We start from the raw sequence: 288358 nt of genomic DNA on the forward strand, positions 1-288358 counted from the left end.
AGGGGGGAAGAGAGAGAGAGATGGAGGGGGGAAGAGAGAGAGAGATGGAGGGGGAAGAGAGAGAGAGATGGAGGGGGAAGAGAGAGAGAGATGGAGGGGGAAGAGAGAGAGATGGAGGGGGAAGAGAGAGAGATGGAGGGGGAAGAGAGAGAGAGAGAGATGGAGGGGGAAGAGAGAGAGAGCGAGAGAGAGATGGAGTGGGAAGAGAGAGAGAGCGAGAGAGAGATGGAGGGGGAAGAGAGAGAGAGATGGAGGGGGGGAAAGAGAGAGAGAGAGATGGAGGGGGCGAAGAGAGAGAGAGATGGGGGGGAGAGAGAGAGAGAGATGGGGGGTTGGAGAGAGAGAGATGGGGGGGGTTGGAGAGAGAGAGAGAGACGGGGGGATTGGAGAGAGAGAGAGACGGGGGGGTTGGAGAGAGAGAGAGAGAGCGGGGGGGTTGGAGAGAGAGAGAGAGAGACGGGGGGTTGGAGAGAGAGAGAGAGACGGGGGGTTGGAGAGAGAGAGAGAGAGAAGGGGGGTTGGAGAGAGAGAGAGAAGGGGGGGTTGGAGAGAGAGAGAGAGAGAGACGGGAGGGTTGGAGAGAGAGAGAGAGACGGGGTTGGAGAGAGAGAGAGACGGGGTTGGAGAGAGAGAGAGAGAGAGACGGGGGGGGGTGTTGGAGAGAGAGAGAGAGACGGGGGGGTGTTGGAGAGAGAGAGAGAGAGATGGGGGGTTAGAGAGCGAGAGAGAGAGACGGGAGGGTTGGAGAGAGAGAGAGAGAGACGGGGTTGGAGAGAGAGAGAGAGACGGGGTTGAAGAGAGAGAGAGAGAGAGACGGGGGGGGTTGGAGAGAGAGAGAGAGACGGGGGGGGGGTTGGAGAGAGAGAGAGAGATGGGGGGTTAGAGACCGAGAGAGAGAGACGGGAGGGTTGGAGAGAGAGAGAGAGAGACGGGGTTGGAGAGAGAGAGAGAGAGAGACGGGGGGGGTTGGAGAGAGAGAGAGAGACGGGGGGTTGGAGAGAGAGAGAGAGACGGGGGGTTAGAGAGCGAGAGAGAGAGAGAGACGGGGGGGTTGGAGAGAGAGAGAGAGAGAGAGAGACGGGGGGGGTTGGAGAGAGAGAGAGAGAGAGAGAGACGGGGGGGGTTGGAGAGAGAGAGAGAGCGAGAGAGATGGGGGGGTTGGAGAGAGAGAGAGAGAGACGGGGGGGTTGGAGAGAGAGAGAGACGGGGGGGTTGGAGAGAGAGAGAGAGACGGGGGGTTGGGGAGAGAGAGAGAGAGAGAGACGGGGGGGTTGGAGAGAGAGAGAGAGACGGGGGGGTTGGAGAGAGAGAGAGAGAGAGACGGGGGGGTTGGAGAGAGAGAGAGAGCGAGAGAGATGGGGGGGTTGGAGAGAGAGAGAGATGGGGGGGTTGGAGAGAGAGAGAGAGAGACGGGGGGGTTGGAGAGAGAGAGAGAGAGAGATGGGGGGTTAGAGAGAGAGAGAGAGACGGGGGGGGTTGGAGAGAGAGAGAGAGAGAGATGGGGGGGTTGGCGAGAGAGAGAGAGAGAGAGACGGGGGGGTTGGAGAGAGAGAGATAGACGGGGGGGTTGGAGAGAGAGAGAGAGAGAGAGAGAGATGGGGGGGGTGGTTGGAGAGAGAGGGAGAGAGAGAGACGGGGGGGTTGGAGAGAGAGAGAGAGACGGGGGGTTGGAGAGAGAGATGGGGGGGTTGGAGAGAGAGAGAGAGACGGTGGGGGGTTGGAGAGAGAGAGAGAGAGAGATGGGGGGGTTGGAGAGAGAGAAGAGACGGGGGGGTTGGAGAGAGAGAGAGAGAGAGATGGGGGGTTGGAGAGAGAGAGAGAGAGAGAGAGAGACGGGGGGGTTGGAGAGAGAGAGAGACGGGGGTTGGAGAGAGAGAGAGACGGGGGGGTGGAGAGAGAGAGACGAGGGGGGGTGGAGAAAGACGAGGGGGGGGTGGAGAGAGAGACGAGGGGGGGTTGGAGAGAGAGAGAGACGGGGGGTTGGAGAGAGAGAGAGAGAGACGGGGGGGGGGTGGAGAGAGAGAGAGAGAGAGAGAGAGACGGGGTGGTTGGAGAGAGAGAGAGAGACGGGGGGGTGGGAGAGAGAGAGAGACGGGGGGGTTGGAGAGAGAGATGGGGGGGTTGGAGAGAGAGAGAGAGACGGTGGGGGTTGGAGAGAGAGAGAGAGAGATGGGGGGTTGGCGAGAGAGAGAGAGACGGGGGGGTTGGAGAGAGAGAGAGAGACGGGGGGGTTGGAGAGAGAGAGAGAGAGAGATGGGGGGTAGAGAGAGAGAGAGAGAGAGAGAGACGGGGGGGTTGGAGAGAGAGAGAGACGGGGGGTTGGAGAGAGAGAGAGACGGGGGCGTTGGAGAGAGAGAGACGAGGGGGGGTTGGAGAGAGAGAGAGAGAGAGACGGGGGGGTTGGAGAGAGAGAGAGAGAGAGAGACGGGGTGGTTGGAGAGAGAGAGAGAGACGGGGGGGTTGGAGAGAGAGAGAGACGGGGGGGTTGGAGAGAGAGACGGGGGGTTGGAGAGAGAGATGGTGGGGTTGGAGAGAGAGAGAGAGAGAGAGACGGGGGGGTTGGAGAGAGAGAGAGAGAGAGACGGGGGGGTTTGGAGAGAGAGAGAGACGGGGGGGTTTGGAGAGAGAGAGAGAGAGAGACGGGGGGGTTGGGGAGAGAGAGAGAGACGGGGGGGTTGGAGAGAGAGAGCGAGAGAGACGGGGGGAGGGGGTTGGAGAGAGAGAGAGAGAGACACGGGGGGGTTGGAGAGAGAGAGAGACGGGGGGGTTGAAGAGAGAGAGACGGGGGGATTGGAGAGAGAGAGAGAGAGACACGGGGGGGGTTGGAGAGAGAGAGAGAGAGAGAGACGGGGGGGATTGGAGAGAGAGAGAGAGAGAGAGACGGGGGGGATTGGAAAGAGAGAGAGAGAGAGACGGGGGGGTTGGGGAGAGAGAGAGAGAGACAGGGGGGGTTGGAGAGAGAGAGAGAGATGGGGGGGTTGGAGAGAGAGAGAGACGGGGGGGTTGGAGAGAGAGAGAGAGACGGGGGGGTTGGAGAGAGAGAGAGATGGGGGGGTTGGAGAGAGAGAGAGACGGGGATTGGAGAGAGAGAGAGAGAGACGGGGGGGGGGTGGAGAGAGAGAGAGAGAGAGCGAGAGAGACGGGGGGGATTGGAGAGAGAGCGAGAGAGACAGGGGGGATTGGAAAGAGAGAGAGAGAGAGACGGGGGTGTTGGAGAGAGAGAGTGAGAGAGACAGGGGGGTTGGAGAGAGAGAGAGACGGGGCGTTGGAGAGAGAGAGAGAGCGAGACGGGGGGTTGGAGAGAGAGAGCGAGACGGGGGGGTTGGAGAGAGAGAGACGGGGGGGGGGGTTGGAGAGAGAGAGAGAGAGAGCCGGGGGGTTGGAGAGAGAGAGAGAGAGAGACGGGGGGGTTGGAGAGAGAGAGAGAGAGCCGGGGGGGGTTGGAGAGAGAGAGAGAGTCGGGGGGATTGGAGAGAGAGAGAGAGACGGGGGGGTTGGAGAGAGAGAGAGAGACGGGGGAGTTGGAGAGAGAGAGAGACGGGGGGGGGGTTGGAGAGGGAGAGAGACGGGGGGTTGGAGAGAGAGAGAGAGAGACAGGGTGGGTTGGAGAGAGAGAGAGAGACAGGGGGGGGTTGGAGAGAGAGAGAGAGAGACGGGGGGTTGGAGAGAGAGAGAGAGACGGGGGAGGGGGGTTGGAGAGGGAGAGAGACGGGGGGGTTGGAGAGAGAGAGAAATCCGGAAGTCACGACACACTCATTATTCACTTCATATCCAATAAACCTATTAACAATCTGTGACCCACACACAATGCACCATCTATGGCGGGGCCACGGGGGTAAGGTCAGGAACTTGGGCTGGGTTCGGGTTAGGAACTTGGGCAGGGGAGGCCATGAACTTTGGCTGAGGGGGGTGTGTAAGGTCAGGAACTTGGGCTGAGGGTTTCAGGAACTTGTGCTGGGATGGGGTAGCTCTATCCTGTCTGGGATCTGAAGTTAGAATGGCTCGAATTACACTTTGCAAAGTCACTCAGAATTTGGGCTGGGCGTTTCCAATTACACATTCCAGCAAAACTTCTGGGTGTGGCTTATCCTCTAAGGGGACCAATCAGCAATCAGATCATGTGATAATGGAGAGCCAATCGGAGCATTTTTCTAGTGCAAATAGCTCTCTCCTTTTTTAAAAGCCGGGAAGGGAGATGGGTTGTTAAGGAAGCCGAGTAAATTTTAAAAAGCTGTTAAGGGAGCTTCCGGTTCGTTGGCAGGAGTCACTCTATTTTTGAAGTCCTGGTTTTTGTTAACACTTTAAGTGGCCACAGGCCACGCCTCTGAGGCCTGACGCAGTCAAAACATTGGCCGAGGTTGGGCCACACCTTGTGTCATAAATTGTGCCTGTGTAACATTTGAGCAAAAGATCCAGGCCATTGTCTTAGAATTTCTTATTTTAAATAGAATTTTATAAGTACATACACAGAGCCAGCAACACAGAAATATCTTAAATCATATGAGGATGTAACAACAGAAAAATTGGTATGGGATTGAAAGGATGAGAATGAGCACAGAAAATAATTTTTGCTTTGTATTCAATTTCATTTGCGTTATATTTTTAATTCTTTCCAAGTTCTCATTTTTAGATTAGAGATCTGACTAGATGCCACAGCAAACTTTTCACCTGTCACAGTGAAGGTCAACAAATAAGCTTTGGTAAGAATGAGATTGTGTCATGCTTCCTAAAATGGAAGCAAAGTGTTAGAATTTTTCATAAGATTCTAAAATGAGCCATGTTATGATCACAGGTTAGTTAACTCGTAGGAATCGCCTTGTACTACAGCAGTGGGTGCCACTCATTAACCATTTTGCCATTCTTTGCTTTGTAACTCGGCTGCTCACTCACAGAAAATAAATATAATTTGATTAGATTATTTAAAGAGTTCTGTCGACAAGGTTGCAAAATACTTTGGGCACGTAGTGTTTAATCTGTTCTAGCTGTAGCTTTTGTGGAGATGGACAGTCGTAAGCCTGTGAAAATTGCTTAGGCTGTGGTGTGGCCGTAGCAGGTGAGTTTATGTACCTTTCTACCTGAAGATTTTTGTAACACTGCCACAATATTAAAGGTACACTGGAGAGATGTAAAAGTTTATGTAAGCGAGCTTAGTTCCAAACATGTTTCAGAGAAAGGCAAACAAGTCGACTCCAGTACTAGATTACTACAACACCGAATTAGTCCACACTGTTATCTACCTGCTCTGAGATAACAGGTAAGGTGCCAACTTTCATTCTTTCTAATAAACAGAATACAATTTGCAGTTGGAGTAAGAGAAGCTGATTTTTCTCTTCTCTTAATTTAGTCATCTGAATTAACTTACTCTGTAGCATATTCACTTCACATTCAATTATAGCCAAATTTAGGTCCTCACGCTTCCTAAAATGGAAGCAAAGTGTTAGAATTTTTCATAAGATTCTCAAAATGTCTCACCATGTTTTACTGGATAACTTGATACAACAGTGTGATTAGCTACCATAGCACTTTAAAACCTGGTGTATTAACACAGTTTGCTCATTTAGAACCATTATAGTTCCTTTGTGCACCTTTTGGTCCTGGCACTGCTGTGACTGTCATTACTGGTTAGAGGTAGCGGTTGGATGATGCCAAGCTTGGGTCATAAAAGACTCAAGATTGTAGAAGGGTGGGAGATGGAACTGGGTGAGAGTGAGTCAGAGGAGGAGATTGTGTGATGAGTCATGATTGCACCACAGAGAGGATGAAGGACGGATTAAGAGCATGTACACAGGGTTCGGAGTTTAGGATCGAAATGTTTGAAAAGAAACGGCCACGCATTATTTGTAACCACAGCAGTAATTGGTTGTTAGCAATTGCCATCACCTTGGGCCTGATTTTAACCCAGAGCAAGTGAGCACTAAATCTCCCTGATTTCAGCAGAGTGAGACCGGGCAATTTAACTCCAGGGCCTCAGCAGGCCCTCAGTCAGTTGCTGGCTGGCAGCAGCAGCTGGTCGGCAGGTGAGAGTGGAATGTCTGATGCCAGGAGGCTGCCAGCCGGAACTGAACATCTATTTGGGGAAAAATAGGAAATTAGCAATGCCCATGCCACGTTACAAAAATTAACTTTCGATTGGTTCACCATGAAGTATCTCTGACATCGCTATGTAGAAATGTGCAATTTAACTAAAGCTAAGGACGAAAGTGTAATGACAAGCAAACAGTTGAGAACAAAATTGCAAGCATGTCAACAGTTACAATAAAAGTCAACAATATTTTCAGGGATAATTTAAAATTTCATGAATCAGTGGATTACCAAAATAATTCCCCATGAAGTCGTTATATCCATGTACACTATGCAGAGTTTCCAGTATCACCTGTGCTGACTCAATGTTGCAACCAAACCTGCCAACTGTGCTGTTCCAGATGGGGAAAGGCATCTGAAGTAACAAAGCTTGTCTGGGACCTGGCACAGGTGATCCAGAAACCTCCTGGATTTATCGAGGATCCAGAAATCTCCTGGATTTATCGAGGATCCAGAAACCACCTGGATTTATCAAGGATCCAGAAACCTCCTGGATTTATCGGGAGACTTACAAGGTGAACATGCATTATTAGAAAGGCAGCACGTACATCAAACTCTGTTCACTGAACAGTAACTGATGGATCTCAGTGATATGTATCTCAGAACATAAGACCATACAAAATAGGAGCAGGAGTAGGCCATTTGGCCCCTCAAGCCTGCTCCACCATTCAATAAGATCATTGCTGATCTTCTACCTCAACTCCACTATCCTGCACTGTCCCCATATCCCTTGATTCCCTTAATATCCAAAAATCTATCGATCTCTGACTTGAATATACTCAAAGTCTGAGCCTCCACTGCCCTCTGGGGTATAGAATTCCAAAGATTCACCACCCTCTAAGTGAAGTCATTTCTCCTCATCTCAGTCCTAAATGACCGATCCTTTATTCTAAGACTGTGACCTCTGGTTCGAGACTCCCCAGCCAGAGGAAACATCCTCCCTGTATCTACCCTGTCAAGCCCTATAAGACTTTTGTATGTTTCAATGAGATCATCTCTCATCTCCTAAACTCTAGAGAATATAGACCTAGACTACTCAGTCTCTCCTCATAGGACAATCCCCCATCCCAGGAATCAGTCTGGTGAACCTTCGTTGCACTCCCTCAATGACAAGTATATCCTTCCTTAGGTAAGGAGACCAAAACTGTACACAATACTCCAGTTACAACCTCAAAAAGCTCTTCACAGATATGTCAAACATGATTTCCCTTTCATAAATCCGTGTTGACTCTGCCCAATCCTATTATTATTTTCTAAGTGCCCTGCTACCACATCCTTAATAATAGATTACTACTGATGTCAGGCTAACTGGTCTGTAGTTCCCTGTTTTCTCTCTCCCTCCTTTCTTAAATAGTGGGGTTACATTTGCTACTTTCCAATCCACAGGAACCATTCTAGAATCTATGGAATTTTGGAAAATGGTAGCCACTACCTCAATAGCCACCTCTTTCAAAACCCTCGGACATAGGCCATCAGATCCTGGGGATTTATCGGCTTTCAGTCCCATTAATTTCACTAGTACTATTTTTTTACTAATAATTTCTTTCAGTTCGTCATTCTTGCTAGACCCATGGTACGGCAGTATTTCTGGGAGATTTTTTGTGGCTTCTTCCGTGAAGACAGACACAAAGTATTTGTTTTTTAATTTCATTGCTATTTCCTTATTCCCCATTATAATTTCACCTGTCTCAGCCTGTAAGGATCCACAATTACTTTCACTAATCTTTTCCTTTTTACATACCTATAGAAGCTTTTACAGACTGTTTTTATCTCTCTCGCTAGTTTACTCTCATATTCTATTTCCCTTTCTTTATCAATTTGTTGGTCCTCCTATGCTGAATTCTAAAATCCTTCCAATCCTCAGGCTACTGTTTTTTCTGACATTATAAGCCTCTTCCTGTGATCCAATACTATCTTTAACTTCTCTTGTTAGCCACAGTTGGACCACTTTTCCTGTGGGGTTATTTTGTTTTAAAGAAATGTATGTTTGTTGTAAATTATGTATTAATTCTTTAAATGCTAGGCATTGCCTGTCTTCCGTCATACCTTTTAAAGTCGTTTCCCGATCTACCTTAGCCAACTAGTTTGCCCCTCATACCTACATAGTTTGCTTTGTTTAAATTTAAGACTCTAGTTTTGGATTTAACTAAATCACTTTAAATTTAATATAAAATTCTATCACATTATGGTCACTTTTCCCTAACAACGTTTACTGCAAGGTTATTAATTAACCCTTTCTCATTGCACAATACTAGATCTAAAATAGCCTGTTCCCTAGTTGGTTCCTTAACGTACTGATCTAGAAAACCATCTTGTATACATTCCATGAATTCTTCCTCTACACTATTACTGCAAATTAAGTTTGCCCAATCTCTATGCAGATTAAAGTCCCCAATGATTACCGTATTACTTTTGTTACATGCACCTCTAATTTCCTGATTTATACTCTGCCCTACATTACAACTACTGTTTGGGGGCCTATAAACCATTCCCACCAATGTTTTCTGCCCCTTGCTGTTTCTTAGCTCCACCCAAACTGATTCTACTTCTTGATTTTTGGAGCTAAGATCCTTTCTCTCTACTGTCTTTATCCCATCCTTTATTATCTGGGCTCCCCTTTTCCTTTTTCATTTTGCCTAACTCTTAGGTAACTAAGTTAAGTATCCTGGAATATTTAGTTCCCAACCTTGGTCACTTTGCAACCACGTCTGCAAAATAGCTATTCGATCAAACCTATTCATTTCTATCTGCGTTTTTAATTCATTTATTTTGTTGCAAATGCTTTGTGCATTCAGATATAGTTCCTTTAGCTTTGACCTTATTCTATTTTTTCTCTGATGTCACCTTAGTCAATGATGCCCTATTACTGTTGTCTCACTGTTCCTTCCTGACACATTCTGCTTATTTTTACCCAAAACTCTGCTCTGCTCTAGAGAACTGACATATATCTTGCTGCTTTTAAATTTACTCTTCCCTGAATCCTCCCACCTCCCCCCACTGCACCCTCCCCCCTCATTAGTTTAAAGCCCCGTCTACTGCCCTAGTTATTCGATTCGCCAGGACACTGGTTCCAGCCCAGTTTAAATGGAGCCCATCCCTAGTTGGTTCCTCAACATACTAATCTGGAAAACTATCCCTCTTTCCCCAGTACTGGTGCCTCGAAGCAAAACTACTGCTCCCACGCCATTGTTTGAACCACGCATTGAACCTTCTAATCAGGTTATTCCTACGCCAATTGGCACATGGCTCAGGTAACAATCTAGAGATTATTACCTTTGGGATTCTGCTTTTTAATTTGTACTCCAACTCCTCAAACTCTCTCAGCAGAATGTAATTTCTATTTCTACCTATGTCGATGGTCCACGACAACTGGGTCCTCCCCTTCCCACTCCAAGTTCTTCTCCAGCCATGAGGAGGTCTTTAATCCTGGCACTGGACAGGCCACACAACCTTCGGAACTCCCAGTCGCGGCTACAGAGAACAGTATTTATCCCTCTGACTCTACTGTATCCTACCACAACTACATACTCTTTCACTCACTTGAATGGTCTGCTTGCTCATCCATCTTGCAGATTTTGCCCTCATCCACACAGGCAGCAAGAACTTCATATCTGTTGGATAAGGACAAAAGCTGAGGCTCCTCCAGCACTGCACCTGGGGTCCCCTTATGTGCCTGAATTGCAGTCACACCCGTCTGTTGCTGACCACTAACCAGATCTGTACTATTATCTAACCTAAGGGGTGTGGCTGCCTCCTGGATCAAAGTGTCCAGGTAACTCTCCCCCTCTTTGATGCCCTGCAATGTTAACATCTCAGACTCCAGCTCAACAGTTCTGAACTGAAGTTCCTCAAGATGCAATGTGGTTGTCCGGGATCACAATGCTCTCCACAATCTCCCACATGCTGCAGTTTCAGCACACCACCTCCACTGCCACGATCTTGTTCTATTTAATTACATTTGTATTTAAGTAACGTAGTTTACATTTAGTTTCTTGACTACTTAATTGATCTAGATTAAGTTATGGGTTATTAAATTAAATACCTACCTGTAACACAAAGCACTACATGTAACGTAGGCAAAAAGCAGCAACTCCTTCCCCCTCTTCTTTGAATTGCCACTCTTTCTAAATTCCCAAATTAAACACTCTGTTTAAGTGCATTCCATTTAATCCCGTTCCGTGCGGCTCACACTAGCTTATAGGATACTATGGGCCCGAAATTGGTAGCCTTGCCGCCGACTGCTGCCAAGTTTTGCCTCCGGTTTCCTCTCTCTCCCGGTTTCTACTTGGGCTGGAGCGGGCGGGAGGGGAGTACCGCCGGGATCTGTCCGCTGACATCCTCTGGAGGCCAAGTAGCATAAGTGGCCTCCCGCCCACCGAGATGTCAGATTGGTGAGGGCAGGAGTCGGCACCAGCAGGGGGAAGGACCGCTGCATGGAGGCGGGTCTAACCCCGATGGTAGGTATGAAGAACATTAAAAAAAGGTTAGTGAACATATTTCAAATTTTATTTTCAGTGATTTACCTGGATGGGGTCTCCTGAAGGTGTTCCGTTGTTTTCTTTTGTAATGGCTTTTATTTTCATCTCTTCCACCCTCCCTGGTTCTGACTCCATCCTCGGCGGCAAGAGCCTTTGCCGCCAAGATTGAGAGCTCCCACCCACTGCCGCCTAGATTGACGGCGTAAGCATTATTTTGCCGCCGGTCAGTACTGTCGCCTCTTTTAGAGGAATCTTCTTGGCAAAGTATCGCCTGAACTCTCGGTGGCCATTGGCGGTACTTTGGGTGGCATTTGGGCGGGCCTTGACCTTCATCAATTTCGGGCCCTATATTTTTGAATATATAAATACAAATTGTATATAAATACAAATTGTATTTAATACCAAGTTAATTTTTAGGACATTTTGTAAGGGCTGTCTGTAATTGGACTCTTTGTTCCCTTTGAAATGAAAGACTGTTGAAAGAACAGTCTTGACCGTTTTTCCATGTCATACCATTATCAATACTACCATCAGATACTCAACACCTACGCATACTGGTGGAATTCTTTTGCAGTGGGTTAAACGGTAAGTAAGTCAGCAGTAAAAGAAGGTACTACAGTCCATTTACCTCACCTTTTTTGTATTCCACCAATCCCTTTAAAGTCTATCATTCTTGTCTTCAGAAATACTTCAATTTTATGGAGCTTCTTCTATTAAACATTAACATAAAAATATGAGAAAATCTTTAGAAATGGAAATGCAAAGCAGGTAAATTAAGATCATAATAGTTCTGACAAAGTGTCTCTACCCGAAAAGTTCTGACTATCGTATTTCCAGCATTTTCTGTGTTCATTTAAGTTTTTTCACATGTTGCAGCATATAAGTTCACAAACCAACTACCTAATAGTATCAGCAATCATTTAAAAGAAGATGATCCCATAATGACTAGGAAGCAAACCATCAACATCCTTTTATCCATAATCCCTTGAAGCCCTTACCGAACAAAAATCTACTCATAACAGTTGTTTAAAATGTGAATTGAGCCCCAGCATCACAACCTTTTAGGGGAAAGAGTTCCAGATTTCCACTATCACTTTGTGTGATAAAATATGCGTTCTGACATCACTGGCCTCACTGTAATTTTAAAATAATTAACTCTAATTTTGATGTTCTTTGAGGGATACTCAAAAGAATGAATGACCTTATCTTTGAGCTTTTCTTCTTGCTTGAAACCTTGCTCTTTGTATTTTTTCTCAAAATGACTCTTTGAGAAGGTTGCAAGTCATACAGTCAATGTCAGATGCCAAAAATAGAGCAGTTCTCTCCATACTGAGCACAATATTAGTGCTATGGCTCTCAATATTTAGGAAGAAAAGCTCGCGGATTAGCCACTAAATAGCCCAAACATCTTGCCAGAGGGAGATGTGCAGAAAGATGTAGATTAGAAGGCAGAAATTTCACAGGGGAGGGAATAACATGGATTGTCGCGGGGACCAGGAGTTTGGGGTGGTCCTGGATCTGCAGGTTTTCATCATGAGTACTACATCCCAAGTTCTGATTATGTAGAATGTACGGCACAGAAACAGGCCACTTGTCCGTGCAGGCTCCTCCCACCCCTCTTGATATAACCCTTCTATTCCTTTCTCCCTCATGTACTTAACTAGCTTCCCCTTGAATACATCTATGCTATTCGCCTCAACTACTCCTTGTGTTAGTGAGCTCCATATTCTCAACACTATGGGTGAAGAAGTTTCTCCTGAATTGCTTACTAGATTTATTAGTGACTATCTTATATTTTTGATCTAGTTAAAGTCTCCCCCACAAGTGGAAACATTTTCTCTCCGTCTACCCTTTGAAACCCTTTCATAATCTTAAAGACCTCTATCAGGTCATCTCTCTGCCTTCTCTTTCTAGAAAATGATGGGGTTAGGGAAGGAATCTTCAAAACGTTGTTGTAGTTGTTGTGCCCAAACACTTACTGTGATTATCGCGAATGCATTTTTAAAGAATGAAGCAGTATCATTGCTGTCATAGACCATCAGAGGCATGCACAGTCTACAGATATAATAATGTGATGCAAGCCGGTCAAAGTAGAAAAGCCAACTCTTATCCCTCTGCACCAGAATAGTCAATCGTTCCAAAACCAGATCGGTTGACAGCTCATCCTGGGCTCTGCAGAAAAATAAAAAATGCAAAAATTTCATGATCAATATCTTCAGAAGGAAAATGGCTGTGGAAGTAAAGTGATATTTTAGAATGTTAAATTGTCTCTTTAGTGTGGTGTTGCTCATTTTTTGAATTCAACCTCAAAAAAGGAACAGATGAGGCCAATAGCCCACAGGTGAAGGGCATTTGTAACCAGGTTCTCTATTGTGGCAGGCTCAGTAATCCAATGCCTAAAGCTCAGCTGGTCCTTGCTGACCTTCCTGGAAGAGACACTTGGGCAAATGATGAGTGCACCCTTGGTCCAAAAACAAGGCTGTTTCTTCGTCAGGTCCAATACTGAGCTTGTTGATGCTTTTTTTTGCACTTTTCAAAAATTGTTCCTGGGATGTGGGCTTCGCTGGCAAGGCCAGCATTTATTGCACATCCCTAATTGCCTTTGACAAGGTGGTGGTGAGCCACCTTCTTGAACTGCCGCAGTCCTTGTGCTGTAGGTACACCCACAGTTGCTGTTAGGGAGGAGTTCCAGGTTTCTGACCCAGCAACGATGAAGGAATGGCAATATATTTCCAAGTCAGATGGTGTGTAACTTGGATGGGAACTTGCAGGTGGTGGTGTTAACATGTGCCTGCTGCCCTTGTCCTTCTAGGTGATAGAGGTCGTGAGTTTGGGAGATGCTGCTGAAGAAGCATTGTTGAGTTGCTGCAGTGCATCTGCAGATAGTACACACTGCAGCCATGGTGTGCCGCTGATGCAGGGAATGAATGTTTAAGGTGGTGGAGGAGGTGCCAATCAAGTGGACTACATAAGAAATAGGAGCAGGAGTAGGCCACATGGCCCCTCGAGCCTGCTCCACCATTTAATATTATGGCTGAGCCGATCATGGACTCGGCTCCACTTCCTTACCCGTTCCCCATTACCCTTTACTCCCTTATCACTCAAAAATCTCTCTAGCTCCGCCTTAAATATATTCAATGACCCGCCTCCACACCTCTCCGGGGCAGAGAATGCCACAGATTTAGAACCCTCTGAGAAGAAATTCCTCCTCATCTCAGTTTTAAATGGGCGGCACCTTATTCTGAGACTTTGTCCCCTAGTTTTAATTTCCCCTATGAGTGGAAATATCCTCTCTGCAATCACCTTGTCGAACCCCCTTGTTATCTTATATGTTTCGATAAGATCACCTCTCATTCTTCTGAACTCCAATGAGTATAGGCCCAATCTACTCAACATATCCTCATAAATTAACGCCCTCATCTCCGGAATCACTCCTAATAAGCCTTCTCTGAACAGCTTCCAATGCAAGTACATCCTTCCTTAAATACAGAGACCAAAACTGTTCGCAGTACTCTAGGTGTGACCTCACCAATACCCTGTACAGTTGCAGCAGGACTTCTCTGCTTTTATACTCTATTCCCCTTGCAATAAAGGTCAATATTCCATTTACCTTCCTGATTATTTGCTGTACCTGCATACTAACTATTGGTGTTTCATGCACAAGGATCCCCAGGTCTCTCTGTACTGCAGTGTTGTAGGCATTAGGCACCTGCTGAATATATCAAAACCTAGGGCAGCGGCACCTGTAGCATAAGGTTAGAATTACACCTGTAGTATAAGGTTAGAACTAAATATGTAACTCTAATACCATAAAATGGCTACCGTGAAGCCTCAAGGGATTTCTGTTAGCTGAAATAGACCGCATTCCTGGAAACTGATAATTGTTGTTTCCCACACAGGACTAACAAGCAAACTCTGCAGATGTCTCTAATCAGCCAGGCCTCAGACAAAATGTTCTGGTGAATGTAAGGACAATACGACTCTGTAACAGGATTAAGATAAGGAGGCTACCCAAGGACAGTAAGATAAGGGGAGCCTGGACCAATGTTACAAGATACATGAGTCATTCCTAGCAACACACCCCTTAGCAACACATCTCTTAGCAACACACCCCTTAGCAACACATGAGCCACTTTATGTTTAGAAACTAACTCTATCTATTGGTCTAATTGAATTTATAATCTATATGATTGGATAGTATCCAGCCGAAATGGGCTGATGTAACTGTAGTAACCTGTTGTAAAACATATAAAGATCCATGAAACCCTTTGTTCGGTGGAGAGAAGTGCCTTGATCCAGTCCTGAGGCTTCCTCCCCGCTAGCGTAAATAAAGGCCGCATTGGCATTGGAACCGACTCTGAGTGTTGAGTGATTCTTCCAAGAAAACATTCACGCTAACAGTGGCGTCACGAACAGGATTTCGGGGTCGCTGACGCTCTTGGAGAAACCGGGTGAGTATATCTTAAACAAAATTAAATAAAGGGTGCGGAAGGTGGATGCTGGTTGATCGATACGAGGAGACGGTCCAATATCTCAAACACCTAGCCTGAGCCTGAATTAAGAGGACTTTAGTCCCATGTGACGGTCAGGAATTAAGTAGGTGCCGGGAACACACTTGGACTGTGGGATCGTGATACTGAAAGACATCTTCCGGACCCAGTAGTGTAATTTGAAATATACCCCGGGGTAGAACCAAGCGGTGTACAGCGGCTAACGGAATCCAAACCTGTGAACAGGGTCGGACCAACAGACAAAGCGGTGGTAGGTAGTTGTTAAGGATACGTAGAGCGCTGCAGGAATTGCTTAAACGCGTTTTAAGAATTGGATAAGTTTGTGTAACAGCAGACTTGTGACCTGACAGCAGCCCAGAGACGGTCTACTACAAGTTGTGCGAGGTAAAAGGCAAACCTCTGAGAGTAGATTCCTAACGGTTCTAGTCCTACCCAGGAATGGCCAATAAAACAGATAAACTCGAGTGGGGATCAGAAGGGTCCCTTACCCGCCATCTGGCGGAAAAGCAAAAGGAACTAATCGAGAAAATGATTAGAGCAGGGTGGGATCCTCAGGACCTGACAGCAGCCCAACGGGAATGGTGGGAGAAGGAACGGAAAGACAAAGAGAAAAAAAAGGCTGTGGTCTCGATACTGCGAGCCCATGTAAAATTAACATAGGAAGTTAATCAATAAGCTTTGTTGAATGAAGAGAGACTGTTCTAAATGTCTGGTCGTTGAGTGAGAGTCCCTGTGTGATTTTGTGACTGCGGAATGAATTTTTATGTTGTCATGTTTCTGAAAGCCTGGTTGGAAGAGGAATGCAAGTGTCTGTTTATTTTAGAAACAGAGTGAAAGTTTTTTTTAACCCTTTGCAGTGTTGTCCTGTATGTGGGAAGTTTTAAGACATTTTAAGTTAGAAACGCAGGTGTGGATTTATTCGGATGATAAGTTACGGAGCTAGGAAATGTACAAAGGATAGGTTTGTTGAGCAAAAAAAAAAATTATTAAATACATGGTCCCAGTGGTTAAAAAAAAAAGAATAAAGATTGAAATTACAAAGTTTGAATTGGGATTTTGAGATATTCAGAGAAGGCACAGCAAAATACTGAGGTGGATTCAAAAAAAAAAATTATTAAATTAAATCTGATCAGGTCAAACTCCTGGGCGAGTGGCGAGCTATCTGCGAAGGTGTAAAAGGAACTTTTGAAAAATGTTAAAAACAGCAAGCTTTAGCAGTTTAGAAGAGACATTTTAACGACTTTGAAACTGGAGCATTTTGAGATAACGAAAAGCAGCCCTCAAACCCTCAAAGCTGGACTCCATTCCAGTTATGGAGAAAAGAAAAAGATAAAGACGCCACTTTGAAAGTAAATAAATGATTTTAAATTAACAAATGTGTTTGTGATGGAAAAAGACATAACTTACTAAATACTAGTTGATGTTTGCTGTGAAAAAGATTTTAAATTATGAGAAAGTTTCAATGCAGTTTGAAAAGATTTCCAAAATGGACAGTGTTTGTCAAGAAAAGTCCCGAACAGTCTAAACAAGCAGGAGGGTTTTGAAGATAACGAGGAGAAAAGATCTAAGCTATGCGAACTCAGCACAGGAAAAAAAAACTGGGAATTAGAGAATCTTACTGAATTTTTAAATTCTTATAGAAAATGGAACTGACACAGAAGTTTAGATTTTGTGCTGAGAGAGAAATTTAAAAAAAAACAAAATTGATTTTCAGTAAACAAAATTGCTATTAAAAATGTGTGGTCTTGTTTTAAATCAATTTTTAAAAAAATTCTTTGGCAAGTACTTGAATTAGAAGTTAAGAAAACATTGGAGTTTACTCTAAAATGCCGTCTTCCCTGATGAGAAGATTTTTATTATGGTCACTTTACTAATGATTTATGCTGTTTAGCGGATTCCTAATTTCTAAGCAAGTTTTGAAGGCACAAAGACTTTAAAAAAAAAGAATTTTTCGGATGATTACGTGAAGTCACGTAATGACATCAGATTTTCTTACAAACCTGTAAAGGAGTTAACCCTTTCCATTGACAGCTGTTTTATACTGGACATTATTAATTTGGATTTCTTAATAAAATAAAGAAGACTCACCTGACAGACAGAGGAAATGGTGGGATATTCATAATAAAAATAAAACGGAACTAGCTGGTCAAGAGTTAAAAGCTAAGATAAACAGGCTGGAAGAGATGTTTTTAAAAAACGGGACTAGACGGATAGTGCAGTGCGCAGCCATAGCACCATCACCTATGGCAATAGAGCCAATGTACCCCACGGTGGGTAGGTGTAGTCCACAAACCCAACCTAACGGTAAAGCAGACAGCGATGTTTGGAGGAATAATGGTGGCATTGGTGTTGATTGGAGTTTAGATAATATTTAGATGGGTCATCGTGCAGGCTCGAGCACAGCAGGCTCAAACGCAAAACCGACAGCAGCCCAGAGAGGGACATGAAGTGATAGAGATGGTACGACTATAAAGAATATGGTTAACCTAATCCTTACCTTCGATTCCACAGAGTGACAGCGACACAAGTAGACCAGAACCTAACACCTGGTGACGACCAGGCTATCTGTTTAAAAGTTTTAGATAAAACACTCACCGAGATGGGACCGCAGTGGTGACTTCGACTCTGGGGACTCATGATACTGGGAACCTCAAGACCCACGCAAACACTGGATGATACCAACGGATTGCAGCGCACTCAGGAAATAAACAACTACATGAACTATGGAGTCTTGTTTAATTTAACGGATGGAATGTGCATCCCAGCAGCCAAGGACTGGAGCAAGGACAGGACTTATTTTAATGCATAGTTACAAGTAAATCCTAATAAGAACCGGGTATGTGTACAGTGCTCCACGGGTATAAGGAGCAGCTGCATTAAACGGAGGGATGTCAAAGGGCCCGATGAATGTACTTTCAGCATAATTTGCGCGCCACCGGGACAGTCCCAGCAATCAGTCATCCGCAAAAAGGGAGTGGGGCTGTATGGGTACTACGAGGAGGTGGGGGCGGCTGCAATATCATTGTATGTATGCTTCTCACCCCCTCCGACACCGCGCCCCATAAGAACCACTACATTGTCCGAGGAACTGCCTTGTCCCATAACTACAAAGGGACCAGAAAATGGGATTGTAATGTACAACGAAGGGGAATTATTGTATGATAATGTTAAACATGAAATTGTGCCTGTCCTGATCAATATTTCAGGCATCCAGATGCCGGAATACTGTACAGAACAGTCAAGGAAAATGTACAATGTATTAAGTAAAGTTGTAATGCAGCAGGCTGCCGATGCAATGGGTGCCAGTAGATTCCGAGGACAGGGGTCAGCCCCCAGGATAAAGAGGGGAATAGTTAATGATGTTGCTACCGGTTTCAATACAGGGACCTCCGTAGTAAACTCGATAGATATACAAGGGTCAAATGAGAGGGTGGAGCAAAACCAGAAAGACCAAGCCAACCTAGGAAAGGAGGGTGCTGAAATCCAGTTGGATGGCATCTCAGTTCTGGAAACTCACGCCAAAACCATCAATCACCTCATTAATAGAGAAAAAGAAGATACAGGAAAGCAAAGACAGGGGCAACTCTGTCACGCTTATGGTCTGTGGATGGTGGGACAGATCCGCCACAATCTCGACCAGATCCCACGCAGGGAAGTACCCGATTGGATAGACAGTTCACATTTGGCTCAGTTAGCTAACCAGAGGGGGACACTGGATAATTGTACTCTGAAGGGACTGACCCAAGTATACCCAGCAATTCCAGACTGCAGATGGGAAGGAATACTGGGATAGGGATAGTCCCGATGATCCCTATAGCCACGTCGGACTCAGGACCGTTCCCCCTATACCAACTAGAGAATATCGGAGTAATACGGGAAAATGTCTCCATACGTTACTATCTGACCACCACCTCCGCCGTTCGTCGAAACAACATACTTACCGGGATTTCCCTAACAGATTGCAAGCAAAGGGGGGAGATCACAGTATGCCCTCACCCGGTAGGCCGAGGTGAGCTAGACGAGTGCAGGTTTAACCGAACCGACGGGTGTGTACTAGAAATAGTGCCCGCACACAGGCACTTCGCGAGGGCAGGCTACGGAGGGAAGGGAAGATATTCCGTCTCTACCACAGAGCGTTCATACCAGTATAATGACCTGCAGTGCCCTATACCACAGCCAAACTTTTGCTTTACGCCACTACGACCTGTCACGATCGGGCAAGCGCATATCACCCAGGTTAGGCGCCGTAAGTCCGAAGTTATTGAGGTAACCGATCAGCTCCATGATCATTTGCAGGATTATGACGAGCCAGATCAGGTCCCTATCCCACATCTAACCGAAGTATTACGAGAGTTGAGGCTCAGGGTGGGTCAATCCGTAAAGCTCTACCACCAACTGCAAACTAAAATCAAAGTACTGGAAGAAAATATCGATATAGACTTACAAAGTCAGAGTTGGTGGAGAAAGTCTGGGACTGGGGAATAAATGTGAACATCCATCCTTGGATTCGAATAATTTCACACATACTGGTCGGGATACAATTGATCTTAGCAATAACATGGGGCATAATGGCCTGCCAGGGATGCAGGCACCATGCACAACGAAGAGGGACCCATGACCAGTCCCCAAATACTAAACAAGCCTATCTAATAAAGGGGAAGGAGGATTTGACCTTTGTCAATTTGATCTAAGCAACCGGGACTCCTGAAACCGCATGACTGGCCAGCATGTTGAGGCAGGGAGTACCGGGCCGTGCACAAAATCTAACAAAAGTAGGGCGGTCGGTTAAAGGGGGACTAGGACTAGTCCCTTTACCGAAAGGAGGGAATTGTTGTAGGCATTAGGCACCTGCTGAATATATCAAAACCTAGGGCAGCGGCACCTGTAGCATAAGGTTAGAACTACACTTGTAGTATAAGGTTAGAACTAAATATGTAACTCTAATACCATAAAATGGCTACCCGTGAAGCCTCAAGGGATTTCTGTTAGCTGAAATAGACCGCATTCCTGGAAACTGATAATTGTTGTTTCCCACACAGGACTAACAAGCAAACTCTGCAGATGTCTCTAATCAGCCAGGCCTCAGACAAAATGTTCTGGTGAATGTAAGGACAATACGACTCTGTAACAGGATTAAAATAAGGAGGCTACCCAACGACAGCACCCAAGGACAGTAAGATAAGGAGGTCCTGGACCATGTTACAAGATACATGAGTCATTCCTAGCAACACACCCCTTAGCAACACATCTCTTAGCAACACACCCCTTAGCAACACACCCCTTAGCAACACATCTCTTAGCAACACATGAGCCCTTTATGTTTAGAAACTAACTCTATCTATTGGTCTAATTGAATTTATAATCTATATGATTGGATAGTATCCAGCCGAAAAGGGCTGATATAACTGTAGTAAACTGTTGTAAAACATATAAAGATCCATGAAACCCTTTGTTCGGCGGAGAGAATTGCCTGGATCCAGTCCTGAGGCTTCCTCCCCGCTAGCGTAAATAAAGGCCGCATTGGCGTTGGAACTGACTGAGTGTTGAGTGATTCTTCCAAGAAAATATTCACGCTAACATGCAGCACTTTGCAATTTTGCTCCATTTAAATTATAATTTGCTTTTTTATTTTTTCTGGCAAAGTGGATAACCTCACATTTTCCCACGTTATACTCCATCTGTCAAATTTTTGCCCACTCACTTAGCCTGTCTATATCCCTTTGCAGATTTTTTGTGTCCTTCTCACAATTTGCTTTCCCACCCATTTTTGTATCATCAGCAAACTTGGCAACATTACACTTGGTCCCTTCATCTAAGTCATTAATATAAGATTATAAATAGGCTCCAGCACCGATACCTGCGGCACCCCACTAGTACTGTTTGCCAACCGGAAAATGACCCATTCATCCCAACTCTCTGTTTTCTGTTAGTTAGCCAATCTTTTATCTATGCTAATATACTATCCCCAACCCCGTGAACTTTTATCTTGTGCAATAACCTTTTATGTGGCACCTTATCAAATGCCTTCTGGAAATCCAAAGACACCACATCCACTGGTTCCCCCTTATCCACCCTGCTCATTACATCCTCAAAGAACTCTAGCAAATTTGTCAACCATGATTTCCCTTTCATAAAACCATACTGACTGCTTAATTAAATTATGCTTTTCCAAATATCCCGCTACTGCTCCTTAACAATGGACTCCAGCATTTTCCCAACAACAGATGTTAGGCTAACTGATTTATAGTTTACTGTTTTTTGTCTGCCTCCTTTTTTAAATAGGGGTGTTACATTTGCGGTTTTCCAATCCGCTGAGACCGCCCCAGAATCCAGGGAATTTGGTAGATCACAACCAATGCATCCACTATTTCTGCAGCCACTTCTTTTAAGACCCTCGGATGTAAGCCATCAGGTCCAGGGAATTTGTCCGCCTTTAGTCCCATTATTTTACTGCTTTGTCCTGGATGGTTTCAAGCTTCTTGAGTGTTGTTGGAGCTGCACTCATCCAGGCAAGTGGAGAGTATTCCATCACACTCCTGACTTGTGCCTTGTGGAAAGGCTTTGGAGAGTCGGGAGGTGAGACTCTCACCGCAGACTACTCGGCCTCTGACCTGCTCTTGTTGCCACAGTATTTATGTACCTGATCCAGTTAAGTTTCTGGTCAATGGTGACCATCAGGATATTGATGGTGGGGGATTTGGCAATAATAATGCTGTTGAATGTCAAGGGGAGGTGATTAGACTCTCGCTTGTGCAGATAGTCATTGCCTGCCACTTGTGTGGCACGAATGTTACTTGCCACCTATCAGCCCAGGCCAGGATGTCATCCAAGTCTTGATGCATGTGGGCACGGAGGGCTTCCTTATCTGAGGAGTTATAAATGGAACTGAACACTGTGCTATCATCAGCAAGCATCCCCACTTCTGACCTTATGATTAATAAAGCAGCTGAAGATAGTTGGGCCTAGGTCACTGCCCTGAGGAACTCCTGCAGTGATTTCCTCGGGCTGAGATGATTGACCTCCGGCAACCACAACCATCTTCCTTTGTGCTAGGTATGACTCCAGCCAGTGGAGAGTTTCTCCCCGCCCCCGTCCCCGCCCCCCCCCGATTCCCATTTACTTTAATTTTACTAGGGCTCCTTCACAGTGACAGAAAACAACACACACAGATTTCACAGGGATCCAGTGCACTCAATGCAAATTTTTTAAAACAAGGAGGTAACATCGCCAATGGTTGAGTTGGAGGTGATCGGAGTTGAACCAATCAGAATAGGTTTTAGCAGACCACATCTAAAGAAGGCATTGATTAAATAACAAATTGAGCATCAGCTCTACTCTATGATTAACTAGTCAGGCAGAAGTGTAAATTTGGGATGGGACCAGTTAAGTTGGGTTTCCACCTCTTTTCTTGTAGGTGTCCAAATTCTACCTGCAGTGGGATAGACACTTCAGCTCATTTTTCTGTCACCAGCTCAGAAGCCAGTTGTACTGCCTCAACTACCACAGTGGCTGAATTAGAAACTTAACACAGACTGAGAAATGAAACTGGGACCTTCAACTGGATAGCTCAGTTAACAACTGCATCCTCAGTTCAGCATTCTGGCTTTAGCTTTTATCATTATTGTATATCCCTCAATCACCTTCAAGTTCTCTACTTTTTGAAAATTCCATGTATTTGGTTAAAGAAAGATTATTCATAAAGTAATAGTTTTATAATCTACTGAGATAATACTGAATCATTCTTCATGTGAAAATGAACTACTGCATCTAAATTTCTATGATTTTTGAAACTCTTACCTAGTAAAGGCTTTAGTCAGCATAGCAATAAGTAAATTGTTACAGATAATACTTCCAAATATCAACAGGAAAACAAGGATATAGGTCATAATGGGATCAATGTCATGCAATTCTCGATATCCATATTGATGAACAATAGTAATTTGAAAAATGGTGAAGATTAATGAGTCAAAGGTCTTTGTATGTTGTGAATTTCCTGCAAAAGAAATACCAATATTTTAAATCCTTTCCTTAATAAAGTAAAATTACCATCCCTGAGGCCTCGATTAATTCACTTGGAATTTACAATCCCTATGCATTTTTCCCAGAATATTTTACTGCTAAATGTCTCCACTTGACTAACTGCTTTACTCTCTTCGACCCATAAACTTTCATTTTTGGAGCAAGACAGTTTACACTTCTTTCACTTCTCCCATTGTTTCTATCCTTTCCTTCCCTGTGGGTCACAAGCCAGCTTATGCAGCACACAATAAAATGTTTCCTCAAATTATTTCTGCTCCCTATTTATGCTTCACATGCCACAAAAAGCACGTTTCCCTTTGACATTTTCTGCCATTCTGGAATTTTGTCTGTTGCTGCCAGATTCAAATTGGATGCTGCAAAAACCTCAAACGAGTATTAAGTTTGGTACGAGGCCCTATTAAAACAGAAATTCTTGTAGATTTAGAAGTACTGAAAAATAGTGAGACCATGCACACCATTTTAATAAATCAGTTCAAATTCCTATACAGGTTGAACCTCCCTTATCCAGAACCCTGTTCCAAATGAGGGATATTTCCAGATAAGTGCTGGCAGCTCGGCGGACCTCGAGATGTCGGTGAGCCGACGGGCCCCGAGGTGTTAGTGAGCCGACGGGCGAGGTGTCGGCGAGCCGTCGTGCCCCGAGGTGTCGGTGGCCTGTCGAGCCCTGAGGTATTGGCAGCTCGTCAGGCCCCGAGGTGTCGGCGAGCCGTCGTGGCCCGTCGGTATCAGCGAGCCATCGGGCCCCGAGGTGTCGGCAGCCCGTTGAGCCCCGGGGTGTCGGCGGCCCGTTGAGCCCCGGGGTGTTGTGGAGCCGTCGGGCCCCGAGGTGTTGTAGAGCCGTCGGGCCCCGAGGTGTTGTGGAGCTGTCGGGCCCCGGGGTGTCGGCGAGCCGTCGGGCCCCGAGGTGTCGGCGAGCCGTCGGGCCCCGGGGTGTCGTGGAGCCGTCGGGCCCCAGGGTGTCGTGGAGCCGTCGGGCCCCGAGGTGTCGGCGAGCCGTCGGGCCCTGAGGTGTCGGCGAGCCGTCGGGCCCCGGGGTGTCGTGGAGCCGTCGGGCCCCGGGGTTTTGTGGAGCCGTCGGGCCCCAGGGTGTCGGCGAGCCGTCGGGCCCCGGGGTTTTGTGGAGCCGTCGGGTCCCGGGGTGTCGGTAAGCCGTCGGGCCCCGGGGTGTTGTGGAGCCGTCGGGCCCCGAGGTGTAGGCGAGCCATCGGGCCCAGGGGTGTCGGCGAGCCGTCGGGCCCCAGGGTGTCGGCGAGCCGTCGGGCCCGGAGGTATTGGCGGCCCATCGGGCCCCGAGGTGTAGGCGAGCCGTCGTGCCCTGAGGTATTGGCGGCTCCGAAGTTGGGTAAATTCGGTAAATTTGTTTTTCATTGATATGGAAATTTGTTTTCTATTGTTATTTTTCACCGGCCGCGTTGTGCGCATGTGCCACCCGGCGACTGGGAATGGTTCCGAAAGTGGGATGGTTCCAGATAAGGAAGTTACGGATAAGGAAGGTTCAACCTGTACTGTATTTGACTTTGATTTTCACCATACTGCATATTGTAGGACAAGGAACCAAGCTGACATAACAGATTCGGCATAATCATTGTGTTAATTAAAGCATTTAGCATATTGGACCCAAAATCCCAGGACCCATCTATCGCAGTATGGTGGAAGGGCTAGGACTTTGATAATCCAGGTCCTGACCTTCCCTGGCAGTTTCCTGGGCCCTTGTTTAATGATGGAGCCTTTTTGTATCCTCCCCTTCCCCTCCCCCCCCCCAACCATTGACACAGACGGGGTGGAGGGCCAGATCTGGGAGCAGCAACGCCCAAGCAGGGAGATCCCACATCCTTAGTCTGGGAAAGGTGATTGAGGAATTGTCAACCAGAAGGGAGAGATGTACTGGCCTCTGAAGTGGTGTGAGTGGGGCCCACATTGGGCATCCAGGCATAGGTCATGGCCTGGTGTTCTGAAGAGAAGGTCAGAGAATCATTTCTTAATCTTTAAAGCAGCCCTCTTGGGGGTTGGGGACGTTGACTCAGAGTCTTAGTGCCTCAATTTTCAACCTCCTGGGCAGGACAGGCAGATGCCCAAGTTGTATCCCTTGCGATGTGGTTGCCCACCAGTGATTTCCTAATGATCCCACACACTCTGGTAGGGCAGTGAGTGACCTGCAGCACGATCCCAGCGTAACTTCAAGGAATGTAACCTTCCCGCCACTGTGGAACTTTGTACAAATTATTTCTTAGCACATTTTTTTCATTCGGCAAGTTTCTTTGTGACAATTGTAAATTTTGTAGACCTGCTGTAATGCATTATTCTCATAGGAATTAAGCCTAATCTGTTGGGGAAAGACTACCACTGTGTAATGAAACTGTAAACCCATTTATTAAAAAAAGCTTAATGAGTTTCTTAAACATAAAATGCATAAAGCAATCTTTCCTCCAGGAGGTTGGATATGATTAATTCCCATCCAAACTTTTGCTTTTAAATTTATGAAACAAGAAGGTAAAAAGAGAAAACGCTAAACTACTAATGAACTATTATTAGCATATATATATTTACATGTATATGATAATGATCATTATCGACCTGAAATTATAACTATTTCTCTCCACAGATGCTGCCTGACCTGCTGAGTATTTCCAACATTTTCTGTTTTTATTTCAGATTTCTGTATCTGCAGTATTTTGCTTTTGTATTGATACTAATTGTATTGATGAAATACAACCTTGTTATGAGGAAGGCATAAGTTGCTAATGTAGACAACAAAGTTAATGCAAAGCAGTGACAAGGTCATCACAATCTGATTCTCTTGCTAACAGCCACATTATGACCGAGTCTTTAACTCAACCTGCACGCTCACCCCATTTCCTGCTTTTGAACAGGTTCATAATAAACTGACTAATCCTATTACTTTAACTACTTACCTATGAAAATAACCCAGAAGGCAAAGGTAAACCCGATAACCATTTCAATAAATATAAATATGTATTTCCACACAAGGATCATGATTTTGTGAAGCATGAAAATAAATGGTCCAATAAAACTGTAACAAGAAAAATAGATTTTATATCTGTAGATCTAAATTATCACCAAATCACATCATAGCAAGCAGAAACTTGTGATGTTTAGTTCATTTCTCTGTTCCCACTCTCTATTCAGCTATGTTCAGTAACTAACTCTATAGGAAATCTGTTCTGGTAGCTCCAGTTTAGAGCCAGGAACTGAATGCTGAAATGTGGCCTGGATTTCCCTCTAATTTAATTTTTCCTAACAAGTCTATTATGTGGGTCTTTATCAAACACCCTTGCTCATATGCCATCTCCAGTGAGGAAAGTTATGTGCTCTATGTTATTCGGGGATTGACAATATTTGGCCAGAGTGACTACCTGGAAAATGTGTGCTCCTTATATCATAACTTTGAGAAAAAAGGTTTCTTCTAATCTCAACACTTATTTGAGGCGTGTTAATTTTAAACCTGCATCCTCTAGTTATTTGATAACTCTAAGTTAATTTGCCTCTTTATATCCACATCACGCACGTCTCAGTATTTTAAAGACACGATGAAAAATTTAATATGAAATAGCAAATGCTGCCTCAAAATCCTGGAACTCCCTACTTAACAGCACTGTGGGAGTACCTTCACCACAAGGACTGCAGCGGTTCAAGAAGGTGGCTCACCTTCTCAAGGGCAATTAGGGATGAGCAATAAATGCTGGCCTTGCCAACGACAACCACATCCAATATTGCCTTTAAGCTGTGCATTGTGCAGCGCTCTGCAACTCCCATGCAGTCGGCTCACCGGCTTTTAAATGGGGAAAACCGTGCATGTACGTTATTTTGAATGTGCCATGCACCTAAAAAAATTAAAGGGAACACTGCCCCCCACATCCTGTGAATGACTTAAAAAAATCTATGCAAGGTTACAAATATGTTTTTGCTTTACAGGTAAATGGCCTGGTGGTGTATGACCCTGGCTCATAATAGCCACATAAACTGGAAACTTTCACTGAGTGATCAACACTCACAACACAAATCTATGGTCTTCTCCACCTTTGTCGAGGTATTTTTGAATGCAGTTTATGATAACCTACTATCATTAGCATATTTTGCATTATTTCTAGAGGGATTGAATTGAAAAGCAGAGAAGTTATGCTAAAATTGTATCGAACCTTGGTTAGACAACATTTGGGAGTACTGTGTACAATTCTGGTCGCCATATTATAAAAAGAATAGAGAGGCACTGGAGAGGGTGCAATAGGATATACCCATCAGGAAAGGATGAACAGGCTGGGTCTCTTTTCTCTTGAAAAGAAAGGCTGAGGGATGACCCAATAGAGGTCTTTAAAATTATGAAAGGTTTTGATAGAGTAGATACAGAGAAAGTGTTTCCACTTGTGAGGAAGAGCAAAAATAGAGGCCATCAGAGAGTGGTAAGAATGTGAAACTCGCTACCACAGGGAGTGGTTGAAGCGAATATGCATTTAAAGGGAGGCTAGACAAGCATATGAGGGAAAAGTGAATAGAGGGTTATGCTGATAGGGTTAGATAAGGAAAGTTGGGAGGCTCAAGTGGAGCATAAAGACCAGCATGTACTGGTTGAGCCAAATGGCCCGTTTCTGTGCTGCATATCCTATGTAATCCTATGTAATTATTCTCTTCCAAGTCTTTTATGAACAGTAGAACCAATAGAGAACCGAAAAGGCCACCTGCAGAACTTACTTTCATTTATCATCACCTTTTGCTTCTGATTGTCAAGGAGATTTCAATTCAGCTTGCTAATTAACCAATTAATTCTACACCCTTAACTTTCTTTAAAAATGCGACACGTGGAAATTTATGAAATGCCTTCTGAAAATCTAAGCAATTACAGCTACTGAATAGCCTTCATCCAGTTAGTTCCTCAAAGAATTTCAACTGATTACCTATTAGGATAAATTCACCGATCTCCTGTTCCTTGCTGTGAACAAATTGACTGCCGCGTTTCCACTATTACAATAGTGACTACCATTCAAATGTACTTCATTTACTGTAAAGCTGCTTTGGGAAGTACTGAGGTCGTGAATAGGCACTATATACATGCAAGTCCTTCTTTCCTTTCAGGAAGCCATGTTCAAAGACAGTTTGGGTTGGAGATGTGGCTAAAAAACTGCCAATTCTCCAATCCACACTCCCTTCCAGTGTGGCTCCACCACTGAAAGCCCAGGATCGGTGAATCTGCCTCACTGTTCCTAAATCCATAATGACTATTTCTGATGGCCTCCATTCTCTCATGCATTTTTACCACTTGGGATGCTAAACTAAATGTCCATTTGTGTATCATTCCTTTCTTGAATGGCAGGATAGTACTGTAGTTCGGCCCTCTGGCACATGTCTAATATTTATGGTGTTCCTAAAAATATTTATCAGAGTTTCTCCTTTTCTCTCCTTCGCCTTTTTGGAGTTTCTTGGTTGTGGGAATACCATTGATTTAAAGAAAAAAAGATAATGACCCTGAAGTGATCTTCCAATCGCCCACTGTAACTTTGGCAGGAACTCTTGGACAAATGACATGGTTGGCCATTTATTAACCGTTTCTCTGGGGGTTCCATCGATACCCAGAGAGCCCCCGCAGAAATTCCAGTTATATGTATAAACAAATACCTAAATGTTTGGAGATACTTCAAGTTACGTAGCCAGAGGGGAATTATGATTATCGCAGTAATTCTGTTGAGGTGATGTTTGAGTATCTTCTTTTTAAATATGACATTGATAGCTAGGATGCAGATAACAAACAGCAGGAGAAAATGCACTATCCCATTGTGTATTGTCCTGAAAAACACATGCAAGACATGAATGACAACATTTCATAGCAAGGCATTAATAAAACAAACTGCAATGTAAAACTGATCACTATTACTGTTGCCAATATTAGTGGTTGAACACTTAATATTTCTGTATGCCATGTTAATGCATTTGTTCAGCCATTTATTTTGTGGATAATGCCTCCCTAAAATATTAACAAAGGAATGTCATATTGTGTGTTCGTCCGCTAATATCGCCAGCAGTAATTTGTGGACAATAAGGGACAAGTTGTATAAACCAAAGCAGAGCCTCACTTGTGAGTGTGAATGGAGAACTGGGCCAGGAGGCTAGTGTGCCTGATTCACAGCGCTCCCCATTTTTCAATCACTAAAACATAACTGAAAAATCAGAAGGGTGCTAATAGTACAAAATTTTCCACACACAATTAACTAACCTGTATTTATCCCTGAGGTTCATTTTGGGAATCTAGCTTTGTAAATCCTTTCTTTTAAAAAGCATCAGAGCAGCAGTGTCACACTGATGCCATCTGATGCTTTGAAGCAGAACTACACCACCAGAAAACACAAACAAAAAGCATCTTTAACACAGAAAACTTCCCAAGGCTCTTCACAGAGGCATAATCCGACAAACATTGGCACCGAGCCAACGAAGAAGATATTAAGAGCTTGGTCAAAGAACTGGGTTTTAAGGAGGGTCTTAAAAAAGGAGCGGAGCTGGAGAGGTTTAGGGAGGAAATTTCGGAGTGTGGAGCCCAGGTAGCTGAAGGCACGGCCGCCAATGGTGGAGCAATAAAAGTGGTAGATGCACTCAGAGTTGGAGGAACCCAGAGCTCTCAGAGGGTTGTAGGGCTGAAGCACATAAGAACATAAGAAATAGGAGCAGGAGTAGGTCATACGGCCCCTCGAGCCTGCTCCACCATTTAATACGATTATGGCTGATGCGATCATAGACTCAGGTCCACTTCCCTGCCTGCTCTCCATAACCCCTTATTCCCTTATTGTTTAAGAAACTGTCTATTTCTGTCTTAAATTTATTCAATGTCTCAGCTTCCACAGCTCTCTGAGGCAATGAATTCCACAGATCCATAACCATCTGAGAGAAGAAATTTCTCCTCATCTCAGTTTTAATTGGGTGGCCCCTTATTCTAAGATAATGCCCTCTAGTTCTAGTCTCCCCTATCAATGGAAACATCCTCTCTGCATCCATCCTGTCAAGCCCCCTCAATCTTATTCATTTCGATAAGATCACCTCTTATTCTTATGAATTGCAATGAGTAGAGGCCCAACTTACTCAACCTTTCCTCATCAGTTAACCCCCTCATCTCTGGAATCAACCTTGTGAACCTTCTCTGAACTGCCTTCAAAGCAAGTATATCCTTTCGTAAATATGGAAACCAAAACTGCACGCAGTATTCCTGGTGTGGCCTCACCAATACCCTGTACAACTGTAGCAAGACTTCCCTGCCTTTATACTCCATCCCCTTTGCAATAAAGGCCAAGATTCCATTGGCCTTCCTGATCACTTGCTGTACCTGCATATTAACCTTTTGTGTTTTATGCATAAGTACCCCCAGGTCCCACTGTACTGCAGCACTTTGCAATTTTTCTCCATTTAAAAAATAGCTTGCTCTTTGATTTTTTTTTTGCCAACATTATACTCCATCTGCCAAATTTTTGTCCACTCACTCAGCCTATGTCCTTTGGCAGATTTTTTGTGTTCTCCTCACACATTGCTCTTCCTCCATCTTTATATCGTCAGCAAACTTGGCTACGTTACACTCGGTCCCTTCCTCCAAGTCGTTAATATAGATTGTAAATAGTTGAGATCCCAGCACTGATCCCTGCGGCGCCCCACTGGTTACTGATTGCCAACCCGTTACAAAGAACGTTACAGAGATATGGAGGGATGATGTGGGAGCCCATGGAGGAGGAATGGGAGCCCATGGCGGGGGAGGGGGTCTGATGGGGGAAGAGAGCCCATGGAGGGATTTGAACTTTGAGGATGAGAATTTTTCATTTGAGGTGTTACTGGGAGCCAATGTAGGTCAGCCAAACCAAGGGTGATGGGTGAACAGTTCTTGGTGTGGTATATGATACGGGCAGCAGAGTTTTGGATAAGCTCAAGTTTATGGAGAGTGGGGGAAGGAGAGCATTGGAATAGTCGAGACCAGAGGTATCAAAGGCATGGATGAGGCTTTCAGCAGCAAATGTGTTGAGGCAGGGTAGGAGAAGGGTGATGTTATGAGGATGGAAGTAGCCGGTCTTGGTGATTAAAAGGATATGGGGTCAGAAGTTGAACTTGGGGTCAAATTTATCACCGAGATTACGAAAAGTCTGATTGAGCTTGAGACAGTGACCAGGGAGTGGGGTGGAATTAGTGGTGAGGGAACGGAGTTTGTGGTGAGGACCGAAGACAATGGATTCTGTCCTTTTAATGTTTTTTGGAGGAAATTGTTGCTCATCCAGGTCTGGATATCAGACAAGCAGTCTGACAAAACAAGAGTGAAGGGGTTGATATAGGTGGTGGACAGGAGAGATGGGTGTTGTCAGTGTACGTGTGTATCTAACGCATGTCTTCGGATATGATGTCGCCAATGGGCAGCATGTAGATGAGGAACAGGAAGTTGTGAAAGACAGACCTTCGGGAGACTCTAAATTTAACGGTGCAGGGGGCAGAAAGAGAAGCCATTGTTGGAAATGCTCTGGCTACGATTTGATCTGCAAGAGTGGTACCAAGTTATGGAGTTCTCTCTAAGCTGGACAGTGGAGGAGAGGTATTGGAGGAGGATAGTTTGGTCGACCGTGCATATGCTGTAAAGAGGTCGAGATGGATTTGTTTTTTCTGACAATTAATTTTGACTCATTCAGTTCTTACTATCAGGCAGGATAGTTGGAGAGAGCGGCAACAATCCTGGGGTCAATGGAGATGGCAGAGAGGTACAGCTGCTTGTCGTTGGTTGACCCCATATTTATAGGAAAATCTTAAGGAAAATAGTGTGATAGGGAAATCGTGTTTGACAAATTTATTAGAGTTCTTTGAGGATATAACGAGAAGGGTGGATAAAACGGAACCAGTAGAATGTAGTGTATTTGGATTTCCAAAAGGCATTCGATAAGGTGCCACATAAAAGGTTACGGCACAAGATAAGAGCTCATGGTGTTGGGGGTAAAATATTAGCATGGATAGAGGATTGGCTAACTAACATAAAACAGAGTCTGGATAAATGGGTAATTTTCAGGTTGGCAAAATGAAACTAGTGGGGTGCCACAGGGATCAGTGATGGGGCTGCAACTATTTACAATCTGTATTAATGTCTTGGATGAAGGGACCAAGTGTATTGTAGCCAAATTTGATGACGATACAAACATAGGTGGAAAAGCAAGTTGTGAGGAGGACACAAAGAATCTGCAAAGGGATATAGATAAGTTAAGTAAGTGGGCAAAAATTTGGTGCATGGAGTATAATATGGGAAGATGTAAGGTTATCCACTTTGGTACGAAGAATAAAAAAGCAATATATTATTTAAATGGAGAGAGACTACAAAATGCTGCGGTACAGAGGTGTTCTCATATATGAAACACAAAAAGGTTAGCATGCAGGTACAGCAAGTAATTAGGAAGGCAAATGGAATGTTGGCTTTTATTGCAAGGGAATGAGTATAAAAGTAGGGAAGTCTTGCTACAACTATACAGGGCGTTGGTGAGACCACACCTAGAGTACTGCGTACAGTTTTGGTCTCCTTATTTAAGGAGGGATATACAGCTTAAACCCCTCCTATCTGGCACCCTCGGGACCTGGCCTGTGCCAGATAAGGGATTTTGCTGGACGAGAGGCGGTCACGTTAAATTGGATGCTACAGCTACTGAGCAAGGGGATATTGGGGCTGACTAGCTTGGGGCTGGGAGTGTGACAGAGAGATCGTTTGGGGGTGGGGCGGTGGATTGCAGGATCAGGCCGGCGATTGCGAGAGTCGGCAGCGAGGAACATCTTCAATTTGATCATGTCGGAGCGGCCGGAAATGGTGCCCGATAAGGGAGTCCCGGATAAGGGAGGTTCAACCTGTACTTGCATTGGTGGCAATTCAGAGAATTACCAGGCTGATTCCTGGAATGAAGGGGTTGTCTTATGAGGAAAGGTTGAGCAGGTTGGGCCTGTACTCATTGGAATTTAGAAGAATGAAAGGTGTTCTTATTGAAACATATAAGATTCTGAGGGGGCTTGACAGGGTAGATGCTGAGAGGATGGTTCCCCTCGTGGGGGAATCTCGAACTAGGGGCATAGTTTCAGAATAAGGGGGTGTCGCCCATTTAAGATGGAGATGAGGAGGAATTTCTTCTGAGGGTCGTGAATCTTTGGAATTCTCTACTCCAGAAGCTGAGTTATTGAATATATTCAAGGCTGAGATAGACGGATTCTTGAACTATGGGGGAGTCAAGGGCTATGGGGAACAGGCAGGAGAGTAAAGTTGAAGCCAAGATCACATCAGCCATGGGGCTAGACTTTCCACTTTTTTTACATCGATACCGCCCACTTAATGTCCATTTCAACGCTGAGATGAGCTATAATGCCCAGATATCGCCCATTTAGCAACAAAATGGAAACTAACGCCCATATTTCGCTCAATTATTGCCCAGCGTTACTTTCGGCATGTAGTTAACACCGAGAAATAATAATACCGCCCGCCCACTTTTTTATGCAGTAAAGATCAGCATGGGCAAAACTAACGCCCATAATATCATCCAGCGTTACTTTCGGCACCTCGCCCACATATCGCCGAAAATATCGCTCGCCGAAAAAACGCTGAGAAAAAGTTGCTCTCACCTGAACTAAACCCAGTGGTGTGGGCACCATTTTGTAAATCGGAGGTCGGTTCATATAAAAGGCTGCTTCAACTTCGGGGAATGTTGATGTAATCTGAAGGTCTTTTAAGGTGATTTAAACATCTGAACAAACATCTTATCATACTATGGACAATTTTAATTTATTTTAGGTGTTTTAGTAGGTACATTTATTGTTTGTGAACAATAGGTGTAATACTGTTTGTGATTGTAATGGGGCCTGTAATTTCTCAGCCTGTCTTGATGACTACGCACATGCTGCAGACTAGAGATGGCAGAAGGTATATTCAAGAGCATTATATGCCCAATCAAAGAGGTGGCAGACTGCTGAGGAGGATGAGAACTTACATCCCACGCACTTACAGGGAGAAGCGGTCTTACCTCAACTTGTTCGATAACACGTGCCTGAGGAGACTGCACTTCTGGAAAGAGGTTATCAGTGAGATATGCCAGCTCATCAGGGGAGATGTGCAGCCTGCCAGCACCATCAGAACCACACTGTCCGTTGTGGTCAAGGTCACTGCAGCACTTGCCTTCTACGCATCAGGTTCCTTTCAGGCCTCAGCTGGCGACATTTGCGCTATATCACAGCATGCCACACATTGCTGCATTCGACAGGTCATTCAAACCCTTTACGCATGCAGGATGGACTTTATCAGCTTCCCTATAACCAGGGAGGCATGGATTGAGAGGGCTCTAGGATTCTCCAGAATTACAAACATCCCCAAGGTGCAGGGAGCAATAGACTGTACGCACATCTGCATGCGGGCATCTTTTCAGGATGCCGAGGTTTTTCGGAACCGAAAGGGATTCCACTCCCTGAATGTGTAACTCGTTGTCGACCACCAGCAAATTATAATGGCAGTAAATGCAAAATTTCTGGGCAGCATCCATGATGCTCACATCCTGCGTGAGAGCGTTGTATCTGACATGTTTACCAGTCAGCCACAAGGTTAATGCTGGATGCTTGGTGACAAAGGATATGGCCTTGTCACCTGGCTGATGAGTCCGCTGTGTAACACCTAGGCAGAAGCCGAGAAGCGATATGAGAGCCACAGAGCCATACGCAATAGCGTCGAGAATACCATTGGAGTGCTTAAGCAGCGCTTTAGATGCCTGGACCACTTAGGAGGCGAGTTACAATACCACCTTGAGCAGGTAGCTCAATTCGTGGTGGTGTGCTGCATGCTGCACAACTTCGTTATCAGGAAGGGACAAGAATTGCCAGAAGGGACTGGTGGTCCAGATCAGGAGAGGAAGAGGAGGACGAGGAGGTGGACGCTGACCTCGGGCCAGACAATCAGTCTGATGATGAAACCATGCTCTTGCCCCCTTCTAGACCGCAAGAACGGGCCCGTGGTAGCTATATAGCTGCAAAACTCTTACGTCAGCAGCTCATAAATGAACGCTTTGCTTGAAATAACGTTGGTGGTATTTACAAAGCTGCAAGACTGCTATGTCTGCAGCTCATACATGAATGGTGTGCATTACCTTGGTGACAGTTAAAGTTTAAGTTGATTCAAGTGACGCTGAATTATCCCCTTTCATGTTAAGGAATCACCGGTGTGTAACAGTACAGGATCTGAGACAATGCGCAAAAAGGTTATGTGAAATAAAAGCATTTAATGAGAATATTTGTATAAAATCATAATTATAACTAAAAAACACCCCACCCCACCCCCACCCCAGAACAAATTTATAACATTTATATCATTCATTAAATGGTTAACAATTCCAACAACACTTCATAAACATAGAACACAAATGCAAAAATAAAGGTACCCCTCCCTCCTTCCCCTAAATCTCCCAACAAAATAGCAACAACATAAAAATACTGTGACCAAGACAACACCTGCGGCCATGCACCTCACCTTACTTTCCCCCAGCCCACCCGCCCCCCCCCCCCCCGCTTCTCCTCCCCACCTCAACCCCTTCCCCTCCTGACTCCAAGCCGCCTGGCCGAGGAGCTCCTCAGGTGCTGCTTCATTGGGGGGATGACGGCAGAACCGCTCGTTGGACGGAAATGGGAGAGGATGGTCCCGAGGTGGGAATGTGCTCCGAGCCAGAACAAGATATTCCTCCTGGCTCTCATGTGTCGTTGGCAATGGGAGTGCGGCACCTTGGGGTGCAGTTCTGCACTCCAGGAACAGTGCGTGCCCTCTGCCACCAGTGTTCCTGGCTATCACCTCCAGGGCTTCTGCCATCCGCAGCACGTACTCGCTCATGGTGGTGGACACGCTGTCGAGCTGGTGGGATATGTCCCCCATTGTCTGTAGGATCTACTGACCTATGTCAACACTCCTCCTGGACAAGTGTACCATGTCCCTGCTCAGATTTGTTGCTCGTGGAGCAGACTTGCTACATCGAACCAACCTCCGCGTGGTCGACGCCGTCCTGGAGACATCTCGGGTGCCCTGCGGCAAGGTACTTGGGCCCGGTCCCTCCTCGGTGGAAGAGGGAATGGCCACAGGAGCACTAGATGTCATGGGTGTTGATTGCATTATGGAGCTTGACGATGCAGGACTCCTCGAAGTCTGTGGAGAAGGCACTCTGCAGCTCCAAGGGCGAGAATCGAGGCTCCTCAGCACCAGATGCACAATAGTCCGGCGACTCCGGCCCCGGACCCCCAGCTTCTGGACTCGGTGGTGTTGCATGGGGCCGCGCTGCTGGCTGAGCTACAAAACATAAATTAGGTTATTAGAGGAGAAGGGGGTGCTCGGGTCACAAGGTGATTCCAACGCTATACACAGCATATGCATGACAAAAGTACCATCGCTATCAAAGTCATCACAGACATCACATTTCATGACCATCACCAAATTCTGCATTGCAATGATTCTCATCAGGCCATCATTATTTATATAACACTTTTATCAATCATCTATCATATATTATTGGTCGGATATGAGTGGGTGTGGCATCTATTGACTTTACATTAGGCAATGGTATATACTTTACTCACGAGGCATCACATCAGATTCTGCTGCTGCTTGCGCGGCCAATCGAGGGTGGCTCCCCACTAGTGCCAGCACTCGCTCCTCAATGTCAGTGAACTTGATGATGACTGATGGCCCGGCACCTGTTCACCTTTGCTCGGTCCTATTCTTCGAAAGCTTCTTCTGTAAAAGGTAACACCAGCACAACATGGCACTGCGTGAGATCATTGCTTGGTTCTGTCACAGAAACTGATACAACACATAACCGCCAGATGTAATCATGATTATTATGATAATTATCATTCTTTACCTAAAGACGTACACTGTATACGCATGCTTTGAGTAAAACATTCCTGGTATAAGCGCAAGACATCACATCTGATTCTAATCAAATCATTCCACTTACAATTCAAATTATATAAATATATAAGTACATGTAAATAAATGTAATACTTACTCTGGCGGATCCGACAAGGTCGTTGCAGCACTTGTGGCACTGGTTGCCCTCACGCACCTCGTTCATCGCCGACGAGACCATCTCGGCTATGTCGGCCCATATCTTCTGGTAGACCTTTGGGTTGCGCTTCCCACGCACACCCCGGGTCAATTGACCCCAGCATGACTCCAACTCCTGCAGGAGGGAGGCATTTGCCTCGGAGGAGAATCTCCGAGCTCGTTTGCGTCCTCCCAATTGTTCCTCTCCCACCTCACTGCTTTCACCAGCGTTCTCAAGTCTCCACAGTGTGCTGTGTCGCCTCCTCCATCCCTTCCATTTAACATTTTTTTTCCACCAAAAACTCCGTGGGAACAACGTTCTTTGTGCTCACAAGTCTTTTTGCTGCTGGTAAATCTCCCTCCTAGCTCCCAAATAAGCACACAAATACACCCACACACACTTTCCTCTCTGCTCCCCCCCCTCTCTCTCCTCTTCTGCGCATATATTGATGACCCCTGACCTCCTGAAATGTGGGAAACAGCCGTTGCCATGGCATTGCTATAGACGCCGACAGTTTACGGCAGAAAGTCAAAAATTTAATGTTACCGCGAGCGATCTGAAATGGGCGTTAACGTCCATTTTATAAAATGGAAAGTTAGGGTTTTGAAAATAGGTGATAATCTGGCGATCTCAAAACCCATATTTACCACCAATGCTGGAAATAACACCCATTTTTGGGCATTCTACACAAAAGTGGAATGTCTAGCCCATGATCTTATTGAATGGCGGCACAGGCTCAAAGGGCCATAAGGCCAACTCCTGCTCCTATTTCTTCTGTTCTTATGTAGTGTCACGGTAACATTCAGCAAACATACTACAAAACTGTTGAAAATTACATAAAATAGGTTTTAATATCCAAAGAGTAGCCAACTTTTAAAGAACACCAATCTCTATAGGAATTTTCAGCTATACAGCAAAATAACTACTAGAATTTTTATGACTATTCTTTTTGCCTCCCTTCCACCCCACTTAGCTATTCTGAAAACAAAATGACAGGCAAGCAACCATGCTTCTGGCATTCCCACTCTAAACAACTGAGCGGAGATGTGCAAGAGCTACATAAGTTGACATCCTGTTTGTGAAAAATGCCTCACATCTGCTATCTCCCTTTGACAATTCCATTGAGACAAATCTCATTGTGTTGAGGGTGCATTTGCAAAACATTCCCAAACACACCACACCACCAAATAGGGGGGAGTGTTTGCTAGTGCTGTTGGGGAGGGGTTAAACTAATATGGCAGGGGGATGGGAACCTACTCAGGGAGACAGAGGGCAGTAGAATGGGGGCAGAAGCAAAAGATAGAAGAAAAGTAAAAGTGGAGGGCAGAGAAACCCAAGGCAAAAATCACAAAGGGCCACAGTACAGCAAAATTCTAAAGGGACAAAGTGTGTTAAAAAGACAAGCCTGAAGGCTCTGTGCCTCAATGCGGGGAGTATTCGTAATAAGGTGGAAGAATTAACTGCACAAGCAGCAGTTAATGAATATGATATAATTGGCATCACGGAGACATGGCTCCAGGGTGACCAAGGCTGAGAACTCAACATCCAGGGGTATTCAACATTCAGGAAGGTTAAAGAGGAAATCAACACAATAGTAAGGAAGGACATTAGCTTGGATGATGTGGAATCTGTATGGGTGGAGCTGCGGAATACCAAAGGGCAGAAATCGCTAGTGAGAGTTGTGTACAGACCACCAAATAGTAGCAGTGAGGTTGGGGACAGAAATTAGGGATGCGTGCAATAAAGGTATAGTAGTTATCATGGGTGATTTTAATCTACATATTGATTGGGCTAACGAAACTGATAGCAATACGGTGGAGGAGGATTTCCTGGAGTGTATTAAGGATGGTTTTCTAGACCAATATGTCGAGGAACCAACTAGAGGGCTGGCCATCCTAAACTGGGTGATGTGTAATGAGAAAGGACTAATTCGCAATCTTGTTGTGTGAGGCCCCTTGGGAAGAGTGACCATAATATGGTAGAATTCTTTACTAAGATGGAGAATAGGGTCCTGAACTTAAGGAAAGGTAACTTCGATGGTATGAGACGTGAATTGGTTAGTAGAGACTGGCGAATGATACTAAAGGGTTGACGGCAGATAGGCAATGGCAAACATTTAAAGACCACATGGATGAACTTCAACAATTGTACATCCCTGTCTGGAGTAAAAATAAAACGGGGAAGGTGGCTCAACCGTGGCTTATAAGGGAAATTAAGGATAGTGTTAAATCCAAGGAAGAGGCATATAAATTGGCCAGAAAAAGCAGCAAACCTGAGGACTGGGAGAAATTTAGAATTCAGCAGAGGAGGACAAAGGGTTTAATTAGGAGGGGGAAAATAGAGTATGAGAGGAAGCTTGCTGGGAATATAAAAACTGACTGCAAAAGCTTCTATAGATAAGTGAAGAGAAAAAGATTAGTGAAGACAAATGTAGGTCCCTTGCAGTCAGATGCAGATGAGTTTATAATGGGGAACAAAGAAATGGCAGACCAGTTGAACAAGTACTTTGGTTCTGTCTTCACGAAGGAAGACACAAATAACCTTCCAGAAATACTAGGGGACCGAGGGTCTAATGAGGAGGAACTGAAGGAAATCCTTATTAGGCGGGAAGTTGTGTTAGAGAAATTGATGGGATTGAAGGCTGATAAATCCCCAGGGCCTGATAGTCTGCATCCCAGAGTACTTAAGAAAGTGGCCCTAGAAATAGTGGATGCATTGGTGATCATTTTCCAACAGTCTATCAACTTTGGATCAGTTCCTATGGACTGGAGGGTAGCTAATGTAACACCACTTTTTTAAAAAGGAGGGAGAGAGAAAACGGGTAATTATAGACCGGTTAGCCTGATATCAGTCTTGGGGAAAATGTTGGAATCAATTATTAAAGATGAAATGCCACATTTGGAAAGCAGTGTCAGGATTGGTCCAAGTCAGCATGGATTTATGAAAGGGAAATCATGCTTGACAAATCTTCTAGAATTTTTTGAGGATATAACTAGAAGACAAGGAAGAACCAGTGGATGTGGTGAATTTCAAAAGGCTTTTGACAAGGCCCCACACAAGAGATTGGTGTAGAACATTAAAGCACATGGTATTGGGGTAATGTACTGACGTGGATAGAGAACTGGTTGGCAGACACAGGAAGCAGAGAGTCGGGATAAACGGGTCCTTTTCAGAATGACAGGCAGTGACTAGTGGAGTGCCGCAGGGCTCAGTGCTGGGACCTCAGCTATTTTCAATATACATTAATGATTTAGATGAAGGAATTGAGTGTAATATCTCTAAGTTTGCATATGACACTAAGCTGGGTGGTGGTGTGAGCTGTGAGGAGGACGCTAAGAGGCTGCTGGGTGACTTGGACAGGTTAGGTGAGTGGGCAAATGCATGGCAGATGCAGTATAATGTGAATAAATGTGAGGTTATCCACTTTGGGGGCAAAAACACAAAGGCAGAATATTATCTGAATGATGGCAGATTAGGAAAAGGGGAGGTGCAACGAGACCTGGGTGTCATGGTACATCAGTCATTGAAAGTTGACATGCAGGTACAGCTGGCGGTGAAGAAGGCAAATGATACTTTGGCCTTCGTAGCTAGGGGATTTTGAGTATAAGAGCAGGGAGGTCTTACTACAGTTGTACAGGGCCATGGTGAGGCCTTACCTGGAATATTGTTTTGGTCCCCTAATCTGAGGAAGGACATTCTTGCTATTGAAGGAGTGCAGCGAAGGTTCACCAGACTGATTCTCGGGATGGCAGGACTGACATATGAGGAGAGACTGGATCGACTGGGCCTGTATTCACTGGAGTTTAGAAGGATGAGAGGGGATCTTATAGAAACATATAAAATTCTGACGTAACTGGACAGGTTAGATGCAGGAAGAATGTACCCGATGTTGGGGAAGTCCAGAACCAGAGGACAGAGTCTAAATATAAGGGGTAAGCCATTTAGGACTGAGATGAGCAGAAGCTTCTTCACTCAGAGTTGTTAACCTGTGGGATTCCCTACCGCAGAGAGTTGATGATGCCAGTTTGTTGGATATATTCAAGAGGGGGTTAGATATGGCCCTTACGGCTAAAGGGATCAAGGGGTATGGAGAGAAAGCAGGAAAGGGGTACTGAGGTGAATGATCAGCCATGATCTTATTGAATGGTGGTGCAGGCTCGAAGGGCCGAATGGCCTACTCCTGCACCTATTTTCTATGTTTCTACGTTTCTATCCCATCACCTTCCTAATGCAATCTGATTTACAGCATTCATAATAAATTAGCTATTAATTCCTACAACTGACCAGTAAGATAGATGGTAAAGGGGTATCTTTTTAGTCAGTCCTTTCAGCTTGTTCTTCAGAAAAGCTTCCTCCTAAGGGGAAACATGATATCTATAGATAAAGACTAACATCATGAAACCTTTTTAGAATTAGTTAACAAAATTCTTTGAACTCTGATAGGGCACAAACTTATGTTAAGTCTTCTGACAAGTCTTCTGATTTAGTCATTTAAAGCTAAGAAAATGACTGCAATTGGGTATGTGTAGGGAGGGATCCTCTCTATTGTTGGAGGTAATCAGTCCAAGATTTACTAGTTGCACACTTCTACCATGTTTTCTAGACAAGAAAGATTTGGATTTATATAGCGCCTTTCATGACCACCGGATGTCTCAAAGCACTTTACAGCCAATGAAATACTTTTGAAATGTAGTCACTGTTGTAATGTAGGAACAGGCAGCCAATTTGCGCACAGCATGCTCCCACAAACAACAATGTGATAATGACCAGATAATCTGTTTTTTTGTAATGTTGATTTAGGGATAAATAAGGCCAAGACATCGGGAATAATTCCCCTGCTCTTCTTCAAAATAGTGCCATGGGATCTTTTACGCCTATTTGAGAGCAGACGGGGTCTCGGTTTAACGTCTCATCCGAAAGACAGCACCTCTGACAGTGCAGTGCTCCCTCAGCACTGCACTGGAGTGTTAGCCTAGATTTTTTTATGCTCAAGTCCCTGGAGTGGGACTTGAACTTTCTGACTCAGAGGTGAGAGTTCTATCCACTGAGCCACAGCTAACACATGAACCAGGATAAAAGACATCTTCAAGATTTTATTAGTGGTCTTTAATGCATGTGAATACTTGAAGCATTCACAAGTGTTAAAATGATCTGGTAAAAAGATGTGACTGTCCATGAAGAGATGGAGTCACACCAATCCAATTCAAAACTCCTCAATCAACTATGTAGAGTCTGTTATGAATATATGTGACAGGTCTCTTAAATAAAATTAAGCATGCACATGCTAGGGCATTGCCGCAACTTTAAGTTATAGCCCCCAGAGCTTATTTTTTGGGGAGTCTCTCGACAACAACAACATACATTTATTTAGCACCTTGGACAGGTTAAGTGAGTGGGCAAATGCATGGCTGATGCAGTATAATGTAGATAAATGTGAGGTTATTTACTTTGGTGGCAAAAACAGGAAGGCAGAATATTATCTGAATGGTGACAGATTAGGAAAAGGGGAGGTGCAACGAGACCTTGGTGTCATGGTACATTGAAAGTGGGCATGCAGGTACAGCAGGCGGTGAAGAAGGCAAATGGCATGTTGGCCTTCATAGCGAGAGGATTTGAGTATAGGAGCAGGGAGGTCTTACTGCAGTTGTACAGGGCCTTGGTGAGGCCACACCTTGAATATTGTGTACAGTTTTGGTCTCCTAATCTGAGGAAGGACATTGAGGGGGTGCAGCGAAGATTCACCAGACTGATTCCCGGGATGGCAGGACTGACATATGAAGAAAGACTGGATCGACTAGGCTTATATTCACTGGAATTTAGAAGAATGGGAGGGGATCTCATAGAAACATATAAAATTCTGATGGGATTGGACAGATTAGATGCAGGAAGAATGTTCTCGATGTTGGGGAAGTCCAGAATCAGGGGTCACAGTCTAAGGATAAGGGGTAAGCCATTTAGGACCGAGATGAGGAGAAACTTCTTCACCCAGAGAGTGGTGAACCTGTGAAATTCTCTACCACAGAAAGTTGTTGAGGCCAGTTTGTTAGATATATTCAAAAGGGAGTTAGATGTGGCCCTAATGGCTAAAGGGATCAGCGGGTATGGAATGGGGTACTGAATTTGCATGATCAGCCATGATCATATTGAATGATGGTGAAGGCTTGAAGGGCTGAATGGCATCCTCCTGCATCTATTTTCTATGATTCTATGTTTAACGTAGTAAACATCCCAAGACGCTTCATAGGAGCATTATCAAACAAAGTCATACACAAATCATTCCTAGGTTCTTTGAGCTCGCCAGCCAGCAGTTCCCAAGGAATGTTTTCCTTGTCATTGCATAATTTTTTTGTGTCCCTGGTGAACTGCACTGGGGAGGGGCAAAACAGGGCACCAAGTGCTAGCAGCTGTGGAAGGAGCTCACAGATGCTCCCCGCCATTCCCCATTCCTTAACTACACAATGTTCTCCGAGCCCTTGATAAACACACTGTGACTGCCGCAGCAGCACTGCAAGCCTGTGCACTGACTCACTGGACCACACATAGGTGGATCTCAACCCAATTAACTGGGAAGTTGCAGAGTTGCAATTATTGGGATATATGCCAATCAGCCCCTCGAGCCTGTTTCACCATTCAGTTAGATCATAGCTGATTTGCAACTTAACTCCATTTACATAGATGACCTGGAAGAGGGGACAGAGTGTAGTGTAACAAAATTTGCAGATGACACAAAGATTAGTGGGAAAGCGGGTTGTGTAGAGGACACAGAGAGGCTGCAAAGAGATTTGGATAGGTTAAGCGAATGGGCTAAGGTTTGGCAGATGGAATACAATGTCGGAAAATGTGAGGTCATCCATCTTGGGAAAAAAAAACAGTGCAAGGGAATATTATTTGAATGGGGAGAAATTACAACATGCTGTGGTGCAGAGGGACCTGGGGGTCCTTGTGCATGAATCCCAAAAAGTTAAGTTTGCAGGTGCAGCAGGTAATCAGGAAGGCGAATGGAATGTTGGCCTTCATTGCGAGAGGGATGGAGTACAAAAGCAGGAAGGTCCTGCTGCAACTGTACAGGGTATTGGTGAGGCCGCACCTGGAGTACTGCGTGCAGTTTTGGTCACCTTACTTAAGGAAGGGTATACTAGCTTTGGAGGGGGTACAGAGACGATTCACTAGGTTGATTCCGGAGATGAGGGGGTTACCTTATGATGATAGATTGAGTAGACTGGGTCTTTACTAGTTGGAGTTCAGAAGGATAGGGGTGATCTTATAGAAACATTTAAAATAATGAAAGGGATAGACAAGATAGAGGCAGAGAGGTTGTTGCCACTGGTCGGGGAGACTAGAACTAGGGGGCACAGCCTCAAAATACGGGGGAGCCAATTTAAAACCAAGTTGAGAAGTAATTTCTTCTCCCAGAGGATTGTGAATCTGTGGAATTCTCTGCCCAAGGAAGCAGTTGAGGCTAGCTCATTGAATGTATTCAAATCACAGATAGATAGATTTTTAACCAATAAGGGAATTAAGGGTTATGGGGAGCGGGCAAGTAAGTGGAGCTGAGTCCACGGCCAGATCAGCCATGATCTTGTTGAATGGCGGAGCAGGCTCAAGGGGCTAGATGGCCTACTCCTGTTCCTAATTCTTATGTTCTTATGTTCTACCCGCCTTTGGTTCCGTAACCCTTAATACCCTTGCCTAACAAAAATCTATCAATCTCAGTTTTGAAATTTTCAACTGACCCTCAGCCTCAAAAGCTTTTTTTTGCGGGGCGGGCGGGGGAGGGCAACAGGTGGCAGAAGAGTTCTAGATTTCCACTACCCTTTGTCTGAAGAAGTGCTTCCTGACATCACCGCTGAACAGCCTGGCTCTAATTTTAAGGTTATGCCCCCTTATTTTGGACACCCCTGCCAGAGGAAATAGATTCTCTCTAACTATTTTGTTCCCAGTGTGAGGCCAGAAACAAGGATGAGAATTTTAAAATTGAGGCACTAGGGGCTCACGAACACAAGCAGGTCAACGAAGATAGTGTAATAAGTGAGCAGGACTTGGGTACAGGATAGGATATGGACAGCAGAGGTTTGGATGAGCTGAAGTTTATGGCGAGTGGAGGATAGCAGGCCAGTTAGGAAAGCAATGGAGTAATTGAATCTGGAAGTGACAAGCATGAGTGAGAGTTTCAATAACTGAGGTAAGGGTGAAGTCTTGCGATGTTACAGAAATGATACCAAATTGGGGGGGATAGTCAATACTAAGGAGGACTGCAACAAATTACAAGACGATATTAGGAAACCTGCAGAATGAGCATATAATTGGCAAATTAATTTCATTTTGGTAAGAAAAATAAGGAGTTGACATATTACTTGGAAAATAAGAATCTAAGTGGGGTAGAAGAGCAAAGGGATCTCGGAGTACATATACACAAATCACTAAAAGTAGCGTCTCAGGTTGATCATGTCATAAAATGGGCAAACCAAGCACTGGGGTTTATTTCTAGAGGGATAGAGTTGGGAAGTAGAGGTTATGCTAAACCTTAGCGTACTGTGTACAATTCTGGTCACCATATTATAAAAAGGATATCGAGATACTGGAGGGTGCAGAGAAGATTTACAAGGATGGGCAGAAATGTGAGGTTATACCTATCAGGAAAGGATGAACAGGCTAGGTCTCTTTTATCTTGAAAAGAGAAGGCTGAGGAGTGACCTAATAGAAGTCTTTAAAATTATGAAAGTTTTTGATAGAGTAGACACAGCGAGAGTGTTTCCACTTGTGGGGAAGAGAAAAACTGGAGGTCATCAATATAAGATAGTCACCAAGAAATCAAATAGGAATTCAGAAGAAACTTCTTTATCCAGAGAGTGGTGAAAATGTGGAACAGGAAGTGGTTGAAGCAAATGGTATAGATGTATTTAAGGGGAGGCTAGAGGGAGAAGGAAATAGAGGATTATGCTGATAGCGTTAGATGAGGAAAGATGGGAGGAGGCTCAAGTGGAGCATAAACGTCGACATGGACTGGTTGGGCCAAATGGCCTTTTTATCTGCTGTATATCCTATGTAATCCTATGTAAGTGGACGAAGGCAGTTTTTGTGATGGGCAGGATATGGGGTTGGAAGCTCAGGCCCAGGTTGAACAATCTGGTTGAACACGAAACAATGCCCAAGGAGAGGGTTGGAGTTGATGGTGAGGATACGTTTGTGGTAGGTGACACAGACAATGGCTTTCATTTTTCAAAAGTTTAGCTGGAGCTGGAGGAAGACGTCTGACAGCACAAATGCAGTGGAGGAGTCAAGAGAGGTGGTGGAGAGTTAGAGCTGGGGGTCAACCCTGTGGAAACTATCCCTCATGTCTGCCATGGATGTCGCTAAAGGGCAGCATGTACTTGAGGAAGCAGAAGGGGCCAAGAATTTATCCTATAGTGCAGGGAAGGAGGAGAAGCTAGAGATGCTCTGGCTGTGATTGGATGGGTAAGCGTGGAACCAATCGAGGGCTGTCCCATGAAGCTGGACAGTGGAGGAGAGACACTGGAGAAGAAGAGTGTGATCAATTGTGTTGAAGATTGTAGAGAGTTCAAGGAGGTTGAGGAAGGACAATGCACCATGGTGACTGTCACAGAAAATGTTGTTTGTGTCTTTGATCCTGTTGTTTTTAGTGAATGTCAGTAAACAGGAGGCAGATCTCAGTAGGGCATGTGGAGCAGCAGCTGAAAACTAAAAAATTAAGAGGAAATCTTATTCAAACTCGATAAAGTAATGAATTTCAAAAGACCTTACCAGTTCTAAAGCTTGGAGATTTAAACCATTTGGCCAAAACAGAATAGAGAGAGAGAAAAAGCAGGAATCAACTTGAGATTTAGGGGGTGAAATAGCCCCATTTTGAGAGGCCAGTTAGTGCCTCCGTGGAGCAAGACACTTTTCGTCCAGGCGGGGCACTACCGGCTTCCAGGAAATTGCATGGCATTTGCAGAGGCGCTGTCACGGCAGCGTTGCACCCCGGGCCACCGCGCATCTGGCAATGACGTCATCGGCATACGCGACAACCCCTCAGTGCCGCATAGCACTGCATAACTTGCCCGTTAGCGTCACTGGAGTCGCCCCTAAAGGAAGTGGAGCACACGAGATTGCGCTACACTTCCTTTGAGGGGCAGCAAGTCCAATACAGCGGCCAGGGCAGGACTTCTACTTTGGTAGGAAAAATAAAAACGCATATTATTATTTAAATGGAGAGAAATTACAACATGCTGCAGTACAGAGGGACCTGGGTGTCCTTGTGCATGAAACATAAAAAGTTAGTATGCAGGTACAGCAAGTAATCAGGAAGGCAAATGGAATGTTGGCCTTTATTGCAAGGGGGATGGAGTATAAAAGCAGAGAAGTCCTACTACAACTGTACAGGGTATTGGTGAGGCCACACTTAAGAGTACTGCGTACAGTTTTGGTCTCCTTATTTAAGGAGGGATATACTTGCATTGGAGGCTGTTCAGAGAAGGTTCACAAGGTTGATTCCTGACATGAGGGGGTTGACTTATGAAGAAAGGTTGAACAGGTTGGGCCTATACTCAGTGGAGTTTAGAAGAATGAGAGGTGATCTTATTGAAACATATAAGATACTGAGGGAGCTTAACAAGGTAGATGCAGAGAGGATGTTTCCACTCGTGAGGGAATCTAGATCTAGGGGGCATAGTTTAAGACTAAGTGATCGCCCATTTAGAACTGAGATGAGGAGGAATTTCTTCTCTGAGAGTTGTAAATCTATGGAATTCTCTGCCCTAGAGAGCTGTGGAGGCTGGGTTATTGAATATATTTACGGAGTGACTATTTGTCCTAACTCTCGCTTCTGCACATGCGTCTCCTGATGCATGCGCAGAAGCGAGAGTTAGGACAAATAGTCATCGACACCGCAGCCACCCCCCTCCTCCCTCGCCAGCGCAATTTACACTAACCCTTTTCTGCACATGCGTCCGCCTCTTCCCCCGCCCCTGCCCTGACGCCCAATCCAGAACCGGAACCGGAATTGGCCCCGAACACCATGTTGCAACCCCGAGAGAGAAGCGGGCCAGTGAGGACTGAGGGAAGTGGGGCGGCGGGGAGAGAGTGAAGCGGATCGGCGTGGAGAGAGAGAAGAGGGTCGGCGGGGAGAGAGAGAAGAGGGTCGGCGGGGAGAGAGAGAAGTAGGGCGGCGGGGAACGAGAGAAGTAGGGCGGCGGGGAGAGAGAGAACTCGGGCAGCGGGGACTGTGAGAAGTGGGGCGGCGGGGCGAGAGAGAAGTGGATCGGTGGGGAGAGAGAGAAATGGTGCGGCGGGGAACGAGAGAAGTGGGCGCCGGGGAGAGAGAGAAGCGGGGCGGCGGGGCGAGAGAGAAGCTGGCTGGCGGGGCGAGAGTGAAGTGGGCCGGCAGGGGGAGAGAGAAGCAGGTCGGCCAGGAGCAGTTCGTTTGAATGAAGAGTCAAGTGGCACCGTAAGAGAGTGAGCCTGGGGGGAGAGAGTGAGCCTGGGGGGGAGAGAGAGAGAGCCTGGGGGGGGGGGGGGGGGGGGCGGGGCGGGGGAGGAGAGAGAGTGAGCTTGGGGGGGAGAGAGCGCTTGGGGGCGGGTGGAGAGAGCTTTGAGCGCGAGAGAGAGAGAGAGCCTGGTGGCCAAGACAGAGAGCCTAGGGACGGGGGCAGGGTGGGGATTGGAGGGGAGAGAGAGAACTCAGGGAAGACGGATCACTTTCTTCCAACCCCCTGGTGTGTGCAAGCTCAGTGCGTGTGTTACAAGGGACATCGTTGGGGTGGATGAAATCCAGAAGTCACGACACTGTCACTATTCACTTTAAACCCAATAACCCTGTTAACAATCCACACACAATGCCTCCTCTATGGCAGGCGGGCGGAAGGTGCGGGAAGGCCATGCACATGCACTTGGGTAAGGGACTTCGGCTGGGGGGGAGGGAGAATGATGCACTTGCACTGGGGTAAGGGACTTCAGCTGGCGGAGGCAGCACATGGGCTGGGGTAAGGGTCTTCAGCTGGCGGAGGCAGCACTTGCGCTGGGGTAAGGGTCTTCAGCTGGCGGAGGCAGCACTTGCGCTGGGGTAAGGGACTTCAGCTGGCGGAGGCAGCACATGGGCTGGGGTAAGGGATTTCAGCTGGCGGAGGCAGCACATGGGCTGGGGTAAGGGACTTCAGCTGGCGGAGGCAGCACTTGCGCTGGGGTAAGGGTCTTCAGCTGGCGGAGGCAGCACTTGCACTGGGGTAAGGGCCTTCAGCTGGCGGAGGCAGCACTTGCGCTGGGGTAAGGGTCTTCAGCTGGCGGAGGCAGCACTTGCGCTGGGGTAAGGGTCTTCAGCTGGCGGAGGCAGCACTTGCGCTGGGGTAAGGGACTTCAGCTGGCGGAGGCAGCACATGGGCTGGGGTAAGGGACTTCAGCTGGCAGAGGCAGCACTTGCGCTGGGGTAAGGGACTTCAGCTGGCGGAGGCAGCACATGGGCTGGGGTAAGGGACTTCAGCTGGCAGAGGCAGCACATGGGCTGGGGTAAGGGACTTCAGCTGGCGGAGGCAGCACTTGCGCTGGGGTAAGGGACTTCAGCTGGCGGAGGCAGCACATGGGCTGGGGTAAGGGATTTCAGCTGGCGGAGGCAGCACATGGGCTGGGGTAAGGGACTTCAGCTGGCGGAGGCAGCACTTGCGCTGGGGTAAGGGACTTCAGCTGGCGGAGGCAGCACATGGGCTGGGGTAAGGGATTTCAGCTGGCGGAGGCAGCACATGGGCTGGGGTAAGGGTCTTCAGCTGGCGGAGGCAGCACTTGCGCTGGGGTAAGGGACTTCGGCTGTGTCATGTATCTCACACTACTGTACATAACTGTATCTTACCATACTATACATGACTGTAACTAGATATGACCTGTAACCACAAGTATACCTTACCACCAGGGGTGCACTTGCAGGAGACACTGCATATCTGTTCCACACAGGTATATAAAGGCAGGTCTCAGGCGCCATTCGAGAGCTGTGAAATAAAGGTGCAGGTCCTGAGTGACCTTGACTTCAGCATGTGCTTCGTGTAAGCCTGTACTGCAGGGTCAGGACTTTACAGTGGCGACGAGTTACGGGATCACAGAATCCACAAAATGGTGACCAACGGCTCAGATGAGAAATACAATGCTGGAGATAATTGGGAGGACTTTATAGAAAGGCTCCAGCAAAGCTTCGTAACCAAAGACTGGTTGGGTGACGATAAGGCAGACAAGAGAAGAGCCCATCTCTTGACCAGCTGTGGCTCGAAAACATAAGCCTCAATGAAGGACCTGCTGGCACCCGAGAAACCAGCAAGCAAGTCGTTTGAAGAGTTGAGCACAATGGTAAGAGACCACCTGAAGCCAGCAAGCAGCCTACACATGGCCAGACACAGGTTCTATAACTACAGACGCTGTGTGGGCGAGAGCATACCTGACGTTGTGACGGAACTTCGGAGGCTGGCTAGTTTATGAGTTCTCCGATGAACTAAGGACTTTTTTATTGAAGGAATAGACCACGCAGGCATATTCCGAAAGCTCATAGAGACCAAGAACTTGACCCTAGAGGCAGCAGCACTGGTCGCACAGACATTCTTGGCAGGAGGAGAAGAAACGAGGTTGATCTATACTGCGGGTACGACAACTACCGAAACATCGGAACAAGAGGTTCACAGCGTGAAACAAGCTGCTACCCCCACACACAGACAAAGGCAGGAGAGCAGGCCTTCAACAGCAGGCAGTGGCGCAGAAGCCATCAAGGGCCACATGAACGGCCATTCACACCTCATCAACCCACAATGCGAGCAATCAACTACAAACTGAAAGAAGCTCAAGAGAGATCAGCCAGTGGCAGCTCATTCTTCGGAAACAATGGAAGCGGTCTGTGCTGGAGATGTGGGGGAAGGCACTCATCAAGGGGATGTCGATTTCAGCATGTCATTTGCAGAAACTGCAACTATACAGGGCATCTGGCCCGCATGTGCAGAAAAACAGCAGCTCTGCTGATATACGAATCAGAAGGGTCGGAAAGCGGACCAGAAGACGGTGTGGACAGTGCCCGGGGCACAGAGGTACAGTGGGTCAACACGATCAATGGCCACTGTTCTTACAACAAGATGCCTCCAATAATGATGAGGGTCCTACTCAACGGGATACCAGTCAACATGGAACTGGATACGGGAGCGAGTCAATCTCTCATGAGCGTTCAACAATTTCAACAACTGTGGCCGCACAAAAGCAACAGACCAAAACTCACAAGGGTCGACACCAAACTGAGGAACTATACCAAAGAAATCGTCCCAGTCCTTGTCATGGATACGGGAGCGAGTCAATCTCTCATGAGCGTTCAACAATTTCAACAGCCGTGGCCGCACAAAAGCAACAGACCAAAACTCACAAGGGTCGACACCAAACTAAGGAACTATACCAAAGAAATCATCCCAGTCCTTGGCAGCGCCATGCTCTCAGTCACACACAAAGGGACAGTGAACCGACTTCTCCTGTGAACTGTCCCTGGAGATCTCCCAGCACTGTTGGGGAGAAGCTGGCTGGAAAAACTAAATTAGAAATGGGATGATGTTCATGCCATGTCATCAGAGGAACGGACCTCCTGCTCAACAGTTCTAAGTCAATTTAAACATCTCTTTCAGCCAGGTGTGGGCACCTTTTAAAGCTAAAGTTAAAATCTACATCACACAGGGTGCTAGACCGGTCCATCACAAGGCTAGAGCTGTGCCCTATGTGATGAGGGAAAAGATTGACCATGAACTGGACCGGCTTCTGCAGGAAGGCATTATCTCACCTGTGGAATTTAGCGACTGGGCAAGTCCCATCGTCTCCGTCATGAAGCCTGATGGATCCGTACGAATCTGTGGGGATTACAAATCTACCATAAACAGAGTCTCCCTATAGGACCAATACCCGCTGCCCAGAGCGGAGGACCTATTTGCCACATTGGCTGGAGGAAAACTTTTCTCGAAACTAGATCTCACATCTGCATATATGACACAAGAACTGACCGAAGAGTCTAAGCTACTCACCACCATCAACACACATCGAGGCCTTTTCATGTACAATCGATGCCCATTCGGCATCAGGTCGGCAGCTGCTATATTCCAGCGCAACATGGAGAGTCTGCTCAAGTCCATCCCGGGGACGGTTGTGTTTCAAGGCGACATAATCATCACGGGCAGGGACACCTACTCCCATCTCCGCAATTTGGAGGAAGTACTAAAGCTGTTGGATCGGGTAGGCCTCAGAGTTAAGAAATCCTAGTGTCTGTTTCTCGCGCCCGAGGTTGAATTTTTGGGCAGAAGGATTGCCGCTGATGGAATCCGCCCAATAGAATCCAAAACCGAAGTGATTCGCCTGGCACCCAGGCCCCGGAATGTCTTGGAACTGCGCGCCTTTCTTGGGACTACTAAATTACTTTGGGAACTTTATGCAGAACTTGAGCACGCTGCTGGAGCCTCTCCACGTGCTACTCAGAAAGGGATGCGATTAGTTTTGGGGGGACGCCCAAGAACGCACCTTCAATAAGGCACGCAACCTTCTATTTTCCAACAGTGTTTTGGCCTTTTTTGACCCAGGTAAAAAGCTAGTTCTTACATGTGATGCGTCAGCGTACAGGGTCAGGTGCGTTTTACAGCATGTCAATGGTGCGGGTAAATTACAACCTATTGCTTATGCCTCCAGGTCACTTTCGCGGGCGGAGCACGGGTACGGTATGGTGGAGAAGGAGGCGCTCGCGTGTCAAAAAGATGCACCAATACCTTTTTTTTGGCCAAGTTCGCGTTAGAAACCGACCACAAACCCCTCACGTCCCTGCTATCCGAGAGCAAGGCAATAAACGCCACGCCTCGGCGCGCATTCAACGGTTAGGGTTAGGACATGCTGGCGTCTTACGACTACACAATAAGGCACAGACCAGGCACAGACAACTGTGCTGACGCGCTTAGCAGGCTACCCCTGGCGACCATGGAAGGGTCCGACGAACAGGACTGTGAGATAATCATGGCAATCAATGCCTTTGAGTCCACAGGTTTGCCCATGACAGCTCGCCAAATCAGAGCCTGGATGACCAGCGACCCCATGTTATCCTTAGTCAAAAGATGTGTCTTAACTGGTGACTGGGCAGAGGCTCGAGATGCCTGCCCTGAGGAGATCAAACCTTTCCATAGGCGCATGCATGAACTATCACTACAGGCAGACTGCATGATGTGGGGCAGCCGAGTAGTTATGCCTCTGCGAGGCAGAGAGGCGTTTGTCCGGGAGCTCCACTGCGAGCACCTGGGGATCGTTCTCATGAAGGCCATAGCCAGATCCCATGTCTGGTGGCCTGGCATTGACGCGGACTTGGAGCTCTGCTTCCGACGGTGCACCATTTGTGCCCAGCTCAGTAATGCCCCTAGGGAGGCCCCCCTAAGCCCTGGCCCTGGCCCACCAAACCGTGGTCGCGGGTGCACGTAGACTACGCGGGCCCATTCATGGGCAAAATGTTCCTCGTAGTCGTTGATGCATTTTCAGAGTGGATCGAATGCACCATTTTAAACTCGAGCACCACCTCCACCACTGTGGAGAGCCTTAGAACCATGTTTGCAATGCACAGAATTCCTGGCATATTGGTCAGTGATAATGGTCCGTGCTTCACCAGCACAGAATTCTAAGATTTTATAGTCGACCACGGCATAAATCACGTTAAGACGGCACCGTTCAAGCCTGCCTCCAATGACCAGGCGGAGCGAGCAGTGCAAATCATTAAACAGGGCATGCTTAAAATCCAAGTTCCCACACTGCAGAGCCGCCTGTCGCGACTGCTGTTGGCATACAGATCTTGTCCGCATTCGTTGACTGGGGTTCCCCCGCGCAACTATTGATGAAACGGAACTTAAAGACAAGGCTCTCGTTAATCCTCCCAGATATGCATGAAATTGTTGAGGCAAAGCGCCGGAAGCTAACTGAGTACCATGACCGAAATTCGAGGGGGAGGTGGAATGAGATAGGGGACAAAGTGTTTGTGCTAAACTATGGCTGGGGTCCCAAATGGCTTGCAGGGACAGTAACAGGCAAGGAAGGAAACAGGCTACTGGTGGTACAAATGGACAATAGCCAAACCTGCCGGAGGCATGTAGACCAAGTATAAAGTAGATTCACCAACAACACTGCAGCACTAGAGGCAGACTACAATGTGGAACTCACACCACACAGAGGGAACAACCTGAGCAAAGGGCAACCTCAACAGACAGCCCAGGCGAGATACCAGCAACCACACCGCAAGAAAAACAGGCACCAAGGCAAACAACTGAACCACACTAAGACGCTCCACGTGAGAGCGTAGACCACCTGAGAGACTGAATCTATAAAGACAATGAGACCTTGGGGGAGGGTGATGTCATGTATCTTACACTACTGTACATAACTGTTTCTTACCATACTATACATGATTGTAACTTGATATGACCTGTAACCACAAGAATACCTTACCACCAGGGGTGCACTTACAGGAGACACTGCATACCTGTTCCACACAGGTATATAAAGGCAGGTCTCAGGCAAGTGCGCCATTCGAGAGCTGTGAAATAAAGGTGCAGGTCCTGAGTGACCTTGACTTCAGCATGTGCCTCGTGTAAGTCTGTACTGCAGGGTCAGGACTTTACAGGCTGGGGGAGGGATGCACTTGCACTGGGGTAAGGGACTTCGGCTGGAACTAAGTGGCGTTTGGGGAGATCTATTCTCTGTGGCCTCTGAAGTCAAATGGATTGAATTACAAATTGGAAAGTCAGTCAGAACTTGGGCTGTGCGGTTCCAGTTACACATTCCAGAGGAACTTCAGGGTGTGGCTTATCCTCCAAGGGGACCAATCAGCAATAGGTCATGTGATAATAGAAAGCCAATCAGAGAAACGGCTGTGCTTCAGATAGTACAAATAAATGCATCATATATTTAAAGTGGAGATAGACACATTTTTGAACGATAAGGGAGTGAAGGGTTGTGGGGAGCAGGCAGGGAAGTGGAGCTGAGCCCAAGATCAGATCAGCCATGATCTTATGGAATAGCAGAGCAGACTCGAGGGGTCAAATGGCCTACTCCTGCTCCTATTTCGTATGTTCTCATGAGTGGGTTGCCATCCCCAATCGGAGTGCAGGGCAATTTCTCCCCCTTAATCTTTTAAAATTCAATAAAATATAAGAAAATTAGTTTTAAACAGATGAATAACAACTAACAGTATCTAAAATATCTCTCTCTCTCTCGGGTGGGGATGGAAGTTTGAAAATGTGATTAGGCAGAGTCAACATTATTTTATGAAAGGGAAATCGTGTTTAACAAATTTATTAGTTTTTTGAGGACGTAACTAGCGGGATAGATAAAGGGGAACCAGTGGATGTAGCATATTTGGATTTCTAAAAGGCATTCATAAGGTGCCACAAAAAAAAAGATTGCTACGCAAGATAAAGGCTCATGGGGTTGGGATAATATGTTAGCATGAATAAAGGATTGGTTCATGGATAGAAAACAGAGAGTATGGATAAACGGGCCATTTTCCAGTTGGCAGGCTGTAACTCGTTGGGTACTGCATGGATCGGTGCTTGGGCCTCAGCTATTTACAATCTATATTAGTGACTTAGATGAAGGGACGAAGTGCAATGTATTCAAGTTTGCTGATGATACAAAGCTAGGTGGGAAAGTCAGCTGTGAGGAGGACACAATGAGCCTGCAAAGAAATATAGTCAGGTTCAGTGAGCGGGCAATAAGGTGGCAGATGAAGTATAATGTGGGGGAATGTGATTCACTTTGGTAGGAAGAATAGAAAAACAGATAAATGGTGAGAAATTATTAAATGTAGGTGTTGAGAGAGATTAAGATCTCCTTGTACAGGAAACAGAGTTAGCATGCAGGTACAGCAAGCAATTAGGAAGGAAAATGGCATGTTGGCCTTTATTACAAGGGGGTTGGAGTACAAGAGTAAGGAAGTCTTGCTACAATTGTAAAGGGCTTTGACACCTGGAGTATTGTGAACAGTTTTGGTCTCCATCTGAGGAAGGACTTGCCTTCGAGGCGGTGCAACGAAAGTTCACTAAATTAATCCCTGGGATGAGATGGTTGACCTATGAGGAGAGATTGTGTAGAATGGCTTATACTCTCTGGGGTTTAGAAGAATGAGAGGTGATCTCATTGAAATATATAAGATTCTGACAGGGTAGATGCTGAGAGGTTGTTTCCCCTGGCTGGAGAGCTTAGAGCTAGGGGGCATAGTCTTAGGATAAAGGGTAGGCCATTTAAGACTGAGGTAAGGAGGAATTTCTTCACTCAGAGGGTTGTGAATCTTTGGAATTCTCTACCCCAAAGGGCCGTGGAAGCTGAGTCGTTGAGTCTATTCAAGGCTGAGATATAGATTTTTAGACTATAGGGGATTGAGCAGGAAAGTTGAGTTGAGGTCGAAGCCATGATCTTATTGAATGGCAGAGCAGACTCGATGGGCCATGTGGCCTACTCTTAATCCTGCTCTTATTTATGTTCTTAAATGGCTGAAGAAGATCTGAAGGAGATGCTTAGAGAGAAGTTATATTTGCTCAGTGAAGAACGTCTAACCTCCGTTAGAAGAAATTTATTAAAGGAGCAGAAACCCAGACGATTTTGACCCATCAGATGTGGGCAATTTCCATTTGGAGGCTAAATGAATGGAAAACAATGGATACACTGCCACAAAGTGATGTAATAAGAAGGCTCTGTACCTGTGGCCAAACTGGACTGCAGTACAGTAAGTCATTGTTCAGAGATTCCTGTTGCTGCTTCAGCCACAACCGAAAAATGCGTCTATTCTCAATATATTCATAGAGCTCAAGACATATCGCGTATACTAGCTCAAGAATGCAGAATAAACCAAACAAAAAGAACCATATCTCCTGTATAAAGAAAAGAACATCTCATCAGGTTGCAAAATCTTCAAACGATATAAATGCTGCTATAAAAGGGTAATTTCTGTTCTTATCAGAATTCAACTTCAAATAATTGGTAAGTGTTTCGAAACATTAAATTTCATTCTCTTAATTTAAATTTAAAGTTGTGAGGAAGTATAGAGGGAATTTTTTTAATTCAAAGATCTCCCCTTTTAATATTAGGCTGAAAAGAATGATTTTTTTTAAAGCATCAGTTTTCTTCCCATGCTGCAAGGCCGCTCCAGTCACTTCACCAAGGACTGCAGATTTTCCAGCTGCTAGTATAGTTTTCAGTGGTTCAATGTGTCCCTCTTCCAGACAGCAGATGAACACTTCCCATTGGTGACAGCACAGGAGAGGCTTAGCAGGCAGGCAGACAAGGATCGCAACACGGGAAGGAAAATTAATCCAAAATGTTCATCAGAATTCTCCCGAGGTTGATATTTTCCTTTATAATATGGAGGAGTACTTTGAACAAAAATTGAAAATACACCACAGTAACTTTCAAAACAGAAACAAATTTGATTTGATATTTGATAGTTGCGTGACTTGCCAAAGTCATGCCCAGGATGTGTCCAAGGGAGTTGCTGCAGGATGCTCAGGGATATTCTCCATTGATGACCCTATCTATGTGAGAGCCCCTATGTCTGTTCAACATCATGGGGGCTTTGTCCCATGCCTGTGCACCCTGACCTCAGCTGATACCCCAGGCACATTTTAATATTTTCAAAGATCTTGCAGTGGGATTCATGCCTGCATCAGGGAGCTCACTTCAGGGGAAGAATGGATATTTCTGATGCATTTTCTGTTCCACATTTGAAAAAAAATGGGATAGTGTACAATTGATCACCTCACATTTATCTGTGATTACAATATGCCCACCCATATTTGGGTGAACATATTCAATGCCCAACACCACTGCCGGAATACAAAAAAGTAGACCCTGAATTTGCGGTCGGAGGCGTACCTTCAGAGTTCTCTCCAACCCGTAAAATATTTCCGAACTTATCTCTTGGCTCCACAGCTATGGAGAGTTCGCGTCTCAGGCCTCCAGACGTATGTATGCATAAAGACCCACGGTTCCCAGGGATACAGATTGTTTGGAAGCGTCCCTGGGATGACGTGGACCAGGTCCTCCAATGCCTGTTTTTAGCAGGTGTAAGAATTTTGTGAGCATTCACTGGGCAGTAGCCCAACTCTGCACCAGCGAAAATGAATTTCTAGTCGTTTCAAGGCGTACCTTGACAGTTCGCAAGTTCTGGGTTTTCGCGTATGCGCAGCCATGTGGAAACCCGGAACTTGCAAGGCCTTTCAAAAGGCTTACGCTCAGCGAACACCATCATCGGGTCCGCAAAGTTAGTATTCTGGAAATCCCTAAAATCCCACTGGGGTTAAAAATCACCGGCCAATCAAAACTTCTCCCAAGGCTGATAATTTCCTTCTATAAGAGTACTTTAAACAAAGTATACTCCATTCAAAATTTCTTTCCCATTTAATGAAAACACACCACAGTAACCTTTTAAAACAGAAGTGAACTTTATTTGACAGTTAATACATATTTCATTAGGAGAACAGAGATTCATATTAGTGAAATAAGATGAAATATCAACTTGTTATTATCACCCTTATCAAGTAAGCTATTAACAATTTTTTGAACTGCTTTCCCTTTTTATTGTTCATGGGTCATTTATTGCTGCTTAATGGTGCAGATTGGTGGACCAAGGGAGGCAACATCACTTGCAAGGAAAGTAACTTTCTCTTGGCAGCCATATTTTCCTGGATTTGTTACTTGATCAGTTGTGTGTAAACAATCATGCTATTAATCCAAGTTTGGGTTCAAGAAATAGAGCAAAAAGAGAGAGAAAACATGTTTTGCTTGTTAAGGCTTTGTATATGCAAATCATGTAACACTCAAAGAAATACAGGAGTCCACCTCAATTGCCGTCTTTCAAGACTTAAAAGTCCAAGTTTTTTGCACCTGTCTTCATAACTCACAATAGTGATCAGCCTGGTAGCCCTTCTCAGCACTGTTCCTTTATGTATTGGTGACCAGAACCGAACACAACATGCAACCTAACCAGACCACTATAAAGCTTTTCATACCAGCCTCATGGTTGTACTCAACTAATCTGACAATATAAATCAGTGTTCTATTATCTTCATTGACTGCTACTCCACAATGCACTGGCAGGTAACATTCCCAGGTCCTTTACAAGGGTGATCCGGGTGCTCGCCTGAATCAGGTAAAAGCCTTACTGAATTATGCAAATCAGAGACCTATGATGTACATAGGACCCCCGACTGCAATTTCAAAGTACAAACTGTGCACCGCACGGCTTCGCCCATTTGTACTGGCTGGTGAGCAGCCTCACAAGCAGTCCTTACAGGGACCACTTAAGGCTGTTCATGAAATGGCCAAGGAAATATCACATTTTTGGAGGGGACCAGGAGGAGCAGGAGTTTTCAAGCTCAGGTGTCAGCTGGCTTACCAGGGGACCAACCAATTATCTCCCATCCCAGAACCAGCGAGCTGCAGTGGGATGCCTATTTGGCATCCACAGTTCACTAACAGAATTGTAATGAGTCCCGGGCCTGTAAATGGTAAGCCCTATGACATGCTGTGTCTAGACTTTCAGAAGGCATCTGACCAAGTTTCACATGAAAGGCTATTAGTTAAGTTCAAAGTTGGAGAGATTTAGGGTAAATCTGGGGGTGTGGATAAGAAATTGCCAGAAGAGTTGAAAACAACTGGTACTACTTAGAGGAGTTACTCCTAGGTCTGGGGAAGTACTGATTAGGGTATGCCTGGGACCACTACTGTTTCTAATTTACATCAATGTCTTAGTCTCAGAAACGTAATGCAAAGTGGTTTAATTTGCAGATGATACCAAACTAGGAGGGGCAGTGGAATCAGAGGAGGAGGCTCAGAAATTACAGAATGAATTAGGCAGGACAATAGCCGATAAAATTGAATACTGACAAATGTAAAGTACTGTACATAACAACAAACTATGGGCATTCCATGCACAAGAACATAGAAATAGGAGCAGGAGTAGGTCATTTGGCACAATGATTCTGCTCTGCCATTCAATAAGATCACGAGTGATCTGATCTTGGCTTCAACTCCACTTCCCTGCCCGCTCCCCATAACCCTCGACTCCCTGAACATTCAGAAATCTGTCTATCTCCACCTTAAATGACCCAGCCTCCACAGCTCTCTGGGGTAGAGAATTCCAAAGGCTCACGACCCTCAGAGCAGAAATTCCTCCTCATCTCAGTTTCAAATGGGCGACCCCTTATTTTGAAACTATGCCCCCTAGTTCTGGATTCCCCACGAGGGGAAACATCTTCTCTGCATCTACCCTGTCAAGCCCCCTCAGAATCTTATATGTTTCAATAAGATCACCTCTCATTCTTCTAAACTCCAATGAGTATAGGCACAACCTGCTCAGCCTTTCTTCATAAGATAACCTCTTCATCTCAGGAATGAACCTTGTGAACCTTCTCTGAACTATCTCCAATGCAAGCATATCCCTCCTTAAATATGGAGACCAAAAGTGTTCGCAGTTTCTCCAATGCCCTGTACAGTTGTAGCAGGACTTCCCTACTTTCATACTCCACCCCCCTTGCAATAAAGGCCAACATTCCATTTGCCTACCTAATTACTCGCTGTAACCTGCATGCTAACTTTTTGTGTTCCATGTACAAGGACCCCAGATCCCTCTGTAATGCAGCATTTTGTATTCTCTCCCCATTTAAATAATAATTTGCTTTTTTATTTTTCCTACCAAAGTGGATAACGTCACATTTTCCCACATTATACTCCATCTGCCAAATTTTTGCCCACTCACTTAGCATATTTATAGCCCTTTGCAGATTATTATGTCCTCCTCACAACTTGGTCGCAGCGGAGCAGATCGGGAGCAGTGAGGCCCATAAAAAGGGCCCAGCAGGCGGGAGAAGCAGCGGAGGTCGCAACAGAGCAGGTCGGGAGCAGCGAGGCCCATAAAAGGGGCCCAGAAGGCGTGAGAAGCAGCAGAGGTCACAGCAGAGCAGGTCGGGAGCAGCGAGGCCCATAAAAGTGCGCAACCATCGGGGAACGGCCATAGGAGCAGCCAGTGGGAGGTCGAGGAGCTAGCTGATGCAGGGGCAGAGGCAGAAGGTAAACAAAGAAGCAAAAAGAAATCGAAGTGTGACGTCACAGCCAAGCGGGTAAGTGATTGGCTGGTGGAGCAGTGAGTATTTTATCTTTTTCTTTTTTTTTATCAGTAAGAAACCTTTGGCGTTGTTACCAATTAGGTTAATTTAAGGGTTAAGTCATGGCAGGAGAGCCCAGATCCGTGTCATGCTCCTCCTGTGTTATGTGGGAAGTCAGGGACACTTCCAGTGTCCCTAACAACTACATGTGCAGGAATTGTATCCAGCTGCAGCTCCTGACAGACCGCATTGCGGCACTGAAGCTGAGCATGGATTCACGGTGGAGCATCTGGCAATGCTGAGGATGTTGTGAATAGCATGTTTAGTGAGTTGGTCACACTGCAGGTAAAGGTTAAACAGCCAGATAGGGAATGGGTGACCATCAGGCAGAGCAGTGGAAGGAAGGTATTGCAGGGGACCCCTGCGGTCATCTCCCTCCAAAACAGATACACCACCTTGGCGGAGATGGCTCATCAGGGGAAGGCAGCAGCAGCCAAGTCTATGGCACCAGGGGTGGCTCTGCTGCACAGGAGGGCAGGAAAAAGAGTGGGAGAGCTATAGTGATAGGGGATTCTATTGTAAGGGGAAGAGATAGGCGTTTCTACGGCTGCAAACGAGACTCCAGGACGGTATGTTGCCTCCCTGGTACAAGGGTCAAGGATGCCTCAGAGCGGCTGCAACACATTCTGGAGGGGGAGGGTGAACAGCCAGCTGTCGTAATACATATAGATACCAATGATATAGGTAAAAAACGGGATGAGGTCCTTCAAGCTGAATTTAGGGAGCTAGGAATTAAATTAAAAAGTAGAACCTGAAAGGTAGTAATCTCAGGATTGCTACCAGTGCCACGTTCTAGTCAGAGTAAGAATTGCAGGATAGCTCAGATGAATATGTGGCTTGAGGAATGGTGCAAGGGGGAGGTGCAGCAGTTATAATGGGTGACTTTAATATGCACATAGATTGGGCGAGCCAAACTGGAAGCAATACGGTGGAGGAGGATTTCCTAGAGTGCATAAGGGATGGTTTTCTAGACCAATATGTCGAGGAACCAACTAGGGGGGAGGCCATCTTAGACTGGGTGTTGTGTAATGAGAGAGGATTAATTAGCAATCTCATTGTGCGAGGCCCCTTGGGGAAGAGTGACCATAATATGGTGGAACTCTGCATTAGGATGGAGAATGAAACAGTTAATTCAGAGACCATGGTCCAGAACTTAAAGAAGGGTAACTTTGAAGGTATGAGGCATGAATTGGCTAGGATAGATTGGCGAATGATACTTAAGGGGTTGACAGTGGATGGGCAATGGCAGACATTTAGAGACCGCATGGATGAACTACAACAATTGTACATTCCTGTCTGGCGTAAAAATAAAAAAGGGAAGGTGGCTCAACCGTGGCTATCAAGGGAAATCAGGGATAGTATTAAAGCCAAGGAAGTGGCATACAAATTGGCCAGAAATAGCAGCGAACCCGGGGACTGGGAGAAATTTAGAACTCAGCAGAGGAGGACAAAGGGTTTGATTAGGGCAGGGAAAATGGAGTACGAGAAGAAGCTTGCAGGGAACATTAAGGCGGATTGCAAAAGTTTCTATACGTATTTAAAGAGAAAAAGGTTAGTAAAGACAAATGTAGGTCCCCTGCAGTCAGAATCAGGGGAAGTCATAACAGGGAACAAAGAAATGGCAGACCAATTGAACAAGTATTTTGGTTCGGTATTCACTAAGGAGGACACCAACAACCTTCCGGATATAAAAGGGGTCAGAGGGTCTAGTAAGGAGGAGGAACTGAGGGAAATCTTTATTAGTCGGGAAATTGTGTTGGGGAAATTGATGGGATTGAAGGCCGATAAATCCCCAGGGCCTGATGGACTGCATCCCAGAGTACTTAAGGAGGTGGCCTTGGAAATAGCGGATGCATTGACAGTCATTTTCCAACATTCCATTGACTCTGGATCGGTTGCTATCGAGTGGAGGGTAGCCAATGTAACCCCACTTTTTAAAAAAGGAGGGAGAGAGAAAACAGGGAATTATAGACCGGTCAGCCTGACCTCAGTAGTGGGTAAAATGATGGAATCAATTATTAAGGATGTCATAGCAGTGCATTTGGAAAATGGTGACATGATAGGTCCAAGTCAGCATGGATTTGTGAAAGGGAAATCATGCTTGACAAACCTTCTGGAATTTTTTGAGGATGTTTCCAGTAGAGTGGACAAGGGAGAACCATTTGATGTGGTATATTTGGACTTTCAGAAGGCTTTCGACAAGGTCCCACACAAGAGATTAATGTGCAAAGTTAAAGCACATGGGATTGGGGGTAGTGTGCTGACGTGGATTGAGAACTGGTTGTCCGACAGGAAGCAAAGAGTAGGAGTAAATGGGTACTTTTCAGAATGGCAGGCAGTGACTAGTGGGGTACCGCAAGGTTCTGTGCTGGGGCCCCAGCTGTTTACATTGTACATTAATGATTTAGACGAAGGGATTAAATGTAGTATCTCCAAATTTGCGGATAACACTAAGTTGGGTGGCAGTGTGAGCTGCGAGGAGGATGCTATGAGGCTGCAGAGTGACTTGGATAGGTTAGGTGAGTGGGCAAATGCATGGCAGATGAAGTATAATGTGGATAAATGTGAGGTTATCCACTTTGTGGTAAAAACAGAGAGACAGACTATTATCTGAATGGTGACAGATTAGGAAAAGGGGAGGTGCAACGAGACCTGGGTGTCATGGTATATCAGTCATTGAAGGTTGGCATGCAGGTACAGCAGGCGGTTAAGAAAGCAAATGGCATGTTGGCCTTCATAGCGAGGGGATTTGAGTACAGGGGCAGGGAGGTGTTGCTACAGTTGTACAGGGCCTTGGTGAGGCCACACCTGGAGTATTGTGTACAGTTTTGGTCTCCTAACTTGAGGAAGGACATTCTTGCTATTGAGGGAGTGCAGCGAAGATTCACCAGACTGATTCCCGGGATGGTGGGACTGACCTATCAAGAAAGACTGGATCAACTGGGCTTGTATTCACTGGAGTTCAGAAGAATGATAGGGGACCTCATAGAAACGTTTAAAATTCTGACGGGTTTAGACAGGTTAGATGCAGGAAGAATGTTCCCAATGTTGGGGAAGTCCAGAACCAGGGGTCACAGTCTAAGGATAAGGGCTAAGCCATTTAGGACCGAGATGAGGAGAAACTTCTTCACCCAGAGAGTGGTGAACCTGTGGAATTCTCTACCACAGAAAGTAGTTGAGGCCAATTCACTAAATATGTTCAAAAGGGAGTTAGATGAAGTCCTTACTACTCGGGGGAATCAAGGGGTATGGCGAGAAAGCAGGAAGGGGGTACTGAAGTTGCATGTTCAGCCATGAACTCATTGAATGGCGGTGCAGGCTAGAAGGGCTGAATGGCCTGCTCCTGCACCTATTTTCTATGTTTCTATGTTTCAAATTCCTGGGACATTGGAACCGGTTCTGGGGGAGGTGGGACCAGTACAAACCGGACAGTCTGCACCTGGGCAGGACTGGAACCGATGTCCTAGGCGGAGTGTTTGCTAGTAGGGGAGGGTTTAAACTAAAATGGCAGGGGGATGGGAATCGATGCAGGGAGGCAGAGGGAAGTAAAAAGGGAGCAGAAGCAAAAGGTAGGAAGGAGAAAAGCAAGAGTGGAGGGCAGAGAAATGAAGGGCAAAAATCAAAAAGGGCCACATTACAACATAATTCTAAAAGGACAAAGAGTGTTAAAAAAACAAGCCTGAAGGCTCTGAGTCTCAATGCGAGGAGCATTCGTAATAAGGTGGATGAATTGACTGTGCAGATAGCTGTTAACGAATATGATGTAGTTGGGATTACGGAGACATGGTTCCAAGGTAACCAAGGCTTGGAACTCAACATCCAGGGGTTTTCAATAGTCAGGAAAGACAGACAGGAAGGAAAAGGAGTTGGGGTAGTGTTACTCGTTAAAGAGGAGATTAACGCAATAGTAAGGAAGGACATTAGCGTGGATGATGTGGAATCTATATGAGTAGAGCTGCGAAACACCAAAGGGCAGAAAACGTTAGTGGGAGTTGTGTTCAGACCACCAAACAGTAATAGGGAGGTTGGGGATGGCATCAAACAGGAAATTAGGGACGCATGCAATTAGGGTACAGCAGTTATCATGGGTGACTTTAATCTACATATTGATTGGGCTAACCAAACTGGTAGCAATACTGTGGAGAAGGATTTCCTGGCGTGTATAAGGGACGGTTTTCTAGACCAATATGTCGAGGAACCAACTAGAGAGCAGGATCTTGTGTAACGAGAGAGAATTAATTAGCAATCTTGTTGTGCGAGGCCCCCTGGGGAAGAGTGACCTTAATATGGTAGAATTCTTCATTAAGATGGAGAGTGGCATAGTTAATTCAGAGACTAGGGTCCTTAACTTAAAGAAAGGAAACTTCGACAGTATGAAACGTGAATTGGCTAGGATAGACTGGAGAATGATACTTAAAGGGTTGACGGTGGATAGGCAATGGCAGACATTTAAATATCACATGGATGAACTACAACGATTGTACATCCCTGTGTGGCATAAAAATAAAAAAGGGAAGGTGGCTCAACTGTGACTAACAAGGGAAATTAGGGAAAGTGTTAAATCCAAGAAAGAGGGATATAAATTAGTCAGAAAAAGCAGAAAACCTGAGGACTGGGAGAAATTTAGAATTCGGCAGAGGAGGACTAAAGGTTTAATTAGGAGCGGGAAAATAGAGTATGAGAGTAAGCTTGCAAGGAACATAAAAACTGACTGCAAAAGCTTCCATAGATATGTGAAGAGAAAAAGATTAGTGAAGACTAATGTAGGTCCCTTGCAGTCAGAATCAGGTGAATTCATAATGGGGAACAAGGAAATAGCAGACAAATTGAACAAATACTTTGGTTCGGTCTTCACGAAGGAAGACATGAATAACCTCCCGAAAATACTAGGGGACTGAGGGTCTAGCGAGAAGGGGGAACTGAGGGAGATCCTTATTAGTCAGGAAATGGTGTTAGGGAAATTGAAGGGACTGAAGGCCAATAAATCCCCAGGGCCCGATAGTCTGCATCCCAGAGTACTTAAAGAAGTGCTCCTAGAAATAGTAGATGCATTGGTGGTCATTTTCCAACATTCCATGGACTCTGGTTCAGTTCCTATGGATTGGAGGATAGCTAATGTAACACCACTTTTTAAAAAATGAGGGAGAGATAAAACAGGGAATTATAGCCCGGTTAGCCTGACATCGGTGGTGGGGAAAATGCTGGAATCAATTATTAAAGATGTAATAGCAGCACATTTGGAAAGCAGTGACAGGATCTGTCCAAGTCAGCATGGATTTATGAAAGGGAAATCATGCTTGACAAGAAATCTAGAATTTTTTGAGGATGTAACTAGTTGAGTGGATAAGGGAGAACCAGTGGATGTGGTGTATTTGGACTTTCAAAAGGCTTTTTACAAGGTCGCACACAAGAGATTAGTGTGCAAAATTAAGGCATTGGGGGTAATATATTGATGTGGATAGAGAACTGGTTGGCAGACAGGAAGCAAAGAGTGCGAATAAACGGGTCCTTTTCAGAATGGCAGGCAGTGACTAGCGGGGTGTTTTCAATATTCATTAATGATTTAGACAAAGGAATTGAATGTAATATCTCCAAGTTTGCAGATGACACCAAGCTGGGTGGCAGTGCAAGCTGTGAGGCGTATGCTAGGAGGCTGCAGGGGGACTTGGACATGTTAGTTGAATGGGCAAATGCATAGCAGATGCAGTAGAATGTGGATAAGTATGAGGTTATCCACTTTGGTGGCAAAAACAGGAAGGCAGATTATTATCTGAATGGCGACAGATTAGTAAAAGGGGAGGTGCAACGAGATCTGGGTATCATGGTACATCAGTCATTGAAGGTAGGCATGCAGGTATAGCAGGCAGTAAAGAAAGCAAATGGCATGCTGGCCTTCATAGCGAGAAGATTTGAATATAGGAGCAGGGAGGTATTACTGCAGTTGTGCAGGGCCTTGGTGAGACCATACCTTGAGTATTGTGTGCAGTTTTGGTCTCCTAATCTGAGGAAGGACATTCTTGCTATTGGGGGAGTGCAGCAAAGCTCCACCAGACTGATTCCCGGGATGGCAGGACTGACATATGAAGAATGACTGGATCGACGAGGCTTATATTCACCGGAATTTAGAAGGATGAGAGGGGATCTCATAGAAACATTTAAAATTCTGACGGGATTGGACAGGTTATATCAGGAAGAATGTTCCCGATGTTGGGGAAGTCCAGAACCAGGGGTCACAGTCTAAAGGTAAGGGGTAAGCCATTTAGGACCGAGATGAGGAGAAACTTCTTCACTCAGAGAATTGTAAACCTGTGGCATTCTCTACCACAGAAAGTTGTCGAGGCCAGTTCATTAGATATATTCAAAAGGGAGTTAGATGCGGCCCTTACAGCTAAAGGGATCAAGGGGTATGGAGAGAAAGCAGGAATGAGTTACTGAAGTTGCATGATCATGGTGGTGCAGGCTCGAAGGGCTGAATGGCCTACTCCTGCACCTATGTTCTATGCTTTCCCATCTATCTTTGCATGGCATTAAAATAGCTACAGATGAAGTTGAAAAACACCTAGGGGTCTTAGTAGACTTTGTAGTGTCCCTGCACCTTACTACAAACTCACACGAAGCAGAGATATATCAGACACGGTCACACTGTGACCTTCACCTTTATTGCCAGGACCAAGGAGTGCTGACCCTGGGTGGGACCTCCCCTTTTATACCTGGAAACCCAGATGAGGAGTGTCTCCCGCAAGTTCACCAACTGTGGTCAGGGTGTGCATTTCTAGGGTACAGGTACAGTGTACATGAGTTACAGTTACATGTCTGTGTCATTGCAAGATGACATCACCTCCCCGCTTAAGTCTTTTAGTCTCAGAGTTTAAGCCTATCGGGTGGTCGACGCTCTCTCTTAGAGCGCCGCAGTTGTGGCTCTGGTGGCTCAGCCTCGGCACGCGTCTCTGTCACTTGAGATGATTCCGGCCTGTCCGGGCTGGCTGCAGGGACTGTGCATGCTGAGGACTGTCTTTGTTGCTCGTCCGCTGGCAGTGGTGAGAGTTCTATCTCATCATGCTCTTCTTCCGGTTCCTCCGTGTCTATGCTGAACCTTGTCTTTACTTGGTCCAAGTGTTTGCGGCATATCTGCCCATTGTTTAGTCTGACCACCGTGACTCTATTTCCTTCTTTGCCAATTACGGTGCCCTCAAGCCACTTGGGTCCCAAAGCATGGTTAAGAACAAATACCGGGTCATCTATTTCTATACGCCTCCCCCTTGTGTTTCGATCATGGAGCTCGGTTTGGGACTGGCGCTTGCCCTCAACAATGTCTGCCAGGGCTGGGTGAATGAGGGACAGCCGCGTCTTGAGCATGCGTTTCATAAGGAGTTCCGCTGGCGGGATTCCCGTGAGCGACTGTGGGTCAGCAGGAGGCGCGATAGCTGGTACTGAAGGGAGGGTCCTTGGATGCGTAGCATGTCCTGTTTTATGACTTGGACCGCCCGTTCCGCCTGGCCATTGGAAGCCGGCTTGAACGGTACTGTCCGGACGTGCTTGATACCATTGCCCGACATAAACTCCTGGAATTCATGGCTGGTGAAACAGGGGCCATTATCGCTGACCAGGATGTCCGGCAAGCCGTGGGTCGCGAAAACCGTATGCAGACTCTCCACGGTGATGGATGTCGTGCACGAATTCAATATGATGCACTCAATCCACTTCGAGTATGCATCGACAACGATCAGGAACATTTTCCCCATGAATGGGCCCGCATAGTCTACGTGAATATGTGACTATGGTCTGGTGGGCCAGGGCCACGGGCTGAGTGGAGCCTCCCTGGGGGCATTGCCCAGCTGGGCACACGTCATGCATCTGTGAACCCAGTGTTCCAGGTCTGAGTCAATCCCCGGCCACCATACATGTGACCGGGCAATGGCCTTCATTAACACGATGCCAAGGTGTTCGCTGTGGAGTTCCCTGATGAACGCTTCCCTTCCTTTCTGGGGCATGACTACTCAGCTGCCCCATAGCAGGCAGTCGGCTTGGATGGAGAGCTCATTCATCCGTCTCTGAAACGGTCTGACTTCCTCATGGCACGCCCAGGTTGTGGAGGTGTTCTTCGGTATCTCGACCAGTTATGAGAATGTCGTCTTGGAATACGATCATTCCAGGAATGGATTTGAGCAAACTATCCATGTTTCTCTGAAAGATGGCTGCTGAACGAGTGCCAAATGGACAACTGTTGTAAACAAATAATCCCTTGTGTATCGTGATGGTGGTCAGAAGCTTGGATTCTTCAGCCAGTTCCTAAGTCATGCAGGCCGAAGTGAGGTCCAACTTCGTGAACAGCTTGCCACCTGCCAACGTGGCAAAAAGGTCCTCCGCTCTCGGAAGCGGGTATTGGTCTTCCAGCGATACTCGGTTGATGGTGGCTTTGTAGTCGCCACAAATCCTAACCGAGCCATCTGCTTTGAGGACGGGAATGATGGGACTTGCCCAGTCGCTGAATTCAACGGCCGAAATTATGCCTTCTCTGAGCAGCCTGTCCAGTTCACATTCAATTTTCTCACGCATCACCTACGGCACCGCTCTGGCTTTGTGGTGCACTGGTCTAGCGTCCAGAGTGATGCGTATCACTACTTCAGTGCCCTTGAACGTGCCGACATCAGGTTGAAACAGTGACCCGCATTTTTGCAGTACCTGTGAGCATGAACTTCGCTCCACGGATGAAATGCCGTGCACATTCCCCCATTTCCAATTCATCTCAGCTAGCCAACTCCTCCCCAAAAGCGCGGGGCCATTTCCCAGAACGATCCAGAGTGGCAGCCGGTTCTGTAATCCATTATGTGTTACCACCAAGTTTATACTGCCCAGCACTGGGATGATCTCTTTGGTGTACATCCGTAGCTGCGTCGCAATGTGTTCCAGTTTGGGCCTGCTAGCTCTGTGTGGCCATAGTCTCTCAAATTGTTGGGCGCTCATGAGTGACTGGCTAGCTCACATATCCAGCTCCATGTGCACCGGGATGCCATTCAGTAAGACTTTCATCATCATGGGTGGCGTTTTAGTATATGAGCTGTGGACATCAGCCATATGAACCCGCTGAACTTCAGCATCTATGGCTTTACTCCAGGTCTCATCCTGCATTGCAGACCCCTCGTCTGTTTCCTCTGTCTTGCAGATTAGCCTCGCTACTGCCTTTTTGCACATCCTGGCCAAGTGTTCACTGACATTACAAATCTTACAGGTATATTGCTGGAACCTGCAGCTTTTCGCAGTGTGTCTACCCCCGCACCTCCAGCATGAGCTGAGATTGAGATTGCTGTTAACAAAAGGACTATTACCAGGCATTCCTCTCTGATTGCCCATTTGGCTGTTTCTAAGCACTTTGACGGTGGGTGTTAATGGTCCCATCGCGGGACGCATTGTTCCTCGAGATGGCGTGAATTGCCGATCCCCTTTCCATTGTCCTTGTTGCCGGCCCACCCTAGTGCCTGTTGCTGCCTGGACGGTTTCAAAATGCCCTTGCCTGCCTGCGGGGTCCCAAGTCGCATTCACCATGTTAGCTCCCTGGTCCGTCGCCACGTTTGGACCAGGGCTGCGCGCGAACATTAGCTTGGTCTCCTCTTCCCCTGCCATAAAAGTCTGAGCTATCAATGCCGCCTCTTCTAAAGTCAAGTCCTTGGTCTTTATGAGCTTCCTGAAAATGCCGGCATGATTAATGCCCTCGATGAAAAAGTCCCATAACATCTCCCCCCTGCAGGCATCGGAGAACTTAGAGACTGGCCAAGCGCCGCAGTTCCACCACGAAGTCCGAGATGTTTTGTCCCTCCCGACACCATGGTGCCGGGCCATGTGTACGCTACTCGCCGGCTTGAGATGCTCACTGATCAGCTGGCTGAGCTCTTCAAAGGATTTGTCCGCCGGCTTTTGGGGTGCGAGCAGGTCTTTCATCAGCGCATATGTCTGTGGTCTGCAGCTGGTCAGTAGATGCACCCTCCGCTTGTCAGCCGCTGTCTCTTCCAGCCAGTCCTTTGTGACAAAACTCTGCTGAAGTCTTTCCACAAAGTCGTCCCAGTCCTCACTCACACAGTAACGTTCCTCTGTGCCACCAGTGGCATCCTCATGATTCGGTGATTTCCGTTTCTCGTCGCCAAATGTAGTGTCCCTGCACCTTACTACAAACACACACAAGGCATAGATATATCAGACACGGTCACTCTATGACCTTCACCTTTCTTGCCAGGCCCAAGGAGTGCTGACCCTGGGTGGGACCTCCCCTTTTATACCTGGAAACCCAGGTAAGGAGTGTCTCCCGCAAGTTCACCCCCTGTGGTCAGGGTATGCATTTCTAGGGTACAGGTACAGTGTACATGAGTTACAGTTACATGACTATGTCATTGCAAGATGGTTAAATATATGACAGACTTGATGTTAAAGATGTCCAACCAGTGCAGAGAAGCCAACAAAATAATGAACTATACAACTAAATCAGCAGAAGCCAAGTCAGGGGAAGTCATAATCAACTATTCAGCGCTCTAGTTAAACAAGACCTTGAGTATTATGTTCGACTTTGGTCATAGAAACACCCTAGCAGTATCAAGCTAAAAGAAAATGCATTCACAAATGCAAGACAAGTGGAAATCCAGTGAACTGGGAAGTCTATTACAGGAACAAAGAGATACAAAGAATGTAATAAAGTGCAAATCAGAAATATGTAAAAAACTGGCAAGGGATGTCAAAGCTATCAGCAAAAGTCTTTATAAATATAGATAGATGCAGGACAATAAGAAAATGGAAGGCTTGTTAAATGAATACTTTGTATCAACTTTAATTTGCAATTGTCACTATTATTTAAGAAGGTAGGGAGGGAGAAACCGGGGGGGCTAAATTGCCCTGCGTCCCGATTGGTAACCTGCTGGGGCCTGAGCTTCCTGCGCCTGGCACAGAAGTTCCGCCCCGCCGCTGAATTGGGCTTAACCTTCCCTCAAAGGAAGTGGAGCACAATCTCGCTCGCTCCACTTCATTTAGGGGCGGGTCCCGGGGCACTACTGGTACGCGTTGGTCAGCGCTACATGGATGCTCCACATAGCACTGACGTGCTTCAATGCCCCTTCCCTTCACTGAAAAGGGAGGACCGCTGCGCATTCTGCAAAGCCACTACTAAGCCACTAGGGCAGCGTGGGACCGGGCCAGCAGCCCGGCACCTAAAACAGAGTGCCGGGCTGCATGATGGTGGCCCGGACCATGCTAGGCAGCAATTAGTGCAGCTGACCCAAGAGTTGGTAAACCTGCAAAGATGGTGGTGTGAGCATCTGGGGACCTCATCTTTAAATTCCGGCATGCAAGCATATGTTGGCCAGCTTCGCAACCCACAACACTGGTGTTGACGTCCGCTTGTGCCAGCCTCGCGGCCGCGGGGCAATTTCTCCTGCATGGTGGAAAGGGGTCGGCATGCGGCGATAAGGGATGACATCATTGGCGGTTGTGCGGTGGCCCGGGGCGCTACGCGTGGGGCGCAGCACTGTCACGGCAGCGCCTCCACAAACTCCTGGGCAATTTCCTCGGAGCCGGTAGCGCTCCCGTCCCCCCCACCCCTCCCCTCCTGGGTGGAAAGTGTCTTCCACCCAGTTAGCGTCTCCTGGAGGCACTGATGGGCCTCTAAAAATGGGACAATTTCTCCCCCCAGCTAACTATCGATTCATCTGTTCGATATCAGTTGTAGGAAAGTTACTAAATCTATCAGAGATAGAGTGACTCGGCACCTGGACAAATATTAAGTGATCAAAGAGAATCAGCATGGATTTTGATGGGTAGATTATGTCTGACTAATCTACTTAAGCATTTTGAAGAGATCACCAGCATGGTGGATAGGTGAGTATCTATGGAGATTGTCTCTATGGACTTCATGGGGCATTTGAAAAATGTTATCAAGTAATTATTAGCAAAAATGTAAGTACATAGAGTTGGAGGTAACCTTGTGATATGGATTAGTAATTGATTGGAAGGTAGGATACAGAGAGTGACACGGTATGATAACAGGACCTGGGGGTACTTGTGCATGAAAAACAAAAAAATAGTATGCAGGTACAGCAAGTGATCAGGAAGGTCAATGGAATCTTAGCCTTTATTGCAAAGGGGATGGAGTATAAAAGCAGGGAAGTCTTGCTACAGCTATACAGGGTATTGGCAAGGCCACACCTGGAATACTGCGTGCAGTTTTGGTTTCCATATTTACGAAAGGATATACTTGCTTTGGAGGCAGTTCAGAGAAGGTTCACTAGGTTGATTCCGGAGATGAGGGGGTTGACTTATGAGGAAAGGTTGAGTAGGTTGGGTCTCTACTCATTGGAATTCAGAAGAATGAGAGGTGATCTTATCGAAACATATAAGATTATGAGGGGGCTTGACAGGTGGATGCAGATAGGATGTTTCCACTGATAGGGGAGACTAGAACTAGAGAGCATGATCTTAGAATAACGAGCCATCCATTTAAAACTGAGATGAGGAGAAATTTCTTCTCTCAGAGGGCTGTAAATCTGTGGAATTCGCTGCCTCAGAGAGCTGTGGAAGCTGGGACATTGAATAAATTGAAAATGAAATAGACAGTTTTTTAAACGATAAGGGGATAAGGGGTTATGGGGAGTGGCAGGAAGTGGAGCAGAGTCCATAATCAGATCGGCCATGATCTTATTGAATGGCGGAGCAGGCTCGAGGGGCCATATGGCCTACTCCTACTCCTATTATGTTCTTATAAGTGGTTAATAAAGGGAGACTAAGAGCTGTGGAGGAGTAAACAGATTTAGGTATCCATTTACATAAATCACTAAAAGCTAGTGCTCAGATACAAAACGTAATCAAAAAAGCGAATGGAATGTTGGGTCTTTATCTCAGGTTGGAATATAAAAGTGAGGAAGTTATATAGAGCCTTGGTTAGACCCTATTTGGATTATTGCCTTCAATTACAGACACCACAGTAAGGATATATTGGCTTTGGAGGGGGTGCATTGCAGATTCATCAGAATGATATTCAGGCTGAAAGGGTTAAATTATGAAGACAGGATGCATAAATTTGGTTTTTATTCCCTGGAATTCAGACGAGGTGTTTAAAATGATAAGTGGATTTGATACGATAGATAGAATGAAACTATTTCCTCTGGTGGGGGAATCCAGAATAAGAAGGCAGAATCTTATAATTTGAGCTGAGCCGTGATCTAATAGAATGGTGGAACAAGTTTGAGGGGCTGAATGGCGTACTCCTACTCTTACGTTCCTAGTTCCTTAGTTAGTTAGAGATGGTGATAGTGAATTGCACATGGGCCGTGGTAAAAAAATCAGGCTAACTGGCAATTTTCCATTTCCATGTTTTTTATACTCTTACGATTGAACTGTTGTAAGTATTACCAATAATCATATATATCCAATTTATTTTTGTGACTGACACATTTATGTGATCTATTTGTGTATGTACTAACCTGCATGCTAGGCTGTAAAGTGCACTGGTTAAAAAAATGTTTAATGTTAAAATGTAATCATACCAACAATTAGTGCTACTTACCAGTTTTAACTCGGTGATATGGCTTTCGTCCTTGGATAACAGGAACAAAAAAGAGGACCAGGATATAATGAATACACTATTTACCACAAGAAGAGTTAATGCTTCCAAACTGTAAAATATAAATGAACAACACTGTTAAGGTACAAAAACTGAGAATGCTGACAATAGCTGTACTTATACCCACATATCGATTGCCAGTTTGTTATGATGTGAAACCTTTCAGCACTGGAAAGTACTTGTTTCTTTATTTAAAAAAACAAGATTCATGAAGATATTTTCAATAAAACAGCCACAAGAACATTATTTTTATCATTCTACTGGCCCTGTTCAAAGAGTGTTTAAAAATCAAAAAAAGACAATTTTTTCAAAGTAAAAGTAGAACAGAAATTTACTCAACTAAACTATTGTGTCTGAGTTCCACACAAAACTTTGAGCAAAGCTGTCATTCTGTTCAGAATACAGTTATAAACAAAGTGCATACCATCTTGAGAATTTCACATTCAAAATATTGGTGCTTTGTGACGAACACTGTGTGGTATCAAATTCCCCTTCATCTATAATGACTTCCCACACAGGTCATTAATATGGAAGACAATTTGATTGTAGAAACACTCTCAGTTTTGCACATGGTACCATGAAAATGGTGACCTATCTCTGTAACCTTCATCGGCCCTACAACCCTCCGAGATCTCTCAGCTCCTCCAATTCTGGCCTCTTCTGCATTCCCGATTTTCATATGCCCACCGTTGGTGGTTGTGCCTTCAGCTGCCTAGACCCTAAGCTCTGGAATTCCCTCCCTAAAACTCTCCGCCCCTCTCTCTTTCCTTAAGTCACTCCTTAAAACCTACCTCTGACCAAACTGTCCTAATATATCTTGATGTGGCTTGGTGTCAAATTTTGTCTGATAACACTTCAGTGAGGCACCATGGGATGTTTTACTACTTTAAAGGCACTATATAAATGCAAGTTGTTGTTGTCACGCTAGCTCCCCGAATAGCTTTAGAGGAGGCGGGACAGGGAACGGGCGACCAATCTGCTTTCAGGAGGAGGGTCCCTCATTTAAATATATTAATGAGGCTGTATGGGATCAGAGGCGGGAGAGCGAGGCCGCGATCGGGGCTGTGGGAAGCTGAAAACTTCTTTGCGGAGCCCGGAGGAGGAAGAGTGCCCCAACCGAAGATTCCCCTCCACTATGGTTGACAGGGCCCTCGACCATGTCTGTCCCATTTCCCGTGCTTCTACTCTCACCCCCTCCTCTTCCTCCCAACAACACGATAGAGTTCCTCTTGTCCTCACCTTCCACCCCACCAGCCTCCACATTCAATGGATCACCCTCCGCCATTTCTGCCACTTCCAAACGCATCTTTCCCTCCTCTCCCTATTCAGCATTCCGAAGGGACCGTTCCCTGAATGACACACTGGTCCACTCTTCAATTACCCCAACACCCCCTCCCCTTTCCATAGCACCTTCCCAGGCAAACTCAGGATATGCAACATCTGCCCTTTTACCTCCTCCCTTCCCACCATCCAAGGCCTAAACAATCCTTCCAGGTGAAACAGCGATTTACTTGTACTACTTTCAATTTAGTATTTTCTGCTCACAATGCAGTCTCCTCTACATTGGGAGACCAAATGTTGAATGCTTTGCGGAACACCTCTGTTCAGTCCATAAGCGTGACCCCAAGCTCTCGGTCGCCTGTCAACCTAATTCTCCTCTCCACTCCCACTCTGACCTTTCTGTCTTCGGCCTCCTACATTGTTCCAATGAAGCTCAACATAAACTCGAGGAACATTACCTCATCTTTCGATTCGCCACTTTACAGCCTTCCGGACTCAACACTGACTTCAAGAATTTCACATCATAACCTCGGTCCCCATTTTTTCGGATGGCAGCTGTTGATGCTTCTATTTCCATTTACACCTCTTTTAGACCCATCTTTTAAATACCGTATATACTCGCGTATCCTACGATCTCATGTATCATGCGACCCCTAAATTTTCGTCCCCAAAACATGATTTTATCATATATCCTATGTATCATGCGAGTCACTTTTTTGAGATACCAGATGACACTAGGCTAGGCTTTCAAACAAGTTTAACAAGTACCCAACACGTAACAAGTACCCTAACACATAACAACGATCGAATACAGACCTTAACAACCGAATCATGAAACGACTCTTCCGCCGTAAACAACCGAATGAGAAACAGCTGTTTTGCTGTTTCTCATTACGATAATAAACAGTTACCGTATTTCGTTCCAAATCTCATCTAAGGTAGTAAACTATGACAAATATATTTTTACATTCTACCCTTAGCCACTATGGAGAAAAGATCTGCGAAGAAATATACTGCCAAATTTAAGCTGCAAGTTGTTGCCGAAGCGGAACAAAGCAACAACGTTAAAGCTGCAAAGCTGTTTGGTGTCGGAGAAAGCTGTGTCCGAAATTAAGAATCGTTTCTGTTTTCCTTTGGTAGTTAGCCTCTCAGCTGATTTGGAAAGCGTAAACATTACGTGTGTATCAGCAAGTAAAACAGCAGTTTCATCAAAATCATCTTTATTTGATATACATATGTACTATTTGACTTACCGTAAATGGATACGGTCTGCTTAACAGCCTAACAGTCTAATCTTGGCCAGCACTTCACACCCGCAAATTTTGTATCTCGCGTATCATGCTACCCCCCAAATTTAGGTTACAATTTAGGTCTTCAAAAGTCGCATGATACGCGAGTATATACGGTACATAAAAATTAGAAGCAGAAGTAGGCAAAATGGCCCCTCGAGCCTGCTCACCATTCAAGGAGATCATGATGATCTTCAACCTCAACTCCATATACCTTGATTCCCCTAGAGTCCAAAAATCATTATTTTCCATTCGTTCTGCCTCCAAATGGAAATTGCACACAACTGAAGGGGCAAAATCGTTCTGTACCTTTAAGGAATTTCTCTTTACAGAGATTAGACGTTCCTCACCATCTCCCACTGAGTAAATACAACCTCACTCTAAGCACCATCTTAAGTTCTAGGATCAGGAATAGGCCATACAGCTCCTCGAGCCTGCTTTACCATTCAATAAGATCATGGCTTCGACCTCAACTCCACTTTCTCGTCCGATCTATATACCACTTGATTCCCCAGAGTCCAAAAATCTATCTCAGCCTTGAATGTACTCAATGACTCAGCATCCATAGCCCTTTGCTACAGAGAATTCCAAAGATTCACAACCCTCTGAGTGAAGAAATGTCTCCTCATCTCAGTCTTAAATGGCCGACCACTTATCCTGAGACTATACCCCTAATTCTAGATGCGCCAGACAGGGGAAACAACCTCTCAACATCTACCCTGCCAATCCCCCTCACAATCTTATGGGAGTGAAATTCAGTAGCGCCCCATTTGGGGCATTAACTTATTGACATTTTACCGCCCGGCGAAATAGCTTGCAAACATAGAAAATAGGTGCAGGAGCAAGCCATTCGGCCCTTCGATCCAGAACCACCATTCAATATGATCAAGGCTGATCATTCACCTCAGTACCCCTTTCCTGCTTTCTCTCCATACCCCTTGATCCCTTTAGCCGTAAGGGTCATAACCAACTCCCTCTTGAATAGATCCAAAGAACTGGCATCAACAACTCTCTGCGGAAGGGAATTCCACAGGTTAACAATTCTCTGAGTGAAGAAGTTTCTCCTCATCTCAGTCCTAAATGGCTTACCCCTTATTCTTAGACTGTGTCCCCTGGTTCTGGACTTCTTCAACATCGGGAACATTCTTCCTGCATCTAACCTGTCCAGTCCCGTCAGAATTTTATATGTTTCTATGAGATCCCCTCTCATCCTTCTAAACTCCAGTGAATAAAGGCCCAGTCGATCCAGTCTCTCCTCATATGTCAGTCCAGCCATCCCGGGAATCAGTCTGGTGAACCTTCACTGCACTCCCTCAATAGCAAGAATGTCCTTCCTCAGGTTAGGAGACCAAAACTGAACACAATATTCCAGGAGAGGCCTCACCAAGGCCCTGTACAACTGCAGTAAGACCTCCCTACCCCTAGCTATGAAGGCCAACATACCATTTGCCGCCTTTACCGCCTGCTGGACCTGCATGCCAACTTTCAATGACTGATGTACCATGACACCCAGGTCTCGTTGCACCTCCCCTTTTCTTAATCTGCCGCCATTCAGATAATATTCTGCCTTCGTGTTTTTGCCACCAAAGTGGATAATCTCACATTTATCCACATTATACTGCATCTACCATGCATTTGCCCATTCACCTAACCTATCCAAGTCACCCTGCAGCCTCTGAGCATCATCCTCACAGCTCACACCGTCACACAGCTTAGTGTCATCTACAAACTTGGAGATATTACATTCAATTCCTTGATCTAAATCATTAATGTATATTGTAAATAGCTGGGGTCCGAGCACTGAACTCCGCTAGTCACTGCCTGCCATTCTGAAAAGGACCAGTTTATCCCGACTCTCTGCTTCCTGTTGGCCAACCAGTTCTCTATCCACTTCAGTACATTACCCCCAATGCCATGTGCTTTAATTTTGCACACCAATCTCTTGTGTGGAACCTTGTCAAAAGCCTTTTGAAAGTCCAAATACACCACATCCACTGGTTCTCCCTTGTCCACTTTACTAGTTATATCCTCAAAAAATTCGAGAAGATTTGTCAAGCATGATTTCCCTTTCATAAATCCATGTTGACTTGGACCGATCCTGTCATTGCTTTCCAAATGCGCGGTTATTTCATCTTTAATAACTGATTCCAACATTTTCCCCACAACTGATATCAGGCTAACCGATCTATAATTACCCGTTTTCTCGCTCCCTCCTTTTTAAAAAAGTAGTGTTACATTAGCCACACTCCAGTCCATAGGAACTGATCCAGTGTCGATAGACTGTTGGAAAATGATCACCAATTCATCCACTATTTCTAAGGCCACTTCCTTAAATACTCTGGGATGCAGACTATCAGGCCCTGGGGATTTATCGGCCTTCAATCCCACCAATTTCCCGAACACAATTTCCCGCCTAATAAGGATATCCTTCAGTTTCTCCTTCTCACTACACCCTCGGTCCCCTAATACTTCCGGAAGGTTATTTGTGTCTTCCTTCGTGAAGACAGAACCAAAGTATTTGTTCAACTGGTCTGCCATTTCTTTGGTTTCCCATTATAAATTCACCTGAATCTGATTGCGAGGGACCTACGTTTGTCTGCACTAATCTTTTTCTCTTCACATGTTTATAGAAGCTTTTGCAGTCAGTTTTTATGTTCCCGCAAGCTTCCTCTCATACTCTATTTCCCCACTCCTATTTAAACTTTTGTCCTCCTCTGCTGAATTCTAATTTTCTCCCAGTCCTCAGGTTTGCTGCTTTTTCTAGCCAATTTATAAGCCTCTTCCTTGGATTTAACACTATCCTTAATTTCCCTTATTAGCCATGGTTGAGCCACCTTCCCCATTTTATTTTTACTCCAGACAGGGATGTACAATTGTTGAAGTAAATCCATGTGATCTTTAAATGTTTGCCATTGCCTATCCACCGTCAACCCTTTAAGTATCATTTGCCAGTCTATCCTAGCCAATTCACGTCTCATACCATTGAAGTTACCAATGTCCTAGGGGGAGTGTTTGCTAGTGCTGTTGGGGAGGAGTTAAACTAATATGGCAGGGGGATGGGAACCAATGCAGGGAGACAGAGGGAAACAAAATGGAGACAGAAGCAAAAGACAGAAAGGAGATGAGTAAAAGTGGAGGGCAGAGAAACCCAAGGCAAAAAACAAAAAGGGCCACTGTACAGCAAAATTCTAAAGGGTCAAAGTGTAATAAAAAGGCAAGCCTGAAAGCTCGGTGCCTCAATGCGAGGAGTATTCGGAACCCAGGAGAGGACTCTGAGCTAGTTAGAGTGGGTGAGAGCTCAGATGAACAGGACCCCAAGAAAGAATGCAAAAGGCAGGAGGCAATAGAGCAGAGTAGCACTGGGGTAAGTGTAAACCACAAGGTGATAGGAAGGGACAAAATGTATGAATATAAAGGGGCTGTAGGAGGGGTGAAAACTAAAAATCATGGTTTAAAAACTAGTATTAAAACATTCTACCTAAATGCACGCAGCATTCGAAATAAAGTAAATGAGTTGACGGCACAAATCATTACAAATGGGTATGATTTGGTGGCCATTATAGAAACGTGGTTGCAGGGTGGCCAAGACTGGGAATTAAACATACAGGGGTATCTGACAATTCGGAAAGATAGACAAGAAGGGAAAGGAGGTGGGGTAGCTCTGTTAATAAAGGATGATATTAGGGCAGTTGTGAGAAACGATATTGGCTCTAATGAACAAAATGTTGAATCATTGTGGGTGGAGATTAGAGATAGTAAGGGGATAAAGTCACTGGTGGGCGTAGTTTATAGGCCCCCAAATAATAACTTCATGGTGGGGCGGACAATAATCAAGGGAATAATGGAGGCATGTGAAAAAGGAACGGCAGTAATCATGGGGGATTTTAACCTGCATATCGATTGGTTAAATCAAACCGCACGGGGTAGCCTTGAGGAGGAATTCATAGAATGCATGTGGGATTGTTTCTTAGAACAGTATGTTACAGAACCTACAAGGGAGCAAGCGATCTTAGATCTGGTCCTGTGTAATGAGACAGGAATAATAAACGATCTCCTCGTAAAAGATCCTCTCGGAATGAGTGATCACAGTATGGTTGAATTTGTAATACAGATTTAGGGTGAGGAAGTAGTGTCTCAAACGAGCGTACTATGCTTAAACAAAGGGGACTACAGTGGGATGAGGGCAGAGTTGGCTAAAGTAGACTGGGAACACAGACTAAACGGTGGCAAAATTGAGCAACAGTGAAGGACTTTTAAGGAGCTCTTTCATAGTGCTGAACAAAAATATATTCCAGTGAAAAAGAAGGGCGGTAAGAGAAGGGATAACCAGCTGTGGATAACCAAGGAAATAAAGGAGAGTATCAAATTAAAAACCAATGCGTATAAGGTGGCCAAGGGAAACTAGAAGATTGGGAAAATTTTAAACGACAGCAAAGAATGACTAAGAAAGCAATAAAGAAAGGAAAGATAGATTACGAAAGTAAACTTGCGCAAAACATAAAAACAGATAGTAAAAGCTTTTACCGATATAGAAAACGGAAAAGAGTGACTAAAGTAAATGTTGGTCCCTTAGAAGATGAGAAGGGGGATTTAATAATGGGAAATGTGGAAATGGCTGAGACCTTAAACAATTATTTTGCTTCGGTCTTCACAGTGGAAGACACAAAAACCATGCCAAAGATTGCTGGTCAAGGGAATGTGGGAAGGGAGGACCTTGAGATAATCACTATCACTAGGGGGGTAGTGCTGGACAGGCTAATGGGACTCAAGGTAGATAAATCCCCTGTCCTGATGAAATGCATCCCAGGGTATTAAAAGAGATGGCGGAAGTTATAGCAGATGCATTCGTTATAATCTACCAAAATTCTCTGGACTCTGGGGAGGTACCAGCGGATTGGAAAGCAGCTAATGTAACGCCTCTGTTTAAAAAAGATGGCAGACAAAAGGCAGGTAACTATAGGCCGTTAGTTTAACATCTGTAGTGGGGAAAATGCTTGAAGCTATCATTAAAGAAGAAATAACGGGACATCTAGATAGGAATAGTGCAATCAAGCAGACGCAACATGGATTCATGAAGGGGAAATCATGTTTAACTAATTTACTGGAATTCTTTGAGGATATAACGAGCATGGTGGATAGAGGTGTACCGATGGATGTGGTGTATTTAGATTTCCAAAAGGCATTCGATAAGGTGCCACACAAAAAGTTACTGCAGAAGATAAAGGTATGCGGAGTCAGAGGAAATGTATTAGCATGGATAGAGAATTGGCTGGCTAACAGAAAGCAGAGAATCGGGATAAATGGGTCCTTTTTGGGTTGGAAACCGGTGGTTAGTGGTGTGCCACAGGGATCGGTGCTGGGACCACAACTGTTTACAATATACATAGATGACCTGGAAGAGGGGACAGAGTGTAGTGTAACAAAATTTGCAGATAACACAAAGATTAGTGGGAAAGCAGGTTGTGTAGAGGACACAGAGAGGCTGCAAAGAGATTTAGATAGGTTAATCGAATGGGCTAAGGTTTGGCAGATGGAATACAATGTCGTAAAATGTGAGGTCATCCAGCTTGGAAAAAAAAACAGTGAAAGGGAATATTATTTGAATGGGGAGAAATTACAACATGGTGCGGTGCAGAGGGACCTGGGGGTCCTTGTGCATGAATCCCAAAATGTTAGTTTGCAGGTGCAGCAGGTAATCAGGAAGGCGAATGGAATGTTGGCCTTCATTGCGAGAGGGATGGAGTACAAAAGCAGGGAAGTCCTGCTGCAACTGTACAGGGTATTAGTGAGGCCGCACCTGGAGTACTGCGTGCAGTTTTGGTCACCTTACTTAAGGAAGGATATACTAGCTTTGGAGGGGGTACAGACACGATTCACTAGACTGATACCGGAGATGAGGGGGTTACCTTATGATGATAGATTGAGTAGACTGGGTCTTTACTCGTTGGAGTTCAGAAGAATGAGGGGTGATCTTATAGAAACATTTAAAATAATGAAAGGGATAGACAAGATAGAGGCAGAGAGGTTGTTGCCACTGGTCGGGGAGACAAGAACTAGGGGGCACAGCCTCAAAATACAGGGGAGCCAATTTAAAACCCGAGTTGAGAAGGAATTTCTTCTCCCAGAGGGTTGTGAATCTGTGGAATTCTCTGCCCAAGGAAGCAGTTGAGGCTAGCTCATTGAATGTATTCAAATCACAGATAGATAGATTTTTAACCAATAAGGGAATTAAGGGTTATGGGGAGTGGGCGGGTAAGTGGAGCTGAGTCCACGGCCAGATCAGCCATGATCTTGTTGAATGGCGGAGCAGGCTTGAGGGGCTAGATGGCCTACTTCTGTTCCTAATTCTTATGTTCTTATGTTCTTAAGTTCAGGACCCTCGTCTCTGAATTAACTGTGTCACTCTCCATCTTAATAAAGAATTTTGCCATATTATGGTCACTCTTCCCCAAGGGGCCTCGCACAACAAGATTGCTAATTAGTCCTTAATCATTACACATCACCCAGTCTAGGATGGCCAGCCCTCTAGTTGGTTCCTCGACATATTGGTCCAGAAGACCATCCCTAATACCTCCTGCTACCAGTTTGGTTAGCTCAATCTATATGTAGATTAAAGTCGCCCATGATAACTGCTGTACCTTTATTGCATGCTTCCCTAATTTCTTGTTTGATGCTGTCCCCAACCTCTCTACTGCTGTTTGGTGTTCTGTACACAACTCCCACTAGCGTGTCCTGCCCTTTGGTATTCCACAGCTCCACCCATATAGATTCCACATCATCCAAGCTAATATCCTTCCTTACTATTGCGTTAATTTCCTCTTTAACCAGCAACACTACCCCACCTCCTTTTCCTTTCTGTCTATTCTTCCTGAATGTTGAATACCCCTGGATGTTGAGTTCCCAGCCTTGGTCACCCTGGAGCCATGTCACCGTGGTGCCAATTGTATCATATTCATTAATTGCTGCCTGTGCAGTTAATCGTCCACCTTATTATGAATACTCCTCGCATTGAAGCACAGAGCCTTCAGGCTTGTCTTTTTAACACACTTTGCCCTTTTAGAATTTTGCTGCAATGTGGCCCTTTGTGATTTTTGCCTTGGGTTTCTCTGCCCTCCACTTTTACTTTTCTTCTTTCTATCTTTTGCTTCTGTCCCCATTCTACTTCCCTGTCTCCCTGATTAGGTTCCCATCCCCCTGCCATATTAGTTTAACCCCTTCCCAACAGCACTAGCAAACACTCCCCCCCTAGATCATTGGTTCCGGTCCTGCCCAGATGCAGACCGTCCGGTTTGTCCCACCTCCCCCAGAACCAGTTCCAATGTCCCAGGAATTTGAATCCCTCCCTTTTGCACCACTCCTCAAGCCACGTATTCATCTGAGCTATCCTGCGATTCCTACTCTGACTAGCACATGGGGTTGTGGGACATTGTGGGAAATTGGGCGCTTTCGCCCCAGGAGTGAAGGGAGACAATAAAAGGCGCTAATGACCTCAGTGGGACACGGCACTCGGCAGTGTTAAGGACCATTGAGAGCTCTGTGCACACCATGGAACCCATCATTGCCAGTCTGCAAATGATGGAGGACTCCCAAAGAGACCGTGCGGATCCAGATCTCATGATGTGTGTCATGGGTGATGTGGCAGCTTCCATTGCAGCACAGGCGGAAGCAATGTCTTGGTGCTGTAATGCAGACAATGGTTGGTGGCATTGAAGCTCAGACACTTTGGCAAATAAAAGTAGAACAGCAAATTTTAATTTAAATGGAGCAAAATTGCAAAGTGCTGCAGTACAGAGGGACCTGGGAGGTCCTTGTACATGAAATACAAAAGGTTAGCATGCAGGTACAGCAAGTAATCAGGAAGACAAATGGAATGGTGGCCTTTATTGCAAGGTGGATGGAATATAAAAGCAGAGAAGTCCTGTTACAACTGTACAGGGTATTGGTGAGGCCACACCTCAAGTGCTGCGTACAGTTTTCATCTCCGTATTTAAGGAAGGATATACTTGGTGGCTGTTCAGAGAAGGTTCACTAGGTTGATTCCTGATATGAGGGGTGTTGACTTTTGAAGATAGGTTGAGTAGGTTGGGCCTATACTCATTGGAGTTCAGAAGGATGAGAGGTGATCTTATTGAAACATATAAGATAATGAGGGGGCTTGACAAGGTGGATGCAGAGAGGATATTTCCACTCATAGGGGAAACTAAAACAAGGAGCAATAGTCTCAGAATAAGGGGCCGCCCATTTAAAACTGAGATGAGGAGGAATTTTTTCTCTGAGGGTTGTAAATCTGTGGAATTTTCTGCCCCAGAGAGCTGTGGAGGCTGGGTCACTGAATATATTTAAGGCGGAGATAGACAAATTTTTGAGCGATAAGGGAATAAAGGGTTTATGGGGAGCAGATAGGGAAGTGGAGCTGAGAGCATGATCAGATCAGTCATGATCTTATTAAATGATGGTGCAGGCTTGCCTACTGCTGCTCCTATTTCATATGTTCTTATTACATACTTGTAGAAGCTCATAATCTGTTTTTCTATTTCTTGCTAGTTTACTCTCATACTTTATCCTCCCTTTTTATCAATTTTTTGATCACCCTTTGCTGGTTTCTAAAGCTCTCCCAATCCTCAGGCTTACTACTATTCTTCGCAACATTATAAGCCTCTTCTTTTAATCTAATACTATCCTTAACTTCTATAGTTAGCCACGGATCGGACACTTTTCCCGAGAAATGTGTATTTGTTGAGAAATTTGGAATATTGCTTTAAATATTTTCCACTGCTGATCTACTGTCATACCTTTTAAACTAATTTCCCAATCTACTTTAGCCAAGTAGCCCCTCATACCTATGTAACTGGCTTTATTAAGCTTAAGATTCTAGTTTCAGACTTAAGGGGTAAAAATTCGGTTTCTACCGCCAGCTGATACCAACCTGAGTGAGGCAGCAACAGGGCGTGAACGGCTGGCCACCGGTGTTATGCGTGGGTGCCACCTGCGGGAAAATTTGGTTGTCGTTTTTCAAAGATTTGCCAGCCCCGCCAACTACCGCCATGGAAATCCTGACGTCAGTATGCTTGCAACGCCTCCTTGACGCCGTGTCGAAAAATTCATTTTTGCCGCCTCACTTACTGGCTGGCGGCAATGACGCCTGAAAAAGTTGTCATGCACAAGGTGGGGAAATTAATCCGGGGCATTATTATAAAGGGATTTCAGCTGGCCCACAGAGTTCACAGTCGGTGCTGCGTTAACTGCTCACACAGTTCGAAGGTGCTGGCACCCTGCAGCTACTGACTCCTAAGCTTCAGTACTAGCATCTCAGAGACATTGTTGCCTTCACCATCGGATACATTTAGAACTAGCATTTCACTTTTACCTCTGCAAAGTTATGAGGGCAGTGACCGGACACCACGTCATCCTGCGGAAGCGACGACTTCAAAGGCGCTGGCTGCAGAGACGGCTTAAGGCAACTGCGGATGCTCGCTAGAGGAGAGACCCCAGACAGAGGGGCAGAAGGCCGTAAAGTCACATCATTTACCGTGCGCTTTATTGTTACCTTAAGATGTCCGTGGACCAGTGCCTAAGGCTGAGGTTCCACAAAGAGGTGGTGGCGGAGCTCTGCCACCTCCTGCAGACATATCTGGCACCAGGACCTCGCTGTCCATGGCAGTGAAAGTAACAACAGCCCACAACTTCTATGCTACCGGCTCCTTCTAGTCTCCCGTAGGCAATATATGCAACATCGTGCAGTTTGCATACATTGCCAGGTTACCAACGCTCTCTACAGCAAACGAATGGACTACAAGGGATGTGTGCAATAAAGGTACAGCAGTAATCATGGGCGACTTTAATCTACACATTGATTGGGCTAACCAAACTGGTAGCAATGCGGTGGAGGAGGATTTCCTGGAGTGTATTAGGGATGGTTTTCTAGACCAATATGTCGAGGAACCAACCAGCGAGCTGGCCATCCTAGACTGGGTGATGTGTAATGAGAAGGGACTAATTAGCAATCTTGTTGTGCGAGGCCCCTTGGGGAAAAGTGACCATAATATGGTAGAATTCCTTATTAAGATGGAGAGTGACAAAGTTAATTCAGAAACTAGGGTCCTGAACTTAAGGAAAGGTAACTTCGACGGTATGAGGCGTGAATTGGCCAGAATAGACTGGCAAACGATACTAAAAGGGTTAACAGTGGATAAGCAATGGCAAACATTTAAAGATCACATAGATGAACTTCAGCAAATGTATATCCCTGTCTGGAGTAAAAATAAAACTGGGAAGGTGGCTCAACCATGGCTAACAAAGGAAATTAAGGATAGTGTTAAAGCCAAGGAAGAGGCATATAAATTGGCAAGAAAAAGCAACAAACCTGAGGACTGGGAGAAATTTAGAATTCAACAGAGGAGGACTAAGGGTTTAATTAAGAGGGAGAAAATAGAGTAGGAGAGGAAGCTTGCAGGGAACATAAAGACTGACTGCAAAAGCTTCTATAAATATGTGAAGAGAAAAAGATTAGTAAAGACAAACGTAGGTCCCTTGCAGTCAGATTCAGGTGAAATTATAATGGGGAACAAAGAAATGGCAGACCAATTGAACCAATGCTTCGGTTCTGTCTTCACGAAGGAAGATACAAATAACCTTCCGAAGGTACTAGGGGACAGTGGGTCTAGTGAGAAGGAGGAACTGAAGGATAGCCTTATTAAGCGGGCAAATTGTGTTAGGGAAATTGATGGGATTGAAGGCCGCTAAATCCCTGGGGCCGGATAGTCTGCATCCCAGAGTGCTCAAAGAAGTGGTCCTAGAAATAGTGGATGCATTGGTGATCATTTTCCAACAGTCTATCGACTCTGGATCAGTTCCCATGGACTGGAGGGTAGCTAATGTAACACCACTTTTTAAAAAAGGAGGGAGAGAGAAAACGGGTAATTAGAGACCGGTTAGCTTGACATCAGTAGTGGGGAAAATGTTGGAATCGATCACGAAGGACGAAATAGCAGCGCATTTGGAAAGCGGTGACAGGATCGGATCAAGTCAGCATGGATTTATGAAAGGGAAATCATGCTTGACGAATCTTCTGGAATTTTTGAGGATGTAACTAGCAGAGTGGACAAGGGAGAACCACTGGATGTGGTGTATTTGGCCTTTCAGAAGGCTTTTGACAAGGTCCCGCACAAGAAATTGTTGTGCAATATCAAAGCACATGGTATTGGGGGTAATATACTGACGTGGATAGGGAACTGATTGGCAGACAGGAAGCAGAGAGTCGGGATAAACAGGTCCTTTTCAGAATGGCAGGCAGTGACTAGTGGAGTGCCGCAGGGCTCAGTGCTGGGACCCCAGCTCTTTACAATATACATTTAAGATTTGGATGAAGGAATAGAGTGTAATATCTCCAAGTTTGCAGATGACACTAAACTGGGTGGCGGAGTGAGCTGTGAGGAGGACACTAAAAGGTTGCAGGGTGACTTGGACAGGTTAGGGGAGTGGGCAAATGCATGGCAGATGCAGTATAATGTGGATAAATGTGAGGTTATCCATTTTGGGGGCAAAAACAGGAAGGCAGAATATTATCTGAATGGCAGCAGACTAGGAAGGTGCAACGAGACCTGGGTGTCATGATTCACCATTAATCATTCACTGAAAGTGGGCATGCAGGTACAGCAGGTGGTAAAGAAGGCAAATGGTATGTTGGCCTTCATAGCTAGGGGATTTGAATATAGAAGCAGGGAGGTCTTACTGCAGTTGTACAGGGCCTTAGTGAGGCCTCACCTGGAATATTGTGTTCAGTTTTAGTCTCTTAGTCGGAGGAAGGACGTTCTTGCTATTGAAGGAGTGCAGCGAAGGTTCACCAGACTGATTCCAGGGATGGCTGGGCTGTCATATGAGGAGAGACTGGATCAACTGGGCCTTTATTCACTGGAGTTTAGAAGGATGAGAGGGGATCTCATAGAAACATATAAGATTCTGATGGGACTGGACAGGTTAGATGCGGGAAGTATGTTCCCGATGTTGGGGAAGTCCAGAACCAGGGGACATAGTCTTAGGATAAGGGGTAGGCCATTTAGGACTGAGATGAGGAGAAACTTCTTCACTCAGAGAGCTGTTAACCTGTGGAATTCCCTGTTGCAGAGAGTTGTTGATGCCAGTTCACTGGATATATTCAAGAGGGAGTTAGATATGGCTCTTACAGTTAAGGGGATCAAGGGGTATGGAGAGAAAGCAGGAAAGGGGTACTGAAGGAATGATCAGCCATGATCTTATTGAATGGAGGTGCAGGCTCGAAGGGCCGAATGGCCTACTCCCACACCTATTTTTCTATGTTTCTCTATCAAGTTCAGCATGTCCAGCGTAAGATTTGGATGAGCACTCCCGTGACTTCGCCAGGATAGCGGGCTTCCCCATGATTCAGGGGCCATTGATTGTACGCATCCAGCATTACGGGCCCCGCCTCACCTGGCCAGCCTATTCACCTGCTGAAGACATCGCGCCCCACCCTCCAAGCCTCCGTGCATACAAATGGCAACACAAGAGTGTGACAAATGAAACAAATTTTTCTTTCCAGAAAACACCATAGTGTGCTGTAAAGAAGCACTAAAGAACGCCATCATCTACAGCAAACAATAATTGAAACCAGTCCCCTTGAAACATTATCACCCACATCCACGCGCAACTATTCACTACTTCATCATGGAACAAGGACAGCATCTCTGGCCAACATCACACAATTCTTTATTGGCTCATCCAACTGCAAATATTTACAGTGGTTCACATTGGAGTAAGGTCACCATTTCTGGTCACTAGCAAACACATATTTACCGGCTCTTTCTCAGTCCTCTCCCACCCCTTCCCTTTTCCCCCCTCCCAGATCTACTGCTCCTCCTCAATGGGGTCTCAGTGCCTGCAGCAAGGTTGTAGAAGGTCGCTGTGTTGGCGCCGCTGCTACAACTGATGGCCTAGCAGGTCGTTCCACACCAGCTCGGGCCCTGGAAAGGGCTAGCTGCGGTCTGCATCACCTCAGCATGGGCGACAGCACTCTGTGGTGGATGGGTTACAGAGAGCGGCAGGGGCAAAGGCGGAATAATGTTTTCCTGAGAGAGGACATCACGTTCCAACAGGCCCGACACACTTTACTCCCCTGGGTCAGAGCCGCAGGATCTGGAGCTATCTGGCTGAACACAGATTGCTGCCGTGCTTCACCAACGTTAGTTCCCCGTTCAATTAATGGGGCCCCAGACACGATGGCAGCTATCAGTGCCTGTGTGGATTCAAGTTGGCTCTGCATAAGGGCAGACTGCAACTGCAGCACACTGCAGAGCTGATTGATGCCACCACGCACTGACGACACACAGTCTGCAGGCCTATCATAGCAGCGGCCTGGTGCTCAATGGCTACTGCCACATCAGCCATAGCACGTGCCACAATGTCTGGGACCCCATGGTCACTTGAAGCATCCAACATCCGTTGGTAGCTAGTAAGGATGGGCTCGATGGACTGCTGAGACACAAATGCAGTCGTTGAGGCGGCCTCCACCACACTCAAAGCAAGAGCATCGAAACTTTCGGGCACCCTTGACAAATCACCCAGCAGATGACTGTGCATCTGCAATGGCTGCCATGCAAGATCCTCTAAGTCGGCCTCATCATCAAAGTACTGCTGAGCATCACTCAGGCGTGCACTCAGCCTCCGGGGAGCTGGCCCCTTGATCTCCTCTCCCCGTGGCATTGCTACAGACCCCTGGGTCCAGGAGCATCACGCACCTCCATCTCCCCGATCACCACGCCTTCTGAAAAAAATCTGCTGGCCCCACTCTGTGAGGACACTGAATCCTCGGTCATGTTCAGAGAGGTGTTCTCCGCCTCCTCATCCTCTCCACCGTCACCCGCAATGTAAGGCTGACCTGCAGACCCCTGGCCGTCTGAGTCATCATCTGAAAGCACAAAGCCAGAGAAGAGTGGTTACCTGTAGGGGAAGGGGCCAGGAGCAGCAAACATATTTTAGAATGGCAGTCTCATGGAAAGAGCTGAACGATTGTGATGTCAGGTCTAAGTGGCCTGCCGGATGCTGCAAAGGAACTCAACATACTGTCACTGTCCACAAGGGGGTCAGCCTCACCATGGCACCAATTTGAAAGCCCATCAGGACTGAGATGCGATCCTCCAACGGAGTCAGGCCCTGCAGTTCAGAGTCCCCTCCTGCAGTCCGCATCTGCTCCCTGCGGTTGTGTGCGAGTTTGTCCTGAAAAATTAAAGAGAACGTCTGAGTTAGAGCCCTTCTATCAGTGTGTCCCAAGTGCCTTGCATAGTTTAGTGGATGTAACTGTATGAGAGTCTTCAAAGTTCGATATAACTTCCATTCACTGCGTGGACTTGCTGTGGCAATGCTTGAATTAGGGGGTCAGGACCTAACAGTAATGGGGAGGCTACCGTCTTCGAGACACATATGAAGACTGAGGAGTTAACATCGGGGGTGGATCTGCAGAACCAACTAGCAAGGTTAACAACGCATACAGGCTCTTGCAGTGGGTGAGACTTCAAATGGGAACCTTGCATCTGGCCTCACCCACATAGAGCATGGATGCCAAAATATTACATTGAGCAGAGAGTGCACATTGAACTCAGAGCTTAGCACGTTGATGGCTTAAATTTAAGATACTCATCCTCACCAGCCGCATCATCTTGTTCCACTTTTGTAGGCATTGAGTGGCTGTTCTGGCCACCGTGTCATTCGCAGAAACTTGTTCTGATATTTCCCTCCATAGGCCTCTGATGAGTTGGCCTCTCCAGGGCATCAAGGAGTGCATACACGACGGGGTCCGAGAACCGATGGGCAGGCTGATAAGCTGCTGCCAGGTCTGACATCCTTACTGAGTGAGTGCGTAGGAAGCGAATATATCCACGAGGCGTCGAGCCAGCCAATCAACACCTCAATGGAATCCAGGTGGCGCCACTATGTCTGTGGGACAGCTCCAAATGATGCCTAACACCGGATGTTGAGGCCCCGCTTAACGGCTCACTCAACGCCGCTTACCGCCTCCACTGCAATCCACTTTTCGGGAGGTAAAACTGAATTTCACATTTCGGGACCATGCCCAATGCCTGGTGGTAAAAAATCATCTCAGCTGGTGACACCGCCTCAAAATCGACGGTACCAAATTTCGACACCTAAGTATTTCACTCTGAAACCCTTGATGTCAAGGGCAGTCACTCTTACCTCGCTCTCACCTCACCTCTGGAATTCAGCTCTTTTGTTCATGTTTGAACCAAAGCTGTAATGAGGTCCTGGAGCCGAGTAATCCTGGCGGAACCCAAACTGAACATCAGTGCCGCTTGATATCACTGTCGACGATACCTTCCATCACTGTGCTGATGATCGGCAGTAGACTGATTTGGCGGTAATTGGCCGGATGGGATTTGTCCTGCTTTTAGTGGCCAGGACGTACCTGGGCAATTTTCCACATTGTCAGGTAGATGTCAGTGTTGTAGCTGCACTGGAACAGCTTGGCTAGAGGCGTGGCTAGTTCTGGAGCACAAGTCTTCAGCAGAACAGCTGGGATTTTGTTTGGGGCCCATAGCCTTTGCTATATCCAGTGCGCTCAACCATTTCTTGATATCATGTGGAATGAATCGATTTGGTTGAAGACTGGCTTCTGTGATGGCGGGGACCTCAGGATCATCCACTCGGCACTTCTGGCTGAAGATGGTTGTAAATGGTTTAGCCTTGTCTTTTGCACTCACGTGCTGAGGTCCGCCATCATTTGCTTAAAACCTGTTATATCTCTAACGTTTTCCAGTTCTAATGAAAGGTCAGCGACCTGAAACTTTAACTCTATTTCTCTTTCCACAGATGTTGCTGACCTGTTGAGTAGTTCCAGCGTTTTCAGTTTTTTGTTAATATTTTTATATTTTTGAACATAATTGTGTACTGCTGGAAGTAAATGTGAATGTTTCTATCTGTATGATGTAACAAAGGAACACAGAAGAATGTTATTAAAACAGAGGGGCAAAAATTGGATCAGTATAAGACAGCAACAAACTGCCAAAGCAATAACAAATACTTACTATCCATAAATATTCCACTTGATATCCACAAATTTCTGTATGACAGGATGCCTTACTAAGTTGAGCAATTTATAGAAAACCATGAACTGCATCTGGACAAACCAAAGAAATTTGCTTCAAAATTAGAAAAAACATTGAATATCAGAATTCACGATTACAAGCTTCCTTCCCTCTATAAATGTTTTCATTTGCTTATAACTTGACACCAGCTACTGTTGCAACACTGAATTCACCTTTACATATGGTAACTCCAGGTATGTATAGCCTAGAACTGGCAGTGCACACAGTTTATCTTCCATTAGTAACTTCAGAACCGCATACATGCTAGTCCTGTCTCACTCAGGACTTAATGGTACTTAATCTGAACTACACCCATACACCGTTACTGTATCTTTACCCAAGGAGAGTATACCTGTAAATACCTTTTCAATGTTCTGTGCGGACACACAGGTGGGAGTATAGTGTGTGGGGGCTGCCTTCAATTTATACAACATGGCTTGTTGCTAGAGTCCTGAGTATCCTCCAAGACCTAGATCTTCCTCACTACCTGTCTCCTTTCAATATATTATTTTTTTAAAGAATCATTCTTCTTTTTTAAAAAAAAAGCTCTTGGAGTAAATTTTTGTTCTGTCCACATTCATATTCACTTATGTGCATTTTGCAGCATAGCCACTGCAAAGCTGGGAATCTGGGTAAGTGCCATCTATGGTTTCCTTTTCATTTAAAGACAACATTTATCTCTTACAATAGTGACCAATGTTTCCCCAGAACCTATCAAGATAGGCCATACTTCCACAATGTGTAGAAGGTGCGGAATGAAGAAAAGCAGTAGTTTTGAAGCAGTCCATTCCACTTGTAAACACTCTCCCCAAGCATTGGATCTGGTAACCAGAAAATAAAGTAATTAACTGTCAACTTCAAATAAGTGCACATGTGCAGTTGCTGTTGTGGTCACTGTGGTGGAATTTACCCCACAATATAAATGGGTAGTTTCCACACCATTAGAAGCTTCAGCATATTAATTGAAGTCGTTCTTTAATAGAAGCATAACGCAGAACCTGATGCTTCTGACCAACGAGTTTTCATAATATATGCATCAAGGTTAAATACATCACTGTTTGGTTGATCAGTTAAATACCCTTATAAATGTAAATATATCAGTTAGTACTGGTGTAATATACAGCAAACTAATTATATCACAATAAGAATTCATAGTATTGATTGAATGTTACTTACAGGTCTCCTTGAGTATTGAGCTTTTAATGCTGTTTGAAATAGGGAGGAAAAACTGTTAATATTTCATTTTCAATTAATTTGATTTGAACAAAGTTAAGCTACTTTGGTGTTCACCCACTAGGTGTCCGCAGCTCACAGGCTCAATAATAATGAGGCCCAAGGCTAGCGCAAACAAATTTCTAGGCCAAGATGTCATGTGTGAGACTTGAATTAGGACCTGCCCCAGGGCACAACACAATGAACTAGGTTGGTGGATACAGGTAGCCCAATCGACATTGTGTACCTTGATTTCCAAAAAGGCTTCAACGATATGCCATGCAATAAGGTGCTTAATAGGGTTAAGCCCGTGGGATGAATGGACAGATTTTGAGTTGGATAAAGAATTGGCTGCATTCTTGTAGACAGAGGTTGTTATTAATGGTGGTGGTTATGCGTGGGGATTGGTTACTAATGGAGTCCCACAGAGTGTCAGGGTGTTCGGATCATTGGGCTAGAACCTCCATTTTTTAGCTTATCGCCCAAAAATGGGCGTTATTTCCAGCGTGAACATTAAAAAAGGGTTTTCAGATCGCCGGCTTCTCGCCTATTCTCAAACACCAAGTTTACATTTTTGAAAATGGGCATTACCGCGAGCGATATCAAATGGGCGGTAGCATTAAATTTTTCTGACCTTCTGCTGTAAAGTGTGGTGGTCCTTAGCAAAGGCATGGCAACGCTCGATTCCCGCGATTCAGGAAGTCAAGGGTCATCATGGCATGTGCAGAAGAGGAGAGAGAGAGAGAGCTCAGAGGCATTGAAAGCATGTGTGGCTGTGGTGTGTGCTTGTCTGGCTGTTATGGGAGAAACAACGGCGATTCACCAGCAGCAAAAAGCCCACTAACCACCAAGAACATAGTTGCCACCTAGTTTTTGTCCAACAAATAACATAAAATGGAAGGGATGGAGGAGGCCCTGGAGCTGGTAGCCAGGAACACTAGTGGCAGAGGGCTCCCAGTGGTCCTGGAGCGCCACACTGCACCCCAAGGTGACACACCCCCATTGCCAACCACACACGAGAGCCGCAACATCTTGCTTATGGCTCGGAGCACACTCCCACCTCGGAACCGTCCTCTCCCGTATCCTTCCAAGCAGCGCTTCAGCTGTCACAGTCCCCCCTCCCCCCAATGAAGGGCATCGCCTGAGGACCTCCTCGGCCAGGCAGTTTGGAGTCAGGAGGATAAGGAGAAGGGGTAAAGATGGGAAGGAGAAGCGGGGGGAGGGGGATTGGGGGGGAGGGTTGGTTTGTGCAGAAATACTGATGATATCAGACTAATGTTCAGTTTAAATGTTTTTTATTTAACAAAACCTTGCAGCACGTTGGCTCAGATAGCTGCACCATTTCACGCTGGTGATTCTTTAACATCAAAGGGTATAATCACACTTAACTTCAATCAACTTAAAATTTAACTGTCACCAAGGTGATACTCACCATTGATGTATGACCTGCACATCCAGTAGTGTGTCATCCTTGTAAATAACACCAACTTTCTTTCAGGCAAAGCGATCATCGATGAGCTCCTGACGTAAGGCTCTTGCAGCTATCATGCCACCATGGGCCCTTTCATGCAGTCTACAGAGGGGTGGGGGCATGGCTTCAGCGTCAGCCTGATTGTCTGGCTCGATGTCAGCGTCCACCTCCTCATCCTTCTCTTCCTCTGGTGAGGTGGACTATCAGACTTATCATGCAATTCTTGTCCCCTCCTGATAGGCAAATTGTGTAGCATGAAGCAGACCACCACGAATTGAGCTACCTGCTCAGGGTGGTATTGGAGTTCGCCTCCTGAGTGGTCCAGGCATCTGAAGCGCTGCTTCAGCACTCCAATGGTTTTCTCCACGATATTGCTCTGTGGCTCTCGTTGTATCACCTCTCGGCTTCAGTGTGGATGCCACGCAGGGGGGTCATCAGCCAGATGGCAAGGCCATATCCTTTGTCCCCAAGCATCCAACATTGATCTTGTGGCTCATTGTTAAACAAGTCAGATACAGTACTCTCACGCAGGATGTCCGCATCATGGATGCTGCCCGGAAATTGAGCATTCACTGCCAGTATAATTTGCTGGTGGTCGACAACCAGCTGGACATTCAGGGAGTGGAATCCCTTGCAGTTCCTGAAAATCTCAGCATCCTGAAAAGGTGCTCACATTGCGATGTGCGTACAGTCTATTGCTCCCTGCACCTTGGGGAAATTTGCAATTCTGGAGAATCCTAGAGCCCTCTCACTCTGTGCCTCCCTGGTGATATGGAAGCTGATCAAGTCCCTCCTGTGTGCATACAAGGCTCCAGTGACCTGTCTAATGCAGCGATGTGTGACATGCTGAGAAAGTCCACAAATGTCGCCAGCTGTGGCCTGAAAAGAACTCGAGGCATAGAACAACAATGGCGTGGTGACTTTGACCTCAACGGACAGTGCAGTTCTGATGATGCTGGCAGGCTGCGGATCTCCCCTTATCAGCTGACATGCCTCAGTGATAACCGAAGGCAGGTGGTGTCGGGCAAGTCGAAGTAAGAATGCTTCTCCTTGCACTTGCGGGGGGTGTAACGTCTGTCTGTCACTTCGTACATTGGCACATAATGCAGTTTGGCGATGTCGAGTCTGCTGCATGTATTTGGTCACCAAGAGAGGGTGAGAAAGGACAGGCCCCATTGCAGTAGCTCTCTGTTTTCCACCGATTGCACACAAACAAGGAATGTCCCAATCGGTCACAGTGTGGTCAAGATGTTTTTAGAGATGTTCACATCAACTCCAACGACCTGCAATGTACATCCGAACTCCGCCGAGGTTGAAGCACAGCAGCCTTTTAAAGGATGCGACATGTGATCTACAACAAGGCATCCATAATGCTGTGAAACGTTCCGGTTAGTTCCACTTTTTGTGGGTGTTAAGCACATGGAAGAAATAACGCTCGGCGATAAGTTTCTGAAAAATGCCTGCCAGTTTCCATTTTGTGCCAAAATGGGTGATATATGGGCATTAAATGTCATTTCAGTGGTAAAATGGGCGTTAAGCAGGCAAAAAAAGTGGAGGTTCTAGCCCATTGTCCTTCACCATCTTTATCAGTAATTGATAGGAATGACGGAAATTCAATGGGGGAAATTCAAACCTGCAAGTTCACAGATGATATAAAGATATCTGCAGGTGTTAAGATCTTGTATGAAATAGAAATTTAACAGATTAACCTGAAACTTGCAGCCTGTCCATATAAAGAACATGTCAAAAGTACAACCTAAGAAGCCTAGATACCCATGTTCCAAGAGTGAAATTAAGAAACAAAGGACTCCAGAAAATAATGGGGGGGGGGGGGAAATTGCAGTCGGAGGCTTCCTTTGGACGAACACATCCGACCTGAAAAAATGTTACAAAAATATATGGTGGTCCCGGAGGAACGTAGGATTCCGGTCGCAGGCCTCCATTCGCTGTGCAGCAAATGGGAAGATGACTTCCCCGTACGTACAGAAATGCTGGAGTCACATGGGCCTGAACCACCAATCACTCGGTAGTATTCTCATTGCTAAAAATGGGAACTCCGTTTTTTCGAGTTCCCTTTACTATCAATGAAAAAACCCTCCTAAAACAAGAAACACAGCATAATAAATAAAAAAAACACTTCACATATTTAAAATTTATTTAAATTAAATGTAATTAAATGTTTTAGAAAAAAAAAATTAGGTTTTTCTTTAAATGTGTTTTAATAGGGTTACCTTAATGGACAGGATTTTTACTATAAAAATAAATGATTACATTTAATTTTTACATGTTTTAAAAGTGTTACGCTGGTAAAAGTAGATTATACGCCTGCTTTTACCAGGTGTAAAAATTTGACGGACATTTGCTGGGCAAATAGCCCAATCTCTGCCGCGTGGATGTCCTTCTCCAAGTGATGCGTAAATTCTGTCAGAAGAAATCTTGACCGATGGGAAAAGCCGGTTCACAATGCATGCACATCGCACCCCAAGAACCGGCTTTTGCAAGGCATCGCCGGGTGCATGTGCACTTCATACGGACCCGGCGAGGCTGCAATTTTCCCCAATATGTAAATGACATTAGTTCCGCTGCCTTGCATGTTAATATTAAAATTAAGCTCCTGCCTGATTATTTTCACTGTTGGAAATTGGTCTCAGGTGCATTATGGGTAGACATCCAGCGTAACTGATCTCAACTGACATCTTTGCTTCATAATGTCCCAATTGCTCACATTTACAGACTAAAAGCAGGGGCAATGTGTCATGTAATTTCAGGAGTCAAATAATAGCTTTAGAGATTTTTCAAGAATACACTACCAACAGGGAGCCTCAACTGGCAGCTGTGCAAATCAAAACATTGTGTGCTGAATGTCCATGGATTAATAGATTGAAAATTTTCACCGTGATTTTCCAATAAGCGCAGCCAGCAGGTAAGGCACCCTGCCAGTGAGGTGATCTCAGAAAATTAGTTTCACAGTATAACTTGCTTCATCCTTTTTCAAATATTTTTTATTTTTCCCTGCTTCATAACTCCCACCCAAGATACATAGCTTTTCCTAGTCAAGAGAAACAGAACCACTTTCCATGAGTCCCGTGTCAATGCTGATCTAAATCAGTCCATTGGAGTTTTTCTAAAGCAGGCGGACTTGGCTCACCTAATTTTCCCCTCCTTCTTTGTGGTGAAGTATCCAGTTTCCAGATAACATGGCTAAAATCTGACTTTCATGTGAGCAACTGCTTCTGCAGTGGTTTATATGACCTGAACACAACTACATTCTTTATTTCCAAGTTTCAGATCCCTCTTTGCTGACAAGAATGTCAACCATACCAGTAACTTGTCAATCGTATGATATTTCATCTGTTATGTATTGATGTGTGTATCGTCCTGGTGCCTTAAATGTAATGTAAGCACAATGCTACACCACAGAGGGCGCTGTGGTGGGAAACCTGGAAGTGCCTGCAACAGGCACTATAAAAGGCTGACCACCACACCTGAGAGGCACTCTGGAGCTGTTCAATAAAGGACGAATCCAAAAGAGTTTCAATAAAGGACGAAGGTCACAGCAGTTAGATCAACACCAGACCGTGTGGAGTCAGTGATTTGTGTGCTACATACACCACATTGGCGACTGGGAAGCGGACGAACTCCACGCAACCATGGCTACTCTGGGCTCGCTAAAGGATTTTACCGTGGGCAATGATTGGGAGGCCTTTATGGAAAGGCTCGAGTACTACTTCACAGCAAACGACCTGACGGAGGACACGGATGCAATGAGAGATAAGCGTAAGGCGATATTGCTCTCCAGTTGTGGAGATGAGGTTTACTGTCTCGTCAGGGATTTGCTGGCACCCGGGAGCACCAGGGACAAGTCATACGAGGAGCTGACTGAACTCATTCGTGACCAGTTGAAACCGAAGGAGAACATCCTCATGGCCAGATACAAATTTTACCATCACTGCAGACCTGAGGGCCAGGATATCACCAAATATGCTGCGGACCTCAGGAGACTCGCGGCGCCGTGTGATTTTGGCGCACACCTTTACGAGGCGTTACAGGACGTTTTCGTTATGGGGATTGGCCACGAGGGCCTCCTTTACAAGCTGCTGGCCACGGAACCCACAGTCACTCTGACAAAAGCCATCGCCATCAGCCGAGCATATATGACCTCGACTTGCAGCACCAAGCAAATAATCCACACAGTCTCGAACCCGGCACGCACTGTCCACAGGATAGCGCCCACCATGGACAAAACTGCAGAACGTGGCTCTGCCCGGGGCAGAGAGCACGGACCTCGGGGTCCTGGAACTCGGAGTCCGCTAAGGGGGGTCAATCAAGCAGCACCATGCTGGCGTTGTGGAGGAAGCCATGGGGCTCACCGGTGCAGGTTTGCGGAGTACACGTGCAATACCTGCCACGTTAAAGGCCACCTTCAGCGTATGTGTAAAAGAAATCGGACTCATCATGTGGCTGAGGAGATGAGGGATGATCCACTGTTCAGCGAGGAGCAGGCAGAAGATGATGAGGTGTTGGGACTGTACACGTGTACTGACGATTCACCCCCAGTGATAAGGGAAGTAAAAATCAACGGAGTCCCTGTGAGTATGGAAGTGGACACGGGCTCGGGTCCGTCGTTGATGAGTCAGAGAACTTTTGATAAATTGTGGATTAACCCAGCTGCATGGCCCAAGCTGGTCCCGGTCACGGCGAAGCTGCGTACCTACACCAGGGAACTGATACCTGTTCTTGGCAGAGCGATGGTGCAGGTATCCCACGGGGACGAGACGCACGGTTTACCTTTGTGGGTGGTTGCAGGCGATGGGCCGACACTCCTCGGCCGGAGGTGGTTGGGGACGGTCCGTGGGAGCTGGGAAGACTTCATCACTCCACAGGCTGCTGCTCCCTGGGGTGCTGCCGTGCCCTGGGTCCCCAGAGAGCAGCGCCGACCGAGCTGGAGCTGCAGCCTCAATCTACCCACAGGTAAGTCCCAGCCCCGGACCTCACACAGAGACCCTGCAGCCTTAATCCCCACAGGCAAGTCCCAGGCCCGGACCTCACACAGAGACCCTGCAGCCTCAGCCCCCACAGGCAAGCCCCAGGCCCAGACCTCAAGCCACAGAGATCCTGCAGCCTCAGCCCCCACAGGCAAGCAGCCCTGCAGAGAGGGGCCTAGTGGGGGAGGGGTGAGCTGGAGGGGCGCTGCGGGCGGGGTGCGAGGGATCCAGGATGGCCGGCGGATCGGAAGAGCCCCGCCGAGGAAGTAGCCGTCGGGCGGTCCCCGCCGAGGAAGTTGCCGTCGGGCGGGCCCCGCAGAGGAAGGTGCCATTGGCCGGGCCCCGCCGAGGAACTGTTAGCATCAGGGGGCGGCAGCAGCTGGAGGTCGGCGGCCACAGCGGCCGCATGGGAGGCCGCTACGGAGGTCGAGGGGGAGGCGGCAAGTGCGGCTGCTGGAGAGGCCACGACGGCCGCAGGGGAGGCGGCTACGGTGGCCGCCGGAGAAGTGACAACGGCCGCAGGAGAGGCAGCAAGTCAGGTGGCAGCGGAGGGGAGCGGAGGCTGCGACGGCGGAGGGCATCCGGAGAGGCGGAGAGCAAGATGGTGGCGGCATCGTGTTCAGAGCAGCAGAGCATCAAAGATGGCGGCGCCCAAGGAGAAGCCTCGTGGAATCCTCCTGTATCAAAGATGGCGCCTTAAAAAGGAAATGCATCCGGGAGTCTTAAAAGGGCCTCACCGTGAGGTGGTCCCCACAAAGGATTTCTGTAAGGCAGAGTGAGTCTAAAATAAGCTATGTTAATGTGAGATGGCGAATTTATAACAAGAATTAATTTTTTTATGCGAATGGCCACTGTATTTGTGTAAAATAATGGATATGAAGTACAATTAATGATGAGGGCTAACAAGGAAATCAGGGATCCGTTACCAGTCAATGTACCAGTTAATGTACCAGATAACATGTACCATACTAACGCACTGTCTATGCCTACCTGCCTTCCGTTGGACAAGTGTGATGTTATGTATTGATGTGTGTATTGTCGTCCTGCATCCTGGTGGGGGGGGGAAGTGTGATGTTATGTATTGATGTGTGTATCGTCCTGGTACCTTAAATGTAATGTAAGCACAATGCTACACCACAGAGGGCGCTGTGGTGGGAAACCTGGAAGTGCCTGCAACAGGCGCTATAAAAGGCTGACCACCACACCTGAGAGGCACTCTGGAGCTGTTCAATAAAGGACGAAGGTCACAGCAGTTAGATCAACACCAGATCGTGTGGAGTCAGTGATATGTGTGCTACATACACCACATCATCCATCACACATTTTCATCGGTAATGTAATGCACACAGGTACCTTTCTCAAATTGCTACTTACTGTTGTTGTAAATTGGCTCCAAGGGTCTGAGATGAAAGTGTAATTTCTGGGTTTCAGGATGGTATACATAAAGCTTATTCAAGCCTTCCTCAGCCTGTGGAGAAAAGTACAAAATATAGTTGTGAACAGGACACAAAGAATCTGCAAAGAGATATAGCATCATCATTATCATAGACAGTCCCTCGGAATTGAGGAGGACTTGCTTCCACTCCCAAAGTGAGTTCTTTGCTGGCCGAACAGTCCGATACAAGAGCCACAGATGCCACAGACCCTGTTAGAGGTGGGACAGACATTCGTCGAGGGAAGGGGTCGGTAGGACTGGTTTGCCGCATGCTCCTTCCACTGCCTGCGCTTGGCCTCTTCATGCTTTTTACATTGAGACTCGAAGAGCTCAACGCCCTCCCGGATGGACTTTCCCCACCTCGGGCGGTCTGCGGCCAGGGTCTCCCAGGTGTCAGTGGTGATGTCGCACTTTGCCAGCGAGGCTTTGAGGGTGTCCTTATAACGTTTCCTCCTTTGGCTCGTTTACCATGAAGGAGCTCCGCATAAAGCATTTGCTTAGGGAGTCTCATATCTGGCATGCGTACTATGTGGCCTACCCAGCGAAGCTGATCGAGTGTGGTCAGTGCTTCAGTACTGGGGATGTTAGCCTGGTCGAGGACACTGATGTTGGTGCGCCTGTCCAGAGTCATCGTTGGTGATATATCTCCAGCGACTTGAGGTGCCTTCTATACATCGTCCATGCCTCAGACCCATACAGGTGGGCGGGTATTACTACAGCCCTGTAGACCATGAGTTTGGTGGTAGATTTGAGGGCCTGGTCTTCAAACACTCTTTTCCTCAGACGGCCAAAGGCTGCGCTGGCGCACTGGAGGCAATGCTGAATCTCCGCAAGGAAGATTGAGAAGAGGGTTGGAACGATAACGCAGCACTGTTTGACCCCAGTCTGGAAGTGGATTGGGTCTGTAATGGATCCGTTGGTAAGGATCACGGCCTGCATGTCATCATGAAGCAGGCGAAGGATGTTGACAAACTTTTGGGGGCATCCTAAACGGAGGAGGATGCTCCATAGATCCTTACGGTTGACAGTGTCAAAGGCCTGTCTAAGATCGAAAAAGGCCATGTATAAGGGCTGGCGCTGCTCCCTGCATTTTTCTGCAACTGTCGCACTGCAAAGATCATGTCTGTTGTGCCCCGTAGGGGATGAAATCCGCATTGTGATTCCGGGAGGAGCTCCTCGGCCACAGGGAGAAGACGACTGAGGAGAACTCGAGTGACAACTTTCCCAGTGGCTGATAGCAGGGAGATTCCCCTGTAGTTGCCGTAGTCGGACTTGTCCCTTTTTAAAAAATGGTCACAATCACTGCATCTCTCAGATTTCCCGGCATGCTCTCCTCCCTCCAGATGAGAGAGATGAGGTCATGTATCCGTGCCAACAGTGCCTCTCCGCCATATTTTAGCACCTCAGCAGGGATTCCATCCGCACCCGTAGCCTTGTTATTCTTAAGCTGTTTTATGGCTTTGCCTACCTCGTGCAACGTTGGAGTTTCACTGAGTTGGTGACGGGTCGCATGATGTGGGATGGAGTCGAGAACACTTGAGTCAAAGGCAAAGTCTTGACTGAGGAGATCTTCAAAGTGCTCCTTCCATCAGGCCCTGACAGCCTTGGTGTCCTTGATGAGTGCTTCCCCATTCTTGGCCAGGAGTGGGGTGGGGCCTTGGGAGTTTGGACCATAGGTGGCTATGACTGCAGCGAAGAATCCTCGCATATCGTGGCTGTCAGCCAGTTGTGTATCTCCTGTGCTTTCTTCATCCACCACCTATTCTTTAGGTCCTGGGTTTTTTGTTGGACCTGAGCCTTGAGCCGTCTGTAATGTTGTTTTGCAGCTCCAGAGTTGGGTTGTTGCTTGAGGTTCAGAAATGCTTTGCACTTGTGATCTATTAATTCTTCGATCTCCTGATCATTTTCATTAAACCAGTCCTGATGTTTCCGGTTGAGTGACCAAGTGTCTCTTCACAGGCACTGGATATAGAGGCCTGGAGGGCAGACCAAGCGCTGTGGGGATTCTGCATCTCAGGGTCATCAAGGCACGCCAAATTGTCTATGAGGCGCAGCTTGTATAGGGTTCTCTCAGCTGGGTCTCTAAGTGCCCTGGCATTAACTTTTTTGCAGAACTGCTTCTGCTGTCCCCTCTGCTTTGGGGCAATGTTGATGATGGATCATTAGGCGGTGGTCCGTCCAGCAGTCGTCAACTCCTATCATGGCGTGGATGATGCGCACATCCTTGCGATCCCTGGCTCGAACGATAGTCAAGCAGGTATCAGTGTTTGGAGCGAGGGTGTTGCCACGATGCCTTGTATTTGTCCCTCTGGCGGAACAGGGTGTTGGTGATGAGGAGTTCATGTTCTAGACATTTTGTCAGAAGGGTACCGCTGGAGTTGGCTTTCCCTACCCCCTCTCTGCCATTCATGCCTCCTCAGAGGGCTGTGCCTTTGCCGACCCTGCATTAAAATCACCCAGAAGGATCAATTTGTCGCCCTCAAGGATGTCTCGAGGTTGGAATAAAAATCCTCTTTAGCCTCATCCTTTGCATCAAATGTAGGGGCGTACGCACTGATGACTGTGGCGCATTGGTTCCGAGATAGGGTAATACGAAGAGTCATGAGGCGTTCGTTAACCCCACAGGGGGAGTCTTTGAGGCGGTCGACCAGCTCATTCTTGACGGCAAAGCCGACTCCATGAAGGCGGTGTTCTGCCTCTGGTTTCCCTTTCCAGAAGAAGGTGTACCCTCCACCATGTTCCTTCAACTGGTCTTCCCCTGTCCGCCGGGTCTCGCTTAGTGCGGCGATGTTAATGTCGAAACGTCTGAGTTCCCGGGCAACTATGGCGGTGCGGCGTTCCGGCCTGTTGCTGTTGGGATTGTCCATGAGGGTCCTGATGTTCCAGATCCCAAACTTCAACTGATGAAGTGAAAGATGCCTGTGCGTGAGTTCTTTTAACATGGGGTGGCCGCTGCACACCAGCAATCACATGGGCTTAGCTGAACAAGGTCTTGGTCCAGTGGCACAGGGATTCAAGACAACTGGAGACCAGCCACAGCTCTATAAGTCTCATTGCCTATGGCGAAGTGTTGGCCGCAAGCTTAATTAATGGTAGATGGCCCGATGGTACAATTGATGGTAGATGGTCCGAGGCTTGGCTGGGGGGCAGGCATTAGGAAGGTGACTTCCAAAGTTATTTTAAAAGTTAAAAGTTGATAAAAATTCCCAATTTATTTAAAAAGTTTCGAAGAGTTGTTAAAAAGTCTAAGATGTAAATCAATAATAGGTTATAAAAGTTTCCCCAGTTTAAAAATTTTCTAAACACGGGCTTAGCTGAACAAGGTAAACACACAGCGGGCCCTGAGCAGCCCCAGCGGGACAACAAATAAACCTTACCTTGCAGTTGCCGAAGGGACCCCGCGCCAGCTGCTTCTGTCCCGGGCCGAAGGAATCTCACGCCGGCCGAAAGGACACCACACCTACCCACTCCTATCCCTGTGGTCGCACACCAGGTGTTCATTGTGCTAACAGATTGGGGGAACGTGGAACCGGCCGAAGGGACTCCGGGAACGTGGAACCGGCCGAAGAGACTCCGAGGCCGGCGTTCAACTCGCCAAAGGGACTCTAGGCCGGCGCTGAAACGGCCAAAGGGACCGCGGCGGCAGTGTTCAACCCGTCTTAAACTCCTGACCAACTTCTAATTAATTTTTAAACTTTTAATCAAACTTTAAACTTTTTAAACAAGTTGGGATAACTTTTAAAACTTACATTTTAGACTTTTAATCGAAATACTTTTAAACATCTATTATTGATCTACATCCTTGACTTTTTAAAGTGATAAAGATAGGTTCAGTGAGTGGGCAAAAATTTGGCAGATGGAGTATAATGTGGGAAAATGTGAGGCTATCCACTTTGGTAGGAAGAATAACAAAGCAAATTATTATTTAAATGGAGAGAGACTACAAAATGCTGCGGTACAGAGGGATCTGGACGTCCTTTTACATGAAACACAAAAAGTTAGCATAGGTACAGCACGTAATTAGGAAGGCAAATGGAACGTTGGCTTTTATTGCAAGGGGGATGAAGTATAAAAGTAGGGACGTACTGCTGCAACTGTTGGTGAGACCACACCTGGTGTACTGTGTACAGTTTTGGTCTCCTTATTTAAGGAGGGATATACTTGCATTGGAGGCAGCTCAGAGAAGGTTCACTCGGTTGATTCCTGAGATGAAGGGTTTGCCTTATGAAGAAAGGTTGTGTCTATACTCATTAGAGTTTAGAAGAATGAGAGGTGATCTTATTGAAATGATTCTGAGGGGGCTTGACAGGGTAGATGCAGAGAAACTAAAACTAGGGGGCATAGTTTCAGAATAAGGGGTCGCACATTTAAAACTGAGATGAGGAGGAATTTCTTCTCTCACAGGGCCGCGAAACTTTGGAATTCTCTACCCCAGAGAGCTGTTGAGACTGGGTGATTGACTATATTTAAGATAGAGGTAGACAGATTTTTGAACAATAGGGGAATCAAGGGTTATAGGGAGCAAGCAGGAAAGTGGAGTTGAGGCCAAGAGCAGATCAACCATGATCTTATTGAATGCCGGAGCAGGCACGAGGTGCCAAACTGCCTACCCCTGCTCCTATTTCTTATGTTCTTATAAACATAAATTCAGGAAACTTGGTTGAAATATTTTGCAGAGGCAAATTTTATGTTCATCAGAATGAATTTTTTTTTTTACAGTTATGTAGCTAACTTTATCAAGCGGCTTCTTATTCCTTCCAAATCTGGTTGTGCATTCTAAAGCCTCACAACACTCTGTGCAAAAGTACCTTCTGATCTCTGTCCTAAATCTCTTACGTATAATCTTATACCTAGGTCGCCTTGTCTCCTTGTCAGTATCCAGCATCTATCCTTATAACCCTTAATCCTGCTCCTTGCAAGATGTAGCAGAAATAGTACATCATTGTCATGATATCATACTCATTAAATTTCCTACAATGCAATGTTTAGGAATGTATTTTTGCAGACACTTAACTATACACAACAAAACACAACTTTGCAGTTCCACAAAAACTCTGAATAAAGGTGTCAGTCTTAGCTCAGTGGGTAGCACTCTTGTCCCTCAGTTAGAAGGTTGGTTATAGGTTCAAACCCCACTCCAGAGACTCGAGCACATAATCTAGGCTGACACATCAGTGCTGTACTGTTGGAGGTGCTGTCTTTTGAATGAAATGTTAAGCCGAGGGTGTCTGCCATCTCAAGTACATGTAAAAAATCCGACACTATTTGAAGAAGAGCAGGAGAGATGGCAACAAGCATTAAAAAAAAAGATAATCTGGTCATTTATATCATTATTGTTTGCAGGACCTTGCTGTGGGCGAATTGGCTACAGGCAAATTGGCTACGTTTCCCTCCATTCCAACAAAGACTACACTTGAAACTTCATTGGCAGTGAAGCACTTTGGGATGTCTTAAGATTATAAAAGGTCCTATATAAATACAAGTTATTTCTTAAAGCCAATAGTTACATTGCATTCTTACCAGAATAGGCATGTTCACCATCATGAGAGAAAGAATGGATTGACCTGAATTGTCAAGTGATGTAATGTCAGCACCATAATTCAAAAGTAGTCTAGCTGACTTCTCGTAACCTGATAAAAATGGAATTATAGTCATAAAAGAATGAATACCATCTTAAAATTTTTGGTAAGCCAATTTGAATCAGCCCCAGAACAATTGTATTCCATTTCCCTCCATGCATATCAGTCCAGACTCTACATACAAAAGTAAGTACAAAGCCAACTTGTATCGTTATGCTATGTCAGGATTTCTTTCCCTGCAGGGACTGAACAATTAATGAGACCATTAAGTTAACTGCTATTAGAACTGCCATGGCATTGCTTACAGATAGTCTGGCACCTAAAAAAACTGGTACCATGGCAGCCTAAAAATGGCAGCAGCTTGTCCAACATTGTAATTTACTAAAGCAATAAATGACATGACTAACAGCAGACTAATATTAAATAATTAATTGATAATCAATGATACATACCTCACCGTATTGGTAGCAGTGACCACCACACAGTCCTTGTGGAGACAAAATCCTGTCTTCACACTGAGGACACTGTCATGTATTCAACCAGCATTGTAACCCATGTATAATCCAACCTAAGTTGTACACTGAGAACAATGACCACTTGATGGTGAACTTGTGGGAGACACTCCTAACCTAGACCTTCAGATATAAAAGGGGAAGCTCCACCCACTTCCTGCACTTGAGTGCGATGAAATAAAGGACAGGTCACAGACTGACCTTCTCTCAAGCATGGGCCTCGTGTGCATTTATACTGTATAGTAAGGACGTATTAATTGCGACAAGAAACTGGGATTTAAACCATGCGAGCATGGCCACTAGCAATAACAGGGGCAGTCAGGGACGATCGACTGGCAAGGGACCTTTTGTTTCAAACCGCAGCTCATGCTGGAGGCATGGAGGCACACACTCAGCCGGAGTTTGCAGAGGTGAGCAAAATACCTGCAGAAATTGCAGAAATGAACACTGGGGAAAATCGCTAGAAGCTGAAGTTCAGCGAGTTCATGTGGAGCACGTTTTCAGTTCATATACCAGGACGCCACCGATAATGATGAAAGTGCTCCTCAATGGCATCCTAGTATCAATGGAGCTAGACACGGGGGCCAGCCAGTCCCTGATGGCTATCAAACAGTTCGAAAAGTTGTGGGCGTCCAAGGCCAGGAGGCCAAAATTATCGGCGATTGACGCACAGCTACGGACTTACACAAAGCAGATCATTCCTGTGCTAGGCAGCGCCACGGTAGTCGTGACCCACAAAGATTCGGAGAACAGACTGCCACTCTGGATTGTCCCAGGGGACAGTCCCGCACTACTGGGGAGGAGTTGGCTTGCTGTCATGAACTGGAAATGGAGTGATGTCAATGGAATTTCCTCTGTGGAGCGAGTATCATGCTCACAGATCCTGGACAAATTTGACTCATTATTTCAACCCGGCATTGGCACTTTCATGGGGGCCAAGGTAGTGGTTCACATAAATCTGGACGCCAGGCCAGTACACCACAAGGCCAGAGCGGTGCCGTACGTGATGCGGGAAAAGATAGAAGGCGAATTGGACCGCCTGCTGAGGGAAGGCATCATCTCACCAGTCGAATTCAGTGACTGGGCGAGCCCGATTGTGCCGGTGCTCAAGGCGGATGGGTCGGTCAGGATATGTGGCGATTACAAGGCCACCATCAATCGGGTGTCACTCCAAGACCAGTACCCGCTACAGACAGCAGAGAACCTCTTAGCGACGCTATCCGGTGGCAAACTTTTTTCAAAATTGGACCTGACCTCAGCTTACATGACCCAGGAGCTGGTGAGTGAGTCGAAGAAGCTGACCACCATCACGGCACACAAGGGGTTGTTTGAGTACAACAGATGTCCGTTCGGGATTTGCTCGGCCGCCGCAATCTTCCAACGAAATATGGAAAGCCTCCTCAAGTCGATTCCAGGGACGGTGGTTTTTCAGGACGACATCCTCATTACGGGTTACGATACTGAAGAACACCTCCACAACCTGGAGGAGGTGCTACGCAGACCGGGTAGGGCTGCGACTGAAAAAGGCGAAGTGCGTCTAACTAGCTCCAGAGATAGAATTCCTGGGGATGAAGGTAGCAGCAGACGGGATCAGCCCTACTGCGTCCAAGACGGAAGCGATCCAGAGAGCACTCAGACCCCTTAAAACGACGGAGCTGCGTTCATTCCTGGGGCTTCTGAACTATTTTGGTAAATTTCTTCCCAAATTGAGCACGCTGCTAGAGCCGCTACACGTGCTCCTACGCAAAGGTCGCGAATGTGACTGGGGGGACAGCCAGGAAAGGGCTTTTAATAGAGCACGCAAATTGTTATGTTCCAACAATCTGTTAACGCTATATGACCCGTGTAAAAAACTTGTATTAATGTGCGATGCGTCATCCTATGGTTTCGGGTGTGTGTTGCAGCATGTCAATGCCAAGGGTCAGTTACAGCCGGTAGCTTATGCCTCCAGAAGTCTGTCCCAGGCAGAAAGGGGCTACGGGATGGTAGAAAAGGAGGCACTCGCATGTGTATATGCGGTAAAGAAAATGCACCAGTACCTGTTTGGCAGGAAATTTGAGCTGGAGACAGATCACAAACCCCTAACATCCCTTTTGGCCGACAACAAGGCCATAAATGCAAACGCATCGGCCCGCATACAGAGGTGGGCACTCACATTAGCCGCCTATGACTACACAATTCGGCACAGACCGGGCACCGAAAACTGCACCGATGCACTCAGCAGGCTGCCACTAGCCACCACTGAGGGGGCTACCGAGCATGCTGCTGAGATGTTCATGGCTGTTGAAGCTTTCAGAAGCGAAGGCTCACCCGTGACAGCCCGTCAGATTAAAGTCTGGACAAATAGAGACCCGCTATTGTCTCTAGTCAAGAAATGTGTCCTGAATGGAGACTGGGCAGCCACGTACAGGGCATGCCCTGAGAAATTTAAACCATTTCACAGGCGCAAGGATGAACTCTCGATTCAGGCCGATTGCCTACTGTGGGGAAACCGCATAGTCATGCTCCAGATAGGCAGAGAGGTGTTCATCAGAGAACTCCACAATGGGCACCCGGGCATTGTCACGATGAAGGCAATTGCCAGGTCACACGTTTGGTGGCCAGGGATAGACGCAGATCTGGAACTTTGTGTTCGCAGGTGCAACACGTGTGCCCAGCTGGGCAATGCGCCCAGGGAATCCCCCCTTAGCCCCTGGCCATGGCCCGCCAAGCCTTGGTCACGCATCCATGTGGACTACGCAGGTCCTTTCATGGGGAATATGTTTTTGGTTGTAGTAGACGCCTATTCCAAATGGATCGAGTGTGACATTTTAAATTCAAGCACATCCTCTGCCACGGTAGAAAGCCTACGGGTAATGTTCGCCGCCCACGGTCTACGGACATCTTGGTCAGCGACAATGGCCCGTGCTTCACAAGCACTGAATTCCAGGACTTCATGGCAGGCAATGGAATTAACCATGTTAGAACGGCACCGTTCAAGCCGGCCTCAAACGGCCAGGCAGAACGAGCAGTGCAGATAATCAAACAGGGGATGCTCAGAATCCAAGGGGGTTCCCTACAATGCCGCTTATCACGCCTCCTGTTGGCCTACAGATCCCGACCACACTCACTCACAGGGGTTTCACCCGCAGAGCTGCTAATGAAAAGGACACTCAAAACCCGGTTATCCCTTATACACCCCACCGTGAAAGAAATTGTCGAGGGCAGGCGCCAGTCACAATATGACTACCATGACAGGAATGCGAGGGCGCGATGTATTGATGTAAATGACCCTGTTTTTGTCCTCAACTACGCTGCAGGGCCCAAATGGCTCGCAGGCACTGTGGTTGCCAAAGAGGGAAATAGGATTCTGGTAGTTAAACTTACCAATGGACAAATCTGCCGCAAACAAGTGGATCAAACAAAAAGGAGGTTCAGCAACCCCATAGAAGAAGCAGAGGAAGAACACGATGTAGAATTCACTCCACCACAGGTGACCGAACACAGGAACCAAAGGGAGGAGAGCCCAGTCACTGTGTGCAGTCCGGACAGGCCTGAGGCACCGCAAACAGCAGACACTCAGGCCAGCGCCCAACAACCGGAGCCCCAACTCAGGCGCTCTACAAGGGAGCGTAAACCACCAGAGAGACTCAACCTGTTATCCCAATAAAACTTTGGGGGGGGAGGTGATGTCATGTATTAAACCAGCATTGTAACCCATGTATAATCCGACCTAAGTTGTACACTGAGAACAATGACCACTAGATGGTGAACTTGTGGGAGATACTCCTAATATAGACCTTCAGATATAAAAGGGGAAGCTCCACCCACTTCCTGCACTTGAGTGCTATGAAATAAAGGACAGGTCACAGACTGACCTTCTCGAGAGGCATCGGGAGGTGCGTGGAGAGACGTGAGTCCAGGGTCGACGAGTGGCCTACAAAAGGCCGCAAGTGGCGTCGGGAGGTGCGTGGAGAGACGTGAGTCCGGGGTCGGCGAGAGGCCTACAAAAGGACGCGAGAGGCGTCGGGAGGTGCGTGGAGAGACGTGAGTCCGGGGTCGGCGAGAGGCCTACAAAAGGCCGCGAGAGGCGTCGGGAGGTGCGTGGAGAGACGCGAGTCCGGGGTCGGCGAGAGGCCTACAAAAGGCCCAGCTGGTGCAGCTACAGGGAGAGGGCAAGAAAGAAGTAGAAAGAAACAGAAAGGTGACGTCACAGCCAAGGGGGTAAGTGATTGGCTGTTGATTGGTAAGTAGTTTTTCTTTTTTCTCTTCTATAACGGTGAGTAAACTTTAGCATTGTTGTTTCCAATTTAAGTTAATCTAAGGGTTAAGTCATGACAGGAGAGCTCGGTCACGTGATATGCTCCTCCTGTACCATGTGGGAACTCAGAGACACTTCCGGTGTCCCTGACGACTACGTGTGTGGGAAGTATCCGCCTCCAGCTCCTGACAGACCGCGTTGCGGAGTTGGAGCTGAGGGTGGATTTACACTGGAGCATCCACGATGCTGAGAATGATGTGAGTAGCACGTGTAGCGAGTTGGTCTTACCGCAGGTGAAGGGTCCACAGCCAGCTAGGGAATGGAAGACCAGCAGGAAGAGCAGTGCAAGGAAGGTAGTGCAGGGGTCCCCTGCAGTCATCCCCCTGCAAAACAGATACACCGCTTTGGGTACTGTTGGGGAGGATGACTCATCAGGGGAGGGCAGCAGCAGCCAAGTTCATGGCACCGTGGCTGGCTCTGCTGCACAGAAGGGTGGGAAAAAGAGTGGGAGAGCTATAGTGATAGGGGACTCTATTGTAAGGGGAATAGATAGGACTATCTGCGGCCGCAACCGAGACTCCAGGATAGTATGTTGCCTCCCTGGTGCAAGGGTCAAGGATGTCTCGGAGCGGCTGCAGAGCATCCTGGAGAGGGAGGGTGAACAGCCAGTTGTCGTGGTACATGTAGGTACCAACGATATAGGTAAGAAGTGGGAAGAGGTCCTACAAGCTGAATTTAGGGAGCTAGGAGTTAAATTAAAAAGTAGGACCTCAAAGGTAGTAATCTCTGGATTGCTACCAGTGCCACATGCTAATCAGAGTAGAGGGAGCAGGATAGTTAGAATAAATACGTGGCTTGAGCAGTGGTGCAAGAGGGAGGGATTCAAATTCCTGGGACATTGGAACCAGTTCTGGGGGAAGTGGGACCTGTACAAAAGGGACGGTCTGCACTTGGGCAGGACTGGAACTGATGTCCTAGGGGTAACATTTGCTAATGCAGTTCGGGAGTGTTTAAACTAATATGGCAGGGGGATGGGAACCTATGCAGCGAGATAGGGCGAAGTAATATGGAGTCAGAAACAGATGGTAGAAAGGTAAAAAGCAATAGTGGAAGGCCGAGTAAACAAAGGGAAGAAACAAAAAGGGCCACACTACATCATAATTCTAAAAGGACAAAGGGTGTTAAAAAAACAAGCCTGAAGGCTTGTGTCTTAATGCAAGGAGTATCCGTAATAAGGTGGATGAATTAACTGTGCAAATAGATATTAACGGATATGATATGATTAGGATTACGGAGACGTGGCTCCAGGATGATCAGGGCTGGGAACTCAACATCCATGTGTATTCAACATTCAGGAAGGATAGAATAAAAGGAAAAGGAGGTGGGGTAGCATTGCTGGTTAAAGAGGAGATTAATGCAGTAGTTAGGAAGGACATTAGCTTGGATGATGTGGACTCTCTATGGGTAGAGCTGCAGAACACCAAAGGGCAAAAAATATTAGTGGGAGTTGTGTACAGACCTCCAAACAGTAGTAGTGATGTTGGGGAGGGCACCAATCAGGAAATTAGGGGTGCATGCAATAAAGGTGCAGCAGTTATCATGGGTGACTTTAATATGCATATAGATTGGGCTAACCAAACTGGAAGCAATACGGTGGAGGAGAATTTCCTGGAGTGCTTAAGGGATGGTTTTCTAGACCAATATGTCGAGGAACCAACTAGGGGGGAGGCCACCTTAGACTGGGTGTTGTGTAATGAGGGAGGATTAATTAGCAATCTCGTTGTGCGAGGCCCTTGGGGAAGAGTGACCATAATATGGTGGAATTCTACATTAGGATGGAGAATGAAACAGTAAATTCAGAGACCATGGTCCAGAACTTAAAGAAGGGTAACTTTGAAGGTATGAGGCGTGAATTGGCTCGGATAGACTGGCGAAGGATACTTAAGGGGTTGACAGTGGATGGGCAATGGCAGACATTTAGAGACCGCATGGATGAACTACAACAATTGTACATCCCTGTCTGGCGTAAAAATAAAAAAGGGAAGGTGGCTCAACTGTGGCTATCAAGGGAAATCAGGGATAGTATTAAAGCCAAGGAAGTGGCATACAAATTGGCCAGAAATAGCAGTGAACCTGGGGACTGGGAGAAATTTAGAACTCAGTAGAGGAGGACAAAGGTTTGATTAGGGAAAATAGAGTACGAGAAGAAGCTTGCAGGGAACATTAAGACAGACTGCAAATGTTTCTATAGATATGTAAAGAGAAAAAGGTTAGTAAAGACAAATGTAGGTCCCCTGCAGTCATAATCAGGGGAAGTCATAATGGGGAACAAAGAAATGGCAGACCAATTGAACAAGTACTTTGGTTCGGTATTTACTAAGGAGGACACAAACAACCTTCCGGATATAAAAGGGGTCAGAGGGTCTAGTAAGAAGGAGGAACTGAGGGAAATCCTTATTAGTCGGGAAATTGCGTTGGGGAAATTGATGGTATTGAAGGCCGATAAATCCCCAGGGCCTGATGGACTGCATCCCAGAGTACTTAAGGAGGTGGCCTTGGAAATAGCGGATGCATTGACAGTCATTTTCCAACATTCCTTAGACTCTGGATCAGTTCCTATCGAGTGGAGGGTAGCCAATGTAACCCCACTTTTTAAAAAAGGAGGAGAGAAAACAGGGAATTATAGACCGGTCAGCCTGACATCAGTAGTGGGTAAAATGATGGAATCAATTATTAAGGATGTCATAGCAGCGCATTTGGAAAGAGGTGACATGATAGGTCCAAGTCAGCATGGATTTGTGAAAGGGAAATCATGCTTGACAAATCTTCTGGAATTTTTTGAGGATGTTTCCAGTAGAGTGGACAAGGGAGAACCAGTTGATGTGGTATATTTGGACTTTCAGAAGGCTTTCGATAAGGTCCCACACAAGAGATTAATGTACAAAGTTAAAGCACATGGGATTGGGGGTAGTGTGCTGACATGGATTGAGAACTGGTTGTCAGACAGGAAGCAAAGAGTAGGAATAAATGGGTACTTTTCAGAATGGCAGGCAGTGACTAGAGGGATACCGCAAGGTTCTGTGCTGGGGCCCCAGCTGTTTACATTATACATTAATGATTTCGACGAGGGGATTAAATGCAGTATCTCCAAATTTGTGGATGACACTAAGTTGGGTGGCAGTGTGAGCTGCGAGGAGGATGCTATGAGGCTGCAGAGTGACTTGGATAGGTTAGGTGAGTGGACAAATGCATGGCAGATGAAGTATAATGTGGATAAATGTGAGGTGGTAAAAATAGAGAAACAGACTATTATCTGAATGGTGACAGATTAGGAAAAGGGGAGGTGTAACGAGACCTGGGTGTCATGGTACATCAGTCATTGAAGGTTGGCATGCAGGTACAGCAGGCGGTTAAGAAAGCAAATGGCATGTTGGCCTTCATAGCAAGGGGATTTGAGTACAGGGGCAGGGAGGTGTTGCTGCAGTTGTACAGGGCCTTGGTGAGGCCACACCTGGAGTATTGTGTACAGTTTTGGTCTCCTAACTTGAGGAAGGACATTCTTGCTATTGAGGGAGTGCAGCGAAGGTTCACCAGACTGATTCCCGGGATGGCGGGACTGACATATCAAGAAAGACTGGATCAACTGGGCTTGTATTCACTGGAGTTCAGAAGAATGAGAGGGGATCTCATAGAAACGTTTAAAATTCTGACGGGTTTAGACAGGTTAGATGCAGGAAGAATGTTCCCAATGTTGGGGAAGTCCAGAACCAGGGGTCACAGTCTAAGGATAAGGGGTAAGCCATTTAGGACCGAGATGAGTTGAAACTTCTTCACCCAGAGAGTGGTGAACCTGTGGAATTCTCTACCACAGAAAGTTGTTGAGGCCAATTCACTGAATATATTCAAAAAGGAGTTAGATGTACTCCTTACTACTAGAGGGATCAAGGGGTATGGCGAGAAAGCAGGAATGGGGTACTGAGGTTGCATGTTCAGCCATGAACTCATTGAATGGTGGTGCAGGCTCGAAGGGCCGAATGGCCTATCCTGCACCTATTTTCTATGTTTCTATGTTTCTATGTTTCAAGCATGGGCCTCGTGTGCATTTATACTGTATAGTAAGGACGTATTAGACACACTCCATCGTGTTGTGTGACACTATCACCATGTTAAATGGGATAGATTCAGAAGACAAAAGCAATACTGCGGATGCTGGAAATCTGAAATAAAAACAGAAAATGCTGGAAATACTCAGCAGGTCAGGCACCATCATGCGGTAGTGGGGGGGGGGGGGGGGGGTAAAAACAGAGTTAACGTTTCGGGTCATCAATCTGAAACGTTAACTCTGTTTCTCTCTCCACAGATGCTGATTTACATGCTGAGTATTTCTAGATTCAGAAGAGATCTAGCAGCTCAAAACTGAGCGTCCATGAAGCACTATGGGCCATCAGCAGCAGCAGACTTGCATTCCACCACAATCTGTAATCTCATGGTCTGGCATATCCCTCACTCTACTATTAACATCAAACCAGCGGACCAACCCTGGTTCAATGAGGAGTGTAGAAGAGCATGCCAGGAGCAGCATCAGACGTACCTAAAAATGAGGTGCCAACCTGGGGAAGCACAGGACTACATGCATGCTAAACAACGGAAGTAGCATGCAAACATTTCAGCCTTATCGTTTGCATTTACATCCTGGGTTTCGCCATCATTGAAGATGGGAATGTTCATGGAGCTTCCTCCTCCCATTAGTTGTTTAATTGTCCACTACCACTCACGACTGGATGTGGCAGGACTGCAGAGCTTTTATCTGATCTATCGGTTAAGGAATCGCTTAGCACTGTCTGTAGTTTGTTGCTTAGCATGCATGCAGCTTCCCCAGGTTGACACCTCATTTTTAGATACGCCTGATGCTGCTCCTGACATGCTTTTCTATACTCCTCATTGAACCAGGGTTGGCCCCCTGGCTTGGTGGTAATGGTGAAGTCAGGGCTATGCCGGGCTATGGGGTTACAGATTGTGGTGGAGTACAATTCTGCTGCTGCTGATGGCTCACAGCACCTCATGAATGCCCAGTTTTGAGCTGTTAAATCTCTTCTGAATCTATCCTATTTAGATGGTGGATGTCCTCAGTGTGACGACGGGTCTTCATCTCCACAAGGACAATGCGGTGGTCACTGCTACCAAGGCCCAGTCTGGCAGTTATGTCCTTCAGGACTCGGCCAGCTCAGTCAGTAGTGGTTCTACTGAGCCACTCTTGGTGATGGACATTGAAGTCCCCCACCCAGTGTACATTTTGTGCCCTTGCTACCCTCAAGTGCTTCGTCCAAGTGTTGTTCAACATGGAGCAGTACTGATTCATCACCTGAGGAAGGGTGGTAGGTGGTAATTAGCAGGAGGTTCCCTTGCCATGTTTGACCTGAAGCCATGAGACTTAATGGGGTCCAGAGTCAATGTTGAAGACTTCCAGGGCCACTTCCTCCCAACTGTATACCACTGTACCACCACTTCTGGTGCGTCTATCTTGCCGGTGGGACAGGCCATACCCAGAAATGGTGTTGGAGGAGTCTGAGCCATTGACTGAAAGGTATGATTCTGTCAGGCTATTGCTTGACTAGTCTGTGTGACAGCTCCCAGATGTTAGCGAGGAGGACTTTGCAGGGTCGATTGGGCTGGGTGTGCTGTTGTCATGTCTGAAGCCAGTGTCAAGGTCGAGGCCGGGTGGTGCATCCGGGTTTATTCATTGGTTTTCATAGCAGTTTGTTACTACTGAGTGGCTTGCTCGGCCATTTCAGAGGGCATTTAAGAGTCAACCACATTGCTGTGGTTCTGAAGTTACATTTCGACCAGACCAGGTAAGGACGGCAGATTACCTTCCCAAAAGGATATTAGTGAACCAGATAGGTTTTTACCACAATCCGATAGTTTCAGGGTCACCATTGTTAATATTAGCTTTTTATTCCCGATTTATTTAATTAACCAAAATTAAATTCCCCAGCTAGCATCATGCTTTTTGAACTCGCATCTCTGGGTTATCCAGGCTTCTGGTTTACTAGTCCAATAACATAACCACCATGCTACCATTCCCATAGTGGGATTTTGTGCCTTCCTAATTGCTTGCTGTACCTGCATGCTAACTTTCTGTGTTTCTTGTATGAGGACACCAATGGGGCAAAAATTGTTCTCTGACCGAAAGGGAGCGCACTCACCGATCTTGAAGAATTTTCTCCGCCCCATAGAGCGAAATTCAGCCCTTCGAACATTTTTTTGTACCGGGAGGTGAAGTCGAGTTGCGGCAGGGCAGAAGTGTGTGGGGAGTGAGGCGGACAATGGTATGCGTCATCAGCGCTGCGTAGCAACGTCCCTCTGATCAGTTAAAGGGGAGAGCCGCTGCGAACTTTGCAGCCATGTTAGTGGCAACCACTGGGCCACCAGAGAGGGTTTTGGACAACCCAGTGGCCTGGTACCCAAGAGGGGGTGCCGGGCTGCCTGTTGGTGGCCCGGCCGAGCCCGTGGCAGCCGTTGTCGGGCCAACCTCGGAGTCGGTCAACAATTAAAATAAAATAGAGTGTGCCCTCCCCTTTAAAGACGACACGTCACCCAGTCACAGGCAGCTGCCCGCAGGGCAAAGCTATTGGGGGCACCGAGCAGCGGCTGATCCACTCCCCCGGGGCAATTTCCCACAGGGTACTTTACCGTACGGGGCAGAAAAGGGGTCACTGCTGGTCGGTAAGGAGTCGATGGGATGGAAACACCGGCGGGAAGGGAACGTATCACCACCCCAAAAAACAATGAGGGCATTGTCACGATTGTCGGCGACTCCATGTCAACCGAGCAGTGAGTGCTTTCCGCATCGTTAACACCTTTTTGAAGTGGTAACGGCTCCTTAAAAAGGGGGCAGATTCGGCCCCCGTATCTCTCTGAACGCCATTTAATAGTTTCTCACCATTAAAAAAAATTCAGTTTTTCTATTCTTCCTACCAAAGTGAATAACCTCACATTTGCCCACATTATACTCTATCTGCCATCTTATTGCCCACTCACTGAACCTGTCTACATCCCTTTGCAGGCTCGTGGCTTCCTCCCCATAGCTGATTTTCCCACCTAGCTTTGTATCATCAGCAAACTTGGATACATTACATTCGATCCCTTCATCTAAGGCAGTAATATAAATTGTAAATAGCTGAGGCTAAAGCACTGATCCTTGTGGCACCCCACTAGTTACAGCCTGCCAACCTGTAAATCACCCATGTATCCCTACTCTCTCTTTTCTATCAGTTAACCAACCCTCTATCCAAACTAATATATTAACCCCAATCCCGTGACCCCTTATCTTGAGTAACAACCTTTTATGTGGCACATCATCGAATGCCTTTTGGAAATCCATATATACTACATCCACTGGTTCCCCTTTATCTACCCTACTAGTAATATTCTCAAAAAACTCTATAACACAATTTCCCTTTCATAAAACCATGTTGACTCTTCTTAATCATATTATGATTCTCTATGTGCCCTGTTACCACTTAATATTCCTTAATAATGGATTCCAGCATTTTCATGATGACCAATGTCAGGCTAACTAGCCTGTAGTTCACTGTTTTCTATCTCCCTCCTTTCTTGAATAGCAGGGTTATATTTGCTACATTCCAATCCGCTGGGACCGTTCTAGAATCTACGGAATTTTGAACACAACAATCTCCGCAGCCACCTCTTTTAGAACCCTAGGATGTAGGCCATCAAGTCCAGGGGATTTGTCGGCTTTTCGTCCCATTAGTTTCTCAAGTACTTTCTCTTCTGATATTAATTACTTTCAGTTTCCCAATCTCATTAGCCCTTTAGTTACCCGCTATTTTTGATATGCTTTTTGTTTCTTCTACTGTGAAGACAGATACAAAATCGTTATTTGAAGTCTCTTCTATTTCCTTATTCCCCATTATAATTTCTCCTGTCTCAGCCTCTAAGGGACCAATGCTTACTTGTGTTACCCTCTTCCTTTTTACATACTTGTAGAAGTTTTTACAATCTGTTCTCTCCAGATAGGCCCCAAGGCTTGAAGACCAGTGCATAGTGAACTGCACCATAACCACTGTCATCTGTCTCAGGTCATGAGAGATGGTCCTTAGTGCCTCCATATGAGTATGATGCTGTTCCAATATTCTTTTTAGAGTAGCACCTCAGAGATCTGATTCCACAGACTCAGGCACCTGTGGCTGATTTCTGCAGTGCCTTCACTCTTCACTGTCAGGTCGCACTTTCATTTCTGCATTGTTGGGATAATGACTGAAGAAGTGCTCCACATATAAAGTGCCCACAAGGAATACTCAGGGGAGCAGGTAGCTTACATTGGTTGCTCTGGTGGGATCATTAAACTTGTTCCTGCAGTACAAAGGAATCCTGGGATTCAAGGAGATGACACTCACTGCCATAGCCACCTCCCTCTGCAAATTATGTACCACATTATTAGCAGGTCTCTGGCCCCTGACCGCAAATAGACTGTCCCTCCTGCTCCATATCTTCATTATAAGGACATGCAGGTCCAACTCTCTAAAGTTTGCCACTTCTTCCTTCAAGTTGGTTGCCATCCTTGTCCCACCAGTGTCTTGCTCGTGAAGCTGCATGGCACCTACCCGCTGACGCACAAAGACCAGAGCATACAAGCAGAGATACTCCTACCTGTCTTTGCCCAAGGAGCAGAAGCTGCCCCCTGAAGAGAATGTGGTTGCAAAATACATTCATGCCATATTCTCTTCACAGTCACATTTGGCCACTGGATTAAAACTCCTGTGAATACCTCTCCCATCACTAACACGCCATCAGGTACAGAACATGGAAATGGCCTCCCAGGGTGTGGCAAAGGCTACATATTGATTTTGCTGAGCTAGATGGACAACAATTGTTCATTGTGATTGATAGCCATTCGAAGTGGGTTGAGGTGTTTCCAATGTGGAAAATAACAACAAGTAAAACATTGGACATTTTGTGAAGTTTATTTTCTGCATTTGGTCTCCCAGAAGAAATTGTTTCGGCTAATGGACCACAATTTTGTTCAGAAGAATTTGCACAGTTCACGAGCAAAAATGGTGTGAAACATACCAAGGTTTCACCGTACCACCCTGCTTTGAATGGTGCAGCAGAAGGCACTGTACAAATTGTAAAACGTGCCCTCATAAAACAAATGTTAGATCCAAATCCAAAGAAATGACAGTTGTCATTGGATCACAGATTGGCTAATTTTCTAATTACATATTGTAATACTCCTCATACAACTACTGATAGAACACCAGCAGAGTTGTTTCTCAAACGACAGCCACGAAACAGATTCTCATTGTTAAAACCAAATTTGGCACAGTCCGTAGAAGAGAAACAATTAAGACAGAAAGAGAATCATGATAGAGGTAGAGTAAAAGAGAGAACCAGAAGGTGAGAGTGAAGAACTATCATCATAAATGGTTAAAGTGGTTACTAGGAAGAGTGGTGAAGATATGTGGTCCTTGCAGATATTTGGTCAAGATGTTTGATAATGAACAAGTTAGATTTGTTCATATTGATATTTTACCTACAGACATGGAAGGAGTTGAAGGTGGGAATGATTCAATTATTTCTGACTCATCAGATAGTTTTGATATACCAGTAGCATATCCTACATCCAATGTACTGGAAACAAATCCAAGAGAAAATCAGAATTTAAGTCTGAGTCCGAGTCAGGACAACAAACAGCCTGAAGTTAGAGTGAGTTCAAATGAAAATCAAGGAAATTCCTTGGAGGAAAACGTTCCTCAGGATGAGTCGCGAATGAGTTTAGATTCGACACCATGTTTGGAAAGTTCTGTTTGAGAGCGAAGGTATCCTCTTCGAAACAGAAAACAAGTGGTTAAGTTAAATTTGTAAATATGGAAAAAAATAAATCTATATACTGTGTTATGTATAAACATGCAAGTTATGTATGATATAATAACTTCTTCATTAAGGAGGGAGAAGTATAATGTCTGTAAGTTGTATGTTTGTAGCTCCACACTATGGATGTGGACGTATTGTGTACTGCAACTACAGAGTTAATAATTAAACGGAAGCAGAGGTTCCGGAGGCTTCTGAGAGTTGCCTGCCATGTTAGAAAGCTGTGTGTGCTTGTGCTCTGTGAATATATCACAATCCACATTGTGCTCTTTACCCCGCCCCCCCCCCTCGAGCTCCTGACCTCTTCTCCCTAAGTTTGCTCTCTCTCTCTGCCTCCTCCCAGTCTCTATCTCTGCCCCCTCTCTACCCCCCAGTCTCTCTCTCTCTCTGCCCCCCCAGTCTATCTCTGCCCCTCTCTCCCCAGTCTCTCTCTCTTTCACTGCCCCACTCTGTCTCTCACTCTCTTTCTGCCCCCTAGTTTCTCTCTCTTTGCCCTCCACTCTCTCTCTACCACACTCTCTGCTCCTGTCACTCTCTCTCACACTTTTTCTCTCTCCCCACTCTCTCTCTCTCTCCCCAAATCTCTCTCTCGCACATTCTCTCACTGCGCCCCCCCTCTCTGCCGCCCAGTCTCTCTCTGTGCACCCCAGTCTATCTCTGCCCCTCTCTCCCCCACTCTCACTTTCTCTCTCTCCCCACTCTCTCTCCTTCACTCTCCCTCTCTCCCCGAATCTCTCTCTCTTCCCCCATGTCTCTCTCTCCCTCTTCCCCACGCCCTCCACCCACTCTCTCTCTCTCTCTCTCTCTCTCTCCCACTTCCGATATCCTCTCTCTCTCAGAAGGCCATGAAAATGTTTATGTAGTTAATCACACCGATATTCTAGGCAAAAGTCCTGGAGGCTCCTTTAGTATAGTCCTTGATTTTCAAAAGATAACCTAAAAGCCCTAGTGGCAGGTTCAGGTTCGGCAACGTGGCCTCCTCATATACCGTACCGATTCAAGCATGCATGCACTAAAAGAGGCGGACTCTAGGGTATGCATGCGCAGAAGAACACAAAAATGTTCATGCATGTAATCACTCTGTTTAATTTAAGTTGCGGTGCCAATGATGTTATCAAGCCGTGTCTGGAATGTTAATTACGTCCCACCTGCCTTTTGCAGATCCTCGTCAATGGTCTGATTTCTGTATGTTAAAATTTAAAAGGACGGGAATGGTGTCGTGCTGCTCGATCACAATATTTTAACTCCCCGACCTTCTCCCACCCATGGAGAGGGTGGTTAAAATGAGGCCAAAGTGTGTGTTTGTATAAATTGCTTTTTAACCGCCGTGCTTATGCATCAGACATGCACCCTTAGCCCAAATCTAGTGTGCTTCTTAGATGGTAGCTGCATGGCAGAACATGCACGTTGACTGTGTGTCAATCAATATGAGCCACTTGGGGCTGAAACTGCCCTAGTCTCATAGAATTACATAGAACTTACAGGATAGAAACAGGCCACTCCAGTATTTCCTGTTTTTATTTCATATTTCCAGCATCCATAGTATTTTTGTTTTTGTTCTGGTTCTTCTCATGCTTCCTGCAGATGTAACAGATATATTCCTCCGCATAGCTTTCAGAGGTGTTGCAAATCCAGCTTTTTGATGCACTGCCATTTTAACTTGCTTTACATCTGTAAATCCTCAAGTAGAATATAAATTTGTGCATCCAAAATGGCAAGCTCTCAATGAGTGACATTCCTGACCTTGGGAATTGGTCACACTCTGCCATTTTTCTTCCCAGGTTTTCAAGGAAGAAAAGTTAAGTGACACTGAACAATAAGAAAAGTGCTGCATAATACTAAGGGAAGAAATCAGTTTCTATAGTATACAAGTTAGCATTTCTCATTCTCTGCCCAAACTAAAAAAGACTTGCACTTATATGGTACCTTATCCTATCTCTCAGAAACCCTTCAAATTCTTCACATACTATGAATTACATTGAAACTCTTGTTATATAAGCAAACACAGCATCCATTTTGCACACAAGAACCCACAAATAGCAATGAGGTGAATGATGAGTTAAATCTGTTTGGCTTTTGTTAGCTATTGATTTAAGAAAGATTATTGGCCTAAAGAACTTCCTCCACTTTTTTAAATAGTGTTCTGAAATTGTTAGTGTCCACCTGAATTTCTGGAACAGACAAATGGGACCTCAGTTTAACATTTCAGCTAAAGTGTTGAAATCAGATTAAATAACTGAACACATACATATCCTTCTGACTTTCATCAAAGAATCCACTACATAAATGACGCAGATTGATTTTGATTAACTGGTTATGTTAGTCAAATAAATAATCAAACCTTACCATATTCAACAGCTAGGAAAAGTGGTGTCCTCAATCTATGGTCTCTAAATTGAATATTAGCACCACAGTGGCACAGACATAGCAGGGATCTGGTTGCATTGTGCTTTGCAGCATGATGTGCTGGAGTCTGACAATCCCCGAAAGTCCTTGCATTGATGTAAGCTGCAATGTATCAAAAGCACAAATGAGAAACAGCTTTGCATATTGGTTCCAATATTTCCAGTATTGGAAGCACTGAAGCTAGGACCCCACACAGGTTAGGTTAGATCATCAAGGCTGGGTTACATACTGTCAGATATTAAATGGCTGCAATTTTCGCATCAGTTCATTCTGTGAAAAATAAAAGAGTACTACCTACTTCTGGTAATGTTTTCAATTGTGCAATTGTATTTTTTCCAGGTTCCTGGGTTGTCATTCTTATTTTCTCACCACACAGGCACATTTGCCATTTTTTCTTTTTCCCTTTTATGATGTGTGGGTATTCTAAATCAGGATGTTTCTTTTCCTGTTGCTTAATCCAAATTAGTTTGTTTTAATCTCTGAGGCCTGCTTCATATCCTGGCCACAGCATTTCTACTTCCCACCCAACTTGCTTCCATCATCTCCACTGATCTCTGACTTCTGCCTGGAGATTGGTACAAAGTCTATTTAAAAAAAAATCATATTAACTAACCTGTGGCATTGGTTGTGATCAATTGGAACACCTGCTGTTTTATAAGAAAAGGGCAACGATACCATTTAGTACGCAATGCATTATTCTGCTGCTAAAGGGACACTGTGTATAATCTAGCTGGTCTCTTTAAGGTTACATAGTCTAATTGCTGTAAATGGGCAAACCTTGAGGTGAATTGACGGGTGATTGTCCTTGAAACATGCTTAATTCGTTTTTTTTTCTACACTTCTCAATCAGGCAGATTAACATTTGACTGTATTTGAGTTTTAAACGGGATATCATAAAAGTATAGTAAGGTGTGAATCCCTCTTTATGAAAGCAGGGGGTTGGGAAAGTTGGATGATTAGTGTAGATAAAAGAAATATCAAATTAGTTGAATAAAGGGTGTTCTTCTGAATGTTGGGGCTAAGACAGACCTGCATCTGGCCCATTCAGTTCCTGGCCTGGACGCACCTAATGCCAACAATGGATACAAGAAAAGGAAACCCTAGCATTCATATCATCTGTTTTGAGCACAAAAACGTACCAAAAATTATAAATTTAAGAAGAAAAGCCTTCCTTTTGGAAACTGAATGAAAGCACCAAATAAGTTAACTTTATTTGGTTTACCTTTTTTCTTCACTAACAACTCAACATTCTTCCAATTATCCATAGCAGCTGCAATGTGGAGAGCAGTCCTTCCTTGATAGTCACCCTGGTTGACAGCAAATTTCTTTGTGGCCAGCAAAAATGACAACTCTCTTGTTCCCTCACAGGCAGCCTGAAATTAAAGTCTAATCAAAGAACTTTTAAAAACAATAACATCATAACAAGCTAAATTCTATTTTGCATTTAAAAAGCTCATCTTTTCTCATTCCTTCTAGATTGTTGTTGTGACACTAATTTCACTCTGCTTAATTGTCACATTATGGGCTAGAAATTCATTACACTACCGCCCAAAAATAGAAAATTGGTGAAAATCGTCATTTACCGCCCACATACCACCCACATACTGCCCAAATAACGCCTGCCGATAAATTCATCATTCATTTAGCACCGGCCTTATGAAATACCGCCCACCCATCTTTTTCAAGGTTATTTTCAGGTCATTAAGGCCCAAAAATAACGCCAGTGGTAAATTCATCAATAAGATCCATTTTACAGTCGGACTGAAATACCGCCCTGAAAACACACATCTTACCTGATCTTAAGCTGGCCTTATTGACGCCATTTTGATTAAAGGATGATTTGACAGAAGGCTGATTAGCATTAGTTATAGCTTTACAGTTATTATGGAGTGGGATTGTAAGGGTATTTAAAGGATTTTTAAGGGGTTTTAATGATATTTTGAATTATTTTAAGTACATGTGAAGCAATTTTACAAAATGGAATGGACATTTGTGTTTATTGAAGGGAATTTGAGGATATTTGAAAATATTTGTGAAGTTTTAAATAAATGGCGCCTGTAATATCCCAGCCTGTACTGCTGACTAATTATCCAATACAGAATAGAGGTAGAAGAAGGTTTATTGCAGAGCATTATGAGCGTAATCAAAGAGGTCGTAGACTTATGACCCCCAATGAATTTTCAGGGAGAAGCACTTATACCTGACTGATACAAGCGAGTTAGGAGGTTGCGGGACCACCTAAAGAGAGAATGGAGGAGGAAGAGGAGGAGGAGAATGTGGAGCCTGGCGATGAAACCACCGCGCCCTCCCTCACACCCATCTCACCTCGGCCCGCACCTCCCAACAGCAGAGGCTTCGTGGAGCTTTCGCCACTGCAAAATTGTTACGACAGCGGCTCATAAATTAAGGCTTTGCTTGAGAGTTGCGTTTAAACTTTGCGTGGCCACTGTATGGAACCGATGAGCACTGTTACCCCTCATTTTCTAAAAGTTAGACTCTGTACAACAATGGTTCAGTTGAATAAAAAGATTTATATAAAATTTGTAAACTTTCAATATTTTTAACAATTAATAATTAGTAATAAAATTTTTCAACAAAGAATCAATAACAATAAAAATAAATAACACTAGCAACAAGTAAATAACAAGAACAAGAGCAACAGCAACAAAACAGCCTACACCCCTCCCACCACCCTCCCTGCACCAACTTTACCTGCGGTCACCGCCACTGGTGTTTACACGTTTTTTTTACTCCCATTTCCCCTACTTCTATCCCTAACCTTGGAGGGACCACAGCGTTGTGTAGCAACGCCTCGGGAGCGCTGCTCTCATTGGGGGATAGGCAGCACAACCACCGGAGAAGCAGGGGGTGTTGAAGACCGCTTCTAAGTGGGGAGACTGTTGCAGCTCCCCACCCTCAGGTGCTGTCGGCCTGACTGCTATGGCAATTGGGGGTTCAGGGCATTGACGGTGTTCCGGTCCACCATCACAATCAGCCGCGACATGTCCTCCGACTGCCGGGTGGATCGTGCAGCGATATTCCCGGCAACCGCAACCATGACCTGGAGGAGTTCTCGACGCACGTCGACGCTCAACCTCGGCAGTCTCACCATATCCTGGTGTGCGCCTGCCTGAATCGGAACATTCCCGCTTTGCCACATCAAACTCTGGATTTGGCATCAGCGTTCGAACACTCGGGGTGTATTGCTGCACAGCGCTTGGTCCCGTAATTTCAGTGGCGGGGAACCCACGCAAAGTGGATCCCGAAGAGGAAGTGGTGACCACAGGTAAAGTGTCAAAGCCCTCCTCCTCCTCCTTCCCCTCTACTATCTCAACTGAACGAGTCATCAACACACGTGCAGCAGCTGCTTCAGGCGCCAGGGTTGGGCGCACCTCCACTTCCTCATCTTCATCCTCGTCTACCTCTTGTGAATCCTCAAATGCAACTAGAAAACAACATATGAATGGTTAGCAGCAGGGGAGGAGTCAGGGTGACATGAGTACGTTCACCAAGAGACAGTCATTTATTTACACTAACCCGAACGCACAGAAAATGCATAACATGACATTACATTACAGTACATTACATTACAGGACCCCAACATTACAGTACTTTATATTGTATTGACATTAAATGACATTAAACGACTGCAACACAGACTGGGGATTTTGACGGACTTACCCTCCCCTACCACTGGATCGGCATCACCTTGGGTGGCTATCCGGCTGTCCGTACCCACGATCCCTAGTACCCGCTCGTCGAGGTCTGTCAACTCGAATAATTTTGGTGATCCTCCGTCCGTGAGCCGACACTCGGCACGATTACTGGAATCCTCCTTCTGCAAAAATGAAAATAGCGTTGTTTAACCGACTTTACCATCTGTTAATAAAGTTTGACACTAAGTCAGCATGCCATGTGTCACATTTACATTTTAAATGATCATGTAATGCATAAATAAAAATATTACTTACTCTTGCTTTTGAAAGGAGGTCATTCCACCTCTTGCGGCATTGAGGACCCTTACAGGGGTTCTGGGCACAGTAGACACCGCCTCAGCGATCTCCCACAATATTCTCTGGTACACAGGGGGAGGGGGTTCCCCGACCACCCCTGGTCAGTTGCTGATATCTCCCTTCCACTTCGTTCACTAATTCCTCTTAGCCCTCGGCCTCAAATTTCCTAGCCCTCTTCCATCCTAGCTCTGGTACTTGAGACATTCGGATGAATTTAGTGGATTTATATCATTATTACTACATTTTTATTTATATTACTCTTTCTCTAATTTATATTGTTATGCTCATAATAAAGTAATACAACTGAGTACTGTAGACAATGAGTAAGTGTGACCTTAGCTCCTTTATTTAAACTCCAGAGTGCAGGTACAGCATGGGAAGCCTGCTTATATACAGTGCTCCCAAGGGATGCTGTGATCCCTTGGGACTCCAACAAGTACGCCCTCTGGTGGCGATATGATACAAGTTGCCTAGGGTTACATACATAACATCACTCCCTCCCAAAGTCAATAGTATACTTATTTACAAGGTGAGACGATCTGGGACTTTTCGCTCCCTTGCCGATCATCTCGGTATAAATGAAGGTGTGGGTGAGTTGGCTGAGCTGCTAGGTAGCTGGCCTTGCCGGGCTGCTGGGAATGGTGAGTTCAGCTTCTTGGTCAATTGTGATGTTGGTTGCCACTAGTGTGTGTATTGGAGGGTCGAAGTTGGTGGTGTCCTCTTCGGGTTACTCGTGGCTGTTTGTGAATCACAGTTTGGTTTGGTCCAAATGTTTTCTGCAAGTTAGTCCATTGGCAAGTTTGACCTGAAACACCCTACTCCCTTCTTTGGCTATGACAGTGCCAGAAAACCATTTGGGACCACATCCATAGTTGAGTACAAATACAGGGTCATTGACTTCAATATCGCGTGACAAGTTTGCGCGATCATGGTACATGTTTTGTTGATGCCGCCTTCCCTCGACGTGATAATGGAGATCAGGGTGGACAAGAGAGCCTTGTTTGAGCGCCCTTTTCATGAGCAGCTCGGCTGGGGGAACCCCGGTAGCGAGTGGGGTCTTGTGCGGTAGCTGAGCAGGACTCGGGACAGGCGGGACTGCAGGGAGCCTTCCGACACATGTTTCAAGCTTTGCTTGATGTTTTGGACTGTCCGTTCTGCCTGGCTGTTGGATGCGGGCTTGAACGGGGCAGATGTGACGTGCTTGATCCCATAGCGGGTCATGAGTTCCTTGAATTCATCATTGGTGAAGCACGGCCCATTGTCGCTGACAAGGACATTAGGCAGGCTGTGTGTGGCAAACATGGCTCAAAGTCTTTCGATGGTGGCAGTGGACGTGTTTACAGACGTTATTACACATTCAATCCATTTTGAATAAGCATCCACAACAACCAAAAACAGTTTGCCTAGAAATGGGCCCACAAAGTCAACGTGGATCCTAGACCACGGTTTGGAGGACCATGACCACAAACTTAGCAGTGCCTCTCTGGGTGCATTGCTCAGTTGAGAGCAAGTGTTGCATTGCCGCACGCATGACTCTAAGTCTGAGTCGATGCCAGGCCACCACACATGGGGTCTGGCTATAGCTTTCATCATTACTAAGCCTGGGTGGGTACTGTGTATGTCGCGTATGAACCTTGTTTTGATCGCCCTTTTCATGAGCAGCTCGGCTGGGGGAACTCCGGTGAGCGAGTGGGGTCTGTTGCGGTAGCTGAGCAGGACCCGGGACAGGCGGGTCTGCAGGGAGTCTTCCGACACACGTTTCAAGCTTTGCTAGGCAAAACCACGTGATTACCCCACAAAAGACAGTCCACCTGAATGGACATTTCATCTTTGCGCCGCTGGAACTGCTTGATCTCTTCATGCATCTCCGCTGGGACGCTGGACCGGCTCCCATGGAGGACACCATTTTTTACCTAGGACAGTAACGGATCCTGGCTGGTCTAGGTCCTGATCTGGCAGGCCGTAACGGGTGACTTTTCGTTTTCGAATGCATCCATCACCAAAAGCAAATCTGCAGGCTGTGCCATTTCCACCCCGGTGGTGGGCAATGGTAGCCGACTGAGGGCATCAGCGCAGTTCTCTGTGCCTGGTCAGTGGCGGATTACATAGTTGTATGTAGACAGCGTGAGCGCCCATCTTTGGATGTCGGCAGAGGCACCGGTGTTAATCCCTTTGCTCTCTGAGAATAGTGATATGAGCAGCTTATGGTCAGTTTCTAGCTCAAACTTGAGACCAAACAGATTCTAGTGCATTTTTTTCACTCCGTAAACACATGCCAGAGCTTCTTTTTCAGTCATGCTGTAAGCCCTTTCAGCCTTGGACAAACTCCTGGATGCATAGGCGACCGGTTGCAATGTTCCCGATTCATTAGCTTGTTGTAACACACACCCGACCCCGTATGACGACACGTTGCAAGCTAGCACTAATCGTTTACATGGGTTATACAGAACAAGCAGTTTGTTGGAACATAACAGATTTCTGGCTTTCTCAAAAGCAGCCTCTTGTGCTACTACGCAAGGTAGACGACTGCGTATGGGAGAAATCACATGTAAGGGTTCTAGCAAGGTGCTTAACCTGGATAGGAAATCACCGAAATAGTTGAGGAGTCCCAGGAGCAGCTCCGTCACGTTCTGATATCTCGGTGCATTCTTGATGGCCTCCATCTTGGCGTCGGTGGGTCTGATGCCGTCTGCCGTGATTCTTCTCCCTAAGAACTCGACCTCTGACGCCAGGAAAACACACTTCGAGCGTTTCAACCTGAGTCTCATGCGATCTAGCCGACTTAGAACCTCTTCCAGGTTCTGCAAGTGTTCGATGGTGTCCCAACCTGTGACCAGTATGTCGTCCTGGAAAACCACGGTGCATGGAACCGACTTTAGCAGGCTCTCCATGTACCTTTGGAAAATTGCCGCGATCGATCGAATCCCAAACGGGCATCTATTGTAGATGAACAGACCTTTGCGCTTGTTGATGCAGGTGAGGCCTTTCGAAGATTCCTCCAGCTCCTACGTCATGTAGGCCGAGGTCAGGTCCAACTTGGTGAATGTCTTTCCTCCAGCCAGGGTCGCACATAGGACGTCTGCCTTGGGTAGCGGGTACTGGTCCTGTAGCGAAAAACAGTTAATCGTTACTTAATAGTCCCCACAAATTCTGACCGTGCCATCGCCTTTGAGAACTGAAACAATCGGACTGGACCACTCTTTGAACTCCACCGGCGTGATGATGCCCTCTCATTGCAGCCTGTCTAGCTCAATTTCCACTTTCTCTCGCATCATATATGACACCGCCCGTGCCTTGTGGTGGATGGGTCGTGTACCGGGAACAAGTGGATCTGCACCTTCGCCCCCGAAAAACTTCCAATGCCTGATTCAAACAACAATGGGAACTTGCTCAGAACCTGGGCACATGAGGTGTCGTCGACGGACGAGAGCACTCGGATGTCGTCGCAGTTCCAGCGGATTTTTCCCAGCCAGCTTCTGTCGAACAGTGTGGGGCCATCTCCTGGTACAATCCATAGTGGTAGTTCGTGCACTGCTCCATCATAGGAGACTTTTACTTCTGCGCTGCCAATAACAGGGATCAGCTCTTTAGTGTAAGTTCTTAGCTTGGTATGAATGGGGCTAAGCTTGGGCCTGTGTGCCTTGTTGCACCACAACCTGTCGAAGGCCTTTTTGCTCATGATAGACTGACTCGCACCCGTGTCCAGTTCCATGGATACTGGAATTCCGTCCGGTTCAACTTTTAACATGATCGGTGGACATTTCATGGTGAAGGTGTGTACTCCGTACACTTCTGCCTCCTCGGTTCGAGTCTCTAGTCCAGCCTGATCCACCATAGATTGATCTTCCTCTGCAACATGGTGGTTTGCAGCATTTTCAGCTCGTCTGTCCATTCACTGGAGGTTCTACAGCATTTGCACGCATAGTGTTTGAAGCGGCATTGATGGGATCGATGATCACCTCCGCAGCGCCAACAAGGTGTTAACTGCCTCGCATTAACGATTGTTGGCGGACTCTGGGTCATCTGAGGTCGTGCAGCTGCCGGCTTGTACGTTCTGCCATATACATTCCTGCCTGAAAACGACGTTACTTTATGTACAGTACTATCCAAAACTTCTTTGTGCTGCGAAATTTGTTTGGTGTTATCGCTAGTGGACATAAATGTCTGGGCTATCGTTATGGCTTTGCTCAGATTGGGTGTTTCAACAATCAACAGTTTGCAAAGGATAACCTCATGGCCAATGCCAAGCACAAAAATGTCTCTTAGCATTTGCTCAAGGAATCCATTGAATTCGCAATGCCCTGCAAGGCGCCTCAGTTCAGTGACGTAGCTCGCCACTTCCTGGCCTTCAGACCACTGACACGTGTAGAATCGATACCTTGCCATCAAAACGCTTTCCTTTGGATTTAGGTGCTCCCGGACACAGTTCTTCATAGGATTTGGTTGTTGGTTTCACCGGAGCTAGAAGATTCTTCATGAGGTCATAGGTTGTTGCCCCACAGACAGTAAGGAGGATCGCCCTTCGTTTGGCAGCATTCTGGTGTGCAAAATCAAAACGCATGGTATTGGGGGTAATGTACTGATGTGGATACAGAACTAGTTGGCAGACAGGAAGCAGAGTCGGGATAAACGGGTCCTTTTCAGAATGGCAGGCAGTGACTAGTGGAGTGTCGCAGAGCTCAGTGCTGGGACCCCAGCTCTTTACAATATACATTAACGATTTGGATGAAGGAATTGAGTGTAATATCTCCAAGTTTGCAGATGACACTAAACTGGGTGGTGATGTGAGCTGTGAGGGGGACGCTAAGAGGCTGCAGGGTAACTTGGACAGGTTAGATGAGTGGGCAAATGCATGGCAGATGCAGTATAATGTGGATAAATGTGAGGTTATCCATTTTGGGGGCAAAAACACGAAGGCAGAATATTATCTGAATGGCGGCAGATTAGGAAAAGGAGAGGTGCAACGAGACCTGGGTGTCATGGTTCATCAGTCATTGAAGGTTGGCATGCAGGTACAGCAGGCGGTGAAGAAGGCAAATGGTATGTTGGCCTTCATAGCTCGGGGATTTGAGTATAGGAGCAGGGAGGTCTTACTGCAGTTGTACAGGGTCTTAGTGAGGCCTCACCTGGAATATTGTGTTCAGTTTTTGTCTCCTAATCTGAGGAATGACGTTCTGGCTATTGAGGGAGTGAAGCGAAGGTTCACCAGACTAATTCCAGGGATGGCTGAACTGTCATATGAGGAGAGACTGGATCAACTGGGCCTTTATTCACTGGAGTTTAGAAGGATGAGAGGGGATCTCATAGAAACGTATAAGATTTTGACGGGACTGGACAGGTTAGATGCGGGAAGAATGTTCCCGATGTTGGGGCAGTCCAGAACCAGGGTGATACGTCCTTACTACACAGTATAAATGCACACGAGGCCCATGCTTGAGAGAAGGTCAGTCTGTGACCTGTCCTTTATTCCTTAGCACTCAAGTGATGAAGGTGGGTGGAGCTTCCCCTTTTATACCTGAAGGTCCAGGTTAGGAGTGTCTCCCACCTAGTGGTCAGTGTTCTCACGGTGTACAACTTAGGTCAGTTTATACATGGGTTACAATGCTGGTTGAATACATGACATCACCTCCCCCCCCAAAGTCTTATTGGGATCACAGGTTGAGTCTCTCTGGTGGTTTACGCTCCCTTGTAGAGCGCCTGAGTTGGGGCTCCGGTTGTTGGGCGCTGGCCTGAGTGTCTGCTGTTTGCAGTGCCTCAGGCCTGTCCGGACTGCCCACAGTGACTGGGCTCTCCTCCCTTTGGTTCCGGTGTTCGGTCACCTGTGGTGGAGTGAACTCTATATCATGTTATTCCTCTGCTTCTTCTATGGGGTTGCTGAACCTCCTTTTTGTTTGATCCACATGTTTGCGGCAGATTTGTCCAATTGGTAAGTTTAACTACCAGAATCCTATTTCCCTCTTTGGCAACCACAGTGCCTGTGAGCCATTTGGGCCCTGCAGCGTAGTTGAGGACAAAAACAGGATCATTTACATCAATACATCGCGCCCTCGCATTCCTGTCATGGTAGTGATATTGTGACTGGCACCTGCTCTCAACAATTTCTTTCATGGTGGGGTGTATAAGGGATAATCGGGTTTTGAGCGTTCTTTTCATTAGTAGCTCTGCGGGTGGAACCCCTGTGAGCGAGTGTGGTCGGGATCTATAGGCCAACAGGAGGCGTGATAAGCGGGTTTGTAGGGAATCCCCTTGGAATCTGAGCATCCCCTGTTTGATTATCTGCACTGCTCGTTCTGCCTGGCCGTTTGAGGCCGGCTTGAACGGTGCCGTTCTAACATGGTTAATTTCATTGCCTGCCATGAAGTCCTGGATCAGTGCTTGTGAAGCACGGGCCATTGTCGCTGACCAAGATGTCCGGTAGACCGTGGGCGGCGAACATTGCCCGTAGACTTTCTATCGTGGCAGAGGATGTGCTTGAATTTAAAATGTCACACTCGATCCATTTGGAGTAGGCGTCTACTACAACCAAAAACATTTTCCCCATGAAAGGACCTGCGTAGTCCACATGGATGCGTGACCAAGGCTTGGCGGGCCATGGCCAGGAGCTAAGGGGGGCTTCCCTGGGCACATGGCCCAGCTGGGCACACGTGTTGCACCTGCGAACACAAAGTTCCAGATCTGCGTCTATCCCTGGCCACCAAACGTGTGACCTGGCAATTGCCTTCATCGTGACAATGCCCGGGTGCCCATTGTGGTGTTCTCTGATGAACACCTCCCTGCCCATCTGGGGCATGACTACGCGGTTTCCCCACAGTAGGCAATCGGCCTGAATCGAGAGTTCATCCTTGCGCCTGTGAAATAGTTTAAATTTCTCAGGGCATGCCCTGTATGTGGCTGCCCAGTCCCCATTCAGGACACATTTCTTGACTAGAGACAATAGCGGGTCTCTATTTGTCCAGACTTTAATCTGACGGGCTGTCACAGGTGAGCCTTCGCTTCCGAAAGCTTCAACAGCCATGACCATCTCAGCACCATGCTCGGTAGCCCCCTCAGTGGTGGCTAGTGGGAGCCTGCTGAGTGCATCGGTGCAGTTTTCGGTGCCCGGTCTGTGCCGAATAGTGTAGTCAGAGGCGGCTAACGTGAATGCCCACCTCTGTATGCGGGCCGATGCGTTTGCATTTATGGCCTTGTTGTCGGCCAAAAGGGACGTTAGGGGTTTGTGATCTGTCTCCAGCTCAAATTTCCTGCCAAACAGGTACTGGTGCATTTTCTTTACCGCATATACACATGCGAGTGCCTCCTTTTCTACCATCCCGTAGCCCCTTTCTGCCTGGGACAGACTCCTAGAGGCATAAGCTACCGGCTGTAACTGACCCTTGGCATTGACATGCTGCAACACACACCCGACACCATAGGACGATGCATCGTACGTTAACACAAGTTTCTTACATGGGTCATATAGCGTTAACAGATTGTTGGAACATAACAAATTGCGTGCTCTATTAAAAGCCCTTTCCTGGCTGTCCCCCCCAGACCCATTTGCGACCTTTGCGTAGGAGCACGTGTAGCGGCTCTAGCAGCGTGCTCAATTTGGGAAGAAAGTTACCAAATTGAGCACGCTGCTAGAGCCACTACACGTGCTCCTACGCAAAGATCGCAAATGGGTCTGGGGGGACAGCCAGGAAAGGGCTTTTAATAGAGCACGCAATTTGTTATGTTCCAACAATCTGTTAACGCTATATGACCAGTCTTAGGATAAGGGGTAGGCCATTTAGGACTGGAATGAGGAGAAACTTCTTCACTCAGAGAGTTGTTAACCTGTGGAATTCCCTTCTGCAGAGAGTTGTTGATGCCAGTTCTTTGGATCTATCCAAGAGGGAGTTAGATATGGCCCTTACGGTTAAGGGGATTAAGGGGTATGGAGAGAAAGCAGGAAAGGGGTACTGAGGGAATGATCAGCCATGATCTTATTGAATGGCGGTGCAGGCTCGAATGGCCTACTTCTGCATCTATTTTCTATGTTTCTATGTTTCTCCTCCGCTTCCAGCTCGTTGACCATGAAGTATTGGTCACTCCACGAAGGCCTCCCAATCGTCCTCTTCTGAGAATTTCTCCAGGATACCAACAGTTCTTTGCATTTTCACGTGGTTGTTCGTTATCTCATTGCCAATTGTTATGTTCATAATAAAATAATGCAACTGAGTATTGTAGACAATGAGTAAGTGTGACCTTAGCTCCTTTATTTAAACTCCAGAGTGCTGGTACAGCATGGGAGGCCTGCTTATATATAGTGCTCCCAGGGATGCTGGGATCCCTTGGGACTCCAACAGGTAGGGCCTCTGGTGGCAGTATGATACAGGTTGCCTAGGGTATATATAACATATATAACATTGGGTAATATAACATATATATTTATATATGCATTAATCTTTCTCTCTCCTCATATGTCCTCTCTGCTTCCACTGCACAGTCGCTCAACTCTGACTCTGACTATAACTGTAATTCAATGTGCATGCGCGACCCCGAAATGCGGAAAAAAACTGGAAAAAAATCTCCGAAGAAAAAAAAACACACATGCGCAGAAGACTGTGCTTTTCAAACTGAAAAATCAGTTCGATCTTGCATGACGACTCGATCGCCACTGCCCGCTGGACATCGCCAACGCCAAGGCCGGTTAAGTTTTCCCAAAACATTCGGAGTTGAGCGATGGCGATCTTTAGGCAGTAAAAAAAATCAGAAGGCCCAAATAGCGCCGATGGCGATCTTTATTGAATTTCTAGCCCTACATCAAGGTCCAAATTCTAAACCCTTATGCCTGCCACTTTTGTCTTGTATATCATACTTCACAATCATAGCAGTATTGATCAGTATCGAACAATGATGTATGCATACTGTATGTAAATTGACATTTCCTACATTACAACATTTTAAGATTACCTCATTGGCTGTAAAGTGCTTTGGGACGTCCTGAGGTTGTGAAAGGCGCTATATAAATGCAAGTCTGTCTTTCTTTTAACGACTCTGGTGCACTACAAATAAATGTTGTAATTCTATTAGGGAATTGTGTATTGTAAAGGGCTAATGCTCTCTGCCATTATTTATGCTGTTTTGAGTAATATTGAGAACTATCTATGCATAGTTGCCTTCCTCATTATGTTGTTTTGTATAAATTTATATACTCATATAACTAATTGGTGCTTAACTTAAATAAAATAATTTCTATGTATCCTCCAATATTCTCCTTCTGCGTCTGGCTAAAGTATAGACTCAGTCAGGGTAACTAGGGATGGACAATAAATGCCAACCTTACCAGTGATGCCCATTTCCCAAGAATGTCTTTTTTAAACCCTGCTTTAAAACACAATCCAGTTGTTGAACTTTTTTCCCCAATCCTCTCTGCAAAAAAAGTTCAAATAATTTTGAAAACTGATAGCTGTCAATGCTAATAAATTGCTGCACAACTTAGCATGTCATTTAGTTCTAAAATACAGAGGAATTTCTTCTTCAAAATGTAAAAAGTTATCTCCCACAATTCCACTGCATCTCAGAACATATTTCTTTTCTATATTTAATGGCATTACTTCAGTAACAAAAACAAATTCATCGTAACTTTGGCTCTGGAGGTTGATGTAATAAAGAGTTGAGAATTGATATTGGGGTACATATGAGTGATGGAAACAATTAATATGCAATCAATAAAGTCATAAGTGAATTTTAAGAGAATTATGACCCAACATTCTTCCCTGCTTCACCCAAATGCTGTAAGTGCACCATGCCCAAAATATACTATGCCAATCCAGACCTCAGAATGCCCCAATTTAGTGGGTTTCACCATTGCATGACCTGGTCAACCCCCAACGTAGGCCCACATCCTGACAGAGCTTTACATCTGGGAATAGGGGCAGAAACATGCACACGGCTACAGGCGGAGTGGGTGCTGGACTCCAGGCCGCTGGCTGTTGTATGAAAACAGCAGCCAAAAGGTCACTCGGCCTGAATATCATGGGCAGGTTGTTAAAAAAAGGTTTCACATACCTCCTCATGCCTGGCCCCTCAAATCTTGCAATCTGAGGAGCCTAGGCAGAAAGCCTGTGGTCAGTTTCTGCATCCCTAAAAATGTGCCCTTCCGTCATAGATGGAGGAAAGGGAGGTAGGATTCCAAAACAACCCCTTCCATGTAATTTCCACGGCTCCCCGTGTCCTACATCTTGTACACGCAGGCACAGGCCTGCCTCTTTGGCGAAGCCCCCAAAAATCCCAGGGAGACCTATATGTAAGACATCCTGCTGTGCGTTGTTCTTGTTCTAGGCTTGTTAAAGTGCTCAAAATTTGTAATTTAAACTCCATATGGGACCTTGATGGTGTGCAATATTGAACCACATTCCAACATTCAATGGTGCCATACAGTGGTATCCGAAATACAGGGCAAGTACTTCTACTGTTCGACATTCCTTAAAGGTAGGAACCATTTACTGATAAAATGTAGAAACTAGTCAGGTCAACAATTCAGTTTGACTACAATAAAATAAGGACGGGTATGTTAATGGAAAATCGTGTTTAACTAACTTGATTTGAGTTTTTTGATGAGGTAAGAGAGGTTTGATGAGGGCAATGTGGTTGATGTGGTGTACATGGACTTCCAAAAGGTGTTCGATAAAGTGCCACATAATAGGCTTGCCAGAATAATTAAAGCCCATGGAATAAAAGGAATAGTGGCAGCATGGATACAAAATTGGCAAAGTGACAGGAAACAGAGAGTAGTGGTGAATGGTTGTTTTTCGGACTGAAGGAAGGTATACCGTGATGTTCCCTAGGGGTTCGGTACACTGCTTTGCTTGATATATATTAATGACACAGACTTGGGCGTATAGGGCACAATTTCAAAATTTGCAGATGACATAAAACTTGGAAGTATAGTGAATAGTGAGGATGATAGTTATTGTGTTCCTAACACAGATGAGACTGCACACAGGGAGGTTAAAGTAACAGTGACCACAGTCTTTATTAAGACACTCCAGAGTGAGGAACAGGCCTTTGGGGCTGGCTTATATACAGTGCTCCCAAGGGATGCTGGGATCTCTTGGGACTTCAGGGGATGCACTCCCTGGTGGTGGAACATGGGAGTGCATGCTTTACAGATACACAACATCACTCCCTGCCAAAGTCAAAGTGAAAACTATTTACAAGGTGAGGCGGTCGGGAGCCTTTCTTCCCCTGGTGGACCGCCTCGGGACAAATGTTTGTTCTGGTGTGTTGGCTGTGCCCTCGCTGGGCTGGCATGTGTTGTTGGCCCTGCAGGCCTGCTGGGTGAGCCTGGCCTTGCTGGGCTGTTGGGTGTGATGGGTTCAATTTCCTGGTCCGGGGTGGTGACATTGATCCTTTGGGTGTGTGTTGTGGGCGAGAAAAAGGTGGTGTCTGCTGTTGTTCAGGGCACTCTGTGATCCGCAGCCTCGTTTGGTCCAGGTGCTTTCTGCAAATTTGTCCATTGTCTAGTTTGACGACAAACACCCTACTCCCTTCTTTAGCTATCACCGTGCCCGCGATCCACTTGGGACCATGTCCATAGTTTAGCACATACACAGGGTCATTCAGATCAATTTCCCGTGACACAGTGGCGTGACCATCGTTCACATTTTGTTGCTGCCGCCTGCTCTCTACCTGATCATGCAGGTTGGGGTGAAGCAGCGAGAGTCTGGTTTTAAGTGTCCTTTTCATGAGTAGCTCAGCCGGGGGCACCCCTGTGAGCGAGTGGGGTCTCGTGCAGTAGCTGAGCAGTACTCACGACAGGCGGGTTTGGAGTGAGCCTTCTGTGACTCGTTTGAGGCTCTGTTTGATTGTTTGTACTGCTCGCTCTGCCTGCCCATTGGAGGCTGGTTTAAACGGGGCCGAGGTGACATGTTTGATTCCATTGCGGATCATGAATTCTTTAAATTCGACACTGATGAAACATGGCCCGTTGTCAGTGACCAATATGTCAGGCAGGCCGTGGGTGGCAAATATGGCCCTCAGGCTTTCAATGGTGTTGGTGGCGGTGCTTCCCGACATTATTTCACATTCAATCCATTTTGAAAAAGCATCCACCACCACCAGGAACATTTTACCGAGAAACGGGCCCACATAGTCGACATGGATCCTCGACCATGGTCTTGAGAGCCAGGACGACAAGCTTAGTGATGCCTCTCTGGGCGCGTTGCTCAACTGAGCACACACGCTGCATTGCCGTACACAGGACTCTAAGTCAGAGTTGATACCGGGCCACCACATGTGGGATCTGGCTATCACTTTCATCATTACTATACCCGGGTGTGTGCTGTAGAGATCCGAGATGAACGTCTCCCTGCCCTTAAGTCACAGATATCTATGACTATTTTTTAACCAATAAGGGAATTAAGGGTGTAAGGGGGAGATGGGAAGGCTTCCTCTCCCACGAGCGGGCCCACTGATAAAGAGGGTCGACGCTCGCCCAGCCCACGTAGCAATTCTCAAAGTTAGCAGAAAGAGACGGATGGCAAAGTATAACGATCTTTATTACGAACGTCCGGGAACACCTCTTATCACAGTCGCCTGTGAGTGGAGATGCTCTCCGAACAGCACAATCATACAAATCTTACACATTTCAAAACCCCTCTGTTCCTGGACAAGACCTCCCTAGATTTCTAATTGAACTACCTTATCAGTGCTACTTCCCTAATTGGACTACCTTATTAGTGCTACTTTGGATTGACAGGCCAAGACCCTCGTGATCGCTTTAGGCCGTGACTAGAATGACTTCATTAGGTCAGAATTTGTTATACATTTCCTTGGTGCCTGTGAGTCGCCTCGAGCCTCTTCACAAGGTCTTATCAATGTCTGTTTAGGTTCTCACATCGTATCCTGTCGGAATATTATTGAATTGATAACTTCTGGAGCCTTGGTACAAGGCCGACGAGGGGCCTGTTACCTCCTTATGGGCCATTGCAGGAACCAGCACTTTAACCCTTGTCCCGCTGGTACCCCTAATGCCAAATTTCTCTTACAAGGGTTACGGGGAGAGGGCGAGTAAGTGGAGCTGAGTCCACGGCCAGATCAGCCATGATCTTATTGAATGGCGGAGCAGGCTCGAGGGGCAAGATGGCCTACTCCTGTTCCTAATTCTTATGTTCTTATGTTTTTGGGTAGCACTACGCGGTTACCCCACAACAGGCAGTCTGCATGAATGGACAGCTCGTCCTTTCGCCACTGGAACGGCTTGATCAGCTCTTGCATTTCAACAGGGATGCTGGCCCAGCTCCCATGCAGTACACAGTTTTTTTACTAGGGACAGCAGAGGATCTTGGCTGGTCCAAGTCCTAATCTGGCAGGCCGTGACAGGTGATTTATCATTTTCAAACGCTTCCATGACCATCAACAGTCTGCGGGCTGCGCCACCATCAACAAGTTTGCAGGCTGCGCCATTTCCATCCACGTGGTGGGCAATGGTAGCCAACTGAGAGCATCCACTCAGGTCTTGGTGCCTGGCCTGTGGCGGATGGTATAGTTATACGCTGATAGCACGAGTTCCCATCTTTGTATGCGGGCTGAGGCATTAGTATTTATCCCCTTGATTTCAGAGAACAGGGATATGAGGGGCTTGTGATCGGTTTCCAGCTCAAATTTGAGGCCAAACAGGTACTGATGCATTTTCTTTATCCCGAACACACACGCTAATGCCTCTTTCTCAATCATGCTGTAGGCCCTCTCGGCCTTAGACAAGCTCCTGGGGGCATAGGCGGCAGGTTGCAACTTCCCCGCAACATTAGCTTGTTGTAATACACACCCGACTCCGTACGATGACGCATCACATGCTAGCACAAGTCTTTTACACGGGTTATACAATACAAGCAGCTTGTTGGAGCATAAAATGTTTCTGGCTTTCTCAAAAGCAATTACTTGTTTTTTTCCCCATACCCAATTCTCACCTTTACGCAATAACACATGTAGGGGCTCTAAGAGGGTGCTTAACCCTGGTAGGAAGTTACCAAAATAGTTGAGGAGTCCCAGGAACGACCGCAGCTCCGTGACGTTCTGTGGCCTGGGCACGTTGCTGATAGCCTCTGCCTTGGCGTCTGTGGGCCGAATGCCGTCCACCGCGATCTTTCTTTCCAAAAACTCCACTTCTGTTGCCATGAAGACACATTTTGACCTCTTCAGCCGCAGCCCTACGCGATCCAGTCGCTGGAGGCACTCCTCCAGGTTTTGTAGATGCTCGACGGTGTCCCGACCCGTGACCAATATGTCATCCTGAAAAACCACCGTGCGTGGTATCGACTTGAGTAGGCTCTCCATGTTTCTCTGGAAGATCACTGCAGCTGACCAAATTCCAAACGGGCACCTGTTGTAGATGAACAGTCCCTTGTGCATGTTGATGCAGGTGTGGCCCTTCGACGACTCCTCCAGCTCCTGTGTCATGTAAGCCGAAGTCAGGTCGAGCTTGGTGAACGTCTTGCCTCCTGCCACCGTCGCAAATAGATCGTCTGCCGTAGGTAGCGGATATTGGTCCTGTAGCGATTAATAGTTACTTTATAATCGCCGCAAATCCTGACCGTACCATCACTTTTGAGTACTAGAATAATCGGGCTGGCGCACTCGCTGAATTCCACTGGGGAGATGATGCCCTCGCGTTGCAGTCTGTCCCGCTCGATTTCCACTCTCTCCCTCATCATGTGAGGTACCGCTCGCGCCTTGTGGTGAATGGGTCGTGCCTCTCGGACCAAGTGGATCCGTACCTTCACCCCGGTAAAGTTTCCAATGCCTGGCTCAAAAAGGGAAGGAAATTTGTTAAGAACCTGTGTGCATGAGGCCTCATCGACATATGATAGCGCTCGGATATCATCCCAGTTCCGGCGGATTTTGCCCAGCCAGCTCCTTCCAAGCAGTGTAGGACCTTCGCCCGGGACAATCCAGAGTGGCAGTTCGTGCACCGTGCCCTCGTAGGTGACCTTGACCATGGCGCTGCCAAGGACAACGATGAGCTCTTTGGTGAACGTTCTCAGTTTCGTGTGGATGGGGCTCAGGGCTGGTCTGAGTGCCTTGTTGCACCATAGTCTCTCAAACATCTTTTTACTCATGATGGATTGGCTAGCGCCAGTGTTCAGTTCCATGGCTACGGGTAAGCCATTCAATTTTACATTTAGCATTATAGGTGGACATTGCGTCAAAAATGTGTGCACCCTGTGTAGTTCAGCATCTGCCTCCTCTCTCTGAGGCTCGAAATTGCTTTGATCCACTATGGACCGATCTTCCTGCCACGTGGTGGTTAGTAGGTTTTGCAGAGCTTGCAGCTCGTCTGCAAGCTCGTTGGAGGTGCCCCATTTATCCACAGCTCTTGCAAACATATCCTTTGAAGCGGCATGAATGGGCTGAATGGAAGCCTCCACAACGCCAACAAGGTGTGAATTGCCTTGCATTCATCCTTTGTGGCGGACTCGGGTCACCTGAGGCCTGCTGGCAGTTGCAGACTCGTGGTTTCTGCCCTGTACATTTCTGCTCACAAACACAGTTCGAGTTAATTTATGAACATTGCTAGCACTTGTGTGCTGAGAGATTTGTTTGGCGTTATCACTGGTGGACATAAACGCCTGTGCTATCGCAATGGCCTGACTGAGGGTCGTTGTCTCTACAGTCAAAAGTTTTCGTAGGATGGTCTCGTGGCCAATGCCCAGGACAAAAAAGTCTCTGAGCATATGCTCCAGGTAGCCATCAAACTCACATTGTCCTGCAAGCCGCCTTAGCTCGGCGATGTAGCTCGCCATTTTCTGACCTTCAGATCGCTGGCACGTGTAGAACCAATACCTCACCATCAGCATGCTCTCCCTCGGGTTAAGATGCTCCCAAACCAGTGTACACAGCTCCTCATACGACTTATCCGTGGGTTAAACTGAAGCCAGAAGATTCTCCATGAGGCTGTAGATCGGTGTCCCGCAGACAGTGAGGAGGAACGCTCTCCTTCTTGCAGCGCTTCCTTCTCCGTCCAGCTCGTTGGCTACAAAGTGCTGGTCTAGCCGCTCGATATAGGCTTCCCAGTCCTCACCCTCCGAGAACTTCTCCAGGATGCCGACAGTTTGCTGCATCTTTGTGTTGGATTCGTATACTCGTCGCCAGTTATTGTGTTCCAAACACAGATGAGACTGCACACAGGAAGGTTAAAGTAACAGTGACCTCAGTCTTTATTAAGACACTCCAGATTGAGGAACAGGCCTTAGGGGCTGGCTTATATACAGTGCTCCCAAGGGATGCTGGGATCCCTTGGGACTTCAGGGGATGCGTTCCCTGGTGGTGGAACATGGGAGTGCATGCTTTACAGATACACAACAATAGTGATATACTTCAAGAAGACATAGACAGGCTGGTGGAATGGGTGGACATGTGCCAGTTGAAATTTAACGAGAAAAGTGTGGTGATACATTTTGGAAGGAAGAACGAGGAGAGAAAGCAAGGAAGTAATGATGGACCTTTATAAAACCCCGATTTGGCCTCAATTGGAGTATTGTGTCCAATTCTGGGCACCGCACTTTAGGAAGGAAGTGAAGGCCTTAGAGAGGGTACAGAAAAGATTTACAAGAATGGTTCCAGGGATGATAGACTTCAGTTACGTGGATGGACTGGAGAAGCTGAGGTTGTTCTCCTTAGAGCAGAGAAGGTTGAGAGGAGATTTGATAGAAGTGTTCAAAATCATGAGGGGTCTAGCCAGAGTAGATAGAAACTGTTCCCATTGGCGGAAGGGTCAAGAACCAGGGGTCACAAATTTAAGGTGATGGGCAAAAGAACCAATTGCGACATGAGAAAAAACATTTTTACACAGCGAGTGGTTAGGATCTGGAATGCACTGCCTGAAAGAGTGGTGGAGGTCAATTCAATTGTGGCTTTCAAAAAGGAATTGGATAAGTACCTGAATGAAAAGAATTTGCAGTACTATGGGGAAATGGAGAGGGAGTGGGACGAGCTGAAATGCTCTTGCAGAGAGCTGGCATGGGCTTGGCGGGCATGGCCTCCTTCTATGCTATAACCATTCTATGGCCCCAAGTTTCCACACGCGGCGAAAAAGGCGCACCTCAGAGCTGGGCGCCTGTTTTTCGCACCGAAAACGGCGCTGGAAAAAAAGTGCGGTATTCTCGAGCTCCTTGGTGCTCGATGTCTGCTTGGCATGGCGCACAGGGGGCGGAGCCTACCACTCGCGCCAATTTTGTAAGTAGGAGGGGGCGGGTACAATTGAAATGAGGCTTCTTGGTGCCGGCAACCCTGCGCGTGCGCGTTGGAGCGTTCGCGCACGCGCAGTCTGAAGTAAACATTGGCACTCGGCCATTTTTAAAAGTGCTGCAGAAAAAGTGAAGATTTGTTTCTTGGACCCCTGCAAAGGCTTGTATTTTAATTTTCTTGATATTTCTGTGTGTGAGGGAGTGCGCTGAATAAATCACCTGCTGAAATCAGCTTTTCACTGCTAAACTTGCAGAACCGGTGCCTGCAAATTAAGGACTGTGTGTTTGGAGAAATAAGAGTGCCAATTCAACTTTGCAATGGATCAACGTCCACCAAGAACAAAGAATTTCTTGCAGGAGGAAGCAAACCATTGCATAATATGTGGTGTTGACAATGCAGCACCCATTCTGCAAATTTAAATATAAAGATGTCGATGTGGCTGCCTCTCCCTGTCCAAATGGCCTCAGTCAGTCCCCCTCACAGCTCGAAGGTTGCTGCTGTTCTTTCTTTGGCTCCCGACCAGCCACTGACACCGCTGCAATCCCATGGCCGAATGGCCTCAGTCAGTCCCCCTCACAGCTCGAAGGCTGCTGCTGTTCTTTCTTCAGCTCCCGGCCAGCCACTGACGCCGCTGCAATTCCATGGCCGAATGGCCTCACGTCCGCTCCTGATTCTTCGGCTGCCTTCGAGCCACTGACGCCGCCCCATAAGCGTAGCCGAATGGCCTAAAGAATTTTAAATCTGCAGCTGCGTGTGTCCTGTGTTCATTCTTCGGCTCCCGGCCAGCCACTGACGCCGCTGCAATCCCATGGCCGAATGGCCTCAAGTCCATCCGGGTGCTGCATCTTCGCGGGGTATGAAGGCCTGCCTCAAGCACCGCAGCTCAGCTCGAAGGCTGCTTGCTGCCTGCTACTGCCGTTGAGACACTGACCCCACACCCCTGCCTCAAGCACTGCAGCTCAGCTCGAAGGCTGCTTGCTGCCGCTGCCGTCGAGACACTGACGCCACACCGCTGCCTGAAAGGCCTGCCTGAAGCACTTTCACACAGGTAGGAACATGGTTTATTTAATCTTTTCTTTGCTTATAAATTTTTATTCAGGTTGGATTTATTTGTATAATATTTGTATAAGTATAACTAAGGATTGATTGTAGAATTTAATGACTTCCCTTCCCCCCTCTCCCCCCCCCCCACCTCGTTCCCTACGCCTAATTTGTAACCTGCGCCTGATTTTTTAAAGTGTAGACAAGGTTTTTTCAAGCGTACAAAAATCTTCACTTACTCCATTCTAAGTTAGTTTGGAGTACGTTTTCACTGTGGAAACTTTGAAATCAGGCGTCAGTGGCCGGACACGCCCCCTTTTGAAAAAAAAATTCTGTTCCAAAGTGAAACTGTTCTTCCTGACTAGAACTTCAGAAAACTAAATGTGGAGAATTCCAATTTCTAAAATACTCCATTCTACACCAGTTGCTCCTAAAAATCAGGAGCAAATCATGTGGAAACTTGGGGCCATGATTCTAGGTAGTACAAATCTTACCTTATGAAGTTGATTTTGTCCATGCTGATCAATGACAACTGGGTCAGTGACATTCTCTGATATCTGTAGATTATGTATAGAAACAATGTCAAAATAATGCGATGCAGAAAATACAAAGGATTTTTTTTCTATAATAACGTGCATAATGTAATTAATATAATTTGTCTGTAATATCCATGATATGTTAAAAACCTAGAGTGGTGGTAACAATCCAACGGTATTACACTTGTAGGTGGCATTTTAAGCATAACATAAAGTTATTTAAAAAAAATGAAAATCTCCTTTCAAACCTTCTCTTACCCTTTTCACCATGTATCCCTCACCTCATCTCCCTACCTCCTCTTCCCATCCTCGTTCTTTCCCTCTCATTCTCCCCTTCCCCTTCCTATTCTTCTCCCTCCCCTCTCTTCCCTTTCCTTCATTCTCTCCCTTTCCCCATCCTCTCATCTTCTCTGACCCTTCTCATTTTCCCCTTTTCCCTATCCTCCTAATTCTCACCCTCTCCTTTCCTTCCCTCATTCTCCCCTTTCCCATTCCTCCCCATTCTCCCCTTTCTTCCTTTCCACCTCCATCCCTCCCCCATTTTCCACTCTCCTCCCTTATTCTCCTATCCCCTCTTCTCCTTCTTATTCCCCTCCCTCCTTCATTCTTCTCTTCTCCCTTTCCTCACACATTCTTCCCAATTCCCCTCTCCTTTCTTCCCCTTACTTATTCTACCCTTTCCTCTCTCCTCCCCTCCCATTCTCCACCTTTCCCATCTCCTCCTCTCCCTCATTATCTCTCCTTTCCCCTCCCCTCATTCTCCCCAACTCCCTCATTCTCCCCCTTTCTTAGTAGTTTTCAATGCATGTGCAAAGTTGGACATGTGACGGTTGCAGGGAGTAGGTAGTGGAGAGAGATGTGAAATTTATGGGGAGGAAAGAAAATGAAATAGCTGGGCTCTGGAGAGTGGAAAAAAGGTTGTGATGACAAGTAGGCATTAAAAACTGAGGGATGGGTAAGTGTTGAAAAAGCTTTCAGAAGGAAAGTTAGAGGGTTAGAGTGAATTTGGTGCTGGTGAAAAATTAGTTCAGAAATAGTTAACTGGATGAGGTCTGAGATGGAAAGAAGGGATTAGGGATATTATAAAGAGAGAAAGGTGAGGAAAACCAAAAATCACATATATTTGTAAGAATCTTGAGATGTTTTGAGATGTGTGAAGTTAAAAAAAGCCAAGAGTAGGATTAAAAGGACAGAATAGTAACAATTTTTAAAATGGAGCAACTATTGACACGCAGTTAGCCCTGCATCACACTTTTGACATTATGCGATTTAGGATTTAGATTTGGGGTTCAGAATTAAGGTTAGGACTAAGCGTTAAGGTTAGTGATTAGGGATAGATGTTAGGGTCAGTAATTAGGGTTTGGTCTAATGGTAAGGTTTAGGAATTTGGGGTTGGTTATCAGGGTTCGGGTGTTAGGCTTAGGGTAAGAATTAGGATGTTAGGGTTGTGGCAGGGTATTAGGGTTATTTATTTATTTTTATTTTTATCAGGCACAGGATGTGTGCGTTGCTGGCAAGGCCGGCATTTATTGCCCATCACTAGTTGCCCATGAATAGGTGGTGATGGGCCACCTTCTTGAACTGCTGCAGTCGGTGTGGTGAGGGGACTCCCATAGTGCTGTTGGGTAGGGAGTGCCAGGATTTTGATTCAGTGACGATGAAGGAACGGCAATATATTTCCAAGTTGGTATGCTTTGTGACTTGGGAGGAACTTGGAGATGATGGTGCTCCCATGCTCTTGCTCCCCTTTTCCTTCTAGGTGGTAGAGGTCGCAAGTTTGGGAGGTGCTGTCGAAGAAGCCTTGGCGAGTTGCTGCAGTGCATCTTGTAGCCACATTGCGTCGGTGTTGAAAGGAGTGAATGTTAAAGTTAGCAGGCTGTTTTGTCCTGGATGGTGTTGAGTTCTTGAGTGTTGTTGGATCTGCACTCATCCAGGCAAGTGCAGAGTATTCCATCACACTCCTGACTTGTGCCTTTTAGGTGGTGGAAAAGCTTTGGGGAGTCAGGAGCTGAGTCACTAGTCCAAGTATACCCAGCCTCTGATTGGCTATTGTTGCTATTTATGTGGCTGGTCCAGTTAAGTTTCTGGTCAATGGTGAATGCCCACGCACCCGCCCCCCCCCCCTCCCCCACCACCCACAGGATGTTGATGGTTAATGTCATTGAATGTCATGGGGAGGTGGTTAGATTCCCTCTTGTTGCAGATGGTCATTGCCTGGCACTTGTGTGGCGTGAACCTTACTTGCCACTTATCAGCCCATGTCATCCAGGTCTTGCTGCATGTGGGTATGGACTGCTTCATTATCTGAACACTGTGCAATCATCAGCAAACATCCCCACTTCTGACCTTATGATGGAGGGAAGGTCATTGATGAAGCAGCTAAAGATGGCTGGGCCTAGGATACTGCCCTGAGGAACTTCTGCAGTTATACCGTGGGTCTGAAATGATTGGATTCCAACATCTACAACCATCTTCCTTTGTGCTAGGTATGACTCTAGGTAGATGCCAGTGTTGTAGATGTACTGGAACTAGAGGCATGGCTAGTTCTGGTGCACAAGTCTTCAGCACTATAGATGGGATGTTGTTGGGGCTCATAGTCTTTGCTGTATCCAGTGTGTTCAGCCATTTCTTGATATCACTAGAATGAATTGAATTGGCTGAAGACTGGCTCTGTGATGATGGGAACCTCAAGAGAAGGCCGATACGGATCATCCACTCAGCACTTCTGGCTAAAGATGGTTGCAAATGCTTCAGCCTTGTCTTTCACACTCACTTGCTTGGCTCTACCATGATTGAGGATGGGAATGTTCATGGTGCCTTCCCCTCCCATTAGCAGTTTAATTGTTCACCACCATTCATGACTGGATGTGGCAGGACTACAGAGCTTTGATCTGATCCGTTGGTTGTGAGATCGCTTAACTCGGTCTATAGCATGCTGCTCCTGCTGGTTAGCATGCATGTAGTTTTGTGTTGTAGCTTCACCAGCTTGGCACCTCATTTTTAAGTATGCCTGGTCCTGCTCCTGGCATGCTCTTCTACACTCCTCATGAAACCAGGTTTAGTCCCTTGGCTTGAAGGTAATGGTAGAGTGAGGGATATACCGGGCCATGAGGTTCTAGATTATGATGGAATACAATTCTGCGGCTGCTGATGGCGCATAGTGACTCCTAGATGCCCAGTTTTGAGCTGCCAGATCTGTTCTTAATCTATCCCATTTAGCACGGTGGTAGTGCCACACAACACGATGGAGGGTGTCCTCATTGCAAAGATGGGACTTCGTCTCTGTCATGAATGTACATACTGTTTGTAGCCACTGGATGGTGTCACTGTTGGAGTCCACTGAGTAGCACGCATATGGTGCTGCTCTGGTATGAAAAGGTCAGCCACTTTGTGAGTCAGGCACTTTGGGCCTAAATAAAGCAGAACTAAGGTTGTACCTTGCTTAAACAGTACTCAGTTTGAACCTTTATTGCATACATAACATTTGGCGATGAGAATACAAGAACCTTTGTTTGCAAAATGAGCACGATTGGATTTTTAGAATGATTCATGGAGGGAGAAGATTGGGCAGACTTTGTGAGCCGTTTGAACCAGTACTTCGTGGTCAACAAAATGAAGAGGGTTGACGATGCAGATCAGCACCGGGCCATGTTCCACATTGTGTGCAGTTCAAAGATCTACGGTCTATGCCTAGTGATACAACAGAAAAAACGTACGAGGAGTTGTGTACATTGGTACGGGAGCACCTCAAGCCAGACGACGGCATCATCATCTCGAGATACAGGTTTTATACACATGTGCAATCGGAGGGCCACAGCGCGGCTGAATTCGTTGCCAACCTGAGACGTCTAGCGGGGCCGTGCAAGTTCGGGACGGTGTTGGCAGACATGCTGCAGGACTTTTTTGTTATCGGTATCAACCATGAGGTGATCCTGCGTAAATTACTGGCGGTGGAGGAGTTGGATTTAAGCATCCAGATCGCTCAATCATGCATGACGACGGACATTAGTTTAAAGCAAATATCGGTGAAGAACCGAACCTCGGCAAGTACTGTAAATGTGATTGATTCGGCGTTCAGCAGAGCGGCACATGGCAGGGCTTATCCGGCTGCGTTCGCGAATGATTCGGCGTTCGGCAGAGCGGCACAGGGCAGGGCCTATCCGGCTGCGTTCGCAAAACCTGTAGCTGCCCAAAGTCCGCCAGCGGGAATGTATCCGACTTCTCCGTGTTGGCATTGTGGGGGAAATCATCGGCAACAGCAGTGCCGATTTAAGCAATATAGTTACAAAGGCTGTCTGAGAGTGAGGCATCTCCAGCACAAGTGTCCGCAGATGAGCAAGCGAGCTGCGACACGCCATGTGAAGAATGAGTGTCAGACTAGCGTGGATCCGGATACGCAATCCAAGATGCCAGAGGAGGAAGTGCATGGACTGTACTCTTTCATAACCAAGAGGAAACTAATTTTGATTAATGTGAAGTTTAACAGGATACTGGTATCAATGGAACTGGACACAGGGGCGAGTCAATCGATCCTGAACGACAGGGCATTTAGTAAGCTGTGGGATACTATGTGAGGCCCAGGCTGAGCCCTGTAAACACCAAGCTGCGCATGTACACCAAAGAACTGATGAAGGTGATTGGCAGTGCACAAATTAATGTGTCATATAACGGTGCAGTTCACGAGTTACCGCTGTGGATTGTTCTAGGAAATGGCCCAATGCTGCTCGGCAGGAGCTGGTTGGGAGAAAATCAAATGCGACTGGAACGACATAAAGCCGTTGTCGCGGAGGAAGTTACATGTGCCCAAGTATTGAGCAAGTTCCCCTCGCTGTTCGAACCAGGTAGCGGCAACTTCACGGGAGCCAAGGTGCAGATCCACGTGGACTCAGATGCAAGACCCGTCTATCATAAAGCTCGGGCAGTGCCGTATATGAGGGAGCAGGTCGAATTTAAACTGGACAGACTCCAGCGTGAAGGGATCATATCACCGGTCGAATTTAATGAATGGGCCAGCCTCATTGTTCCTGTGCTGAAAAGTGATGGCACGGTCAGAATCTGTGGCGACTACAAGGCTACGATCAAGAGGGTTTCGAAACAAGATCAGTACCCATTACCGAAGGCTGAAGACTTGTTTGTGACGCTAGCCGGAGGGAAGTCGTTCACAAAACTGGACTTGATGTCAGCCTATTATGACGCAGGAGTTGGTTGAGACATCGAAGAGACTTACGTGCATTAACACGCACAAAGGAGCTGTTTATTTACCACAGGTGCCCATTTGGAATTCGCTCGGCTGCAGCAATATTCCAGAGGAATATGGAAAGTCTACTGAAGTCCGTTCCCAGAACCATCGTGTTCTAAGATGACATCCTGATCACCGGTTGTGACTCCAAGTAACATCTGAACAACCTGGAAGAGGTTCTATTGCGTTTGGACATATTGAGACTCAGACTTAAACGCTCGAAGTGCATCTTCATGGTACCGGAGGTCGAATTCCTCAGGAGGAAAATCGCCGCTGCTGGCATCAGACCTACTGACGTGAAAACCAAAGCCATCAAGAATGCACCCAAGCCGCAGAACGTGACGTTCCTGGGTCTAATCAACTACTTTGGTAACTTCCTACCTAGATTGAGCATCTTACTTGAACCACATGCTATTGAGAAAAGGCAACAACTGGGTGTGGGGCGCATTGCAAGACAGAGCTTTCGAGAAAGCCCCCAATCTGCTTTGCTTGAACAAGCTGCTGATACATTATGACCTATGTAAACATTTAGTTTTGGCCTGTGATGCATCGTCATATGAAATTGGTTGCTTGTTACAACAAGCCAATAAATCGGGGAAACTTCAACCTGTCGCGTATGCATCCAAATTTTTGTCTAAAGCAGAAAGAGCCTACAGTATGGTAGAAAAAGAAGCTTTAGCATGTGTGTACGGTGTTAAAAAGATGCATCAATATCTGTTCAGTCTGAGGTTTGAATTAGAGACTGATCACAAGCCGCTCATTTTGTTGTTTTGAGAGCAAAAGTATCAATACCAACGCTTCATCCTGCATACAAAGGTGGCCGCTGATATTATCTGCCTATGATTATGTCATTCGCCACAGACCTGGCACAGAGAGTTGTGCTGATGCTTTGAGCCGGTTGCCGTTGCCCACACCGGAGGTGGAAGCGCCTCAACCGGCAGATTTAATGTTAATCATGGATTTTTTTCAGAGTGAAGGTACCCCTGTCGCGGCTCAACAAGTTAAGACCTGGACCAGCCAGGACCCGTTATTATTGGTGGTAAAGGGTTGCATCCTCAAAGGGGATTGGTCTGCCATACCTAAGCAAATATGCGAGGAGGCCATTCGTCGCAAGGACGAACTGTCTATTCAAGCAGATTGCATATTGTGGGGCAATCGAGTTGTAATGCCTAAGAAAGGGAGAGAGAAGTTTGTGTGTGTTACACAGTATACATCCTGGTATAGTGATGATGAAGGCCATCGCCAGGTCCCACATATGGTGGCCAGGAATTGATTCTGAGCTGGAAGCATGTGTGCATCAGTGCAGCACCTGCATGCAGCTCAGCAAAGCACCAGCAGAATCGCCGCTGAGTCTGTGGTCATGGCCATCCAAACCTTGGTCCAGGATCCATGTAGATTTTGCAGGTCCCTTCCTCGGCAAGATGTTTTTAGTGGATGCTTATTCGAAGTGGATAGAATGCATAATCATGTCATCCAGTATGTCCACGGCAACCATAGAGAATCTCAATGTCATGTTCGTGACACATGGTCTGCCTGACATAGTGGTGAGCGACAATGCGTCGTGCTTCACCAGTCAGGAGTTTCAGGAGTTTGTAAACTTAACGGCATAAAACATGTAAGGTCAGAACCGTTCAAGCCTGCGTCCAACGGGCAAGCAGAACGTGCAGTACAAATTATCAAGTAAAGCATGAGGAGAGTAACCCAAGGGTCACTGCAGAACCGCATGTCTTGCATACTGCTGAGTTACAGGACAAGACCCCACACACTCACAGGGGTTTGCCTGCTGAACTCATGATGAAAAGAGGTCTTAAGACCAAGTTATCTCTTGTACACCCGGATCTAGGTAATCATATTCAATACAGAAGACAGAGTCAATAAGGGTACCACGGTCGCGCAACTGTGTCACGCGAGATTTCTGTTAATGATCCTGTATATGTGTTGAATTATGGTCAGGGTCCCAAATGGATCGCTGGTACAGTCATGGCCAAGGAGGGCAACACAGTATTTGTTATTAAGCTTAAGAATGGGCAAACTTGCAGGAAACAAATGGATCAAACAAAGCTGAGGCACATAGACAAGCCAGAGCAATCGGACGACCGTCGACAACCAACCAACCTATCAGCGGCCTTCAGTGGACTCAAGGGTCATCAGTGAACCCGGAATTTCCATCATGGACTTGTTCAATAAAAATGGACTTGCAATTCCTGACATGGCCACTACTACCCCCAACAAGTCAGTCATCCAGCCACCAGCCACAACAGACTCCGTACATTCACTCAAGGCCGGAATCGAACAGAGAAAGACTGTGAAAAGATCTCAGAGGAGAGTATTGTCATGTAGGTACATGCTGTTTGTAGCAAGCAGATGGTGTCATTGTTGGAGGCCACTGAACAGCATGCACATGGTGCTGCTCTGGTATAAAAGGCCAGCCATTTTGTGAGTCAGGCACTTTGGGCCTAAATAAAGCAGGAGCAAGTTTGTACCTTGCTTAGTTAAACAGTACTCAGTTTGAACCTTTATTGCATACATAACAGTCTCCACAAGAACTGTGCGGTGGTCACTCTTACAAATATTGTCATAAACAGATGATTCTGCGACAGGTAGATTAATGAGGACGAGGTCAAGTAGGTTTTTCCCTCGGGTTGATTCTCTCACAAGCCTAGTCTAGCAGCTATATCTTTCAGAGCTCGTCAGTAGCAGTGCTACTGAGCCACTCTCGGTAATGGACATTGAGTTCCCCCACCCAGAGTGCATTCTGTACCCTTGCTACCCTCAGTGCTTCTTCCAACACACAGGAGTATTGATTCATTAGCTGAAGGAGGTTAGTAGATGGTAATTAGCAGGAGGTTTCTTTGCCTATGTTTGAACTGATGCCATGAGACTTCATGGGGTCTGGAGTCATTGTTGAGGACTCCCAGGGCCACTCCCTCCCGACTGTGTACCATTGTGCAGCTAGCTCTGGTGGTTCTGTCCTGTGGCTGGTTAAGGTTATGATGTTAGGGTTGGGGTAAGGATTGGACTGTTGGGGTTAGAGTTAGAAACCTCTGTTGACAACATCACTAACACTTACTTTTACTTTCTTAAATAATTTCAATGCAATGGACTTCATCTTTCCAAATCTCTATCTAGCAATTTAAGCAGTGGAAGGTTTATCACACTGGCCAGATTCTTCTCCAAAACTCATATAGAAACCTGTAAAACTGTCAAAAACAAACATTTAAAGAGTTTAGCAGTGTTGGCATGTTTGTAAACAATGTTATATAATCTCTGTTCTCATTCTTTGCAGCACTCCGTTCTCTCAGATCTAATCCCAACATTGTCATTAAACCTGCTGACAAGGATGACGCTGTTGTTGTTTGACGAACCGACCTCTACCTTGAGCAGGCTAAATGCCAACTCTCCGACACCTTTTCCTACCTCCCCCTGGACCATGACCCCACTACCGAAAATCAAGCCATCATTTCCCAGACCTTCAGTGACCTCATCTCCTCTGGAGATCTGCCTTCCTTGGCCGCCAACCTCATAGTCCCCCAATCCGCATGGCCCCCACTTCTACTTCCTTCCCAAGATCCACAAACAGGACTGCCCTGGTAGACCTATTATTTCAGCCTCTTCTTGCCCCACGGAGCTGATTTCTTCCTATCTCAACTCTATTTTTCTCCCCTTGTCCAGTCTTTTCCCACCTATTTCTGCGACTTTTCCAATGCCCTCCCCCGCTTTAACAGTTTCCAGTTTCCTGGCCCCAACTGTCTTCTTTTCACTATGGACATCCAATCTACACTTCCATCCCCCACTAGGACGGCCTGACGGTGCTCCGCTTCTTCCTTGAACAGAGGCCCAACCAGTCCCCCAAATATCACGCTCCTTCTCCTGACTGACTTGTTCTCACATGGAACAACTTCTCCTTTGACTCTACTCACTTCCTCCAAATTAAAGGTGTTGCTATGGGAACCTGCACATGTCCAGGCTATGCCTGCCTTTTCGTGGGATATGTGCAACATTCTTTGTTCCAGTCCTACTCCGGTACCCTCGCTCACCTATTTTTCCGGTACATTGATGACTGTAACGGTGCCGATTCCTGCTCATTCACTTTTCTTTCAAATTCCACCCTTCCCTCATCTTCACATGGCCCATCTCTGACTCTTCCCTTCTCTTCCTCGACTTCTTGGTCTCCATTTCTGGGGATAGGCTATTGACAAACATCCACTATAAGCCCACCGACTCCCACAGCTACCTGGACTACACTTCCTCCCATCCGCTTCCTGTAAGGTTTCTATTCCATTCTCCTAGTTTCTCTGTCTCCATCGCATCTGGTCTGACGATGCCATCTTCCATACTATTGCTTTTGATATGTCTTCCTTTTTCCTCAACCGAGGATTCCCCTATACCGTGGTTGACACACCCTCGACTGTGTCTATTCCATTTCCCGCACTTCTACTCTCACCCCTGCCCCTCCCTCCCTCCCAGAAGCACAATAGGGTTCCCCATGTTCTCACCTTTCACCCCACCAGCCTCCGCGTTCAAAGGATCATCCTCCGCCACCTCCAGCGTGATCCCACCACCAAAAGCATCTTCCCCTCCCCTCCACTTTCTGCATTCCAAAGGGACCACTCCCTCCGCAACAGTCTGGTCCACTCCTCAATCACCCCAAACATCCCTCTCCTTACTATGGCAAGGGCAGCAGATGCAACACCTACCCTTTTATCTCCTCCCTTCCCACTGGCCAAGGCCACAAACAGTCCTTCCAGGTGAAACAGCAATTTACTTATACTTCTTGCAATTTAGTACACTGTATTCACTGCTCACGATGTGGTCTCCTCTACATTGGGAAGACCAAACGCAGATTGGGTGACCGCTTTGCGGAACACCTCCGTTCAGTCCGTAAGCGTGACCCCGAGCTTCCGGTCGCCTGTCACTTTAATTCTCCACTCCACTCCCACTCTGACCTCTCTGTCCTCGGCCTCTAACACTGTTCCACGAAGCTCAACGTAAGCTCAAGGAACAGCACCTCATCTTTCGATCAGGCACTTTACACCTTCTGGACTCAACAGCGAGTTCCAGAATTTCAGACCATAAACTGCCCGTTTTTTTAGATGGCACCTGTTGATGATTCTGCCATTCCCATGGACACCTCTTCTTTTGACAAGGTCCCACACAAGAGATTGGTATGCAAAATCAAAGCACATGGTATTGGGAGTAATGTACTGACGTGGATAGAGAACTGGTTGGCAGACAGGAAGCAGTGAGTCGGGATAAATGGGTCCTTTTCAGAATGGCAGGTAGAGACTAGTGGAGTAACGCAGGGCTCAGTGCTGGGACCCCCAACTCTTTACAATATACATTAATGATTTAGATGAAGGAATTGTATTGTGTTCCTAACACAGATGAGACTGCAGACAGGGAGGTTAAAGTAACAGTGATCTCAGTCTTTATGAAGACTCTCCAGAGTGAGGAACAGGCCCAGGCAGCCGGCTTAGATACAGTGCTCCTAAGGGATGCTGGGATCCCTTGGAACTTCACTCCCTGGTGGCGGAACATGGGAGTGCATGCTTTACAGATACACAACATCACTCCCCCCACAAAGTCAAAGTGAAAACTATTTACAAGGTGAGGCGGTCGGGAGCCTTTCTTTGCCTGGTGGACCGCCTAGGTACAAATGTCCGTTCTGGTGTGTTGACTGTGGCCTCGCTGGGCTGGCGTGTTGTTGGCCCTGCAGGGCTGCTGGGTGAGCCTGGCCTTGCTGGGCTGTTGGACTTGATGGGTTCAATTTCCTGGTCCGGGGTGGTGTGCTTGATCCTTTGGGTACATGTTGTGGGCTCGAGAAAGGTGGTGTCTGCTGTGGGTTGTTCAGGGCAGTCTGTGAACCGCAGCCTCGTTTGGTCCAAACGCTTTCTGCAAATTTGTCCATTGTCTAGTTTGACTACAAACACCCTACTCCCTTCTTTAGCTATCACCATGCCTGCGATCCACCATGTCCATAGTTTAGCACATACACAGGGTCATTCAGATCAATTTCCCGTGACACAGTGGTGCGACCATCGATAACATTTTGTTGCTGCCGCCTGCTCTCTACCTAATCATGCAGGTTGGGGTGAACCAGCGAGAGTCTGGTTTTAAGTGTCCTTTTCATGAGTAGCTCAGCCGGGGGCACCCCTGTGAGCAAGTGGGGTCTCGTGCGGTAGCTGAGCAGTACTCGGGACAGGCGGGTTTGGAGTGAGCCTTCTGTGACTCTTTTAAGGCTCTGTTTGATTCTATTGCCCGCTCTGCCTGCCCATTGGAGGCTGGTTTAAACGGGGCCGAGGTGACATGTTTGATCCCATTGCGGGTCATGAATTCTTTAAATTCGGCACTGATGAAACATGGCCCGTTGTCACTGACCAGTATGTCAGGCAGGCCGTGGGTGGCAAACATGGCCCTCAGGCTTTCCAAAGGTGGCGGTGGCGGTGCTTCCCGACATTATTTCACATTCAATCCATTTTGAAAAAGCATCCGCCACCACCAGGAACATTTTACCGAGAAACGGGCTCGCATAGCCGACATGGATCCTTGACCATGGTCTGGAGGGCCAGGACCACAAACTTAGTGGTGCCTCTCTGGGCGCGTTGCACACACGCTGCATTGCCGTACACAGGACTCTAAGTCAGAATCGATACCGGGCCACCACATGTGGGATCTGGCTATCGCTTTCATCATTACTATACCCGGGTGTGTGCTGTGGAGATCCAAGATGAACGTCTCCCTGCCCTTTTTGGGTAGCACTACGCAGTCATCCCACAACAGGCAGTCTGTCTGAATGGACAGCTCGTCCTTTCGCCGCTGGATCGGCTTGATTAGCTCTTGTATTTCAACGGGGATGCTGGCCCAGCTCACATGCAGTACAGTTTTTTTACTAGGGACAGCAGAGGATCTTGGCTAGTCCAAGTCCTAATCTGGCAGGCCGTGACAGGTGATTTATCATTTTCAAGCGCTTCCATGACCATCAACAAGTCTGCGGGCTGCGCCACCATCAACAAGTTTGCAGGCTGCGCCATTTCCACCCTTGTGGTGGGGAATGGTAGCCAACTGAGAGCATTCGCACAGTTCTCGGTGCCTGGCCTGTAGCGGATGGTATAGTTATATGCTGATAGCGCAAGCGCCCACCTTTGTATGCGGGCTGAGGCATTAGTATTTATCCCCTTGTTTTCAGTGAACAGGGATATGAGGGGCTTGTGATCGGTTTCCAGCTCAAATTTGAGGCCAAACAGGTACTGATGCATTTTCTTTGTCCCGAACACACACGCTAATGCCTCTTTCTCAATCATGCTGTCGGCCCTCTCGGCCTTAGACAAGCTCCTGGGGGCATAGGCAACAGGTTTCAACTTCCCCACAACGTAAGCTTGTTGTAATATACACCCGACTCCGTATGACGACGCATCACATGCTGGCACAAGTCTTTTACACGGGTTATACAATAAAAGCAGCTTGTTGGAGCATAAAATGTTTCTGCCCTTCTCAAAAGCAATGACTTGGTTTTTTCCCCATACCCAGTTCTCACCTTTACACAATAACACATGTAGGGGCTCTAAGGGGGTGCTTAACCCTGGTAGGAAGTTACCAAAATAGTTGAGCAGTCCCAGGAACAACCGCAGCTCCATGACGTTCCGTGGCCTGGGCGCATTCCTGATAGCCTGTCTTGGCATCTGTGGGCCGAATGCCGTCCGCCGCGATCTTTTACCCAAAAACTCCACTTCTGTTGCCATGAAGATGCATTTCGACCTCTTCAGCCGCAGCCCTACGCGATCCAGTCGCTAGAGGACCTCCTCCAGGTTTTGTAGGTGCTCGGCGGTGTCCCGACCCGTGACCAATATGTTGTCCTGAAAAACCACCGTGCATGGTACCGACTTGAGTAGGCTCCCCATGTTTCTCTGGAAGATCGTTGCAGCCGACCGAATTCCAAACGGGCATCTGTTATCGATGAACAGTCCCTTGTGCAGGTGAGGCCCTTCAAAGACTCCTCCAGTTCCTGCGTCATGTCGGCCGAAGTCAGGTCGAGCTTGGTGAACGGCTTGCCTTCTGCCAGCGTCGCAAATAAGTCATCTGCCTTAGGTAGCGGGTATTGGTCCTGTAGCGAGAAACGATTAATAGTTACTTTATAATCATTACAAATCCTGACCGTGCTATCACTTTTGAGTACTTGAACAATCGGGCTGGCCCACTCGCTGAATTCCACTGGGGAGATGATGCCCTCGTGTTGCAGCCTGTCCAGCTTGATTTCCACTCTCTCCCTCATCATGTGAGGTATCGTTCGTGCCTTGTGGTGAATGGGTTGTACCTCTGGGACCAAGTGGATCCGCAACTTCGCCCCAGAAAAGTTTCCAATGCCTGGCTCAAAAAGGGAAGGAAATTTGATAAGAACCTGGGTACATGAGGCCTCATCGACATGTGATAGCGCTCGGATGTCATTCCAGTTCCAGCGGATTTTGCCCAGCCAGCCCCTTCCAAGCAATGTGGGCCATCGCCCAGGACAATCCAGAGTGGCAGTTCGTGCACCATACCCTCGTAGGTGACCTTGACAGTGATAAGCTCTTTGGTGTACGTTCTCAGTTTCGTGTGGATGGGGCTCAGGGCTGGTCTGAGTGCCTTGTTGCACCACAGTCTCTCAAACATCTTTTTACTCATGATGGATTGGCTAGCGCCAGTGTCCAGTTCCATGGCTACGGGTAAGCCATTCAATTTTACATTTAGCATTATAGGTGGACATTTCGGCGAAAATGTGTGCACCCGTGTACTTCAGCATCTGTCTCCTCTCTCTGAGGCTCGAAATTGCTTTGATCCACCATGGACCGATCTTCCTCTGCATCTTGGTGGTTAGCAGGTGCTGCAAGCTCGTTGGAGATGCCCCATTGTTCCTCAGCTCTTGCAAACATACCCTTTGAAATAGCATGAATAGGCTGAATGGAAGCCTCCACAACGTCAACAAGGTGTGAATTGCCTTGCATTCATCCTTTGTTGCGGACTCTGAGTCATCTGGGTCACCTGAGGCCTGCTGGCAGTTGCAGACTCGTGGTTTCTGCCCTGTACATTTCTGCTTGCACAGTTCCAGTTGATTTATGAACATTGCTAGCACTTGTGTGCTGAGAGATTTGTTTGGTGTTATCACTGGTGGACATAAACGCCTGTGCTATCACAATGGACTTACTGAGGGTCGGTGTCTCTACAGTCAAAGGTTTTTGTAGGATGGTCTCATGGCCAATGCCCAGTACAAAAAAGTCTCTGAGCATTTGCTCCAGGTAGCTATCAAACTCACATTGTCCTGCAAGTCGCCTTAGCTCGGCGACGTAGTTTGCCACTTCCTGACCTTCAGATCACTGGCACGTGTAGAACCGATACCTCGCCATGAGCACGCTCTCCCTCGGGTTAAGATGCTCCCGAACCAGTGCACACAGCTCCTCATACGACTTATCTGTGGGTTTCACCGGAGCCAGAAAATTCTTCATGAGGCTGTATGTCGGTGCCCCGCAGACCATGAGGAGGACCGCTCTCCTTTTTGCAGCACCTTCTCCGTCCAGCTCGTTGGCTACAAAGTGCTGGTCTAGCCGTTCGACATAGGCTTCCCAGTCCTCACCCTCCGAGAACTTCTCCAGGATGCCCAGTTTGCTGCATCTTTGCGTTGGTTTCGTATACTCGTCGCCAGTTATTGTGTTCCTAACACAGGTGAGACTGCACACAGGGAGGTTAAAGTAACAGTGAACTCAGTCTTTATTAAGGCACTCCAGAGTGAGGAACAGACCTTAGTGGCCGGCTTATATACAGTGCTCCCAAGGGATGCTGGAATCCCTTGGGACTTCAGGGGATGCACTCCCTGGTGGCGGAACATGGGAGTGCATGCTTTACAGATACACAACAAATTGAGTGTAATATCTCCAAGTTTGCAGATGACACTCAACTGGGTGGCGGTGTGAGCTGTGAGGAAGATGCTAAAAGGCTGCAGGGTGACTTGAACAGGTTAGGTGTGTGGGCCAATGCATGGCAGATGCAGTATAATGTGGATAAATGTGAGGTTATCCACTTTGGGGGCAAAAACACGAGGGCAGAATATTATCTGAATGGCGGCAGATTAGGAAAGGGGGAGATGCAACGATACCTGGTTCATCAGTCATTGAAAGTTGGCATGCAGGTACAGCAGGCGGTGAAGAAGGCAAATGGTATGTTGGCCTTCATTGCTAGGGGATTTGAGTATCGGAGCAGGGAGGTCTTACTGCAGTTGTACAGGGCCTTGATGAGGCCTCACCTGGAATATTGTGTTCAGTTTTGGTCTGACAGGAGCTGATGACTGCTGGACGGATCACCACCTAATCCAATCCATCATCAACATTAACATTAGCCCAAAACAGCGGAAGCAGCTCCGCAAAAAAGTTAATGCCGGGGCACTTAGAGATCCAGCTAAGAGAGTCCTATACAGCCAGCACCTCACAGCCAATCTGGCGTGTCTTGATGACCCTGAGATGCTGAATACCCACAGCACTTGGTCTGCCCTCCAGGCCTCTATATCCAGTGCCTGTGAAGAGACACTTGATCACTCAACCAGAAAACATCAGGACCGGTTTGATGAAAATGATCAGGAGATCGAAGAACTAATAGATCGCAAGCGCAAAGCATATCTGAGCCTCAAGCAACAACCTAATTCGGGAGCTGCAAAACAACATTACAGACGGCTCAAGGCTCAGGTCCAACAAAAAACCCGGGACCTAAAGAACAGATGGTGGATGGAGAAAGCACAGAAGATACAACAACTGGCCGACAGCCACGATATGCGAGGATGCTTCACTGCAGTCAAGGCAACCTACAGTCCAAACTCCCAAAGCCCCACCTCACTCCTGGCCAAGAACGGGGAAATATTCATCAAGGATGCCGAGGCTGTCAGTGCCCGATGGAAGGAGCACTTTGAATATCTCCTCAATCGAGACGCTGCCTTTGACTCGAGTGTTCTCGACTCCATCCCGCAGCATGTGACCCGCCACCAACTCAGTGAAACTCCAACGTTGCACGAGGTAGGCAAAGCCATAAAGCAGCTTAAGAATAACAAGGCTACGGGTGCGGATGGAATCCCTGCTGAGTCGCTAAAGTATGGCGGAGAGGCGCTGTTGGCGCGGATACATGACCTCATCTCTCTCATCTGGAGGGAGGAGAGCATGCCGGGAGATCTCAAAGACGCAGTGATTGTGACCATTATTTAAAAAGGGGACAAGTCCGACTGCGGCAACTACAGGGGAATCTCCCTGCTATCTGCCACTGGGAAAGTTGTCGCTAGATTTCTCCTCAATCGACTTCTCCCTGTGGCCGAGGAGCTCCTCCCGGAATCACAATGCGGATTTTGTTCCCTACGGGGCACAATAGACATGATCTTTGCAGCGCGACAGCTGCAGGAAAAATGCAGGGAGCAGTGTCAGCCCTTATACATGGCCTTTTTCGATCTTAGAAAGGCCTTTGACACTGTCAATCGTGAGGATCTATGGAGCGTCCTCCTCCGTTTCGGATGCCCCCAAAGGTTTGTCAACATCTTTCGCCTGCTTCACGATGACATGCAGGCCGTGATCCTTCCCAACGGATCCATTACAGACCCAATTTACATCCGGACCGGGGTCAAACAGGGCTGCGTCATCGCTCCAACCCTCTTCTCAATCTTCCTCGCCGCCATGCTCCACCTCACAATCAACAAGCACCCCGCTGGAGTGGAACTAAATTACAGAACCAGTGGGAAGCTGTTTAACGCGGCCTCCAGGCCAGGTCCAAGATCATCCCTACCTCTGTTGTTGAGCTGCAGTATGCGGAGCAGTCTGCTCAGATAATGGAGCTGGGTGTCGTCAGTGTACTACTCAGATAATGAAGCAGTCCATGCCCGCATATAACAAGACCTGGACGACATTCAAGTTTGGGCTGATAAGTGGCAAGTAACATTCGCGACACAAGTGCCTAGCAGTGACTATCTCCAACAAGCGAGAGTCTAACCATCGCCCCTTGACATTCAAAAGGCATTACCATCACCGAATCCCCCACCATCAAAATCTTGGGGCTCACCATTGACGAGAAGCTTAACTGGACTAGCCATATAAACGCCATGGCAACAAGAGCAGGTCAGAAGCTGCTCGTCCTTACTTACAGAAGATGATCCTACTTTTTCAATATTACCTATCTAATCATAGCCAGAAAATCTCCTGCAATGGCTTCTCTTCCCACTCCCGCATCGTTACCTCTGGTGTCCCCCAAGGATCTGTCCTTGGCCCCCTCTTATTTCTCATCCATATGCTGCCCTTTCACGATATCATCTGAAAACACGGAGTCAGTTTCCACCTGTACACTGACGATACCCAGCTCTACTTCTCCACCACTTCTCTCGACCCCTGCTTGGTATCTAAATTGGCAGATTGCTTGTCCGACATCCAGTACTGGATGAGCAGAAATTTTCTCCAATTAAATATTGGGAAGACCGAAGCCATTATCTTTGGTCCCCGCCACAAAACCACTGACTCCATCCCTCTCCCTAGCATCAATCTGAAGGTGAACAAGACTGTTCACAACCTAGGTGTCATATTTGACCGTGAAATTAGTTTCCAGCCACATATCCACGGCATAACTAAAATCGCCTTTTTCCACCTCCGTAACATTGCCCGCCTCCGCCCCTGCCTCAGCTCTTCTGCTGCTGAAACCCTCTAGCCTTTGTTAGCTCTAGACTTGACCACACCAACTCACTCCTGACTGGCCTCCCACATTCTACACTACGTAAACTTGAGGTCATCCAAAACTCTGCAAACCGTGTCCTAACTCGCACCAAGTCATGATCACCCAACACCCCTGTGCTTTCTGACCTACATTGGCTCATAAGAACAGGAGCAGGAGTATGCCATTTTGCCCCTCAAACCTGCTCCGCCATTTATTAAGATCATGGCTGATCTGATCATGGACTCAGCTCCACTTCCCTGCCCATTCCCCATAACCCTTTATTCCCGTATCGCTCAAAAATCTGTCTATCTCCGCCTTAAATATATTCAATGACTCAGCCTCCACAGCTCTCTAGGGCAGAGAATTCCACAGATTTACAACCCTCAGAGAAGAAATTCCTCCTCATCTCAGTTTTAAATGGGCGGCCCCTTATTCTGAGACTATGCCCCCTAGTTTTAGTTTCCCATTAGGAGTGGAAATATCCTCTCTGCATGCATCTTGTCGAGCCCCCTCATTATCTTATATGTTTTGATAAGATTACCTCACATTCTTCTGAACTCCAATGAGTATAGGCCCAACCTACCGTCATGTCAACCCCCTCATCTCCGGAATCAACCTCATGAACCGTCTCTGAACAGCCTCCAATGCAAGTATATCCTTCCTTAAATACGGAGACCAAAACTGTATGCAGTACTCCAGGTGTGGCCTCACCAATACCCTGTACAGTTGTAGCAAGACTTCTCTGCTTTTATACTCCATCCCCCTTGCAATAAAGGCCAACATTCTATTTGCCTTCCTGATTACTTGTTGTACCTGCATACTAACTTTCTGTGTTTCATGCACAAGGACCCCCAGATCCCTCTGTACTACAGCAATTTTCAATTTCTCTCCATTTGAATTATAATTTGCTTTTCTATTTTTTCTGCCAAAGTGGATAACCTCACAGTTTCCCACATTATACTCCATCTGCCAAATTTTGGCGGTTAAACAACGCCTCGATTTCAAAATTCTCATCCTTGTTTACAAATCACTCCATGGCCTTGCACCTTCCTATCTCTGTAACCTTTTTCAGCCTCACAACCCCACAAGATGTCTGTGCTCCTCAAATTCTTCTCTCTTGAACATCCCTCATTATAACTGCTCAATCATCGGTGGCCGTGCCTTCAGCTGTTTGGGCCCTAAGCTCTGGAACTCCCTCCCTAAATCTCTCCGCCTCTCTACCTCTCTTTCTTCCATTAAGACGCTTCTTAAAACCTACCTCTTTAACCAAGTTGCTTTATCTGCTTTAATTTCTTTTTTTGTGGCTCGGTTTCAAATTTATCTGTTTTGTCTTGTAACACTGCTGTGAAGCACCTTGGGATGTTTGACTATGTTAAAGGCACTATATAAATAAAAGTTATTATTATTTATTATTATTCTGCAGCGGGTGTCTCACCTCCTGACTCCCCAAAGCCTTTCCACCATCTACAAGGCACAAGTCAGGAGTGTGATGGAGTACTCTCCACTTGCCTGGATGAGTGCAGCTCCAACAACACTCAAGAAGCTTATCACCATCCAGGACAAAGCAGCCCGCTTAATTGGCAGCCCATCCACCACCTTAAACATTCACTCTATCCATCACCGACATGTGTTGCTGCAGTGTGGACCATCTATAAGATGCACTGCAGCAACACACCAAGGCTTCTTTGGCAGCACCTCCCAAACCCGTGACCTCTAGAAGGACAAGGGCAGCAGGCACATGATGAATAAAACAAAAATTTGGGAAATTAGATTAACAGGTATGGCGGTAGATAAGCAGCAGCAAACATTTAAATAAATATTCCAAAATTCAATACGAATATATATTCCATTAAAAATTCCATGGGAAAAATGATCCATCCATGGCTAACTAAAGTAAAGGATCATCATAGGCAGTCCCTCGGAATCGAGGAAGACTTGCTTCCACTCCTGATGGTGGCTGAACAGTCCAATACGAGAGCCACTGCTATTAGATTAAAAGAGGCTTATAATGTAGTGAAGAATAGTAGTAAGCCTGAGGATTGGGAGAGCTTTAGAAACCAGCAAAGGATAATCAAAAGATTGATCTAAAGCAAGAAAATAGAATGAGAGTAAGCTAACGAGAAATATCAAAACGACTTATAAGAGCTTCTATAAGTATGTAAAAAGAGAGTATCAAAATTAAGCATTGGTCCCTTAGAGGCCGAGACAGGTGAAATTATGATGGAGAATAATGAAATGAAATAGACTTTAAACAAATATTTTGTATCAATCTTCACAATAGAAGAGACAAAAAGCATACCAAAAATAGTGGGGAAGCAAAGGGGCTAATAAAAGTGAGGATGGCCGAAATTGCCCCTTCCCTTAAGGCACTGGAAATAGGTAGCCACGCTGCAGAGTGGAATGGCCGCCGATTATTAGTCGAATGGCCGCCATTTTTAATACTACGCTCCTGCGGTATCCCGGTGGTGACCCGCTCCCCCCACTACCGATCCATCCTAAGTGTGTCATCAGAACGCGCACCGCCGATGTTCCCCCTCGAATGTGAAATTCCACGCTGCAAATCTTACTCCCACTGCTCAGTGCCACAGTGCTTGCAAAATGGCGGCGCGGCTGCCATTAAAGGGGAGGACCTACTGCCGCGGCCGGCATCTTATTTTTTTTGCAGGTCGGCTGCCAGGTCGGGCCACCAATTATGCCCCCAGGTTTGGCCGGGCCGCCAACAGGCAGCCTGTCACCCCCTTTTGGATGCCAGGTCACTGGCCCGGTTGAAATCCTCCTTGGTGGACCAGTGGACCTAACTTAAAGAATTGCAGCGGCTCTCCCCTTTAGGTGAAGTGGAGAGACGTGGTGACGTGCCACCATGATGTCATTAGCGCTATGCTGACGAGTGACAGCGGTGGACACTCCGCCCTCCCCCCACTTCCGCCTCTCTACTTACCGAACTTCCGCTTACCGCCGCACTTCCGCCTCCATTATTTTACTTACGGTCCGCTCGAAAAAAATAGCCAAGAAGCGCAATTTCGCGCAAGAGGCCACCACATCTACCGCGGCGGAGAAAACAGTCAAAACAGGATAAGTGCGCCGCGTTTTCAGCGGGGGGGCAATTTCGGCCCAAGGAACTTAAAGTCATTAATATCAGTAGAGAAAAGGTACTTGAGAAACTAATGTGTCTAAAAGCTAACAAATCCCGTGGAACTGATGGACTACATCCTATGGTTCCAAAAGAGGTGGCTGTAAAGATAGTGGATGCATTAGTTTTGATCTTCCAAAATTCACTAGATTCTAGAACGGTGCCAGAGGATTGGAAGGTAGTAAATGTAACCCTGCTATTCAAGAAAGGAAAGAGATAACAGGGAACTATAGGCCTGTTAGACTGACATTAGTCGTCGGAAAAATGCTGGAATCTATTAGTAAAGTAGTAACGGAGCGCTTAGAAAATCATAACTCCTAATCCCCATCCCTAACACCCCAATCCCAACACCCGACCCACCCCACGACACCCGAATCCTCACACCCAACCCCCTGATCTCCACCCCCAACACCCCAATCCTCAGCCACCCAACACCCCAATCCCCACCCCTTAACACCCCAATGCCCAGCCCCGAAACGCTAATCCCTACCCCTGACACCGCTATCCCAACCTCCCGACACCCCCGACTCCCCAATCCTCACCCCCATCCCCGACACCCCTATTACCCCCGACACCCCAATCCCCACGCCAGACACCCCAATCCCCAACCCCGACAACCCAATCCTCACCCCGACACCCCAATCTCCACCCTTGACACCCCAATCCCCACCCCCGACACCCCAATCTCCACCCCGACACTCCAATCTCCACCCCGACATCCCAATGTCCACCCCGACACCCCAATCCCCACCCTCGACAGCCCGGACACCCCAATCTCCACCCCGACACCCCAATGCCCACCCGACACCCCAATCCCCCCCTCGACAGCCCGGACACCCCAATCTCCACCCCGACACCCCAATGCCCACCCGACACCCCAATCCCCCCCCCCGACACCCCAATCCCCCCCTCGACAACCCCGAAAACCCAATCCCCACCCCGACACCCCAATGCCCACCCTCGACAACCCCGACATCCCAATCCCCACCCCGTCACCCCAATGCTCACCCTGACACCCCAATCTCCACCTCCAACAACCCAATCATCACCCCGACACCCCAATGCCCACCCCCGACATCCCAATCCCAACCCGCCACCCCCAATACTGCAAACCCAACCTACCCTACCCCCGACACCCAAATTCCAACCATCCTGACAACCCCCCAAACCTCACCCCCCACCCCAATCCTCCCGACATCCCAATCCTAACCCCAACCCTAACACTAACCCCTGAATTTAGCCCCTAACCCTTGTCCTCACCCAAATCCGAAAAGCCCGCAGCCGCTGATGGTGGGGGAAGAGGCTGAGCTGCCAATTACCACTCCGGCTTCGTTAGCCGGCTTTTCTTTTTATCATATTAGTTGCCCTCCCGGTTTACAATCGATGTCGAGATATAAAATCTTGGTTTTTACCTCAGCCTGGAAGCCGGCGGGCGGGGCGGGGCGGGGGGTCCCGGCGCCAAGCGGGGGAGCGGCGGGAGGGAAGGTCCCGGGGGAGCGGCGGTTGGGCGCGCGGGAAGGTCCCGGGGGAGCGGCGGTTGGGCGCGCGGGAAGGTCCCGGGGGAGCGGCGGTTGGGCGCGCGGGAAGGTCCCGGGGGAGCGGCGGTTGGAGGGCGCGCGGGAAGGTCCCGGGGGAGCGGCGGTTGGAGGGCGCGCGGGAAGGTCCCGGGGGAGCGGCAGTTGGAGGGCGCGCGGCGGTTGGGCGCGGGAGACCGCGAGATCATTTGTCTTCAAACTCCGACCACGTCGGCCTTTGGGGAAAGTCATTTGAAAGTAAATCGATTCGATCTTTTTTTAAATACTCCCTTTTCTGTTGTCGTTTCAGAAGCTAATCGAATTTAATTTGAAAACTGTTTTAATGGTGTCAGTCTGGTCATGTCGCGCGCTGGCGCGAAGGGGGCAGTTAAAATAACACCCATGCAAACTCGGAGAGTTTTAGATGTCTTTCAAATGGTGCAAATTAAATAAGTACCCTGGGTTTCGTGTTTATGCATTTTTCTGATTGGAGAAAAATTCAATCACAAGGCACAAAGTCAGTGGTATCCGTTTGGGAAATGGCGGACAGGCCAGGTTTGAAAATCGCGCGGTTCACCGGCTCCGCCGATTTATTCTGGCCACTATTTTCTCTTCAGTAGCTGGTAGCTCCAGTCCAGGGTGTCCTTTCAAAACGCCTTGCCCGCAGAGTGACCGTGCATGGGGGAAGGTTCTTGGACACCAGCAACTGGCAGCTCTAGTCAGAGTAGGAATCGCAGGATAGCTCAGATGAATACGTGGCTTGAGCAATGGTGCAGCAGGGAGGGATTCAAATTCCTGGGGCATTGGAACCGGTTCTGGGGGAGGTGGGACCAGTATAATCCGGACGGTCTGCACTTGGGCAGAATCGGAACCAATGTCCTCGGGGGAGTGTTTGCTAGTGCTGTTGGGGAGGAGTTAAACTAATATGGCAGGGGGATGGGAACCAATGCAGGGAGATAGAGGGAAACAAAAAGGAGGCAAAAACAAAAGACAGAAAGGAGATGAGGAAAAGTGGAGGGCAGAGAAAACCAAGGCAAAGAACAAAAAGGGCCAGTGTACAGCAAAATTCTAAAAGGACAGAGGGTGTTAAAAAAACAAGCCTAAAGGCTTTGTGTCTTAATGCAAGGAGTATCCGCAATAAGGTGGATGAATTAACTGTGCAAATAGATGTTAACAAATATGATGTGATTGGGATTATGGAGACGTGGCTCCAGGATGAGCAGGGCTGGGAACTCAACATCCAGGGGTATTCAACATTCAGGAAGGATAGAATAAAAGGAAAAGGAGGTGGGGTAGCATTGCTGGTTAAGGAGGAGATTAAGGCAATAGTTAGGAAGGACATTAGCTTGGATGATGTGGAATCTATATGGGTAGAGCTGCAGAACACCAAAGGGCAAAAAACGTTAGTGGGAGTTGTGTACAGACCTCCAAACAGTAGTAGTGATGTTGGGGAGGGCATCAAACAGGAAATTAGGGGTGCATGCAATAAAGGTGCAGCAGTTATAATGGGTGACTTTAATATGCACATAGATTGGGCTAACCAAACTGGAAGCAATACGGTGGAGGAGGATTTTCTGGAGTGCATAAGGGATGGTTTTTTAGACCAATATGTCGAGGAACCAACTAGGGGGGAGGCCATCTTAGACTGGGTGTTATGTAATGAGAAAGGATTAATTAGCAATCTCGTTGTGCGAGGCCCCTTGGGGAAGAGTGACCATAATATGGTGGAATTCTGCATTAGGATGGAGAATGAAACAGTTAATTCAGAGACCATGGTCCAGAACTTAAAGAAGGCTAACTTTGAAGGTATGAGGCGTGAATTGGCTGAGATGGATTGGCGAATGATACTTAAGGGGTTGACTGTGGATGGGCAATGGCAGACATTTAGAGACCGCATGGATGAACTACAACAATTGTACATTCCTGTCTGGCATAGAAATAAAAAAGGGAAGGTGGCTCAACCGTGGCTATCAAGGGAAATCAGGGATAGTATTAAAGCCAAGGAAGTGGCATACAAATTGGCCAGAAATAGCAGCGAACCTGGGGACTGGGAGAAATTGAGAACTCAGCAGAGGAGGACAAAGGGTTTGATTAGGGCAGGGAAAATGGAGTATGAGAAGAAGCTTGCAGGGAACATTAAGACGGATTGCAAAAGTTTCTATAGATATGTAAAGAGAAAAAGGTTAGTAAAGACAAATGTAGGTCCCCTGCAGTCAGAATCAGGGGAAGTCATAACGGGGAACAAAGAAATGGCGGACCAATTGAACAAGTACTTTGGTTCGGTATTCACGAAGGAGGACACGAACAACCTTCCGGTTATAAAAGGGGTCGGGGGGTCTAGTAAGGAGGAGGAACTGAGGGAAATCCTTATTAGCCGGGAAATTGTGTTGGGGAAATTGATGGGATTGAAGGCCGATAAATCCCCAGGGCCTGATGGACTGCATCCCAGAGTACTTAAGGAGGTGGCCTTGGAAATAGTGGATGCGTTGACAGTCATTTTCCAACATTCCATTGACTCTGGATCAGTTCCTATGGAGTGGAGGGTAGCCAATGTAACCCCACTTTTTAAAAAAGGAGGGAGAGAGAAAACAGGGAATTATAGACCGGTCAGCCTGACATCGGTAGTGGGTAAAATGATGGAATCAATTATTAAGGATGTCATAGCAGTGCATTTGGAAAGAGGTGACATGATAGGTCCAAGTCAGCATGGATTTGTGAAAGGGAAATCATGCTTGACAAATCTTCTGGAATTTTTTGAGGATGTTTCCAGTAGAGTGGATAAGGGAGAACCAGTTGATGTGGTATATTTGGACTTTCAGAAGGCGTTCGACAAGGTCCCACACAAGAGATTGATGTGCAAAGTTAGAGCACATGGGATTGGGGGTAGTGTACTGACATGGATTGAGAACTGGTTGTCAGACAGGAAGCAAAGAGTAGGAGTAAATGGGTACTTTTCAGAATGGCAGGCAGTGACTAGTGGGGTACCGCAAGGTTCTGTGCTGGGGCCCCAGCTGTTTACACTGTACATTAATGATTTAGATGAGGGGATTAAATGTAGTATCTCCAAATTTGCGGATGACACTAAGTTGGGTGGCAGTGTGAGCTGCGAGGAGGATGCTGTGAGGCTGCAGAGCGACTTGGATAGGTTAGGTGAGTGGGCAAATGCATGGCAGATGAAGTATAATGTGGATAAATGTGAGGTTATCCACTTTGGTGGTAAAAACAGAGAGACAGACTATTATCTGAATGGTGACAGATTAGGAATAGGGGAGGTGCAAAGAGACCTGGGTGTCATGGTACATCAGTCATTGAAGGTTGGCATGCAGGTGCAGCAGGCGGTTAAGAAAGCAAATGGCATGTTGGCCTTTATAGCAAGGGGATTTGAGTACAGGGGCAGGGAGGTGTTGCTACAGTTGTACAGGGCATTGGTGAGGCCACACCTGGAGTATTGTGTACAGTTTTGGTCTCCTAACCTGAGGAAGGACATTCTTGCTATTGAGGGAATGCAGCGAAGGTTCACCAGACTGATTCCCGGGATGGCGGGACTGACCTATCAAGAAAGACTGGATCAACTGGGCTTGTATTCACTGGAGTTCAGAAGAATGAGAGGGGACCTCATAGAAACATATAAAATTCTGACGGGGTTAGACAGGTTAGATGCAGGAAGAATGTTCCCAATGTTGGGGAAGTCCAGAACCAGGGGTCACAGTCTAAGGATAAGGGGTAAGCCATTTAGGACCGAGATGCGGAGGAACTTCTTCACCCAGAGAGTGGTGAACCTGTGGAATTCTCTACCACAGAAAGTTGTTGAGGCCAATTCACTAAATATATTCAAAAAGGAGTTAGATGAGGTCCTTACTGCTAGGGGGATCAAGGGGTATGGCGAGAAATCAGGAATGGGGTACTGAAGTTGAATGTTCAGCCATGAACTCATTGAATGGCGGTGCAGGCTAGAAGGGCCGAATGGCCTACTCCTGCACCTATTTTCTATGTTTCTATGTTTCTTATCTGCAGAATACAACCCATTATTTCGTTCTCACGATCAGTTCGTCCAATATGAGATGAGCAACATTGGTTTCATTCACAACTCTATAATGTACCTCCAGGAGGGGTGAAATGCTGCAAATTCTAATCAATACACTACCAGAGCATCTCCAGTGGTTTTTGGCCAAAGAGTGGACGCCAACCATCATTGACTACTCCTTCAAGTTTGAGTTCTTCATGATCAATCAAATACAGTGAAATGTTGAGGGATATCTATGGAGGTGACCCCTCCACCTTGATACGTCAGTCAGTACTGAATCGATTGCCCTATTTCTGACTGAAGCAGTAAAGGTCCCTATTCAGACTCAACCCACTTTTGAAAAACTGCACCAAAAATGTGCCAAGAAGAATAAATCTGGACTTCTTACAAAGGGTTTGCACCTTTCTGGACCAAGCAGATCGCATACACAATCATCACATTTGCCATATTTCGAGCACATCATCGAACCTTTCTGTAAATAAATGGTGCCCAACCCTCTCAGCAAGCACTGCAAAGGGCAACAGCTGGCTAAATGGTAGGTTACATCTTGAGTGTGAACTGTGCCCTACCAGGAATACGGTGGTTTCTAATCCAACAAGTAAAGGGAGCATTACAGGATAAGTGCTAAAGATTATCAGGAATTATTTGGAGCATAACAGGATAAGTGCTAAGATTAACAGGATTTATTTCGATCTTCCTTGCCCACTTCCTCTTAAGATGGCAGCATCTCTGAAGAAGATTGATTTTAGAAACAAAGGAACAGGGGATGGCTATTCAGCCCCTCGAGCCTGTTATGCCATTCAACTAAATCATGGCTGATCTGTACCACAACTCCATAATGGAGGGGGAGGGTGAACAGCCAGCTGTCGTGGTACATATAGGAACTAACGATATAGGTAAAAAATGGGATGAGGTCCTACAAGCTGAATTTAGGGAGCTAGGAGTTAAATTAAAAAGTAGGACCTCAAAGGTAGTAATCTCAGGATTGCTACCAGTGTGAGTTGTGTACAGACCACTAAACAGTAGTAGGGAGGTTGGGGATGGCATCAAACAGGAAATTAAGGCCGCATGCAATAAGGGTACAGCAGTTATCATGGGTGACCTTAATCTGCATGTTGATTGGGCTAGCCAAACTGGTAGCAATACTGTGGAGGAAGATTTCTTGGAGTTTATAAGGGATGGTTTTCTAGACCAATATGTCGAGGAACCAACTAGAGAGCAGGCTGTCTTAGACTGGGTCTTGTGTAACGAGAGAGGATTAATTAGCAATCTGGCCATGCGGGGTCCCTTGGGGAAGAGTGCCCATAATATGGTAGAATTCTTCATTAAGGTGGAGAGTGACTAAATTAATTCAGAGACTCGGGTCCTGAACTTAAAGAAAGGAAACTTTGACGGTATGAGAGGTGAATTGGCTAAGATAGACTGGAGAATGATACTTAAAAGGTTGACGGTGGATAGGCAATGGCAGACATTTAAATATCACATGGATGAACTATAACAATTGTACATCCCTGTGTGGCATAAGAATAAAAACGGGAAGGTGGCTCAACCGTGGCTAACAAGGGAAATTAGGGAACGTGTTAAATCTAAGGAAGAGGCATAAAAAATTGACCAGAAAAAGCAGCAAATCTGAGGACTGGGAGAATTTTAGAATTCAGCAGAGGAGGACTAAGGGTTTAATTAGAAGGGGGGAAATAGAGTATGAGAGTAAGCTTGCAGGGAAAAACTGACTGCAAAAGCTTCTATAGATATGTGAAGAGAGAAAGATTAGTGAAAACTAATGTAGGTCCCTTGCAGTCAAAATCAGGGGAATTCATAATGGGGAACAAGGAAATGGCAGACAAATTGAACAAATAATTTGGTTCTATCTTCACGTAGGAAGACACGAATAACCTCCCGAAAATACTAGGGGACCGAGGGTATAGCGAGAAGGGGGAACTGAGGGAAATCTTTATTAGTCAGGAAATTGTGTTAGGGAAATTGAAGGAACTGAAGGCCGATATATCCCCAGGGCCTGATAGTCTGCATCCCAGAGTACTTAAGGAAGTGGTCCTAGAAATAGTAGATGCATTGATGGTCATTTTCCAACATTCCATGGACTCTGGTTCAGTTCCTATGGATTGGAGGGCAGCTAATGTAACCCCACTTTTTAAAAAATGGAAAGAGAGAGAAAACAGTGAATTATGGACTGGTTAGCCTGACATCGGTGGTGGGGAAAATGCTGGAATCAATTATTAAAGATGTAATAGCAGCGCATTTGGAAAGCAGTGAGAGGATCGGTCCAAGTCAGCATGGATTTATGAAAGGGAAATCATGCTTGACAAATCTTCTGGAGTTTTTTGAGGATGTGACTAGTAGAGTGGATAGGGGAGAACCGGTGGATGTGCAGGTGCAGCAGGCAGTAAAGAAAGCAAATGGCATGCTGGCCTTCATAGCAAGAGGAATTGAGTATAGGAGCAGGGAGGTCTTACTGCAGTTGTACAGGGCCTTGGTGAGGCCACACCTTCAATATTGTGTACAGTTTTGGTCTCCTAATCTGAGGAAGGACATTCTTGCTATTGAGAGAGTGCAGTGAAGGTTCACCAGACTGATTCCCGGGATGGCAAGACTGCCATATGAAGAAAGACTGGATCGACTAGGCTTATATTCACTGGAATTTAGAAGAATGGGAGGGGATTTCATAGAAACATATAAAATTCTGACAGGATTGGACAGGTTAGATGCAGGAAGAATGTTCCCGATGTTGGGGATGTTCAGAACCAGGGGTCACAGTCTAAGGATAAGGTGTAAGCCATTTAGGACTGAAATGAGGAGAAACTTCTTCACTCAGAGAATTGTGAACCTGTGGAATTCTCTACCACAGAAAGATGTTGAGGCCAGTTCATTAGATATATTCAAAAGGGAGTTATATGTGACCCTTACGGCTAAAGAGATCAAGGAGTCTGGAGAAAAAGTAGGAATGGGGTACTGAAGCTGCATGATCAGCTAGGATCATATTGAATGGTGGTGCAGGCTCGAAAGGCTGAATGGCCTACTCCTGCACCTACTTTCTTTATTTTTATGTTACTTAATCGCCTCCATATCCCTTGAGTGGGAAAAAATTTTGCAGATGGAGTATAATGTTGGAAAATGTGAGGTTATCCACTTTAGCAGAAAAAATAGAAAAGCAAATTATAATTTAAATGGAGAAAAATTGCAAAGTGCTGCAGTACAGCGGGACCTGGGGGTTCGTATCTGAAGCCAAAATTAAAGAGTTAAACACGTATTATGTTTGCAAGACAAAAATACAATTTGCTGATGTGGCAAAATTATCCGGTGCAATTATAGAACAATGGTGTGAGTTCCTATTATTCAGAGCTAAGGTCTTGAGCCTAGGAAGTGGGTTCCTGTTATTCAGAACTAACGTCTTAGGCCAAAGAAATAAGTTCCTGTTGGTGGCAGGATGCAGGATGCATATGTTCATACCCAAGGAGGATACTGGAACAATTAACAAAGTAAAAATTAAACAATCTGCAACAAAGCGAAAAAAATTGTCACACGGTAGAAGGACTAACCAACGATAATGTAAATGATGACTTTGCAAAAATTCTGTATAAATAAACAGCTCCGACTGTGTTCAAACGAGAACGGTCGGTAACGTACCCAGTTGAGGAACTGGTGTAGCTGTGTCTCCCTTGATCAAGCAATTTAACAATTCCTTTCTCCACAACAGACCTGTGTTGAGTGTCTTTGTCATACTCCACATTAAATGGCGTAGTCTGGCAGGACGCACCTGGGCGAAAAACAGATGGACGTTTACAGACCATCACGAGTGAGTATATTTGAAATACCACTCATAAATCTGATGTAATTTTTATGTTCCTAACACAGATGAAACTGCACACAGGGAGGTTACAGTAACAGTGAGCTCAGTCTTTATTAAGACACTCAAGAGTGAGGAACAGGCCTTAGGGGCCGGCTTATATACAGTGCTCCCAAGGGAAATGTGTGCACCCCGTGTACTTCAGCATCTACCTCCTCTCTCTGAGGCTCGAAATTGCTTTGATCCACCATGGACCGATCTTCCTCTGCCACGTGGTGGTTAGCAGGTTTTGCAGAGCTTGCAGCTCGTTTGCAAGCTCGTTGGAGGTGCCCCATTGTTCCACAGCTCTTGCAAACACACCCTCTGAATGGAAGCCTCCACAACGCCAACAAGGTGTGAATTGCCATGCATTCATCCTTTGTTGGGGACTCTGAGTCATCTGGGTCACCTGAGGCCTGCTGGCAGTTGCAGACTTGTGGTTTCTGCCCTGTACCTTTCTGCTCGCAAACACAGTTCCAGTTAATTTATGAACATTGCTAGCACTTGTGTGCTGAGAGATTTGTTTGGTGTTATCACTGGTGAACATAAATGCCTGTGCTATCGCAATGGCCTTACTGAGGGTCGGTGTCTCTACAGTCAAAAGATTTTGTAGGATGGTCTCGTGGCCAATGCCCAGTACAAAAAAGTCTCTGAGCATTTGGTCCAGGTAGCCATCAAACTCACATTGTCCTGCAAGTTGCCTTAGCTCGACGACGTAGCTCGCCACTTCCTGACCTTCAGATCGCTGACACTTGTAGAACCGATACCTCACCATCAACACGCTCTCTCTCGGGTTAAGATGCTCCCGAACCAGTGTACACAACTCCTCATACGACTTATCTGTGGGTTTCACCGGAGCCAGAAGATTCTTCATGAGGCTGTAGGTCGGTGCCCTGCAGATTGTGAGGAGGAACGCTCTCCTTTTTGCAGCGCTTCCTTCTACGTCCAGCTCGTTGGCTACAAAGTACTGATCTAGCCGTTCGCCACAGGCTTCCCAGTCCTCACCCTCCGAGAACTTCTCCAGGATGCCCACAGTTTGCTGCATCTTTGCGTTGGATTCGTATTCTCGTTGCCAGTTATTATGTTCCTAACACAGATGAGGCTGCACACAGGGAGGTTAAGAGTGAGGAACAGGCCTTAGGGACCGGCTTATATACAGTGCTCCCAAGGGATGCTGGGATCCCTTGGGACTTCAGGGGATGCACTCCCTGGTGGTGGAACATGGGAGTGCATGCTTTACAGATACACAACATCACTCCCCCGCAAAGTCAAAGTAAAAACTATTTACAAGGTGAAGCGCCCGGGAGCCTTTCTTTCCCTGGTGGATCGCCTCGGTACAAATGTTTGTTCTGGTGTGTTGCCTGTGCCCTTGTTGTGCTGGCGTGTTTTTGGCCCTGCGGGGCTGCTGGGTGAGCCTGGCCTTGCTGCGCTGTTGGGCGTGATGTGTTCGATTTCCTGGTCCGAGGTGGTGTCGTTGATCCTTTGGGTGTGTGTTGTGGGCTTGAAAAAGTTGGTGTCTGTTGTGTATCTGTAAAGCATGCACTCCTATGTTCCGCCACCAGGGAGCTCATCCCCTGAAGTCCCAGGGGATCCCAGCATCCCTTGGAAGCACTGTATATAAGCTGGCCCCGAAGGCCTGTTCCTCACTCTTAACTTCCCTGTGTGCAGCCTCATCTGTGTTAGGATCACAATAACTGGTGACGAGAATACGAATCCAACGCAAAGATGCAGCAAACTGTGGGCATCCTGGAGAAGTTCTCGGAGGGTGAGGATTGGGAAGCCTATGTAGAATGGCTAGACCAGTACTTTGTAGCCAACGAGCTGGACGTAGAAGGAAGCGCTGCAAAAAGGAGAGCGTTCCTCCTCACAGTCTGCGGGGCACCGACCTACAGCCTCATGAAGAATCTTCTGGCTCCGGTGAAACCCACAGATAAGTCGTATGAGGAGCTGTGTACACTGGTTTGGGAGTATCTTATCGTCGGATATTCAGTCTGACAATTTAGGGACTGTGGAAGGGTCAAGAGAAATGGTGGTGAGGTAGAACTGGGTGTTGTCAGCATACATGTGGAAACTGATGCTTTCAGATGATGTCACCAAGGGGCAGCATGTAGATGAGAAATAGAAGGGGGCCAAGGATAGATCCTTGGAGGACACCAGGGGTAACGATGCGGGAGTGGGAAGAGAACCCACTGCTGGTGATTCTCTGGCTACGATTAGATAGCTAAGAATCGAACGAGGTGAATGCAGTCCCACCCAGCTGGATGATGGTGGAGAGGCATTGGTGGAGGATGGAGTGGTCAGCCGTGTAAAAGGCTGCAGCCAAGTCGAGAAGGATGAGGAGGGATGGTTTAACTTTGTCGCAGCCACAAAGGATGTTATGTGAGACTTTGAGGAGAACTGTGGGGCGGAAACCTAATTGGAGGAATTCAAACATGGTATTCTGGGTAGATTGGCATGATTTGGGAGGCGACAATGCATTCAAGGACTTCAGAGGAAAAGGAGGTTGGAGATGGAGTGGTAATTTGCAAGCAACGGAAGAACATAATAAGAACATAAGAACATAAGAATTAGGAACAGGAGTAGGCCATCTAGCCCGTCGAGCCTGCTCCGCCATTCAACAAGATCATGGCTGATCTGGCTGTGGACTCAGCTCCACTTACCCGCCCGCTCCCCGTAACCCTTAATTCACTTATTGGTTAAAAATCTATCTATCTGATTTGAATACATTCAATGAGCTAGCCTCAACTGCTTCCTTGGGCAGAGAATTCCACAGATTCACAACCCTCTGGGAGAAGAAATTCCTTCTCAACTCGGTTTTAAATTGGCTCCCCCGTATTTTGAGGCTGTGCCCCCTAGTTCTAGACTCCCCGACCAGTGGAAACAACCTCTCTGCCTTGATCTTGTCTATCCCTTTCATTATTTTAAATGTTTCTATAAGATCACCTTCTGAACTCCAACGAGTAAAGACCCAGTCTACTCAATCTATCATCATAAGGTAACCCCCTCATCTCCGGAATCAGCCTAGTGAATCGTCTCAGTGCCCCCTCCAAAGCTAGTATATCCTTCCTTAAGTAAGGTGACCAAAACTGCACGCAGTACTCCAGGTGCGGCTCACCAATACCTTATACAGTTGCAGCAGGACATCCCTGCTTTTGTACTCCATTCCTTTCGCAATGAAGGCTTCCATTCGCCTTCCTGATTACCTGCTGCACCTGCAAACTAACTTTTTGGGATTTATGCACAAGGACCCCCAGGTCCCTCTGTACCGCAGCATGTTGTAATTTCTCCCCATTCAAATAATATTCCCTTTCACTGTTTTTTTTTCCAAGGTGGATGACCTCACACTTTCCGACATTGTATTCCATCTGCCAAACCTTAGCCCATTCGATTAACCTATCTAAATCTCTTTGCAGCCTCTCTGTGTCCTCTACACAATCTTTGTGTCATCTGCAAATTTTGTTACACTACACTCTGTCCCCTCTTCCAGGTCATCTATGTCTATTGTAAACAGTTGTGGTCCCAGCACCGATCCCTGTGGCACACCACTAACCACCGATTTCCAACCCGAAAAGGACCCATTTATCCCGATTCTCTGCTTTCTGTTAGCCAGACAATTCTCTATCCATGCTAATACATTTCCTCTGACTCCGCGTACCTTTATCTTCTGCAGTAACCTTTTGTGTGGCAACTTATCGAATGCCTTTTGGAAATCTAAATACACCACATCCATCGGTACACCTCTATCCACCATGCTCGTTATATCCTCAAAGAATTCCAGTAAATTAGTTAAACATGATTTCCCCTTGATGAATCCATGCTGCGTCTGCTTGATTGCACTATTCCTATCTAGATGTCCCGCTATTTCTTCCTTAATGATAGTTTCAAGCATTTTCCCCACTACAGATGTTAAACTAACCAGTCTATAGTTACCTGCCTTTTGTCTGCCATCTTTTTTAAACAGAGGCGTTACATTAGCTGCTTTCCAATCCGCTGGCACCTCCCCAGAGTCCAGAGAATTTTGCTCGATTATATCGAATGCATCTGCTATAACTTCCGCCATCTCTTTTAATACCCTGGGATGTATTTCATCAGGACCAGGGGACTTGTCTACCTTGAGTCCCATTAGCCTGTCCAGCACTACCCCCCCTAGTGATAGTGATTATGTCAAGGTCCTCCCTTCCCACATTCCTGTGACCAGCAATTTTTGGCATGGTTTTTGTGTCTTCCACTGTGAAGACCGAAGCAAAATAATTGTTTAAGGTCTCAACCATTTCCACATTTCCCATTATTAAATCCCCCTTTTCATCTTCTAAGGGACCAACATTTACTTTAGTCACTCTTTTCCGTTTTATATATCTGTTAAAGCTTTTACTATCTGTTTTTATGTTTTGCGCAAGTTTATTTTCGTAATCTATCTTTCCTTTCTTTATTGCTTTCTTAGTCATTCTTTGCTTAAAATTTTCCCAATCTTCTATTTTCCCACTAACCTTGGCCACCTTATACGCATTGGTTTTTAATTTGATACTCTCCTTTATTTCCTTGGTTATCCACGGCTGGTTATCCCTTCTCTTACCGCCTTCTTTTTCACTGGAATATATTTTTGTTGAGCACTATGAAAGAGCTCCTTAAAAGTCCTCCACTGTTCCTCAATTGTGCCACCGTTTCGTCTGTGTTCCCAGTCTACTTCAGCCAACTCTGCCCTCATCCCACTGTAGTCCCCTTTGTTTAAGCATAGTATGCTCGTTTGAGACACTACTTCCTCACCCTCAATCTGTATTGCAAATTCAACCATACTGTGATCACTCATTCCGAGAGGATCTTTTACTAGGAGATCGTTTATTATTCCTGTCTCATTACACAGGACCAGATCTAAGATCGCTTACTCCCTTGTAGGTTCTGTAACATACTGTTCGAAGAAACAATCCCGTATGCATTCTATGAATTCCTCCTCAAGGCTACCCCGTGCGATTTAATTTGACCAATCGATATGTAGGTTAAAATCCCCCATGATTACTGCCGTTCCTTTTTCACATGCCTCCATTATTCCCTTGATTATTGCCCGCCCCACCGTGAAGTTATTATTTGGGGGCCTATAAACTACGCCCACCAGTGACTTTTTCCCCTTACTATCTCTAATCTCCACCCACAATGATTCAACATTTTGTTCATTAGAGCCAAGATTGTCTCTCACAACTGCCCTGATATCTTCCTTTATTAACAGAGCTACCCCATCTCCTTCTTGTCTATCTTTCCGAATTGTCAGATACCCCTGTATGTTTAATTCCCAGTCTTGGCCACCCTGCAACCATGTTTCTGTAATGGCCACCAACTCATACCCATTTGCAATGATTTGTGCCAGCAACTCATTTACTTTATTTCAAATGCTGCGTGCGTTTAGGTAGAGTGTTTTAGTATTGCCCGCAATGCCTTCCCATTGGAGGCTGGTTTAAACGGGGCCGAGGTGACATGTTTGATCCCATTGCGGGTCATGAATTCTTTAAATTTGGCACTGGTGAAACATGGCCCTCATGCTTTCAATGGTGACGGTGGCGGTGCTTCCCGGCATTATTTCACATTCAATCCATTTTGAAAAAGCATCCACCATCACCAGGAACATTTTACCGAGAAACGGGCCCGCATAGTCGACATGGAAGTTGACCATGGTCTGGAGGGCCAGGACCACAAACTTAGTGGTGCCTCTTTGGGCGCGTTGCTCAACTGAGGACTCTAAGTCAGAGTCGATACCGGGCCAATACACGTGGGATCTGGCTATCGTTTTCATCATTACTATACCCGGGTGTGTGCTGTGGAGATCCGAGATGAACATCTCCCTGCCCTTTTTGGGTAGCAATACGCGGTTACCCCACAACAGGCTATCTGCCTGAATGGACAACTCGTCCTTTTGCCGCTGGAACGGCTTAATTAGCTTTTGCATTTCAACGGGGATGCTGGCCCAGCTCCCATGCAGTACACAGATTTTTACTAGGGACAGCAGAGGATCTTGGCTGGTCCAAGTCCTAATCTGACGGCCGTGACAGATGATTTATCATTTTCAAACGCTTCCATGACCATCAACAAGTCCGTGGGCTGCGCCACCATCAACAAGTTTGCAGGGTGCTCCATTTCCACCCCGTGGTGGGCAATGGTAGCCGACTGAGAGTATCCACACAGTTCTCGATGCCTGGCCTGTGGCGGATGGTATAGTTATACGCTGATAGCGCGAGTGATCACCTTTGTATGCGGGCTGAGGAATTAGTATTTATCCCCTTGTTTTTCAGTGAACAGGGATATGAGGGGCTTGTGATCGATTTCCAGCTCAACTTTGAGGCCAAACTGGTACTGATGCATTTTCTTTACCCCGAACACACACGCTAATGCCTCTTTCTCAATCATGCTATAGGTCCTTTCGGTCTTAGACAGGTTCCTGGAGGCATAGGCGACAGGTTGCAACTTCCCCGCAACTTTAGCTTGTTGTAATACACACCCGACTCCGTGCGACGACGCATCACATGCTGGCACAAGTCTTTTACACGGGTTATACAATACAAGCAGCTTGTTGGAGCATAAAATGTTTCTGCCTTTCTCAAAAGCAATTACTTTGTTTTTTCCCCATACCTAGTTCTCACCTTTACGCAATAACACATGTAGGGGCTCTAAGAGGGTGCTTAACCCCGGTAGGAAGTTACCAAAATAGTTGAGGAGTCCCAAGAACAACCGCAGCCCCATGATGTTCTGTGGTTTGGGCACGTTCCTGATAGCCTCTGTCTTGGCGTCTGTGGGCCGAATGCCGTCCGCCGCGATATTTCTCCCCAAAACTCCACTTCTGTTGCCATGAAGACGCATTTTGACCTCTTCAGCCGCAGCCCTACGCGATCCAGTCTCCTCCAGGTTTTGTACTTGCTCGAAAGTGTCCCGACCCATGACCAATATGTCATCCTGAAAAACCACCGTGCGTGGTACCGACTTGAATAGGCTCTCCATGTTTCTCTGGAAGATTGCTGCAGCCGACCGAATTCCAAACGGGCATCTTTGTAGATGAACAGTCCCTTGTGCGTGTTGATGCACGTGAGGCCCTTCAAAGACTCCTCCAGCTCCTGCATCATGTAGGCCGAAGTCAGGTCGAGCTTGGTGAACGTCTTGCCTCCTGCCAGTGTCGCAAATAGGTCGTGTGCCTCAGGTAGCGGGTATTGGTCCTGTAGCGAGAAACGATTAATAGTTACTTCATAATCGCCGCAAATCCTGACCGGGCAATCACTTTTGAGTACTGGAACAATCGGGCTGGCCCACTCGCTGAATTCCACTGGGGAGATGATGCCCTCGTGTTGCAGCCTGTCCAGCTTGATTTCCACTCTTTCCCTCATCATGTGAGGTACCGCTCGCGCCTTGTGGTGAATGGGTTGTTCCTCTGGGACCAAATGGATCCGCACCTTTGCCCCGGAAAAGATTCCAATGCCTGGCTCAAAAAGGGAAGGAAATTTGTTAAGAACCTGGGTACATGAGGCCTCATTGACATGTGATAGCGCTCGGATGTCATCCCAGTTCCAGCGGATTTTGCCCAGCCAGCTCCTTCCAAGCAGTGTGAGGCCATCGCCCGGGACAATCCAAAGTGGCAGTTCGTGCACCGTGCCCTCGTAGGTGACCTTGACCATGACGCTGCACAGGACAGTGATAAGCTCTTTGGTGTACGTTCTCAGTTTCGTGTGGATGGGGCTCAGGGCTGGTCTGAGTGCCTTGTTGCACCACAGTCTCTCAAACATCTTTTTACTCATGGTGGATTGGCGAGCGCCAGTGTCCAATTCCATGGCTACGGGTAAGCCATTCAATTTTACGTTTAGCATTATAGGTGGACATTTCGTCGAATATGTGTGCACCCCGTGGACTTCAGCATCTGCCTCCTCTCTCTGAGGCTCGAAATTACTTTGGTCCACCATGGACCAATCTTCCTCTGCCACGTGCTGGTTAGCAGGTTTTGCAGAGCTTGCAGCTCGTTGGCGGTGCCCCATTGTCCCACAGCTCTTGCAAATATAACCTTTGAAGCAGCATGAATAGGCTGAATGGAAGCCTCCACAACCTCAACAAGGTGCGAATTGCCTCGCATTCATCCTTTGTTGGGGACTCTGAGTCATCTGGGTCATCTGAGGCCTGCTGGCAGTTGCAGACTCGTGGTTTCTGCCCTGTACATTTCTGCTCGCAAACACAGTTCCAGTTAATTTATGAGCATTGCTAGCACTTTTATGCTGAGAGATTTGTTTGGTGGACATAAACGCCTGTGCTATCGCAATGGCCTTACTGAGGGTCGGTGTCTTTACAGTCAAAAGTTTTCGTAGGATGGTCTCGTAGCCAATGCCCAGTACAAAAAAGTCTCTGAGCATTTGCTCCAGGTAGCCATCAAACTCACAATGTCCTGGAAGTCGCCTTAGCTTGGTGACGTAGCTTGCCACTTGCTGACCTTCAGATCGCTGGAACGTGTAGAACAATACCTCGCCATCAGCATGCTCTCCCTCGGGTTAAGATGCCCCCGAACCAGTGTACACAGCTCCTCATATGACTTATCTGTGGGTTTCACCGGAGCCAGAAGATTCTTCATGAGGCTGTAAGTTGATGCCCCGCAGATTGTGAGGAGCACCCCTCTCCTTTTTGCAGCGCTTCCTCCTCCGTCCAGCTCGTTGGCTACAAAGTACTGGTCTAGCCATTCAACATAGGCTTCCCAATCCTCGCCCTCCGAGAACTTCTCCAGGATGCCCACAAGTTTGCTGCATTTTTGTGTTGGATTCGTATACTCGTCGCCAGTTATTGTGTTCCTAATACAGATGAGACTGCACACAGGGAGGTTAAAAAAGCAGTGACCTCAGTCTTTATTAAGCCACTCCAGAGTGAGGAACAGGCCTTAGGGCTGGCTTATATACAGTGCTCCCAAGGGATGCTGGGATCCCTTGGGACTTAAGGGGATGCACTCCCTGGTGGTGGAACATGGGAGTGCATGCTTTACAGATACACAACAGTAATCTGCTGCGAAACGTGTCGGTCGCCTGGGGTGTCCGAACTTGTGACAAAGATCTGTAATGGTATAAAAGACTTGAGGGTAGTTAAGAGGTCACAATAGTAATTATCAATGTAGGATCGGTTTCATAGGTTTGTAATTGCAGAGCCTAGGTTCGAGGAAACCAGGTTAAAGGAGACAACAAACCGATAGAGGGTTAGACGTACCAAACATAGATGGCGTGCAAAGATATGCTAGATTGGGGGCCGGGAAGTTCGCTGAGTAGGTATTTTGCCGACGACCATAAAAAATTAATAGTTACTATTTTAAGTGACGGATGGGATCCCAAAGAAGATCCCAAAAACAAAAATTATGGTGGGAGAAAGCCAAATAAAAAGACGGCCAAAGCAGGTTTGATGGTGGTCAGTCAATGTTTGCAATATAAAGTCATGGCCAAGTCTCAATTAGAGGAATTGTGCAAATTAAGAGTAGGAGAAAGAGTGGGTCGATCTAAGAAGGATATAACACTGACACAGAAGCTTCAGCTTTTGTGCTGAGAAAGAGAAAGATAAGCTTTGTTGAATGAAAGTGGTTCCGTGGAAGTTTTCTTGACTAGAATAATTGAGGCAGGAGTTAATGAATTTTCCATTTGTCTAAAAGCCGGTCTTTTAAAAGAGAAATGGTGCATGTGTATGTTTGTTTTAGCTCCACCCACTTTTCTGGCAGAGAGCTGAAAGTCTTTAACCTTTGTAGTGTTGTCTTAGATGTGGGAAGTTTTAAGAAAGTGTGAATAAATTGAAATTGTGTACCTAGAATTGAATGACACTTTAAGTTAGAAACGCAAATGTGGATTTATTTTGGCGATAAGTTACGGAGTTAGGAAATGCACAAAGGATGGGTTTGTTTAACAAAAGATAAAACTTCAATTAAAAATGCGTTGTCTCATTTTAAATCAATTAGAATCGTAACAAAGTGTTGTCGTTTCAATTTGGTTATTGCAAATCGAGACGCCTAATTACTTGTTTAAAAAAAAACACGTAATCATTGATTACATTGGGTTGAAAGATAATAAATTTAGTCTATGAGTGAGATAAAGAAAGGAGAAGGGAGAGTGTAATGTCTTTTTTTTTAAAGCCTGTGTGGGTTTCTCGAGGCTACAGACTAGGGGAAGCTCTGCCCTCATTTCCTTTGTGTAGAATTTTATTTTAAATGACATGAAAGCTTCTAGTTCAGTAAAGGAGATTTAAATAAAAAGCTTGGCAGTACAGTATTTGAATTTTGAGATATTCTCCTTGATAAACATTTTGGTTGTATTGGAAAATCTTGGGTTTGGAAACCTTTTTAAAAGAAATAATACTAAACAGGAAAAAAATATATACTAAAAAGTTTGCAAACAATCTAAAAATGCCATTTTCTCTGATGAGAAAGAGAAATGCACGGGGACAGAATGAGACCCATAGCTTACTATTCAACCCAACAATCACCAGTAGCCGCGGGCTTGTCCAGAAGCATGGCTGCACTAGACCGCGCCACATGGGCAGTCAAGGTTAGCGAACCTGTCGTGATGACAGGCGAAATTGTCCTACACACCAACACACTTTGGAAGAAATGTTGAATACTGGAAAGCTCCAGGTCGTCTCCAATGTCCGCCGAGCGAAGTGGTAAGCCGTTTTACTGCCCCATGATGAATTAGTAAAGATAGTCAGAGACACTGGGGAAAACCCGGCAGAAGGAATCCTCACTAGCGGGGAGCCCCACGAGTGTAATGCACTAGAATGGGAAGATTCCCCAGGGAATGTAAGTGAGGTAGGTGTCGAAAACCCAGACCTCACATTGTATGTGGATGATTCCCGATGGTACGTCGACAACCACCCATGTACGGGATGGGCGGTATCAAATCAATATCTCGAGGTAGTGATGCAGGGAGCGCTGGACGGAGGCCTTTCGGCCCAAGTAGCAGAATTAACCACACTGACAGAAGCCTTATTACTGGCAGAGGGAAAGACAGTGAATATATATACAGATTGCAATATGCCTTTGAGGTAGTACATGACTACATCGTAGCATGGGGAGGAGAGGGTTTGTTACCTCTGGCGGCCAGGCCATCAAACACGATGAACGTATAAAATTACTATTAGAAGCAGCCAGCAAACCAGCTAAAGCAGCAATGATAAAGGTAAAGGCCCATCAACGAGTAGTGGACGAAATACAGCGTGGAAATGAGGCTGCGGACAATGCCGCTCGAGAAGCGGCCACATCCGCAGACATAAAGATAGAGTCAGTCTGTAGCGTTACCACAGAGGAGGATATAAACATAGTTAAACTGCATGCAGATATGAACGAGGAAGAAAGAGCAGAATGGGAAAGGAGGGGAGGATCACCTGGTATAAACTCCGTGTGGAGAAAGGACGGAAAGGTGTTGGCCCCTTCCTGCATTCGGCAAATGAGCATTAACCATGCCGGCGTAACGCCATGATATCCAATATCTCACGGGATTGGTGGAGGCTGGGAATTGGGCGCGGCGTTGCTAAACATTGTCAGCACTGTGTTACGTGCGCCCAACATAATCCGGGAAAAGCGATAAAAATAAGGTTGACGCACCACCCCCGCCCACGGGGATTTTGGGAAAACATACAGATTGATTTTAATGGGCCCCTAATAAACTCCAGGGGAAGGAAATAATGCTTGGTGATTATTGACCAGTTTACAAGGTGGGTGGAAGCATTCGTCACCCGCAATTACACCGCCACCACGGTAGCCCGTATATTAGCGGAAGAGGTAATTCCAAATGGGGCATTCCCATTCAGATAGATTCGGACTGAGGGACTCATTTCACAGGAAAGGTAATGAAGGAAACGTAAAATACTGAACATTAAGCAGAAATTCCACAATCCCTACCATCCCCAGATTTTGGGAATGGTAGAAAGAATGAATAGAACCTTCAAAACCTCCATGAGTAAAGCAATCCAGGGAACCGAACAGGCATGGCCGGAACTCTTGCCCACCATATTGATGAGACTGCGTGCTACACCGAACCGCACAAAGGACTCACCACTTACGAACTAATGACTGGATAGCAATGAAACTACCTGAGGAATAGTTACAGGAGGAGTAGAGTTAGGACCTTTATGATAGAATTAGGAAGTATGTGATGGAACTGAGTAGGCAGTTGAAAAGTATGCGACAGGAAATGTGAGATAAGCAGGAAGAGGAAGAGGAGGATAAAGGAACAAAACCCCCGGTGGTAGTACCCGAAGTGGGGGCAACGGTAATGGTTAGGGTATTACCAGAAAAATCTGGATTCGCCCCTCGACAAAGCGGACCCTATGAGGTACTGATTAGTAGAGACATGTATAAATATGAAAGTTGGGGGCTGATGGAAACATTGGTCCCAGCTGAAAAAATATAAGGAGTGGAGGGATACATTGATAGATGGACTTTTCGGGGGACTAGGATAAATTCTTGCAATACTAGGGGTACTTGCCATAATAAAATGGACCTGGGAAAGGTCACATGCCCGGAGAAATGGTGCAAACAATCCAGTAGAAGTAGAAGTGGTAAGAATCTAACTAAAAGCCTGGAATATCCAGGATGTGGTTTATCAACAGAATGTATATAAACGTGATTACCATCGCCTTTATGATTCTACAAGGACAAGGAAGAAACTAGTAGCCCATCACCCGTCCCAGAGGGAAGTACAAGTTGTGACAATCATACAGGAGGGGGAACGATGTTCCTATGTAAGAGGAGAACTCCAAGGTGCCCTCATATAACAAAGGGGGCCAAAGGGAGGGTGGGGGGAGAGGAGTTAGTAATAAAATACATGAAGGAAAAGATACACTTTGGAGTACACCAGAAGATAATCACGATATTTCTAAATTTGACCGATCTAATGATCCTCAGTTTCTGCGGATCAAAAACAATAACCATGTATAAAAATCTGACACTGCAGGCCTTAGATGGACCCAAGTCTAAAACCCTGAGGTTTATCATATGGGCCCCAAGTTTCCACATGATTTGCTCCTGATTTTTAGGAGCAACTGGTGTAGAACAGAGTATCTTAGAAATCGGAATTCTCCACATTTAGTTTGCTCCAGTTCTAGTCAGGTAGAACAGTTTCACTTTGGAACAGAATTTTTCTTTCAAAGGGGGCGTGTCCGGCCACTTACGCCTGATTTCAAAGTTTCGTGAGTGAAAACTTACTCCAAACTAACTTAGAATGGAGTAAGTGAAGATTTTTGTACGCTCGAAAAAACCTTGTCTACACTTTAGAAAATCAGGCGTAGGTTACAAATTAGGCGAAGGGAACGAGATGGGGGGGAGGCGGGGGAAGGGAAGTCATTAAATTCTACAATCAATCCTTAGTTATACTTATACAAATATTATACAAGTAAATATAACCTGAATAAAAATTTATAAGCAAAGAAAAGATTAAATAAACCATGTTCCTACCTGTGTGAAAGTGCTTCAGGCAGGCCTTTCATGTTGGAGACAGGCAGCGGTGTGGCGTCAGTGTCTCAACGGCAGCGGCAGCAAACAGCCTTCGAGCTGAGCTGCAGTGCTTTAGGCAGGCCTTCATTCTCTTCGTGGCTGGCCGGCAGCCGAAGAATCAGCGGACCGATGTGAGGCCATTCGGCCATGAGATAGCAGCGGCGTCAGTGGCTGGCCGGCAGCCGAAGAATCAACGCAGGACACACGCAGCTCATTAAGGTTCTTGAGGGCATTCGGCCACGCTTTAGGGGCGGCGTCAGTGGCTGGCCAGCAGCCAAAGATACAGCAGCAGCCTTAGAGCTGTGAGGGGGACTGAGGCCATTTGGACAGGGAGAGGCAGCCACATCAACAGTTTTATATTTAAATTTGCAGAATGGGTGCTGCATTGTCAACACCACATATTATGCAGTGGTTCGCCATCAATTCACTGCATAGGAGAGAATTGATTAGAGCTCACCGCACCAGGAACGTCGTAGCCCGTAGGTTGATGAGCAGGAGACCTTACCCACGTCGACAATATTGAACCAGGCGCTCGTACCTGGACATGAGCGAGGCTGATTGTGTGAAAAGGCTGCATTTTCGCAGAGAAGTTGTCACTGAGATCTGTGATATGATGAGAGCAGATTTGCAGCCCAGAAGCAGAAGGACAACTGCCTTGTCTGTTGAAGTGAAGGTAACAGCTGCACTTTCTTTCTATGCCTCGGGATTGTTTCAAGCTACAACTGGAGATGTGTGTGCCATCTCTCAACGTGCAATACATGCCTGCGTATACCAGGTCACGGCTGCACTTTATGCACTTCATCAATTTCCCAATGACCGCACAAGCGATCCATGAGAGGGCTGTGGGCTTCTTCAGGATTGCCGGCTTCCCAAAGGTACAGGGCTGCATTGATTGTACCCACATAGCCTTGCGAGCACTGTGGAGGAATCTGAGCAGTACCGAAATAGGAAAGGTTTCCACTCGATCAATGTGCAGCTCGTGTGTGACGACAAGCAGCGCATCATGTCAGTCGATGCGAGATACCCTGGCAGCACCCACGATGCGTTCATCCTACGCGACAGCGTTCTATCTGACATGTTTGAGCAGCAGCCAGAAAGGCAGAGCTGGCTACTGGGAGACAAAGTGGGCACGCAAGTGCAGTAGTTCCAGGCGCCCGAAAATGTATGGGAGGGGCCCGAAGCACGCAGCCCCTAGCCCTGGCCGAATGGCCTCACTGGGGCTGCGTGAATAAGGCTCCTCCCACGGCCACCTCCTGCTCCTCCCCGCCCCCGGACCAGACCAGACACCTGCTTCCCCCCCCCCCCCGGACTGGACCCGACCCGATTCGCGCTCCCCCCCCCCCACGGATCGGACCGGACCCGACTCCCGCTCCCGCTCCGCCGCGCCCCCCCGACTGGACCCGACCCGACCCGCGCTCCTGCTCCCGCTCCCCCCCCCCCGACTGGACCCGACCCAATTCCCGCTCCCCCCTCCATCCCCAGGACCGGACCGGACCCGACTCCCGCTCCCGCTCCGTCGCGCACCCCCGACTGGACCCGACCCGACCCGTGCTCCTGCTCCCGCTCCCCCCCCCCCGACTGGACCCGACCCGACCCGCGCTTCCGCCCCCCCCGACCCGACCCGACCCCCCCCCCCGCCCCCCCCCCACTGGACCCGACCCGACTCCCGCCCCCGCTCCCGGACTGGATCCGACCTGACCTCCCCCTCCCCGACCTGACCTCCCCCTCCCCGACCTGACCTCTCCCTCCCCGGCCTCTCCCTCCACGACCTCTCCCTCTCCCCCTCCCTCTCCCCCTCCTCCTTCCTCCTCCCTCTCCCCCTCCCTCCTCCCCTCCCTCCTCCCTCCTCCCTCTCCCCCTCCCTCCCCCTCTCCCTTCCCCCGACCCGAACCGAACCTCCCCGACCCGACCCGACCCAACGCCACCTACCTGTAAATCTGGTGCTGGGGACGGGCCCTGCCCGAAGTCTCGGGCCGGCCCGTTCAGCCTTCGGTCCCGAAAGGCCTACCTAAAGCACTTTCACACAGATAGGAAGATGGTTTATTTAATCTTTTCTTTGCTTATAAATGTTTATTCAGGTTGGATTTATTTGTATAATATTTGTATAAGTATAAATAAGGATTTATTGTAGAATTTTATGACTTCTCTTCCCCCCCCTCCCCCCCCACCTCATTCTGGACGCCTAATTTGTAACCTGCGCCTGATTTTTTTAATGTGTAGAACAGGTTTTTTCAGTTCTACAAAAATCTTCACTTGCTCCATTCTAAGTTAGTTTGGAGTACGTTTTCACTGTGGAAACTTTCAAATCAGGCGTCAGTGGCCGGACACTCCCCCTTTTGAAGAAAAAATTCTGTTCCAAAGTGGAACTGTTCTACCTGACTCGAACTGCAGAAAAAAAAATGTGGAGAATTGCGATTTCTAAGACAGTCCTTCTTGAAACAGCGATTCCGATGCCTGGGCCATTCCGGAGGACAGTTGCAATACTCTCCTCAGATTGTCGGTCACTTCACTGTTGTGTGCTGCATGCTTCATAACTTAGCCATCATGAGGCAGCAGGAGCTGGTAGTGGAACCCGAAGACCGACGTGAGGGTCCAGTGCATGATGATAGTGTTACGGAAGACCAGGATGTGGATGATAACGACAATCAGGAAAGCATGCAAGTGCCTGATGCCGGAGCACGAGGTCGGAGGAGGGCCGTCCATCGTGCCCCTTTAACGATTGCTCGAGACTTGCGCCAGCAGCTCATCCGTGAACGCTTCAACTACTGATGCCTGAGGGCTCTGCGACCACTTTTGCATATGGATATGTTTATTCTTTGCAGTTGTTCCTACGTTGTGTTGTGTTCATGGAACATGAAACAGTTTTAATGAAAAAATATTTTATTGAAAAGTTAACGTCACTCTAATAAAATATTTGTTGTATCAAACTATACTTTTTAATATGACTAATATCACTTAAAAACTTTAAGATCACTTATAAACTTGTAAAGTTACAAAACACTTTCTATGTGAAAAATTTTACGCTCTAAGATCACTTACACTTCAAGATCACTTTTTAGATGCAAAATTAAATAATTTACAGAATGTGAGAGCATTTACACTATAAGATCACTTGAAAACCCTGAGATCACTTATATGTTGTAAAGTTACAAAACTTACAAAACAGTTTCATTGTGAAAAATCTTACACTCTGAAGAACACTTAAACTTCAGGATCACTTTTTAGGTGCAAAATTAAATAAGATACAAAAAAATGTGAGAGCATTTACACTATAAGATCACTTAAAAACCATAAGATCCCTTATAAGTTGCAAAGTTACAAAACTTACAAAACAATTTCAATTTGAAAAACGCTACTACAGCTACATCAAGAACAAGAACAAAAGCAGCAAAGAAAGGCTGCAACCATGTCTCATCCATATCTCAGTGAATGTTCACTTCCTCATGGGGGTGTCATTTGATTGGCTGGGCTGTGTGCCCTTATTGCAGCAGCTATCTCAACCAGGCCCTCCCTGACGGCCTGTGCTGACACTTGCATGCCCTCCCTGACGGCCTGTGCCATCGATTGCACTCCCTCGGACATTCCCTCCCTAAGTTCCCGTGTCATTACTGCTATTTCTCCCGTCAGGACCGTCAACTCTTCACCTACTGCATTGACGCCACCGATGAGTGATCGGGTAAGCTCAGCGGGTAAGCTCATTGGTCTCCATACCCAATGCCACAACCTGAGTCGCATCTGTTGCACGCTGCATCTCAGCGTGTCTCCAATCTCCTTCTCCTCTGCCTGGGTCTGCCTTGTGGCACCACTACACTGGGAGGCGCGGGCACGGACGGTGGGATGCTCGGTGTTGCAAGCGGCACCACTACACAGGGAGGCGCAAGCTGGGACTGTGGGACGCTCTGTGTTCCAGACGGCTGAACTGGAGGGAGAGGCTCGGGCTGGAATGGTGGGATGCTCTGTGTTGCAGACGGCAGAACTAGAGGGAGAGGCTCGGGCTGGAACGGTAGGACGCTCGCTGTTCCAGACGACAGCACTCGAGTGCGAGCCGTGGGCTGGGATGTTGGACGAATGGGTGTAAACTGCTCCCTGATATCAGCAGCAACACTGGGATCCGAAGCGTCGGAATCAAAACCATAGTAGGTGGAACCAGAACCTATGCGAGAGGGAGGCGCAGGCTGGGACGGTAGTGCACTGACTGTAGAATGCTGCATTATACCAGCAGCACCACTGGAACCCGCAACATCGGAAGCGAAACCATGGAAGGTGGAACCAAGACCTATGCTAGGGGTTGAAACTCTGATGCCCCTTGATGGGGGCTCATAAACATTAAATTGGAAGCTCTCCCCTGCAGACATTTCAGTCATCGCTGCCATCATCCAATCTGGATCGTCCGCAGCTGGTTATACTGGTTCTTGTTCTGTACCCTCAGGATCCTCAGGGTTGGTAGCAGCAGCATCGACGTCATCATCATCATCATCATCATCATCATGTTCTGCAAAATACATCAGAACAGTCAAATGCTTAACAGCAAGGGAGGGGGCCGGGTGGGTGGCGTGAGTACTCTCACACATAGCAGGCCAGGCAGCAGGTTGATTTAAAGGGCCATGATGCATTTTCAGGACTTACCCTCTTCCTCGCGTGCGGCCCAGCTTGTGCTGTACCGATTGCTTTTCTCCATGTACGACTCATCATAGCAGCTACCCTTTGTTCCAAGAGTGTCAGTGGATGCAGATTGGGCACGCCTCCTCCTGTCCGAGTTGCCTCCCTTTTGTTGTGGGCCAATTTCTTCTGCAAAGAGTAAAATATAACATTTTACAGAGTGTGTCAGTCTGCAAGGTGGGACACACAGATAGCCAGGTTACAATTACGATTAAATTAAAAATGGGAAATATTACTTACACTAACTACTTGACCAAGGTCGTGCCATTTCTTTTTACACTGACTTCCAGATCTCCTGGTATGCACCAATGCGCAGTAATCTTCTGCAACTTGGTTCCAGCGTTTCTTCATTTCTTTTGGTGGCACTTTTATGCGACCTCTGTTGCTGGTATCTAGCTCCTGCCATCTCTGCTCAATTACGTTGACTAATATCTCCACTTCCTCATGCAAGAAATTCTTTGTTCTTGGTGGACGTTGATCCATTGCAAAATTGAATTGGCACTCTTATTTCTCCAAACACACAGTCCTTAATTTGCATGCACCAATGCAGCACCGGTTCTGCAAGTTTAGCAGTGAAAAGCTGAACTCACTGATTTCAGCAGGTGATTTACTCAGCAATGCTGCTAAAAGCACTCCCTCACACACAGAAATATCATAAAAAATTAAATTACAAGCCTTTGCAGGGGTCCAAGAAACAAATCTTCACTTTTTCTGCAGTATTTTTAAAAATGGCCGAGTGCCAATGTTTGTGTGAGACTGCGCATGCGCGCACGCTCCAACGCGCACGCGCAGGGTTGCCGGCACCACGAAGGCTAATTTAAATTGTACCCGCCCCCTGCTGCTTAGAAAGTGAGTGTTAGGCTCCGCCCCCTGCTGCGAAGAGGAGCTCGAGAATATCGGATTTTTTTTTAGGCGCAGTTTTCGGCACGATAAACAGGCGCCCAGCTCAGAGGTGCATCGTTTTCGCCGCGGCACGAAACTTGGGGTCATGATAGGCATGGGTTATACGGCAGGAGTAGCGACGGTAAGCACTATAGATCTCCAGACCATAGAAGAGCAGGTTGACACACTCACCCAAACCCTAAGAGGGTTGCTGGAAAGGGGAAATGATAAGGAGAAGATGCAGGCCCAATTGGGAGATGGGGCTGAAAGAGAATTGTTACAAGTGGCCCACACACTAAGGGATCATGCCAAGACAATTAACTTAATAAACGCGAACCAAAAGTACAATAGCGAAAGCGGATGAAATGCCGCGGTATGCGCCGGGTATGGAGCATGGATGATAAGTACAGTAGAACATAACTTAGAACAGCAACAAAATGGGGAGTTCCCAGATTGGATAACCAATGATGTATTCAGGCAATGGACCTTGAGAAAAAAGGAAACAGATGCCTGTGAAATCAGGCGAAACAGCCATGCATGGGTTCCTAAAACTAAATGTGTAACTGGCCATCAGAATATAATTGGATTTGTACTGTCAAATTTAAACTGTGCGACTGTGGATACAGAAAGATGCGTCCTGAGCATAGCCACTAACATGACTGTGGGAGGAGTAATGCACTGCCCCATCACTACCACCGACTTTTGCTTTACGATCAGAGAAGACGTCAATATTCAGGGACACATTATATACCCAGAATTAAAAGAAGAAACGATCAGTAGAATGGTGGTAGACACTATAAAGGCTGGGTACGAGAGCTTCGAAGAGTATCAGGGAAAACCCATTCCCAAACTAAGTGAGGAACAAACAGCGTTGGAGAAGAGTGTCCGTGAGCAACGACAAAAATACATCATCCTGATGAAAAAGATTGTTGAGCTGCAAAAGGACACAAAGAAAATGCTGGCCAATCAACCCTGGTATATACGACTATGAGATTTTGAACTTAATGTTCATGTGCACCCTTGGATAAGAATTATATCACATGTATTAGTGATAGTGCAGATGTTGGTTATACAGGCAACTCTCGATTATCCGGGTCCCTCGGGGATTGGGCTATGTCGGTTAAACGATTTCTCCATTAGAGCGATTGACATTATAAAGTTAAAACTTCAATGAACAAATACTGTGCAATCAGCTACAAACAGTAACAAGGCAGTTAAGTATGGGCATTACCAGCATGCATGCAGGTGGCCTCGAGGAGGAGATTGTCTATCTCCGGGGTTCCGGAGCGCGCTGCCTTCCCTGGCGGGAAGGACTCCAACGTCAGCGGCCCTATGCCTTCCTGGGCTGAAGGACTCTGAATGCACCGGCCCGATGCCTTCCCTGGCCTAAAGGACTCCGACATCAGCGGCGACCGCGAGAGACAGCAGCTGCAGCAGCGCGCACACACACGGAATTTTAAATGCCATTACAATAGTTTCTCGTTGCATCCGTGTGCGGATAATCGAGAGTTTCCTGTACTTATTGAAGTACCCTTAAAAAGCCTCAAAGTAAGGTGCATAGCCTGGGATCATTTAAATCTATGTATGGAAGCTGAGCTGGAGAAAGCACTGTATCAATCCTCATATAATTATGGTAACTTGCAAAATCCGAAGGCAAGGGTGAAGAAAACACTATCATATAATAATGCTAACTTGCAAAATCTAAAAGCATTGTATTATATAATTAGGCTAACTTGCAAAAACTAAAACTGAAACAGCAAGACAATCAGTGGTATAATAATCACGAAACGTCCAAGCAGATGAGGCCTTGAGAAGGATACTATAAGACACGGTTACTATCTGTACAAGATAAGGTATGATGAAATGTAACTCGAAAAGAATGTTCAAGACACACAATGCTTTAAGTAAGACAAATGATGAGATGCAGGCTTTGCCTGCGAGATAAGCTTGTACTAAAAGGTACATAATGCTGTAACTTAGATTTAACTGAGAAGTTGAGGGTCCGAGAGCAGGCCTGCGAATAAACCATTTTGAACCATATCTCGAAGTCTGTCATCTCTACCTGAGTGTCAACCTTGTATATCACTCGGTCCACTTCTCGGTCACCACAATTATGTTACTGTTTGAATGGTGCTTTAGATGTAGGAGGAGAAGAATGAAAGCGATGGTAAAAGCCGCTCAGCAATACGAAAGGAAGCCCTCGCTGAAGGTAGATAACAGGGGAGACGAACCAAACCAACACGAGTACCTGATATGAGTCGTGAGTGTCCCAATCCTAACGCCTGATCAACGAAATCGGGGCGGGAGACACACGAGTCTAGTAAAGTAAAAGAATTGGTCACGGTAGGTTACTAGAATAACCATATGACCAAAGGGGGAATTGAAGCGGGGATTCAAGAGTTAAACATGTATTATGTTAGTAAGACAAAAACACAATTTGCTGATATGGCAAAATTATCAGGTGTAATGGTGTGAGTTTCTGTTATTTAGAACTAAGGCCTTGAGCCTAGGAAGTAGGTTCCTGTTATTCAGGACTAAGGTCTTAGGCCTAAGAAATAAGTTCCTGTTAGTGGGAGGATGCAGGATGCATATGTTCATACCCAAGGAGGATACTGGAACAATTAACAAAGTTAAAATTAAACAGTCTTTTAACAAAGCGAAAAAAATTGTCATGCGGTAGAAAGACTGACCAATGATAATGTAAATGATGACTTTGTAACAATTCTGTATAAAGAAGCAGCGCCGACTGTGCTCAAACGAGAACGGTTGGTAACCCACCCATTTGATGTAGCCGTGTCTCCCTTGTTCAAGCAATTAAACAATTCTTTTCTCCACATCAGACCTGTGTTGAGTGTCTTTGTCACAGAAACATTGAAACATCGAAAATAGGTGCAGGAGTAGGCCATTCGGCCCTTCGAGCCTGCACCACCATTCAATATGATCATGACTGATCATGCACTTCAGTACCCCATTCCTGCTTTCTCTCCATACCCCTTGATCCCTTTAGCTGTAAGGGCCATATCTAACTCCCTTTTGAATATATCTAACGAACTGACATGAACAACTTTCTGTGGTAGAGAATTCCACAGGTTCACAATTCTCTGAATGAAGAAGTTTCTCCTCATCTCGGTCCTAAATGGCTTACCCCTTACCCTTAGACTGTGACCCCTGGTTCTGGACTTCCCCAACATCGGGAACATTCTTCCAACATCTTACCTGTCCAATCCCTTCAGAATTTTATGTGTTTCTATGAGATCCCCTCTCATTCTTCTAAATTCCAGTGAATATAAGCCTAGTCGATCCAGTCTTTTGTCATATGTCAGTCCTGCCATCACGGCAATCAGTCTGGTGAAACTTCGCTGCACTCCCTCAATAGTAAGAATGTCCTTCCTCAGATTAGGAGACCAAAACTGTACACAATATTCAAGGTGTGGCCTTACCAAGGCCCTGTACAACTGTAGTAAGACCTCTCTGCTCCTATACTCAAATCCTCTCGCTATGAAGGCCAACATGCCATTTGCCTTCTTCACCTCCTGCTGTACCTGCATGCCAACTTTCAATGACTGATGTACCATGGCACCCAGGTCTTGTTGCACCTCCCCTTTTCCTATTCTGTCACCATTCAGATAATATTCTACCTTCCTGTTTTTGCCACCAAAGTGGATAACCTCACATTTATCTACATTATACTGCATCTGCCATGCATTTGCTCACTCACCTAACCTGTCCAAGTCACCCTACAGCCTCTTAGCATCCTCCTCACAGCTCACACTGCCACCCAGCTTAGTGTCATCTGCAAACTTGGGGATATTACATTCAATTCATAATCCACATCATTGTGCAAGAAACACAAAAGTTAGTATGCAGTTACAGCAAGCAATCAGGAAGGCAAATGGCATGTTGACCTTTATTGCAAGGGGGATAGACTATAAAAGCAGACAGGTCCTGCTACAACTGTACAGGGTATTGGTGAGGCCACACCTAAGTACTGTGTACAGTTTTGGTCTCCGTATCTAAGGAAGGATATACTTAAATTGGAGGCTGTTCAGAGCAGGTTCACTAGGTTGATTCCGGAGATGAGGGGGTTGACTTATGAAGATAGGTTGAGTAGGTTGGGCCTATACTCATTGGAGTTCAGAAGAATGTAGGTGATCTTATCGAGACATATAAGATAATGACGGGTCTCGACAAAGTGGATGCAGAGCAGATATTTCCACTCCTCAGGGAAACTAAAACTAGGGGGCATAGTCTCAGAATAAGGGGCCGCCCATTTAAAACTGAGATGAGCAGGAATTTCTTCTCTCAGAGGGTTCTAAATCTGTGAAATTCTCTGCCCAGAGAGCTGTGGAGGCCGAGTCATTGAATATAAGGCGGAGATAGACAGATTTTTGAGCGATAAGAGAATAAAGGTTGATAGGGAGCGGGCAGGGAAGTGGAGCTGAGTGCATGGTCAGATCAGCCATGATCTTATGTGGCAGAGCAGGCTCAAGGAGCCAAATGGCCTGCTCCTGCTCCTGCTCCTACTTCTTATGTTTTTATGTGTCACTGGCCTTCAGGTTCCACCTCGAAGAATTGGTAATAGGAATACATAGCTTAGGAGCCCAGAGAAATTACTGTGATAAAATGTAGTGCCTTATGATCAAAACTAACTATGTGAAGAATGAATAAAAATCAAGACATTGATATATTAAATGGTTCTGTTGTTCAATTACCTCATTTGCTCTCATGAGGTTTGATTGTGCATGTTTGTTTAATGAGACCTAAAGATAGAGATGTTGACATAGATGAGTTGGAGTAGGCTTGAAGACTGGGGATATGTGATTAGGGAAGTCAGGGGAATGCTTTAATTGAAAGAGAATGTACTAATAATAGCCTGCTTACAGATTTCCATGGCAGCTGGGATAGTTGCCTCCTCTGAGTTAGGGTCCTCATGATGCTGAGTTCCAAGTTCCCCAACCTCCACAGCCAAGCTTGTCTCCTTCATGATTCCATTTCTAGCCATTTCTGAGTAGCAAAGTGTGCAGGGCATAGCAAGCAGTCACAATGTGAGAGACCCACTCGGGAGTGCACTGAAGGGGCCTTGCTGATCAGATCCCAGTAGTCCTATCAATGTCCATTCCAGTTGTTCTGTTGATTTCTGGATTCTTTTACCTCAATCTGGTTCAGCAAAATTACTGAAACGAATACCGTTTGTGCTTTAAACAAAGCGAGCTTTTATTTAAAAAGAAAATCCCGATCGGGGACTTTATCAGACAGAAGGAATGCAAGTCTGTTCGAACGCACTCACTTCCTACGGACAAAGTGACGTTACATTGTAAAGGCATGATGGTTACACATTTTCGGCAAAAGATAACAAGATAGGGCTAGAGTGACATCCTAGTCCAGCCTATCCTCTTAGATCCCTCTTTCCCTTTGTCCACTCATAAGCCGACCTAAGTATGGTCTGATTTTAAACAAAGACCTTCTGTTAATGTTTCAGGTTAATAACATGATTTAATAAGACCTTGAGGTTTTTCTGCAAGCTGTGGGTTTTGTTTCAATATGTGTTAGTGTTATAACATTTCGCAGTCTCAAGTCTGAGATGTCATGGCTATTCCTCCATGAATTCTTTGTTAACTTATACTGTCCCTATACAATTCCCACGTTCTCAACTTCAATGTCTCTATACATTTTTAAACATTCACATTCCCCCCTTTTATCATTCCATGATAACACTTAGGATCATTCTAGGAGTATCGCATTCATCCGTTCGCACTCTATTTCCTGAATCATATTGTTGTTAGTGTCGAGTAGTTCTTTAGTTCGTTGGATCATAACTCGGGAGCCCTTGACCACAAGAGGGTTTACTAACCTTGCCATCATTACTTTACAACAAAGGTTAAGGCAACCAACAATTAGATAGGAGCTCCAAGATCCATCTGATAGCCAATCAAACCAGCTAGATCCTTCTGCTGGTGTGGATAACTTCTTCACCTTCCTTCTTATGTGATCAGCGAGATTGGTTATGTTTTCTGAACTATCAGGAATGTAAGTGCAACATTCAGATCCTATCAGGGCACACGTTCCCCCTTTCTCAGCTAACAGGTAATTGAGGGCCATTCGGTTTTGTAATGCTACGGTCCTTATTGCTACCATTTCAGCTGTGATGCCCTCCAGAGCTTCAGCAGTATTGTATTGGCACCCCTCCTCTCGTGATAGTTTGGTTCTGAATCCATCTGACAGTCTCAGTTAGGGTTAGTGGAACAGGGCGCAAAGGAATCCCCCCTTTGGAATGTATAGGGAATGTATAGGGAATGTGAACACACCCAACATCTAGAAAAGTTCCCATTTTGCGCATAAACATAAGACATGTACAAAAAGGTGTTTACATGGAGCTCTCGTCTCTGTCTCCCCTCCCATGCGCCGAAACTGTCATATATCAACACTATTATACAGACTGTGGCAGACAGACAGTTTCATCTTATGGCTCAGGATTCAGATAAATAGTCCAATTATTTTGCTGATTAAAAGAGTTCAGTTTTCCCGTCTCTCTTCTCAGGTCACAGTCGGTGTAGCTGGCTGTCTATCACTACGGGTAAAAGTTCAAACTGGTCCACGTTCCAATTAGGATGCCAACGGCCTTGTTCAGCTATGGAGAAGAGGAAGTCTGGAACAGAAACAAGAATTAGAATAATCAGTAAAATAGGTTCGTTAGAGGGTGGTGTGCTTGCAGTGGTGCAGGTGAACCCAGGCACTTTTCCCCTCAACCTTGGCTGCAGTGGGGGTAGTGAGTAACACCTGAAAAGGCCCCTCCCATTGTGGCTCTAATCCCTTCCGAATCCATACTTCCCTGGTGCCACGAGGGACAATTCGGGTAAAACTGGGAGGTCGAGGTGAGCATCTTGAACCTGGTTGTGAGCTAGTCGCAGAGCCTGAGTCAGAGTCGAGCTGAGATACCATATCTAGGAACAATTTCCCTCATTAACACCTTAACAACAGTTTGAGCCTTATTGTCCAGGGTAGGGTAGGCTTCAATCCATCTGCTAAACACATCTACTATTACTAACATATTTGTAACACTGAACGTTTTGCAACTCAATGTAGTCCAACTGAAATGTCTCAAAGGGACCTTCAGGTAGGGGCGTTTTACCCCAATCACATGGGACTCCCTTCCCTGGATTATGTTGCTGGCAAACCAGGCAACGACTACTGATGTTCTGGGCGAGCGCTTGGAGTCTAGGGTGCCACCAAGTAGCCAAAAGTGTATCACTCGTGGTTCTTGCTCCACAATGAGTAGCAAAATGCATACAATCAATAACCCATAGAGCCAACTTGTCAGACATGCAAGTCTGTTCCGCGGGAGTGGTCCAGAGTTTAGAAACATTGTCATAAGTACATGCATAATATTTCCACAACAGTTTATCTTTTTCAGGAGCGTCCTCCTGTGCTTTTATAACATCTTGGATGGTTGGCATTGGTTTTTCCGAGGCTAACTTATCCTTCGCAGGATTTTTAGTCTGACTCATCATTTTGGGCACTACCATCTGTTGGTCACGAGAGGCCTGTTTAGCCTCTTTGTCAGCACAGTGGTTCCCTATATCAACCGGGGATTTTCCGGTGGTGTGGGCGGTACATTTAACAAGGGCAATGTGCTTGGGGAGCATGAGGGCTTGCAACAAATCAGATACTAGTTGCTTATGGGATATCTCATTCCCCTGTGAGGTTAGGAATTCCCTATTTTTCCATAATTGTCCGAAATCATGGGCCACCCCAAAGGCATACCTAGAGTCGGTATAGATATTGACTTTGAGGTCTTTGGCCAAGATACAGGCTTGGGTGAGGGCGAATAGTTCAGCTTGTTGGGCAGAATAGGCGGTTTCAAAAGCGGCAGATTCCAAGACCTGATTCTCCTGGTTTACTATGGCGTATCCTGAGATTTGTGTACCTTCTGGATTAATAGAAGAACTTCCGTCAACATCTTCCCTGATTGATGTGGCCTCTTGAATTAAAGATAAACAATCATGACTGGGTTCTTCCTCATCTTGGGGTGGCTCAGTAAGAAAACAGGCCAGATTAGTTGCAGTACAGTGCCGAAAGGTCAACTTAGGATTGGACGTCTACGGTTTCTATTTCAAAGCTGCCTTACTTATTTGTATACGGGGTGAGGTGCTTAGTCATCAGGGCAACATTAGGGATCCAGGATCTGCAGTAATTAATCACTGTCGCATTTGTTTAGCCGTGCTAGGGACTGGAAACTGGCAAATTGGTTCGACTCGGCTAGCCTCCAAAGCTCAGTGGATACTCGGTATTGCCTGTGATAACCCACTTGGGAGGGGTCCTCTGCCCACACATGAGGATCCACATAGTCAGGTATGTCAGAGCCAGTATGATGCTGCAGAGTCGTTAAGACCTTCTCGGGGTCCCCGTGGAATTGGACTGTTCGGCCATGTTTTACAATTTGCACATCCCGGCTGGTAGGGTCAGCCTCGTCTATAGCCTGGCGCACCATAACTCCCAAATCTTTAGCGTGGTGGGGAGGTAATACTTCACGAGTAATATGTGGTGCCACCGTTGGGGGCTGTCCATTTCCACAAAATCTGCCTTCCCTTCCGGTCCAGTCACTCTAGCCCTTAATAGAATTTCCTTCACTTCCCCTTCGTGATCCTGATAAAAGTTCTGCAGGTCCTGATTCTTTCCACTGGGACCATATGCTAGGGTCACGTGATAGGGTGCCTGCGGCAGGTCCAGAGACCACCACTGAGGGGTTCTAGTGGTATAATACTGCCGCTTAAGGGTTCCCTGTTTTACAATAATCCCATCATCTCCACACTCCAAATGCAACTGGAATTTGCAGAGGAGGTCTCTAGCCATCAAGTTACAGTCCAGATTGGTTGTGATAACAAATCGATGTTCCACCGATTCTTCCTGGTAACCCATTTTAACTGGTTCTGACACCGGGAATGTCGAGATTTGTCCCAGGAATCCTGAAAGTTCCTGTGTTTCAGTAGAGGCAGGGAGTTTAAGCTTTGATTGTACAGAAGACATGAAAAGGGTTGCCACTCATTCAGAATTTTTAACAATATCATTGGTTCGTCCGGGGAGGATCCCTGCACAATCAAGCTGCGTAGTCCATCGGGGGACAATTGACCAAAGGGGTTGTTCTGGGAGAAGTTAGTGTAAGATCCTCCTCTCCCCCTTGCCCCCCTCCTCTTCCTCCTCTTCCTTTTCCACGCTGACGGTAGAGGCAATTTTTATTCCAATGTCCTTCCTGCCCACAATTAAAACATCCATCTCGTCTTTCCCAGCCCCGACCTCTTCCCATACCATGCCGGGGACAATAGGGAGGTTTATTAGCAGGGCTCGGGCCGTTTGGTTGTTTAGTATAACCGTATCCTTGCTTATCCATCCAATCCTGTATGCAACACTGCGGTTCTATTGATCCTTCCTCCCGAGATGGCTCTTCCTTTCTAGTCACGTATTCAGTCTTGACCCGGGTTGGGGGCGCACCTTCCCCCTCCCCTTTCTTTTCCTGCCAATAATATCTAACCGCCCTTTCCATCTGGGCTTTACTGTTATCTGCCCAATTCATATTATTTGTCCGGATAGCGTGAGCAATCGAATAGGGCAGGCACTGAAGTAGGATAGCGCAGAATTGAGGAGAATCCTCTCCTGCCCTGAAGGCATTATCTCCTGATTGACTCCCGTATATTTCAATCGGCAGTTTCTTCACGCTTGGGTTTAGTTTCTAATACTGTGGCCATACTGATGGGCTTCTGAAGGGTCGTGGTGAGAGAATTGAAGATAGCGTTTAGGCGATCCTGGATATCGTTAGGGTGAGCAACCAACAATGCATCATGAGTAGCATGTCCTAGGTGAGTTAGAAATCGGGTGTGTTCAGTTGGGCTCAAGGTTTGCTTTACCAAGGCCCACAGGTCCCTTGATTCTGCATTATAAACTGAAATAGTTGTTCGAAGATCACATAGACATCTATAGTGGGGTGGTCTGCAGCTTGTTGTGCATCAGGGTTTGGCATTGGTCTGACAGGGAATCGGTGTCGGGACTTTGGGATCTTGGAAATCATTTCTAGGTCGGAGGATGTTTCGGGGCTGTCTGACTGCTTGACAGTTCTGCGTCTCGATCGGCGGGGGTGTTTGCTATGTCTTTCACAACTTGGACTGGTAGATTGACTAGAAGATTTACGGGACTGTTTGTGATATCGAGATATAGTTCTGCCCTTTCGAGTGTGAGATCTGGTCCTTTAGGCTATATTGCTTGACTGGGGATCCGAATCACTATCAGAGGATGAGGAGCCAGTTTGGGTTTGTTGCTTTGGTGGTATGGGGTTATTTTTAACTCCTCTCACCGGAGTGTAAGGTGGAGGGTGTTGGGAAAGGACTGGAGCAAGGGGCCAGGGGGTGCGGGAGGCGCCGTTGGGCGCTGAGTCAGTAACCACTCATCAATTTCATCATCAGCCTCGGTTAACACAAAGCCAGCCATTTGACTACGTAGTCGGTCAATACCTTGCTCAGAGGTTTCAGAGGATCTCTTAGTAAGTTTCTCGTGCGCACATTCTTTTTTTAAGACGTCTACAGTTTTAACAGGTGTTCCCTCTTTCAATGAGAGTCCCAATTTAATAGCATTTATTTGCTAACTTGACAGAAGTGATGCATCTTTTAATTTTTGACAATCCCTGTGCTTTTTTTTTGCTACCTCTACGTTTCTAGTGCCATCTAGAGGACACTGGTCATCTCCTAATAATTTGTTCAGGGCTCCTGATAATTTTCTAAAGTCTTCAGCTCTTTCAGGGAATTCCTCACATAACTTTTGTAGCGGACTATCCGCATCCGTTGTTTTATCCAACTGATTACCCATTTTCACGCTGCCCCTCGTATTACCGTGTCGTTACGCGTTCGCGTCGTCGTGCGATTTGAACAAACTTAAAATAAACACAGACTTTACTGAAACTAACACTGACTTTGAACAAACTCAAAATAAACAGACTTTACTAAAGCTAACACTGACTTCCGTGTCGCCCCGCAGTTCGTGTCGCCGCGCGATTTAAAACACTTAAAATCAACAAAGACTACTAAATCTAACACTGATCCACGTCACCCCGCGGTTCACGTCGCCGCGCGATTTAAAACACTTAAGACTCCCGCGGTTCGCGTCGCCGCACGATTTAAAACACTTTAAAACACTTAAAATAAACAGAGACTTACTGAAATCAGCACTGACTTTGATATCACCCCGCGGTTCGCGTTGCTGCGCGTTCGCGTCGTCCCACGTTCACTCGGCCGCGCGCTCGCGCCGTCGCACGTCCCGCGCCGTTACGCGTTCCACGCTGCTGCGCGTCTGCGTCAGCCCTCCTTCACTCGGCCGCACGCTCGCGCCGCCACACGTCTCGCGTCACTACGCGTTCCACGCTGCTGCGCGTCTGCGTCAGCCCTCCTTCACTCGGCCGCACGCTCGCACCGCCGCACGTCTCGCGTCGCTACGCGTTCCACGCTGCTGCGCGTCTGCGTCAGCCCTCCTTCACTCGGCCGCACGCTCGCGCCGCCGCACGTCTCGCGTCGCTGCGCACTTTTCTCACCCTACCTTTCAAGTTGCTGCGTGATTTAAATTCAATCAGTGCCTAGACGGGCCAAGTGATATACGAGGTCGACGTCACACCTGACTTGAACACCTATCCTCTACTTAATTCCCCATAAGCCTTACTTAATTCCCTGTGAGCCTAATTTTCTAAATTTGATTTCTTATGAGCCTTATTTAATTTCCTGTGAGCCTAATTTTCTAAATTTGATTTCTTATGAGCCTTATTTAATTTCTTTTAGTCTCCAAATTTCCCTATCCTTTCGCGTCACTGCGCAGTTTAAATCCAATCAGTCAATGAAAGCCCTAATTTAATGGAGTTTTTCTGCCAACTGGACAGGAGTGATTTTTTTTTTAGACTGCAGTGGAATTTTTCTCATAATTTAAAATCTCAGAACATTTTTTTTTAGCACCTATTTAGTACGTTACTTTTTTTTTGTCTTTTCCATAACTAGAGAGAAGTCTGGCACGTAGGCTGTGGACTGCTTTTCGTTATCTCAATTGTTCCAGCCTCAAGGTCGTGTTATTTAATATAATATTTTTTTTTGAATCCTTTTGAATCCATCTCAGTTGTTTTGCTGTGCCTTCTCTGAATGTTTTCTTCCGACAAGTAAGTGAGCATGTTAAATCTTTTTTTTTTAACCACCGGGACCATGTATTTTTTTTTTTACTCAACAAACCTATCCTTTGTGCATTTCCTGGCTCCGTAACTTATCATCCGAATATACGTAATTCAATAAGGTTCACACTCTTAAACTTCCCACATACAGGACAACACTACGAAGGGTTAAAAAAAACTTTCATTCTGTTTGAAAAAGTAGGTGGAGCTAAAACAAACCACAACTCCCCGGCTTTTTTTTTACAGTAAAAATCACAGAAGCAGTTCTCATTTAAACAGACGTTCACAAGAGTCTCTTTTCTTTCCTATTAATTTTTGGATCCATGATTGATCATCTATCCCTATCTAGCTCTAACTATAACCTATCTTTCCAAGTCGCCGCTTGGTTTGCGTCATCGCGCAATTTCCCTATCTCTATCCCTATTCTAAGTTTGAAAGGTATTCACCAGATTGTCCTGGATCTCGTTCAGACACTACCTGAGAACCAGCGAGTGGCTAAACTTTCCTCAGACTTTTGAAACCGGGGAAACTGGAGCAGTATTGAAATCATACTCACTCCAGTGGCCACTTTCCCCTCGTCTCGTCTCGTCCAAGGCTAGTCTGGCTCTTAATTCGCAAGTTTTCGGCAGTCGTCCGTTGAGATCCCACTTCTGACACCAAATGTTGATTTCTGGATTCTTTTACCTCAATCTGGTTCAGCAAAATTACTGAAACGAATACCGTTTGTGCTTTAAACAAAGCAAGCTTTTATTTAAAAAGCAAATCCCGATCAGGGACTTTATCAGACAGAAGGAATACAAGTCTGTTCGAACGCACTCACTTCCTACGGACAAAGTGACGTTACATTGTAAAGGCACGATGGTTATACATTTTCGGCAAAAGATAACAAGATAGGGCTAGAGTGACATCCTAGTCCAGCCTATCCTCTTAGATCCCTCTTTCCCTTTGTCCACTCATAAGCCGACCTAAGTATGGTCTGATTTTAAACAAAGACCTTCTGTTAATGTTTCAGGTTAATAACATGATTTAATAAGACCTTGAGGTTTTTCTGCAAGCTGTGGGTTTTGTTTCAATATGTGTTAGTGTTGTAACATTTCGCAGTCTCAAGTCTGAGATGTCATGGCTATTCCTCCATGAATTCTTTGTTAACTTATACTGTCCCTATACAATTCCCACGTTCTCAACTTCAATGTCTCTATACATTTTTAAACATTCACGGTTCCAATGCTCAGCTGGTGAAGAAGGCTCTTGAAAGTTGAGTCATGAACAATGAATGCAAGAATCCATCATGACACTTGGCTTGACTTCCCTAAATAGAGATGGGATTATGGACTGCCACCTGGTAAGAATGTCGTGACAACTCTCAGAACATCTGGCATTCAAATGGAGAATTCATTCTGCTGCTCAAAAACAACTTGAATATTCAGGGATGGAATCACTTTCTGTGCAGGAAATTCAGTGGGTTCATTGTAGGGGCCCACAGTGCAAATTGGCAGAAACTAGTTAAAATGGCAGGAAAGGGTAAAGGTAAGGGGGACAAAAGTCTAACCAAGACCCTAAGAAAAGATTATGAGAACACCGAGACTAAAATGAAGAAGTTGGGGTGGGATCTGGACTGGACACAATCCCAGCATAGAGTATTTTGGGATCAGCTAAAGAAAGGTAGCATCACAGGCGATGCTTATAAAATATTCTTGTGCTAGTGTTATGAATATACCGCCGAGTGTCTGGGAGAAGCCACTAAACAAACCACTGAGGCCAGTAAGGCGTGGACAATGTTAGAAACAGTTACAGGAGATTAAGGTGCAGAAAGGCCGACAGTTACAGGAGGTTAAGGTGCAGAAAGACCAACAGTTACAGGAGATTAAGGTGCAGAAAGACCGACAGTTACAGGAGATTAAGGTGCAGAAAGGCCGACAGTTACAGGAGGTTAAGGTGCAGAAAGACCAACAGTTACAGGAGATTAAGGTGCAGAAAGACCGACAGTTACAGGAGATTAAGGTGCAGAAAGACCGACAGTTACAGGAGATTAAGCTGCAGAAAGACCGACAGTTACAGGAGATTAAGGTGCAGAAAGACCGACAGTTACAGGAGGTTAAGCTGCAGAAAGGCCGACAGTTACAGGGGATTAAGCTGCAGAAAGACCAACAGTTACAGGAGATTAAGGTGCAGAAAGACCGACAGTTACAGGAGATTAAGCTGCAGAAAGACCAACAGTTACAGGAGATTAAGGTACAGAAAGACCGACAGTTACAGGAGGTTAAGCTGCAGAAAGGCCGACAGTTACAGGAGATTAAGGTACAGAAAGACCGACAGTTACAGGAGATTAAGGTGCAGAAAGACCGACAGTTACAGGAGATTAAGGTACAGAAAGACCGACAGTTACAGGAGGTTAAGGTACAGAAAGACCGACAGTTACAGGAGATTAAGGTACAGAAAGACCGACAGTTACAGGAGGTTAAGCTGCAGAAAGGCCGACAGTTACAGGAGATTAAGGTACAGAAAGACTGACAGTTACAGGAGATTAAGGTACAGAAAGACCGACAGTTACAGGAGATTAAGGTACAGAAAGGCCAACAGTTACAGGAGATTAAGGTACAGAAAGACCGACAGTTACAGGAGATTAAGGTGCAGAAAGGCCGACAGTTACAGGAGATTAAGGTACAGAAAGACCGACAGTTACAGGAGGTTAAGGTACAGAAAGACCGACAGTTACAGGAGATTAAGGTGCAGAAAGGCCGACAGTTACAGGAGATTAAGGTGCAGAAAGACCGACAGTAACAGGAGATTAAGGTACAGAAAGACCGACAGTTACAGGAGGTTAAGCTGCAGAAAGACCGACAGTTACAGGGGATTAAGGTGCAGAAAGACCGACAGTTACAGGAGGTTAAGCTGCAGAAAGACCGACAGTTACAGGAGATTAAGGTGCAGAAGGACCGACAGTTACAGGAGGTTAAGCTGCAGAAAGGCCGACAGTTACAGGGGATTAAGCTGCAGAAAGACCAACAGTTACAGGAGATTAAGGTGCAGAAAGACCGACAGTTACGGGAGATTAAGCTGCAGAAAGACCAACAGTTACAGGAGATTAAGGTACAGAAAGACCGACAGTTACAGGAGGTTAAGCTGCAGAAAGGCCGACAGTTACAGGAGATTAAGGTACAGAAAGACCGACAGTTACAGGAGATTAAGGTGCAGAAAGACCGACAGTTACAGGAGATTAAGGTACAGAAAGACCGACAGTTACAGGAGCTAAGCTGCAGAAAGACCGACAGTTACAGGAGATTAAGGTACAGAAAGACCGACAGTTACAGGAGGTTAAGCTGCAGAAAGGCCGACAGTTACAGGAGATTAAGGTACAGAAAGACCGACAGTTACAGGAAATTAAGGTACAGAAAGGCCGACAGTTACAGGAGATTAAGGTACAGAAAGGCCGACAGTTACAGCAGATTAAGGTACAGAAAGACCGACAGTTACAGGAGATTAAGGTGCAGAAAGGCCGACAGTTACAGGAGGTTAAGGTACAGAAAGACCGACAATTACAGGAGATTAAGGTGCAGAAAGACCGACAGTTACAGGAGGTTAAGCTGCAGAAAGACCGACAGTTACAGGAGATTAAGGTACTGAAAGACCGACAGTTACAGGAGGTTAAGGTACAGAAAGACCGACAGTTACAGGAGATTAAGGTGCAGAAAGGCCGACAGTTACAGGAGATTAAGGTGCAGAAAGACCGACAGTTACAGGAGATTAAGGTACAGAAAGACCGACAGTTACAGGAGGTTAAGCTGCAGAAAGACCGACAGTTACAGGAGATTAAGGTGCAGAAGGACCGACAGTTACAGGAGGTTAAGCTGCAGAAAGGCCGACAGTTACAGGAGATTAAGGCACAGAAAGACCGACAGTTACAGGAGATTAAGGTGCAGAAAGGCCGACAGTTACAGGAGATTAAGGTACAGAAAGACCGACAGTTACAGGAGGTTAAGCTGCAGAAAGACCGACAGTTACAGGAGATTAAGGTGCAGAAGGACCGACAGTTACAGGAGATTAAGGTGCAGAAAGGCCGACAGTTACAGGAGATTAAGGTACAGAAAGACCGACAGTTACAGGAGATTAAGGTACAGAAAGACCGACAGTTACAGGAGATTAAGGTGCAGAAAGACCGACAGTTACAGGAGGTTAAGCTGCAGAAAGGCCGACAGTTACAGGAGATTAAGGTGCAGAAGGACCGACAGTTACAGGAGGTTAAGCTGCAGAAAGGCCGACAGTTACAGGAGATTAAGGTGCAGAAGGACCGACAGTTACAGGAGATTAAGCTGCAGAAAGGCCGACAGTTACAGGAGATTAAGGTGCAGAAGGACCGACAGTTACAGGAGGTTTAGTGGCAGAGAGACTGAGGTCGACTGACTCAGCCGACAGGTTCGCGCACTCGAGCTGGGGCTGAACAGCAGCAGCAAAATCTCTCAAGTTTAAATGCGGGAGCTGTCCTGGTTGTGGCACATCAGACTCAGCAGGAGCTCAAAAAATATGAAAAGGAGAACATACAGCTTAAGCAAGAATTGGAGGATGGAAGAGGGGTACTGAGAGAGGAGGTCAAACAGCCCCATAAAGGCACGGACCACTCTCTGTGAATTTAAAATATTGGAACCAACAGGAAAATTGGGAAAGCAACAGGCTTTAGTATCAGCCATTATGGCTGGGATAGTGACAAGCATAGGCACCGAAAACATGGGAATTGAGAGGTAGATTGGAGCTATCTGAAGGAGAAGGCATCACAATTCGGGTACCAGGATAGCTGGCTTGATGGAGAGGAGCCCACTGGTATGGCAAGGGCAGTGATTACCCAACTGGATGTGAATAATCAGCCCATGGGGACACAGAGATTGTCCAAGCCCCTCAACCCAGACAAATTGATAGCATTGAGCCTGGATATAGGCCCCATTAACTCCACGGATGGTCTGCTCGGTGTTAATAGACACTGGACGGGTTTTAGGCGGGATCACCCAGAGTTGTAGGATGTATATTTTAAGCGAATCCTCCCCAGTAAGTCTGTGCTTAACCCCGGCCAGCCTCAAACAGCTCCTTATATGGGCTCTGAACCGAGGGCCTGCATCACCCTCCACATTGTGACTGAATAGGTTCTGGCACATGACATCACAGTGCAAACCATGGCAACCCAGAGGGAGGTGAGTTTCCCCGGGAGCTGAAGTGCAGATGCTGAAAAGCTTTGGACAAGTAAGGGGCAAGTTTGTTTCAAGCTTACTAAAGTCTTCAGAATCTGTGGAGATCAAAATCGTTTGTTAACGCAACTCAGTTTTTGAACTCATTAGGATCTGTGGTGCTCAAAACCATTTGTTTCCAGAATTCAGTTTGTGAATTGGTCTGATTCTGTGGAGATCAAAAACTGTTTGTTTACAGAATTCAGTTCGTAAATTGATCAGAATCTGTTGTGATCAAAAATTGTTTATTTACAGTATTCAGTTCTTAAATACATCCAATTATAACCGAAGGGATAATTCTTCCTCGCAATATCAGGGCAAAGTCATCGTGGAGACAAAGAGTGACTTCAGACTGTGAGTAAATGAGAGAAACAATCCTGAATTGAGAATTACCCCAAGATTTTAAATGGTTTAAGAATGAGATTTCCCTTTAGATTGAACAGGAATAGTCACAGCAAATAAAACAAGGACAGGGAATGGGGCTGAAGAGCCAGAAATGCTCCCTGTTCTCTGTTTCAATGGGAACGCAAGCAATCCGAGAGCTCGGCCAAGGTCCGCCCCTTTGGGAAGGGGAAGACCCAGGCAATCCTGGAGTGATGTAAGTTGGTCACTGGCCCAGTGTTAATCGTCTCCCCTCTTCCGATCATTGGTAGCCGGGGAGAATCAGCCCCTTAATCTGTATGCATCAGGGAGAATCTATAAGACATTGTTGAAAGAAACCAGAGAGGAGGTGTACAGGGCAGCGGGTATAGTAATGGGAGGTCCATATTAAACGAGTCCTAATTAAAGTAATATCCACTGGAATTCAGGCTCGAAGGCAGAATGAAGGGAGGAATTGGATTAAAAACTAGGAAACAAAGAGCATTTATGAGAGGTGCCAGGGGATTGATATTGGGAGACATCAGGCCCTGGTAAAGCCTCACATATACCAGTGAACAAAGCTCTGGGGTTGGGCATGCAGGGCGGTTGGGAGGCAGTGCGGATGGAGAGTCAAGTGGGGTTAGTAAGTGTGCAGCTCTGGGGGTCAATGGGTGAGCGAGTAGATGGGGCGGCAAGTAACTCTTCACAGACAGGCGGGCAAGCAACGGGTCAGGAAGCACTAACGCGGGTCGGGGGGATAGGAAGCTCTTGTGTAGAAGCACTCAGGGTGGGCGGGCTAGTTGGGCAACTCACAGAACGATAGAATCACAGGGCATTCGGCCCATCCTGCCTGCGGTGGCTCTTTGAAAGAGCTATCAAATTAATCCCACTCCCACGTCCGGGGATGAAAGAGCGGAAGATCGGGAAGAGCGGCGGGGATAAAAGAGTGGGAGATTAGGACCAGCAGCCAGAGGTAAAAGAGCGGGAGATTGGGACCAGCGCAGGATAAAATAGTTTGCTTGGAGCACCGCAATCGGAGAGAAGTAAAAATAAATCAAAGTGTGATGTCACAGGAAAACACGAACGTGATTGATTGGTCAGTATTTCTCTTTCTTTTTTTCTAAACTTGGGCATTGCTTTAAATTAAGAGCTCGATTAAAAATTAAACATAGATCATTGATATTTCCAAACAGTGGTGCAGGTGAACCCAGGCATTTTTCCCCTCAACCTTGGCTGCAGTGGGGGTAGTGAGTAACACCTGAAAAGGCCCCTCCCATTGTGGCTCTAATCCCTTCCGAATCCATACTTCCCTGGTGCCACGAGGGACAATTCGGGTAAAACTGGGAGGTCGAGGTGAGCATCTTGAACCTGGTTGTGAGCTAGTCGCAGAGCCTGAGTCAGAGTCGAGCTGAGATACCATATCTAGGAACAATTTCCCTCATTAACACCTTAACAACAGTTTGAGCCTTATTGTCCAGGGTAGGGTAGGCTTCAATCCATCTGCTAAACACATCTACTATTACTAACATATTTGTAACACTGAACGTTTTGCAACTCAATGTAGTCCAACTGAAATGTCTCAAAGGGACCTTCAGGTAGGGGCGTTTTACCCCAATCACATGGGACTCCCTTCCCTGGATTATGTTGCTGGCAAACCAGGCAACGACTACTGATGTTCTGGGCGAGCGCTTGGAGTCTAGGGTGCCACCAAGTAGCCAAAAGTGTATCACTCGTGGTTCTTGCTCCACAATGAGTAGCAAAATGCATACAATCAATAACCCATAGAGCCAACTTGTCAGACATGCAAGTCTGTTCCGCGGGAGTGGTCCAGAGTTTAGAAACATTGTCATAAGTACATGCATAATATTTCCACAACAGTTTATCTTTTTCAGGAGCGTCCTCCTGTGCTTTTATAACATCTTGGATGGTTGGCATTGGTTTTTCCGAGGCTAACTTATCCTTCGCAGGATTTTTAGTCTGACTCATCATTTTGGGCACTACCATCTGTTGGTCACGAGAGGCCTGTTTAGCCTCTTTGTCAGCACAGTGGTTCCCTATATCAACCGGGGATTTTCCGGTGGTGTGGGCGGTACATTTAACAAGGGCAATGTGCTTGAGGAGCATGAGGGCTTGCAACAAATCAGATACTAGTTGCTTATGGGATATCTCATTCCCCTGTGAGGTTAGGGATTCCCTATTTTTCCATAATTGTCCGAAATCATGGGCCACCCCAAAGGCATACCTAGAGTCGGTATAGATATTGACTTTGAGGTCTTTGGCCAAGATACAGGCTTGGGTGAGGGCGAATAGTTCAGCTTGTTGGGCAGAATAGGCGGTTTCAAAAGCGGCAGATTCCAAGACCTGATTCTCCTGGTTTACTATGGCGTATCCTGAGATTTGTGTACCTTCTGGATTAATAGAACTTCCGTCAACATCTTCCCTGACTGATGTGGCCTCTTGAATTAAAGATAAACAATCATGACTGGGTTCTTCCTCATCTTGGGGTGGCTCAGTAAGAAAACAGGCCAGATTAATTGCAGTACAGTGCCAAAAGGTCAACTTAGGATTGGACGTCTACGGTTTCTATTTCAAAGCTGCCTTACTTATTTGTATACGGGGTGAGGTGCTTAGTCATCAGGGCAACATTAGGGATCCAGGATCTGCAGTAATTAATCACTGTCGCATTTGTTTAGCCGTGCTAGGGACTGGAAACTGGCAAATTGGTTCGACTCGGCTAGCCTCCAAAGCTCGGTGGATACTCGGTATTGCCTGTGATAACCCACTTGGGAGGGGTCCTCTGCCCACACATGAGGATCCACATAGTCAGGTATGTCAGAGCCAGTATGATGCTGCAGAGTCGTTAAGACCTTCTCGGGGTCCCCGTGGAATTGGACTGTTCGGCCATGTTTTACAATTTGCACATCCCGGCTGGTAGGGTCAGCCTCGTCTATAGCCTGGCGCACCATAACTCCCAAATCTTTAGCGTGGTGGGGAGGTAATACTTCACGAGTAATATGTGGTGCCACCGTTGGGGGCTGTCCATTTCCACAAAATCTGCCTTCCCTTCCGGTCCAGTCATTCTAGCCCTTAATACAATTTCCTTCACTTCCCCTTCGTGATCCTGATAAAAGTTCTGCAGGTCCTGATTCTTTCCACTGGGACCGTATGCTAGGGTCACGTGATAGAGTGCCTGCGGCAGGTCCAGAGACCACCACTGAGGGGTTCTAGTGGTATAATACTGCCGCTTAAGGGTTCCCTGTTTTACAATAATCCCATCATCTCCACACTCCAAATGCAACTGGAATTTGCAGAGGAGGTCTCTAGCCATCAAGTTACAGTCCAGATTGGTTGTGATAACAAATCGATGTTCCACCGATTCTTCCTGGTAACCCATTTTAACCGGTTCTGACACCGGGAATGTCGAGATTTGTCCCAGGAATCCTGAAAGTTCCTGTGTTTCAGTAGAGGCAGGGAGTTTAAGCTTTGATTGTACAGAAGACATGAAGGCTCCCGTATCTATCAAAAAGGGTTGCCACTCATTCAGAATTTTTAACAATATCATTGGTTCGTCCGGGGAGGATCCCTGCACAATCAAGCTGCGTAGTCCATCGGGGGACAATTGACCAAAGGGGTTGTTCTGGGAGAAGTTAGTGTAAGATCCTCCTCTCCCCTTGCCCCCCTCCTCTTCCTCCTCTTCCTTTTCCACGCTGACGGTAGAGGCAATTTTTATTCCAATGTCCTTCCTGCCCACAATTAAAACATCCATCTCGTCTTTCCCAGCCCCGACCTCTTCCCATACCATGCCGGGGACAATAGGGAGGTTTATTAGCAGGGCTCGGGCCGTTTGGTTGTTTAGTATAACCGTATCCTTGCTTATCCATCCAATCCTGTATGCAACACTGCGGTTCTATTGATCCTTCCTCCCGAGATGGCTCTTCCTTTCTAGTCACGTATTCAGTCTTGACCCGGGTTGGGGGCGCACCTTCCCCCTCCCCTTTCTTTTCCTGCCAATAATATCTAACCGCCCTTTCCATCTGGGCTTTACTGTTATCTGCCCAATTCATATTATTTGTCCGGATAGCGTGAGCAATCGAATAGGGCAGGCACTGAAGTAGGATAGCGCAGAATTGAGGAGAATCCTCTCCTGCCCTGAAGGCATTATCTCCTGATTGACTCCCGTATATTTCAATCGGCAGTTTCTTCACGCTTGGGTTTAGTTTCTAATACTGTGGCCATACTGATGGGCTTCTGAAGGGTCGTGGTGAGAGAATTGAAGATAGCGTTTAGGCGATCCTGGATATCGTTAGGGTGAGCAACCAACAATGCATCATGAGTAGCACGTCCTAGGTGAGTTAGAAATCGGGTGTGTTCAGTTGGGCTCAAGGTTTGCTTTACCAAGGCCCACAGGTCCCTTGATTCTGCATTATAAACTGAAATAGTTGTTCGAAGATCACATAGACATCTATAGTGGGGTGGTCTGCAGCTTGTTGTGCATCAGGGTTTGGCATTGGTCTGACAGGGAATCGGTGTCGGGACTTTGGGATCTTGGAAATCATTTCTAGGTCGGTGGATGTTTCGGGGCTGTCTGACTGCTTGACAGTTCTGCGTCTCGATCGGCGGGGGTGTTTGCTATGTCTTTCACAACTTGGACTGGTAGATTGACTAGAAGATTTACGGGACTGTTTGTGATATTGAGATATAGTTCTGCCCTTTCGAGTGTGAGATCTGGTCCTTTCGGCTATATTGCTTGACTGGGGATCCGAATCACTATCAGAGGATGAGGAGCCAGTTTGGGTTTGTTGCTTTGGTGGTATGGGGTTATTTTTAACTCCTCTCACCGGAGTGTAAGGTGGAGGGTGTTGGGAAAGGACTGGAGCAAGGGGCCAGGGGGTGCGGGAGGCGCCGTTGGGCGCTGAGTCAGTAATCACTCATCAATTTCATCATCAGCCTCGGTTAACACAAAGCCAGCCATTTGACTACGTAGTCGGTCAATACCTTGCTCAGAGGTTTCAGAGGATCTCTTAGTAAGTTTCTCGTGCGCACATTCTTTTTTTAAGACGTCTACAGTTTTAACAGGTGTTCCCTCTTTCAATGAGAGTCCCAATTTAATAGCATTTATTTGCTAACTTGACAGAAGTGATGCATCTTTTAATTTTTGACAATCCCTGTGCTTTTTTTTTGCTACCTCTACGTTTCTAGTGCCATCTAGAGGACACTGGTCATCTCCTAATAATTTGTTCAGGGCTCCTGATAATTTTCTAAAGTCTTCAGCTCTTTCAGGGAATTCCTCACATAACTTTTGTAGCGGACTATCCGCATCCGTTGTTTTATCCAACTGATTACCCATTTTCACGCTGCCCCTCGTATTACCGTGTCGTTACGCGTTCGCGTCGTCGTGCGATTTGAACAAACTTAAAATAAACACAGACTTTACTGAAACTAACACTGACTTTGAACAAACTCAAAATAAACAGACTTTACTAAAGCTAACACTGACTTCCGTGTCGCCCCGCAGTTCGTGTCGCCGCGCGATTTAAAACACTTAAAATCAACAAAGACTACTAAATCTAACACTGATCCACGTCACCCCGCGGTTCACGTCGCCGCGCGATTTAAAACACTTAAGACTCCCGCGGTTCGCGTCGCCGCGCGATTTAAAACACTTTAAAACACTTAAAATAAACAGAGACTTACTGAAATCAGCACTGACTTTGATATCACCCCGCGGTTCGCGTTGCTGCGCGTTCGCGTCGTCCCACGTTCACTCGGCCGCGCGCTCGCGCCGTCGCACGTCCCGCGCCGTTACGCGTTCCACGCTGCTGCGCGTCTGCGTCAGCCCTCCTTCACTCGGCCGCACGCTCGCGCCGCCACACGTCTCGCGTCACTACGCGTTCCACGCTGCTGCGCGTCTGCGTCAGCCCTCCTTCACTCGGCCGCACGCTCGCACCGCCGCACGTCTCGCGTCGCTACGCGTTCCACGCTGCTGCGCGTCTGCGTCAGCCCTCCTTCACTCGGCCGCACGCTCGCGCCGCCGCACGTCTCGCGTCGCTGCGCACTTTTCTCACCCTACCTTTCAAGTTGCTGCGTGATTTAAATTCAATCAGTGCCTAGACGGGCCAAGTGATATACGAGGTCGACGTCACACCTGACTTGAACACCTATCCTCTACTTAATTCCCCATAAGCCTTACTTAATTCCCTGTGAGCCTAATTTTCTAAATTTGATTTCTTATGAGCCTTATTTAATTTCCTGTGAGCCTAATTTTCTAAATTTGATTTCTTATGAGCCTTATTTAATTTCTTTTAGTCTCCAAATTTCCCTATCCTTTCGCGTCACTGCGCAGTTTAAATCCAATCAGTCAATGAAAGCCCTAATTTAATGGAGTTTTTCTGCCAACTGGACAGGAGTGATTTTTTTTTTAGACTGCAGTGGAATTTTTCTCATAATTTAAAATCTCAGAACATTTTTTTTTAGCACCTATTTAGTACGTTACTTTTTTTTTGTCTTTTCCATAACTAGAGAGAAGTCTGGCACGTAGGCTGTGGACTGCTTTTCGTTATCTCAATTGTTCCAGCCTCAAGGTCGTGTTATTTAATATAATATTTTTTTTTGAATCCTTTTGAATCCATCTCAGTTGTTTTGCTGTGCCTTCTCTGAATGTTTTCTTCCGACAAGTAAGTGAGCATGTTAAATCTTTTTTTTTTAACCACCGGGACCATGTATTTTTTTTTTTACTCAACAAACCTATCCTTTGTGCATTTCCTGGCTCCGTAACTTATCATCCGAATATACGTAATTCAATAAGGTTCACACTCTTAAACTTCCCACATACAGGACAACACTACGAAGGGTTAAAAAAAACTTTCATTCTGTTTGAAAAAGTAGGTGGAGCTAAAACAAACCACAACTCCCCGGCTTTTTTTTTACAGTAAAAATCACAGAAGCAGTTCTCATTTAAACAGACGTTCACAAGAGTCTCTTTTCTTTCCTATTAATTTTTGGATCCATGATTGATCATCTATCCCTATCTAGCTCTAACTATAACCTATCTTTCCAAGTCGCCGCTTGGTTTGCGTCATCGCGCAATTTCCCTATCTCTATCCCTATTCTAAGTTTGAAAGGTATTCACCAGATTGTCCTGGATCTCGTTCAGACACTACCTGAGAACCAGCGAGTGGCTAAACTTTCCTCAGACTTTTGAAACCGGGGAAACTGGAGCAGTATTGAAATCATACTCACTCCAGTGGCCACTTTCCCCTCGTCTCGTCTCGTCCAAGGCTAGTCTGGCTCTTAATTCGCAAGTTTTCGGCAGTCGTCCGTTGAGATCCCACTTCTGACACCAAATGTTGATTTCTGGATTCTTTTACCTCAATCTGGTTCAGCAAAATTACTGAAACGAATACCGTTTGTGCTTTAAACAAAGCAAGCTTTTATTTAAAAAGCAAATCCCGATCAGGGACTTTATCAGACAGAAGGAATACAAGTCTGTTCGAACGCACTCACTTCCTACGGACAAAGTGACGTTACATTGTAAAGGCACGATGGTTATACATTTTCGGCAAAAGATAACAAGATAGGGCTAGAGTGACATCCTAGTCCAGCCTATCCTCTTAGATCCCTCTTTCCCTTTGTCCACTCATAAGCCGACCTAAGTATGGTCTGATTTTAAACAAAGACCTTCTGTTAATGTTTCAGGTTAATAACATGATTTAATAAGACCTTGAGGTTTTTCTGCAAGCTGTGGGTTTTGTTTCAATATGTGTTAGTGTTGTAACATTTCGCAGTCTCAAGTCTGAGATGTCATGGCTATTCCTCCATGAATTCTTTGTTAACTTATACTGTCCCTATACAATTCCCACGTTCTCAACTTCAATGTCTCTATACATTTTTAAACATTCACGGTTCCAATGCTCAGCTGGTGAAGAAGGCTCTTGAAAGTTGAGTCATGAACAATGAATGCAAGAATCCATCATGACACTTGGCTTGACTTCCCTAAATAGAGATGGGATTATGGACTGCCACCTGGTAAGAATGTCGTGACAACTCTCAGAACATCTGGCATTCAAATGGAGAATTCATTCTGCTGCTCAAAAACAACTTGAATATTCAGGGATGGAATCACTTTCTGTGCAGGAAATTCAGTGGGTTCATTGTAGGGGCCCACAGTGCAAATTGGCAGAAACTAGTTAAAATGGCAGGAAAGGGTAAAGGTAAGGGGGACAAAAGTCTAACCAAGACCCTAAGAAAAGATTATGAGAACACCGAGACTAAAATGAAGAAGTTGGGGTGGGATCTGGACTGGACACAATCCCAGCATAGAGTATTTTGGGATCAGCTAAAGAAAGGTAGCATCACAGGCGATGCTTATAAAATATTCTTGTGCTAGTGTTATGAATATACCGCCGAGTGTCTGGGAGAAGCCACTAAACAAACCACTGAGGCCAGTAAGGCGTGGACAATGTTAGAAACAGTTACAGGAGATTAAGGTGCAGAAAGGCCGACAGTTACAGGAGATTAAGGTGCAGAAAGACCAACAGTTACAGGAGATTAAGGTGCAGAAAGACCCACAGTTACAGGAGATTAAGGTGCAGAAAGACCGACAGTTACAGGAGATTAAGCTGCAGAAAGACCGACAGTTACAGGAGATTAAGGTGCAGAAAGACCGACAGTTACAGGAGGTTAAGCTGCAGAAAGGCCGACAGTTACAGGGGATTAAGCTGCAGAAAGACCAACAGTTACAGGAGATTAAGGTGCAGAAAGACCGACAGTTACAGGAGATTAAGCTGCAGAAAGACCAACAGTTACAGGAGATTAAGGTACAGAAAGACAGACAGTTACAGGAGGTTAAGCTGCAGAAAGGCCGACAGTTACAGGAGATTAAGGTGCAGAAAGACCGACAGTTACAGGAGATTAAGCTGCAGAAAGACCAACAGTTACAGGAGATTAAGGTACAGAAAGACCGACAGTTACAGGAGGTTAAGCTGCAGAAAGGCCGACAGTTACAGGAGATTAAGGTACAGAAAGACCGACAGTTACAGGAGATTAAGGTGCAGAAAGACCGACAGTTACAGGAGATTAAGGTACAGAAAGACCGACAGTTACAGGAGGTTAAGGTACAGAAAGACCGACAGTTACAGGAGATTAAGGTACAGAAAGACCGACAGTTACACGAGGTTAAGCTGCAGAAAGGCCGACAGTTACAGGAGATTAAGGTACAGAAAGACTGACAGTTACAGGAGATTAAGGTACAGAAAGACCGACAGTTACAGGAGATTAAGGTACAGAAAGGCCAACAGTTACAGGAGATTAAGGTACAGAAAGACCGACAGTTACAGGAGATTAAGGTGCAGAAAGGCCGACAGTTACAGGAGATTAAGGTACAGAAAGACCGACAGTTACAGGAGGTTAAGGTAAAGAAAGGCCGACAGTTACAGGAGATTAAGGTGCAGAAGGACCGACAGTTACAGGAGGTTAAGGTACAGAAAGACCGACAGTTACAGGAGATTAAGGTGCAGAAGGACCGACAGTTACAGGAGGTTAAGGTACAGAAAGACCGACAGTTACAGGAGATTAAGGTGCAGAAGGACCGACAGTTACAGGAGGTTAAGGTACAGAAAGACCGACAGTTACAGGAGATTAAGGTGCAGAAAGGCCGACAGTAACAGGAGATTAAGGTACAGAAAGACCGACAGTTACAGGAGGTTAAGCTGCAGAAAGACCGACAGTTACAGGAGATTAAGGTGCAGAAAGACCGACAGTTACAGGAGGTTAAGCTGCAGAAAGGCCGACAGTTACAGGAGATTAAGGTGCAGAAGGACCGACAGTTACAGGAGGTTAAGCTGCAGAAAGGCCGACAGTTACAGGGGATTAAGCTGCAGAAAGACCAACAGTTACAGGAGATTAAGGTGCAGAAAGACCGACAGTTACAGGAGATTAAGCTGCAGAAAGACCAACAGTTACAGGAGATTAAGGTACAGAAAGACCGACAGTTACAGGAGGTTAAGCTGCAGAAAGGCCGACAGTTACAGGAGATTAAGGTACAGAAAGACCGACAGTTACAGGAGATTAAGGTGCAGAAAGACCGACAGTTACAGGAGATTAAGGTACAGAAAGACCGACAGTTACAGGAGCTAAGCTGCAGAAAGACCGACAGTTACAGGAGATTAAGGTACAGAAAGACCGACAGTTACAGGAGGTTAAGCTGCAGAAAGGCCGACAGTTACAGGAGATTAAGGTACAGAAAGACCGACAGTTACAGGAGATTAAGGTACAGAAAGGCCGACAGTTACAGGAGATTAAGGTACAGAAAGGCCGACAGTTACAGGAGATTAAGGTACAGAAAGACCGACAGTTACAGGAGATTAAGGTGCAGAAAGGCCGACAGTTACAGGAGATTAAGGTACTGAAAGACCGACAGTTACAGGAGGTTAAGGTACAGAAAGACCGACAGTTACAGGAGATTAAGGTGCAGAAAGGCCGACAGTTACAGGAGATTAAGGTGCAGAAAGACCGACAGTTACAGGAGATTAAGGTGCAGAAGGACCGACAGTTACAGGAGATTAAGGTACAGAAAGACCGACAGTTACAGGAGGTTAAGCTGCAGAAAGGCCGACAGTTACAGGAGATTAAGGTGCAGAAGGACCGACAGTTACAGGAGATTAAGCTGCAGAAAGGCCGACAGTTACAGGAGATTAAGGTGCAGAAGGACCAACAGTTACAGGAGATTAAGCTGCAGAAAGGCCGACAGTTACAGGAGATTAAGGTGCAGAAGGACCGACAGTTACAGGAGATTAAGCTGCAGTAAGGCCGACAGTTACAGGAGATTAAGGTGCAGAAGGACCGACAGTTACAGGAGATTAAGCTGCAGAAAGGCCGACAGTTACAGGAGATTAAGGTGCAGAAGGACCGACAGTTACAGGAGGTTAAGCTGCAGAAAGGCCGACAGTTACAGGAGATTAAGGTGCAGAAGGACCGACAGTTACAGGAGGTTTAGTGGCAGAGAGACTGAGGTCGACTGACTCAGCCGACAGGTTCGCGCACTCGAGCTGGGGCTGAACAGCAGCAGCAAAATCTCTCAAGTTTAAATGCGGGAGCTGTCCTGGTTGAGGCACATCAGACTCAGCAGGAGCTCAAAAAATATGAAAAGGAGAACATACAGCTTAAGCAAGAATTGGAGGATGGAAGAGGGGTACTGAGAGAGGAGGTCAAACAGCCCCATAAAGGCACGGACCACTCTCTGTGAATTTAAAATATTGGAACCAACAGGAAAATTGGGAAAGCAACAGGCTTTAGTATCAGCCATTATGGCTGGGATAGTGACAAGCATAGGCACCGAAAACATGGGAATTGAGAGGTAGATTGGAGCTATCTGAAGGAGAAGGCATCACAATTCGGGTACCAGGATAGCTGGCTTGATGGAGAGGAGCCCACTGGTATGGCAAGGGCAGTGATTACCCAACTGGATGTGAATAATCAGCCCATGGGGACACAGAGATTGTCCAAGCCCCTCAACCCAGACAAATTGATAGCATTGAGCCTGGATATAGGCCCCATTAACTCCACGGATGGTCTGCTCGGTGTTAATAGACACTGGACGGGTTTTAGGCGGGATCACCCAGAGTTGTAGGATGTATATTTTAAGCGAATCCTTCCCAGTAAGTCTGTGCTTAACCCCGGCCAGCCTCAAACAGCTCCTTATATGGGCTCTGAACCGAGGGCCTGCATCACCCTCCACATTGTGACTGAATAGGTTCTGGCACATGACATCACAGTGCAAACCATGGCAACCCAGAGGGAGGTGAGTTTCCCCGGGAGCTGAAGTGCAGATGCTGAAAAGCTTTGGACAAGTAAGGGGCAAGTTTGTTTCAAGCTTACTAAAGTCTTCAGAATCTGTGGAGATCAAAATCGTTTGTTAACGCAACTCAGTTTTTGAACTCATTAGGATCTGTGGTGCTCAAAACCATTTGTTTCCAGAATTCAGTTTGTGAATTGGTCTGATTCTGTGGAGATCAAAAACTGTTTGTTTACAGAATTCAGTTCGTAAATTGATCAGAATCTGTTGTGATCAAAAATTGTTTATTTACAGTATTCAGTTCTTAAATACATCCAATTATAACCGAAGGGATAATTCTTCCTCGCAATATCAGGGCAAAGTCATCGTGGAGACAAAGAGTGACTTCAGACTGTGAGTAAATGAGAGAAACAATCCTGAATTGAGAATTACCCCAAGATTTTAAATGGTTTAAGAATGAGATTTCCCTTTAGATTGAACAGGAATAGTCACAGCAAATAAAACAAGGACAGGGAATGGGGCTGAAGAGCCAGAAATGCTCCCTGTTCTCTGTTTCAATGGGAACGCAAGCAATCCGAGAGCTCGGCCAAGGTCCGCCCCTTTGGGAAGGGGAAGACCCAGGCAATCCTGGAGTGATGTAAGTTGGTCACTGGCCCAGTGTTAATCGTCTCCCCTCTTCCGATCATTGGCAGCCGGGGAGAATCAGCCCCTTAATCTGTATGCATCAGGGAGAATCTATAAGACATTGTTGAAAGAAACCAGAGAGGAGGTGTACAGGGCAGCGGGTATAGTAATGGGAGGTCCATATTAAACGAGTCCTAATTAAAGTAATATCCACTGGAATTCAGGCTCGAAGGCAGAATGAAGGGAGGAATTGGATTAAAAACTAGGAAACAAAGAGCATTTATGAGAGGTGCCAGGGGATTGATATTGGGAGACATCAGGCCCTGGTAAAGCCTCACATATACCAGTGAACAAAGCTCTGGGGTTGGGCATGCAGGGCGGTTGGGAGGCAGTGCGGATGGAGAGTCAAGTGGGGTTAGTAAGTGTGCAGCTCTGGGGGTCAATGGGTGAGCGAGTAGATGGGGCGGCAAGTAACTCTTCACAGACAGGCGGGCAAGCAACGGGTCAGGAAGCACTAACGCGGGTCGGGGGGATAGGAAGCTCTTGTGTAGAAGCACTCAGGGTGGGCGGGCTAGTTGGGCAACTCACAGAACGATAGAATCACAGGGCATTCGGCCCATCCTGCCTGCGGTGGCTCTTTGAAAGAGCTATCAAATTAATCCCACTCCCATGTCCGGGGATGAAAGAGCGGAAGATCGGGAAGAGCGGCGGGGATAAAAGAGTGGGAGATTAGGACCAGCAGCCAGAGGTAAAAGAGCGGGAGATTGGGACCAGCGCAGGATAAAATAGTTTGCTTGGAGCACCGCAATCGGAGAGAAGTAAAAATAAATCAAAGTGTGATGTCACAGGAAAACACGAACGTGATTGATTGGTCAGTATTTCTCTTTCTTTTTTTCTAAACTTGGGCATTGCTTTAAATTAAGAGCTCGATTAAAAATTAAACATAGATCATTGATATTTCCAAACTTGAAAACTTAATTAATTAAATAAAATACACTATAAATGGCAGGGAGGGCGATGTGTTGCAGCTGCAGCATGTGGGCGCTGGTGGACACCAGTGTGATCCACGGTGACCACATCTGCAGCAAGTGTTGGCAGCTCGAGGAACTTCGGCTCCAAGTTCATGAGCTGGAGTTCGAGTTTCAGGCACTGCAATATATCAGGAAGGGGGAGAGTTACCTGGGCAGCAGAGAATCACACCTCTTAGCTTAAATAATTCAAATTCGGTCCGTGGTCAGGGACGGGAGGGTGTGACTATGGGTGAGGCAGGTATGGGGACCCAGGATGTAGTCCTCCCTGCAGTCCCTTGCTCTTGTCCAACAGGTACACGGTTCCAACTCCCTGTGTGGACGAGAGCAGGGACTGCAGGGAGGATGAGCAAACTGACCATAGCACCGTGGTGCAGGGGGCCATTCAAATTGGGGGAGTAAAAAGAAATGTTGTCGTGGTTATGAGGGGATCATTAGGGGGATAGATACGGTTCTCTGCAGCCGTGAGCGTGAGTCCCGAAGGCTATGTTGCCTGCCCGGTCAGGGTTAAGGACATCTCTCAGGGCTGGAGAGGAACTTGAAGAGGGAAGAGAAAGATCCAGTTGTCAAGGTCCACGTAGGCACCAACAACATAGAAAGGACAAAGAAAGAGATTATGCTGAGCGAGTATGAGCAGCTAGGGACTAAATTAAAAAGCAGAACCACAAAGGTAATAATCTCTGGATTACTACCTGTACCACGAGCAAATTTGCATAGGGTAAATAAGATCAGAGAGATGAACACGTGGCTCAAAGATTGATGTGGGAGAAATGAGTTTCGATTCATTATAGGACATTGCAAGAGGATTTGAGTATAGGAGCAAGGGTGTCTTACTACAGTGATATAGGGCCTTGGTGAGACCGCACCTGGAGTATTGTGTGCAGTTTTGGTCTCCTTACCTAAGAAAAGATATACTTGCCATAGAGGGAGTGCAGCCAAGGTTCACCAGACTGATTCCTGGGATGGCACGACTGTCGTATGAGGAGAGATTGAGTCAACTTGGCCTGTATTCACCAGAGTTTAGAAGAATAAGAGGGGATCTCATTAAAATGTCTAAAATTCTGACTGGGTTGGATAGACTGGATGCGGGGAGGATATTTCCACTGGCTGGGAAGTCCAGAACAAGGGGTCACAGTCTCAGGATATGGGGTAGGAAATTTAGGACCGTGATAAGGAGAAACTTTTTCACTCAGAGGGTGATGAACCTGTGGAATTCTATAGCACAGAAGGCTGTGGAGGCCAAGTCACTGAACAATTTAAGAAAGAGATAGATTTCTAGAAACAAAAGGCATCAAGGGGTATGGGGAAAAAGCAGAAATATGGTGTTGAGATAGAGGATCATAATGAATGGCGGTGCAGACTCAAAGGGCCGAATGGCCTACTACTGCTCCTATTTTCTATGTTGCTATCTGCTGCGGCAAGTCTCTAATGTCACTTCCGTTTCCTTTTCCCCAGAGGATGGTGTTGGTTTTGCTATTGAATTGTGCAGTGTGTGCACACACCTGCAGGATTGTGGCATTTATATCCACACTTTCTCTCTGGGATCAGCGGCATGTCTGGATGGGAGACTCCGGTAAGACCCGCAAGCAGACAGGATGTATTTTCTGAGATTCTTCTCCTGACACAAGAGTCCTGCACAGCAGGAGCGCCGATTGCAGTGCGACCAATTGCAGGGCTCCCGCTCTCCGGCTGGAAATGTGAGTGTGCTGAGAACTGAGCATTCTCGCCTCTCTGCCCAATACTCCATTGGCATTAGCACCCAACATGAAAGAAAGATTTGCATTTATATAGCGGCTTTCATGACTTCAAGACGTTCACAGCCAATGAAGTTCCTGTTACGATCTAGAAAAAGCAGCAGTCAATATGCGCACAGCAAGCTCCCACAAACAGCAATGTGATAATGAGCAGAGAAAGTGTTCTTTCAGTGTTGTTGCTTGAGGGATAAATATTGGCCAGGACACTGGGGAGAACTCCCCTGCTCCTCTTCAAAATAGTGAGGCCACAGATCACTGATTCAGGGGATTTCAGGGGTTATTCTATGACCAATGCTGCCAGTGGGGAGTGGTATTCGAAGGGAACACAACTCAAAAATCGCAGGGGGTCAGCCCGTGATCCTCCGCCTTGAATGGATGCATTTCAGGGCCACGGTGCCAAGGTACTCTGGTTGGGATCGGTGCTCCCCACTGCGAGAGCTGGATGGTGGAATTTCCTTTTTAACGTGCTCCTAGCAACACTGATTGTGGCTTAAATGAAAGCTAACTCACAGGAGTGCCAAACTCGATTCAATGCACTTTTTTTGAAGATTGCGTGAATTACAGGTAACAAAGCATGCAAGGAATAGTCGCACTGAATCACACTTGTATAGCACCTTCTACGTAGTTAAACAACCCACGCTGCATCACAATGGAGAGGGGGAAGGAATACTGAGCAGGAACTGTAGAATGTTAGGTAAGGTGTCTGAGGCCTGGTTCAAGAGGAAGACATGGCAGGTAGCGAGAGAGATAGTTAGATGTCTGAAGTGTGGCGTCTGAAGTAAGGCATCTCAAGTGGGCCATCTCAAGTGGGACGTCTCAAGTGGGGCATCCCAAGTGGGGCATCTCAAGTGGGGCATCTCAAGTGGGGCATCTCAAGTGGGGCATCCCAAGTGGGGCATCTCAATGGGGCGTCTCAAGTGGGGCGTCTCAAGTGGGGCATCCCAAGTGGGGCATCTCAAGTGGGGCATCTCAAGTGGGGCATCCCAAGTGGGGCATCTCAAGTGGGGCATCCCAAGTGGGGCGTCTCAAGTGGGGCATCCCAAGTGGGGCTTCCCAAGTGGGGCATCTCAAGTGGGGCGTCTCAAGTGAGGCATCTCAAGTGGGGCGTCTCAAGTGGGGAGTCTCAAGTGGGGCATCCCAAGTGGGGCATCTCAAGTGGGGCATCTCAAGTGGGGCATCTCAAGTGGGGCGTCTCAAGTGGGGCATCCCAAGTGGGGCATCTCAAGTGGGGCGTCTCAAGTGGGGCATCCCAAGTGGGGCATCTCAAGTGGGGCATCCCAAGTGGGGCGACTCAAGTGGGGCATCCCAAGTGGGGCGTCTCAAGTGGGGTGTCTGAGGTGTGACGTCTGAGGTGTGACGTCTGAGGTGTGACGGCTGAGGTGTGACGTCTGAGGTGTGACAGACATGCACGACTTTTGTATAGATAGATATATTCATGCCGTCAATCTTTTACTATGTAGAGATGAAATACTTGAAGTGAATGCAGTGTCGAGGAAAGGATTGACCCATGGCGAAACTGTCAAAATATTTAAGATTAGCCTGACCGTTAGACAGTGTAAAATTTGAGCTTGTTAATTAGAAAGCAATGAATGCAGCAAGTGAAGAAAGGTGTGCTCACCTTAACAGTGAGGCCTGGTGTAAAGGGCCCCAGCCTCGCCCATGCTCAATCAGCAGCATGCGTGAGCCGCTCAAACAGCTCGAAAGGTCACATCAGTACAGGAAACTACTCAAGTTCGGAGCTGGATAACATGCTCTTCCTGAAAAAGACTACAAATCCTAACAACGGAATCATTATGGAAGTCATTTTATACAAAGGTGAGCAAAAGACCATTCCATCAATGACTTTGCCATTGCCTACCTGAGTTTGTACCATCAACTAGTGCATTAGTAACTCAAACGTTATGGCATGTTGTGAAATCAGAAGCCATGGCCAGGATCCTGGCAGAGGAAATATATGGTGTTGGAAGGTTATTCCCCGTGACACAGCCACAGCGCCACCAACGTATCCAATCATGTACGCTGGGGCAAAAGGGGGATTGGTAATAAGGCAGACCAAGGATAAGATACACTTCGGGGTATGTCAGTGAATAATTACTGTTTTGCTAAATTTAACAGACTTAACCATCCCCAACTTCTGCGGGTCAAACACCATAAGCCTGTATAGAAACCTGACCCTGCGAGCACTTGATGGCCCTGAATCAAAAACCATGAAGTTTAATGTGGAAAGGGGGTCAGGTAAAAAGCGGGATGGGGGAAAAAGAAGGATACTAGAAATGGTAGGCACGGGATATGCGGCGGGAGTTGCGACGGTAAACACTATAGGCCTGCACATGATAGATGATCGAGTCGATGCCGTAACACGAACCTTACAAGGATTGTTGGAGAGGGATGAGGATAATGAGAAGGTACAGGCACAACTGGGGAATGGCACGGAAAGGGAATTATTACAAATGCCCCAAACCTTGGAAGACCACGCCAGAACTATAAATTCGATAAATTATAGTTCGAATATAATTAGAAACTTGAGTAGAATCATACAGACAGAAATAGTACGCGCAGGATACGGAGCATGGTTACTCAATGGTATACAACATAACCTAGAGCAATTTCAAAATGGAAAGGTGCCGGATTAGATAACACTTGATGTATTTACCAACCGGACCTTGGACAAAAACATGATTCGTGCCTGTGCGGTTGCTTGGGTCCCAAAGGTCACATGTGTAACCGGTCATTTAAATATAATAGGTTTTGTACTATCTATACCACAATATGATGTGGCAAAGGGAGCTCCTCTATACCAAACAAAACATGTAGGGGAATTAACAAATCAAACTCGCGTGCGTTACCATGACCTATCCAGTTATGTAATTAAAGAGAACAACAGCACTAAGAGTTTTTGAAGATTGCATGAATTACATGTAACAAAGCATGCAAGGAATAGTCGCACTGAATCACACTTGTATAGCACCATCTACGTAGTTAAACAACCCACGCTGCATCACAATGGAGAGGGGGAAGGAATACTGAGCAGGAACTGTAGAATGTTAGGTAAGGTGTCTGAGGCCTGGTTCAAGAGGAAGACATGGCAGGTAGTGAGAGAGATAGTTAGATGTCTGAAGTGTGGCGTCTGAAGTAAGGCATCTCAAGTGGGCCATCTCAAGTGGGACGTCTCAAGTGGGGCATCCCAAGTGGGGCATCTCAAGTGGGGCATCTCAAGTGGGGCATCTCAAGTGGGGCATCCCAAGTGGGGCATCTCAATGGGGCGTCTCAAGTGGGGCGTCTCAAGTGGGGCATCCCAAGTGGGGCATCTCAAGTGGGGCATCTCAAGTGGGGCATCCCAAGTGGGGCATCTCAAGTGGGGCATCCCAAGTGGGGCGTCTCAAGTGGGGCATCCCAAGTGGGGCTTCCCAAGTGGGGCATCTCAAGTGGGGCGTCTCAAGTGAGGCATCTCAAGTGGGGCGTCTCAAGTGGGGAGTCTCAAGTGGGGCATCCCAAGTGGGGCATCTCAAGTGGGGCATCTCAAGTGGGGCATCTCAAGTGGGGCGTCTCAAGTGGGGCATCCCAAGTGGGGCATCTCAAGTGGGGCGTCTCAAGTGGGGCATCCCAAGTGGGGCATCTCAAGTGGGGCGTCTCAAGTGGGGCATCCCAAGTGGGGCATCTCAAGTGGGGCATCCCAAGTGGGGCGTCTCAAGTGGGGCATCCCAAGTGGGGCGTCTCAAGTGGGGTGTCTGAGGTGTGACGTCTGAGGTGTGACGTCTGAGGTGTGACGGCTGAGGTGTGACGTCTGAGGTGTGACAGACATGCACGACTTTTGTATAGATAGATATATTCATGCCGTCAATCTTTTACTATGTAGAGATGATCTACTTGAAGTGAATGCAGTGTCGAGGAAAGGATTGACCCATGGCGAAATTGTCAAAATATTTAAGATTAGCCTGACCGTTAGACAGTGTAAAATTTGAGCTTGTTAATTAGAAAGCAATGAATGCAGCAAGTGAAGAAAGGTGTGCTCACCTTAACAGTGAGGCCTGGTGTAAAGGGCCCCAGCCTCGCCCATGCTCAATCAGCAGCATGCGTGAGCCGCTCAAACAGCTCGAAAGGTCACATCAGTACAGGAAACTACTCAAGTTCGGAGCTAGATAACATGCTCTTCCTGAAAAAGACTACAAATCCTAACAACGGAATCATTATGGAAGTCATTTTATACAAAGGTGAGCAAAAGACCATTCCATCAATGACTTTGCCATTGCCTACCTGAGTTTGTACCATCAACTAGTGCATTAGTAACTCAAACGTTATGGCATGTTGTGAAATCAGAAGCCATGGCCAGGATCCTGGCAGAGGAAATATATGGTGTTGGAAGGTTATTCCCCGTGACACAGCCACAGCGCCACCAACGTATCCAATCATGTACGCTGGGGCAAAAGGGGGATTGGTAATAAGGCAGACCAAGGATAAGATACACTTCGGGGTATGTCAGTGAATAATTACTGTTTTGCTAAATTTAACAGACTTAACCATCCCCAACTTCTGCGGGTCAAACACCATAAGCCTGTATAGAAACCTGACCCTGCGAGCACTTGATGGCCCTGAATCAAAAACCATGAAGTTTAATGTGGAAAGGGGGTCAGGTAAAAAGCGGGATGGGGGAAAAAGAAGGATACTAGAAATGGTAGGCACGGGATATGCGGCGGGAGTTGCGACGGTAAACACTATAGGCCTGCACATGATAGATGATCGAGTCGATGCCGTAACACGAACCTTACAAGGATTGTTGGAGAGGGATGAGGATAATGAGAAGGTACAGGCACAACTGGGGAATGGCACGGAAAGGGAATTATTACAAATGCCCCAAACCTTGGAAGACCACGCCAGAACTATAAATTCGATAAATTATAATTCGAATATAATTAGAAACTTGAGTAGAATCATACAGACAGAAATAGTACGCGCAGGATACGGAGCATGGTTACTCAATGGTATACAACATAACCTAGAGCAATTTCAAAATGGAAAGGTGCCGGATTAGATAACACTTGATGTATTTACCAACCGGACCTTGGACAAAAACATGATTCGTGCCTGTGCGGTTGCTTGGGTCCCAAAGGTCACATGTGTAACCGGTCATTTAAATATAATAGGTTTTGTACTATCTATACCACAATATGATGTGGCAAAGGGAGCTCCTCTATACCAAACAAAACATGTAGGGGAATTAACAAATCAAACTCGCGTGCGTTACCATGACCTATCCAGTTATGTAATTAAAGAGAACAACAGCACTAAGAGTTTTTGAAGATTGCATGAATTACAGGTAACAAAGCATGCAAGGAATAGTCGCACTGAATCACACTTGTATAGCACCATCTACGTAGTTAAACAACCCACGCTGCATCACAATGGAGAGGGGGAAGGAATACTGAGCAGGAACTGTAGAATGTTAGGTAAGGTGTCTGAGGCCTGGTTCAAGAGGAAGACATGGCAGGTAGCGAGAGAGATAGTTAGATGTCTGAAGTGTGGCGTCTGAAGTAAGGCATCTCAAGTGGGCCATCTCAAGTGGGACGTCTCAAGTGGGGCATCCCAAGTGGGGCATCTCAAGTGGGGCATCTCAAGTGGGGCATCTCAAGTGGGGCATCCCAAGTGGGGCATCTCAATGGGGCGTCTCAAGTGGGGCGTCTCAAGTGGGGCATCCCAAGTGGGGCATCTCAAGTGGGGCATCTCAAGTGGGGCATCCCAAGTGGGGCATCTCAAGTGGGGCATCCCAAGTGGGGCGTCTCAAGTGGGGCATCCCAAGTGGGGCTTCCCAAGTGGGGCATCTCAAGTGGGGCGTCTCAAGTGAGGCATCTCAAGTGGGGCGTCTCAAGTGGGGAGTCTCAAGTGGGGCATCCCAAGTGGGGCATCTCAAGTGGGGCATCTCAAGTGGGGCATCTCAAGTGGGGCGTCTCAAGTGGGGCATCCCAAGTGGGGCATCTCAAGTGGGGCGTCTCAAGTGGGGCATCCCAAGTGGGGCATCTCAAGTGGGGCGTCTCAAGTGGGGCATCCCAAGTGGGGCATCTCAAGTGGGGCATCTCAAGTGGGGCGTCTCAAGTGGGGCATCCCAAGTGGGGCGTCTCAAGTGGGGTGTCTGAGGTGTGACGTCTGAGGTGTGACGTCTGAGGTGTGACGGCTGAGGTGTGACGTCTGAGGTGTGACAGACATGCACGACTTTTGTATAGATAGATATATTCATGCCGTCAATCTTTTACTATGTAGAGATGATCTACTTGAAGTGAATGCAGTGTCGAGGAAAGGATTGACCCATGGCGAAACTGTCAAAATATTTAAGATTAGCCTGACCGTTAGACAGTGTAAAATTTGAGCTTGTTAATTAGAAAGCAATGAATGCAGCAAGTGAAGAAAGGTGTGCTCACCTTAACAGTGAGGCCTGGTGTAAAGGGCCCCAGCCTCGCCCATGCTCAATCAGCAGCATGCGTGAGCCGCTCAAACAGCTCGAAAGGTCACATCAGTACAGGAAACTACTCAAGTTCGGAGCTGGATAACATGCTCTTCCTGAAAAAGACTACAAATCCTAACAACGGAATCATTATGGAAGTCATTTTATACAAAGGTGAGCAAAAGACCATTCCATCAATGACTTTGCCATTGCCTACCTGAGTTTGTACCATCAACTAGTGCATTAGTAACTCAAACGTTATGGCATGTTATGAAATCAGAAGCCATGGCCAGGATCCTGGCAGAGGAAATATATGGTGTTGGAAGGTTATTCCCCGTGACACAGCCACAGCGCCACCAACGTATCCAATCATGTACGCTGGGGCAAAAGGGGGATTGGTAATAAGGCAGACCAAGGATAAGATACACTTCGGGGTATGTCAGTGAATAATTACTGTTTTGCTAAATTTAACAGACTTAACCATCCCCAACTTCTGCGGGTCAAACACCATAAGCCTGTATAGAAACCTGACCCTGCGAGCACTTGATGGCCCTGAATCAAAAACCATGAAGTTTAATGTGGAAAGGGGGTCAGGTAAAAAGCGGGATGGGGGAAAAAGAAGGATACTAGAAATGGTAGGCACGGGATATGCGGCGGGAGTTGCGACGGTAAACACTATAGGCCTGCACATGATAGATGATCGAGTCGATGCCGTAACACGAACCTTACAAGGATTGTTGGAGAGGGATGAGGATAATGAGAAGGTACAGGCACAACTGGGGAATGGCACGGAAAGGGAATTATTACAAATGCCCCAAACCTTGGAAGACCACGCCAGAACTATAAATTCGATAAATTATAATTCGAATATAATTAGAAACTTGAGTAGAATCATACAGACAGAAATAGTACGCGCAGGATACGGAGCATGGTTACTCAATGGTATACAACATAACCTAGAGCAATTTCAAAATGGAAAGGTGCCGGATTAGATAACACTTGATGTATTTACCAACCGGACCTTGGACAAAAACATGATTCGTGCCTGTGCGGTTGCTTGGGTCCCAAAGGTCACATGTGTAACCGGTCATTTAAATATAATAGGTTTTGTACTATCTATACCACAATATGATGTGGCAAAGGGAGCTCCTCTATACCAAACAAAACATGTAGGGGAATTAACAAATCAAACTCGCGTGCGTTACCATGACCTATCCAGTTATGTAATTAAAGAGAACAACAGCACTAAGAGTTTCATAGGGGCCCAAGTTTCCACATGATTCGCGCCTGATTTTTAGGAGCAACTGGTGGAGAACGGACTATTTTAGAAATTGCAATTCTCCACATTTTTTTTTCTGCAGTTCTAGTCAGGTAGAACAGTTCTAGTTTAGAACAGAATTTTTCCTTCAAAAGGGGGCGTTTCCGGCCACTGACGCCTGAATGGAAAGTTTCCACAGTGAAAATGTACTCCAAACTAAAGTAGAATGGAGTCAGTGAAGATTTTTGTAGAACTGAAAAAACCTGTTCTACACATTAAAAAATCAGGCGCAGGTTACAAATTAGGCGTCCAAACGAGGTGGGGGGGAAGGGAACTCATTAAATTCGACAATAAATCCTTATTTATACTTCTACAAATATTATACAAATAAATCCAACCTGAATAAACATTTATAAGCCAAGAAAAGATTAAATAAACCATCTTCCTACCTGTGTGAAAGTGCTTCAGCCAGGGAGAATTCTGCAGCCGGTCGTGCAGCTGAGCGGGAGGGGTAGAGAGAGAGAGAGAGAGAGGGAGGGAGAGAGAGAGAGGGGGGCGAGTGGGGGAGAGAGAGAGAGGGGGGGGAGAGAGAGAGTGTAGGGTCTGGTCGGGTCTGGTCGGAGGGAGCAGGAGCTGGCCGTGGGCGGAGCCTCATTCACGCAGCCCCAGTGAGGCCATTCAGCCAGGGCTAGGGGCTGCATGCTTCGGGCCCCTCCCACACAGTTCGCCGCCTGGAGCTACTGCACTTGCGTGCCGACTGTAGCGCGCATGTGCAGAGGTCCCGGCACTGTTTTCAGCGCTGGGACTTGGCTCCACCCCCCCCCCCCACAGCTCGTGCTGACTGCGCCGAGGGCCAGAGGACCTACAGGTCGGTGGAGAATACCGAAGATTTTTTTAGGCGCCGTTTTAGGCGCGAAAAACGGGCGCCCAGCTCGGAGAAGAGCCCGTTTTTTTTCTTGTGGAAACTTGGGCCCATGATTGCTATAAAAATAACCAAGTTGTTTTATGTCGAGCTCCACTACGAATGCTCAAAGATGACTGTGGATATGACCAAGTGGTCGGGTGCACCTTGAGTATCACCCCAGGAGCCCGGGACTACGAAACCAACGCTGCTCCACGAGGAAATGGGGAATGGTGTGTGAGCACCATGGCGACTGAGATGACAGTCACAAATAAAGGAGGAGATACTTCATGTGCCATCACGAATACTGACTTCTGCTTGACCCCGCATGATGAGACATACATAAACGGATAAGTTATAAACACTGAACTGAAAGAAGAAACCATCAATGGGACAATGATAGATACTATCAGCGAAGTGTATGAGAAGGCCATCGGGCCACAAGAAAAACCGATTGATGGTTTTGTAGGATGGTTGCATCCCTCAGAATATGTATAAATGTTATTACACTGTTGTTCTGGCAAGTTTTCCTCAGAATATTTCCCTTGCATGTTCGAATAAAACCCGGTTGAACCAAAGTTTTCGTCTGAATGATTCTGTGGTTGCTACATAGAGGGGAGGTGTCGACTCCTAATATCAGGGAGTCCACCTCGAGGAAGAGAAGTCTTCCTTCTATCCCAACAATTGGTGCTGCGAGCAGGGTACGGATCCTCTGACCCCAGGATGTGGCAGCAACTGTGTTGAGTAACCTCTTTTTATCACCTACAAGTTAGAGCTGTAGCATTGACGGGGAAAGAGATAACCTGTATAAAGAACTAAGTTATAGCGAAGGATGTATATCCTGAAGCGTGACGAGTGACACAATAATAACAGGGAGAAACCTATAGTAATCGTGCGTGGTGCAAACAAGGAAGGTATACAACCTAAAGGGGAGGTGGGTGCCAACCCCAGGATCGTTAGAGGAAAAATGGCCAGAGAAATAGAATGGGAATGGGCACCGCAAGCAGCTCTGATATATATGCTAGCTGAGAAAAATGGGAAATTAATAAAAGAAATGAAAAATTAAGGATGGCAGCCAGAAGACTCACCTGACAGATAGAGGAAATGGTGGGATAGTCAGACTAAGAATAAAATGGAGCGAGCCTATGTACTAATACTCGCTTGCTACAGAGGTCATATAAAAGAAATAGATACTCAAACAAAACAAATTCAAGAGTTAGAAGCTAAGATAAATAAGCTGGAGGCAGAGATAAAAGACGGGACTGGACGGATAGTGCAGTGCACAGCTGTAGCACCATCACCTACGGCACCAGCAGTAGAACTGCTGTACCCCTCGGTGGGTAAGAGTAGCCCACAAACCCAAGCTGACAGTAAACCAGACCAGGATGAGTTGGCCGATGATGAGAATGGAGTAAATTGGCCCCCGGCATATGATAATGGCTATCTACCAGCGGCGCCTAAACGCATCACTACGATTCCTTCTGACGGACACAAACCAGCCCAAATTACCATACAGGAAATACCCCTCAGCCCACAGGAGAAACAAATACTATTGAATGAATTACCAAGCAAATAGTAGGAATTCTGGCAAAAGGTGGAAGAGATGCTAGACGCCCATAAACTAACCTTAGCAGACATTCACAATCTGGTAAAAGCCAAAACGGGTCCAATAAATTGGCACAAAATGACACAAGGGGTACAAAATGGCAGAGAAGGGGAGGGCCTGATATGCCAAAAATGCAAAAATGTGAATTCCTCAAGTACAGGCTGGATGGGTGCTGGGGACCGATTAGAACAAATTGGAGTAGGATACTGAATGGAACTCAAAAGGCAGGCGAAAGAGTAGGGGAATACGGGGAACGAAAGTGAATTGAGTACAAAGCTCACTCCGGGACGAACGACCCTGACAAAGATGGACATGCTCAGACAGGTACCAGCACCACTGCCCCCACCTGAAATGCCCTCCAACAAGAACATTATCAACATGCTCCGATTAGCCAGTCATCATCATCATCATTATCATAGGCAGTCCCTCGGAATCGAGGAAGACTTGCTTCCACTCCTGAAGTGACTTCTTTGGTGGATGAACAGTCCAATATGAGAGTCACAGACAGGTGGGACAGGCAGTCATTGAGGGAAGGGGTGGGTGGGACGAAGGGGTGGGTGGGACTGGTTTGCCGCACGCTCTTTCCACTGCCTGCGCTTGATTTCTGCATGCTCTCAGCGTTGAGACTCGAGATGCTCAGCGCCCTCCCGGATGCACTTCCCCCATTTAGGGCGGTCTTGGGCCAAGGACTTCCAGGTGTCAGTGGGGATGTCGCACTTTATCAGGGAGGCTTTGAGGGTATCCTTGAAGCATTTCCGCTGCCCACCTTTGGCTTGTTTGCCATGAAAGAGCTCAGAGTAGAGCACTTGCTTTGGGAATCTCGTGTCTGGCATGCGAATTATGTGGCCTGCCCAACGGACCTGATCGAGTGTGGTCAGTGCTTCAATGCTGGGGATGTTAGCCTGGATGAGGACGCTGATGTTGGTGCGCCTGTCCTCCCAGGGGATTTGTAGGATCTTGTGGAGACATCGTTGGTGATATTTCTCCAGGAACTTGAGGTGTCTACTGTACATGGTCCATGTCTCTGAGCCATACAGGAAGGTAGGTATTACTACAGCCCTATAGACTATGTGCTGGGTGGCAGTTTTGAGGGCCTGGTCTTCAAACACTTTTTTCCTCAGGTGGTCGAAGGCTGCACTGGCGCACTGGAGGCGGTGTTGGATCTCGTCGTCGATGCCTGCTCTTGTTGACAGAAGGCTCCCGAGATAGGGGAAGTAATCCACGGTGTCCAGGGCCGTGCCATGGATCTTGATGACTGGGGGGGCAGTGCTGTGCGGTGATTAGCCAGTACACGCGAGGAATTGCTGGCCCCGGCGAAGGTATGGGATGGCAGCTAGGGGATCCAAGAACGTTTATTAGTGCAGTGTTAGGGGGCCGGCCCTGCGATATGCTAGTAGACACAGGAGCATCCGTTTCCATAACCAACTTAGATTTGTCCGTAACCCACAGGACCGTTAACATACAAGGAGTGGGTGGGGGATATCGGAAAGCAACCCTAAGTGAGATGGTGTTATTAGAAGTACAGGGAGTAATGCTACCTACTCAGTTTTGGTACTGTCATAACACAGGGCACCATATTGTGCATTGATATTGTGCGGGATGGCGGGACTGACATATGAGGAGAGACTAGATCAACTGGGCCTTTATACACTGGAGTTTAGAAGGATGAGAGGGGATCTCATAGAAACTTAGAAGATTCTGACGGGGCTGGACAGGTTAGATGCAGGAAGAATGTTCCCGATGATGGGGAAGTCCAGAACCAGGGGACATAGTCTTTGGATAAGGGATAGGCCATTTAGGACTGAGATGAGGAGCAACTTCTTCACTCAGAGAGTTGTTAACCTGTGGAATTCCCTACCACAGAGAGTTGTTGATGCCAGTTTATTGGATATATTCAAGAGGGAGTTAGAAATGGCCCTTACGGCTGAAGAGATCAAGGGGTATGGAGAGAAAGCAGGAAAGGGGTACTGAGGGAATGATCAGCCATGATCTTATTGAATGGTGGTGCAGGCTCGAGGGGCCGAATGGCCTACTCCTGCATCTATTTTCTATGTTTCTATGATACTTTAAGGGAGATAGGGGTACTAATAGATCCCCACCGTAACGGGATAATTTTGGGGGGAAAGCACGAAACCAAATGAAGTTCGAACACCCGGGACACCAGTAGCAATGAGTGGCCGGAATAACCCTAAGCCAGCCTGAGTGGGAAACAAAGGGTGTATGGGATGGCGTGTGTCAATTATACCCGACTCTGTGGGCACAATACAAGCAGAACTCTGGGCTAGCAGAGACACCACTCATCAAAATTCCCGGATCCGAACACAAAGCTCACCGACAGTACCCATTAAGGCCCAAAGCTGAGGCAGCGGTCTGTCAGATAGTGCAGAAATTAGAGGAGCAAGCGGGAGTGAAACAGGTAATTGCCCCCACTAATTCACCTGTGTGGCCAGTAAAGAAACTCGCCAGGTCTTAGCGACTGACTCGATTATACCGCCCTGAGAACATCCGATAGCGGCAAGTCCGGCCACAATGTTTAATGGCCTGGATCCAGAACATAAGGTATTCATTGTGCTTCATATAGCAAACGGATTTTGGGCAATACCTTTAGACGTAGAGTCCCAAGGAAAATTTGCCTTCACCGTAAAGGGAAAACAATGCACATGGACTAGAGTGCCACAGGGATCCATAATAGCCCGAGCATATTTCATCGAGTACTGTCAGGAATTTTGGAACCGGTAGACGTAGGAGAAGGGAACACCCTTTTGCAGTATGTGGATGATATCCTTATTGCCTCCAGTACAGGACAACAACACGTAATAGCTTTAACTGCAGTGTTAGGAGCTCTGCAGATTGCGGGATTAAAAATAAATCCTAGGAAGGTCCAGGTGGCAAGGATCTGGGATACATAATATCACAAGGGAAGAGACAGATGCCTGAGGACAGAAAGGAAGCAATTCGATCACTGCCCAGGCCAGGAACATAGAAACATAGAAACAGAAAATAGATGCAGGAGTAGGCCATAAGGCCCTTCGAGCCTGCACCATCATTCAATAAGATCATGGCTGATCATTCACCTCAGTACCCCTTTCCTGCTTTCTCTCCATACCTCTTGATCCCTTTAGCCGTAAGGGCCATATCTAACTCCCTCTTGAATATATCCAATGAACTGGCATCAACAACTCTCTGCGGTAGGGAATTCCACAAGTTAATAACTCTCTGAGTGAAGAAGTTTCTCCTCAGCTCAGTCCTAAATAGCTTACATTTTATCCTTAGACTATGTCCCTTGGTTCTGGACTTCCGCAACATGGGGAACATTCTTCCTGCATCTAACCTATCCAGTCCCGTCAGAATTTTATATGTTTCTATGAGATCCCCTCTCATCCTTCTAAACTCCAGTGAATACAGGCCCAGTCGATCCAGTCTCTCCTCAGATGTCAGTCCTGTCATCCCGTCAATCAGTCTGGTGAATCTTCGCTGCACCCCCTCAATAGCAAGAACGTCCTTCCTCAGATTAGGAGACCAAAACTGAACACAATATTCTAGGTGAGGCCTCACTAAGGCCCTGTACAACTGCAGTAAGACCTCCCTGCTCTTATACTCAAATCCCCTAGCCATGAAGGCCAACATACCATTTGCCTTCTTCACCGCCTGCTGTACCTGCATGCCAACTTTCAATGACTGATGTACCATGACACCCAGGTCTCGCTGCACCTCCCCTTTTCCTAATCTGCCACACGTTTGCCCACTCACCTAACCTGTCCAAGTCACCCTGCAGCCTTTTAGCATCCTCCTCACAGCTCACACCGCCACCCAGCTTAATGTCATCTGCAAACTTATTGCACTCAATTCCCTCATCCAAATCGTTAATGTATATTGTAAATAGCTGGGGTCCCAGCACTGAGCCCTGCGGCACTCCAGTAGTCACTGTCTGCCATTCTGAAAAGGACCCGTTCATCCCGACTCTCTGCTGCCTGTCTGCCAACCAGTTCTCTATCCACGTCAGTACATCACCCCCAATACCATGTGCTATAATTTTGCACAATAATCTCTTGTGTGGGACCTTGTCAAAAGCCTTTTGAAAGTCCAAATACACCACATCCACTGGTTGCTCCTTGTCCACTCTACCAGTTACATCCTCAAAAAATTCCAGAAGATTTGCCAAGCAGAATTTCCCTTTCATAAATCCATGCTGACTTGGACCCGTCCTGTCACTGCTTTCCAAATATGCTGCTATTTCATCCTTAATAATTGATTCCAACATTTTCCCCACTACTGATGTCAGGCTAACCGGTCTATAATTACCCATTTTCTCTCTCCCTCCTTTCTTCAAAAGTGGTGTTACATTAGCTACCCTCCAGTCCATAGGAACCAATCCAGAGCCAATAGACAGTTGGAAAATGATCTCCAATGCATCCACTATTTCTAGGGCTACTTCCTTAAGTACTCTGGGATGCAGACTATCAGGCCCCGGGGATTTATCGGCCTTCAATCCCATCAATCTCCTTAACACAATTTCCCGCCTAATAAGGATTTCCTTCAGTTCTCCTTCTCACTCGACCCTCGGTCCCCTAGTATTTCCAGAACGTTATTTGTGTCTTCCTTCGTGAAGACAGAACAAAAGTATTTGTTTAACTGGTCCGCTATTTCTTTGTTCCTCATTATAAATTCACCTGAATCTGACTGCAAGGGACCTATGTTTGTTTTCACTAATCTTTTTCTCTTCACATATCTATAGAAGCTTTTGAAGTCAGTTTTTATGTTCCCAGCAACTCTCATACTCTATTTTCCCCCTCCTAATTAAACCCTTTGTCCTCTTCTGCTGTGTTACAAAATTCTCCCAGTCCTCAGGTTTGCTGCTTTTTCTGCCCAATTTATATGCCTCTTCCTTGGGGTCAGGCAGGTCAACTACTGCAGAAACTTTATTCCCGAATATGCCGAGATGGCCCAACCTATACAGGACCTGGTCAAAGGGGGGAAACCCTCCCAAGAGCCAGTAAACTGGGGCCCTGATCAGGAAACTACATTTGTAAGGTTAAAACAAGCTCTCACAAGTGCTCCAGCCCTGGGATTACCCAACCAGAATAGGCCCTTCCACGTCTATACCTAGCACAGTAATGATCATTATAACATGGTGGTGACTCAATTACATGGGGACAGACATAGGCCAGTGGCATATTACTCAGGTAAACCGCAACCTGTAGCTGCAGGACTGTCGAGGTGCGTTGCTGTCCTAGACTGTGCGGCATGGGCCATCAGAGTTAGCCAACCAATAGTAGCGGTCAGGACGCATTATCCTACATACCCAGCATACATTAGTAGATTGCTTAACACAGGAAGGCGAAAAACGGTATCCGACGTGTGAAGGGCTAGGTGGGAAGCAATGCTTTTACCCCCCAACGGGACGGTGACAATAATAAAAGACAACTGTAACAATCCTGCCGGGTGGGTCATTACAGAGGGAGAGGAGCATCAGTGTACCCCAACAGGTGAAGACGAGGGAAGTAGTCAGGCTTGTGAAACCCTGTTTGAGGAGGCAGACATGGATCTATATGTAGATGGGTCTCGGCACTATATCAACGGGACACCACGGACGGGATGGGCCGTGGTAGATAGCAGCGGACAGGTTAGAAGGGAAGGACGGTTAGAAGGGTGCCTATCAGCTCAAGTGGCCGAATTGGTGGCTCTCACTGAGGCTCTGAGGTTGGCTAAGGGACAAAGAGTAAACATCTATACAGACAGTTGGCATGCTTTTGGAGTAGTGCATGATTATATGATAGCCCGGAGCAGACGGGGATACATGAAGGAAGAGGGCCAATTAAACACGAGGAGTTTGTTAAGGAATTAATGGAAGCCTCCCTTCTACCCCAAAAGTGTGCCATAATAAAAAATCAAAGCGCACAAAAAAATTACTGATCAACACCAACAGGGAAAAGCATGGGCAGACGAGGCAGCCAAGCGGGTGGCGGAGACAGGTACACTGGCCGGGGAAGCCCAGGTCAGAGCATGTATAATCGGGCCTGAGGAAGTAAACATGCTTAAGGTACAGGGAGAAGCCACTCCGCAGGAAAAGGAGGGGTGGAAGTAGAGAGGGGCCCAACAAGGGACCGACGGGATATGGAGGAAAGATGGGAATGTGGGGCCCCCGGAATGCATCCAGGGGAGCTTACTAAATTTATACCATGGGTATGTCCATACCGGTAGAACCGACATGATAAACTCGATGTCTGGTGGTGGAAGGGAATGGGTAGATATATAGAGAACCACTGTAGAAGGTGCGTGACATGTGCAAAATACAACTCGGGGCAAAGTAAAGGTCAGTGTCATGTATTTAACCATCTTGCAATGACATAGTCATGTAACTGTAATTCATGTACACTGTACCTGTACCCTAGAAATGCACACCCTGACCACAGGGAGTGAACTTGCGGGAGACACTCCTCACCTGAGTTTCCAGGTATAAAAGGGGTGGTCCCACCCAGGGTCAAGACTCCTTGGTCCTGGCAATAAAGGTGAAGGTCACAGAGTGACCGTGTCTGATATATCCATGCCTCGTGTGAGTTTGTAGTAAGGTGCAGGGACACTACATTTGGCGACGAGAAACGGGAATCACTGAACCACAAGGATGGCCACCGGTGGCACAGAGGAACGTTACTGTGTGGGTGAGGACTGGGATGACTTCATGGAAAGATTCCAGCAGAGCTTTGTCATAAAGGATTGGCTGGAATAGACAGCGGTTGACAAGCGGAGGGCGCATCTACTGACCAGCTGCGGACCACAGACGTATGCGCAGATGAAAGACCTGCTCGCACCCCAAAAGCCGGCGGACAAGTCCTTTGAAGAGCTCAGCCAGCTGATCAGTGAGCATCTCAAGCCAGCGAGTAGCGTACACATGGCCCGGCACCAGTTCTACTCTCACCGGCGTCGAGAGGGTCAAAACGTCTCGGACTTCGTGGCGGAACTGCGGCGCTTGGCCAGTCTCTGTAAGTTCTCCGATGCCTGCAGGGGGGAGATGTTAAGGGACCTTTTCATCGAGGGCATTAATCATGCCGGCATTTTCAGGAAGCTCATAAAGACTAAGGACTTGACTTTAGAAGGGGCGCCGTTGATAGCTCAGAACTTTATGGCAGGGGAAGAGGAGACCAAACTAATTTACGCACGCAGCCCTGGTCCAAACGTGGCGACGGATCAGGGAGTAAATGGTAAACGCGGCTCAGGACCCCGCAGGCAGGAAAGGGCTTTTCAAAACCGTCCAGGTAGCAACAGGCTCTAAGGTGGGCCTGCAACAAGGACAATGGAAAGGGGATCGGCAATTCACGCCATCTCGAGGAACAATGCGTCCCACGATGGGATCATTAACACCCACGATCAGAGTGCTTAGAAACAACCAAATGGGCAATCAGAGAGGAATGCCTAGTAATAGTCCTTTTGTTAACAGCAATCTCAATCTCAGCTCATGCTGGAGGTGCGGGGGTAGACACACTGTGAGAAGCTGCAGGTTCCAGCAATATACCTGTAGGATTTGTAATGTCAGTGGACACTTGGCCAGGATGTGCAAAAAGGCAGGAGTGAGGCTAATCTGCAAGACAGAGCAACCAGACAAGGGGTCTGCAATGCAGGATGAGGCCTGGGGTAAAGCCATAGATGCTGAAGTTCAGCGGGTTCACGTGGCTGATGTCCACAGCTCATATACTAAAACGCCACCCATGATGATGAAAGTCTTACTGAATGGCATCCCGGTGCACATGGAGCTGGATACGGGAGCTAGCCCAACAATTTGAGAGACTATGGCCACACAGAGCTAACAGGCCCAAACTGGAACACATTGAGACACAGCTACGGATGTACACCAAAGAGATAATCCCAGTGCTGGGCAGTGCAAACTTGGTGGTAACACATAATGGATCACAGAACCGGCTGCCACTCTGGATCATTCTGGGAAATGGCCCCACGCTCTTGGGGAGGAGTTGGCTAGCTGAGATGAATTGGAAATGGGGGGATGTGCACGCCATTTCATCCGTGGAGCGAAGTTCATGCTCACAGGTCCTGCAAAAATTCGGATCACTGTTTCAACCTGGTGTCGGCACGTTCAAGGGCACTAAAGTAGTGATACGCATCACTCCGGACGCCAGACCAGTGCACCACAAAGCCAGAGCGGTGCCGTATGTGATGCGTGACAAAATTGAATGTGAACTGGACAGGCTGCTCAGAGAGGGCATAATTTCGGCCGTTGAATTCAGCGACCATGCAAGTCCCATTGTTCCCGTCCTCAAAGCAGATGGCTCGGTTAGGATTTGTGGCGACTACAAAACCACCACCAACTGAGTATCGCTGCAAGACCAATACCCGCTTCTGAGAGCGGAGGATCGATTTGCCACGCTGGCAGGTGGCAAGCTGTTCACAAAGTTGGACCTCAAACAAATCAAACTTGCGTGTGTTACCATGACCTATCCAGATATGTAATTAAAGAGAATAACAATGCTAAGAGCCTCAGCATAGATGATTGCTAGAAAAATAACCAAGTTGCTTTATGACGAGATCCACTACGAATGCTCAAAGATGACTGTGGATATGACCAAGTGGTCGGGTGCACCTTGAGTATCACTCCACGAGCCCGGGACTACGAAACCAACGCTGCTCCACGAGGAAATGGGGAATGGTGTGTGAGCACCATGGCGACTGAGATGACAGTCACAAATAAAGGAGGACATACTTCATGTGCCATCACGAATACTGACTTCTGCTTGACCCCACATGATGAGACATACAAAAACGGATACGTTATAAACACTGAACTGAAAGAAGAAACCATCAATGGGACAATGATAGACACTATCCGTGAAGTGTATGAGAAGGCCATCGGGCCACAAGGAAAACCGATACCCCAACTGAATGAGGAACAAGCTCGACTGGAGCAGGAGATTCGAAAGCAACGACTGAAATATATAGTCCTGATGGAAGACATGGACAAACTCCAAAGAGACCCTGAGAAAATGTTGGCTATCCAGCCGTGGTGTAGGCAGCTTTGCAACACTGGACTCAATGTGCAAGTGTATCCGTGGATACGGATAGTATCACATATACTGATTGTAGTGCAAGGGATCATCTTGGTCATCTTGCTATTGTTAGTCTGCAAAAAGTGTAATCGACGTAAGAGGCAGGCCCTAGCCTGAACTATAGTTAAACATTGAATAAAGGGAATGTAGACAGTCCGGCAGAAAGGAATTACCTAGTATAACCTTGATGGGAACGCCAACAGGTGGATCCTGCAGTTCGGGAAGTAGAGCTACCCAAGCGAAAGGACAACCCTGGAAGCTCACCCATGAGGAAGTAATTGGGAAATGGCCTACCTTGGGCATATAGCCAAGGGCCATTAGGGGGGATTGTAAGGGGCGGAAAACTGATACCCGAACTGAATTGTAGGGCTTATCAGTATTAGGAGGTTCTGAGGAATCAGGAATCCCTCTGTCTCTATAGCGAGTGTAATTGTATGTAAAACTCGCTGATGTATGTAAAGCATGCTTATACTCGCTTGAATGGGTTTTAAGAAGGAGAAGCAGCAAAGCTTGCTATGTTGCAAAGCCTGATGGTTATTGAACCACCATAATAGAAGATGGAAACAACACATTCAGTATAGAACAACACTTGCCAAGGACAATGGAGAGTAAGCTGTATGGGAACATAGATTGTAAACAGCATCCAAATTTCATGAGAAACTAGGACATTATGACTGAGGTTCTCTTGGGAACAGGATAAGAAAGCAGGTGTTTTGGGAACAAGATATCAAACCCTTGGAAGCAAGGTTACTTCACAGAAACTGAGGCAAAGTGACACCATTGAATAACACATTCCAGAAGGGGGACATGTGATGGGAGATGAACAGGGGTGAGGAAGGACCACTCAGAGCGAGTCTGATAAGAGTCAACAAATCAATGTAACTTCGCTGATAGCAGTAGACCAATCGATGGTTTCGTAGGAGGGTTGCACCCCTCAGAATATGTATAAATGTATTACAAAATGTTGTTCTGGGAAGTGTTCCTCGGAACATTTCGCTGCATGCTCAAATAAAACCCGGTTGAACCGAAGTTTTCGTCTGAGCGATTCCGTGGTCGCAATTACGAGGGCAGGTGTCGACTCCTTATATCAGGGAGTCCACCTCAAGGAAGAGAAGGCTGCCCCAACAACCCATGGCGAAGCTGTAAAGATATTAAGGTTAGCATGTCCATTATACAATGTAAAATTGTAGTTTGTTAATTAGAAAGCAATGAAAACAAACCTTCAGTGTGTTTCTATTTTGTTTTTGAATGCAGCAAGTGAGGAAAGTTGTGCTCACCTTAACAGTGAGGCCTGGTGTAAAGGGCCCCAGCCTCGCCCATGCTCAATCAGCAGCATGTGTGAGCCGCTCAAACAGCTCGAAAGCTCACATCAGCACAGGAAGCTACTCAAGTTCGGAGCTGGATAACATGCTCTCCCTGAAAAAGACGACAAATCCTAACGTCAGAATCATTATGGAAGTCATTTTATAAAAAGGTGACAAAAAAAATTCCCGCAATGAATTATAAGCCAACCAAAGCTGGCCTGATTTTGCCATGACTTTGTACCGCGAGCCAGTGGATTAGTAACCCAAAGGTTATGGCAAGTTGTGAAATTGAATTTAGTAAATCTGGGCTGGCACTTGAAAAATTTGACCATGGAAACTGCGAGATTGTCATAAAAAGCCAACTGATGGCCTTCAGGTCTGGCCTACAAGTGACTCCAGTCCCAAGCCTCATGCTTGACTCTTAATACTCTGTGAAATGGTCTAGCAAGCCACTCCATTGTGCACACAATTGTTGTGCAATTTGAAGGAGAAGCCCCTCCGTCACCTTTCCCAGAGTAACTGGGGATGGACAACACATGTGACCATTCCAGCACTTCCCACATCTAAGAAAAAAAATTAAACATTGTGCTTGACCTTTTAACCCCTGTATTTAATTTCTGTTGTTGTTTGCAGATGCTGATGTGTGAACTGTTATTCATGAACTACGGGGGTAATTTTGCCAAGCACAGAGCCTCACTAGATACGAGTATAAGTAGGAAATAGAGCCACTCATGAACTGGGCGCTCCTGTCAAATGGGCTGTGTGCCTGGAGCACAGCCTGATCATTACCCCGATTACCCATTAAATATACATAGATCTGCTGTGATTGGTCACAATGGAATGTATAGTCTCTAATGTCACTTCCATTTCCTTTTCCCCAGAGGATGGAGTTGGTTTGTGTCATGTATTGATGCTTGGTGTCACTAGACACCAGGGGGCGCCACTATCAGATGGTGTTATGTATTGTCCATGGACATTAAATGTATAGTTACAATGGTGCGCCACAAGGGGCACTGTGGTGGGAGACCCGAAAGTACCTGCGAGACAGAGTATAAAAGGCTGCCCACCACACCTGAAGAGCACTCTGGAGTTACACAATAAAGGACCAAGGTCACAGCAGTTACTACAACACCAGACTGTTTTGAGTGCTACATACATCACAAATTGGCGACAAGGACACGGACGAGCTCTTCATGCAACCATGGCTACTTTGGGCACTCTAAAGGATTTCACAGAGGGTAATGACTGGGATGCCTTTACGGAAAGGCTCGAGTATTTTATAGCAAACGACCTGACAGGGGACACAAACGCACTGAACCAGCAGCAGCGCCGACCGAGCTGGAGAAGAGAGAGGGGGAGCAGGCAGCAGCTCGGTGGATTTCTGGTAGTGGCAGATCTCCCTCAGAGCCACGGTGCCGGGTCTGTAGCGGTGAGGCCTCTTCACTCCGCCCAAGGCCGGAGCGCTCTTCCAGGTCGCTTTGGTCACCAGCTGTTTGCGGGGAGAGAGAGAGAGGGAGAGCAGGCAGCAGCACAGCGAGCTCAAAATGGAGGCGAGCCCCGTGGCAGCAGAGTTCTGCAGAGAGAGGCAGGCAGGCACCAGCAGAGCACCTAAAATGGCGGCGCCCAGTAGAAACCTCGTGGGAAAAATCAAAATGGCGTCTTAAAAGGGAAATGTACCCGGGAGTCTTAAAGGGGCCTTACACCATTGGCGGTCCCCACAAAGAGACTTTTGTAAGGGCAAGAGTGAGTCAAAATGATTACTGTGATTTGTATGATGACGTGATTAATGACAAGAGTTAATACTTTGATGCTAAAATGATTACTGTGATTAAAATGATTGCTATGATTTGTGAAAAGAGTTAATATCACAATGCACAGTTAAAAGGGTTAATGGATCTGTGACTAACATGACTAATGGATTAATGTGATTTCTGATTTTATGTGATTCATGCAATTGTTCAGCGGCTGCAGACAAACCGCAAAAGGCAACTATTTTCTGAGAACAGAGGCAACGCACCAGTTGCCATACCCTGTCTCAGTGCAGCCCATTACCTCGGGCAAAAAGGGGCAGTATGCTGCCACCGTACCTCACCCAGTGAAGCTGGGATTTAATAACTGTTCAGTGTACCTGCAACCTTTTGATATAACTCTTCAACGCATACAAATGTACTGTGCATGTGTACCTGCTTTCAATGGAGATTATGTTTGTGTACTTGTATCACCCATGTAAGGACTGCAAATATCACATACTTGCACCGGATCGCAAGCATAATCTCGACATGGGGGGGGGAAGAGGCAAGTGGATGGTCATCGACTCACACTCACAAATCAACCAGGACAAACAAGGCCAAGGTTACCGGCAATTTGCTTTTGGAACTGGGGGGGGAGTGAGATGTTATGTATTGTCCATTTACATTAAATGTATAGTTGCAATGGTGCGCCACAAGGGGCACTGTGGTGGGAGACCCGAAAGTACCTGCGAGACAGAGTATAAAAGGCTGACCACCACACCTGAAGGGCACTCTGGAGTTACACAATAAAGGACCAAGGTCACAGCAGTTACTACAACACCAGACTGTGTGGAGTCAGTGATTTGAGTCCTACATACATCACAGATGGCATCGGGCTGTACGCGCATGTATGCGGGCCCTGGTATATACGTGCTGGTGCCATGTCTTGTAGTCACTTTGGGCGCGAATAAAGTGGACCAGGTTTACACCTGAGTGAGTTTACAGCAACAAGTCTTTTGAGTCATTATATACATAACATTGGCGACGAGGTAACTTAAGAACCTTCGCATGCACAACGGGCACTATTGGAATTCTGGAGAGGTTCGCGAGGATTGGGTGGATTTTATCGACCGCCTGGATCAGTATTTTGTGGCCAACAACATGGCGGGAGACAATGACGCAGTTAGGCGCTGGGCGGTTTTCCTCATTGTTTGTGGTTCAAGAATATATGGCCTCATGAAGAATCTGCTCTCACCTGCACGTCCAACGGACAAAGAATACAAGGATTTGTGTGTTTTGGTACGTGACCATCTCAGCCAAACGAGGGGATCATCATATCACGCTATCGCTTCTACACACATCTTCGTACTGAGGGCCAGGATGTGTTGGGATTCGTTGCCGACCTGCGACATCTTGCTGAGCCGAGTAAGTTCGGGATGGTGTTGGAAGACATGCTGCGAGATTTCTTTGTGATAGGCATCAACCATGATGTATTCTCCAGAAGTTATTGGCTGCAGAGACGTTGGATTTGAGCAAGGCGATCGCGACTGCCCGGGCATGCATGATGACTGATGATAATCTGAGGCAGATATTATCGAAAAGGCGGAGCTCCACAGCAAGTCCTGTAAATAAAATTCTGTCGTCGTCTGGCAGAGCTGCTTATGGCAGAGCCTACTCGACTGCTTACGTGAAACCTGTAGCTGCTCAAAGTCTGCCGACTGGTACAAATCCTCTTTCACCCTGTTGGCGTTGTGGGGGCAATCATCGGCCTCATCAGTGTCGGTTTAGGCAGTACATCTTTAACGGCTGTTCCAAAATGGGGCACCTTCAGAGAATGTGCCCACAACTGAGCAAGTGTGCTGCCGCTCATCACATTGGTGATGATGACCACTCTAGTGCACACACCTGCAGGATTGCAGCATTTATATCCACACTCTCTCCCTGGGATCGGCGGCTTATCTGGATGGGAGACTCTGGTAAGACCCACAAGCAGACAGGATGTAATTTCTGAGACTCTTCTCCCAGCACAAGAGTCTTGCACAGCAGGAGCACCGATTGCACAATTAGACACGGAGTTCAGTGTGACCAATTGCAGGGCTCCCGCTCTCCAGCTGGTAATGTGAGAGTGCTAAGATCTGAACCTTCTCACCTCTCTCCCAATACTCCAGACTCTCTCTCTCCCCCTTCACTCTCTCTCTACCCCCGCAGTTTCTCTCTCTCCCCCGTCTCTCTCTTCCCCCCCCTCCTCAATCTCTCCCTCTCCACCGTCTCTCTCATCCCCCCTCCTCACTCTCTCTCTCTCTCTCCCCCTCCTTAGTCTCTCTCTCTCCCCTCCTCAATCTCTCTCTCTCCCCTCCTCAGTCTCTCTTTCTCTCTCTCTCTCCCCTCCTCAGTCTCTGTCTCCCCTCCTCAGTCTCTCTTTCTCTCCCTCAGTCGCTCTCTCCCTCCTCAATCTCTCTCTCTCCCCTCCTCAGTCTCTCTCTCTTTCTCTCCCCTCCTCAGTCTCTCTCTCTCTCTCCCCCCCTCCCCCACGCCCAGTCTCTGTCTCTTTCTCTCATAAGAACATAAGAAACAGGAGGAGGAGTCAGCCATACGGCCCTTCGAGCCTGCTCCGTCATTTAAAACGATCATGGCTGATCTGATCATGGACTCAGATACACGTCCCTGCCCGCTCTCCATAACCCCATATTCCCTTATCGATTAAGAAACCGTCTATTTCTGTCTTAAATTTATTCAATGTCCCAGCTTCCACAGCTCTCTGAGGCAGTGAATTCCACAGATTTACAACCCTCTGAGAGAAGAAATTCCTCCTCATCTCTGTTTTAAATGGGCGTCCCCTTATTCTAAGATTATGCCCCCTAGTTCTAGTCTCCCCCATCAGTGGAAACATCCTCTCTGTATCCATTTTGTCAAGCCCCCTCATAATCTTATACATTTCAATAAGATCACCTCTCATTCTCCTGAATTTCAATGAGTAGAGGCCCAACTTACTCAGCAATTTCTCATAAGTCAACCCACTCATCTCCAGAATCAACCTAGTGAACCTTCTCTGAACTGCCTCCAAAGCAAGTATATCCTTTCGTAAATATGGAAACCAAAACTGTACGCAGTATTTCGGGTGTGGCCTCACCAATACCCTGTATAACTGTAACGAGACTTCCCTGCTTTTATTCTCCATTCCCTTTGCAATAAAGGCCAGGATTCCATTGGCCTTCCTGATCACTTCCTGTACCTGCATACTAACTGTTGTGTATCTGTAAAGCATGCACTCCCATGTTCTGCCACCAGGGAACGCATCCCCTGAAGTCCCAAGGGATCCCAGCATCCCTTGGGAGCACTGTATCTAAGCCGGCACCTAAGGCCTGTTCCTCACTCTGGAGTGTCTTAATAAAGACTGAGGTCACTGTTACTTTAACCTCCCTGTGTGCAGTCTCATCTGTGTTAGGAACACAATAACTGGCGACGAGTATACGAATCCAACGCAAAGATGCAGCAAACTGTGAGCATCCTGGAGAAGTTCTCGGAGGGTGAGGACTGGGAAGCCTATGTCGAATGGCTAGACCAGTACTTTGTAACCAACGAGCTGGACGGAGAAGGAAGCGCTGCAAAAAGGAGAGCGTTCCTCCTCACAGTCTGCGGGGCACCGACATACAGCCTCATGAAGAATCTTCTGGCTCCGGTGAAACCCACAGATAAGTCATATGAGGAGCTGTGTACACTGGCTCGGTAGCATCTTAACCCGAGGGAGTGCGTGCTGATGGCGAGGTATCGGTTCTACACGTGCCAGCGATCTGAAGGTCAGGAAGTGGCGAGCTACGTCGCTGAGCTAAGGCGACTTGCAGGACATTGTGAGTTCGATGGCTACCTGGAGCAAATGCTCAGAGACTTTTTTGTACTGGGCATTGGCCACGAGACCATCCTACGAAAACTTCTGACTGTAGAGACACCGACCCTCAGCAAGACCATTGCAATAGCACAAGTGTTTATGTCCACCAGTGATAACACCAAACAAATCTCTCAGCACACAAGTGCTAGCAATGTCATAAATTAACTGGAACTGTGTTTGCGAGCAGAAATATACAAGGCAGAAACCACGAGTCTGCAACTGCCAGCAGGCCTCAGGTGACCCAGATGACTCAGAGTCCGCAACAAAGGATGAATGCAAGGCAGTTCACACCTTGTTGGCATTGTGGAGGCATCCATTCAGCCTATTCATGCCGCTTCAAAAGATATGTTTATTAGAGCTATGGAACAATGGGGCACCTCCAACGAGCTTGCAGACGAGTGGCAAGCTCTGCAAAACCTGCTAACCAGCACTTGACAGAGGAAGATCGGTCCATGCTGATCAAGGTAATTTCGAGCCTCAGAGAGAGGAGGCAGATGCTGAAGTATACAGGGTGCACACATTTTCGACGAAATGTCCACCTATAATGCTAAATGTAAAACTGAATGGTTTACCTGTAGCCATGGAACTGGACACTGGCGCTAGCCAATCCATCATGAGTAAAAAGATGTTTGAGAGACTGTGGTGCAACAAGGCACTCAGACCAGCCCTGAGCCCCATTCACACGAAACGGAGAACGTACACCAAAAAGCTTATCACTGTCCTGGGCAGCGCCATGGTCAAGGTCAACTACGAGGGCACGGTGCACGAACTGCCACTCTGGATTGTCCCGGGTGATGGCCCCACACTGCTTGGAAGGAGCTGGCTGGGCAAAATCCGCTGGAACTGGGATGACATCCGAGCGCTATCACATGTTGATGAGGCCTCATGTACCCAAGTTCTTAACAAATTTCCTTCCCTTTTTGAGCCAGGCATTGGAAACTTTCCTGGGGCGAAGGTGCGGATCCACTTGGTCCTAGAGGCACGACCCATCCGCCACAAGGCGCAAGCGGTACCTCACATGATGAGGGAGAGAGTGGAAATCAAGCTGGACAGGCTGCAACGCGAGGGCATCATCTCCCCAGTGGAATTCAGCGAGTGGGCCAGCCCGATTGTTCCAGTACTCAAAAGTGATTTGCGGCGATTATGAAGTAAATATTAATCGTTTCTTGCTACAGGACCAATACCCGTGACCTAAGGCAGATGACCTATTTGCGACACTGGCAGGAGGCAAGATGTTCACCAAGCTCGACCTGACTTTGGCCTACATGACGCAGGAGCTGGAGGAGTCTTCGAAGGGCCTCACCTGCATCAACACGCACAAGGGACTGTTCATCTACAACAGATGCCCATTTGGAATTCAGTCGGCTGCAGCGATCTTCCAGAGAAACATGAAGAGCCTACTCAAGTCGGTACCATGCACGGTGGTTTTTCAGGACGACATATTGGTCACGGGTCGGGACACCGTCGAGCACCTACAAAACCTGGAGGAGGTCCTCCAGCGACTGGAACGCGTAGGGCTGCGGCTGAAGAGGTCGAAATGCGTCTTCATGGCAACAGAAGTGGAGTTTTTGGGGAGAAAGATTGCGGCGGATGGCATTCGGCTCATAGGCGCCAAGACAGAGGCTATCAGGAACGCACCCAGGCCACAGAACGTCACGGAACTGCAGCCGTTCCTGGGACTCCTCAACTATTTTGGTAACCTCCTACTGGGGTTAAGCACCCTCTTAGAGCCCCTACATGTGCTATTGCGTAATGGTGATAACTGGGTATGGGGAAAAGAATAAGTAATTGCTTTTGAGAAAGCCAGAAACATTTTATGCTCCAACAAGCTGCTTGTATTGTATAACCCGTGTAAAAGACTTGTGCTAGCATGTGATGCGTTGTCGTACGGAGTCGGGTGTGTATTACAACAAGCTAACGTTGCGGGGAAGTTGCAATCTGTCGCTTATGCCTCCAGGAGCTTGTCTAAGGCTGAGAGGGCCTACAGCATGATTAAGAAAGAGGCATTAGCGTGTTTGTTCGGGGTAAAGAAAATGCATCAGTACCTGTTTGGCCTCAAATTTGAGCTGGAAACCGATCACAAGCCCCTCATATCCGTGTTCGCTGAAAACAAGGGGATAAATACTAATGCCTCAGCCCGCATACAAAGGTAGGCACTCGCGCTATCAGCGTATAACTATACCATCCGCTACAGGCCAGGCACCGAGAAATGCGGATGCTCTCAGTCGGCTACCATTGCCCACCATGGGGGTAGAAATGGCGCAGCCTGCAAACTTGTTGATGGTGGCGCAGCCCGCAGACTTGTTGATGGTCATGGAAGCGTTTGAAAATGATAAATCACCTGTCACGGCCCGCCAGATTAGGACTTGGACCAGCCAAGATCCTCTGCTGTCCCTAGTAAAAAACTGTGTACTGCATGGGAGCTGGGCCAGCATCCCCGTTGAAATGCAAGAGCTAATCAAGCCATTCCAGAGGTGAAAGGACGAGCTGTCCATTCAGGCAGACTGCCTGTTGTGGGGTAACCGCGTAGTGCTACCAAAAAAGGGCAGGGAGACGTTCATGTCGGATCTCCACAGCACACACCCGGGTATAGTAATGATGAAAGCGATAGTCAGATCCCACGTGTGGTGGCCCGGTATCTGACTTAGAGTCCTGTGTACGGCAATGCAGCATGTGTGCTCAGTTGAGCAACGTGCCCAGAGAGGCACCACTAAGTTTGTGGTCCTGGCCCTCCAGACCATGGTCCAGGATCCATGTCGACTATGCGGGCCCGTTTCTAGGTAAAATGTTCCTGGTGGTGGCGGATGCTTTTTCAAAATGGATTGAATGTGAAATAATGTCGGGAAGCACCACCACCGCCACCATTGAAAGCCTGAGGGCCATGTTTGCCACCCACGGCCTGCCTGACATACTGGTCAGTGACAACGGGCCATGTTTCACCAGTGCCGAATTTAAAGAATTCATGACCCGTAATGGGATCAAACATGTCACCTCGGCCCCGTTTAAACCAGCCTCCAGTGGGCAGGCAGAGCGGGCAGTACAAACCATCAAACAGAGCCTCAAACGAGTCACAGAAGGCTCACTCCAAACCCGCCTGTCGTGAGTACTGCTCAGCTACTGCACGAGAGCCCACTCGCTCACAGGGGTGCCCCCGGCTGAGCTACTCATGAAAAGGACACTTAAAACCAGACTCTCACTGGTTCACCCCAACCTGCATGATCAGGTAGAGAGCAGGCGGCAGCAACAAAATGTAAACGATGGTCGCACCACTGTGTCACGGGAAACTGATCTGAACGACCCTGTGTATGTGCTAAACTATGGACATGGTCCCAAGTGGATCGTGGGCACGGTGATAGCTAAAGAAGGGAGTAGGGTGTTTGTAGTCAAACTAGACAGTTATACCGAGGCGGTCCACCAGGGAAAGAAAGGCTCCCGACCACCTCACCTTGTAAATAGTTTTCACTTTGACTTTGAGGGGGAGTGATGTTGTGTATCTGTAAAGCATGCACTCCCATGTTCCGCCACCAGGGAGTGCATACCCTGAAGTCCCAAGGGATCCCAGCATCCCTTGGGAGCACTGTATATAAGCCGGCCCCTAAGGCCTGTTCCTCACTCTGGAGTATCTTAATAAAGACTGTGGTCACTGTTACTTTAACCTCCCTGTGTGCAGTCTCATCTGTGTTAGGAATACAATACTAACCTCTTGTGTTTCATGTATCAGGACCTCCAGGTCCCGCTATGCTGCAGCACTTTGCAATTCTTGTCCATTTAAATAATAACTTGCTCTTCGATTTTTCTGCCAAAGTACTTAACCTCACACTTTCCAACATTATACTCCATGTGCCAAATTTTTGCCCACTCACTTAGCCTGTCTATGTTCTTTTGCAGGTTTTTTGTGTCCTCCTCACACATTGCTTTTCCTCCCATCTTTGTATCATCAGCAAACTTGGCTACGTTACACTCGGTCCCTTCATCCAAGTCGTTAATATAGATTGTAAATAGTTGGGGTCCCAGCACTGATCCCTGCAGCACCCTACTAGTCACTGATTGCCAACCCAAGAATGAACCATTTATCCCGACTCTCTTTTCTGTTCGTTAGCCAATCCTCTATCCATGCTAATATATCACCCCCAACCCCTTAAACTTTTATCTTGTGCAGTAACCTTTTATGTGGCACCTTGTCAAATGCCTTCTGGAAGTCCAAATACACCACATCCTCTGGTTCCCCTTTATCCACCCTGTTCGTTACATCCTCAAAGAATTCCAGAAAATTTGTCAAACATGACTTCCCTTTCATAAATCCATGCTGACTCTGCCGGACTGAATTTTGCTTTTCCCAATGTCCTGCTACTGCTTCTTTAATAATGGACACCAACATTTTCCCAACCACAGATGTTAGGCTAACTGGTCTATAGTTTCCTGTTTTGTGTCTGCCTCCTTTTTTAAATAGGGGCGTTACATTTGCAGTTTTCCAATCCGCTGGGACCTCCCCAGAATCCAGGGAATTTTGGTAAATTACAACCAGTTCATCCACTATCCCTGCCGCTACTTCTTTTAAGACCATAGGATGCAAGCCATCAGGTCCAGGGAATTTATCCACCTTTAGCCCCATTATCTTACAGAGTACCACCTCCATTGTGATTGTGTTAAGTTCCTCCCCCCTCTAGCCCCTTGACTATCCATTGTTGGGATATTTTTAGTGTCCTCTACCGTAAAGACTGATACAAAATATTTGTTCAGAGTTTCTGCCATCTCCATGTTCCCCATCACTAATTCCCGGGTGTCGTTCTCTATGGGACCAACATTTACTTTAGCCACTCTTTTCCTATTCATATACCTGTAGAAACTCTTGCTATCTGATTTTATTTTTCGTGCTAGTTTACTTTCATTGGGCTCAATGTTCCCCAATTCTGTTTTCTGGCGTATTGCCAGAGTTATGCCCATTTTTCTAGGCCAGAAATATTTTGCCAAAGTTTCCCCGCTGTATAATTCGAATTTGGCACCGTGCAGCGTGTCCAGTCACCTCGGGAGGGTGGAGCCTGCTGTCTGCACCAAAAAACAAAGCCGCATGCTTCTGCGCATGCGCGGGCAAAAAAAGTTATGTTTTTGACGTCGTTCCAATGGACGCGCATGCTCAGGACAGCTTGGATTTGGCAATCAGCCATTTTTAAAGAGCCAGTTGCGTGTGAGAGAGGGAGTGCTGTGTGAGAGCATTGGGAAAATCGCAGCTGGAGCAATACAAGATGCAACGCGGTGCAAGGACCAAGAATTTCCTACAGGAAGAAGTGGCAGCACGAGTTACTGTGATTGAGAACAGATGGCAGGAGCTGGACACCAGCAGAGGTCACATAAAGGCCCCATCCAAAGAAATGAATAAACGCTGGAACCAAGTGGCAGAAGATTACCACGAGATCTGGAGGCCAGTGTAAAAAGAAATGGCAGGACCTTGGTCAAACAGTTAATGTAAGTAATATTTTTATTTATTCAATGGAATTGCAATTGTAATTGTAAATGTGACCAACTGTACATGTCCCACCCAGCAGAAAGACACCCTCTCTAAAAAGTTGCATTTTCATCTTTGCAGAGGAAGGTGGCACATAATAAAAGGGAAAGAACTCGAACAGGAGGAGACCCAGCAAATCTTCACCCACTGACACCCTTGGAAGAAAAGGTCGCTGCTTTGATGGGTCCTGCCTGGAAAAAAGCAATCAGTACTGCACAAGCTGGGCCCACACTCGAGGGAGAGGGTAAGTCCTGCAAATTCAGCCCTTCAAATCAGCCTGCTGCCTGGCCTGCGATATGTGTGAGCCTACTCATGCCACCCATCCTGCCCCCTCCTCTGCTGCTAACCATTTGACTGTTCCGTTATATTTTGCAGAACTTGAGGCCAACTCTGACGACGCAGAAGACTCAGACACGGACGAGCCTGATGAGGAGAGCATCTTCCAATCCATGAGGGTGAGGGTGAGGGGGAGGGGATGGAGCTGGATGAAGCTCCCACTGTTGTACTGACTTTGGAGGAGGTGGCACTCATGGAGGTGACACTCCCTTCCGTGACTAGTGGTTTGAGTGTTGGTGGGACATTCCATGGTTTCACACCTTCTGAGGTTGCGGGTCCCAGTGGTGTGGTGCAGCGAGGCACACCCAGAGCCCCACTATCCCAGGCTGCGGGTCCCAGTGGTGTGGTGCAGCGAGGCACACTCAGGGCCCCACTATCCCAGGCTGCGGGTCCCAGTGTTGGGGTACGAGCTACACTCATGTGGAGGAGGAGAAGGGCCCAAGGAACCAAAACCCATTTCTCCCACACCAGTCTTTGAGCCACCAGAGAGTTTAGCTCTCTGATCTTATCTAACCTATGTAAATTTGCTCGTGGCTTGGGTAGTAATCCAGAGATTATTACCTTTATGGTTATGATTTTTAATTTGGCCCTTAGCTGCTCATAATCCCTTCGCAGAACCTTCTTGTCTGTCCTATCTATGTCGTTGGTACCCACATCGACCACGACAATTGGATCTTCCCCCTCCCACTCCAAGTTCCTCTCCAGCCCTGAGGAGATGTCCTTAACCCTGGCAATGGGCAAGCAACACAGTCTTTGGGACTCACGCTCACGGCTACAGAGAACTGTATCTATCCCCTCTAATGATACTGTCCCCTACTACTACAATGTTTATTTTTACTGCCCCCGCTTGAATGACCTCCTGTACCACGGTGCTGTGGTCAGTTTGCTCATCCTGCCTGCAGTCCCTGCTCTCGTACACACAGGGAGTAAGAGCCTCAAACCTGTTGGACAAGAGCAAGGGCTGAGGCTCCTCTATCACTACCTCCTGAGTCCCCACACCTTCATCACTCGTAGTCACACACTCCTGTTCTTGACCGCTAGCCAAATCTGAGTTAGTTAACCTGAGGGGTGTAACTACCCCCGGAACACAATGTCCAGGTAACTCTCCCCCTCCCTGATGTGTCGCAGTGTTTGCAGCTCGGACTCCAGCTCATCAATGCGGAGCCAAAGTTCCTCGAGCTGCAGACACTCACCGCAGACGTGGCCACCGTGGACCTCAATGGGGTCCACCAGCTCCCACATGTTGCAGCACTGACACATCACCATCCTGCCATCTTAAAGTATTTCATTCATTAACTTTTATAGTCTCACCATTGCCACAGAATTCTAACCCTGAGTAAAACACACACTACTGCTGTTTAGTAAACAGTTGATTAAATAATTAAGCAAGAAAAGCAAGAAAAGCAAGAAAGGAGAGAGAACTGACCGACCAATCACTTCTCTGCTTTCCTGTGATGTGGAATGTAGTCGCCCAGTTCCACTTCGTCACGGTCACCAACCAGCTCGCGCTGCCCCCTGCAGTATCTAACCGCCGCTGTCTGTGGGGGGAGGGGCTTACCTGAGGTGGCAATGATCTCCTCCCCCTGTCACTCTTCACGCCCCCAGCCTCTCTCTCTCTCCACCTTCTCCTCCCCCAGTCTCTCTCTCTCTCTCTCCTCCCCAGTCTCTCTCTCTCCCCCTCCCCAGTCTCTCTCTCGCCCCCCCAATCTCTCTCTCTCCCCCCCCAGTCTCCCTCTCTCTCCCCCCCCAGTCTCGCTTTCACCCCCGCAGTCACTATCTGCCCACTCAGTCTCTTTCTCTCTCTCTCCACACCCTCCCCCACCCCCCTAAAGTCTCTCTCTCTCTCTCTCTCTCTCCTCCCCCATCTCTCTCTCTCTTTCTCGCCCCAGTCTCTCTCCCTGCCCCCCCCCCCCCCCAGTCTCTCTCTTTCTCTCTCACTCCCTCACCCCCTGTCTCTCCCTCACCCCCCTTCCAGGCTCCCCCTCTCTCTCTCTCCCCACCAGTCTCTCTCTCTCTCTACCCCAGACTCTCTTACCCCCCCTCCCCAGTCTCGCTCTCCCCCGCAGTCACTCTCTGCCCACCCAGTCTCTCTCTCTCTCTCTATTCCTCCCCAGTCACTTTCCCCCACCACCCCGCCCCCGTCACTCCCCACCCCCCGTCACTCCCCACCCCCAGTCTCTCTCTCTCCCAACCCCCAGTCTCTCTCTCTCCCACCCCGCAGTCTCTATCCTTCTCTCACTCCCAATCACTCTCTCTCCCTCCCCCATCTCTCTTTCCCTCTCTCTCCCCTCCCCCCCAGTCACTCCCTCTCTCTCCCCTCGTCTCTCTCTCCCTGCCAGTCTCTCTCTCCCCCAGTCTCTCTCTCTCTCTCTCCTCCCCAGTCTCTCTCTCTCCCCCTGCCCCCCAGTCTTTCTCTCTCTCCCCCCCGGTCAATCTCTCTCTCTCCCCCCAGTCTCTCTCTCTCTCTCTCTCTCCCCCTCCCTCCCAGTCTCTCTCTCTCTCTCCCCCCCAGTCTCTCTCTCTCCTCCCCCCAGTCTCTCTTTCTCCTCCCCCCCCCAGTCTCTCTCCTCCCCCCCAGTCTCTCTATTCCCCCCAAGTCTCTCTCCACACCCCCACCACTCTCTCTCTCTCTATCCCACTCACCAGTCTCTATCTCTCTCTCCCCCCATCTCTCTCTCCCTCTCTCCCCCATCTCTCTCTCCCTCTCTCTCTCCCAGCTCCCAGACACACTCTCTCTCTCTCCCCTTGTCTCTCTCTCTCTCTCTCTCTCTCTCGCTCCCTACCAGTCTCTCTCTCCCCCTCCCCCCCCCCCCACCCCCAGTCTCTCTCTCTCTCTCTCCCCGCCTCCCCGGTCAATCTCTCTCTCTCTCCCCAGTCTCTCTCTCCCTCTCTTTCGCCTCCAAGTATCTCTCTCTCCCTCCAGACTCTCTCTCTCTCTCCCCCCAGTCGCTTTCTCTCTCCCCAGGCCCCCCTCCATGCCCTGCCCCCTCCACGCCCCTTCCCCTCACCCCCACCCTCCCTTCCCCCTCGCCCCCATCCTCCCTCCCCTCGCCTCTCCCCTAACCGCCCCCACCCCCCTCCCCTGCCCTACCCTGTTCTATCTTTTTTAGGTCCGAAGTGGATGACCTCACATTTGCCCACATTGGAATCCATTTCACAGTTTTGTCCATTCACTTAAACCTGTCAATGTCCCTTTGTAATGTTGTGCCTCCATTTACATTGCTTACAATGCTGCCTATCGGCAAATGTACTTTCGTGGCTTTCTATCCCATCATCCAAGTCATTAATAAATAATGAATAGTTGAGGCTGCAACATAGATCCCGCCAATCTTCGACCTTAACTCCATTTTCCCGTCCTATCCCCAAATTCAGTTAGTGCCCAAAAATCTATTGATAGCCTTGAATATGCTCAATGATTGGGAATCCACAGCCTTCTGGGGGAGAACATTCCAAAGATTCACAAGCTGTCGAGTGAAGAAAATTGGCTGACCCTTTATCCTGAGATCTGCAGGGAGCCTCACGAAACAAAGGACACCAAGTCGCACACCATCCTGACTTGGAAAAATAACGGCTGTTCCTGCATCGTCGCGGGGTCAAAATCCTGGAACTCCCTCCCTAACGGCACTGTGGGAGCACCTTCACCGCACGGACTGCAGCGGTTCAAGATGGTGGCTCACCATTAGTGATGGGCAATAAATGCCGGCCTTGCCAGCGACGCCCACATTCCAGGAACAAATAAAGAAAAAAGAATGACCTTTGAAGATCTGCCGCCTGTAGATCTTCTCCTCCACACTGCCGTAGGGGACCGGCCTGTTTATCAAATTGTTGGTCTGCCCAGTTCTGTAGGCTGGGTCCCCGCGGGGCTTGAGCGTCTGTGGCAGGGTTCCAGCTGGGGTCAAAGTTGGCCGCGGTGAGCATGAGGCCAATGCCGCCCACCTGTGTGGTGAGCAGGAAGTCAGAGTAGTCGGCCCACCGCTGGAAGGTCTCGATTATCTTCTGCCGCTCGGGCAGTGCTGTGGTGCCACCAGCGCTGTTGGACAGGGTGCACTGGAGGATGTCCAGCATCTTCATCGACTGCGAGAAGACCAGCGTGGGGTTGCTCTCCTCCCTCAGCTCCTCCAGCATCCCCAGCAGGAAGGCCAACCTGGTCCAGGTCTTCATCGGGCACGTGACGGACGTTGCTGGCGGGGCCCCCCCCTTGCCGTCGCACCCATCCAGGCCCAGCTCCTCCCAGATCCTCTTGGGCAGCAGTCTCGGGTGGTCACACAACCTCTTCAGGTTGGTTGGCTGCACGAGGGGCGAGCGTTTGGTCTGAAGCAGCTCCTCAATTTGCTCAGACCACACAAGCTTGTTGTAGATTTCTTCCTCGGTCTGGCTCAGGTGGACCCAGATGATCGGGTCATTCTGTCTGGTCAGACTCCGGGCCGAGGCGAGATTCTGGTCTTAGTGAGGTTTTCCGTGATGTGGAGCCCCAAGGCGTGGCATCTCTCCCTCGCCCTGGTGATGGGGTTCTCGTACTCGCTCTTGAACGACTTGGAACTGCCAGGAGGGAGCCTTAGCAAGTGAAATCGAAGAGCGACCACATCTCCTGCCGGTTGTTCTTCAGCGGTGTTTCTGTCAGCAGGATGCGGTTCTTGGCCGGGATGGTGCTGGCGGACTTGGTCGTCTTGACCGTTTTAGTCTTGACCTTGTGGGCCTCATCGAGCGTGATATATTTCCAGGTGAACTCCCTTCCATCGAGGTGGGACAGATGCCACGTGTTGTTGATCACCATTTGGTAGGTGGTCATCACCACCCCTTCGTGCCACTGCACCCGTTCCAGGTTTTTGGTCCCCTTGCTATTGGAAATTTAGAGTGGACAAGACATTGTGTTAAAGAGTGCCAGCTGTGCTCAGTGGGTAGCACACTCGCCTCTGAGTCAGAAGGTTGTGGGTTCAAGTCCCACTCCAGGGACTCGAGCCCATAATCCAGGCTGACCCTCCAGCGCCAGTGCTGAGGGAGCACTTCACTGTCAGAGGGGCAGTACTGAGGGGGTCTTGCACTGTCGGGGGTGGGGGGGGCAGTATTGAGGGGGTGCTGCACTGTCGGAGGGGCAACACTGAGAGAGTGCTGCACTGTCGGAGGAGCAACACGGAGGGAACGCCGCACTGTCTGAGATGCCATCTTTGGGATGAGACGTTAAACTGAGGCCCTGTCTGCCCTCTCGTGTGGACGTAAAAGATCCCATGGCACTATTCCGAAGAAAATCAGGGTAGTTCTCCGCCGGTGTCCTGGGCTATATCCCTCAACAAATATCACTAAAGCCGTGATCACATTGCTGTGTGTGGGAGCTTGCTGTGTGCCGATTGGCTGCAGAATTTCCTACTTCATTGGCTGTAAAGTGCTATGGGAAATCCTGAGACTGTGACAGGCACTGTAGAAATGTAAGATCATAGAATCATAGAAATTTACAGCATGGAAGGAGGCCATTTCGACCCATCGTGTCTGCGTCGGCTGGCCAAGAGCTATCCAGCCTAATCCCACTTTCCAGCTCTTGGTCCGTAGCCCTGTAGGTTACAGCATTTTAAGTGCACATCCAAGTATTTTTTAAATGTGATGAGGGTTTCTGCCTCTACCACCCTTTCAGGCAGTGAATTCCAGACCCCCACCACCCTCTGGGTGAAGAAATTTCCACTCGTATCTCCTCTAAACCTCCCCCCAATTACTTTAAATCTATGCCCCCTGGTTGTTGACCCCTCTGCCAAGGGAAACAGGTCCTTCTATCCACTCTATCCAGGCCCCTCATAATTTTATACACCTCAATCAGGTCTCCCCTTTGCCTCCTCTGTTCCAAAGAAAACAGACCCAGCATCTCCAATCTTTCCTCATAGCCAAAATTCTCCAGTCCAGGCAACATTCTTGTAAATCTCCTCTGCACCCTTTCCAGTGCAATCACATATTTCTGTAATAAGGTGACTAGAACTGCACACAGTACTTCAGCTGTGGCCTAACCAGTGTTTTATACAGTTCAAGCATAACTCCCTGTTCTTGTATTCTATGCCTAGACTAATAAAGGCAAGTATTCCATATGCCTTCTTAACCGCCTTGTCTACCTGGCCTGCTACCTTCAGGGATCTGTGGACCTGCTCTCCAAGGTCCCTTTGTTTCTCTATACTATTCGATGTCGTACCATTTAATGTATATTCCTTTGCCTTGTTAGACCTCCCCAAATCCATTACCTCCCACTTATCCGGATTGGATTCCATTTGCCACTGTTCTGCCCACCTGACCAGTACATTGATATCTTCCTGCAGTCCGCAGCTTTCTTCTTCATAATCAACCACACAGCCTATTTTAGTGTCATCTGCAAACTTCTTAATCATATCCCCAACATTCAAGTCCAAGTCATTGATATATACCACAAAAAGCAAGGGACCCAGCACTGAGCCCTGTGGAACCCCACTGGATACAGCCTTCCAGTCACAAAAACACCCATCAACCATTAGCTCTTTGCTTCCTGCCTCTGAGCCAATTTTAGATCCAACTTGTCACTTTGCCCTGGATCCCATGTGTTATGTATGAATAAAGAGTCTGACTAGATACTGTGAGCTCAAAGTAAAGTGTGACCTTAGTCTTTTATTACAGGTCTCCAGAGTGCCTCTCCAGCCTGTGAGGCCTCCTTATGTACAGGTTCTCCCAAGGGATTATGGGATCCCTTGGGACTCCAGGGGATGAGCCCTCTGGTGGATAAACAAGGTATTTACAGGTTTACATATATAATAGTCTGTGTTAATGCAGAGGCAAATTGATGCCACAGACGCACTGACCGCTGCCATCGTGTCTGGGGCCCCATCAGTTCAATGGGGACCTAACGTTGCCGAAGCAGGGCAGTAATCTGTGCTCACCCAGATTGCTCCAGATCCCGAGGCTCTGCCCCGGCCAGTAGCAGTGTGTCGGGCCTGTTGGAAACTGATGTCCTCTCTCGGGACGACATCATTCCGCATTTGCACTTGCCGCTCTCTGCAACCCATCCACACCAGAGTGCTGCCACCCATGCTGAGGTGATGAAGTCGGCAGCCGGGCATTACAGGGCCCGAGCTGGTCGGGGACATCCTGCTGGGCCATCATGTGTGGCAGCGGCTCAAAGTGAGCAACTGACTACCGGCCTTGGTGCAATCCCTGAGACCCCATTGAGGAGGAGCCACAAATGTGGGAGGGGGAGGGAGGGGAGAAGGGAAGGAGTGGGAAAACATTCAGCAAAACCCATTGAACAACTGAGGAATGGTGGCCATAGATGCTGGCCTTGTTACACCTTGTTTATATCTGAACTCAAGCAAATAATGTCACTTGAATGTCACTGGAAATGTTTGAAGGAGTCTTGTGGGTTTAATTATTTGCTGAGGATTATGGTGTTATGTTATTTTACAGCACACTATGGTTTTCTGTTCAATAAATGAATTTTTGATTTTTGACATTGTATTGAGAGTTATATACAGGGAGGCTAACAGGGCGGGGAGCAGTGTGTTCAGCAGATGCCAAGGTGTATAGGCTGGCCATTCGGCTCGTTTAGCGTCATTTACTGGAATTGATGCGCAATGAGTCTCTGACGTGCAGCCCTTCCAGCCACAGCAATGTTAGGCTGTGTCACCACCTCCTTGCTGAACCGGAGCCGTCTTATGCATTGTTCCTCAGACATATCAAGGTAAGAGTAATGCGCATGGTAAACCCTGTGCGTGTATGGCATGCTGCCCCGATGTCTGGAGCCTCTCCTCTGGCGCGGACCCACATTCGCCATAAGCCCACTCTGTAGCCGGTGCCTTTGAAGTCTTCGCCGCAGGACGATGTGGTGTGCCATCACTGCCCCCATTGAGTTGCACAGGTAACAGCGAGCTACAAGTTGCCAATGTCAATGACCTGAAGCCCACCAACGTTTGGGAAATCCAAGTAGTCAATCTGAGTAGTCAACAGACGCAGCACGCCAACACCTACGTGCTGTGCGCAGACCAAACGCAGCACTAACCGCAACCTCCGTTTAAATGCCACCCCAGAATCCTTACCCTGCCTTGTGAACATCAAATTTTTGTGGCATGTTTGCCGCCAGCTGGTAAGTGAGGTGGCAAAAGTGAATTTGGCGAGACCGGCACCAACGAGGCGTTGCACGCGAACTGACATCATGATTTCCATGGTGGTATGGCAATTCTTTATGCCCTTGAACAACCAGAACCGAATTTCACACCAGATTCCAATGCCGCCTAACGCCGGCACGAACCTGCTGCTGCCCAGTCAACGCCTATCGCCGCCGTTATCAGCTGGCGTTGGCAACCAAATTTTGGCCCCTAAGTGAATTAATAGGAGTATTAGTTAAAGTTAAACTAGGACTTGTGGGTTAAGTTACAGTAAAGACCTTACTCTACCAAATAGAGGGAACGAGCTGACTGTTGAATAACTGGTGAGTGGTTTTTCTTTAACGTTTCAGGTGTCGAAATTCAGTACCGACGATTTTGAGGTGGTGTCACCGGCTGAGAAGATTTTCTACCGCTAGGTGCGGCCCCGAAACGTGAAATTCAGTTTTGCCTCCTGAAAAGTGGATTGCAGCGTTAAATCATGGCGTTGCACACTTACGTGAAGGCGGTAAGCGGCGTTGAGTGAGCCGTTAAGCGGGGCCTCAACATCCGGTGTTAGGCAGCATTTGGAGCCGTGCCACACACATAGTGGCACCACCTGGATTCCACTGAGGCGTTGATTGGCTGGCTCGACGCCTCGTGGATATATTCGCTTCCTCCGCACTCACTCAGTAAGGATGTCAGACCTGGCAGCAGCTTATCAGCCTGCCCATCGGTTCTCGGACCCCGTCGTGTATGCACTCCTTGATGCCCTGGAGAGGCCAACTCATCAGAGGCCTATGGAGGGAAATATCAGAACAAGTTTCTGCGAATGACACGGTGGCCAGAACAGCCACTCAATGCCTACAAAAGTGAAACAAGATGATGCGGCTGGTGAGGATGAGTATCTTAAATTTGAGCCATCAACGTGCTAAGCTCTGAGTTCAATGTGCACTCTCTCAATATAGTGTTTTGGCATCCATGCTCTATGTGGGTGAGGCCAGATGCAAGGTTCCCATTTGAAGTCTCACCCACTGCAAGAGCCTGTATGCGTTGTTAACCTTGCTAGTTGGTTCTGCAGATCCACCCCCGATGTTAACTCCTCAGTCTTCATATGTGTCTCGAAGACGGTAGCCTCCCCATTACTGTTAGGTCCTGACCCCCTAATTCAAGCATTGCCACAGCAAGTCCACGCAATGAATGGAAGTTACATCGAACTGTGAAGACGCTCATACAGTTACATCTACTAAAGAACATAAGAAATAGGAGCAGGAGTAGGCCATTTGGCCCCTCGAGCCTACCCCACCATTTAATAAGATCATGGCTTATCTAATAATGGACTCAGTTCCACTTCCCTGCCCGCTCCCCATAACTCTTTATTCCCTTCTCGCTCAAAAATCTGTCTATCTCCGCCTTAAATATATTCAATGACCCAGCCTCCACAGCTCTCTAGGGCAGAGAATTCCACAGATTTACAACCCTCAGAGAAGAAATTCCTCTTCATCTCAGTTTTAAATGGGCGGTCCCTTATTCTGAGACTATGCCCCCTAGTTTTAGTTTCCCATTAGGAGTGGAAATATCCTCTCTGCATGCACCTTGTCGAGCCCCCTCATTATCTTATGTTTCGATAAGATCATCTTTCATTCTTCTGAACTCCAATGTGTTTAGGCCCAACCTACCTTCATAAGTCAACCCCCTCATCTCCAGAATCAACCTCGTGAACCTTCTCTGAACAGTCTCCAATGCAAGTATATCCTTCCTTAAATATGGAGACCAAAACTGCACACAGTACTCTAGGTGTGGTCTCACCAATACCCTGTACAGTTGTAGCAGGACTTCTCTGCTTTTATACTCTATCCCCCTTGCAATAAGGGCCAACATTCCATTTGCCTTCCTGATTACTTGCTGTACCTGCATACTAACTTTTTGTGTTTCATTCACAAGGACCCCCAGGTCTCTCTGTACTCAAGCACTATGCAATTTTTCTCCATTAAAATTATAATTTGCTTTTCTATTTTTTATGCACATTTTCCCACATTATACTCCATCTGCCAAATTTTTGCCCACTCACTTAGCCTATCTATATCCCTTTGCAGATTATTTGCATCCTCCTCACAACTTGTTTTCCCACCTATCTTTGTATCAACCAGCAAACTTGGCAACATTACACTCGGTCCCTTCACCCAAGTCATTAATATAGATTGTAAATAGTTGAGGCCCCAGCACTGATCCCTGTGGCACCCCACTAGTTTGCCAACCTGGAAATTACCCATTTATCCTGACTCTCTATTTTTTGTTAGTTAGCCAATCCTTTATCCATGCTAATATATTAGCCCCAACCCTGTGAGCTCTTATCTTGTGCAGTAACCTTTTATGTGGCACCTTATTGAATGCCTTCTGGAAATCCAAATACATGACATCCATTGGTTCCCCTTTATCCACCCTGCCCATTACTACCTTAGCAGCACCTTGCTAGAGAGGGGAATAAAATCAGCCAGAGTTTGTGCTACCCTCCAGCGACTCCTGTTGGAAAGTGAGCATTGCTCATGTCATGGCTTCAAACAAAAATCAGTTATAGACGGCATCAGTTATCATGCCTGATGATCAACTAGTGTGACCACGATTATGATAGAGAGAGAGACAGAGAGAAAGAGAAAGCTGTAGACAGAGAAAGAGAAAGTGGTAGACCGAAAGAGAGAGCAAGCGAGGAACAGAGAGAGAGAAAGCATTGGAGGGAGAAGGCGAGAAAGAGAAAGAGAGAAAGAAAGCAATAGTCAGAGAAGGAGAGGGAGAGAAAGAGAAAGCGAGAGAGAGAACACAAGGAACAGAGAGAGAAAGCGAGAGAGAAAGAGAGAGAGGGAAGGAGAGAAAGAGAAAGCGAGAGAGCGAACACGAGGAACAGAGAAAGAGAAAGCAATAGACAGAGAAGGAGAGAAAGAGAAAGTGAGAGAGAGAATGCGAGGGACAGGCAAACACAGGGAGAGACAGGGAATTGCTTTAGGGAGAGCTGTTTAGGCACATTTGATCTGTTTAGGTGGCCAAGCAGCAAGGAACGTTGTGAAAATAGATGTTGTGACAGTGGGGTAAAAGCTGTGCGTAGTCCCCTGCTTCCCGCCAACAGTCGAAGATGTGCTGCTTACAGTCTGGGCTCACATGAAGAATGATCACTTGGGCAAAGTACTGGTGGATACAGACATCCTTGGAACCGTATAAAGCGCACCACGATTAAAAGCATAATTAGCAAAAGGGCGAGACCTCTTTGAGGTGAATGGGGCTCTCTTGTACCCAAGAGTGAAGGAAGGGCTTAATAAATATTTTGTCCCAGAGGAAGGTGAAAGTGGAGCTGTGGGAGAACCTGAGGATGATGTAGGGCAGCCTCTATTGGAGTTAGATGTTCAAAACCAACCTGCACTGAAAAAAGCAACAAAGTGCAAGCAGAAATTGTCAGGCCCAGATGGTATGCTCCCAGAATGCTGAAGCAAAAGCAGAGGTACTTGTTGTGTATCTGTAAAGCATGCACTCCCACATTCCGCCACCAGGGAGTGCATCCCCTGAAGTCCCAAGGGATCCCAGCATCCCTTGGGAGCACTGAAGATAAGCCGGCCCCTATGGCCTGTTCCTCACTCTCGCGTGTCTTAATAAAGACTGAGGTCACTGTTTCTTTAATCTCCCTGTATGCAGTCTCATCTGTATTAGGAACACAATAACTGGCGACGAGTATGCGAATCCAACACAAAGATACAGCAAACTGTGGGCATCCTGGAGAAGTTCTCGGAGGGTGAGGACTGGGAAGCCTATGTCGAACGGCTAGACCAGTAGTTTGTCGCCAACGAGCTGAACGGAGAAGGAAACGCTGCAAAAAGGAGAGCGGTCCTCCTCATCGTCTGCAGGGCGTCGGCCTACAGCCTTATGAAGAATATTCTGACTCGGTGAAACCCACAGAGAAGTCATATGAGGAGCTGTGTACACTGGTTCTGGAGCATCTTAACCCAAGGGAGAGTGTGCTGATGGCGAGGTATCAGTTCTACACGTGCCAGCGGTCTGAAGGTCAGGAAGTGGCGAGCTACGTCGCCGAGCTAAGGCGACTTGCAGGACAATGTGAGTTTGATGGCTACCTGGAGCAGATGCTCAGAGACTTTTTTGCACTGGGCATTGGCCACGAGACCAACCTACGAAAACTTTTGACTGTAGAGATGTAGAGACACCGACCCTCAGTAAGGCCATTGCGCTCGCACAGGTGTTTATGTCCACCAGTGATAACACCAAACAAATCTCTCAGCACACAAGTGCTAGCAATGTTCATAAATTAACTAGAACTGTGTTTGCGAGCAGAAATGTACAGGGCAGAAACCACGAGTCTGCAACTGCCAGCAGGTCTCACGTGACCTAGATGACTCAGAGTCCGCAAAAAAAGGATGAATGCAAGGCAATTCGCACCTTGTTGGCTTTGTGAAGGCTTCCATTCAGCCTATTCATGCCACTTCGAAGGGCATGTTTGCAAGAGCTGTAGAACAATGGGGCACCTCCAACGAGCTTGCAGACGAGCTGCAAGCTCTGCAAAACTGGCTAACCACCACGTGGCAGAGGAAGATCGGTCCATGGTGAATCAAAGCAATTTCGAGCCTCAGAGAGAGGAGGCAGATGCTGAAGTACACGGGGTGCACACATTTTTGACAAAATATCCACCTATAATGGTAAATGTAAAATTGAATGGTTTACCCATAGCCATGGAACTGGACACTGGCGCTAGCCAATCCATCATGTGTAAAAAGATGTTTGAGAGACTGTGGTGCAATAAGGCATTCAGACCAGCCCTGAGCCCCATCCACACGAAACTGAGAATGTACACCAAAGAGCTCATCACTGTCCTGGGCAGCGCCATGGTCAAGATCACCTACGAGGGCATGGTGCACGGACTACCACTCTGGATTGCCCCGGACGATGGCCCCACACTGCTTGGAAGGAGCTGGCTGGGCAAAATCCGCTGGAACTGGGATGACATCCGAGCACTATCACATGTCGATGAGGCCTCATGTACCCAGATTCTTATCAAATTTCCTTCCCTTTTTGAGCCAGGCATTGGAAACTTTTTCGGGATGAAGGTGCAGATCCACTTGGTCCCAGAGGCACGACCCATTCACCACAAGGCGCAAGCGGTACCTCACATGATGAGGGAGAGAGTGGAAATCGAGCTGGACAGGCTGCAACACTAGGACATCATCTCCCCAGTGGAATTCAGTGAGTGGGCCAGCCCGATTGTTCCAGTACTCAAAAGTGATGGCACAGTCAGGATTTGCGGCGATTATAAAGTAACTATTAATCATTTCTCGCTACAGGACCAATACCCACTACCTAAGGCAGACGACCTATTTGCGACGCTGGCAGGAGGCAAGACATTCACCAAGCTCGACCTGACTTCGGCCAACATGACGCAGGAGCTGGAGGAGTCTTCGAAGGGCCTCACCTGCATCAACACGCACAAGGGACTGTTCATCTACAACAGATGCCCGTTTGGAATTCGGTCGGCTGCAGCGATCTTCCAGAGAAACATGGAGAGCCTACTCAAGTCGGTACCACACACTGCTGAACTATTTTGGTAACTTCCTACCGGGGTTAAGCACCCCCTTAGAGCCCCTACATGTGTTATTGCGTAAATGTGAGAACTTGGTATGGGGAAAAAAACAAGTAATTGCTTTTGAGAAAGCCAGAAACATTTTATGCTCCAACAAGCTGCTTGTATTGTACAACCCATGTAAAAGACTCATGCTAGCATGTGATGCATCGTCGTATGGAGTCGGGTGTGTATTACAACAAGCTAATGTTGCAGGAATGTTGCAACCTGTCACCTATGCCTCCAAGAACTTGTCTAAGACCGAGAGGGTCTACAGCATGATTGAGAAAGAGGCATTAGCGTGTGTGTTCGGGGTAAAGAAAATGCATCAGTACCTGTTTGGCCTCAAATTTGAGCTGGAAACCGATCACAAGCCCCTCGTATCCCTGTTTGCTGAAAACAAGGGGATAAATGCTAATGCCTCAGCCCGCATACAAAGGTGGGCACTCGCGCTATCAGCGTATAACTATACCATCCGCCACAGGCCAGGCACCGAGATCTGTGCAGTTGCTCTCAGTCGGCTACCATTGCCCACCACGGGGATGGAAATGGCACAGCCTGCAAACTTGTTGATGGTGGCGCAGCCCGCAGACTTGTTGATGGTCATGGAAGCGTTTGAAAATGATAAATCACCTGTCACTGCCCGCCAGATCCTCTGCTGTCCATAGTAAAAAACTGTGTACTGTATGGGAGCTGGGCCAGCATCCCCGTTGAAATGCAAGAGCTAATCAAGCAGCAGCGAAAGGACGAGCTGTCCATTCAAGCAGACTGACTGCTGTGGGGCAACCGCGTAGTGCTACCCAAAAAGGACAGGGAGATGTTCATCTCGGATCGCCACAGCACACACCCGGGTATAGTAATGATGAAAGCGATAGCCAGATCCCACGTGTGGTGGCCCAGTATCGACTCTGACTTAGAGTCCTGTGTACGGCAATGCAGCATGTGTGCTCAGTTGAGCTACGCGCCCAGAGAGGCATCACTAAGTTTGTGGTCCTGGCCCTCCAGACCATGGTCCAGGATCCATGTCGACTATGCGGGCTTGTTTCTCGGTAAAATGTTCCTGGTGGTGGTGGATGCTTTTTCAAAATGGATTGAATGTGAAATAATGTCGGGAAGCACCACCACCGCCACCATTGAAAGCCTGACGGCCATGTTTACAACCCAAGGCCTGCCTGACATACTGGTCAGTGACAACGGGCCATGTTTCACCAGTGCCGAATTTAAAGAATTTATGACCCACAATGGGATCAAACATGTCACCTCGGCCCCGTTTAAACCAGCCTCCAACGGGCAAGCAGAGTGGACAGCACAAACAATCAAACAGAGCCTTAAACGAGTCACAGAGGGCTCACTCTAAACCCGCCCGTCCCGAGTACTACTCAGCTACCGCACAAGACCCCACTTGCTCACAGGGGTGCCCCCAGCTGAGCTACTCATGAAAAGGACACTTAACACCAGACTCTCGCTGGTTCACCCTGTGGTGTATGTAGCACACAAATCACTGACTCCACACGGTCTGGTGTAAGTCTAACTGCTGTGACCTTCGTCCTTTATTGTTCAGCTCCAGAGTGCCTCCCAGGTGTGGTAGTCACCCTTATATAGTCCTTGTTACAGCTACTACCAGGGTTTCCCACCGCAGCGCCCTCTGTGGTGTGGCATAGTACTTACATTACATTTAAGATACTGGGACGATACACACATCATTACATAACATCACCTTCCCCCCCCACCTGGACGCAGGACAACGATACACACATCATTACATAACATCACACTTGTCCAACGGAAGGCAGGTGGGCATAGACAGTGCGTTAGTATGGTACATATTATCTGGTACATTAACTGGTTATTGACTGGTAGCGGAACCTTGATTTCCTTGTTAACCGTTATCATTAAATGTACTTCATCCATTATTTTACACAAATACAGTGGCCATTCAGCATAAAAAAAGTAATTCTTATTATAAATTCACTATCTCACATTAACATAGCTCATTTTAGACTCGCTCTGCCAAACAGAAGTCCTTTGTGGGGACCACCTCTTTGTAAGGCCCTTTTAAGACTCCCGGGTGCATTTCCTCTTTAAGGCGCCATCTTTGATGCAGGAGGATTCCACGAGGCTTCTCCTTGGGCGCCGCCATCTTTGATGCTCTGCAGCTCCGACACGATGCTGCTGCCATCTTCTTCTCCGCCGCTCCGAATGCCCTCCGCCGTCGCAGCCTCTGCTCCCCTCCGCTGCCACCTGACTTGCCACCTCTCCAGCGGCCGCACTTGCCACGTCCCCCGCATCGGCCTCCCCTGCAGCTGCCGCCGCTCGACACTACCAGCTCCTCGGCGGGGCCCGCCCAACGGCCTCTTCCTCTGCGGGGCCCTTCCGAACCACCGGCCCCTGGATCCCTCAGCACCCCGCCCGCAGCGCCCCGTCGGCTCACTCCCCCCCCACTAGGCCCCTCTGTGCAGGGCTGCTTTCCTGTGGGTGGATTGAGACTGCAGGGTCTCTGTGTGAGATCCGGGCCTGGGGCTTGCCTGTGGGGGCTGGGGCTGCAGGGTCTCTGTGTGAGATCCGGGCCTGGGGCTTGCCTGTGGGGGCTGGGGCTGCAGGGTCTCTGTGTGAGATCTGGGCCTGGGACTTGCCTGTGGGTGGATTGAGACTGCAGGGTCTCTGTGTGAGATCCGGGCCTGGGACTTGCCTGTGGGGGCTGGGGCTGCAGGGTCTCTGTGTGAGATCTGGGCCTGGGACTTGCCTGTGGGTGGATTGAGACTGCAGGGTCTCTGTGTGAGGTCCGGGCCTGGGGCTTGCCTGTGGGGGCTGGGGCTGCAGGGTCTCTGTGTGAGATCTGGGCCTGGGACTTGCCTGTGGGTGGATTGAGACTGCAGGGTCTCTGTGTGAGATCCGGGCCTGGGACTTGCCTGTGGGGGCTGGGGCTGCAGGGTCTCTGTGTGAGGTCCGGGCCTGGGACTTGCCTGTGGGGATTAAGGCTGCAGGGTCTCTGTGTGAGATCCGGGGCTGGGACTTGCCTGTGGGGGCTGAGGCTGCAGGGTCTGTGTGTGAGATCCGGGCCTGGGACTTGCCTGTGGGGATTAAGGCTGCAGGGTCTCTGTGTGAGGTCCGGGGCTGGGACTTGCCTGTGGGGATTAAGGCTGCAGGGTCTCTGTGTGAGGTCCGGGGCTGGGACTTGCCTGTGGGGGCTGAGGCTGCAGGGTCTCTGTGTGAGATCCGGGGCTGGGACTTGCCTGTGGGGGCTGAGGCTGCAGGGTCTCTGTGTGAGATCCGGGGCTGGGACTTGCCTGTGGGGGCTGAGGCTGCAGGATCTCTGTGTGAGGTCCGGGCCTGGGGCTTGCCTTTGGGGGCTGGGGCTGCAGGGTCTCTGTGTGAGGTCCGGGCCTGGGGCTTGCCTGTGGGGGGATTGAGGCTGCAGCTCCAGCTCGGTCAGCGCTGCTCTCTGGGGACCCGGGGCATGGCAGCACCCCGGGGAGCAGCAGCCTGTGGAGTGATGAAGTCTTCCCAGCTCCCACGGACCGTCCCCATCCACCTCCGGCCGAGGAGCGTCGGCCCATCGCCTGCAAAGACCCACAAAGGTAAAGCATGCGTCTCGTCCCCGTGGGATACCTGCACCATCGCTCTGCCGAGAACAGGTATCAGTTCCCTGGTGTAGGTACGCAGCTTTGCCGTGACCGGGACCAGCTTGGGTCGTGCAGCTGGGTTCATCCACAGTTTATCAAAAGTTCTCCGACTCATCAACGACGGACCCGAGCCCGTGTCCACTTCCATACTCACTGGGACTCCGTTGATTTTTACTTCACTTATCACTGGGGGTGAATCATCGGTGCTCGTGTACAGTCCCAACACCTCATCACCTTCTGCCTGCTCCTCGCCAAACAGTGGATCATCCCCCATCTCCTCAGCCACATGGTGAGTCCGATTTCTTTTACACACACGCTGAAGGTGGCCTTTAACGTGGCAGCTATTGCACGTGTACTCCGCAAACCTGCACCGGTGAGCCCCATGGCTTCCTCCACAGCGCCAGCATGGTGCTGCTTGATTGGCCCCCCTCAGCGGACTCTGAGTTCCAGGATCCCGAGGTCCGTGCTCTCCCCCGGGCAGAGCTACGTTCTGCAATTTTGTCCATGGTGGGCGCTATCCTGTGGACAGTGCGTGCCGGGTTCGAGACTGTGTGGATCATTTGCTTGGTGCTGCAAGTCGAGGTCATATGTGCCCGGTTGATAGCGATGGCCTTTGTCAGGGTGACTGTGGGTTCCGTGGATAGCAGCTTGTGAAGAAGGCCCTCATGGCCGATCCCCATGACGAAAACATCCCGCAGCGCCTCGTCAAGGTGTGCCCCAAAATCACACGGCGCCGCGAGTCTCCTGAGGTCCGCAGCATATTTGGTGACATCCTGGCCCTCGGGTCTGCAGTGATGGTAAAATTTGTATCTGGCCGTGAGGATGTTCTCCTTCGGTTTCAACTGGTCACGAATGAGTTCAGTCAGCTCCTCGTATGACTTGTCCCTGGTGCTCCCGGGTGCCAGCAAATCCCTGACGAGACAGTAAACCTCATCTCCACAACTGGAGAGCAATATCGCCTTACGCTTATCTCTCATTGCATCCGTGTCCTCCGTCAGGTCGTTTGCTGACCTGACGGAGTCTTTCCGTAAAGGCTGGACCAAACGAGGCTGCGGTTCACAGGCTGCCCTGAACAACCCACAGCAGACACCACCTTTTTCGAGCCCACAACACACATCCAAAGGATCAATGACACCACCCCGGACCAGGAAATTGAACCTATCACGCCCAACAGCCCAGCAAGGCCAGGCTCACCCAGCAGCCCTGCAGGGACAACAATACGCCAGCCCAGCGAGGCCACAGTAAACACACCAGAACAGACATTTGTACCGAGGCGGTCCACCAGGGAAAGAAAGGCTCCCAACCGCATCACCTTGTAAATAGTTTTCACTTTGACTTTGTGGGGGGAGTGACGTTGTGTATCTGTAAAGCATGCACTCCCATGTTCTGCCACCAGGGAGTGCATCCCCTGAAGTCCCAAGGGATCCCAGCATCCCTTGGGAGCACTATATATAAGCCGGCCTCTAAGGCCTGTTACTCACTCTGGAGTGTCTTAATAAAGACTGAGGTCACTGTTACTTTAAGCTCCCGGTGTGCAGTCTCATCTGTGTTAGGAACACAATAGTACTAACTATCATTTTTCAAAAATATTTAGAACCGGGACTGGAGGATGGAGAAAGGCGCCTGTTTAGGAAAGGGGGAAAAGAGATAAAGAGATCAGCCTGCTAGAGGCTAGTTTGTCTTACTTCAATTATGGGTAAGCTTCCAGAGTCCATAATACGGGATGAAGTTAATGAACGGCATGAGTTTCTCATAGCTAATTAGCAGGGCATTCGTGATTGACTTATTTGAGGAAATCATATAGATTAAGGGAATGATGGATATATGGATTTTCAGAAGGCATTTGATAAGGTGCCGCATAAGAGACTTGTTACAAAAATGAAGACAAATGGAACGAAAGGGAATGTAGCTGCATGGATATAGAATGTATGTTTCTTGGGTTGGCAGGATGTGGGTTTGGGATGTGCCACAGGGATCTCTCCTTGGTCCTCTACTGTTTCCCATTTATATAAAGGATTTGGACACGGGTGCAAGAGAACGATATTGAAGTTTGCTGATAATTAGGGCACATGGTAAACTGAGGAAGAACGCTGAAGACTGCAGGAGGACACAGGCAGGTTCGTGGAGTGGGCAGGTAGGTGGCAAATGCAGTTCAATGCAAAGAAATATGAAATAGTACATTCTGGGGAAAGAAAGTGAAAAATGTAAACGGGAAATGAGGAGGTTCTGAACAGAGTCCAAGAACAGGCGGTGCGTGATATAGGAAATACTTTTTACACCTTACTAGCCAATCTCCCGTGGCATTGCTCAAGGTGAGTAGGTGCTCACGCTGTTTTACAACAATATGGGTGTTTATCAAAGCGTGACAGTGAAGGTGTTGCAGGAAGTAAATATGACACTTAAGACGAAAGTGTGCACCTGATCCAGAACTTTTTATACATCTCCTAGTGCTACACCTGGGAGTCAAGATCAGGTGAAGTAGGGTTAGAGCGCGTGGTGGGGGAGGTGGGTTGTAATTAGACCAGAGTACACATACTCCATTTTAAAGTCATGTATTCTGTCCTTACTTTTATATCATTCCTATATGATGTCTGATAATTTTATCTATTTAGCAGTAACATCAGGAGGGTCGATGAGGGCCGTGCGTATGATGGATTTTAGCAAAGCTTTTGATAAGGTCCCACATGGCAGACTGGTCACGAAACTAAAAGCCCATGGAATCCAGGGCAAAGTGATAAGTTGCATCCAAAATTGGCTCAGAGATAGGAAACAAAGGGTAATGGTTGATGGGTGTTTTTGTGACTGGAAGGCTGTATCCAGTGGGGTTCCACAGGGCACAATGCTGGGTCCCTTGCTTTTTGTGGTATATATCAATGACTTGGATTTGAATGTTGGGGGTATGATTAACAAGTTTGTAGATGATAATAAAATAGGCTGTGTGGTTGATAATGAAGAAGAAAGCTGCAGACTGCAGGAAGATGTCAATGTACTGGTCAGGTGGGCAGAACAGTGGCAAATAGAATTCAATACGGATAAGTGTGAGGTAATGCATTTGGGGAGGTCTAACAAGGCAAGGGAACACACATTAAATGGTAGGACATTGAGAAGTGTAGAGGAACAGCGGGACATTGGAGTGCATGTCCACAGATCCCTGAAGGTAGCAGGCCACATAGATAAGGTGGTTAAGAAGGCATACGGAATACTTGTCTTTATTAGTCCAGACATGGAATACAAGAGGAAGGAGGTTATGCTTGAACTGTATAAAACACTGGTTAGGCTGCAGCTGGAGTACTGTGTGCAGATCTGGTCACCACAGGAAAGGGTGCGGAGGAGATTTACAAGAATGTTGCCCGGACTGGAGAATTTTGGCTATGAGGAAAGATTGGAGTTGCTGGGTCTGTTTTCTTTGGAACATAGGAGGCTGAGGGCAGACCTGATTGAGGTGTATAAAATTATGAGGGGCCTGGGTAGAGTGGATAGGAAGGACCTGTTTCCCTTGGCAGAGGGGTCAACAACCAGGGGGCATAGATTTAAAGTAATTGAGGGGAGATATAGAGAAGATATGAGGGGAAATTTCTTTACCCAAAGGGTAGTGGGGGTCTGGAACTCACTGCCTGAAAGGGTGGTCGAGACAGAAAGCCTCATCACATTTAAAAAATACTTGGATGTGCAATTAAAGTGCCGTACCCTACAGGGCTACAGACCAAGAGCTGGATAGTGGAATTAGGATGGATCGCTCTTGGTCGGTCAGTGTGGACATGATGGGCCGAAATGGCCTCCATCCATGCTGTAAGTTTCTATGATTCTATGATTCAGGCAAATTGGGAAGCAGAGGTCGAGTTATTGGAGTGCAAGAGTTTCCTTGCAGTACAGGCTGAAAAGCTATAGAGCCACCACAGACTGGAGGGTGTAACTGCAACGGGGAAAGTTTACGTGACAATTTCTAATATAAATGTGGACATAATGAATTTATATGGGGGGTGGGGGGAGGAAGGTGTGGAAGAGAGAGATGAAGAGTTACTTAATATTTATTGAACTGATTACCGCTCTCCCAGTTGAGATACTTCAATGGGGATCCATCAGACCATTGTCAGCCGCCATCAATGTTCAGATCATTCAGGCCAATCCACAGAGTAGCACTGTAACCAGTCAGGTGACCTAGAAAAAGAGACAACGCACATCACAACGTAAAACATCCTAGTAAAACTGCTGGTTTGTGATACTCTGCCTAGATTAGCTTCAACTGATTGTGGGCATCATTACTTCAAACTGAAAGACTTGGCTCGAATAGACACTCCCAAGGTCTTGCCGTATTTATTTCCCCCTCAAGTAGTTCTTCCTGCACCACACACCAGCCACTGCCTTAGACAGTGCCCAACTTTTGTTTCTAATTCAGTCTGAGGAAGTGGGCGATGTTGGCAAGGCCGGCATTTTGTGACCATCCTAATTGCCCTTGAGAAGGTGGTAATGAGCCGACGCCTTGAACCGCTGCAGTCCTTATGGTGAAGGTACTCACGCAATCTTTGTAGTGGTTTGATACGTCCTTACTATACAGTATAAATGCACACGAGGCCCATGCTTGAGAGGTCAGTCTGTGACCTGTCCTTTATTCCTTAGCACTCAAGTGATGAAGGTGGGTGGAGCTTCTCCTTTTATACCTGAAGGTCCAGGTTAGGAGTGTCTCCCACCTAGTGGTCAATGTTCTCACAGTGTACAACTTAGGTCAGATTATACATGGGTTACAATGCTGGTTGAATACATGACAGTCTGATTCAAATAAGTGAAGGCTTGCTAGGCCACTTCAGATGGAAGTTAAGAGTCAACCACATGGATGTGAGATTGGTGTCACTTATAGGCCAAACTGGGTAAGGCCAGCAAGTTTCTTTCCCTAAAGGATATTAATGAACCAGTTGGGTTTTTAACAACAATCCGAGAGTTTTGTGGTTACTTTTACTGATGATTTTTACCTCAAAGAACCTTCTGTCTCCTAACTTTTCCCCTGTATAACTCACGGCAGTTTTGAAGTTGAACTATTTCTGTCGCTTCATGGGGGCTCTGCTGGCTCTCGATCTCCTGCTCCAACCTCACCGTCAGACGATGTTTCGATGAAGAAAAAAGCGGCGACAACTACAGAGACAAAGGCATCGAGAGATGGATAAAGGCACAGACAGAGAGACGGAGCACCACATGGAGAGGCCCATGGAGCGAGGCACAGGGAAAGGCCCATGGAGCGAGGCACAGGGGCAGGTCCATGGAGCGAGGCACAGGGGCAGGTCCATGGAGCGAGGCACAGGGAAAGGCCCATGGAGCGAGGCACAGGGGCAGGTCCATGGAGCGAGGCACATGAAGAGACCCATGGAGCGAGGCACATGGAGAGACCCATGGAGTGAGGCACAGGGAGAGGCCCATGGAGCGAGGCACAGGGAGAGGCCCATGGAGCGAGGCACAGGGAGAGGCCCATGGAGCGAGGCACATGGAGAGACCCATGGAGTGAGGCACAGGGAGAGGCCCATGGAGCGAGGCACAGGGAAAAGCCCATGGAGCGAGGCACAGGGGCAGGTCCATGGAGCGAGGCACAGGGGCAGGCCCATTGAGTGAGGCACAGGGTGAGGCCCATGGAGCGAGGCACAGGGAGAGGCCCATGGAGGCACAGGGAGAGGCCCATGTAGCGAGGCACAGGGAGAGGCCCATGGAGGCACAGGGAGAGGCCCATGGAGGCACAGGGAGAGGCCCATGTAGCGAGACACAGGGAGAGGCCCATGGAGCGAGGCACAGGGAGAGACCCATGGAGACACATGGAGAGACCCATGGAGTGAGGCACAGGGAGAGGCCCATGGAGCGAGGCACATGGAGAGACCCATGGAGTGAGGCACAGGGAGAGGCCCATGGAGCGAGGCACAGGGAAAAGCCCATGGAGCGAGGCACAGGGGCAGGTCCATGGAGCGAGGCACAGGGGCAGGCCCATTGAGTGAGGCACAGGGAGAGGCCCATGGAGCGAGGCACAGGGAGAGGCCCATGGAGGCACAGGGAGAGGCCCATGTAGCGAGGCACAGGGAGAGGCCCATGGAGGCACAGGGAGAGGCCCATGGAGGCACAGGGAGAGGCCCATGTAGCGAGACACAGGGAGAGGCCCATGGAGCGAGGCACAGGGAGAGACCCATGGAGACACATGGAGAGACCCATGGAGCGAGGCACAGGGGGAGGCCCATGGAGACACAGGGAGAGACCCATGGAGCGAGGCACAGGGGGAGGCCCATGGAGCGAGGCACAGGGAGAGGCTCATGGAGCGAGGCACAGGGAGAGGCTCATGGAGCGAGATACAGGGGCAGGCCCATGGAGCGAGATACAGGGGCAGGCCCATGGAGCGAGGCACAGGGGCAGGCCCATGGAGCGAGGCACAGGGGCAGGCCCATGGAGCGAGGCACAGGGGCAGGCCCATGGAGCGAGGCACAGGGGCAGGCCCATGGAGCGAGGCACAGGGGCAGGCCCATGGAGCGAGGCACAGGGGCAGGCCCATGGAGCGAGGCACAGGGGGAGGCCCATGGAGCGAGGCACAGGCAGAGGCCCATGGAGCGAGGCACAGGGGCAGGCCCATGGAGCGAGGCACAGGGGCAGGCCCATGGAGCGAGGCACAGGGAGAGGCCCATGGAGCGAGGCACAGGGGCAGGCCTATGGAGTGAGGCACAGGGGCAGGCCCATGGAGCGAGGCACAGGGGTAGGCAACAGATAAATACATGCAGCAGCACATGGATAACCACATCAACATGTTGCCAGAGGAAGAAGGTGCCACAAGACTGGCACAGGAGACCTGACCCTCCCAGGGTATTCTGGCAGCAGTTCTGCTACACCAATTTCGCTGAGGAGCAGTGTGTGTGAAGATGCGTTTCAGCAAGGACGTGGTCACAGGTCTGCCATCTTCTGCAACCAGACCTTGAGCCTCAGACCAGGGTGAGGATGGCTCTCTCAGTGGCAGTCAAGGTCACAATCACGCTCAATTTCTACGCCAATGGATAGTTTCAGGGAGTAACAGGGGACATCTCCAACATCTCCCACTTCGCCGTCCATTGCTCCAACGGTGAGGTCACAGATGCTCTGTACAGAAGGAGGAGGGACTACATTTCCCTCCCCATGACCAGAGAGAAGCAGCACAAGCGTTCATGTGGCTTTGCCAATGGTACAGGGTGCCATTGACTGCACCCACATCGTTTTGCGGGCATTGCATCACAAAGTGGAGATTTTCTGTAACTGCAAAAACTACCACTCACTGAATGTCCAGTTGGTGGGTGACCAGACATGCAGAATACTGACCGTGAATACCCACTATCCTGGCAGCAGTCACAATGCCTTCATCTCGCACCAGACCGGTGTGCCAGCTCTGTTCCAGCCCCAAAATGAAGCTCACGGCTGGTTGCTCGGAGACAATGTCTATCCGCTATCCACTCTCCTCCGCAACCCCACCAGGCAGCGACTCCATCACGATCCTGCAAGGGAGGTCCGCGATTCTCTCAATCAGAACTCATTTCCTCTGATTTCCATCCCACTTCCCACATCCTGTGGACATCCCCATCACCACATCAATTTGCCGTTCCATACCAAAGCCCCAAGACTGAAATGAGAAACAATAGCAAATATTAAACATTCCAATCAACATTTATCAAACAATCACACAATGTATAACTGTGTATTACTCAATACCCTTGTCCATTTCCGTTTAGCCCCTTTTTCGTTGACCTATTCTAATACTCCTCTGCAGTGTGTCCCATGTGGCTGTAACATGGCTGGTGGAAGGCTGCTGTGTATCAGGGCCAGGAAGGCCCGGCTGTAGACTGCACTACCTCAGACTGGGCGGCGGCAGTGTGGGCTGGCTGGGTGACGGGCATGGGCAAGTGGGGTGGCAGTGGTGGGATCAGGAATGCTGCCATCCTGAGAGAGGACAGCAGGTTCCTGCTCCACTGACCCAGCGCCACTCCCTCGGGGCAGCGCCTCTCCATCCCCACCAATCTGCTGGAACACAGATTGGTAACGTACTGAGACACCGTGTGATCCCAGGATGACAGTGGTGGACCCAGCAGCGATGGCAGCAGTCAGAGCATGCGTGGCATGCAACTGAGGCTGCACGACATCACCAAGACGTTGTGTGGCATCAAGCTTAGACTGCATGAGAGCAGTCTGAGCTTCTATGTGACCAACTATTGACTATTGCAGCACCAGGACGTTGTGTGGCATCGAGCTTAGACTGCATGAGAGCAGTCTGAGCTTCTATGTGAGCAACCATTGACTCTATTGCAGCACCAGGACGTTGCATTGCTTCCACCTGTGCCCCAGTGGAAACTACCACATCGCCCATGGATCTGCACGGTCTCTCTGCACCATCATCTGCACACTGGCAATAATGGGCTCCATGGTGTGCACAGAGCTGTATACAATGCAGGAGGCAGACTCCTCCACGCTCCTTACGAC

The 288358-nt window shown here is 47.1% G+C and overlaps 1 protein-coding gene, 1 long non-coding RNA gene and 1 pseudogene across 11 annotated transcripts; 1 reads left to right on the forward strand and 2 right to left on the reverse strand.

Annotated features, from left to right (window-relative positions):
• Nucleotides 1-4629: 4629 nt before the first annotated feature.
• On the reverse strand, nucleotides 4630-170716 carry LOC139267053 (serine/threonine-protein phosphatase 6 regulatory ankyrin repeat subunit C-like). Of its 9 annotated transcripts, none has more exons than XM_070884795.1 (15): nucleotides 170638-170716; nucleotides 156467-156596; nucleotides 148116-148178; nucleotides 126579-126729; nucleotides 125297-125458; nucleotides 108246-108355; nucleotides 102665-102758; nucleotides 94799-94827; nucleotides 93563-93654; nucleotides 74884-74992; nucleotides 56883-57053; nucleotides 28739-28906; nucleotides 12539-12731; nucleotides 11193-11269; nucleotides 4630-5418 (listed from the first exon to the last, which is right to left on the reverse strand). In XM_070884795.1, exons 2-12 carry the CDS (start codon nucleotides 156503-156505, stop codon nucleotides 28832-28834), a joined length of 1095 nt encoding a protein of 364 aa, XP_070740896.1. In that variant the 5' UTR covers nucleotides 156506-156596; nucleotides 170638-170716; the 3' UTR covers nucleotides 4630-5418; nucleotides 11193-11269; nucleotides 12539-12731; nucleotides 28739-28831. The 9 variants fall into 9 exon arrangements, with proteins under 9 accessions (XP_070740896.1, XP_070740897.1, XP_070740900.1 ...); XM_070884796.1 differs by lacking the exon at nucleotides 28739-28906 and adding an exon at nucleotides 41455-41525; XM_070884799.1 differs by lacking the exon at nucleotides 28739-28906.
• Nucleotides 170717-170909: 193 nt separating this feature from the next.
• Nucleotides 170910-228200, forward strand: LOC139267054 (uncharacterized). 2 transcript variants are annotated; one of them, XR_011593819.1, is made up of 5 exons: nucleotides 170910-170997; nucleotides 178476-178574; nucleotides 215272-215370; nucleotides 218070-218203; nucleotides 227462-228200. It is a non-coding gene; the product is annotated as an uncharacterized lncRNA (long non-coding RNA). The 2 variants fall into 2 exon arrangements; XR_011593820.1 differs by lacking the exons at nucleotides 170910-170997; nucleotides 178476-178574 and adding an exon at nucleotides 205897-205965.
• A 23006-nt stretch (nucleotides 228201-251206) lies between these two features.
• On the reverse strand, nucleotides 251207-269556 carry LOC139267007 (DNA excision repair protein ERCC-6-like; annotated as a pseudogene).
• Nucleotides 269557-288358: the final 18802 nt, after the last annotated feature.

This window comes from Pristiophorus japonicus, chromosome 7, assembly GCF_044704955.1.
Source record: "Pristiophorus japonicus isolate sPriJap1 chromosome 7, sPriJap1.hap1, whole genome shotgun sequence".
NCBI lineage: Eukaryota > Metazoa > Chordata > Chondrichthyes > Pristiophoridae > Pristiophorus > Pristiophorus japonicus.

Excerpts from the sequence above, each read along its gene's own strand:
- LOC139267053 (XM_070884794.1), bottom strand. The coding sequence starts at position 156,505 with ATGAAGTCCATTGCATTGAAATTATTTAAGAAAGTAAAA. Across the intron at positions 102,759-108,245 it reads TGGTGAACATGCCTATTCTG|GCTGAGGAAGGCTTGAATAA; the intron begins GTAAGAATGCAA and ends TTTTCTCCACAG. Across the intron at positions 41,526-56,882 it reads GCAGTCCAGTTTGGCCACAG|GAGGAAGCTTTTCTGAAGAA; the intron begins GTACAGAGCCTT and ends GTTTCCCCTTAG.